This window comes from Jaculus jaculus, chromosome 4, assembly GCF_020740685.1.
Source record: "Jaculus jaculus isolate mJacJac1 chromosome 4, mJacJac1.mat.Y.cur, whole genome shotgun sequence".
In the NCBI taxonomy this organism is placed as follows: domain Eukaryota; kingdom Metazoa; phylum Chordata; class Mammalia; order Rodentia; family Dipodidae; genus Jaculus; species Jaculus jaculus.
Window position 1 is genome coordinate 117,816,502 of NC_059105.1, and position 286,229 is coordinate 118,102,730.

The window sequence follows — 286,229 nt, forward strand, 5'->3', positions numbered from 1 at the left end:
CCTAGGGGTATAATGTTTGCTGCTGTCTGGCTAAATGTATATACTATGCTTATCAAACTGCCCAGTAAGCACTTCTCTTAATGTTCATACCCTTATATTAATGCTACTCTCACTCTTGGTAGAGAATCTTCTCTTTTCAGATGGCAGTGACCTTGGGATGACTCAGAAGGCATCATGGTGCTGGAAAGAAATGACAGGAGTGCTCAGTACTGCAATATCTCTATCACACCTTCTAAGGCTCATGGTCTATTGTGTAAGAGGTGGTGGAAAGAATGTAAGAGCCAAAGGAAGGGTAGGACTCCTTACAACATCCTTCCCCCAGACACAAAATGGCCTGGATATCCATGACCTCATAGTGCCTGACACTACCTTCACAAGACCATCATAAAAGGAGGAAAAGATTATGACATCAAAATAAAAGAGAGACTGATTGAGGTGGGGAGGGGATATCAAGGAGAATGGAGTTTCATTAAGGGAAAATGGGGGGAGGAAGGGTATTATCATGGAATAGTTTTTATAATCATGGAAGTTGTTAAAAAAAATTTCAAAAACCAAACAAATACACACACACACACACACACACACACACACACACACACACACTTAGATGCTAGGGAGTAGGGAGATAGCGCAACAACTAAGGATATCTGCTTGCAATGCATACCTGGTTGGGTTCGATTCCCTATCCACCCACGTAAAGCTGGACATGTATTTGTTTGAGTGGAAAGCACACTAGAAAATAAAAATTTTTTAAATATTTTATTTATTTGAGAGAGAAAATAAAAGCAGACACAGAGAGAGAATGGGTGCACCAGGTCCTCTAGCCACTGCAAACAAATTCTATAATTGAACTTGGGTCCTTAGGCTTTGCAGGCAAGTGCCTTAACTGCTAAGCCACCTCTTTAGCCCCAAATTATATACATACACACACACATATTATATAAAAATACTATATATGTATGTGTATGTATATATATACATATTTATGTTATATATATACATACGTATTATTATACATTATATATATTTTATTATATATATATATATATTTCTATTTTTTGTTTTTTTTTTTTCAAGGTAGGGTCTCACTCTAGCTCAGGCTGACCTGGAATTCACTCTGTCATCCCAGGGTGGTCTTAAACTCACAGCAATCATCCTACTTCTGCCTCCCAGAGTTCTGGGATTAAAGGCGTGTGTCACCACACCTGGCTTTGTTTATTTGTCTTAATTTATTTTTATTAACAACTTCCATGATTGCAAACAATATCCCACGGTAATGCCCTCCCTCCCCCCACTTTCCCCTTTGAAACTCCATTCTCCATCATATCCTCTCCCCTTCTCAATCAGTCTTTCTTTTATTTTGATGTCATGATCTTTTCCTCCTATTATGACGGTCTTGTGTAGGTAGTGTCAGGCACTGTAAGGTCATGGATATCCAGGCCATTTTGTGTCTGGGGGAAGGACGTTGTAAGGGGTCCTACCCTTCCTTTGGCTCTTACATTCTTTCCGTCACCTCTTCCGCAACAGACCCTGAGCTTTGGAAGGTGTGATAGAGATATTGCAGTGCTGAGCACTCCTCTGTCACTTCTTCCCAGCACCCTGATACCTTCTGAGTCATCCCAAGGTCACTGCCATCTGAAAAGAGAAGGTTCTCTACCAAAAGTGAGAGTAGCATTAATATATGGGTATGAACATTAAGAGAAGTGCTTACTGGGTAGTTTGATAGCATAGTATATACATTTAGCCAGACAGCAGCAGACATTGTTCCCCTAAGGCATGGCTACCCCTGTTTTAGGTTTTCAGTATCAGGGTGTATTCCCTCCCATGGAGTAGGCCTCCAGTCCAATTAGAGGGCAGTTGGTTTCCACCATGACAGATGTGCTACTATTGTACTCATTGGCTCATTTGGCCTGGCTGGCCAAATATAAGGCTTGTAGTGTCACTGTTGAGTATCTTCACTGGTGATTTCTCTCTCTCCCATTGAACTTCATGCAGAATGGCTTTTTCCAGCTTTCTGTTCGCTGATCTACATGGAGGAGGTTATCAGATCAGTTCCAGCAGGATTTCTCAGTGGTATGTGGAGTCTTCAGAAATAGGGTGTGTATTAGTCAGGGTTCTCTACAGGAACAGAATTACTAGAATGAATTATTTTATAAAGGGAATTTATTGGATCAGCTTACAGTAGTCCAATAGCAATTGCAGGCCTGAGAATCACCGAACCTGGTAGCTGCTCAGTCCACGTGGCCAGATGCCTCAGCAGTCCCGACCTGGCACTGCAGATGGTGCTGGAAAGCCTGGAGGCTTCCTGAGGAGCCGCTGGGTTTCGATCCACGTGGGTCTTCGGTTGATGTTGGTCTTTAGTCCGCACTGGTCTTCAATCCACGCTAGAAGGTAGGGAGCAGCTCCGGCAGCCAAGTGGAAGGAAGGAAGGAAAAAGGGAACTCTTCTACCCAGAGCTTCCTTATATCAAGTCCTTCTCTGAGCGGGGCTGCCCACTCTGGGGGAAGGGCTCACCCTGGGAGAAAGACCTCCTCCTTTAGTTGATCCTTCCTAGAAGCAGCCTGTGGATTACTAAACAGATCAAGTTGACAACACCTTAACTATCACAGGGTGTTACCATCTATTCCTGGTGGGAAACCAGAGGCCTTGGCAATGGCCTGTAATGTTTTGGGGGCACCAGGGGCCTCCCTGGCCAACAACTCACTGGAAGGTATCCCATTGCTGGCACTGAAAATTTCCTAGTAACAATCTATGGCTCTTGATATTTGTTTTTTGACTTAGGGTCTTACTGGAGCTCAGGCTGACATGGAATTCACTATATAGTCTCTCAGGGTGGCCTTGCACTCTTGGCAATCCTCCTACTGCCTCCCAAGTGCTGGGATTAAAGGAGTGCACCACCACACTTGGCTATATATGTTCTTTTTTTAAAAAAAGAAGTGCCCTTCGTGGGCAAATAATGCTGCTCCCAGAAGCTATTGGTTATTAAAGGATATCCAATGCCAATGGTGGGATACCTCCCAGTAAGTTGTTGGTCACAGAGATCCCTAAAACAATGCAGACTATTTCTACTGCTTTTGGTTGTGCACTAGAACTACATGGTAAGTCCTATTGCTGAAGATACCACATGTGGTTGCAGGACACTGAAATCAAGCCAGAACAGAATTGGAAGCTTTCTCCCTGCTGGCTAGCTAGTTTTGATAACACCAAAACATACTAAGCAGGCATTAGGGGAGAAAAGACATCAACACTTTTACCCAGCTGTGAACCCTACATGCCACACAACTGACCAGCCAGGCAAGCTGTGCCTACTGGTACAATAGTGGCATAATTGTTATGGGGGTAACCAACTGCTTTCTGATTGTATGAGGCATCTTCACAGGTGGAAATTTATGTCTGGTAGAATACTTAGTCAAAGCTTGTAATGGGAAGATCATAGGCTCCAGCAGGGAAGCTATTGCCATTGCTTTGTAAAATGGAATGTTGTGCCCATAAAACTGCCCTCCAAATATTTATATTTATGCCCATAGATTAGTTCTATTCTTGCTTTGGCCAGACAAGCTGCTGCTGCTGCTGCTGCTGCTTCTCCTCCTCCTCCTCCATCTTTTTTAGAGAGAGAAAGAGAGTGTTGGCAGCTAGGGCCTCAATTATTGCAATTGAACTCCAGACACTTGTGTCATGTAGTGGGCATGTGTGGCCTTGTGCTTGCCTCACCTTTGTGCATCTGGCTTACGTGGAATCTGGAGAGTCAAACATGGGTCCTTAGGCTTCACAGACAAGCACCTTAACTGCTAAGCCATCTCTCTAGCCCCGAGCTTCTTTGTTCAGTTGATGGTGACTATGGTGCATCAAAACTTGTTAAAGTACTAATTGGGACTGGGAAGATGACTCAGCAGTGAAAGCCTGCTGGTCCAGGTTCCATTTACAAACCCCCTGTAAACCACGTGTCTGGCATTCATTTCTATCAGCAAGAAGCCCTAGTGTATCCATTCATACATGGCACATCCATACAAATACTGAATCTTTTTGGAGGTAGGGTTTCACTGTAGTCCAGGCTGACCTGAAATTCACTATGTAATCTCAGGATGGCCTTGAACTCAAGGTGATCCTTGTACCTCTGATTCCTGAGTGCTGGGATTAAAGGCATGCACACACCTGGCAAAGATATTTTATTTATTTATTTGAATTTAATTAATTAATTTGAGAATGAGAGAGAGAGAGAGAGAGAGAGGGAGAGAGAATGGGCACACCAGGGCCTCCATCCACTGAAATTGAACTCCAGTTATGCGTGCCACCTTGTGTATCTGGCTTACATGGGTACTGAGGAATTGAGTCTCCAACCTTAGCCTTCACAGGCAAGTGCTTAACTGCTAAGTCATCTCTCCAGCCCTTATTTATTTATTTGAGAGAGAGAGAGAGAGAGTATGGGCATGCCAAGGCCTCTAGCCACTTCAAGTAAACTCCAGATGCATGTTCCACCTTGTGCATCTGGGTTATGTGGGTACTGGGGAATTGAAGTTGGGTCCTTGGGCTTCGCAGACAAGCACCTTGACCGCTAAGCCATCTCTTCAGCCCCAATAAATATTTTTTTAGGAATTTTTAAAAAATTTTTATTAACATTTTCCATGATTATAAAATATATCCCATGGTAATTCCCTCTCTCCCCACCCTCACACTTTCCCATTTGAAATTCTATTCTCCATCATATTACCTCCCCAGGAATATTTTTAAGTACTGAGAATAAGTAGTCATTGTGTGCTTAGTACTAAATGGGACATCTGCATTCCCTGCTTTAAGGTTCAGGGAATATTGGGGAAGAAGTGGATGGAAAGAAAGTAAGGGCCCCAGGATGGCAAGGGTGCTTTGGGATGCTCTTTTCCAGACACAGCACGACTGCTGCATCCAAGAGTTCACAGTGGCTGTCATTACTTGCATAAGACCTGCACAAGGTTGGGCCTGTGAACACTTGGTTACGGAGAGTGGAGGAACTTGTGAGGTGCCCACTTCTCCCTGAAGAGCTGTTAACATCTAATGATTGTTGGGGAAGAGGATGGTATTTTCTTGAGTGGTGTAGTCACTGGTAAGCTGGCCATGTTGCAGTAAGTACTCATGCTCATGCAAGCAATCTTAATTGCTAGGCCACCTCTCCAGCCTTCATGCAAGCAATCTCAATTAAATTCAGTGGATCACACCCACACACACAAAGTAGAAGTGAGACTAGTTGGGAAAGGCGTTCAGTGGGTGGGGGTGGGGAACAAGAGAAAGTAATAGGAAGTGAATATGATCAATACACTAAATACATGTACAAATATTGTCAATAAATAAACAGTTATTGGGCCCAGGTTGTAGCTCAGTGAGTACAGCACATGCCTAGCATGCAAAAGCCCTGGATTCAACCCCTAGTACTACATAAATTAAGCATGGTAGGACACACATGTAATCCCAGCACTTGGTAGGCAGAGGCAGAGAATCATAAATTTAAGGCCATCCTCAACTATATAGTGAGTAAAAGCTGAGTCTGGGATATATGAGATTCTGTCTCAAAAAATAATTTAGGTATAGGTTGTTTTCTAACAAGCCTGAGAGCAAGGAAGAAAATGATTTGTCAAAGGTGAGACCTTGTCTCTCAAGTCAGTGTTTCCTTTCTTTTCTCTAGAACTGTTTTTCACTAGCTAATGACTTCAGACACATGACTCATTTCATGTACATGGTACTTTCTATCAGTGTCAGCAATGTGTCTGGGAGACAAAGAAGAGGGCACTTGGTGGCTGAATCCACTACAAAAGCATATGCATTTTTTTCTTCAAAGAAGAAAGGACAATTCCTGTAAAAGTCATGTCATTATTGCTTCTGCTGGTGTCTTATCCTATAATCTGCAGGAATAAAACAAACTATTTGGGGCATAGAGCACCAGATAATAACGAGAACACAGGATTGAGTTTCCTCACCATCAATCTGTAGTTACAGTATATTAATTAGAGAAGACACTACTACCAACTTTTGACTTTATTTTTACTTAATTTATATTTTAAAGTATTTTATTTGTTTGCAAACAGAGACAGGGAATGAATGAAAGAAAGAATGGGTGCACCTAGGCCTCTTTTGACTGGAAATGAACTCCAGATGCACGCTCCACTTTATGCATCCATCTGGCTTTTACGTGCGGGGAATAGGACTCAGGCTGTCAGGCTTTGCAAGCAAGTGCCTTGAACAGCCATTTCTCCAGCCAGGGCTTCATATTTTCCAAGCTGGCCTGGAACTTACTATGTAGCCCAAGATAACCTTTAATTTCTTTCTGATCCTACTGCCTTCACCTCCCAAGTGCACTATCACACCAGGGTTATGTGGTGCTGGTGACTGAACCCAGGACTTTATGCATGGTAGGCTAGCAATTTACTAACTGAGCTACATCTCCAACCCATTTTGTTTTTCCTTATATATCTCTGGCTGTCTTCAAGCCTGTGGTGATCCTACTACTACTGCTTCTCAAGCGCTGGGGTTATAGGCACACACCCTCACACATGGCAAAGAGTTTTTCTCAAGCTATTTTTACCACCATGGGCTTGTTTTTGCACATTGACTTACACATAAATGTGTGACTTGTGTCCTTACACATATATTTTTAGATAGGTATTTTCAGGATGTAGTGAGTTGTAGGTATTTTCAGGATGTAGTGAGCTGTCTACAGAATCATTGAAAAGCCATTTTTAAATCCATGTAGGGGCTGGAGAGATGGTTTAGCGGTTAAGGTGCTTGCCTGCAAAGCCAAAGGACCCAGGTTCAATTCCCTAGGACCCACGTAAGCCAGATGCACAAGGTGGCACATGCTTCTGGAGTTCATTTGCAGTGTCTGGAGGTCCTTGAGCACCCATTCTTTCTCTCTCTCTATCAACATCATTCTCTATCTCTCAAATAAATATTATAAAAATATATAAATATTAAAATACACATATATTGTCTACTTGCAGTAGGAAATTTAAAAAAATATATTTATTTGCAAACATAGAGACAAAACAAAGAGTGTGAGAGAGAGAATGGGTGCACTAGGGCCTCTTGCCACTGCAAACACACTCCAGATGCATGTGCCACTTAGTACATCTGGCATTAGCTGGGAAAAAGATTGAATCCGGGCAGTCAGACTGTGCAAGCAAGCACCTTTAACTGCTAAGCCATCTCTCCAGCCTGCAGCAGCAATTTCTTTTTTTGATTTTTCAAGGTAGGGTCTTGCTCTAGCCCAGGCTATAATTCACTTTGTCGTCTCCTACTTCTGCCTCCTGATTAAAGGCGTGCACTACCACATCCAGCTGGAAAAGTTTTTTTTTTCCCAGATGGGGTCTCACTCTAGTCCAGGCTGACCTGGAATTCACTATGTAGTCTCAGGGTGGCCTTGAACTCATGACAATCCTCCTACCTTTTCCTGCTCAGTGCTGGGATTAAAGGTATCTGCCACCAGACCTGGCTTGGAATTTTTTTTTTTTTTTTTACAAATATAAAAGTAGGGCTCAGTGGTTAAAGCTCTTGCTTGCAAAGTCTGCCAGCTTGAGTTCAATTCCCCACTACCCATGTAAAGCCACACGCATCTGGAGTTCATTTGCACACCCACTCCCCACTCCTCTGCTTGCAAATAAATAAATTTAAGAAAAGCACTCATAAACGTGTATAGAAAAATTTAAAAAAACATGTAATATGGATACCAATCACATAAAGATCATATGCAATTGGGCATGCCACCTAGTCAATGTATCAAACTTTTCTTTTCTTTTCTTTTCTTTTTTTTTTTTTTTTTTTTTTGTTTTTTCCAGGTAGGGTCTCACTCTGGCTCAGGCTGACCTGGAATTCACTATGTAGTCTCAGTGTGGCCTTGAACTCACGGCGATCCTCCTACCTCTGCCTCCCGAGTGCTGGGATTAAAGGCATGCGCCACCACGCCCAGCTATCAGACTTTTCTTAAGGCCAGTGAGGACAATTTTGAATAGCTCTCTAGTCCTGAGGAATCCCCTAATAAGCTATAGTAGGGAAATGAGAAAATACAGAAATTTTGACAGGTGCCACCTTCTTGCATGTGTGGGATGATGACCAGGGTATCAAGTCGCACTGGAACCCAAAATCCACCCTGTCTGAGCTTTACTTTTCTCCTGTAACTACATGAAACAGCCGTGGAAACGCAACGCAACTGTGACTTTCGTGTATTTACTATGGGTTTCCTTGGCGGGACCGCAAGTTCTTCAAAAAGTACAGACCTGAATCTTGACGTCCCCAGCGTTGGACGCGACGCTGAAACATCTTCACGAAACCTCAGCTTCCTGACGCCCAATCAGTGGTTCTTACTGAGCCCTCCTTAGCCTTGCCGCGGGTTAAAAACCTTCCTCCTACTTTTTCTAAAAGACGGTATACTTCATACACTTAAATCTCCAAGTGCAATTTTAGTTTGACCAGAACCCCTGGTTCGTCCCAGAGCGCTGGCCGGGCCTGAAATGCACAGAGAAGTGGAGGTCGCTGTCCACGGACTCAGTCCACGGCTCTGAAACGCAGGTCTTCAAACTCGGGCGGGGTCGCCGAAAGCCCCACGCCCCCGCCTCGCCCCTCCCTTCCCCGCCTCGCCCCTTCCCACCCCGCCCCTCCCCGCCCCTCCTCTCCCCGTCCCTCTCCTCCCCTCCCTTCCCCTCCCCGCGCGGCTTGTTTACTCCCCGGCGCAGCCTAGTTCGACCCCTGAAGCCCGCCCTCGCGCGCCTCCTATTGGTCGAGATGTCGCGAAGGTCAGCGCCGATTGGCCAGAGGAGGCGGAGGCGCGGGGCGAGCGGGGTAGGCTGCGCGAGAGGCCGAGAGGGGGCAGCAGGCGATGGCGGCGGCAGTAGGGGCGGCAGGTCGGCTAGGTTGGGTGCTGGCCGCGCTCTGCCTGGGCAACGCCGCGGGGGAGGTGACGCCGGGCTCAGAACTGCTGGGCTTCTGCTTGGAGGAGGACGGAGCGTCGGGCGCTGGGCTAGTGCGTGGAGTGGCCGCGCCCGAGGCTACCTTCCGCCTCCGACTCTTCGGTTCAGGCTTTGCCAACAGCTCTTGGACCTGGGTGGCCCCCGAAGGGGCCGGCTGCCCGGAGGGCGAGCTGGCTGCAGCGCCTGAGGAGGCGGCGGCGGCCCCCGCGGGCGAGTGGCGCGCGCTGTTGCGCCTGCGCGCCGAGGCCGGGCGCCCGCGCTCCGCGCTGCTGGCTGTGCGCGTGGAGCCGGGCGGCGGGGCCGAGGAGGAGGCGGCGCCGCCCTGGGCGCTGGGCCTGGGGGCGGCGGGGCTGCTGGCGCTGGCGGCTTTGGCGCGCGGCCTGCAGCTGAGTGTGCTGGCGCTGGCGCCGGCTGAGGTGCAGGTGCTGCGCGAGAGCGGCTCGGAGGCGGAGCGTGCGGCCGCGCGGCGCCTGGAGTCCGCGCGCCGCTGGTCCGGCTGTGCTCTGGGCGCGCTGCTCTTGGTCACCAGCCTGGCCCAGGCGGCGCTGGCCGTGCTGCTGTACCGCGCCGCGGGCCAGCGCGCCGTGCTCGCTGTGCTGGGCTGCGCGGGGCTTGTGTTCCTGGTGGGCGAGGTGCTGCCGGCCGCCGTGAGCGGGCGCTGGGCGCTGGCGCTGGCGCCCCGCGCGCTGGGCCTCAGCCGCCTGGCGGTGCTGCTCACCTTGCCCGTGGCACTGCCGGTGGGGCAGCTGCTCGAGCTGGCCGCTCGGCCTGGACGACTGCGCGAGCGCGTGCTGGAGCTGGCGCGGGGCGGCGGCGACCCGTACGGCGACCTCAGCAAGGGCGTGCTGCGCTACCGGACCGTTGAGGAGGTGCTCACGCCCCTCGAAGACTGCTTCATGCTGGACTCCAACGCTGTTCTGGACTTCGGCGTGCTGGCCAGCATCATGCAGAGCGGGCACACGCGCATCCCGGTGTATGAGGAGGAGCGCTCCAACATCGTGGACATACTCTACCTCAAAGACTTGGCCTTCGTGGACCCCGAGGACTGTACGCCTCTCAGCACCATCACCCGCTTCTACAATCACCCACTCCACTTCGTCTTCAACGACACCAAACTGGACGCCATTCTGGAGGAGTTCAAGCGAGGTACGTAAGGATCGCTTAGCACCTGTAAAAGGGGTTGGAATATGTAACTTCTCAAGGAAAGCCCCCCGCATCCTCAGTGGAATGCTCCCCTTTTCAGAAAACGATGGTCTTGCATCTGGGAGTACTTAGAACTATTTAAAAACTTTGATTCTGAGGAGAAAGTGCATACAATCTGCCTAAACCTGTACCCTGTAATTCCAGAACTCGGGGCCTGGCACAGGAGATTCGGAAAGTCTAGTTTACATAGTGAGACCCTGTCTCCAAAAACAGAAAAAGAAAAAAAGTACTGAGGATGTAACTCGGTTGGTATAGATCCCTGGGTTGGATCTGCAGCACCACATAAACCAGACATTTTGGCTCAAACCTGTAATCCCAGCATTTAGGAGGTGGAGGCAGAAGGATCAGAAGTTCAGAGTCATCTTCAGCAGTCTAGCGTCAGGCTAGCCTGGGTTAGGGATCCTTTCAGTAAAGGGGAAAAAAAGGGGGTGGGGTAGTGATGGCTTAGCGGTTGGTTAAGGCGCTTTCCTGGGAAAGCTAAGGACCCAAATTCCACTCTTCAGATCTCACATAAGCTAGACGCACAAGGTGTCTGGAGTTCAGTTACAGTGGCTGGAGGTCCTGGCATGCCAATTTTCCCTCCTCCCCTCTCTCTCGCTCGAATTTTTTTTTTTTTTTAAAGGGGACCAGTCTGTTGGGCTTGCCTCAAAAAACAAAAATAAAAATTATAGCTCACATCCTTAAGGAGACTGGGGTAGGATGATGATCCTTGACTTTGAGGCTAGCCTGGGCCAGAATGAGATCCTGCCTCAAAAACAACAAAAAGGAAAAAAGAATAAAAGCAAGCAAGCTAGCACCTTAATACCCTTTCAGGATAGCCCGTTTGGGGAAGGTATGTTTATTTGGCATACCCCAGGTCATTTTTGTGCATTTGGGCTTACAAGTTGAGCCAAGCTCTTGCATAGGAACTAAAAGGACAGAAAAAGCAGTGTGGAAGGTATTATTTGCATCCATTCAGTATCAAATTAGTGGGTCTATGATGTTTCCTGGGCCTTCCAGAATGGGACTTTCCTACAGGTATTGAGAAAACTTTCCCTTTGATTTCATCAAAAAATATTATGAATCCTGATTTAATCTTCCTGCTTGGCTTGGTTGTGGGTTTTTTCCCTTCCCCTTTAGTTTTCAATTGTTTTTCAGTGCTAGCAATTAACATTAGGGCACTCACTGTTCTGAGCCATACCCCCAGCACCAAACTCCCCTTTTTTCTTTGCATGGGGAGGTCAGAGTCCAATTCAGATGTCTTCATTACTTTCCACCGTATTATTTGAGGCAGGGTCTCTTTCTGAACCTAGAGCTCACCAGTTCAGTTAGACTAGCTAGCTAGCAAGCCCTAAAATTCTTCTCTCTCATCCCCAGTACTGGGATTACAGGCAGGTGCATATTATATGGGTTGTGGGGGGGGAGAACTCAGGTTCTCCCTTAACTCTGCATCTTTCACCCCTCCTTTCACTGGTTTGTGTGAATGACTATTAAAATTGAAAGTTTAAACTGTGAGGCTCTCCCAGATGTGAAGGTATGGGTTTCTCTGCATGCTTCTCAGTCATTGTCCTTGGAGAGCTTTTCTGAACCTGAGAGCTCACTGGCTATCAGCTTCTCACATAATGATTCTTAAAAAAAAAAAAAAAAAAAAAAATATATATATATATATATATATATATATATATATATTTGTTTATTTGAGAAAGAGTGAAAAAGGAGAGAATGGGTGTTCTAGGGCCTCTTAGCCACTGTAAACACACACCAGATGCATGTGCTACCATGTGCATGTGGTTTACATGGGATCTGGAGAATTGAACCTGGGTCCTTAGGCTTGGCAAGCAAGTGTCTTAACTGCTAAGCCATCTCACCTGCCCCTGTTTCTTCTTTGATTTTTAGTATTTTAAAATATTTTTATTTGAGAGAGTGAGCAAGAACAGTGTGTGCACCAGGGCTTCCAGCCACTGTAAACGAACTCCAGACACATGTGCCACCTTTTGCATCTGGCTTATGTGGGTCCTGGGGAATTGAACCTGGGTCATTGGGCTTTGCAGGCAAATGCCTTAACTGTTAAGCCATCTCTACAGTCTCCCCCCACTCCTTTTAAAAAAAAGTATTTTTTTATTTGAGAGAAATAGAATGAGGCAGAGATAGAGCAAGAATGAGCATGGGCACACCAGGTCTTCTTTCTGCCACTGCAGATGCATTCCAGACGTATATGCCATTTTGTGCATTTATTTGGCTTTCCATGTGTGTAGTGGGGAATTGGACTCAGGTCATCAAACTTTGTAAGCAAGTGCCTTTTAACTGCTGAGCCATCTGTCCAGACCTCCCTTCATTCTTGTTTTCAGAAGCAAGGTCTATGTGGGGAGGGCTGGGTGGGGGTGACCTCCATTCTTGTTTTCAGAAGCAAGGTCTATGTGTGTGTGGGTCATGGGGGGGAGGGGGGGTGGGTTGCTGCTTGTGTGTTGCTTGCTGAACTTGGACTTGATTGCCAGGTCGGTAAGTTAGAAGTGGTACTGTCCAAATAGTTTTTTTTTACTCGTCAGTGGCTGTCATGGACATCAGTGATTAAGGGGATTTAGATGAAGTGCCAGAGGGGACATTAGGAGGTAGAATAGGGGACATTTGCTGGTTGACTGAAGCTGAATAGTGAGAGGGAGCGCTGGACCCGCCTTGGGGTGGAATTTGTGTCCTTGCAATGTCCCAAGAGGCAGATTCCTGTCATGCAGCTCATGTGAAATGAAAGACACAAGGGGGAGGGGAAGATCTTGATGTCAGGACCTAAGTGCTCCCTTGAGCCACAGGAATGGAGCAGAGACCCTCAACTTCTTGGGGGTACAAGCATGTAAGTCACTGTGTGTGCGTGTGTTTAATGAGGAGGAAGTGCTGGAAAAGTCAGGAGGGTGCAGGCTTATGGATCATGGGAGGAAGAGGAGCCGCAAAGGCTTAAGATATCTTGGAAGTCAAGGGAAGAGACTATTGTTCAAAGGAAGGTAAGGGATCAGGAGAGAAGGTCAGCAGTCAGGATGCCCTTGATTCTGTTCTGTGCATTGAACCCAGAGCCTTGCACACACTAGGCAAATAACTCTTTATCACTGAGCCTCTGCCCGTAACCTTTGCAGGAGCAGATTTGATCTTGGGGCAGTGGACCGCCCTCTACTAAGCAGGGCTGCAATGTAGAACCCAGGGAGGACCAAGGGATGTAGATAGAGAATGTATGGCAGGGGAAAGAAGTGCCCTTGGGTTTTAGAAAGGGCAGTAGAGTGGGTTCTGGTTGACATGTCAGTAGGAAGGAAGCCAGGAAAGGCCATAATTTGGTTCTAAGTGAGTGGCCTCCCAACAGCTCTGGAGGACCAAGCAGGCAGGTTTCAAACACCTGATGCTGAAGAATTTGCAGATTTGAGTGATTTTTCTGTTCTAATAGACTGTTTCTGGAAATCAAATGGGCCTTTTCTGTCCCTGTTCCCCTTAACAAATTTCTTGCTCCTATGGTGAGGCTTTTCTTTCTGAGATCCTATGTTTTTTCTTATGTAGGTTCTTTTTGTCCTAGCCCTTTTAATGCATTTTTCTGTTTAAACAGAGATGATATCACAATCACCCTGCTATGTAAGGTTTTAAAGATCAGTCCCTTACTATCTGCCAAGCATCTGAGGCTGATTTCCTGGAGATGGAGTCCCTGGCATCTTGTCCAGTACCATTTGGGGCTCTGCTCCTCTTACTCCTCAAGCACTGCACAGCTCAGGAGCTTGTTAAGCTGGAGATGCCCCTCAGTGCAGAATTAAGACACAGTGGAGCCGGGTATGGTGGTACCCATCTTTAATCCCAGCACTTGGAAGGCAGAGGTAGGAGGATTACCGTGAATTTGAGACCACCCTCTTCATAGTTAATTCCAGGTCAGCCTGGATCAGAGTGAGACCCTACCTTGGAAAACAAAAAAACAAAACAAATCAAAACCAAAAAAAGACCCAGTGATCAGTGATCGTTTTGTGCACACCTCATCTGGAAGAGAGCTTTGGAGCTGCAATGACTTGTAAATGCACTGTAAAGTCATTAACCTCTGCTGCCTTCTTTGTCAACCCCCTTAGGATTCTTCAAGCAAAGGAAGGATGATGAGCTTTTCATCTAGGCTTTGCTTTCTCTCAGTTCTAGCCCAGGCTGAACTGGAAATCACTATGTAGTCTCAGGCTGGCATCAAATTCACGGCCATCCTTCTACCTCAGCCTTCCTAGTGCTGGGATCAAAGGTGTGTGCTATGATGCTCAGATGAGTCAGATCTTCTCAAATGGCTGAGGGATATGTTAGCATGTAGCTTTTCTTAAAGTGCGCGCGCACATACACAGTTGCTTTAGAGGGCTACAGGGTGCACCGAAGGGATAGCAGTGGCAGAGTGCTTACCTAGCATGCACCAGACCCTAGATCCCATCCCCAGAACCACACACATGCAAAAGCAAAAGCACTACGGGTCTTCCAGTAAATAACTGAAGTACCTCTGAGCCTACTAACTAAAATGAAAGTTCTGGAACCTTCCAGTTTCTGGGTATGTCAGCAGGTCCTGCCCTACTTACCTGCTGGTGACTCTGTGGAGCTGGCACAGCCAGAACATGGGTTCATTCCTGTTGGGCGAGGAGTAAACTTAGCCCCCTAGCTGCCCTGTCTTTGTGTTCTCCTAGTGACTTCTTTACTCCCCCCCCAGATACTCTGTCTTATGATTTGTGGTTTAATCACATGACTACTCTAAAGGGGGGGAGCTCTTCACTGCATTCTTCCAGTCTTTATTGAATCCTCCCTGTACAGCAGCTCACAGAGAAACATGGGCCTTTTTCAGAGCAGTCTGAGAACTACTCTGAAAGGGGAGAAGTTAGTTCCTTCCTATAGTGGCATGCCAGTGGCACAGGCTTCAGGCAATGAGGGAGCTGAGTTGAGGCCTCTCTACTCTGAGGTGGCTTTTTAGAAGCCAGACTCTGATTTGGGAATCCAAAGACTGCTGACCAAAACTGTCTGTCATGCTCCTGTCCTTCCCTGCCTGACCTGACAGATTGGTATTCTGTGGAGAGCACCCTTGTGAAATGGTGTCTGCTTGCCAGATTTAGCCATTCCAATGTGATCACGGAGGATTGGAAGGAATTTGGAAACCCTAGCAACCTTACACAGTGCTTCTGACTCAGCAGGACTGAGCAGAGTGTTCAGGGCTACTTAGTATTTTCCTCCTGGGAGGGGGGAGGTGGCTTAATATGGCCATTCCTACCTCTAACTTCTGTTAGGGTGTTAGAGCCTCCCAAAGAATAATGTTTTATTTAGTTAAGCCCATAGTGCTTGTGGTATGATCTATATAAAGACCTGACCTTAACTTTTTTCTCCAAAATATTCTAAGGAACAATAACCCTCATGTGCAGGATTGGACCAGCTTCTGCCCTCAGCTTTTTCCACTAGTAACAGAATGGTGTGTCAAGTGCCCTGCCTATCCCAGTACAGCAGCCACCAGACTCCCACTTATGCCGTGGAGTCCTTACAAGGGCCCTAGTCTAGACTGAGATGTGCTCTGCAGTGTCACACGCCAGGTAGCTCAGAGTCTTGTTATAAAGAGGTAAGGGACCTATTAACTATTTTCAAAGAGTTTTATGTATATGTGTTATGGGGGTGGGGTCATGTGTGCCATGGTGTCATGGAGGTCAGAGGACAACTCTGAAATGCTTTTGCTGGCCCATGAGCTTTGGATTCTTCCAGCTTCTGTCTTAGGTGTTTGGGATCACAAATGCATGTGCCACTTTGTAACAAAGCTTTATATGGGTGTTGGGGAAATGAACTTAGACTCACAAGCTTTGCAAGTAAGCACATACTTTTAACCACTGAGTCATTTCCTCAGCCCTCTACTACAATTTTTTTTAATTTTTTATTTATTTATTTGAGAGTGACAGACACAGAGAGAAAGACAGATAGAGGGAGAGAGAGAGAATGGGCGTGCCAGGGCTTCCAGCCTCTGCAAACGAACTCCAGACGCGTGCGCCCCTTGTGCATCTGGCTAACATGGGACCTGGGGAACCGAGCCTCGAACTGGGGTCCGTAGGCTTCACAGGCAAGCGCTTAACTGCTAAGCCATCTCTCCAGCCCCTCTATTACAATTTTTTTTAATATATTTTTTAATTATTTATTTATTTATTTGAGAGCGACAGAGAGAGAAAGACAGATAGAGGGAGAGAGAGAGAATGGGCACACCAAGGCTTCCAGCCTCTGCAAACGAACTCTAGACGCGTGTGCCCCCTTGTGCATCTGGCTAACGTGGGACCTGGGGAACCGAGCCTCGAACTGGGGTCCTTAGGCTTCACAGGCAAGCGCTTAACTGCTAAGCCATCTCTCCAGCCCCTCTATTACAATTTTTATGTTGATGACATGTTTGGTTTTTTTTGTTTGTTTTTTGAGGTAGGGTCTCACTGTAGCCCAGACTGACCTGGAATTCACTATGGAGTCTCAGGGTGGCCTCGAACTCACGGCAATCCTCCCACCTCTGCTTCCCGAGTGCTGGGATTAAAGGCGTGAGCCACCACGCCCGGCTGATTGCATGTTTAAATGATATTTTGGCTTCATTAGGTAACTTACTGTATTAACATTTTACCTATTTAACCTTTCTCAGTGATTGCTCAGAGATTTTAAATTACATATTTGTTGTATCTTTCAAGTAGGTACAGAGTTTTACTAGTGAAAAGCACCTACCTGACTACAGTAACTGCCTGAAGATTCCTCAACATTCCCTAACACTCTGAGACTGCAATTTTTAAAAAATTTGCCTGTCCTCACTAAATTAAATAGGAGGCTGACATTAGAAAGACACATAGGAGTATGGTACAATGGTCCAGCCTGTGGCTCCTCTGTATGCTTTGTATTCCAAATGGCCAGTTCCCACTTATCTCCATATTTTAGATGACACCTTCACACACACACACAGAAAGTGCCGTTTTAAGAGTTAAGCGTAACAGCCGGGCGTGGTGGCACGCGCCTTTAATCTCAGCACTCGGGAGGCAGAGGTGGGAGGTTTGCCATGAGTTCAAGGCCACCCTGAGACTACATAGTGAATTCCAGGTCAGCCTGAGCCAGAGTGAGACCTTACCTCGAAAAAAAAAAGAGTTAAGCCTGATGGCCTGGGTTTGATTCCCCAGTACCCACATAAAGCCAGGTGAACAAAGTGGCTCATACACCTGAATTTGTTTGCAGTGGCAGGAGGTCCTGGAACACCCATTCATAACCCCCCAAATAAATATTAAAAAAAAAAGTAGGAAAACCTGGGCTGGGGAGGTAGCTCAGCAGTTAACAGCACTGGCTTGCAAAGCTTGTCAGCTTGGATTCACATTCTCTGGTACCCATGTAAAGCCCAGATGCACTTGGATCTGAAATTTGTTTATAGCAGTAAGAGTCCTGGCACCAATTTTCTTCTTCCCCTCTCCCTTTCCTCACAAATAAATAAATTTTAAAAATTTAGCAAAACCGAAGTGGGGTGTGGTGGCGCATGCCTTTAATCGCAGCACTCAAGAGGCAGAGGTAGGAGGATCACTGTGAGTTCGAGGCCACCCTGAGATTACATAGTGAATTCCAGGTCAGCCTGGGCTCGAGAGAGACCCTGGGGCTGGGGTGGGGGAAGAAATGTGTGAGATATGGTATATACCTGTAATCTTAGTGTTCCTGAGTCTGAGGTAGAAGGCTTGTGAGTGCTAGGCTACATGGTGAAACCTTATCTCAAAAAAAAGTGCTGGCTTAATGGTTAAGGCGTTTGCCTGCAAAGCCAAAGGACCTCGGTTCGATTCCCCTGGACCCGTATTATCAGGATGCACAAGGGCGTGCATGCATCTGGAGTTGGTTTGCAGTGGCTAGAGGCCCTGGTGCACCCATTTTCTCTCTCCCTCTGTCTCTCTCTCTGTCAAATAAATAAAATTTTTTTAAAGGGCTTTCTATTTATTTTTTTTGGGGGGGGGGTTGAGGTAGTGTCTTACTGTAGCCCAGGCTGACCTGGAATTCAGTATGTAGTCAGGGTGGCCTTGAAGTCATGGCAGTCCTCCTACCTCTGCCTCCCAAGTGCTGGGATTAAAGGTGTGAGCAACAACGCCCTGCTATTTATTTATTTTAAGGAAAAATTCCTCTAGAATCAGGCTAGGCAGCTAGCTAGGCTAACTGTATACTTCTTCCCCCAGCCCTGCTTCTAGACTATCCCAGGGAAGACTGTGTTTCTGGAATGAGTGTCCTGTTAGCACATGATTGTGGTTGCTATGTAAGGTGTCTCTAGTCTGCACATGCCTTGCCTGAGCCATAATCACAGCTCAGAGTCACCCAGACCCTGGGTTAAATCCCAGTACAGCTGTGTTCCAGGTGGGGGCTCTTGTGCTGATGAATATGGACTCAGAGTATTTGCCTAGTGTGCTTATCATCTTAAGAATGTAGTTTGGGGGCTGGAGAGATGGCTTATTGGTTAAGGCGCTTGCCTGTGAAGCCTAACAATTCATGTGCAATTTTCCAGGTTCCACATAGCCAGTTGCACTGTGATGCAAGCACACAATGTTGCACATTTGCATGGGGGGGGGGTGCATGCTTCTGGAGTTTGTTCACAGCAACTAGAGGCTGCTTTCTCAAATAATAATATATTTTTAAATGTAGGTTTGTTTGTTTTTTTTTTCTGTTTTTGCTGGGTGTGGTGGTGCACACTTTTAATCCCAGCACTTTAGAGGCAGAGGTAGGAGGATTGAGTTCGAGGCTGCCCTAAGACTACATAGTGAATTACAGGTCAGCCTGGGCTAGAGTGAAACCCTACCTTGAAAAACAAAACAAAACAAAACAAAACAAAACAAAAAAAAAAAAGGGTGGGCTGGAGAGATGGCTTAAGTGGTTAAAGCACTTGTCTGCAAAACCTAAGGACTCAAGTTCAATTATCCAATAGCCATGTAAAGCCATATTGCACATGCATCTGGAAAACGTTTATAGCAGCTAGAGGCGCTGGTGCACTCATTCTTTCTGTCTGTCTCTGCTTGCAAGTAAATAAACCATTTTATAAACAAATACATGAAAATGAAAGAACTGAGCCTGGAGGCACAGGCCTGTAATTCTAGCTACTAAGGAGGGTGATGAAGACCCTATCTCAATACAAAGTAAAGAGGGAATTACCATGGGATATATTTTATAATCATGGAAAATGTTAATAAAAATTTTTTAAAAAAGGGTCTAGGACTGGAGAGATGGCTTTGCAGTTAAGGCGCTTGCCTGCAAAGCGAAAGGACCAAGGTTCAGTTCCCCAGTACCCATGTGAAGCCAGATGCACAAGGTGGTGCATGTGTCTGGAGTTCGTTTGCAGTGGCTAGAGGCCCTGATACACCCATTATCTTTCTGCCTTTCTGTCTCTCTCACAAATAAATAAGTTAAAAAAGAGAGAGAGATCTAAAGGCTGGAGAGATGGGTTAGCACTTAAGGTGCTTGCCTACAAAACCAAAGGACACATGTAAGCCAGATGCACAAGGTTGTGCATGCATCTGGAGTTTGTTTGCAGTGGCTGGAGTCCTGGCATACCCATTGTCTCTCTGTCCGCTCTCCCTCCTTCCTTCCCTCCTTCCCTCTCCCTCCTCTCTCTTTAAAAAAAAAATTGTGTGTGTGTGTGTGTGTGTGTGTGTATAATTTTTAACTGGTTGTGGTGGCACATGACTTTTCATCCCAGCACTTGGGAGGTAGAGGTAGGAGGATCACCATGAGTTCGAGGCTACCCTGATAATACATAGTGAATTCCAGGTTAGCCTGGGCTAGAGCGAAACCCTACCTTGAAAAACCAACCAACCAACCAAATAAAGATCTAGGGTTATGATATAGTTCAGGGGCAGAGTGCTCGCTGGACAAATGTAAAAAAAAAAACATTGGGGTCAAGTCATTAATGTGTAGAAGAGTAAGTCTGATGGTATCCACCGCAAATGCCAGCTTCTATCCTTGAGTCATACTGTGCCAGGGGAGACCAAGAAACATGGGAGGCCTCTTCAAGCTGTAGATAAGTATCCTCTTCCTGTAGGGAAGTCCCACCTGGCCATTGTGCAGAAGGTGAACAATGAGGGCGAAGGTGACCCCTTCTACGAGGTGTTAGGCCTGGTCACCCTGGAGGACGTCATTGAGGAGATCATCAAGTCTGAGATCCTGGACGAGTTTGAAGACTTTCGTGAGTTTGACTCTTAATTTTTTCTGTCTCAGTGGGGCCTTCAAGCAGCCTAAGGCATGTGGATACCAGAAGGCAGTGGGGTCTCTATGCTGCTTGAAACTGACTGGATCTCCAGCCAGTCCTCCTTTTCTTTAATCATGTGTGGGCCAGTATTGCCTCGTGCAAGCTATGTAGCTGTCTCATTAGTGGTCTTCTTGTCCCTGTGTGAGCTTGGGCTCTGTTAGCAATCCTGTCACTAGAGATGTTTTGACCCTCATAGATCTGTCCCCTTTTGCCTATCTTGCTGCCTTTATAACTCAGTTTCTTTTGTGCATTACTGGTGTCTCCTTAAAGAACCCATTCACTGGGCATGGTGGCACACACCTTTAATCCCAAACTTGAGAGGCAGAGGTAGAAGGATTACTGAGAGTTTGAGGCCAGCCTGGAAGTACAGAGTGAGTGCCAGGTCAGCTTGGGCTAGAGACTATCTCAGAAAAGAAACCCAAAAAAACCAGAAGAACCCATTCCTTGGGCTGGGCCTATAACTCAGTGATAAAGTACTTGTCTAGCATGTGTGGAGCTCTAGGTTAAATCCTCAGCATTATCAATACTACTATTATGACTCCTACTGCTCCTCCATTCCACTACCAGGAGAATCTTCTGAAGGAAACAGTGCTGGGACCTTTGACCTTTCTCTCCCTAAAATGACGACCAACGCCTGTGCTTTATGGCTGGGGCCTCACTTGGACATTTGAGATTCATAGCTGCCATCATTTGTGCTTTAAAGTATGGCACTTGGTCTGTTCCCAAATACAGAATATTTTTTAGTTCAGTTCCTGAGCAGAGTTACTAGGTTAGCTGCTAGTTTGCTGTGGGTGATTTTCAAGTTCACATTTCCTAAGAGGGTTTTCCTCCATACTAGCATTGTCTTCACCAATTCTAAGGAGGGAGCCACACTTTTCAGGATATTGCTGGAATGTGGGCTCTTGCCCCTCTGTTTGCACACCAAAATTACTGTGTAGTAGGAGTGGCAGCCAGGCACCACATATGAAACAGTGCCAAGGATATGTCCCTGCAGCTAAGGTGATTTCTTCTCTGAGAATTCTCAGGTCTTAGGAGTAAAGAATGGGCAACAGGGCTCTTTGCTTTGATTGTGTTTATTACTGGATCGGTGCTGATGCCTTTGCATGCCATCTTTTTACCACCTCAGGAGATGCCAAAGTGAGGAAGAAGACTGTTTCCCTGAGCACCCCTCTTAAGCGGAAGGAGGAATTCTCCTTGTTCAAGGTGTCTGATGATGAATATAAAGTAAAAATCTCGCCCCAGCTACTCCTGGCCACCCAGCGCTTCCTTTCCCGAGGTGAGGGTGAGGGGTGGTCCTTGCCCCTGGTCTTACCACCCAGTGGGTCAAGAAACCACCCAGGACAGACACTAACTCTGCTTCCATTTTTAGTGAGCAGGAGGCTCTCAAAGAGAGCATCTGCTTTTCTCTGCAACCCTGTCAACATTTCAAGTCACCGAGGGTGGCCCAGGTGGCCAAGAGCAGAGCTAGATCGGTGTCACCTGACGAGGTGTGGCCTGAGAGCCTCAGTTGGCCATGTTATGTGCCCTACCTGGCTCTCTTATGTAGAATGCAGCAGCTCAGGGACCACTGGGAGAGCCCAGGAGGGCAGCAGGAAACAGGTGTGATGACAGGCCACTTGGGCCCCAGTGGACCCATTGTCCCTTTCTCCCACCGTGGGGCAGAGGTAGATGTGTTCAGTCCATTGCGAATCTCCGAGAAGGTCTTGCTGCACCTGCTGAAGCATCCCAGTGTCAACCAGGAAGTGAAATTTGATGAGAGTAACCGCCTGGCCGCACACCATTACTTGTACCAGCGTAGCCAGCCAGTGGACTACTTCATTCTCATTCTGCAGGTAACTATAGAGGCCCAGACCGGAGGCCTCCTACGTCCTCAGAGATGGGGGGAGAGATATCCAGATAGCCACCTGTGAAAATTAGGGCTGATGGTTTTTTCTGTGCACTCTTCTGATGGGGAAAATAATCTGATCATTTCTTTCTCTTTTGCAGGGTAGAGTCGAGGTGGAAATTGGGAAGGAGGGCCTGAAGTTTGAGAATGGGGCCTTCACCTACTATGGAGTTTCTGCTCTGACAGCACCGTCCTCAGGTAAGCCATGGTCTCTTGTGGAGCCAAAAGCTGGGTTTATGGTCGGGAGCCACCTTCACCACTGTTGCTGCTGAGTCTTGGTGCCCAGGACTCTGGCTCTGAAGAGCTCACGGGGGCTTCTTGTCTCAGGACTGCATAGAGGGCAGGACAGCATTTCTTACTTGCTTGTATCTTTGTGGCCTGCCTCATCCCTGTAGGCATTCCCCAGGTAGGTTCTTCACCCTCTTCCATGTTCCCATCTCTGTCCCCTTAATTTCCACTATGCCTGATTATTCCTTTCTGTAGTTCACCAGTCCCCGGTGTCCTCATGCCTGCCCATCCGCCATGAAACACAGCTTGAGCCAGCTGATGGCACCCGTTCTGCATACTGTCCTGATTACACCGTGAGAGCCCTCTCTGACCTACAGCTCATTAAGGTGATTGGGCTACACATTGGTGTTACTTTAAATGACTTTGTGTCTCCAAGGGACTAGAACAGTTAGTCACGGTATGTGGGGATGAAGAGTGAATTCTGGGTGACTGAGATGGCACAAGCAAGACCTGTACTTTCTAATGATAAGGCCTTGCTGGCTTGGACTGGGCTTCTTCTCATTAGAAATCTTAAAAACACTTTAGAATTACTGTGGTGGTGCATGACTTTAATATCAGTTCTCAGGAGGCAGAGGTAGGAGAAATACTGGGAGTTGAGGGCCAGCTTGGGACTACAGAGTGAGTGCAAGGTCAGCCTGGGCTACAGTGAGACCCTCCCTCAAACAAACAAACATGGCTAGGCATAGTGGCACACACTTTTAATCCCAGCACTTGGGAGGCGGAGGTGAATTGCCGTTGAGTTCAAGACTACCTTGAGACTATTAGAGAATCCAAGTCAGCCTGGGCTAGAATGAGACCCTACCTCAAAAAAACAAAAAAAGTAGCTTAATGTCTTGCTGCCTTTACCCTCATCCTGCCCATCCAGTGCAAGCCAGAGGCAAAAGCCCTCATGCCTCATCTTCATCTCATACTACAAATTGCACCTGCTGGGTAATGCCTCTCTACTCTGCAGGTCACACGACTGCAGTACCTCAATGCACTCCTGGCTACCCGAGCCCAGAGCCTGCCATCATCCCCTGAAAACACTGACCTTCAGGCCATCCCTGGCAGCCAAACTAGGCTCCTTGGTGACAAGTGTGCTGAGGCAACAGGTAAGCCCTATGTGGTATGTCCTGCAATTTCAGGACCCAGGGGACATGTGAGGTTCACCACTCCTCACTGCTTACACACACACGTGTTTTCTGACCTCCTCTGACTTGCATTCTCCTATCTCCATTTTTCTCCCCATCCTTTTCTGTCTCCATGTCTCCACTGACTGAGAGCTGTAGACCAGTTGGCACTGCAGTAGAGCACAGTCAGCGTTCAGTTTGCAGGACTTCCTAGAGTGAGTTGGCATAACTAGAGTCGTTGATAAGGGGGGAAATGTCAAGGACACTCTTCTGCCCACTAAGATTGGGGTTAGGTTACTTGGAGAATGAAGATCTGTGATTTTGACCCAAAAGAGCATTTTCTTTGGAGTTGGGCTAGTGCGCACTGATGGTGAAGGCCTGTGTTCGAGACTCCACTCAGGCAGGAAGGGCATGTTGAAGGACTGTGTGCTGTGTGTGGGGACCCAGGGTGCAGCCGAGAGCCTGTGGTGTTGGGGTAGTGAGTAGTTGGGTTTTGTTAGTTTTAAGAGCCAGTTGAGTCCTTGGGTAGAGGCAGACGTTGCCAGGATAGGTTTTGGAGCGGCTGCAGAAGGCATGCTTATTTACCCTGCCCTGAGAGAGAGCTGAGCAGAGCATCCACTCTGCAGGCACCATTCTAAGAGCTGACCTTGTCTTCACTTGGCATGCCTCCCGCAGTCCAGAGAGGTGGGAGTTACTGAGCCTTACAGAGAAATGGGCATCTGAGGGTTCAGTTCCTAATGGCCTTGCAGGGACTTCCAGCTTTTGTCACTTGGATCCACGCTTGAGAACACAAATATGTTCTTTCTTTATTTTTTTTTTAATTTTTTTTTTAAAAGAGACCGAAAGGGAGAGAGACAGAGAGGAGAGGGAGAGAGAATTAGCCAGGACCTCAGCTATTGAATTGAACTTCAGACACTTGTGCCACCTTGTGCTTGCCTCACCTTTGTATGTCTGGCTAACATGGGATCTGGAGTGTAGACATGGGTCCTTAGGCTTCGCAGGCATGTGCCTTAACCACTAAGCCATCTCTGTAGCCCCAAATATATTCTTGTAATAGATCCTTTCTGAGCTGAGTGTGGTGGTGCACACCTTTATCCCAGCACTCGGGGGGCAGATAGGAGGACTGCTCTGAGTTCGAGGGTAGCCTGAGACTACATTTTAAAAAAAGATGGATCCTTTCTGAATTATAAGATGACATGCAGGTATAAGGGATAGAGACCCCCTACCCTGAGCTAATGATTGCTCAGCCCCTGTGGGCTCTGGCTCTGAATGTTATTAAAAGGGGACATCAAGGCTGGAGAGATGGCTCAGCAATTAAGGTGCTTGCCTAAGAAGCCTAAGGACCCAGGTTCGATTTCCCCAGTGCCCACGTAAGCCAGGAGCACAAGGTGGTGCATGCATCTGGAGTTCCCTCCTTCTCGTCTCAAATAAATAAAACATTTTATTTAAGGGGGGCATCAGATGACCTGTGGGCTCCAGCTCTGGGTATTAAAAGGGATAGCAGGTAAGGCTGTGCTCTTAAGTCTTGGCTCTGTGGATGGAGCATCCCCTTTTTCTAAAAAAAAGTTGCTTTTAGAGAAGTTGAACCTGTCAGGATTAACTAATTCCTACGTTTAATGTAGCACTTTATGGGGAATCCCTCAATGGAAGTTTGTCACATTAGTCTTGCCAACCTCTTTTCAAAATATTAACCTTTTCTGGCTTCATCCACTTACTCAGACTGTCTGCTATTTTTAAGGTTACAGACCTAAGCTGAGAAGGATGGTTCTCTTCTGGGATTGAACTCAGAGCCTTGCGCACAATAGGCAAGCACTCTGCCACTTGAGCTGAACTCCCCAGTCCCTGTAGACATAAAAAATTCCTTTTGGGGCCTGGAGAGATGGCTTAGTACATAAGGCACTTGCCTACAAAGCCTAAGGACCCATGTTCAGTTCTCCAGGTCCCATGTAAGCCAGTTGCACAAGTGATGCAAGCACAGAGGTGGCACGGCACACACATCTGGAGTTTGATTACAATGGTTGGAGGTCCTGGTGCTCCAATATTCTCCCTCCCTTTCTCCCCCTCCCCCCCAGCTTTTGATCCCTCACATAAAAAGGGGGGCCAGTCTGTTGGGCTTGCCTAAAAAAAAATACTTTTGACTTACTCCTTGGGCTATCCTATAAAAAGTAATTTATACCCTGGTGTGGTGGCACGTACCTTTAATCCCAGCGCTCGGGAGGCAGAGGTAGGAGGGTTGGCGTGAGTCTGAGGCCACCCTGAGACTACATAGTGAATTCCAGGTCAGCCTGGACAGGAGTAAGACCCTACCTCAAGAAACCAAATAATAATAATAATTTAGGATGGCTTGTGGGTGATTTCTTCTTTGTAATGGATTATCCACTGTCCTATGGGTATGATGTTGGATCTTTTCACCTAAGGTACAACCCAACATTTGCCCCCAGTGAGGTTTGCTTGCTCCTTGCCTGAACTCTGAGGTCTTCTGTGTTTATCTTTTCAGCTTTCCACTTTACTCCCTGAGGAATTTAGTGTCACTGCACATGTAGTGGGGCATTACTTAAATAGTGCAGGTGAGACCATGCCCTAGAGATTTGGGCACTAGAATCCCCAGTAGAGAAGTGCCTTTATTGCAATGCTTGGAAGGTACAATATTTTAAATTACCTATGTCATCTGTTGGTAAACTGATGCAAGGGACTGATCTGGCTAGCTGCCCATTTTTATAAAGAAAGTTCTATTGGAACTTACCCATTTGTTACAGATTATGTCTGACTGTCTCTAGGTGACAACAGAAGAGCTAATATTGATCCTTTTACTCAGCATGTTCTGATGCTGGCCTCATTCAGACACTTAAGTCGTCTGCATAGCTCATTGACAGGACTGTTTTCCAAGGGAAAGTTCCCCTCTGCTTCCTCCACCCCTCCAAGGCCAGCTACCACCACACTGTACTTAGTGACTTACCTCTGTGGTCTTCAGCAACATAAGTGTGGTGTGTGTCCTTCCCCAGCCTTCCCTGTGGTACTGTGGAACTGAAGCTTGCCATTCAATAGCTTCTCTCCTCTTTCTTTCTCTCTGCTCTCTTTAGCCTTCCCAGTACACCTTTCCCTCTTTGGCACATTTGGAAACTGCAGTTGATAAATGACTGTGGACTAGTGAGCATTTTTTGTTTTAAGAAAACACCAAGGTAAATATCACCTTTTCCTTTTCACTTTGCTTTGCTTTTCCCATCTGTTAGCTGCTGATGGGTACTGTGGGCAGCTCCCCAAGCTGGGGGGCATTTCTCTTGGGTGTGGGGTGGGGGCGTTGCATTTACTTTTCTAGAAGAAAGACACAAGGTCATGAAACAACTGCTCAGCCCAGGAATATAGGACTTACTTGTATGTAGCATAGGTTGCTCTTGTTACTCAGCATAGGTTGCTCTTGTCTAGCATCTGTCCAGTTTTCTGGGCCCCATATCCATATCACCTGCTGGGCACTCTAGCACACATCTATAAAGACTTGGGAAGATGAGACAGGAACATTGCCTCAAGTTCAGAGTCAGCCTGGGCTGCATAGTGAATTCTAGACCCTGGATTTGGTAGAACCTGTCTCAAAAATAGTAACAAAATAACAAAAACCCTGAGTGTTAGTGCATATCTGTAATCATAGTATTTTGGAGGTGGGGCAGGAGGATCAGAAGTTCATAGTCATCCTTGGCTACATACTTCAAGGCCATCCTGGGCTACATAAAGCCTTCCCCTCCAACACACACACACACACACACACACACACACACACACACACACACACACCCACCCCCACCCCTGGGAGCTTATGTATTCCTCATCCTTCAAGGATGTTATCTGTTCAGATTTTCTTGAGGCCAGTTAGGAAACAGTGTTCCTGACCTCACTCCTCATTCTGCCTTTGTACTACTTGATGTACCCATCTGTCTGACCTGTTCCCTTGGCAATGTGAATGTCATTTTCTTTCCTTCTCTCATCTAGGGTCCAGCCACACCAGGCCAAGCATCCCAGTGGAGGAGAGCCCTGGGCGGAACCCAGGAGTCTAACTGCCAGGCAGCCCTCAGCTGGGAATGGCTAAGCATGAGGAGAGCTGGAGAAAGCTGAACAGGAGTTTTGTGTCAGCCTGTCCCCACTCCTCCCGGCCACGTTTTAGATGGCCCTTACAGATGTGGGCCCTGGGCCTCCTCAGTGCCAGGAGATTTCAGCAGGCCCTGCCTTCCTTTAGGAGATGGGGTCAGCAGGGCACAGTCCTCAAGAAGCCTGCTTCTGGAGGGAACGAAAGGAACAGCAGTATCTCTAGTCCCTGGGGCCCAGCCCCGCCTCTGACGCTGTAACAGTGCAGTGTGTTTATACCTCTTTGAGCCAGGTGCCACATGAGTGCACAGTTGGCCGTGACCTATGCTCACTTTGCTTTTCATGGCTTCTGTTGCTGGCATCACTGTGTGAGCAGACTAAGAGAGTTCCAGTTTAGGCTGGGGGGTTCAAATCCAAGGCTTTGTCCCTGGTGTACTTTCTGGCTTCCTTGTAATGCTGTATCTTGATTTGTGCACCCGTTTTTCCCATGTGCCAAACCTAGAAGTACCATTCCTCACAAGTCTGCCCTAGTCTTGCTCCCTCCTGTGGAGGTGGTTTTTCTGATCCCTTATAGAATCATGAACAGCAGGCTGGGCCCAGTGACATTGGGGAGTCCTGTCTAGCATGGCTCAGGGGTCAGCTTTCTTCTCCATTTGCGGTGCATAGCTACCACTAACAGTATTGTTGGTTTCTGTTTTGTGAAGAGGTTACATGGAAGGCAGGGATCTTCTTCTGCATCAAATGTTGACTGTCAAGCCATGTGTGGTGGTGCATGCCTTTAATCCCAGCAATTGGGAGGCAGAGGTAGGAGGATTGCTGTGAGTTCGAGGCCACCCTGAGACTACATAGTGAATTCCAGGTCAGCCTGAGCTAGAGTGAGACACTACCTCAAAAAAAAAAAAAAAAAAAAAAGTTGACTATCCCCAGGAGAGAGTGACCATCAGTTGTAACCTGTCTTGTACCTTTCTCCTATCCTATGCCTCCAGGGAGATGTGTGGCTGTAATGTGTATGGAGAACACCAAGGAGGCAGATAGAGGAGTTTTCTTATGTCTCTGAAACATTTCAAGTTCTCTGCCTTTTTCTCTTCCTACTGACTGTTTCAGAAAAGTGGGAATGAGAGGGCATTTGTCTTTTTCTTCTAATTTTATCTTTATTTTCCTTCCACTGTTAGCTATGTGGAAACCAAGGTATCACCAAGACTTATGGGACCTTAAATTAGGGAGGGAAGGAGGATTTCTAGATGCTTCCTTCAAAGAAATTTGGATCCTTGTAAATGAGACTGAGGGCCAAAAACAAACCTTCGCCAAAAATAAAAAAGCGCTTTTTAAGAAACTGTCCTCCAGGAATATGCTCTAACAACAAATCCAGGTGGGAAACAAATACTTTAAGACTATCTCTCCAGAGCAGGTTCTGAAACTTAGCCACAATTCAGAATCACTTGACAAATTAAAAATGCTGACCCTGGGACTGCTAGAGTTAGTCTTTGTGAACACCAGGGTTATATTTTTTAAATAGTTGTAGATCCATCCATAAATTAGTTCCATATACCCTTCACCCAGCTTCCTATACTGTTAGTATCCTAAAGAACCATGATAATTTATCAAAACTAAAAAAATTAATATTAGTGCAGTATTCTTGAACTACAGACTTGTTTTGGATGTTACCGTTTTTTTCAGGTAATGTGCTTTTTCTGTTGCAATGTAGGACACCAGATTGTACTTGGAGGTATTAATTTTATTATTCCTTTTTATTTTGAATAATTGCAGATTCATAGGAAGTTGCAGATAGAGATCCCATTAGTCCTTTACCTAGTTTTCCTCAATGGTCATATCTTACAGAATTATAATATCAAAACCCAGACTTTTGACACTGGTGCAATATGGCTGTAGAGTTCTGCATCATTTGTGTCGATCTGTGTAACTACTGCCAGTCTACTAGATCTGCTCTGTCACCACCAAGATCCCCAAGACTGTTCCTTGCTCCTTACAAGAGCCCCTACTGCCATGCCTAACCCTTAGCAATCACTAAGCTCTTGTTCATCTTTTACTTTGTCATTTCAAGAATGCTGTACAATTAGGTAGTCATTTGGGATTGGCTTTCTTCACTCAGTATAATTCTCTGGAGATTCATCCAGGTCGTTGTATATGTCAATGGTTCATTTTTGTTGCTAAATGGTATCCCATGGTGTATCATTGTTCTGTCAAAAGGACATCTGGGTCATTTCCAGTTTTTTGGCCTATTCCAAATAAAGCTGCTATGAACATTCCTAACAGGTAGAGAGTAGTTTTTTCCTCTGGGATAAGTGTTTAGAGTACAGTTGTGAGGTCATAAAAGTCATGCGTGGTTACTTCATTAAAAGAAATGCCTTTTGGGCTAGAAAGATGGCTTAGTAGTTAAGGTGCTTGTCTGCAAAGTGAAAGGATTCTGGTTCAATTCCCCAGGTCCCAGGTAAGCCAGATGCACAAAGGTTGGCATGCATCTGGAGCGTTTGTAGCAGCTGGAGGTCCTTGTGCACCCATCCTTTCTCTCTCTCTCTCATAAATAAAAACAAAACAAAACAGGGTGTGGTGGTACACGTCTTTAATTCTAGCTCTTAGGAGGCAGAGGTATGAGGATTGCTGAGTTCAAGGCCACCCTGAGACTACATAGTGAATTCCAGGTCAGCCTAAGCTAGAGTTAAGACCCTGTCTCAAAAACAAAACAAAAAAACACCATTTGATTTTCCAAAGTAGGGTCTCTTTCTAACCCAGGCTGACCTGGAACTCACTCTGTAGTCTCAGCCTGGCCTTGAACCCACGGTAATCCTACCTCTGACTCCTGAGTGCTGGAATTAAAGGCGTGTGCCACCATGTCCAGTTCATTTTTTTGTTTTGTTTTCGAAGTAGGGTCTCACTCTAGCTCAGCTGACCTGGAATCCACTATGTATTCTCAGGGTGGCCTCAAACTCTAGGCCATCCTCCTACCTTTGCCTCCCGAGTAACTGGGATTAAAGGTGTGTACCACCATGCCCAGCCAGTTCATTAAAAAAAAATTATATATATGTGTGTGTGTATGTGTATATATAAGTGTGTGTGTGTGTGTGTGTGTGTGTGTGTGTGTGTGTGTGTATTTATTTATTTATTTATTTATTTATTTATTTGCAGGTAGGCAGAGTGGTATGGGTGCACCAGGGCCTTATTCCTGCAAAGGAGATGCATGCTCCACTTTGTATAACTGGCTTTATGTGGCCTGCAAGGATTTGTAAGCCTTTAATCAGCTCTACCATCACATTCTTTTTCTCCCCTACTTTTTTTTATTTATTCAGAGAGAGAGAGAACAGGCACAGCAGGGCCTCCAGCCACTGCAAACAAACTTTAGACGCATGCGCATGTGGCTCATGTGGGTTCTGGGGAATCAAACCTGGTTCCTTAGGCTTTGCAGGCAAATACTTTTAACTGCAAAGCCATCCCTCCAGCCCAGCTGAGTACATTCTTAAAAGTCTTACTGGCACTGTAGGAATAATCCAGCTTGTTAAAATTCTTACCACCATTTGGTAATGTCCTTGTTGTTCATGTCAGCTGTTCTGATACTTTTGCAGCAGTATTTCATTACTGGTCTAGCCATGTACATCTGTTCATGTTGGTGATGTCTGTTACCCATTTTTTTTCTTCTTTTTTAAAAATTTTATTTATTAGGTTTTTCAAGGTAGGGTCTCACTCTAGCTCAGGCTGACCTGGAATTCACTGTATAGTCTCAGGGTGGCCTTGAACTCACAATGATCCTCCTACCTCTGCCTCCTGAGTGTTGGGATTAAAGGTGTGAGCTGCCATGCCTAGCTTATTTAACTTTATTTATTTGTAAGCAGAGAGAGAGGGAGGGAGGGAGGAGACAGGGCCAGTGCCTCCAGCCATTGCAAACGAACTCCAGACACATGTGCCCCTTGTGCATCTGGCTTCCGTGGGTCCTGGGGAATCTAACCTGGGTCCTTTGGCTTTGCAGGCAAGCTCCTTAACCTCTAAGCCTTCTCTCCAGCCCATATTGCCCATTTTCTAATTAGATTTTGTTTTGTTTTGTTTTTCAAGGAAGGGTTTCACTCTAGCTCAGGCTGACCTGGAATTCTCTATGTAGTCTGAGAGTGGCCTCAGATTCATGGTGATCCTCCTATCTCTGCCTCCCAAGTGCTGGGATTAAAGGTGTGTGCCACCACGCCTGGCTTTTCTGTTAGATTTTTGATATGTAAATATTTTGCTGTAGTGTTATAATGTAGATCTGAAATATACCCCAATAGCACATGTGTAAAAAGACTTAATCCCTAGTCTGCTGTTGCTATTGAGAGGTGGTAGACCCTTTAAGAGCTAGGGCCTCATGTGGTCATTGGGGATGTGCCCTTGTAAGCCTATTTGGGGATTTGACCTCTTCCTTTTTTTATGCTACTTGACTACCCTGAGATGAACAGACCTCAATCATACACTCCCATTGTGATGTCCATGACCCAGAACAACAGAGCCAAGTGACCACGGGCACATAGCATCTCAGGTATTTTATCACAGTAGACAAAAGCCAATTTAACATGTAGTTTGTAGTGTCTTCTCAGCAGGGATGAAGTTCACTTGACCAGTTTTTCTTTTAAGCAGTGTGATTTTGGCATTACTTCTGAGAACTCTTACCTTGTCTTGGAACCTAAAAGATATCTACTTTTTCCCTAATATGAGTTTTATGTTAAACATTTAAGTTTATGATAACTTTGAATTAACCTTTGTATAAGGTAGGTAGTAAGTCACAATTGTGTTTTTTGGGGGGTGGGCTTTGTGTTAAGACCAGGTTTCTGTGGCCTCAAACTCAATCCCCCTGTGCCAACATCTTAAGTGCTGGAATTCAGGCATGTGCCTAGTTTTTTGTTTCTTTTTGGCCTACTGATGTCCAAGTATTTTAGCACCATTTGTTGAAAAGATGTCATTTGTTCCATTATCAAAAGTCAGTTGAGGGTTGGAGAGATGGCTTAGTGGTTAAGGTGTTTGCCTGCAAAGTCAAAGGATCCCAGTTCAATTCTCCAGGTCCCACATAAGCCAGATGCACAAAGGGGCACATGCATGTGGAGTTGGTTTACAGTGGCTGGATGCCCTGGCACACCCATTCTCTCCCTCCCTCTCTCAAATAAATAAAATATAGTTTTTAAAAAAAGTCAGTTGAGGTTGGGTGTGGTTGAGCATGGTGGTGCATGCCTTTCATCCCAGCACTTGGGAGGCAGAGGTAAGAGAATCGCCATGGGCTGGAGAGATGGCTTAGCGGTTAAGCGCTTGCCTGTAAAGCCTAAGAACCCCGGTTCGAGGCTCGATTCCCCAGGACCCATGTTAGCCAGATGCACAAGGGGGCGCATGCATCTGGAATTTGCAGTGGCTGGAAGCCCTGGCGTGCCCATTCTCTCTCTCTCTACCTCTTTCTTTGTCTGTCACTTTCAAATAAATAAAAATAAACCAAAAAAAAAATTAAAAAAAAAAAAAAAAAGAGAATCGCCATGAGTTTGAAGCCAGCCTGAGACTACATAGTGAATTTCAGGTCAGCCTGGACTAGAGTGAAATCCTACCCAAAAAAATGAGAAAAAAAAAAAAAAAGTTAAAGCTGGAACTATAGCTCAGTGGATAAAGTGCTTGCCATACAAGTGTGAGTACCTGACATAAAAATCAGAAGCTGTGGTAGGTGTCTGTAGTTCTAACATGCCTATAGCAAGATGGAAGGCAGAGACAAGAGTTTCATGAAAGTTCACAGACCAGCTAGCATGGTAAGTGGAGCAGTGAATGAGAGACCCTTTGTCACATAATGTATAGGGCAAGCATGAAAAGACAAAGACAAATACAAAATGATCAGGCATATTTGTGTGGTTTTACTTAGGGGTAGTCTGTCCCATTAGACTGTTGTCCACTCCAGTGCCACTACTGCACTCTTTACTGTATTTAAAGTCAGAGTCGGTAGATTTATACCACCCCCTCCTTTTTTCTTGGTTTTTCAGCTCTAGCCCATTCTGACTTGAAATTAGTCTCAAGGTAGCCTCAAATCATGGCAGTCTGCCTTCCAAGTACTTTTCTATTTTTTTCCCCCCAAGGTAGGGTTTCATTCTAGCCAAGGTTGACCTGGAACTCACAGTGATCCTTCCAAGGGCTGGGATTACAGGTGTGTGCCACAAGCCCAGCTAGATACCATGGCTTGTAAAACTAATGCTGGGGCTGGGAAGATTGCTCAGCAGTTAAAAGTGCTTGCTTGCAAACCCTGCCAGCCTGGGTTCAAATCTCCTGCTACCCACATAAAGCCAGAGACAAAAAGTGATGCAAACATCTGGTGTTTGAAGTAGCAAGAGGCCCTGATACACACATACATACACACCTAAAAATAGATTAAAAGTTTATAAAACCAACCTCTCCTGGTGATTCTATTAAGTAGCTAAGGCTCAAAAAAGAAAGAAAAAGATCTCCAGGAGTTAAGGTTACCGTGAGACTACATAATGAATTCCAGGTCAGCCTAAACTAGAGTGAGACCCTACCTCGAAAAACCAAAAAAAAGTTGCCAAGGCTGAAAACTGCCAGTTTTTGAACTTACACATCAGTGACTAGATGCCCTGAATACAAGTTGCCATGTGCTAGAATCCAGCACAAAGCCTGTTCTGAAATTGGTGGCCTGTCAAGAGTTGCTGTCAAGCATGGCATGGCCACCAGGCTTGACCTTTACTAGTCATGTGACAAAGCCTTGGGCTCCACCAAGGGCTCCCACTCACTATGCTGGCTGCCTTCATCCCAAAATGACGACAAGGCTGTGATGGGCAATCAATTTAATGAGAAAACATTGATGCATATAAAAAGGTGTTTTGTCACATAAGTCCTCATTTTCTAGATGAGGAGTTGTCTCCATTGTCTTGAATGTCTGTTATGCCCAAGGCATCATTGGTGCACATTGGCTCTGTCACAACAGCATAGGAACTACCAGTGGAAAGGTATGTGCCCCTGGGATGGAGCACTAGTCAGCTTTTTCACATAGTTAACATAGTCTTGTTTTTGGTTTGGAAAAGCCACCAAAATTAGACTAAAGATAATCACTGCAAGATGGATGTGTCAACCCAGGTAGCCAGGACCATGTGAGGAACTCAAAGATTTTGTCTTTCAGCCCTTCTTCACTCATGCCTGTGGTCTCCATTGAGGTCACAGCTCTTTGATAACTTTCTGGCATTTAAGGAGCCAGCCCTGCCAGTAGTACAGGTCTGTACCAGTGAAGCTAGAAACAGCAGAAGCGGGGGGGAGGGGGGGGGCACTAAGGAACTTGTGTGAAGTCCTCATTACCACCAATTAACAGACGAAGGACTGGAGGGGTATATTCCAGGGTTGCCTTTCCTGTGTCTCCTTGGCCAAATTCAGAGCAGCTCAGTGTACAGGGGATACAGAGGCCAGGCCAAAGCATGTCTCCAGTGCCAAGGGTTGTTAAAGGTGAGGCAAACCAGGGTTGCGGGCCACCACCTCAAGACTTGAGTGGGCCACAAGCAATCCCTAGCCCCCAGATGCTCTTATACCCCCAAGGCCAGCTAGTCAGCAGCCATACTGCAGGCTGACCAGTCTTTAGGCACAGTGGACATGTTTCCCCAGAGTGAATATAAGCTCTGGCTTATCAGTCTTTGGTTTCTGAGGCAACCTGGTAGGTACTGACGTGTGGGGCTTCAAGCCAGTTGACATACCCCTCACCTGCCAGAACCCCTCCCAGAATCCTGAAGACCAATGATGGCTAGAGCCACTCCAGACACTATCAGGGTTGCTGCTGATAGTGGTCAGAGTACCCTGGAGAAACCCCACCAAAAGGCAACTGTTAGTAGCAGAAATGCCTGGCATCTACATGGCCTACTTTGGTTTTCTCTTCTGTGCTCTGGGAATAGCTGCTGGCCATGTCTGAATCATTAGCAGCAGGAGACTGGCCCTTGTGAAGGGCAAGGGCCAAGATTCTGAGGATTAGTAGGCACAGGTTTAGACTCAGCCCTGGCCTGCTCACTACCTTTTTCATCCTTGGCTCCCACTCCGCTCCCTGGACCTCGTCTGGACTCACGTCTCTTGTTGCCCTGTGGTCCTCTGCACCAGCCCTGGCAGGGAACACAGCACCCCTTAACATCAAAGCCTAGGGGGCCTGTTCTACCCGCCAACAACTCAGGCCTGAGGAAGCAAAGCCTGACAAGAACTGGGACTGAGGGCTGAGAACCACAGGGCACAGCTGCAGGGAAGGTGAGGGGACGGAATGGTAGCTGTGAGTGACCTACAGGTTCAGGTCATTAGCACCGGGTGCGAGGGTGCCCAGCATGGGCCTGCAGTGCTTCCCGGATACCTTGCTGCCAGTCTCGTGCCAGCTGCACCGGGGTCAGAGAGGCCTGGGAACAAGGATGCTAGGTAAGTCTTCCCTCCTTGGGTGATCCCTCTAACCACAGGCACCAGCCAGACTTGGATGGCACTCACCACATTCTTCATGCCCAGCTTGGCGCCGTAGAGTAGCAGCAGCTTCATAGCTTTGAAGTGGCCGTGGCGTACAGCTTCATGGAGAGCTGTGTCTCCCTCCTGTGGAGAGGAGGTAGTCACCTCCCGCCCTCACCTGTAGGGTCTCCACGAAAAGGGAGGTGGTGGGAGGGAGGACAGGCTTGTAGTCACAAGCACTCACCTTGTCCTGTGCATCAATGTGGGCTCCACACTCGATGAGGTGCTCCAGGCAGTCAGGGTGGCCCGTGCGCACTGCCACATGGAGGGGGGTACTCCAGATCTAGAGAGAAGTGAGGGTCAGCACTGTCTGGGCTGGCCATGCCTCCCTACCTTTTCTAAAGGGACAACATGTGCTCTCCTGGGTACTGTTCACCTTCTTCAAATACATACCCAATGGGGGGACCTTGTCCTCTCACCTTGTCCCGTGCATTGACCTGAGCTCCTTGGTTAAGCAGCTGTTTGAGGATGTCCACGTGTCCTCCCCGGCATGCCCAGAACACAGGTGTCCTGTCCAGCTGTGACAAAAAGCACCAAAGTCTGTAAGCTGTGGAGCTGGGAGGCAGCTCAGTGGCCTAGCTACCACGTTCACCACGAGGACAGCCATTCCAACTTCTCACCAAGTCCCTTGTGTCCACAGCAGCTCCTGCCGCCAGCAGCTTGTTCACCAGCTGTCTATGACCCTTCAGACAGGCCCAGTGCAAGGCAGTGCGGTGGAGCTGGGGGCAGAGACTAGAAATTAGGATGATGGAGTACAGCCACCCCTGAAGGCTTCTACCCTTCCTGGTCCTAGAACAGGCGCCCAAATACAATGTGTCACTGGCAAGAAACAGCATGAGACAGTATGTGAACAGCTGCCAGTGTCCTGAGTCCACACTACCTTGTCATGGGCATTGGGGTCCCCACCATCTGTCAGATACTTGTCAACCAGGGCCTCCTCGTTCTCAGCAGCTGCCTTCAGAAACATCTCCAGGTCCACAGGCTCCAGCTGGGCCTGGGGCTGAGGCTGGGTAAGCAGGAGAACAAGACCCAGTCACTCCCCAATCCTGTAGGCACCTGCCACTGCAGCTTCACCAGTCTGGCCCAGGAATTCCCAAGCAGCTGACAGGCTCAGCACACATAACCTGTATGTTTGTAAATCTCATCCCCAAAGCCTGGCGTGGTGGCGCACGCCTAGAGGTAGGAGGATCACTGAAAGTTCGAAGCCACCCTGAGACTACCTAGTGAATTCCTGGCCAGCTAGGCTAGAGTGAAACCCTACCTCGAAAAACAACAACAAAAAACTCATCCCCACAAGATTCTGAATGGGAATTGTTTGTATATGATATACACTTGTCCCACCTGCAAGTTCATATGTTGAAGTCCTAAACCTTGGTGTCTCAGAATGTGACCTGGAAACTGAGTCTTTGCAGATGCAATTAGTTCAGATAATGGCATGCTAAGGTAGGGTGGGCTCTTTTCCAACATGAGTTGTATTAAGGGGAGTCCTACTCCAGTATAGGGCTTAGGTAAGCTGATGTGCTTACAAGCCAGGGAACACTAAGAATGCCAGCAACCCCTGGGAAGCAGGGAGGGAAGCGTGAATGGATGCTCCCTCACACAAGAAAGGAGCAGCTAATCTGCACTTCATGGCCCTGGAAATATCAGACAACCATCTGTGTGGCTTCAGCCCCTCAGTGGATGGCACTTTACAATTATTGTAGCAAAAGAACAGGGTTCTGGGACACAGTCCATGCAGCTTCCTGTTCACTGGCTATGCAGCTGAGGCCCCAGCATCCACCTTTCTCCAACTCTCCTGGAACAAGAAGCTATGCACCTGGAACCCAGCCTAAACTCACCTCAACCATAGGCTCAGGTTCCCTGGGGGGGACTCTGCGTCTCAGTCGTTTTTCTCTTCGTCTTTGAACCAAGTTTTCTAAGTCTGTCAGATTGTCCAGAGTCAGTCTGGAGCTGTTAAATCTTTCCATCTAGGACAGAAGACATGTCCAGGCCAGCCATCAGTCACCAGGCATGTGACCTAAGGGAAGGCTCCTAGCTTAATACTGCCCTCCCTGCCCTTAGGAGACACCTAGTTACTCAGGCTGGCCTGGGCTTTAGGCCCTCACTGCCCCACCTCCAGTAGCACTTACTTTCTTCTTCTTCTCATCTTCCAACTTCAGTTTCTCCCTGGCCACAGCCTCTTGGGGTCCCAGCCTCCAGTCACTAGGCCAGCCTCCCGGATCAGGAACTCCATGTCCAAATCTCAACGCTTTCCTATCAACTCTTTCTCCACTTACCTGTAGGATAAAGAATCAGAAAAATTGAAGGAACTCTTGGGAAATAGGTGTGCAGCATCATAGAGATGGCTGACCAGAGCAGACATACAAAGTGGTGGTCTGAGCCTGACAGTCAGCCTGACCTTTCCTTCTGAAAATTTCCTGGTGGGCTGGAGTGTTGACAAGCAACCGGACACCACCTTGTGGCTTCCACCAACTGGCAATGGCCCAGGCCCAGTGAGACAACTGCCTGCCACCTATCTGCAGATCATGAGGGTGAGGGCATGCAGCATCTATTTATACTGCTGGGCTCATGCCAAGGAATCTTGTGGTAGATGACACCTTAATTTCCCTTCTAGGCTGTTGCCAGATTCCTAGGAGGTCATGCCACACTGTCACCTGGCCCAAGCACAAAGTAGAAGAGATACTCCAGGGTATAATTATTTATTTTGTTTTGTTTTTCGTGGCAGTGTTTCATTCTAGCCCAGGCTGACTTGGATTCACTGTGTAGTCTCAGGCTGGCCTCGAATTCACTGCAATCCTCCTACCTCTGCCTCCCAAGTGCTGGGGTTAAATGCGTGTGCCACCACGCCCAGCTATTTATTTTTTGAGACAGGGTCTTGTATAGCTCAGGCTGTGCTAGAAATTGCTATGTAGCTGAGGATGACCTTGAACTTCTGATTCTCCTGTTCCACCTCCTGAGATACAAGCATGCACCACCACACCCAAGTTATCAGTTTATGTTGGAAATTGAACTCAATTTTATGCTTACTAAGCAGGCACTCTACCAAATGAACCACATTCCCAGCCTCTCTTGGTAAAATTCTAAATCCCTAGTTTTTTGGAGGGTGAGAGGGACTTTTTCAAGGTCTCACTCAAGGCCAGTAAGACCTGAAACTCTATAGTCGCAGGCCTGGCTCTTATATATTTTTTTGTTTTGTTTTTCACTGCATCCCTAGTTTTAATTCTTGGCTTTTAGAGATGCTGTATACCTACATGTATAAAATGGGCTCAAAGTAGCCCATCACAGCTGATATACATTCACCTAGCCACCCTCCAGAGGCTGAGGAACACATATTGTAGAATGCTACAATGGGGTTACACAAGACCCTTGGGCTAGAAAGCCAAAAGGAACCAATCTTCTAAGTGAGCAATTTTGGCAACCTAATGCTCCCTGTACTGGGCTCTGTCATCCACTTCCTGGCAGGTGCTGTGCCAGGCTGGAATAAATTAGGGCTGCTGGCCCAAAGTGGGGCATGCTAGGCCTTATGCCCTCCATGCCCTGGGATCACCCAAACTGACATCCCAACTCCATTTATCTCCTGCCCAAGGAACCTAACAGTACCACCTCCAAGCATGGGCATTTCCATTGTTGAGACTCATGGTGCTTGAGATACAGGAACACCCCAGCTGGACCTGTAGCTAAGGGCAGGTTCCTGGCTTATTTGAGTCCTAGGTTTTTGTGATCTCAAGAAGCCAGCCCTACATTGTGGAGGATTCCCAGTTCTCTTTTACCATCCCAGACAAGGAGAAAATTCTACAAGCTTAGAGTACAACACAGTGACAGAGTGTTTATCTAGCATGGGTGAAGCCCTAGGATGGATCCCCAGCACCACAAAACAGTGGGCGGCCAGGGAGATAGATCAGCTGTTAAAGGTCGCAAAGCCTGACAGCCCAGGTTCAGTTCTTCAATATCCATATCCATGTGAAGCTAGGAGCAAAGAGCAGCATATGTGTTTGGTATTTGATTGCAGTGGTAAGAGACCCTGGCACGTGTGTACCACACAATTTTTTTTTTGGTTTTCAAGGTAGGGTTTCACTCTAGTCCAGGCTGACCTGGAATTCACTAGGTAGCCTCAGGGTGGCCTCGAACTAACAGTGATACTCCTACCTCTCTGTCTCCCAAGTGCTGGGGTTAAAGGTGTGCACCAACATGTCCAGCAAATAAAAATTTTAAAACCTTCCAAATTTGCTAATTTAAGAATTTTCATAGCCAGGTGGTGATGCACACCTTTACTCCCAGCACTCATGAGGTGGAGAAAGGATCGCCTACCTTGAAAACCAAAAAAAAAAAAAAAACCCTTTTATGTCTGTTACTACCCAACTATATATATTTAGATATCCTATTTATTAATTTGAGAGAGAGAGAGAGAGAGAGAGAAGATGGGTACACCAGGGCCTTTAGCACTGCAAACGAAGGACCACCTTGTGCATCTGGCTTTACATGGGCTCTGGGGTCCTTTGGCTTTGCCAGGCAAGTGCCTTAACTGCTAAGCCATCTCTCTAGCCCTCACTTTTTTTTTTTTTTAGGTAGGGTCTCACTCTTGTCCAGAACAGCCTTGAACTCGCAGTGACCCTCCTACCTCTGCCTCCCAAGTGCTGTGTGTGTGTGTGTGTGTGTGTGCCACCATGCCCAGCCCCTCACCCTTCTTATTTCCCATGTTTTCCCTCTCTTCCTCCCTGACACTTCCCCACCTCACATGGCAATGGGCCTCATGCTGCCTTTGCTCCCACAACCTGACCCTTCCCCCCCAGAAAGCAGCTGTGGGCCTTTAGCCAGACTTTGTCACTTTGAGTCTGAGTACTTGTGGTTTCTGCCTCGAATCCTTACCAACTGCCCCCAACCCCGCCACATCCCCTACCCTCTGTCCCACATCTCACCAACTGCTGAATGCTGATCAAGTCCATGGTCCCCCGCTCTCCACACGCCCAGCAAGGTAAGCAGAGCTGTTCAGCCCTTTTATAGGAAAGCTATCTCCTGGGGGTGGAGAAAGAAAAACAGAGGCTTATGCCAAGGCCAGATGACTCTGGGGCCCTGTCACACTAACCAAAATACCAGTCTGGGAATGTGGCCCATTGAGGGCACGAAAGGAAGCCGTTTGGAGTTGACTCAGTGGTCTCCTCAGACACCCACTGCCCTGCACCTGCCATATCCTGCATCTACCAGGGAATCATGTTGCCAACCCCTGTCTGGAGATGTCTGGACCAGCAGCCCAGACCCAAGGGAATTGTGATCAACTCTCCTGAGAGGGAAGTCTCCACAGTGAAGGTCTGGTTTCCTGAGACACCACAAAGACCCAGATCAGTGGCCCCAGCACAAAGCAGGAGTCTTACAGAGGACCCTGGGAACCCTATGGCATCTCTGCGATGAAAACCAAGCTTCATGACTTCCCAATTTGAGTTTCAGGGCTTCCCTTTTGTCCCTCAGTGTGTTGACAAGCCAATGTGTGACTTTGTCCCACATCAGGAGCCAGGCCTAGCTATGTGCTTTTAGAGAAGGCTTCTGTGTCCCCACAGGTCCCTACCAGATGTTCTCTGAGGATGGAGTATGTCCTTCTATAGGAAAAGAATGAGCCCCACTTCAGTATGCAATGGCAACCATGATACCCAGCCACCAAAATTCAATTCCTCATTCCTCAGAAGCCACACATTCTCTACCCTGATGTGTCTTGAACTACAATTTGACCTTTCAAAGGAAATCAGATATCCAGTAAACAAGACTCAGCATGAAAGTTGCATGAGAAGACATTACCAAACGAGTGGGTGCTGTGACCCAAGGAGGACTGCAGGGCTGTCAGGAGCCTCATAGTCCCACAGAGTTGGCCTCTTCGGTTCCTGAGTTTTGAGAGAACTTGGGGAAACTCAGCTTTTTAAGAAACCATGTCTTCCTCAATAGGAGGAAAAGATGATAACATCAAAATAAAAGAAACTAATTGAGAGGAGGAGGGGATATGATATGGTGTGGAGTTTCAAAGGCAAAAGTGGGGGGGGAATTATCATCATGCCTTATTGTCTATAATTATGGAAGTTGTCAATAAGAAAATACTTATTGACAGCCGTTGTACATATAGACAATATGATCATAATCCCCTCCACTGAATCTCCCCCCCCCCTTTTTTTGTTTTTTTCTTCTTCTTTGAGGTAGGGTCTCACGCTAGCCCAGGCTGACCTGGAATTTACTATGTAGTCTCAGGCTGGCTTCAAACTCACAGTGATCCTCCTACCTCTGCCTCCCGAGTGATGAGATTTGAGGTGTGCACTACCAAAAAAGAAGAAAAGTATTCAAAAATTAATCTGTGTATTTATTCATTCAATAAACATTTGGTAACAATTTTGTATAGCCTGGAAAAAAAAAAGAAACCAGGTCTTGTGCATTAGGGTGTTTTATTTGGGACAAATATATTTTTTGTTTGTTTTTGTTTTTTTGTTTTTCTGAGGTAAGGTCTCACTCTGACCCAGGCTGACCTGGAGTTCACAATGTAGTCTCAGGGTGGCCTCGAACTCACGGCAATCCTCCTACCTCAGCCTCCAAAGTGCTGGGATAAAAGGTGTGCGACACCACACCCAGCCTAGGCAGTTCTTGAAATTTTAATCTACTTGCCTTAGTTTCCTGAAGTGGCTAATACCAGGCTTGTACTGCTCGGCATGGCTGAGTACAGCCTACAGGTTCACTCAGCACCACCTGGAGGCAGGTCCTCCTGTAATAATTCCCATCTTACAGATGAGGGAGCTGAGGAGGGAGAAGCAGGTGAAAAGATCTGCACACGCACCATGCTTGTGCATCTAGAAAGCAGCTTTCATTAACCATTCCATCTTTTCTTCTAATTCTTACAGTTTTGCATTTTTATAAAATTTAGGTCGCTAAATCTTGAACATTTTCTTTGTGAGATGAAGTCAGAATATAAACTTTATTTTTTCCTAAATGAATAGATGTTTCTACTATAAACTAACTAGAATATGATCATCTGTCCACACTCAAAAGCTTTTAGCCCCACCAAGCCTCCTCGTTGGCCACCACAATGGCCAGAATGGGGCTCTTCTGAGGTGTTCTAGCCCAGTTCCCATCCTGCAGCAAGGCAGGGCTGTGGAAAGCTACACTGTGTCCCCTTCAAGGGCAGCCAGAGATAGGAGGTGGCGCCTCAGCTGGCTAACAAGTTCCATAAGTCACTGTCGTGGGGCAGCAGGTCACATGCTAGACGTGCTTTCCGATCCCGGATGGCCTTCAGAGCTGGGCTGTGTTGCAACAGGAGGGAGCAGATGTCCTCATGACCCTTCTCAGCAGCCTGTGGGGAGAGAGGCTGAATGAGAAGGCACTCAACACTGGGCCTGCACTTTTTTGCTTCACTCCTGGAAACAAAGACCCTGGGTGACTGAGTAGATTTCTAATTCTTAACCAAATACCAATGACTTATACACAAATTTCTGACATACCTCAGTCATTCAGGCAGTTTGCTTGAGTCTTTTTAAATTTATTTTTATTTTTTACTTATTTGAGAGAGATTGCTTGTAGGCCTTTGGCTAAGATCAAGTGAGAGAGAGAACGCATAGATTTACCAGGGCCTCTAGCCACTGCAAATGATTCCAGATTCATGCACTACTTTGTGTATCTGGCTTTACTGCTAAACCATCTGACCAGCCCTTGAGTCTTCTTTTTTTTTTTGTTTTAGCTTGAGACATGGTCCTTTGCTATGAAGTCCTGGCTGTCCTGCAACTCTCTAAGTAAGGTACTCTGTATTGAACTTTTGGCAATATTCCTGCTTCTACCTTCCAAGTTCTAAGATTATACGTGTGAGCAATCCCACCCAGCCTTAGACTGCATTGTTTTCTTGTTTGCTTTGGCTTTTAAGTCAGGGTCTCACTATGTAGTCCAGGCTACCCTCCAATTCACATTATTCCTGCCTCTGCCTCCTGAAGTCTGGGATTACAGGTGTATGTCACCATGCCCAGTTCAGCATAAATTCCTTTCTTCCTCTTTCTTTCTTTTGTATCCTTTGTTTTTTCTTCTTTTTCCAGGCAGGGTCTTACTTAATCCCAGGCTGACCTGGAACTCACCCTGTAGTACCAGGCTGGCCTTGAATACACAGCAATCCTCCTACCTTTGCCTCCCAAGTACTGGTATTAAAGCCGTGTGCCACCATGCCCAGCTACATTTTTTTTTTTATATCCATTGCCAGTGGCATTCTAGTCTTTGGCCAGATGTGCACATTAAAAACAACTAATAGGTGCAAAAAATATATATATATAGATCAGAAACTGGGGACATGACTCAGCAAAGTGGTTGTGTAAGCATGAGAACTGGAGTTCAGAGTCCCAGCATCCGTACAAGAACTGGATGCAATAGCACTTGTTTATAATCCCAGCATGTTGCGAGAAGGGAGGCAGCGACAGCAGAGTTGGGAGTCCGAAGGCCAGCTGGTATGATGAACATAGCTGTGAACAAGAGACCCTGACTCATGGTATGAGGCCCACTCCTGAAATTATCCTCTGACCTTCACACACATGCTATGGTACATGTGTGCTCACATTCACACATATATACACACATCATCCTACACATACACTTTTGGTAGCATCCTCCTACAAATGTCCATTCTGTGAAATATGGCAGTAAAATATCTGAGGGACACCAGTTTAGAACATTTAGGTGCAAGCACTGGATATGATGGCATGCACCTATAATCCTGGCATGAGGATTCTCTGTTCAAGACCAGCTTAAGCTACAAAGCTGTCTCAAATGGTCTCAAACAAACAGAAAAGACTCAAGCAATCTGCCTCTACAACTAGCAAGGATTTAACAAAACCCAACATTGAGATGTTCTCTTGAAGTAAGTTCTGTGGGCACCTGTCCTATGCTAAGGCTACAACACTAAACAAAAGAAAGTCCCAGCTAATGAGAGATGGACCTCAAAAAGAATCTCAAAGGAACAGGAATGAGGGAAATCCAAGTGCAAGGTGCATTCAGCTGGACAAGTCTTGGGACCAGGCAAGGTTCTCTGGAGTTGATGTATGAACTATGATCTTAAAGAAAGGGTAGAAAATCTTTATGTGAAAAGGAAGAAGGCAGAAATAATAGTACACATGTGTAATCCTAGCATTCAGGAAGCAGAAGCAGGAGGATTGCCATAAATCCAAGCCACATGTACATAGTCAGTTCTAGGACTGCCAGGGCCACATAGGAAGACCCTGTCTCAAGAAGCCAAAGAAGGGCTAGAGAGATGGCATAGCAGTCAAGTGCTTGCCTGTGAAGCCTAAGGACCCCAGTTTGAGGCTCAACTCCTCAGGACCCACGTAAGCCAGATGCACAAGGGGGCACACGCGTCTGGAGTTTGTTTGCAGTGGCTGGAGGCCCTGATGCGCCCATTCTCTCTCATTCTTTGCCTTTCTTTCTCTCTCTGTCACTCTCAAAAAAATAAAAATAAGCCAAAAAAAATTTTAAGAAGTCAAAAAAGGGGCTAGAGAGATGAAGGCACTTGCCTGTGAAGCCTAAGGACCCAGGTTCAATTGCAATTGCCCAGGACCCACATAAAGCCAGATGCATTAGATAGCATGTGTGTTTGGAGTTCGTTTGCAGTGGCTGAAAACTCTGACATGCTGTTTTCTCTCCCTCAAATTAAATAAAATTAATAAGTAAAATATTTGGGCTGAAGAGATGGCTAAGTGGTTAAGGCACTGCCTGCAAAGCCTAGGGACCCATGTTCTAGCTCTCTCCAAATCCCACATAAGCCAGATGCACAAAGATGATGCGAACGCAAGGTCACACATGTGCACTATGTGGTGCAAGTGTCTGGAGTTCAATTGCGGTGGCTGAGGCCCTGTTTTCTCTCTCTCTTAAAAAAAAAAAAAGACGAGTAGGGTGTGGTAACAGACAACTTTAATCTCTACTTGAGCAGCAGAGGTAGGAGGACTGCTATGAGTTCATGGCCAGCCTAGAACTGCAGAGTGAGTTCCAGGTCAGCCTGGGTTCAAGTGAGACCCTACCTCAAAAAAAAAAAAAAAAAAAAAAAAAGGGGAGGGGACTTCTGGTTAAGATGGTGGCATAAGAACCACACCAAAGCAGCTAGGGGAGAAAAACCCAAAGAAAACCCAGCAGAATACACACTTTTACTAAAAAGTGAGGTGTATAAGAAATTAAAATGGCAGCAGAGAAGTAGGAGAGTTGCAGAGCATCCAGAACCCACACAGGCAGGCCGAAGCAGCTCTGGCAGTGGCAGCAGCGCTCCGGCAACGGAAGCGGCGGTGGAAGCCGCGGCTACAGCAGCAACAGCAGCAGCTCCAGCAGTGGCGGACCCAGCAGCGGCAGCTTCAGCAACAGGGGTGCCCATCTGCAGGGCCACAGGTACCAGGCCCGGTTCGCCCACAGGAAAAGCCAATGCCCAGCTCCAGAAAACAGAACAGCAGTCCAGCGACCCAGCCAGCCTACTTGACTGAGACCAAAATCATCCAAAAAGGTAACTGGGATTGCACCAGAGAAGGGTCTCACTTCGTCACAAACTGACATGGATCCCTCAACAGACTAGAGATCTTAACCTCTTTGTTGATAGAGGATCTGGTTGTTATAACATCTACTTTTGCATAAATACTCGGTGCTATTGTTGATTGAATGTGTACAGTATTTAGTTAAATTTTAGAACCTGCCTGTATTTTGTTCCACCCAGCCTACTTGAATACTCCCATAGCAGGTGAACTCAAACCCTAGGAACACTTTTTTAGATACTCTGAGAGTGTTAAGAGCCACACCTAACATCTTAACCTCCTACATTGAAGATAAATAACATCAGATCAGTTGATACAGCTAAGAATACGCAGCTAACTAGAAAGTCCAAGCATTAACTTAATCCAAGATGCAAAGCTATATACATTATAACATAAGAAACACCAAAAATCAAGACAATATAAATCCACCAAAAAGTATTAAATGCATCAGAGATGACATCCAGTGAAAATGAGTTGGAGGAAATGCCCGAGAAAGATTTCAAGAGAATGATTGTAAATAGGTTCAAAGAAGTCAAAGAACAAATCAAAGGAATCAAAGAAGATGCAGGACACCAATTTAATGAAATAAAGAAGGCAATACAAGACATTAATAAGGAAATAGAAATAATAAAGAAAAACCAGTCAGAATTACTAGCAATGAAGAACACAGTTAATGAAATAAAAAAAAACTCTATAAAAATCTCACCAGTAGAATGGATGAAGGAGAGGACAGAATATCTAAGCTAGAAAACCAGGTGGCAGATCTAATACAGTCCAACAAAGAGAAAGACAAAGTAATAGAAAAGTATGAATGGGAATTTCAAGATATTCTGGACACTATGCTAAGATCAAACACAAGAATTCAGGGCATAGTAGAAGGACAAGAATCTCACTCCAAAGGCATAGTAGGCATCCTCAACAAAATCATAGAAGAAAACTTCCCCCAAATTGGGAAAGAGGTGCCAATGCAGATACAGGAAGCCTTTAGAACACCAGCCAGACAAAACCTGGAAAGAACCTCTCCTCGCCATATTACAATCAAACAACCAAACACACAATCCAAAGAAAAAAATATTGAAAGCAGTTAGAAAAATCAAGTTACCTACAAGGTAAGCCCATCAGGATTACAGCAGATTACTCAACACAAACTTTAAAAGCCAGAAGGGCTTGGAGTGATGTATTCCAAATTCTCAAAGATAACAACTGTCAACCAAGGTTGCTTTATCTGCAAAGCTATCCATTCAAATAGATGGAGAAATAAGTACATTCCATGACAAAAGTAGGCTAAAGGAGTATTTGAAGACAAAACCAGCTCTACAGAAAATACTTGAAAGAATCCTCCATGCTGAAGAGAAGGAAAAGGACACACATAAGGAACCTGGAAAAGACAAACAATACTCAAATACTAATTAACACAAGAGAACAAAGGTAGAACCTGAACCACAAAAAAATGGCAAACATAAATGCACAACTTTCAATAATATCACTTAATATCAATGACCTCAATGCCCCAACCAAAAGACATAGGTTTACAGATTGGATTAAAAAGCAGGATCCTTCAATTTGTTGCCTCCAAGAAACTCACCTTTCTACAAAGGATAGACATTATCTTAGGGTGAAAGGTTGGAAGATGGTGTTTCAAGCAAATGGGCCTAGAAAACAAGCAGGGGTTGCTATCCTAATATCAGACAGGGTAGACTTTAGTCCGACGTTAGTCAAGAAAGATAAGGAAGGTCACTTTATATTGATTTAAGGCACACTCCAACAGGAGGACATTACAATCCTAAACATATATGCACGTAACATGGGGGCACCCAACTTTATCAAACAAACATTATTAGAACTAAGGTTACAGATAATACCAAACACAGTGGTAGTGGGTGACTTCAACACCCCACTCTCATCAATTGACAGGTCATCCCAGGAAAAAATAAACAGAGAGGCATCTGTACTAAATGAGGTCATAGAATGGACCTAACAGATATATACAGGACATTTCATCCAAAGGCTGCAGAATATACATTCTTTTCAGCAGCACATGGAACATTCTCTAAAATAGACCATATATTAGGACACAAAGCAAATCTTAACAAATTCAGGAAAATTGAAATAATTCCTTGCATTCTATTTGACCACAATGGAATTAAACTACAAATCAGTAGCAAGAAAGGCTATAGAGCATACACAAAATCATGGAAACTAAACAATACACTACTAAATGATGAATAGGTCAATGAAGAAATCAAGAAGGAAATCAAAAAAATTTATAGAGTCAAACGATAATGAGAAAACAACATACCAAAATCTCTGGGAGACAATGAAGGCAGTCCTAAGAGGTAAATTTATTGCTTTAAGTGCTATATTAAGAAATTAGAAATGTCACAATAAACAACTTAATGCTTCACCTTAAGGCCTTGGAAAAAGAAGAACAAGGCAAACCAAAAATAAGTAGAAGGGAAGAAATAATAAAGATTAGGACAGAAATTAATGAAATAGAAACAAACAAACAAACAAAAAAACCAATCCAAAGAATTAATGAAACAAAGAGTTGGTTCTTTGAAAGGATAAACAAAATTGATAAACCCTTAGCAAATCTGACCAAAAGTAAGAGAGAAGAGCACAAATTAATAAAATTAGAGATGAAAAAGGTAACATCATAACAGATGCCAGAGAAATTCAAAAAATCATAGGGACATACTATAAAAACACATACTCCACAAAGTATGAAAATCTGAAAGAAATGGATGAGTTCCTTGATTTATATGACCTACCTAAATTAAATCAATTTGAGATTAATCACTTAAATAAACCTGTAACAAGCATGACGATCCAAACAGTTATCAAAAATCTCCCAACTAAAAAAGCCCAGGCCCAGATGGATTCACTGCTGAATTTTACCAGACCTTCAAGGAAGAGCTAACACCACTGCTTCTTAAGCTTTTCCATGAAATAGAAAAAGAAGGAATTCTACCAAACTCCTATGAAGCCAGCATCACCCTGATATGAAAACCAAAGATAGAACAACAACAACAAAAAATTACAGACCAATCTCCCTCATGAACATAGATGTAAAAATTCTCAACAAAATATTAGCAAACAGAATACAAGAATATATCAGAAAGATCATTCAACCTGACCAAGTAGGCTTTATCCTAGAGATGCATGGATGGTTCAATATACGCAAATCTATAAATGTAATACATTACATAAACGGGTTGAAGGACAAAAATCACATGATCATCTCATTAGACGCAGAGAAAGCATGTGACAAAATCCAACATCCCTTCATCCTAAAAGTCCTACAGAGACTGGGAATAGAAGGAACATATCTCAATATAATAAAGGCTATGACAAGCCTACAGCCAACATATTACTAAATGGGGAAAAACTGGAAGCTTTTCCACTAAAATCAGGAACCAGACAAGGGTGTCCACTGTTCCCACTTTTATTTAATATAGTTCTGGAAGTCTTAGCCATAACAATAAGGCAAGAGACGCACATAAAAGGGATACAAATTGGAAAGGAAGAGATCAAGTTATCATTATTTGCAGATGACATGATTCTCTATATAAAGGACCCTAAAAACTCTACTAGCAAACTGTTAGAGCTGATAAAAACATACAGCCACGTAGCAGGATAAATACACAGAAATCAGTAGCCTTCATATATGCAACAAACACAGAGGATGAAATCAGAGAATCACTCCCATTCACAATTGCATCAAAAAAAAATAAATAAAGTATCTTGGAATAAACCTAACCAAGGAAGTAAAGAATCTCTACAATGAGAACTTTAAAACACTCAAGCGAGAAATTGCAGAAGACGCTGGAAAGTGGAGAAACATCCTCTGTTCCTGGATTGGAAGAATCAATATTGTGAAAATGGCAATCTTACCAAAAGCAATCTACATATTTAATGCAATCCCTAACAAAATTCCAAAAGCATTCTTCATGGAAACAGAAAAAACAATCCAAATATTCATTTGGAATTAAAAAACCCCAAATATCTAAAATAATACTGAACACCAAAAATAAGGCTGGTGGTATCACCATACATGATTTTAACCTATACTACACAGCCATAGTAACAAAAACAGCATGGTACTGGCACAAAAACAGACATGTAGATCAGTGGAACAGAATAAAGGACCCAGATGTAAGCCCAAGTAGCTATAGCCACCTGATATTTGATAAAAATGCCAAAAACACTAATTTGGAGAAAAGATAGCTTCTTCAGCAAATGGTGTTGGCAAAACTGGATATGTATCTATAGAAGGATGAACATAGATCCTTCTATCTCTCCACGCACAAGAATTAAGTCCAAATGGATTAAAGACCTTAATATCAGACCTGAAACTCTAAAACTGCTAGAGGAAAAAGTAGGGGAAACCCTTCAACATATTGGTCTTGGCAAAGACTTTCTGAATACAACCCCAATTGCTCAGGCAATAAAACCACAGATTAATCACTGGGACCTCATGAAATTACAAAGATTTTGCACTGCAAAGGACACTGTGAATAAAGCAAAGAGGCAACTTACAGAATAGGAAAAAAATCTTTGCCAACTATACATCTGATAGAGGATTAATATCTAGGATATACAAAGAACTCAAAAAGTTAAATAATAAGGAATCAAGCCAATCAAAAAATGGGCTATGAGCTAAATAGAGAGTTCTCAAAGGAAGAAATATGAATGGCATATAAGATCTAAAAAAATGTTCAACGTCACTAGTCATCAGGGAAATGCAGATTAAAACTGCATTGAGATTCCATCTCACTCCTGTGAGATTGGCTACCATCATGAAAACAAATGATCACAAATGCTGGCAGTGTTGTGGAAAAAGAGAAACCCTTCTGCACTGTTGGTGGGAATGCAATCTGGTCCAACCATTGTGGAAATCAGTGTGGAGGTTCCTAAAACAGTTAAAGATTGATCTACCATACGACCCAGTTATAGCACTCCTAGGCATATATCCTAAGGATTCATCTCATTTCCTTAGAAGTACGTGCTCAACCATGTTTATTGCTGCTCAATTTATAATAGCTGGGAAATGGAACCAGCTTAGCTGTCCCTCAACTGATGAGTGGATAATGAAGATGTGGCACATTTATACAATGGAGTTCTACTCAGCAGTAAAGAAAAATGAAGTTATGAAATTTGCAGAAAAATGGATGGTTCTGGAAAGGATTATACTAAGTGAGGTAACCCAGGCCCAGAAAGCCAAGCAACACATGTTCTCCCTCATATGTGGATTCTAGCTACAGATGATTGGACTTATGCATGAGAAGGGAAAAACTCGGTAGCAGAGGCCAGTAAGTTAAAAAGGAGATAAAAAGGGAAGGGAAAGGAAGGGAGGAGGGTACTTAATAGGTTGGTATTGTATATATGTAAGTACAATGATTGAGATGGAGAGGGGATATGATGGAGAATGGAATTTCAAAGGCGAAAGTGGGGGGAGGAAGGGTATTACCATGGGATATTTATTTCTTTTATTTTTTATTAGCATTTTCCATGATTATTAAAAAATCCCGTGTTAATTCCCTCCCCCCCACACTTTCTCCTTTGAAATTCCATTCTCCATCATATTACCTCCCCATTATAATCATTGTACTTACATATATACAATATCAACCTATTAAGTACCCTCCTCCCTTCCTTTCTCTTCCCTTTATGTCTCCTTTATAATTTACTGGCCTCTGCTACTAAGTATTTTCATTCTCACACATAAGCCCAGTCATCTGTAGCTAGGATCCACATATGAGGGAGAACATGTGGCGCTTGGCTTTCTGGGCCTGGGTTACCTCACTTAGTATAATACTTTCCAGGTCCAACCATTTTTCTGCAAATTTCATAACTTCATTTTTCTTTACCACTGAGTAGAACTCCATTGTATAAATGTGCCACATCTTCATTATCCACTCATCAGTTGAGGGACATCTAGGCTGGTTCCATTTCCCAGCTATTATAAATTGAGCAGCAATAAACATGGTTGAGCACACACTTCTAAGGAAATGAGATGTGTCCTTAGGATATATGCCTAGGAGTGCTATAGCTGGGTCGTATGGTAGATCAATCTTTAGCTGTTTTAGGAACCTCCACACTGATTTCCACAATGGCTGGACCAGATTGCATTCCCACCAGCAGTGTAGAAGGGTTCCTCTTTTTCCACATCCCCGCCAACATTTATGATCATTTGTTTTCATGATGGTGGCCAATCTGACAGGAGTGAGATGGAATCTCAATGTAGTTTTAATCTGCATTTCCCTGATGACTAGTAATGTAGAACATTTTTTTAGATGCTTATATGCCATTCGTATTTCTTCCTTTGAGAATGCTCTATTTAGCTCCATAGCCCATTTTTTGATTGGCTTGTTTGATTCCTTATTATTTAACTTTTTGAGTTCTTTGTATATCCTAGATATTAATCCTCTATCAGATATATAGCTGGTGAAGATTTTTTTCCCATTCTGTAGGTTGCCTCTTTGCTTTTTTCACTGTGTCCTTTGCAGTGCAAAATCTTTGTAATTTCATGAGGTCCCAGTGATTAATCTGTGGTTTTATTGCCTGAGTAATTGGAGTTATATTCAGGAAGTCTTTGCCAAGACCAATATGTTGGAGGGTTTTCCCTACTTTTTCCTCTAGCAGTTTCAGAGTTTCAGGTCTGATGTTAAGGTCTTTAATCCATTTGGACTTAATTCTTGTGCATGGAGAGAGAGAAGAATCTATTTTCATCCTTCTGCAGATATATATCCAGTTTTCCCAACACCATTTGCTGAAGAGGCTGTCTTTTCTCCAATGAGTATTTTTGGCATTTTTATCGAATCTCAGGTGGCTATAGCTACTTGGGCTTACATCTGGGTCCTCTATCTGTTCCACTGATCTACATGTCTGCTTTTGTGCCAGTACCACGCTGCTTTTGTTACCATGGCTCTGTAGTATAGGTTAAAATCATGTATGGTGATACCACCAGCCTTATTTTTGTTGCTCAGTATTATTTTAGATATTCGAGGTTTTTTGTCATTCCAAATGAATTTTTGAATTGTTTTTTCTATTTCCATGAAGAATGCTTTTGGAATTTTGTTAGGGATTGCATTAAATGTGTAGATTGCTTTTGGTAAGATTGCCATTTTCACAATATTGATTCTTCCAATCCAAGAACAGGGGATGTTTCTCCACTTTCTAGTGTCTTCTGCAATTTCTTGCTTGAGTGTTTTAAAGTTCTCATTGTAGAGATTCTTTACTTCCTTGGTTAGGTTTATTCCAAGGTACTTTATTTTTTTTGATGCCATGGGATATTTTTTATAATCATGGAAAATGTTAATAAAAATTGAGAAAAAATAAAAAATTAAATTATAAAAAGGGGGAGGGTAGTGAAGAAAAAACGATGAAAAACTAATTGGATAAAAAGGATTCAGTGGAGGGGCGATTTGGGGAGGGAGAAAGGAGGGTAGAGGGACAGTATGGTCATGGTATATTGTTTACATTTATGGAAGTGGTCAATTAAAAACAAAATAAAGGGGCTGAGGAGATGGCTCAAAAGTTAAAGGCACATCAACTCCAAAGAATCTTGCTTGCAAAGCCTGATGGCCTTGTTTCAATTTCCCAGTACCCACATAAAGCCAGATACACAAAGTGGCACATGCATCTGGAATTTGTAGTGGCAGGAGGCCCTGGCACACTCATACTCACTTCTTCTGTCTGCCACTTTCTCTTGATCTCTCTCTCTTGCAAATAAATATTTTTTTAAGTATGAAAAAAAAAAAAGTAACACAATCATAGACCTTTAAGGCAGGAAAAGAAAATTCTGGAAGGAGCCAAGCATGGTGGCACATACCTTTAATCCCAGCTCTTGGGAAGCAGAGGTAGGAGGATCACCATGAGTTAAAGCCATCCTGAGACTACATAACGAATTCCAGGTCAGCTTGGGCAATAGTGAAACCCTACTAAGAGAGAGGGAAGAAGGAAGGAGGGAAGGAAGGAAAAGGAATAGGGATATACCTTGTGTAGACTGGTCATGCCCGCATCATCTACCAGCTGAGGGTTGGACCCATGTGAGAGCAGCAGTCGTGCAATTTCTGTGTGTCCACAATAGCTGGCTCGGTGCAGAGCAGTGGCACCCCCGTGGGTCTGGGCATCACACTTTGCTCCATTTTCCAGCAGAAATTGGCAGACAGCATAGTGTCCATTCCGGCTGGCATAGTGCTGTAGAGGGCAGGTAAGATTGAGGTCAGATAGTAGATGGCCAGCAAGTAACATGGGCAATGGTTATTAATAACATGACCACTGGCATTAGCTCTGCAGCTAGGGGCCTGGGATCACCTTAGAGACCACTTGCAGCAGCTGTATGCAAGCTTTCTCAGCCCTACTGTCAGTTTCCTTAACTGGAAAAGGCAGATGGAGCTGGGAATATAGAGCAATGGTACAGTGCTTGCCTAGCATGCATCAGGCCCCAGATTCAATTCCCAGCAGTGCAAAAAGGGAAGAAAAAAGGAAAAGGCAGATCATAAGAATTCATGGCGGAGCACACCTTTAGTCCCAGCATTCGGGAGGCAGAGGTAGAAGGATCATTTTGAGTTTGAAGCCAGCCTGAGACTATAGAGTGAGTTTCAGGTCAGCCTGGGATAGAGTCAGACCCTACCTCGAAAACAACAACAACAAAATTATATGATAGATGTGAAGTTCTCTACTAATTATAACACGTAGGGTCACAAAATACTACAAACAAACTTTGAAATGAAGGGATATAGCTTAGTTGGTAGAGTGCTTTCCTAGCATACCGAAGGCCCTAAGTTTAGATAGTTTCCCTGAGAGGTAGAAGCCAGAGGATCAGATGTTTAAGGTTACCCTCAGCTACATAATGAGCTCAAGGCCAGTTAAAACATAACAAAACAAACAAACAAACAAAAACTCTGAAGCAGGGCAAGGTGTCACCACCAACAAACAAAACTTTCCTGGAAGGGGGAAGCTACAAAGAAAAGAACAAGCTCTTCCTCAGAAAACAGTTTGCTCCCAAGTTAAAGCTTCTCTCTTCCCAGCCCACATTCCTCTAAGCTCACCAAGGCAGTATAGCCAGCTGAATCAGGCTGGCTCGGGTCTGTGGCCTTCTGGATGAAATATTTCACTCGGCCCAGGTCACCATTCAGGGCTGCTGACCAGATTCCTACAGAAAACCAGAATTTTCACATCTGTAAATTGGAAAATACTTGTTCTTTCAACAGGTACCAATTAAGTCCCTCTATCAAGGATTGTTCTAGACGCTGATGACATCGCTGTAGCAAGGGAAGGCACAGAAATGCCTTCCTCCTGCTTCAAACACACATACAAATGCAGCCAGATGTAGTGATGAGTACCTGTGATTCGTTCAGGAGGCCAGCTGGCGGGGGCGGGGGTGGTGGTGGTGGTGGTGGTGGTGGTGGTGGTGGAGGGATGGTTTAGCAGTTAAGGCATTTGCCTGAAAAGCCAAAGGACCTAGGTTCTATTCCCCAGGACTCATGTTAGCCAGATGCACAAGGAGGCAAATGCATCTGGACTTGTTTGTAGTGGCCAGCAATTTGCTTCACCCAGTCTATGACAATACTGGAATAGCAGGCAAACTCAACACCTAGGGTCACTTTTGCTGTTTCTCTTAGAGTATAAGAGCTACACCTGGTACCTTAAACTCCTACACTGAAGAATATAAAGTCAGATTTACACGGCTAAGAACACTGCAGATAATTAGAAAACCCAAGAAGTTAAGATGCAAAAATCTCTACATTATAATACAAGAAACACACAAAAAAAACAAGACAATCCAATACTACCAAAAATTATAAATCCATCAGAAATGACCTCCAGTGAGACTGTTTTAGATGAAATGCCTGACAAAAATTAAAAAAAAAAAAATTATACCTATGTTCAAAGGAATCAAAGAAGAAAACCAACTCCTCAAGGAATCCCAAGAAAACACAGGAAACCAACTCAATGAAGTAAATAGGTCAATACAAGATATGAGTAGGGAAATGGAAATAATGAAAAAATACCAATCAGAAATACTAGAAATGATAAGCAGAGTAAGTCAAATAGAAAACGCTGTAGAAAGTCTCACCAGTAGAATGGATTAAGGAAAGGGCAGAATATCTAAACTAGAAGATCAGGTGGCAGATCTAATACAGTCCAACAAAGAGAAAGACAAGCTAACAGGAAGGCATAAATGGGAATTTCAACATATTCATGATACTATGAAGAGATCAAACATAAGAAAAAGAGAAAAAACAGCCTCTTCAGCAAATGGTGCTAGAAAAACTGGATGTATATCTGTGGAAAGATGAAAATAGATCCTTATCTCTCTGCATGCACCAGACCTATGTCCAAATGGATCAAAGACCTTAACATCAGACCCAACACTCTAAAACTGCAAGAGGAAAAAGTAGGGGAAACTCTTCAACATATTGGTGTTGGCAAAGCCTTTCTGAATATAACCCCAATTGCTCGGAAACCACTGGGACCTCATAAAATTACAAAGATTTTATACAGCAAAGGACACTGTGAATAGAGCAAAGAGGCAAACTACAGAATGGGAGAAAATCTTTGCCAGCTACACATCTGACAGAGGATTAATATCCAGGATATACAAAGAACTCAAAAAAATTAAATAATAAGTCAAACAACCCAATTAAAAAATGGGCTATGGAACGAAATAGAGAGTTCTCAAAAGAAGAAATACAGATGGCATATAAACATCTAATAAAATGTTCTATATGCCTGGTCATCAGGGAAATGCAAATTAATACTACTTTGAGAGTCCATCTCACTCCTGTCAGAATGGATACCATCATAAAACAAATGACAATAAATGTTGGCAAGGATGCAGAAAAGAAGGAACTCTTCTACACTGTTGGTGGGAATGCAATCTGGTCCAGCCATTGTGGAAATCAGTGTGGAGGTTCCTGAGGCAGCTAAAAATAGATTTACCATATGACCTAGCTATACCATTCCTAGGCATATATCCTAAGGACTCATCAATACCTTAGAGATACTTGCTCAACCATGTTTATTGCTCCTCTATTCACAATAGCTAGGAAATGAAACCTGCCTATATGTCCCTCAACTGATGAGTGGATAATGAAGATGTAGCACATTTGTATAGCAGAAATTCAACAGTAAAGAAAAATGAATGGATCTGGAAATGATTATACTTAGTAAGGCAACCCAGGCCCAGAAAGCCAAATGTCACATGTTCTCTCTCATGTGGATCCTAGCTACAAATGATTGGACTTCTGAGTTGGAACAAAACTCAGTAGCAGAGGCCAGTAAGCTAGAAAGGGGATATAAAAGGAATAAAAAGGGAAGGAAGGGGGACTTAATAGGATGGTGTTGTATATATGTAAGCAGAAGAATGTATTAATGGGGGTGGAAAGGCCTAAGTGAGGTAAGGGGAAGAGATTGAATAATCAAAAGGTGGGGGAGGGCTAATCAAAATCTAAGAGGGTTTAAATAAGTCATACAAAAACCTACTATATATATATAAATAAAATTTTTTTTGAGAGAGAGAGGAATGGGGGCGGGGGAGAGGAGAAAATGGGCCAGCCAGGGCCTCCAGCTACTGCAAACGAAATCCAGATGCATGCACCCCCTTGTGCATCTGGCTTACAATAGATCTTGGAGAATTGAACCAGAATCCTTTGACTCTGCAGGCAAACACCTTAATTGCTAAGCCATCTCTCCAGCCCTGGAAACCTACTTTTTTGGACAATGGAACACCCAGAAGCCATAAATTGTTACTAGAAAATTTTCAGTACCAGGGATGGGATACCTTCCAGTGAGTTGTTGGCCAGGGAGGTTCCTGATTCCCCCAAAATATTACAGGCCATTGCCAAGGCTCTTGGTTTCCCTCCAGGAATAGATGGTAAAACAGAAAGCTGGAAAAAGCCACGCTGCATGCAGTTCATTGGGACAGAGAAATTGCCAGTGGAGATACTCAACAGTGGACACTGCAAGCCTTAAATTTGGCCAGCTCAGTCAAATGACTCAACAGGCCCTATAGTGGCATGTCTGTTATGGGGGAAACCAATTGCACTCTAATTGGAATGAAAACCTATGACAGGGGAAGTCATGAGCCCTAGGGATATAACATCTGCTGGTGTCTGGCTAAAAGTATATACTATGCTCACCGGGCTGCCCAGTAAACACTTCCCTCCCTCCCTCTCCCTCTCTCTTTTTCTGAGGTAGGGTCTCCCTCTAGCCCAGGCTGACCTGGAATTCACTATGTAGTCAGTACTTCTCTTAATGTTCATACCCATGTTAATGCTCCTCTCACTTTTGGTTAGAGAAGCTTCTCTTTTCAGATTTTGGTGACCTTGGGATGACTCAGAAGGCACTATGGTGCTGAGATGTGACAGAGGAGTGCTTAGTACTGAAACATTTCTATCACACCTTCCAAGGCTCAGGGTCCATTTGCAGAAGAAGTGGTGGAAAGAATGTAAGAGCCAAAGGAAGGGTAGGATTCCTTACAACGTGCTCCTCCAGACACAAAATGGCCTGGATATCCATGACTTTGCAGTGCCTGACACTACCTATACAAAACCATGATAATTGGAGGAAAAAGATGATAGTATCAAAATAAAAGACAGACTGATTGAGAGGGGGAAGAGGTGTGATAGAAAGTGGAGTTGCAAAGGGAAAATTGGGGGAAGGAGGGAATTACCATAGGTTATTTGTATGGAAGTTGTCAATACAAAATTTTAATTAAAAAATTTAAAATAAACTCAGCCTGGTGGCACACACCTTTAATCCCATCACTAGGGAGTGCAGAGGTAGGAGGATTGCTGTGAGTTTGAGGTCACCCTGTGACTACATAGTGAATTCCAGATCAGCCTGGGCTAGAGCGAGGTACTACCTCAAAAAACCAAAAACAATAACAATATATTAAAATAAATGAGTGGATGATTGAATAAGTAAGGTGAAGATGGTTGTGGTGGCTCACACTTATAATCCCAGTACTTGGGAAGCTGAGGCAGGAGGAAGGCTATGAATTCGAGGCCAGCCTGGGCTAAAAGAGACCCTGCCTCAAAAAAAAAAGTATAAATAAGGTAGGAATGATGACATCTGAGCTAGTTCTTTGGCTTCCAAAACACACACACGTGTTCTTGTACACATACAAACGTGCATGTGTGAACACATTCACACATACAAAAGGAAAATGAACCTAGAAAAAAATTATGAAGAAAAAAAAATCCCACACAATAAATCCTGTGTGAGGAATAAATAAGAGAAGAAGCAAAATAGTCTCAGGTGGCATAAACGGCTTTCTTTCTTTCTTTTTTAAAATATGTTTTATTTCTTTGAGATGAAGAAAGACAGAGAATAGGCAGATAGGGCCTCCAGCCACTACAAACATACTCCAGATCATGTGCCACCTTGTGCACCTGGCTTATGTGGGTCCTGGGGAATCAAGCCAGGGTCCTTTGGCTTTGCAGGAAAGTGTCTTAACCACTAAGCCATCTTCTCTAGCCCCAAATGGCTTTCTTTTTGACTATTTTACTTACTATTAGGAAGGAGAGAAAGAATAGGCATGCCAGGGCCTCCTGCCACTGCAAAACAACCCCAGATACATGTGCCACTTTGTGCATCTGGTTTTATGTGGCTACTGGGAAATCAAATTCAGGCGGTCAGACTTTGCAAGCAAGTGCCTTTAACCACTGAAACATCTCTCCAGTTTTTTTGTTGTTGTTTTTTGTTTTTCGAGGTAGGGTCTCACTCTAGTCCAGGCTGATGTGGAACTCATGGCGATCCTCTCACCTCTGCCTCCCGAGTGCTGGGATTAAAGGCATGCGCCACATGCCCAGCCTATCTTTTCTTTTATTAGTATGTGGTCTGAGGAATATTTGTCTTAGATTGTAACCCAAGATCCTGAAGATATTTTACTGTGTTTCATGCTACAAACTTTGAGCTTTCAGCTCCTTTGTTTAGGTTTATGATCTAGTTGACTTATTTTTCTCTCGTGATTTTTAAAAAAATATTTATTAACAACTTCCATAAATACAGACAATGTACCATAATCATAATCCCCTCTTCCCACCCTCCTTATTCTTTCTCCACTGACTCCTTTTTATCCAACTCTTTTTTTTTTTGGTTCTTCGAAGTAGGGTCTCACTTTAGCTCAGGCTGACTTGGAGTTCTCTATTTAATCTCAGGGTGGCCTCGAACTCACGGTGATCCTCCTACTTCTGCCTCCCGAGTGCTGGGATTAAAGGCGTGTGCTACTATGTCTGGCCTGCCTAAGCTTTTGAGTGGATCCAGACTGCTCTGCTGGTAGATATGTGTTTCAGAGTAACTTGGAGGGGACAGCCCTCTGTAATAAGACAAGCAACCCTTCTCAGCAACAAGTACAGTCGACCTTTGGGCCATAGGATGTATTGCTGTCCCTTCCCAGCTGTCACCCACAAAAATATCTCTAGACACTCTCAAAGATCTTTATGGAGAAGGACTGTTCCCAGCACAGAACTCTATAGAAAGTTCTCTGAAGAGATGGCAAAGAGCTGAGATTTGAAAGAAAAGCATCAATTTGCCTACACTTTGCAGAAAGACCACCCTAAGGAGACCTAGACAGTAAATTCCCTGGCCTAAATTGGGGGGGAAGGAGTGGAGAATAAAAAACAAAACCCAAAGGACGCAATTGGTATCCTTCGAATTTTTCAGAGTGTCAGTGACATGTAGTGATTAGAAAAAGGCAAAGATGAGAACTATAGAGAAACATCAGACGAACATTGGAACTTTGTAGGCCTCAACAGGGAATTTGGACGTATTCTAAAAGCAACAGGAAATGCAATGATGTTTTTCAAAGATGGAGGAGAAACCACTGTAGGAAGGCATGCGAGGTAGCCTGGAGTGTGGCAGCTATGGGAAGTGTAGCGGGGGTCGGTGCAGTAAAGATTACAATAGCAATGGCAAGGCGTGACTGCACACTGAGCAGGCGCATGGCCCCACAACGGATGACAGCGTTGCTACCGCTGCACCGGCGGCCTGGGCGTGGCATTGTAGGGGTGCCCAGACTCCCCTGCCCGTAGCAAGACCTTGGTACAATCTAGGACAAAACAGCTCCATCGCTCGGCCCCGCCGGTATCCCAGGATTCACACCTGGGTCAACGGGGCTGCGCTCTGGGTCTACAGGACCATCCTTCCAGGTTGGCTTAATCCGCCAGCTGCATATTCTGTCCCGGAGCTGAATTCTCTCAAGGGAGTTTGTCTCCGGGCGAGAAGCCAGACTCAGCCTCACTACTTAGGAAAGCTTGAACCCAATGCCTCAGTTCCCCCAGCCACGCGAGACGAGGTGACCAAAGCCGCGCGGGCTCTGCACCGTGCGTCCGGCCGTCCTCCCGCCCCGGGCCCAGGAGCGCGGAGCTCGGTTCACGGACTCCCGCCTAGGCCCGCGTCCGTGGGGCCCGCCGCAGGGCCGCCTCACCCCGCTCGAAGTCCATCTCTTCCAGCGTCTGCTGACCCGGCCCCGCACCCGGCCGAGAGCAGCAGGCCCCGTCGGCGCAAGGCCGCGGCGCCGCCATCGCCGGTGCGGGTCCCAGCCCCGGCCGCCCGGCGTCCAGTCTGGCCAGTCGCAGCCGCAGCTCACCTCGAGTCCCGCCGCCTCGGCCGGATGGACCAATGCAGCGTGGGGATCTTAGCTGAGACCCAATCGCAGCGGCAGGGCGGGGCTTGCGGAGGCCAGGCGCGCGCAGCGCCGCCGTGCCGCCTCGCGAGGGCGCCCCAGGCTAAGCCGAGGCAGGGGGAGCGGCGGAGCTTGTATTTTTTAGTGGATATGGACATATTTAGTGTGTAAACAACACATGTTGGCACCATCCCTTCCCTCCTCCCTGCCCCTGTTCCAAAGGGGCCCTCCACGGTTGAGGATGCAGGTCATCCCCATGGGGATTGTGGGTCATGAATTATGGGGGCAACAGTCAGTTATGGGGGAGATGCAATGTCTCTGCGAAATGTCCCGACATGTGGCTCTAACAATCTTTCCGCCCCCTCTTCCGCAACATTCCCTGAGCCATGTTGGGTGCCTTTTAAGTCTACGTCAGTGACGGGCTCTTAGGAGCCTCTGGATCTCTGTTTTGGTGGGTGCTGAGTGTCCTCGGCGTCTGTCTCTTGGTGGTGCTGTTTTGGCCCGACCCTGAGAGGAGGAGGGGCTGTGTGATGGAAGATAGCCTCACGCCTCGCCTTGTAGGGTGTGGAGACTGAGCAGTTAGGCACAGCTGGTAGTAAAAATGTCGCGTTTTCCAGAACCGAGGCCTTGCGGGCCTCACTGCTCTTATACTACGCTGCTCCCCAGGATAGGGTCTTCAGGCGTACTCCAGTCCCTCATCCTCTCCGCCCAGCATCACCCCAGACGCCAAGGGGGCCAGAGAACGAGCCATGACCGCTGGAAAGGCCTGGGGTGCTCTGATACCCACCCCTTCCTTAAAAATCCAGTTAGATCAGGTGGCCTGAGGGCATGGCAGGTGAACCCTCCACCACTGCTGGGCGCTTAGTAAGCCAAGTCTGATCCAGGGAGCAGCAGTCTGCTCAAGCTGCAATCAAGTGTGTTTTGGGGGGCCTCACTTCAATGGTCTCTGTCACTGGGCGTGGGTTAGATTCCTCCAAACCCATCAGGGGCACTCAGAAATGAATCCAGGCTCTGCCTGTTGTTTTCCTCAGGAACATCTGGACCCTGTGCCACTCCCTCAAGAACAGGGAATTACAACTGACTGGGTGGCAGTGGGGAAGTTCCTCCTCTATATGATTAGTGTAGTGAACACACACACACACACACTACGACTCGTATGTTTGAAGAGTAGAAAACTAGAAGTAGTTTCTCCCCGGAAACTGGCTGGGAGCTCCCTCATTACCCTATCACCCTTAGGCTGCTCTTCTGGTAAGTCCCCTCCTTTGGCCTCTCACTCCCCGATTACGTCCTCCAGAATTCTGGGAAGACAAATCCCTTCTCTTCCCCCTTGACTTCTCCCACTGGCCAGAAGCCAAAGCTGGCTCCCAGGGGTTGTAGCTCTGGTCTGGTTCCCAGCCCAAGACACCACTGTGGGAAACACTGGAGTCTAGGCTGTCCCCTCCAGAGAAGGCACAGGCAGGCACGGAGGCTGCTCTGGAAGGAGTGGGGGACTGAGCCAGGAGGATGCAGTCCATCCAGCCTTATCCAACCCAAGAACAGACCTCTTGGTCCCGTAATGTCTTTTAGTTCAAATGTCTTAGGTCTACCAGAGTTAAGTTGCACTTTGTCCATTTTATTCGTCAATATAAAAATACTCAAATATTTACAACAAATAAATATGCAGGAACACAATAAGTTACACTGTTAGGAGCCCTTTTCCTAGAGCTGGAAGAGGCTATGCCAGTATCCACAGCATGCCCACCTTCTCCCTTCCCTCCCCCCACACAACCTTTCCCAGCCCTGCCCAGAAGAGCACAAGTAGAAATACCATTGAACCCAGGGACCAAGTGGGAGGCCCTGCCCACCCTTCCCCCCACACAGGAGGCTCCATCTCCCTCCCCCCACCCTGAAAACATTCACAGCCCTAGAACAGGACTAGGCCCACCCTGAGCCCTGCACTCCCCCCCCAAAGGGGGCACAGCACCCTGCCCATCCCACCCCCATATATACACCTGCTGCCCCTCAACTTGGGACAGGTAGGGGTAGGAGAGGCAAAGTGGTACGACCCCCTTCCCCTTCATAGCTTCAAAAGACTCACCAGGAGGACCCCAGGCCAAGGGAAGACTGGACAGACAGGAAGGTTATGCCACACACACTTACACACACACAACCAACACACAGATACACAGACACACCCACATCATGAAACTTCTGTCTTGAAGTTTTGGCTGCTGGGGTCCCACATGTCCAAGATCCACAGAAGAGGGCGAGCCTCCTGTGAGGCTGATGCCCTGGTGAGCCACACCAAGTGGCAGTGCCCATGCTGAGCAGGTCCTCATGGCCGGGCGGGTGCTGGGCATGCCCGTCCTAGGCAAAGCAGGTGCCCGTGCCATGTCCCTGAGGTAGCTGGTGCCTGTGCAAAAGTAGGAGTGCACCTCCCATGCACCCCCACCGACCGATGCGGTGGGGGCTTCCCCTCATACTGAAGACTCCTCCGGGTTGGAGTCAGGCAGTGGCTGGCGTTGCTGCAGTTTCCTTCTCAGTTCATCAGCAAGCTCAGGCAGGGGATGCCCGAGCCCTCCCCGATCCTCACCTCCTAACTGTAAGCGCACGTAGCCATTGGCATTTGAGTTCCGTCCACCCCCCAGGTGAAGCCGAGTTGGAGAAGGCAGGGGCTGCCCAGGGATGCCAGGAGGTGGAGAAGGAGGCCCACCCCCAGGCTGGCACCGAGCGTGTCCAGGCACAATCTTGAGGGAGCCATCCGAGTAGTAGTAGCCAACAGGATCCCAAAGTTTCTCATCTGTTTCAGGGCCAGGATGGAAAGGAGGACTGGTGGGTTCCTTGGGCAGCTCAAGGGGATACACCAGGGTCCTTTCAGCTGCCTTGGCACCTTTTTCCAGCTCTTCCCGTAGTCGTCGACGTAGTGACAAAACCAGCAGAAGCAGCACCAGGCACACGGCCACCAGAGCCACCACAGCTAGCCATACGAGCCCCAAGTTTTCCAAGGGGGCTCGAGCCTCCAGGGTCACCGAAGGGCCTGCCACAATAGCCACAAGGTAGCCTTCTGCAGCCAGCTGTGTCCCCTGTTCCTCTGAAAAGCAGTAGTAGGCCCCGGCATGACGAGGCTGGGCAGCCATCACCACCAGGGCCTGGAGTCCTGTATCATAGAGAAAGGAGCCTGGCTGTTCTGTTGGCAGGTCCCGGCCTCCAAAGGTCCAGCGGGCACGAGCCAAGTTGGAAGAGAGGTGGCAGGGCAGCACTAGGTCCGTGCCTGCTACCACTGTGATGTTTTTGGGAGTGAGCCTGACTGCAGAGGCAGAAACAAGAGAACGGAAAGTTAGCACAGGAAACCCAGGGCCAAGCAAAGGGTACAGTGCACAGACTGGCAATGGTTCTGGGCCTATTCCAAAAGGAGGGGCCAAAAAGAAAACAGCTCACCATTCCTAATGCCACGCAGGTTACAAATACCAGAGGTGTCCAAGACTGTCACATTCTGAACCAGAAGGGATCTAGTGGAGAAGCAGGAGATCATCAGCCGTCTGACTCCACCTATCCCGCCCTCCTCTCCCGGCCTTGGCACTCACAGACCCCAACTCACCCAGAGTGGCCCCCCACAGCCACACAGCGACTGGTGTTGGCATTCCAGGCACAGTAGGGGTCCCGGGCGAGGACACAATCTGCACAGAAGCGGTACTTGGCACAGTCGGCTAGGGGCAGCTGAACCAGCTGAGATCGAGAGCCAGTGAAAAGCAGCTTCTGCAAGAAAAGCAGGCACAGGAGGGTGGACAGAGCCACACCTGTGGGCGCGACAAGTAGCACTGGCACAGCTGAGACTTATGCAGGGAACAAGAGCACACGAACTATACCCAAGGAGCAAGGGTGTAGACAGAGCTGCAGAAGGAAATCCTGGGCCTGAGGGATTACTGAGAATTTAGAGACAGCACAGCCTAAGCACCTTAGAGACATGACCTTATTAGACAGGCCGGCAGACCTGTGAGGCTGACGTCTAATCACGCTCGCTCACGCGCACACAGTGCAGCAAGCACTCTCCCAAAGCCCCAGTAGCCTGCACAGTAACACCAGCACAGCCTAAGGTGTTTTCTTCTGTTTGAATGGTGACTGCCAATCCGTGTGTTTATTCAGCCCCACACTTTCTTGCTGCCATTATTCCATGTTCTGGGAAACAATTTTGAGTCACAATAGCTGGTAAAAGGCAAACAAATGTAAGTCCAGAGGGGTGTGCAAATACACCAGCAAAGAGGTTTGCATGAGGGTAAAAGAAAATGCCAGAACTTGAGGAAAATGGTCAAGGAAGTAGAGGAACAGGTTCAGAGAGTCACTGGGACTGAAGAAACTGGCAACCCATTGCAAGGGCATCTTGAACCTGACAGCTTGAGAGGTCTGGCCAACAAGTGCATAATCCAAAAGAGGCTGCAGGTAGAGCCACCATCCAACCTGGAGGTGTCTAAGGAAAGAGTGAGGGCAATTGCCAAGGCCAGATTCTGGGAATGCAGCTCCATAGGGACCCAACCCTTAAAGCAGGTTCAGTTATATTAGGGCTCTTACTTCCCAGAACTGAACAAGCTAAGGGAGGGGTGTTGAGCTGACCAAGCACATGAGCCCAAACAAGGAAAGCAGAAAAGACTGCAGTGAGACAGTGTATGGGGCCTGCCCTACTACCTTGCTCGGAGATAGCACCAGGCTTTCCACAGGTTCCTGATCAAACACCTGCAGCTCCTCGATCAGGTGCACCCAGGATCCCAAACTCACTGCTTTCAGCAGCCAGCCATCTCCTGGAAAGGTGGTGGGGTGGGGGGGATAATGAATGACAAGGCATGAGGCCCTGTAGCATCTCTATCTCCCTGCCCTTGGGCACACCCAGGAACATACCTGTGCCAATGAATAGCACCGTATAGGTGGCTCCGTCAAGCCCCAGAACTCGGTCAGCCACCAGGTGTGTGAAGTTAGTGCTCTTCTTCACAAACAAGGGGCGGCCCCACTGAGGCCGCACCTGCTCTTCTAACAGTGGGTGCTTCTTGATGAAGTTGAGCGTGTTGTCAGGAAGCTCCAAGGAACTGGCATAGCCATTGCGGCGGTGCCAGTTGTTGATGCACTGTGTGGGGAAGGAATATAGAGGTGAGAGCAGTCAGCTGGGCGAATGGGCCCTAGAGCTGGTGATGGGAACACATCCCTGCTCCAGAAAACTCACCGAACCAGGGCGAGGGACAGGGACCAGATCAGTATAGCGGCCCCACTTCTGAGCTTGCTCACGGTACTCCTTGTAGGGACCCTCAAACACCCGCTGGATCTCTTTCAGCTGGTATTCACAGACTGCTGACAGGTCTGTATCGCCCCTGTTGCAGCAGATGAGGGACCACAAACAAGTGAGGTCCGGTGCTCACCTTACACCAGCTCTCAGGCCAGTAGTAGGAAGGCAGGGCTCAGTGCAGAGGTCATGGCCATGAGAATGTACTTGTGGCTCTAAAGTGTCACCTGGGGCACAGAGCCCTGCCCCTTCCCCACGGAGCTTTAAAAAGGAGCAGGTGCCCAGTATTCTTGGCCACCTGACACTGACCAGCTGAACTTCCCCAAAGTCCCATGCAGGCCCTCACACCCACACACCATCCCTGGTCTGACCACCTGCTCCTTCCCACCCCCAGCTATCCCCAGGGCACTCACCACCGTGCTTGAAAAACCCCGAAGAAGGTGGTGTTGTGCCAGGAGGCACCCTGTAGGGTGTGCACCGCCCGCAGCTGGTTGAAGTAGAGCTTCCAGTCAGGAGCCGAGCATGTCAGCCGCGCCTTCAGGAATGTTGTCCACTTCCTCTGCAGGGTCCGTGCACCCCCCATGTCACTCTGACAGATGGCAAGAGGACATAGCTGTCAGTCCCTGTCAGGCCAGCAGGGCTCCCAGGGCCCGCCACTGTGGCACTCAGTACCTTACAGACGCGGGCTACACGAGCCACCACCTGCTCGGCATAGCAGTCATACTCCACGGCCCGCTCACTGAAGAAGAAGTAAATCTTGTCATCGTCCCCAGAGAAGCTCTCCACACTCTCAGGAACATAGGCAGAGCCTACGAAGTGGGGTTCTATGACAAAGCAAGGAGGGTCAGTGGCAGAATTCATTGTCCTCACAGAGCCTCTTATTCTTGGCTTCTAAGCCCCACTCCATAGCTCACCATTCAGCCAAAAGGCCAGGTACTCAGTCTTTATGGGGTGGTGGGGCCCCATGTTACGTAGGATGACAGGCTCTGTGCCCAAGAAGTTGCTAAGTGTGGCAGAGTATAGCTCACCATCTAGGGAAGACAGAAAGAGGGTCAATCAGACCCTCCAAGGACAAGTGACCAGAGTGTGACTGACCAAGTCCCAGATAGCTCGCTCCATCCTCATTGGAGGTCGCTACTTACCCACAAAGAGGCCAGTGTGGCCCTTAGCTGGGTCATAGGGACACTTCCCCTTCCCGTCCTCAAACTCTCCACGCTCCAAGGTGAAGGTGAGCATGTCCTAAGGGCAGGAAGACAATGAGTAGAGGCAAGAGTCCTGGGAAGGAAGTGTGAGGGGCTGGAGACAGACAGGTAGGGGTACACCCAAGGAGGGAACCAGCACTCACAATGTAGGTGCACTTGGGCTGAAAGGCATAGGTACCACAGACATACAGATGGGAGGTGTTGTATGGTTGTAGGAAGCGAATAAAGTTGAAGCACTCTGTCTGCAGGGAGAAAAGTGCCCAGTCAGTGAGGGCTGGAAGGCCAGAAATGAAGGGTCACAAGGGCCAAAATGGAAGAGGGGCCAGCACTCTGCCACAGGCCTGACAGAAGGGCTGTGCCCCAAGTACCCACCTGGTTGCTCTTCCCTTTCTGTATACACTCATTTTTCTTCTCAGCTGGGGCCTCCCAAGAGATCTGGGGACAGTGAAGGACGTATCAGAATGTCACAGGTACAACATGGGTGACATTCAGTGTGAAGATCTGGTCCTCATCCTCTGAGAAACCCCAAAACATCCCACCACATCAAAACAAGAGTGCCACAGCACAAAGGGAAAGCAGCTACTAATCTATGGGAGAGCAGTAACTAGGCTGAGGGACAGCCTGTTCAGGCCGTGCCCCTGGATCCTACCCTCTCTAACCCTGTGTGCCTCCCGCTGCCCCACCTCTCACCACTCCTTGCAGCTCCAGGGCCTCCACGCTAAAGGCAAACAGGGCTTCGCGGGCCCCCACATATAGGACCCCAGAGTGTTCCGTCAAGGTCAGGGTCAGGAAGTCCTGGATGCCTGTGTGGGAGAACCGCCGCACCACAGTGGCCAGCTCTGCAGGGATAAGGACAAGATGGGCTGAGCAGCCTGTGGGTGGTGGGCTTCCCTGAGGTTCCCAGGAACCTCTAGGATAGGTCTTCCTTTTTCCAATGATCTCTTGGACGTCATTATCACTGTTCACCACCACAGTCAGCACCTCACATGCAAATGACAGCCAAGACCCCGTTGTCCATAAAGGGTATTTTCTGAATAGCTTCTGGCTCAACAGCTCCACCCCACCCAGACTTCCTCGGCCTTCCTCAGCCTGGGAGGAGGCAAATCCGGGCTGGTAAAGGAGGAAGGAAGGATATCTCAGCCACAACTTCCGGCCAGAGGAAGCCATCTGACTGATGGCTTTCACTCAGGGTCAGCAGCACCTCTGACAGAGATCTGGACACTTCCCCCACCCTGGCTTCCTTGGCTGCTGTTTCCTTCTTCACTCTGCTGCTTGCTGCCACATCAGGGTCCAGCCAGATCCTGGTGGTGAATCCAGCAGGGCAGGAGACAGAACAGCTGTGCCCATTACTTGTCTAAGAAGCCCTTTGCTCTAGCAGGTGCCAACCCAGGGTGCTAGGGATGTAAGCACAGATGGCCCTGGGACTAGTAGGGGTGGCAGGAAGGGAAGGGGAAGGAGTTAGGGCTGGGAGGCTAAACAAGGAGGTCAAAGGAAACCACAGGCTCAGAGACCAGAGATTATACTGAAGCCACCTGGCAAACACAGGGCACAACCATCCATACAGTCACGTGATCCCTGTCAGACCTCTAAAAACCTGCCCACTTGTCACAGGGTTCCCTCAAAGAAGCCCTCAGCCTTTGGAGGCAACGATGGGCTCGAGGTTGGGCCCAAGCTAGTACAGGAGGGCTTTATTAGCTGCAGAGTGCAGCCTGTGGGAGGTGAGCTCATCCCAGGTCCCTAGAGCCCGTGGACGATACAAACACCTGACATCACCTCTTCATACAGGTGTGTGCACAAGGAGCGACATCTGGTCTACTCTGGCCTGGCCTGTAAATGCATGCACCCACACAGACCCATCCAGAGCCACCAGAAGGCACAGTGCTGGTACAGCAGGGAGGTCCACTAGGAGAGATTGAGGAGCCTCTAGGGAAACAGTGCCAAAAAGACTGGGAGTGGGGTTAGGCTTACACCTACCTGCTCTAATTCAGATTTGTCTCTCTAGGTTTCTAAGTACTAGTGATGATTAAAATGAGGACTGGGAGCATGACTCAGAATGACTCTCTCCTTTATACACCAGGGCAGCCAGGACTGGACTGGGGGTAAGAGATACTCCAGAGCTAGCTAGCTTAGGTTCCAGAAGAAGGCAAATCCCAGGTCCTGACCTGTACCAGTTCTGGACCCCAGGGGCCAGCCACATTTCTTAGAAAACCACAGCCACACAGATGAGAATAAAGCAATGCACGCTTGGGAGACTAATTCCCCAGCAGCCTCCCCTCCCTTCCAGCAAGCAGTCCCCTTCCCCCAGCTGCCCCTTTTGCCTTCCTCTGGCCCTCTTTCCAAGGCTTCAGGCACTCACCCCCAAAAGATACTGTTTTCCGGGGCACAAGGTTCCACCACACATCAGCTCCAATGCCCGGGCCCCACAGCCCTGCTGCCAGCAGCCAGACAGCCCAGTGTGGGGCCATGGCACACGCCAGAGATCTAAACTCCAGGCCAGCAGCCCTGCCGAGGGAAAAGACATGGTAAGCATCACAGCCCCTAGGCCGTGCACACAGGGACGCCAGCACAGGACACACTGCAACAAGAATTCTTCCGGAGCCCCTGGAACTCCCCTAGTCCCCTTCTTTGGAGGGAGGACCTAGCTCTGGCACCTGGTTCCTACCTCCTGCAATCTCCAGGTCTCCCTGGGGAACAAGGGAGGAGCTGAGTCAGCGGTAGGGGTGGGCAGTCATCAAAAAGCCCTCTATGGCCATCCCCACTCCCTTCCCTCAACAGGAAGTTGTGCAGAAAAACCAAATTAAAAAGGTAGCCCCCCCCCAGCCTACGAGCCTAAAAGGTTAAGGTTTTTTTTTTGTTTTTTTTTTTTAAGGTTAAGAGTTTTTGTTGTGTGTGTGTGTGTGTGTGTGTGTGTTTTAACAGTAATCCCAAGAAACAGGACCTGCTAGCAGTGAGACTCTCAGGCCAGCCCTAAGACCTTAATGGGGTAGGCTGTTGGTTAAGACCCCCACTGGGGAACTTGGGGCAGCAGACTCCACGCCGCTGAGTACTCGGCCCCAGCCAGTCCCCTCCCCCAGAGCAGACAATAGCCGGGCAGAGCCCAAATCCCGTTCCACATCACCAGGGCTGGAGTGGGAGTGGGGCCGGGAGGCGAAGGGGCCCAGCTTCCCGAGGCCCCTTTGTTGCCCTAGAGGGAGGCAGGAAGTGGGTGGATGGGCGTGGAAATGACCAGGGCCCAGTCCAGTTCCCAGCACAGCCTCCTAGGAGACACTAACCCTCGGGATGAGAGGCAGCGGGACCCCGAGTCGGCTCGGAGCTAATCGGGGATCTCCCGGTGGTGTCGGTAGCGGGGGCGAGAGGAGGTGGAAAATGTAGGAAGCCCGAAGGGGGTTCCTCCTGGACCACAGGGGAAGCACGCGCTTGGCTCGCTGTCGCTGTACTCCCCCTGTTCTGGGGAACCTTCCCAACCCGAGGACTGCGTCCTGAGGGACCCTGGTCTTGGCAGACCAACTGGACTAATTTCCACTGTTTAGTTGTCTAGGCCGGGTATAAAGACACAGAAGCTGGGAACCTCACCCCCAAAAAGCGTCCCTGCTAAGGTCCCGTCCAGGTCCCCCAACCGTGGGTTGCTCCCCTCCCCCAGCTCCGGGGATTTGAATGCAAACAAAGCGGCGGTGCTGGGAGCGTGGCGAAGCCCGGGCCTGCGGACGCCCCCTGCCGGCCCAAAGCCCCAGCGCGGGAAGGGTGGGGGACGGGGGCTGCCTTCCCCCTCCGGCGGTTCCCCAAAACATCCTCAGCCTCCTTTTACCCCTTACCCCAGGCTCGGGTAGGACCCTGCAGCGTGCTCCAAGAATCCGCCTGCGCAGCGGAGCTTCCACCCCCAGTTCCTCCCAAGGCAGGGGGCACTGGTGGCCAGGGAAGATGGAGGGGTGCGGGATCCAGGCTTTCGTTCCCACACCTTGACCCACCCGGAACAGCCGGCCGTACACCGAGGCGCCCCAGTGCGGGACAGGGTGGACTGGCTCCGGCCGGGGGCCTGTGCCAAACCGCCTCCCCAGCCTTACAGTCGGGCGAGCGGGCGGGGGGCCACCGTAGGGAAATCCGATCCCACAACATCGGCCTCGGTCCAAGCCCGCCCCAAACTTTCCGTGGGGGCGGGGGAAGGGGGCAATTCGTGAGCCTGGTCAAGATCGTGGCAGCGTGCCGGACAGCACGATGGTCCACATAACCCCCAGCCCTCTCCCCGACACCGGTCCGCCCCTTCGGCCGCCGAGGCTGCAGGCGCTGCGTGCCCGGCTCCTAAGCGTCCGCGATGGGCACAGAAGGCTCCCGGGCCGACAGCTGTCCGCAGCCGCCCCTCCCTACTCCTTCAGACGCTATCCATCGCGCGCGCAGCAACCCCGGCCCAAGCAAGGGGACAAAGCGGGGTCCCCGCGGCTCTGGTCGCGCGCAAGCCTGGCCTCACTCACCTCTTCTGCGCAGCTCGAATCCCTGGGCGCCGCCCTCGCGCTCGGCTCTGACCGAGGTCCGCCCCTGCCCCCGCCCGCCCTCGTGCTCCCGCCCGCCAGCACGACTCCGCAGCCCTTCGGCCACGGTCCCCCGGTCCCAGTATGGCTCGGCGCCCCGGGGTCCGGGCTCCACCGCGCCGGGCGCCGGCTCTTTCTCGGGCGCTGTCGCCGCTCTCCGCCCCCAACCCTCTGACGTCAGGCGGGGGGGGGGTCAAGCGGTGGCCGGGGGTGGGACGAGAAGACCCGCCCAGGAGGGGGCAGCGACCCGTCGCGACCTGCAGGCTCGCGTGCCGGGAGACCGGGCTCTGGGGCCCCTGCAGCTCCGGACGCTTAGCCGCCCAGTGCCCGGAGTTAACCGCGAGGGAGGTGGGGCGAGAGAGGGACCCCGGGCATTGCCACGTGAAACCACACTCACCTGGTCTTTCTCAAGTGTTTCTGTCCTCTCCTCCTACCTCCGGCGCGAGGGACTCAGGAAGGACTGAGGGGCTCCGCCACGCTCCAGTTACAGGAACCGACGCTGCCCAGCTACTTTGGGATGCATATCCAAGGAAGGGAAGCAGGGATTGAAACTGAAGCTTTTCTTGGGGGCGGACCACAGTAGTCCGTCTTTTGGTCCCAAATTCTGCCTCTTAACACCCACCAGGTTGCCCTCAGGCTGGAACAAACCCTCAAAGGCCGGAAAGACGCCCCCCCCCCCCGCCCGGTCTCCAGGCAGACATTACCCCCAGGAAAAGACCCTTGGATCTGCTGGAAGGCCGATTAGAGCCTTACTGGTCAGATGAAAGGGGCCCAGGAGAGCCACGCTGAGAACCACCACCACCTTCAGAAGCGCCAGCCTCCGCCCATAGCCGCTCCTAGAAGCAACTTGTAGCTCTGGCCACCTGGGCGGTGCTGGCCTCCTTCCTGCCAGCTGGTCCTCGAGCTGGACAGGTGGACAAAGGAACTTCAGGGAGGCTGCCCAAAGAGCACCTGGCGACAGATGCAACCCCAGGCTACAGTCAAAGGGCAGGGGTAAAGGGGCGTCTGGGCCATAGGCTTTTCTGGTAACTAAGCCAGGAGGCAGTCCTGGAGTGGAGGAACACTTTGGACCCTGTCAGCAGATCTGGAGGATAAATCAGTCCGACAGCAGCTTTTGTTCTGGGTTAAAACTTGGCATCTGAAAAGTGGAGACCAGAGAAGCAGTACAGATAATTGAGAAAAGCAGCCTAGTTTGGTTTCAGTAACAATTGGGTCTTTGCTGGAGCACATAAAGGCCCCTTCTCCTTCCCTGGCCAAAGCCACATTCCCAGCTCCTTTCCACTAGGAAACAAAGCTGTGGCCTTGGAGATGCTGGAGATAGGAGGCAAGCCAGATAACAATTACCAGGGGTGGGCAAGGAAAGCGCCTGCCTGCTGCATCTGGCAAGGGAGGGAGCCCTTGCAGAACCCTCCTACCACCTCTTGATGGCTGGCCTGTGTCCATCTAAGCAAGGCTGAGTTGCTGCATTGATGCCCCGTATTTGTTCTGTGATTTCTGTTTTATAACCCGCTGTCATATTTCATCACTCCACCTTCATGACACTTAAAAAAGCTGGTATGGCTGGGCGTGGTGATGCACGCCTTTAAATCCCAGCACTTGGGAGTTAGAGGTAGGAGGATTGCTGAGAGTTCGAGGCCACCCTGAAACTACATAGTGAATTCCAGGTCAGCCTGAGCCAGAGCGAGACCCTGTGGGGGAGGGGCGGGAGGGAGGGAAAAAGAAAGCTGGTATGGACAGCCCTGGGAGGCTGCAGCAGGAGGATCATGAGTTCCAGGTCAATTATTCTTGTTTCTCACACTTTAGCAACGATATACCAAGACTAAGAATTGGATCAAATTCACATAAAAAAGCAAAGTCAGAATTTTAAATGAGGTTTTGAAGTGATGGAAGGAGCCTATGGTTCCATGCTCCTGGGGAGGCTGAGGCAGGAAAATTAAACCTATGGATTCAAATTTGGCCTAGGCAATCTAGTGAGACTGTGTCTCAAAAAAATAAAGCTGAGTGTGGTGGCATATGCTTTTAATCCCAGAACTCTAGCGGCAGAGGTAGGAGGATTGCCGTGAGTTCGAGGCCACCTGAGACTACACAGTGAATTCCAGGTCAGCCTGGGCTAGAGTGAGACCCTACCTCGAAAAACCAAAAAAAAAAAAAATAATAATAATTAGGTTTGACTTGGTGGTTTATGCCTTTAGCTCCAGCACTCATTTGGGAAGCTGAGGTAGGTGGATCACTGAGTTTGAGGCCAGCCTGGGCTATAGAGTGAGTGCTAGGTAAGCCTAGGTGAGACCCTACCTCACAAAAAAAATAAAATAAAATTAGGCCTACAGACTCCCAATTCTGTCTTTTCAATCAGTCACTATGTACCTGGCCAATGCTCACTTCCTATTTTTCCTTACCTTCAAACCATGCCCCCAGGTTATGAGGGTTACTAGGTAGAGACCTGAGCACCTTGGCTCTATCTTCAAGGTGGCCCTAGTGGAAAGTTTCAAAAGGTGGTTTGGTTTCACTGACAAGGACAGTGTTCTTCTGTACCTCAGTGGCAGGTACCAGGGTCCCTCAAGCCAGGGACGATGAAAGCAGAAGTGGAGAGTAAAGGAACCAGTGAGCCCTTCCTCACCAAGGCTCCTCAAAGGGCAAGCTCCACCCCATCCCTGTTCATTTCCTCCTGTATCCTATTCATTCCAGGCCTTCCCCTTGGGTAGGTGAGCAAAGGATAGTTTCTTTGTATGACTACTTGCTCATGATTCATACTTTTTTTTTCTTGAGGTAGGGTCTCACTCCAGCTCAGGATGGCCTGGAACTCACTATGAAGTCTCAGGGTGGTTTTGAACTCATGGCGATCCTCCTACCTCTGCCTCCTGAGTGCTGGCAAGAAAAATAAAGATCCCTGGATCTTCCAAAGAAAGTTTTGCCAGGTCCGGTGCTGCACAGGATTGCTATGAGTTTGAGGCCAGCTTAGGGTAGTGCGAGAGACTACCTTGAAAAGCCAAAACATAAAATAACTATTCCAAAAAAAAAAAAAAAAAAAAAGCTCATACATCTGTGTAGTGTCTCTAGGGACTGCCTGGCATAGCCTACGGAAGGCATTCACCCTTAGGCCTTAATTAAGTTGGAGAGACCCTACTTCTTGCCCCTTTTGCTTTAACTTAAAGGCTGTGGCCAAGTAAGAAAAACACAAAGAAGATGTACTAAATGCCTCTAAAGGGTCTCCAAGCTCCTATGGCTGGTCCAAATCTTATCTGGAAGACAGACTGCTCCAAACACTGGTCATGGGCTCTGGTGGTCTACTTTTCTGCTACTCACCCACCCACCACTCTTCAGAGACAGCAATCTGACAAGACCGAGGCCCAAAGTACACATGGGGGTCTCTACAAGGCTACCTGGGCCACTTCCCAAGGAAGTTAGGAGCTACTTCTTCCTCACAGGTGGGGAAGTGAGAAGACTGAGGTCAGCTACCTTTCAGGGAGCTTTCTGAGGCTTGGGGACCCAGGGGCCTGGGACATAGGAAAAGGACTTCCTCTGAAAGGCGAGTTATCAACGCTGTCCACCTGGGAAGCCTTTCCCTTCCCAGCCCTTCCCTGCCAGCATCACCAAAAGGAAGTAGGAAAACATCCGTCATCACAGCCCCGGATGCTGCTTTTCCAGTGGTTCTCTCAGGATATCCAACGCCTTTTCCCAGGGGCTTAAGGTCAAAGACCTGGAAGGCAAATGGTGAAATTGCCAGCCTTGCTCCAGAACTTGAAGAGACCGTTTCTAACTGATCCCCAGCCCAGTTTTAGAAGATCTGCTCAGTCCTACATCAGCTAGTCTCAGAGCAGGCCCATTACATGACCCAGGGGATAGTGTCCACCCTTGAGTGACCTCATATAGCACACCTCTCTACTCAGGTTACAGCCAGGCCTCTGGAAGGGACTGAGTTGTCACCAACACCTCTTCTCCTCTCAGTAGTATCTATTTCTCTCTTGGGAATGAGTATGTTTGTGGAGCAAGGAGGCAAAGCTGGAGAGGACAGATGGCTACAGGGATGGACAGTTCTAGTTCTTTCTCAGAGCATCTTCAATAACTGGAAACTCCCCAGTTCAGTCTCTCAGGTCTCCCTACTCCCTCTCTGCCCTTGGCAGTGAGAACAAAGGAGGGAAATTTCAAAGGTGATTTCCAGAGCAAATGGAATACTGGAGGATTAACTGTCAGGATGTGCAGTGTCAAGCAGGGGTGCCCCAGGGAGGGAGAAGATGACTGGCTTCCTTAAGTCTCTGCCTTCCTAAAGCCAACCTGATGCTGCTGGGCTGCAGGGGTTACCCCGGCCAAAGGGACATGTGGCACAGCCAGAAAGAGAAACCAGAACTCTGTCAAGTAACAGAGCATCCAAATCACCCTGGCCCTGTAAGAGTTTCTTCTACTTCTCATTTGGCAAAGACGCTGAGACAGAAAAGAAGTCTTGTGTGGTACCCAACACAATGTTGATCCTGTTCCCCGTCCTCTGAATAATAGATGTCCCAGCCTCCTAGCCTTCTGGGGACCCAGAGAAGGACACAGCTGTGTCTGAAACAGGCTGTTGCAGTCATGGTTTGCATTGCTGGTAGAAATCACCCAACCAAGAGCAGCTTGTGGGAAAAAGAGATTTATTTTGGCTTACAGGCTCAAGGGGAAGCTCCACAATGGCAGGGGAAAACTATGGCATGAGCAGAGGGTGGACATCACCCCCTGGCCAACATAAGGTGGACCATAGCAACAGGAGGGTATGCCAAACACTGGCAAGGGGAAACTGGCTATAATACCCATAAGCCTGTCCCCAACAATACACTCCCTCCAGGAGACATTAATTCCCAAATCTCCATCAGCTGGGAACCTAGCATTCACGACACCTATGTTTATGGGAGACACCTGAATCAAACTACCACACAGGCCCAGAAAGGAATGGGGTTAATTTCAGGTCCATGCCAGTTGGCCTGAAGACCCTTTTGTGGAGGATATGTCTCAACCATGGGACATATAAACAGAATAAGTTGTACACAGTAACCATGGGGAAGTTCCATCCATGGATACCAGGGTTGAGCCACGAGTGGGCATAGGCTGATCTGACAGGGTAATCTTTTGCTACTTCCTGGTTCCCTCTTGCACCTATTGTGAAATCCCATCCCAACCCAGAAAGAGCTAGCTGGGGCCACAGACCAAGTATGGATTCTCCATCAGAGAACTGAGCAATGAGAAAGTGGATACCCAGGTCACACTTGCTCCTCTTGGGAGTCAGGTCAAAATCATCCAGGTACTCCATTAGGGATTAGGATCCAGGAAACTGATCTAGGGCAAGGCCTAGAATCCAGAACTCTTATGGACAGTTTCCCCAACCCCCACCTCTAAGGCTGAGGGGTGGATTTCAGAGCCTAACAATAAATAATACATAATTATAGTCCCCATCCAGCAGTTTGCTCTGTATAACCTCCCCAGCGGGGGTGGGAGGTGGTCCCAGACAGGATCCAAACAAAGGTCCCTCACCCTAGTACCCAGGCTCCCACAACTGGACAACTGGAGCCACAGGGTAACTGCTTCTCCAAGGGGATTTGCAGAGCCCTAAGGTGCAAGGGGTGAGGCCCAAGCACCAGTCACCTGACCTTCAAAGGGGAGACAAGCAGAACTAGCTACTGCAGAGGCAGAGGCATGTCAGGCTGGGCTCTGGGCATAAGCCCTCAGGATAGGGATTGAAGGAAGTCTCCTAAACCACTGGTGCTGAAATAAGACTTTAATGTGCACAAAGGAACCTCACATTAGTGACTGAGAGAGAAAGGAAGGGGTGGTGGAGAGAACAGTCGCCAACAGGGAGGTCCCAGGAAGCCAGAGTGACAGAAAGGCCTTAGGGAAGAGGAGATAGTTGGGAGGGGTGGGGATGCTGAAGGGTGGGGCAGACAGGGAGAGGTGGACTCCTTTGCTGGGCAGTGACTGGACCTCCTCTGGCCTCCATTCTTTGTCTCCTGCAGTTCTTTTCCTGCTGACTGCCCCTTGCCCTTAGCCCTTCAGATGTCTTTCCAAGGACTGAAGTACTGGCCCTGCAGCAATGAGAAAAGTAGGCTATGATGACCTGTTCTAGAACTACTCACTGTCCACAGGCCCCCTGCACTCAAGGTGTCCACTTAACATCCACCATAGACCTCTGTGCCAGATGCTGTGAGATGAAGACACTTAAGTCTCCAAGTGTATGAGTATGACTGAGTATGCACACAGGTCATAAGGCCAGTTCTCTGCTAGGGCCCCCAGGAGAATGAAAGGAAGATGGTGCCTGTACATGCTCAACAGCAGTCACTTCCCCTCCTCTTCAGGACAAGCACAAGGCTTCCCACCAGAGACCAGTGGGATCCAGTTCCTGGGAGTTCTGGGTGAATTCTGTATTCCAGCTTTTCTGAGGGACTTGTGAAATTGAGCCCCAAACCACAGCCTGTGGCCAGTGTGTCAGCCTCAAGTCAGAGGTTAAAGGGAAGGACACGGCAGTGGGAGGCAAGCTAGGAGCAGGGAGTCTAGCTATCTCTATCAAGGCCTAGGGTTTAGGGGGAGACCAGCAGGGTGCTGCTTGTTGGAGAAATGGAAGCTGGAAGGGAGGTGCAGGTGAAGGTAGTGGTGGTGGTGGGGGGGGGGTTGCTCTGTTCCAGGGACTCAGGCAGTAGAGCAGCCTGGGAATGTTACTCAGTGGAGTAGGAAGCTGAGGTCTGCAGGACAAGTGGACAGCTGTTACCACTGATGTCCTTTCCTGGCCCTGCTCAGCAAACTCATTTCCCTAGGACTGGTTTTTCTATATGTGCCCAAGAACAAGACTCCCTGTGTATCCCCCTCTGTACCCTCACACAGGGTCTGGAATTAGGAATGATAAAGGTCCTCTGTGGCATCTCCACCCTCTACCACATGGCCCACTCCACCTTGTCCCTTCAGAGCTCAGCAGCTGCAGCAGGGATGGATGTACTGCTGGCTCTGCCCAGCCCTGCAACACTGACTACTCCCCTTCCCTCCAAGGTTTGGGGGGGGGGGACTTAAGGGGCACCACCTGGGGCTGGCAATGGGCCAGAAGATCCTGCCAACGGATGTAGGTCTGGGTGGCCAGGTCCTTCAGTTTGGTCCGATGCATGGCCTGAGGACTCTCCCGGATATGGGTGCTAATGTGGCGATCCAACTGCATGCACAACAGCTGCAGCTCACCCTGCAGAGGCGGAGGCCACAGAGAGGGTGTGGCACAGGCCAGTCCAGGGTGGGTGGGGCAAAAGAGAAAATCAAGTCAGAAAGGGAGGGATGTCTAAGTGCTAGGAAGCTGGGCATCAATGGAAGAGGGCCAGGACAACTGCTGGGAGACAGGTCAGGATCCCCTGGGAATGGCTTATGGAACATGGTAGAAGGAAGAGGCCTTGGTGCCCTTTGACACTCTTTCTTGGCATGTTACCCTGCAGTTCCTAAGGGAGGACTGGCTCCGTTCTGGCTGGTCCCACATTGTTTGGTGGAGTAGATGCAACTGAGCACCCTGCCGCCCTCCTTTAACTCCAGCATCTTCGGAGACTCACCCACTGGTCTGGAGTAATGTCCTGACCGCTGACCACCACTCCAGCCAGTGACAGGAGGCTGTGACACAGATAGCAGACCTGGAGAGACAGCATAAGAGGGGTGCTTTCTTAACTCATGCCAGGCTTCTGCAGATTCCTTACTCTCAGGACATGATAGGGGAAAAGACAGTTTCCAGGGAAGTATGTTCTAGGAGGGCTCTGCCCCCTTCACTCAGAGCTGTGAACTCCAATGTTCTCAGTGATGACAGTCTGTACCCCTGCCTTCTGAAGAAGAATCTCTGCCATCCAGAAAGCCATACTATCCCAAGCCTCATCCTGGGACTCCAGCTGAGGATGCAGAGTGGTCCCAGTTCAATCTGCCCTTGTGGATACTAGGTACCTTACTCAGCTTTATGCCACCTCTATGTCCCATCTTCATGAACTCAGTCCACAGGCTCACAGCTCCTAGTTGGATAACTACCTACACAAACCCATCAGCAACCCTGACTGAGAGCATGGAAAGAGAGGGCAGGAGGGGTAGATTGTTTGGTATGAACATGTGAACACCCTTACCACCAACTCCACCCTCACTCTTACTATTGGACACTTTAGAGGTAAAAATAGGACAAAAGCAAGGTGTGGCAGAACATATTCACAACCTCAGTACTCAGTACCACCACCAGAAAGAAAGAAAACACACACACACACACACACACACACACACACACACACACACACGGAAAAGACAAAAAGAAAAGGAAAACAAAACAGGACAAAGGCCAATTCTATCTGATCAGAGAACAGATTGACCTCAGGGCACCCTTGGGCTCTCTGCTAGAATCCATTCATTTAGGGAATACCTGTCTCTTATGTAGAGAAAGTAAGCTTTGGGGAGCTCCCCAAAGGTAGATAGAGCTCCTGATACCAGCCAGCTTGCAGCTTGCTCCTGGCATTCTAGACTCCTGTCTGTGGGCACATGCAGGTTTACATGCAAGATAAGGAAAGTGGCCAGGGATCTGGAACCTTGCAAATTAAACAGCCTCAAGGAGAAAGAATGGGAGAGAAAAGCCCTAGGGATTCCAGAAGGACTTCAAAAGAACCTGAGACCCTCAGCCTCTGGCTTCCTTACCCTTATAATCTTGCCCTTTTGGATCACCGGGTTGGTGCCCAAGAAAAAGCTGTAGTTTCTTTGCTCTGACCCAGGAAACTCCCAAGAACCATTGCTTAGGGCGCCTGACAGGGCACCATGGGTTGATTTCTTCAGAATTAATATGTGGTGCCAAGCCCTAAGCAGAGATGTTGCTTTGCCCAAGATCCTTCAGCAGAGCAGCTAAATCCCTAGGAATTCTGACTCCACAGGCTAACAAGATAGGGGGTATACACTGTCAATAGAGAAGATTTAGTGGGGGTAGGGTAGGCCTCCAGGAGGGCCACGCTGGAGTGGGTAACAGCCAAGCTCTCCAAAAGTGGCTCCACCTGCCAAGTCTCTAAGCTACTGTGTGCTGAACTTCCCAGCCTGCAGCAAAGCAGCTTTGCCAGCAAACTATGGCTTCCCTTGGTCATGTGCTCAGTGGTTTATTCCTTTCCTCCAGCCTGGTTGATTCTATCCAACTTTTGTGACTCCAGCAAAAAGCTCACTGCCCACTTTTTTTCTGCAGGATCAGGCCTGTGGACCTCAACTGTCCCTTGACTAAGATACCATCTCACCTCTCAAAGGGAGGAGGAGCTTCAGGACTGCAATGATTTGCTTAGTAACAAATCTCAGCTTCCCCATAGACCAGGAGAAGAAAGGGTCCTTCTAGTTTTGGAGGGACTGTGCTGGGGCTGCAGCTCAGTACCAGGGAGGAAGTGACTAAGTAAGCCAAAGTAGGCCTCAAAAGAACAGGAGGGTTTGAAGTAAAGATGGCCTGCGGGGGTGGAGGCCACAGATTACACCACCAGACAGGTCCTAAGGGCTGATGCAAGAAACAGGCAGGGCACCCAGAGAACTGATTGGCCAGGTGGCTGGGTAAGAGAGGGGATGGTTTGGGGTCAGGGCTGGCATCAGAGAGTGGTGGAAGGGTTATAAAAGAAGGTAGCCATACAGGTGGGCTGACACACCGGTGTGAGCATGTTCCTGCAGTCTCTGTGTCAAAGGACTGCAAGATGTAGTCCTTCATATTCCTTTTGACTTCCTTTCATCCCCTCCCCCCACTTCTCCGCTCTGGGGTCTCTGGTTAGTATGTTAAGCACACTATCATTGAGCTGCATCACCAGCCCACATCTTCCTTTTGTCCACATTCAGAATATTTCTGGTGGCTAGGGATGTAGCTCAGTTAGCACAGTGTTTGCTTAGCATGCACAAAGTTCAATCCCCAGCACTGCCACATGCAGTATAATGATTTAGGTTTATAATCCCAGCACTGCAGAGGTAGAAAAAGGTGGATCTGAAGTTCAATGTCATCTCAGTCTGGGCCACATTCTCATAAAAAGAAAAAAAAAAAACATTATTTCTGTATGATACACATACTTTACTAATAGAATCATAATATAATGGATTTCTGAGGCAGGGTCTCATATGACACACCTCCCATCTCTTCTCACTTCCCCAAGAGATGAGAGAGGGACTCTTTCCATTGTGACAAAGGTTCAGGCCTGGTTCTTTCTGATTCCACTCCTCTGTGGGAAGGTCAGAAATGCAAACCATGAGTAGGAACTGGAGACTTTGGGCCAAGAGCAGGCAAAACAAGAGAACTTTCTTCTAAAATGCTACCACCACAGGCAGTCTGCTGTCAGTTTCTCTCCCCACCCAGTTGCAACTTGTAGGTGAGGTTTCTGTGAAGTCTGTTACTTAGTGGCTTAGAATATACTCTCCTTTGTTGTGATCTCTTTGGGGCCAGTTGGAAAAGAGATCACCATGGTGCAACAGTTTTGATATAAGTGTCATTTTGACGTTTTTTTCTTTGGCATTAAAAGTTTTGGGCTGGAGAGATGGCTTAGCAGTTAAGCGCTATGCCTGTGAAGCTGAAGGACCCTGGTTCGAGGCTCGATTCCCCAGGACCCACGTTAACTAGATGCACAAGGGGGCGCACGCATCTGGCGTTCGTTTGCAGTGGCTGGAAGCCCTGGCGTGCCCATTCCCTCTCTATCTGCCTCTTTCTCTCCCTCTCTCTCTGTCACTTTCAAATAAATAATAAATAAAAATAACAAAAAATATTTTTAAAAAAGTTTTTATTTGGGATCTCATCCACAATCTATAGGCATGAAAATGGAAAACAGCACAAAATACATTTGCGGTACAAACTAAGAGCACAATTTTTTTTTTAAATAAAAATAAAGAATAAAATGCCACCACCAGCAGGCCAGGGGTACAGAGCAGGCATGCAGGAAAAGCAAGGGGTTATTCTAACAGGATACGGAGTGAAAGGGCAGATTTGAGATCTGTACTTCTTGCTCTCACAGTGACCAATTAGTAAACCTGTTCTTGTCCTGGCTGGCACTACAAAGACTCAGCACTAAGTAAAAAGGGGTGGCCAGGGGAGTGGGGTATGTGCTATGCAGCCCTTGCCAGCTTGCCCCTATAGTCTGGGAATATAAGGTAGCCTTTCCAACATTCTAGAAGAGGCCCTTACCGGTCTCAATGTGTCAATGTGTAGGTAGGTGCTGTTTGTCAGTGTGGCCCCAGGATCAGCCCTCAGCGGCAGTGGGGGCTATGTTGCTCAGGTCTTAAAACTTTTTTTTTCAAGGTAGGGTTTCACTGTAGCCCAGGCTGACCTAAAATTTACTATGTAGTCTCAGGGTGGCCTCAAACTCATGGCAATCCTCCTACTTCTGCCTCCTAGGGCTGAGATTAAAGGTGTGCACCACCACATCTTCCTGCTCAAGTCTTAAACTTAGTTTGGAGTAGCCAGCCGGCCAGACCAGTTACGAAGTCCAGCTCCTTCTGCATGAATATGAATCCAGGCTGGGAAGCCACAAGGAAAAAGGGAACCCAGGAAAGCTTAGCCAATGACATGAGGAGAAAGACTGAGGGTGAGAAATGGAACTTGTCTGGACGACCCAATGTAGACAAGACAAGTCAGGACCATCCCTGGGCCACACTGCCAAGAAGGCTTTGCTTTCACTTCCTGGGTCTCTCCCCAGAGTCTGGAGGCTAGTTCTTCCCAGAAGTAGTGCAACATGCCTCATTCCTCCCTCCTTCCTTCTGGGAAAAGACACAGGGATGAGGATGTCACACAGTTCATGGGGCTTGTCACCCAAGCAAAGGAGGAGCAGGTGGATGGCTTTTGGTTCTACACTAGCTAGTTCTGATCTCAGAAATCACTTACTAAGTCTCCTGGGTCAAGTGAGACCCATAAGCAAGATTTTTGTCATGAAATAAAAGGCAAAAATGGGTGGGCATTTCCCAGGAACATCATCCTTCAGGAAATTCCCCTCTAGCTGATGCCAGGGGAACAGGCTATGGACTGTGTTACTTATGCCAAAGGGTAGATAGGAAGAGGGAGTTCCTAGGAAGTCATAGGCTCTAGCACAACAGGAGGATTTCTCCCACCACAGTACTCACCAAAGATGTAATCTCACCCTGGGAAAATCTCCAAATGGAGCCCTTACCCTGGAGCATGCCAGGCAAGTGTGGACATCAGACTTTCTGTGGGCAAGAGGACTATGTGGGAGCAGGTCAGCCAGGCTCCGCACAGTTTCTAGGTAGCAAGGGAGGACCGAGGCTGACCCAGGAATACCAGCTAGGGAGGATGAAGCTGACCTCATGGGTTGTGATTCTCCAAAGCACACTGTTAGGGACCAGAGCAGACCTAAGGACCACCAGGACAACAGAGCTATCTTTTTTGTTCTGTCTGTCCACATCACAGGTTCTGAATGTTGGCTACTCTGAGGAATATACATTCAGGCCAGTCTTGAAGACCTGGAAGCCCAGTCCAGCATGGTGACTGACCCCAGGAGAATTGTACACTAAGGTGCCATCCTGCCCCATGTAGGTCCTCTCAGGGACCAAATATAAGAATACGTGCCAACTGGGCATGGTGGCATGTGTCTTTAATCCCAGCACTTGGGAGGCAGACATAGGAGGATTGCTGTGAGTTCAAGGCCACCCTGAGACTCCATAGTGAATTCCAGGTCAGCCTGGGTGAGGGCAAAACACTACCTGAAAAAAAAAGTATGTGCCAATGATCAGCTCTAAAGTCAGTCTCATCTAGTAAGACTGAAGCTGCACTCATTTTCTAGACATAGTGAGAGCTGGGCATGCTTCTTTCACCTTTGAAATTCAATTTAAATATATTACACCCTATTGCATCCTAAACTACTTGACATGTAGAAATGGCCGACTGACCCCTACTTCTCAGCAGATGTGGAAGCTAAAACTTGAATAGGTCCTCGATGTCCAGTAACAGCAAGCCTGGCCAGAGGAGATGTATGGACTCTCACCCTTTAGCAAGACAAGCTCCCTGTATGTGTGTGTACATGTGCATTTGTGGGCTTCCCTCTCAAGAGAGCAAGGGTGCTTGGGCATCCAAGAGACAGGACACAGAAGTCATACCACTTCTGGGGTGAATGGGGACATCCTTTTTTAATTTTTAATTTTTTAATTTTTTTTTTAAATTTTATTAGAGACAGACACAGAGAGAAAGACAGATAAAGGGAGAGAGAGAGAGAATGGGCACGCCAGGGCTTCCAGCCTCTGCAAACGAACTCCAGACACGTGCGCCCCCTTGTGCATCTGGCTAACGTGGGACCTGGGGAACCGAGCCTCAAACTGGTGTCCTTAGGCTTCACAGGCAAGCGCTTAACCGCTAAGCCATCGCCCCAGCCCGGGGACATCCTTTCAATCCTGTGTGCCAAGGGCATCGTCCAGGTGTTCCTCCTGTGGCTGAGCAAATAACAACAATCATTAGTACTGAGTGATCCTAAGTAGGGCTACTCATAGGCCCCAAGCCAAGAGCCTCAGCTTGGGGAGAGAGCCAAGACTGGTGAGTCCACCAAAACATAAGATCAGAGGGCATGTCATTTTTCTAGACGCATATCATCTAAACCCTGGTACGTAGCATCTGCCATCATTGATCTCTAGGATGCAAGTTCTTTCCTGTCCCCATGAGCAAACTGCCAAGATCTAGTCCCCTTCCCAATACAACTCTAGTTCCAAGGTTACACTCTCTGACCTTGGCCTTGGCAGGCAATAGAGCAGCAAGCAGAGGGCTGCAAAGACTGGCACCAAAGAAAAGCCAACTTTTGAAGTGACTCTGCCCAGGACAAGGGGTTGTCCATTAGTCCTAGAAAGAAGGAAATAATGAGGACATAATATTACTAGGAAATGAGGAGTGTGACATAACATCTCTTCATAGCCCAGGGTCCCTGAAGACACAGGGCCAAGAGGCCAGAGAGTAGACACCATAGGTATCCCCTAGACTCACCCCTGGGTATGCTAGGCTAAAAACCCTCATCTGTAGATGAAAGTGGTGGGAATGTAGGTGGGTGGAGTCCTAAACACAGAACAGGGGTGAGGCCACTTTGGGGTGATGGGAGACAGGCTGGCAGCATCTGGACAGGAACAGGACTTCCGGCTCAGCTGCTGGGAACAGCCACTGTTTGGAAAGTTGCTCGCAGGATCCCAGCTGAGTGAGAGGCAGGAGGTTTCTTCCCAGACTTCTGGAGGATCTGGAACGCCCATGTGCACCCTAACTGTCCACTTCCTCACAGTATGAGCCCACATCTGCTCTTCTAGCTTTCCAGAAGCCGAGTTCAAAGACCCCAGCCCCTGCCCCCACAGTGGAGTCCTCTTCAAAGCTCTGTCCCAACCTTGAGTTTGGATAATAAGGGACCCAGGCTCCTGCAATGAGTGTTGAGGATGAGGTGCGAACTGGGAGGCCTTGGCACTCAGGCAAATGAGACAACAGCAAGGCTGAGGGCATGTGCTATAGGGCTGTCATCCCAGACAGCTGGACTTGGTACTGTCTCTTGTTGAGGGAGGAAACAAGTGGCTGTGATATATCTGTGAGAGTGTGCTTCCACCCAACCTACCCTTCCTCTCTAGCTTCCTGCTGGTGGTGGGGGGCAAGTGAGATGACAGGCAGCGATAGTGACTCCTCCTGTTCCTCCAGCTAGGACCAGAGATCCTGATCCCTTGGGGATCTAGAACTGAAAACCCAGCTCTGCCAGTGACTCAGAAAGTGATGGGAATCTCCATGTGTGTGTGGGAGGGTAGGCGTGCATATGTGTGTGTGCACGTGAGTGTCAGCATTTGGGTTTGAGTGTGTAAGCATGTGGGAATTCTATGAGGAGAAAGTGAAAATAGTATGGTATTGCACAGAACTCTTCAGAGAGGTGGTTTCCTTAAAGCCCATGACTGAAGATCAGGGTGTTCTATGGAACACAAAATTTCTGGACCTTTGTTAGAGTATCCCAGCTTCCTATTCCCTATACATAGGCCAAGTTATTCCATTGTGGTGTCTACAGTGTTGACTCCAGCAGAGCATGTGACCTGGACCAGCCAATGACTGCTAGCTTAGCTAAATACCAGGCTTAAGGATGAGGACATGGTTCAAGCCAAGCCAGTGCAACTTGACTCTGGGACAGAAGCTCTTTCTTTTCCTCTGGCCAGGGTGGGTAAGGAAAGGAGGTCAGCTTGGGGTTTCACATATAGCAGAGGAGAGCATGCCTGGGAATACACAACACAGTAATGCTGTGTAGCCCCTGGGTCCAACTAAGCCTAAGGAGCCATCTCAATGTGATCAGGATTTGTATTTCCACTTAAGGGAGGCCTAGGGCTGCAGAGATGGCTCAGCTGTTAAGGCACTTGCATGCAAAGCCTTCTGGCCCAGGTTCAACTCCCTACCACTCACATAAAACCAGATGAAAAAGGCATCCTAGTGCACCTGCACACTACGGCATACACATGTTCATACACATAATTAATAGACAAATAAAAGCTAAAAGCAAAGCCAGGTGAGGTGGTGCACTACTGTGATCCCAACACTTGGGAGACAGAGGTAGGAGGATGTCAGTGAATCTGAGACCACCCTGAGACTATACAGTGAATTCCAGGACAACCTGGGTTAAAGTGAGACCCTACCTTGAAAAAAAAAAAAAAACCAGCCGGGCGTGGTGGCGCACGCCTTTAATCCCAGCACTCGGGAGGCAGAGGTAGGAGGATCGCTGAGAGTTCGAGGCCACCCTGAGACTAGAGAGTTAATTCCAGGTCAGCCTGGACCAGAGTGAGACCCTACCTCGAAAAACCAAAAAAAAAAAAAAATCCCTCAACTGATGAGTGGATAATGAAGATATGGCACATTTATAAAATGGAGTTCTACTCAGCAGTAAAGAAAACTGAAGTTATGAAATTTGCAGAAAAATGGATGGATCTGGAAAGGGTTATACTAAGTGAGGTAACCCAGGTCCAGAAAGCTAAGTGCCACATGTTCTCCCTCATATGTGGATCCTAGCTACTGGGCTTCTGTGTGAGAAGTAAAAAACTCAGTAGCAGAGGCCAGTAAGTTAAAAAGGAGATATAAAGGGAAGAGAAAGGAAAGGAAGAGGGTACTTAATAGGTTGGTATTGTATATATGTAAGTAGAAGAATAGATTAACGGGGTAAAAAGGCCCAAAGTGAGGTCAGGGGAACAGATTGAGTAAAGGAAAGGTGGAGGGAGGGCCAATCAAAATCTATAGGATGCAAATAAATCATATGGAATCCTCCGGTTTCAGAAAATGGAAAACTCATTGTTAGAAAATTTTCAGTGCCAGGGATGGGATACCCCCAGTGAGTTGTTGGCCAGGGAGGTCACTGATGCCCCTAAAACATTATAGGCCATTGCCGAGGCCCTTGGTTTCCCACCAGGAATAGATGGTAAGACCCTATTGCTGAAGACTCCACATACTTGGGCTGCAAGGCCACTGAGAAATCCTGCTGGAACTGAGCTGATAACCACCTCCGTCTAGACCAGCTGACAGAAAGCTGGAAGAAGCCATTCTACATGTAGTTCAATGGGAGAAAGAGATACTAACAGTGAAGATACTCAACAGTGGACACTGCATGCCTTATAATTGGCCAGCCAGGCCAAAGGAGCCAATGGGTGCAATAGTGGCACATCTGTCATGGTGGAAACCAACTGCCCTCCAGTTAGACTGGAGGCCCACTCCATGGGGGCAAACACATCCCTGATACTGAAAACTTAAGGCGGGGGTAGCCATGAGCCCTAGGGGTGTAACATCTGCTGATGTCTGGAAAAATGTACATACTATGGTTATCAAACTGCACAGTAAGCACTTCCCTTAATATTTATACCCTTATATTAATACTACTCTCACTTTGGGTAGAGAATCTTCTCTTTTCAGATGGCAGTGACCTTGGGATGACTCAGAAGGTATCATAGTGTTGGAAAGAAGTGACTGGAGTGCTGACTAACATCTCAATCACACCTTCAAGGCTCAGGGTCTAATGCAGAAGAGGTGGTAGAAAGAATGTAAGAGCCAAAGGAAGGGTAGGACTCCTTACAACGTGCTCCCTCCAGACATAAAATGACCTGGATATCCATGACCTCATAGTGCCTGACACTACCTACACTAAGACCATCATAAGAGGAGGAAAAGATCATGACATCAAAATAAAAGAGAGACTGATTGAGATGGGGAGGGGATATGATGGAGAATGGGATTTCAAAGGGGAAAGTGGGTGGGGGAGGGAGGGTATTACCATGGCATATTTTTTATAATCATGGAAAATGTTAATAAAAATTGAGAAAAGCCGGGCGTGGTGGCACACGCCTTTAATCCCAGCACTCGGGAGGCAGAGGTAGGAGGATCGCCATGAGTTCAAGGCCACCCTGAGACTACAGAGTTAATTCCAGGTCAGCCTGGACCAGAGTGAGACCCTACCTCAAAAAAAACCAAAAAAAAAAAAAAATTGAGAAAAAAAGTAAAAACAGGGTTGGAGAGGTGGTTCATTGGTTAAAGGCATTTGCTTGCAAAGCCTGTTAGTGTGTGTTCAATTCCCTAGTACCAACATAAAGCCAGATGCACAAAGTGGCACAAGTATCTGGAGCTCATTTGCAATAACATGAGTCCTTGGCACTCCCATTCTCTCTCTTCGCTTGCAAATAAACAACAACAAAATAAAAATTGCCAGGCATGGTGGCATATGCCTTTAATTCCAGCACTAGGGATGCAGAGATAGGAGGATTGCCATGAGTTCAAGGCCACCCTGAGACTGCATAGTGAATTCCAGGTTAGCCTGCGATATAGCAAAACCTTACCTCAAAGAAAAGAGAAAAAGAAAAAAAATTAAACAGGCCTAGCAATGTCAAAGTTGATGGGACAGAAAGGAGGTCAAGAGTGGAGGGAAGCCAGGCATGGTGGCGCACACCTTTAATCCCAGCACTAGGGAGGCAAAGGTAGGAGGATCACTGTGAATTTGAGGGCATCCTAAGACTACATAGTGAATTCCAGGTCAGCACGGGCTATACCTTACTTCAAAAAGCAAAACAAAAGAATGAAGGGTGCCATCAATAGCTGAGAAAGCCCTGAGCTTTGTGAAGGTGTGTTCCCCACTTCTCCCCAGTCAGCCTCTGTAGCTTAGACATACCACTTGGAGTCCTGCTCCTTCACTTGTTCTAAGACTGGGTATAGGCCAGTGTGAATAGTGAATATTGGATCTGCTCAGTCCAGGCATTTCAATGGGGAGCAGAAATCGAGACACACTCTAGACTCAGTCTCATAAGCACTTCTGTTCAGTTGTAAGACACAAATACACAAGCCATGGGTAGAGTGAACTGATAGTTATTCCCTTCCCCATCAAAGGATAGGCAAGGGCAGTGCAGGGCAGAGGACCAGCAGAAGCAAAGTCATGGCCATCAGACTACAGAGCTTTTGAAAAGGACATTCACTGCTTGGACTCAAATGGTGTGGTTTGATCTGTAAGGCTGTAGCCCATGAAGGCAACTGAAGCTAGTTGACAGAGGCTTCAGGTGGCAGGATTTCAGCATGATGTAACAGGTATGAATGGGAGGAAAACACTACATAGAGCCGCCACAAGGATTTATACAACAAAGTACCCCAGGAAGAGTGTCAAGTCAGAAGGTGCCCAGTCACCTGCCCAGGAAGGGAAATTCTAAAGGATTCCCCAAAGCACAGGGCCAGTTGGAGTAACAGCAGGACCCAATGCTGCCAAGCCCTCTAGCTGCCTGGGCTTGAACAAAGTTGCCTGAAAAACCCAGCCTGCCTCCTGGGCTTAACCCTGCCACAGTAAGCCTTGCACATGTTCTTGCAAAGGAGCCAGAATTCCTAGGAGCTAAGGAAAGCTGGTCTGGGCCTAGGCCTACAACTCCCAAGATCTACATCCAGCTCCCCTCTCCCACAGGGTCAGCTTTCCAGAAGTCGTGTCTTGAAGATTTAAGTCAAAAGATGTCTGATGCTACTCATTTTGGAGGAAGGAACCACAGACTAGCCAAAGGAGGAGGAACTAGCCAGGAGACTGAATGTCTATTTTCCCTTCCTCAAATCCAAGCAGTTTCCTTCCAACCCTCCTAACCTTGGCCTGAGCCAAGTTTGCAGCCCTGTAGGACAGGGAATCCTACTGTGTAAGTGAGGACTGGGGAGGAAAGGAATGTACTTCCAGGTGAGAAGGCACAGAACAAGGGAAAGGGCAATGGCTCCAAGCTCCACTTGTCTTTGAGGATGACAGGCATAGACTCAAGGCAAGCCTGAGGGAATACATGTCCCCTTGCTGGGGGTGAAAGTGAGAGAGGCACAGGCAAACACAGAACTGGCAAAGGACAGCACACCCTCCACCAGCCCAGCCCTGCCCTGCCCTGCCCTGCCCTGCCCCTGTAGTGAGTGAGAGCTGGCCTTTTCCCACCACAACCACCCATTAAAGCAGCTCTTGGCAGGGTCATGCAGCACAGGGACAGACAGCTGCAGTCTACAGTTGCAGTAGCAAAAGCAGTAAAACTTGTTCACCAGCTCTCTCAACACACCTGGCACACCACAGGATTCATAGGAGATGTACACAAGGTGCTTGCATACAAACACACAGAAGGTTCATGCCCACATTGGAGGGAGCTACATGGAATTATAGCTGGGTAGGTCCTACTGCCAGCACCACCCACATAAGGAGCACCCCTGCAGCCCCTGTCACTTCTTCACAAAACACATTGTTTCTCCAGAAACAAACATGCCTCTGGTCTTAGGAGCACAGAGCTCAAGCCTGGGACTTGACAAGAAGTTCTCCTGAAAGAAGTTGCTGTGATCAACCCAGACTCTGCCTGATAGTCATAAATGCACAGTCCTCAATGAGTGCCAGGCTGTCATCTCTGGAGGACACTGGCAGGCTGGAAGAAAGGCATCAGGGTCCCAGTGCCTCAGCTCTGCTCCTCATCCTTAGTTTTCTTCCCACAATGGGGGAGAGTTAATTTCCTCCTGGACTCCAAATCTAACCAACTAGAGAGAAAAATCCCATCCCACAATAAAGATTCTGCTTCTTCTAAGGGGGAAAACTTCTCACTGATATAGCATCTGGGCTATGGGTGTAGCTCAGTAGAAGAGCATGTGCTGAGCATGGAAGAAGCCCTGGGTTTCAACCCCAGCACTGACAAAAACAAAAGTGTATGTGTGTGCACACATATATACGTGTATACATGCAACAGGCATGTGGGGAAAGCAAAAACCAACTTAAAGTGTGTTTAACAGGAAGCATGAGATTTAACCAAGACCAAAATATCAGCCACCTCAATAAAAGTGAATGGGCCATGACACTGAGATTGGACACAACACAATTAAACCGAGTCTGCCACATACAGTTAACACCCACTGAAACTGAAGCAAAATGCCCCAGGAAACCATAGTTCTGGGTTGGAGGACTGAGCTGCTAGTTTGGAGGAGACAGTGGCAAATTGAGTCAAGTTACACAATGTTTGTCTGCCTGCAGCCAAAAGGCCAGTCTTATAGCAGCCTGGGAAGGTGCTGTCTTGCAGAATCATGTCCCTGGGCCAAAGGGAAGCATTGGGAGGTCAACCCTCAGATTATTACACTCTACTTTATGTAAATGGTGTCCAGTCTCACCTGGCTCTGCCTGACAGGATGCCTGCCTCCCACTGGGAGGTGCCAGGCTCCAAACATCTTCCCACCTAGATGTTTATTTTTCTCTGGGTGAGCCCAGCTCAAACCAGGCGAAACGATGGTCCTGGATTACTTACAAGGGACTCAACACTTCAATCATTTGTTATTTTTATTTTTTTATTTTTTTTTCTAGGTAGGGTCTTAACTCTAGTTGATGCTGACCTGGCACTCACTCTGTAGTCCCAGGATGGGCTCAGACTCATCAGAGTCCTCCTACTTCTGCCTTCCAAGTGCTGGGATTACAGGTGTGTACCATCACGCCTGGCTAAACATTTGCTTTTTCAGAAAAGCAAAGATTATTTATTCAGCAATTGAAAGAGCTGGCTAATCAGTTTTTGAGACAGAGTCTTGTTATAATAGCAGGCTGGCCTTAAAGTCCTGGTTAAGCAATGGATTCTATCACAGCCTCCCAAGTAACCAGGACTACAGATGTTAGCCAGTGGGTCCAGAACTCTAAAATGCTAAAAGTATTCTGCAGGTTGATCTAGACTTCAATCAAGGCAGCAATCCCCCAATCTCAATCTCCCAAGAACCACACCTGGCTGTACCCTTTACTCCTTCTTTTTTTTTTTTTTTATGGTGCTGGGAATTAAACCCAGGGATTCATATTTGCTCTCGACCCACTCTACCATTGAGCAATATCCCCAGTCCACCATGGATGCTCTTATATTCTACATGTGACAAGCAGTCTGCATGGAAACCCATGTTTCTCCCTGTTTCATATTTAGCTCCACCCCCCCCCCCCCCAGAGTGGAAACCAGAGCAATTTCTTCTGTTCTTAAAGTACTTGGTGGTTAGCTTTCCCAGGCAGGAACCTCACTAACTTATAATTACCAACAATGCACTGTGATTGGTTCTTTCATTACCCAAGGTAATGCTTCTGAAGTCTAGGGCTCCATACATGCTTGTGGTCTTAATGGTACAAGGACATTAAGAGATCAGTGAGCTGCTACTGGTCAGAGGGCATGCAGAGGGACAGCAGGTTCCAGAATGAAGGCAGGAGAGTAGATGGCCAGAACAGGGTAGAGAGTTCAGATGGGGAGAGAGGGATTAAAACATGATTCATTTGTTCACTGGCAAAAGTAAGATGCAATGCTGTGGGACATGGTGTGCCAGACAAGGAACAATTGTGGAGCCATATAGGTCCATGAGCCTCTTCCCAGAGGGAGGGAAGTGGCTGGGTCAGCCACAGACAGAAAGAGGAGGTGGGGAGAAGAGCAGGCAGCAGTGTTTATTTGCAGGGCTGGAGGAGGGTTATGACCCCCACCATTTAGGACAGGAAATCTCCCAGACAGGAGTGAGCTGGGTGGGTGCGTGGCAGCACCAGGAGCTGGGAAAGTAGCCATTTCCTTCTCAAGGAGTCACTTCAAGCTGCCCTGACTCTGGCCTCTGTTTCCCTACTGTATTCAGGGAGTATAAAGGTAAAGACTTTGAGTTCTGGGATGAAAGGCCCAGCCCCAGCCCAGACCACCACTCCCCGTAAAACAGGGCGGATGACGCCGTTGCTCATTTTGACTGGTGAGTATCCCCTTCTTGTCTTTGAAGATGAAACATGCTCAGGCCTAATGAGGAGTCAGTCAGTCAGCTGAGGTGGGAGCAGGAGCCCAGTCACCTGTCCCACCGGGCCCCTCCCAGTCAGCTCAGCACCCAGCCTGGGGACAGAACTGCTGGGTCTATGCAACATTTCTCTCCACCCTGGCATCCCACCAGCCCCACTTGTCCCCCTCCTCTACTCTAGGCTACCTTACCATCAGAGGCTGAGAAAAGGGAGCTCAGTGGCTCTATAATGACCCTGGGCTATAGCAGGAGTTCTAAGAGCTGCCTTGGCCTCACCTGCACTTTATGTTGCTTCCAAACACACATTCTTTGCTTTTTGAGCACTGAGTATCCCATGGCATGTGGACCCTCCAAGCTGCTGGTCACTCTCCATAGACCAAGGATGGGACAGGATAGTTTTGCATAGCCTACTCTGAGTCAGTGCAGCCCTCAAAATAAAGTATCACAGGGCTGGAGAGGCTTAGCAGTTAAGGCATTTGCCTGCAAAACCAAAGGACCCAGGTTCAATTCCCCATGACCCATGTAAGCCAGATGCACAATGGGACACACGTGTCTGGAGTTCATTTGCAGTGGCTAGAGGCCCTGGCACACCCATTCTCTCTCTCTCTCCCCACCTCTGTCAAGTAAACAAGTAAATAAATAAATAAAAATAAAAAATAAATAAAGGATCACAGCCTACTCTCATCTCCACACCCCCAAGCTGTTGCACAGTCTGAAATGCAGTAAGCCAAGTAAGTGTGGGACCTTCTGGGAGCCACTCTTCTGCTGGGAGAGGTTGTAAGCTGGCCCTGAGGCCCATGGAAGCACTCTAGACTCAGCCATTCCAGACAACAGCTTCTTCTCTTTTCTAGCTCCTCCCCTTCTCCTGCCATCCCTAAACCTCTGGTGCCCTGCTGAGATCTAAGACCCTTAAGAGCTGGGCCCACCTCCTTCACAGCCTCTGTAAGCAGCTTCTGTTTCCTGGTAAATATTTAGCAAAGCAGAAAGGGTGTACAGATGGCTCCCACTCTCTTGGGAGGCTATACCCTCCTGAAGGCATGAAAAAGGTACAAGGCAGATAACCTTCCCAGCATGTTCTGGAAGAGGAGCATGCACCTGGGGATTATTATATCTTCTTAATGGTTCATTTGTGTTCATTAAGTAATTAATTCACTTATCTGATTTGTAGAGTGATGCCCAAAGGTTGGACTTCTGGATTGCCAACATCTGACTTCAGAGAGCAATTTTTAAATTTCTGTCTTCCTGAATCAGGAAGATCCCTATCTCCAACCTTCATCCTGAGTTTCTAGGGATAGGAGAACTGAGAGAGATATAGCCCCTATGCCCAAGAGAGCTGGGCCTGGGACATCCACTTTGAAGGCCCATCACCCACACTAGAGTCCCTGCTCTGACAAGAACCCTAAGGGACCCATAGGCCTCATAGTATTTCTAACCTGCAACCTCCTGACCCAGAGTTACTGACTCCCACCAAAGTGGGGCTTTCAGAAAAGCTGGTCAATGTCCATGTCACAGTTCATTAGGAAGAACTGGGGAAAGGTCAAGGGCTTGGGCTATCACAATCACATTAGAAGTATACATGGAGTCTAGATACAGCTATACACAGCCTCTCCTCTGCCTGAATGAACAGTGGGCAAGGGTGCTAATTGCAGACTTGGTGGTGGTGTGAAGGTGATCTGGTGATCTGAGAGCTTCCTCTTCACACAGAAGGCAGCCTACTGACCTCTTCTGGCACTGTCTGAGGATCTGGGAAGACTACCAGCCACAGGCCCCTCAGGCTATGCAATGGGGACAGCCCTGGCCTCCCCTCTACATGTGGTATCAGGGCCCTGGTGGAGGCAAGCAGGTGCTGGGGTGCTTACCTTATGGTCTAACTCACTGGCTTTTGGCTGCTGCCCCTGGCAGGATGGCAAGGATTTAGTACTCAAGTACTGCCCGAGGGATGATGGCCTCATGAGGCTGATGAGCTGGCTGAGCAAGGACAGCTGCGGAGGAGGAAGAGAAGAGAGGCTGTCACTCATGGAGTGTGCACGGATGCCCTGAGGATACCTTCAGCTGGTGGCAGAGGGTCATAACATAGGTCGTCTTCTAGGATCTGAATCCACTTCTTTATGAGCTGTGTGGCCTCTTGTACCTAAGGACCACACCCCTTCTTCCCAAGAGGAAGTACACAAACACACATACACACACATGGTGTTTGGCAGGGTATCCTGAGGTTTAAAGATTTAGTGCAAGTCCCTGAAGAACCAAGAGTCAGAACAAGGTTCCCTTTGGATCTGAGCAGGATCTTACCCTCCTCAGCTGCCAGCCTTCTTCTCTCCTTGCAGCCCTCTTATCACTGAGCTTGTTACTGATATGTTCAACCCACATGATGAGGGGAGTGTGTGTCCTTAGCCCCATATGTTCATCCTGTGGGCAATGACCTCAGTCATCAATCAGTCTGTCTGCCAATCCTTTTCTCCATCCCTACCATGCTCCTTGCCCTCCCAATATCCTAATTATTGAGTTTTCTTACTCATAAAAAAAATAAAAGTAAGATCTGGCCAATAATCTAATAATACTCAACAACCCAACAGCACAACTTTAAAAAATGTATTTCCTGAGTTGGAGAGATGGCCCAGAAGTTAAAGGCACTTGCTGTAAAGCATGACTGCCCTGGTTTGATTCCCTAGTACCTGCATAAAAACCTGGAGGAAGTCAGACATGGTGGTGCACCCCTTTAATCCCAGTACTTGGGAGGCAGAGGCAGGAGGATTGCCATGAGTTCAAGGCCACCCTGAGACTACATAGTGAATTCCAGGTTAGCCTGAGCTGGACTGAGACCCTACCTTAAAAAACCAAAAAACAAAACAAAACAAACAAAAAACCCACAAAACTGGAGGGATTTCTCAGTGGTTAAGGCACTTGCCTGTGAAGCCTAAGGACACATGTAAGGCAGATGTACAAGGTGGCACATGTATGTGGAGTTCATTTGAAATGCTAGAGGTTCTGGCATGTCCATTCTCTCTATCTGCCTCTTTCCCTCTCTCTCAAATAAACAAATAACAAAAAATTATATATTTTAAAAGCCAGATGCACAAAATGGCACATACAATCTGCAGTTTATTTGTCGTGGCAAGAGCCCTAGCATATGCCCTATTTTTTTCTCAAATATTTGTATTTATTTGCAAGAAGATAGAGAGAAAGAGAATGGGTGTGCCAGAGCCTCCACTGCTGCAAACTAACTCCAGATGCATGCATTATTTTGTGCATCTGGCTTTACGTAGGTATTAGGAACTCGAACCCAAGCCATTAGACTTTGTAGGCAAGCATCTTAACTGCTGAGCCCTCCCTCCAACCCCATGGTCTATTTAAAAAAATTATTTACTGGCTAGGCATGGTGGCACGCGCTTTTAATCCCAGCACTTGGGAAGCCAAAGTAAAAGTATTGCTGTCAATTTGAGGCCAGCTGGGGACTACACAGTGAATTTCAACTCAGCCTGGGCTAGAGCAAGATCCTACCTCAAACCCTCCCCCCCCCCAACAAAGAAAATTATTTTTGCTTTTTTTTTTTTTTTTTTTTGAGGCAGGCTCTCACTCCAGCCCAGGCTGAACTGGAACTCACTCTATAGATCCAGGCTAGCTTTGAAAGGATAGAGATCCTCCTACCTCAGCTTCTGAGTGCTGGGACTAAAGATGTGAGCCACCACGCCCAGCTTAAATTTTTATTTTATTTTATTTTTTGGGGTAGGGTATCACTCTAGCTTAGGCTGGCCTCTAACTCACTGTGAGCTGCCTACCTCTGGGGCGAGTGCTGGGATTAAAGGCATGCACGACCATGCCCAGACCTTCTTTTTTTGTATTTTATTTATTTGGGACACAGTGAGTATGGGTGCACCAGGGTCTACTGCCACTGCAGATGAATTCCAGACACATGTATCATTTTGTGCATACAGATTTACATGGGTACTGGGGAACTGAACCCAGGTTTCAGGCTTTGCAAGTAAGCACCTATGGTGGTTTGATTCAGGTGTCCCCCATAAACTTAGGTGTTCTGGATTCTAGGTTCCCCAGCTGATGGAAATTGGAAATTGAAGCCTCCTGGAGACAGTGTATTGTTGGGGGCGGGCTTATGGGTGTTATAGCCAGTTTCCCCATGTCAGTATTTGGCACATTCTCCTATTCCTGCTGTCCACCTTATGTGGGCCAGGGGTTGATGTCCACCCTCTGCTCATGCCATCGTTTTCCCTTGCCATTATGGAGCATCCCCTCAAGCCTGTAAGCCAAAACACACCTCTTCTTCTCACAAACTCTCTTGGTTGGATGATTTCTACCAGCAGTGTGAACCTGACTGCGACAGTAGAGGGGTACTGAGGAGTGGGGTAGCTGCTAGTCACCTGACTGTGTGGCTTTGGCCTTTTGGAGCTGATTTTCTTTCTTTTTTAAAAAAATACATTTATTTATTTGAAAGAGAAAGAAGGGAGGAGAGAGAGAGAAGGAGAGAATGGGCACAGCAGGGCCTCCAGCCACTACAAAGTCCAGACGCATGCACCCCCTTGTACATCTGGCTTGCGTGAGTCCTGGAGAACTGAACCAGGATCCTTTGGCTTTGCAGGCCAATGCCTGAACTGCTAAGCCATCTCTCCAGCCCTGGAGCTGATTTTCAAAAGGAATGTGGAAGGATCTGAAACTTTAACCTAAGAGATACTTTGCAGTACTGTAAGTATAGCTTGATGGACTATTCTGGTCAGAGTTGAAAGACCTGACTGCAGTAAGAACTATGGACTGTGAGGTTTGGCTTATGAGGGTGAGAAAAGGCTTTGCTTGGACTGGGCTGGCAGTCTGTGTGAAAAGCTTGCTGTTATGTCTGTGTCCTGAGAAGTTGTACAGGGTTGCATTGCACAGAAATGGATTGGTGTGAGCAGAGGGATATGGCACAGGAAAAAAAAAAATCTTTGGGTGAACTGCTGTCCGTTCAGTTGCACCTGAGAGATTATAACCATTGAGATTGGGCCAGCTGACCTGCACTGGGGCAACAGGAAGAATGTAGACTCTTTTGAAGGGGCCTGAGTGCTCAAGGAGTGTCCTGTTCTTCAAAGTCTGCTTTATTTTCCCCTGGTTAACAAATTGGCACCCCACCTGGTATTTTGGACTAAAAGAAATGCAGGAAGGAGAGGGTCATTGAGTTTGCAACACGGTCTTGGGTTTTGGAAATGGCCATGGGCTGTGTAAAGCAGGTTTGCTGGATACCTGCATGGAGACCCCATGGGGCCATGAGGATGGACCGTGGGTTGCAGTGGAGACCTTGTGGAGATGCTGGGACGACCAGATGGCTGCTAAGGAGAACTGCCAGCCCCAGTGAAGTTTTCCAGGACTGTGAGTAGCCTAGCTGGAGGGATAGAATTGGAACTCCAGAGACTTGTTGCTGGTTAGGATTATCGAATTTGGAGACTTGGTACTAGTAGAGTTGTTGGACTTGAAGCTACAGAGCTTGATGTTTGCCCTGGTTGTTTTAAATCTTGCATTGGCTGAACGTTTCTTTGCTATGCACAATGCCATCTTTTCAGTGTGTTTATTCTGTGCCATTATGGTTTTTTGGGGGGAGATTTTTTTTTTTTTTTTTTGCTTATGGCTTAGTTAAAAGATCTTGGACTAGGGAGGTGTATGAACATCATTGTAATTGATAAAAACTATGGGGAATTTTAAAGTTGGATGAATGTGTTGCATTTTATATTATGTATGGTTATCAGTTCATGGGGTGAATGTGGTGGTTTGATTCAGGTGTCCCCATAAACTTAGGTGTTCTAATGGCAACTGGAAATTGAATCCTTGTGGAGACAGTGTATTGTTGGAGGCGGGCTTATGGGTGTTACAGCCAGTTTCCCCATGCCAGTGGCTGGCACATTCTCCTGTTCCTGTTGTCTACCTTATGTGGGCCAGGGGGTGATGTCCACCCTCTGCTCATGCCATCATTTTCCCCTGTCATTGTGGAGCTTCCCCTCGAGCCTGTAAGCCAAAACAAACCTCTCTTTCCCATAAGCTGCTCTTGGTTGGGTGATTTCTACCAACAGTGTAAACCTGACTGCAACAACATCTTTAACCACAGAGCCATCTCTCCAGCCCTGATGTCTTATTTAAATGTTTTTACTTTTTAAAAATTTATTCGCAAGCAGAAAGAGAATGAGAAAGGGAAGAAAAGGGTAGGTCAGGGCCTCCTGCCACTGCAAATGAACTCCAGATGCATGTGCCATTTTGGCAATTGGCTTTACATGGGTACTAGGGAACTAAACTGAGGCTGTTAGGCTTTGCAAGCACCTTTAACTGCTGAGCCATCTCTCTAGCCCTTAAATTTATTTTTATTTATTTATTATTACTTTTGGTTTTTCAAAGTAGGGTCTCACTCTAGCCCAGGCTGACCTGGAATTCACTCTGTAGCCTCAGGGTGGCCTCAAACTCATGGTGAGCCTCCTACCTCTGTCTCCCGAGTGCTGCAATTAAAGGCGTGTACCACCATGCCTGGCATATTAAAAAAAAAAAAAAAAGCTGAGCGTGGTGGCACACACCTTTAATCCCAGCACTTGGGAGGCAGAGATAGGAGGATTGCCACGAGTTTGAGGCCACCCTGAGAGTATTTAATGAATTCCAGATCAGCCTGGACCAGAGTGAGACCCTACCTTGAATCACCTCTCCCCCTCCAAAAAAAAAAAAAAAAAAAAACACTTATTTTCATTTATAAGAGAGAGAATGGATATGCCAGGACCTTTAACCACTACAAACGAACTCCGGATGCATATGCCATCTTGTGCATCTGGCTTATGTGGGTCCTGGGGAATTAAGCTGAGGTCCTTTGGCTTTGCAGGCAAACACCTTAACCTCTAAGCCATTTCTCCAGCCCCCAGCTTTGTTTGTTTATTTACTTCTTTTTTTGAGGTATGGATGGTCTCCCGATAGCCCAGATCTATGTGGAATTCACTATGTATTCTCAGGGTGGCCTTGAACTCACAATGATTCTCCTACCTTGACCTCCCCAACTCCCTCTGTTGGGATTAAAGATATGTACCACCATGGCTAGCCAAATTTATTTATTTAATTAGTTATTATTTGAGAGAAAGAGGAATGGGTGTGGCAGGGCCACTGTGAGCTCTAGACACATGTGCCACCTTGTGCATCTGGCTTACGTGGGTCCTGGGGAATTGAATCTGGGTGCTTAAGTTTTGTACGCAAGCATCTTACTGTGAAACCATTTCTCCAGCTCCCTAAACTTATTTACTTGGTTTTTTAAAAAATATTTTATTTTTATTTATTGATTTGACAGAGAAAGAGGGGAAGAGAGAGAGAGAGTGGGTGCCTCAGGGCCTCCAGCCACTGCAAATGAACTCCAGACACATGCACCCCCTTGTGTATCTGGCTAATGTGGGTCCTGGGGAATTGAACCTGGGTCCTTTGGCTTTGCAGGCAAATGCCTTAACTGCTAAGCCATCCCTCCAGCCCTATTTATTTGGTTTCTTGAGGTTGGCTCTTGCTCTAGCCCAGGCTGATCTGGGCTTCACTATGTAGTCTCAGGGTAGCCTTGAACTCATGGCAATCCTTCCTCTGCCTCCCCAGTGCTGGCATTAAAGACGTGCGCCACTACGCCTGGCCCATATTATATATATAATGCGTATATGCATGTGTATTTTATATATATATATATATATATATATATATATATATATATATATATAAATTTTTTATGTAGGGTCTTGCTCTAGTCCAGGCTGACCTGGAGTTCACTATGTAGTCTATAGGTGGTCTCTAACTCATGACAATCCCCCTACCTCTGCCTCCCCAGTGAGTGCTGGGATTAAAGGCATGTGACACCATGCCTGGCTCCAAATTTATTTTTATTTTATTTTATTTATTTATTTATTTTTGAGGCAGGGTCTCACTCTAGCCCAGGCTGACCTGGATTTCACTATGGAGCCTCAGGGTGGCCTTGAATTCACGGCAATCCTCCTACCTCTGCCTCCTGAGTGCTGTGATTAAAGGTGTGCGCCACCACACCTGACCCAAAATTTTTAAAGATAGGGTCTCCCTACTGTAGCCCCACTTGGCCTGGAACTATTTAGACCAGGATAGCCTCAAAATTGCAGAAATCCTCCTGCCTCTGCCTCCTGAGTGCTGGTATTCAGGAATGTGCTACTACACCTGGCCTTTTTATTTTTCTTTTTCTATATAGTATTATTTTCTTGTCTAACAAAATTACCAAGCATTATTATCCACCATCTGTGTTTTCTCCATCTCAAAAATGTCCTTTTAGTTGGTCTGTCCAGATGGGGATTCTGCACAAGGTCCACACATGGATTCAATTGATGTGTTACTCTACGACTCACCCCACCCACCTCTTGTTTAGTTTTGAAGAAACTGCCCTCCCCTCTTGAACAAATTGGCTCTGAAACCCTAGGGAGGGGTTATGTCTTGCCTTGATCCAGGTGTTGCAACTGGCCCCTTCCTCTAGCCCACCCAATCTAAGCAGTAGGTTTGGACAGCCTGGGCTGAGCCCAGCAAGGTCTGTCCAGCTGCCAGAGCTACTTTGAAGTATGGCTGAGCAGAGAGGCAGGCAGGGCCTACCTCCATGTGCAACCCTAGGAATGGGGAAAGATGCTGATGAAGGAGCAGAACCTGGGGAGTTCGAGTACACATCACCTCCTTAGATTTAACAAGTGGAGTGTGGCCACTGGCTACTGACAGAGCTCCCAAGCCCCCCTACCTCGGCAACCTCTAGCATGTACTTGACACCTCAGATGGTCTCAGCCTTAGACAGCCCTCTACAGGAGCTGGGCTGTGGGCTAGGAGTTGGGTGGGCCTTGGTTCCTGGAAAGACGCCTTCTCTGCCAAGAGGGAAGGGGGCAGCAGGAAAAAGGAGGAAGGTTCTGGGTGAAGAGAAACTCCATCTGGGGCTGCATCAAATCCAGAGAGACACTGCCTTGCAAAGCCTCCCAAAGGATAATTTCTACAACAGCCCTGCCCTGTAACTTGCTGGAGGCTCACAGCTGTGCAAGCACAGGGTTGCCCAGCCCCACAGCCCACGTCCCCAGTGCAGCCTCAGATTAACGGGGAGGATCCTCCCTGCTGCAGGAGCCCAGGGAGCGGCCAGCAGGGAAAGCTCAGGACAGGGCTCACTGTTCACAGGTTTTTCCTCTCACTCCATGAAAGCAGCTTGGTGGTGCTCAGCATAGCAAGCTGTTGCCCTTGCAATCTGATTGTAGGTTTTCTTTTAATTTCAGCTGGGGCCTCTCTCCTGGATCAGGGCTTGGGCCTGCAGGTCCCTTGGTGACAGAGCCAGATCAGAATCCTCAGCATGTGCACTCCCACTCCTGGGAGCAAACTCAGCAAACACTAAACCCATTAGGATAGACACCTCTGGGCAAGAAGCAGATGATCACCCAAGAGGACAGGCTTCCGCAGGCCTTGCTGGTTGCCTGGCAAGAGAAGGCAGAAGAGATTCTGGCGAAGTAACTATTCATATAGCATGTGGTTCTTGCTCTCAAATCTGGGTAGTGGCTCCTATTTGTATAGGAGAGATAGCCAATGTTTTAAGTGTCTGTGAGGCACTGAGTGGAACGGAGGGTGGTCCCCAGTAACCTACTGATGCTCTCTGGAGACTGGGCCCTCCTGGACTTTTGGACAGACACTAGAACTTCCTCTTCCTTGTTCCAGCCCACTGTCCATCCAACTGCAGCCTACCTCCCTTGTGCTTGCCATCCTTGCCAAACACTTGCCCTGCATATTTTTCCATAGCATCATTCACCCTCTACCTATGTGCTTGCTTAGAGTACTAATTAAATAGCAGCCCCTCCCTTATTTAACACAAACTCTCCAAGGTCAGCTTTGTTAGGCTGAGGTACCTTCTCTTAGGATATGTAATTGATTTTCACTGCCCATGCTTTCCAAACTGACTGGAAGATGGTTTGCTTCCAGATTTGGTGGTGCACACCACTAAATGCTAGGATTTGGGAGGTTGAGGCAGAAGGATCTCAAATTCAAGGCCTTCAAGGCCAACCTGGGCTACTTAGCATGACCCTCAAAAAAAAAAAAGTTTGCTGTGTTCCAAGAAGCACCCTGGGATAAGAAACAAACTCTCAGTTTCCTCTCAAACCTGTTCCAGATGCATCTTGCTTGGCTAGTAAAGTATGCCTCCTTTTGAACATGCCTAGTTCCAGGAGTATTCCTGCCTCCCACATCTCTGCTGGCTGTGTCCTTGGGAAGTGACTTAGCATCTGGCTATTGCCCACCTATGCTGTTATGCCCTTAGGCCAACTGCCACTGCTGAATGACTACAGTCATCTCCTACCACCCCATCCCCAACAATCTCAACATAGCAGCCAGAGTAAACCTTAAAACTTTTACAAATCTTAGCCGGGTATGGTGGTGCATGCCTTTAATCCTAGGACTCAGGAGGCAGACATAGGAGGATCGCCGTGAGTTTGAGGTCACCCTGTAACTACATAGTGAATTCCAGGTCAGCCTGGGCTGGAGTGAGACCCTACCTCGAAAAACCAAATATAAAATAAAATAAAAAACTTTTACAAATTTTTTTTTTTTTTTTTTTTTTTTGGTGTTTTGGTTTTCTTCAAGATACGGTCTCACTATAGCCCAGGCTGACCTGGAGTTCATGTACTCGTACTCTCAGGCTATCCTCAAAATCACTGCAATCCTCCTACCTCTGCCTCCCTAGTGCCAGAATTAAAGGCACGTGCCACCACGCCTGGCACAAATCAATTTTGTCTCTCCTCTATCCAAATCCTACTAGTGGCTCTTATCATGGCCTTATAGCTCTGGCTGACTGGGCCCCCACTTACCTCTCTTACTGTAGCCCCTGCTATTCTACCCTCAGCTCTCTGCTCCAGACACACTGGCCTCTTTTGTTTCCCTTCAACCTAAGAGGTCTTTGTCCTTGCTATTCCCTGTGCCAGGAGTGATCACCCCAAGAAACCTCCCTCCCTTTTTCCTACCTTCTTCAGCTCTAAGCTCAAATGCCCCCTCTTTGTTTACTCTTATAAAACTGCATCCATCCAATGCTTCCTCTCCCCCTTAGTGGACTTTATTTTTCTCCATAGCACTCATTACTACTTGTTACTTCACTCCAAATGTTACTTCTTACTTAGTACCTGTGTCTGTCAGTTCTGAAAGTTTAATATCACAAGGAAGGAACTGAGTTCTACTCTGCTCTATCTTTTGTGCCCAGAAAAGAGTCCGGAGCATACTGTGGCCTAAGGCCAAACAGCTGCTGTTTGTGAAATATTCAACCAAACAACAGGAATTACTGGTTCAACCCTGGGACTCTCCTGAGTCGTTGCAGTCTAACCACTGGTTGTCCCTCAAGTCAAGTTTTCCTGCCTCCTTCTCCCAGAAATCAGACTATGGCTTGAGGTTTGAAGGTGAGGAGCCCCTCCTACCCACCTTGAACCCCAGGCCTCTGCTTCTATTCAAGTCCCTTCTCAACCCCAAACCCCTTAACAGTTTTCCAGGCTGCCAAGAGCTGGAGAGGGGGCTGGAGAGGTTGGGGTAGCATGCTGAAGTGGTCAAGGGCACAACCTAGCTCCACCACATCCCTATTGTGTGACCCAGAGTAATTTTCCTGCCACAGTTTCTCCATCTATAAAGTCAAGATGAGAAGAGCAATCAGCCTTTTCAGCACAGGTCTGTGACAAAGGGAAGCACTGAGAACAGCACTCAAGACACAGTGAGCAGGGCGTGGTGGAGCACGCCTTTAATCCCAGCACTCAGGAGGCAGAGGTAGGAGGATCGCCATGAGTTCAAGGCCACCCTGAGACTACAGAGTTAATTCCAGGTCAGGCTGGACCAGAGTGAGACCCTACCTCAAAAAACCAAAAAAAAAAAAAAAAAAAAAAAAAAAAAGGCACAGTGAATGCTGCCTGCTGATTTAGTAAGGCCAGGTTGGCAAAAGTAGCAGGTTAGTGTATTGTGGATGTCTGTGCAGACAAAGTGGCTCTTTGGGGACAAGTTTAAGGAAAATGGGTCTGACAAACCAGACTGGTAAGGAGTACCTAAGAAGCCAGCATCCTGGCCAGGGCTCATAGAGGGGCAGTACATCAGGAAGGCCCTTGCCAGACCTTCCTTTCCCCAGAGCTGCCATGTCTCTGGCTTCCTCTCCTAGAAATATATGCATAATACTGGACTCATCTTCTAAGACCTGGCTGAGGCTGCCTCACTGTCCTCAGGCAGAGTTAGTCACTGTAACCATAGCTGGTTTGCTCACCTCTCTTCCAGGGCTGTCTGGTCCTATCTCCCCAAGCCCAGTGGCACCTGGCATCTGAGGCCAAGCCTGGGACATGAGATTCCTAGTTAGTGTCTAAGGAGCAGATGGGCTAGGTACCGAGCAGAAACTGATTCCTTGTCGTCAAGGGGCACAGACACTGAACAAGTAAGGGAGGGTGACAGGGCATTTTGAATGGGTGGCCAGGCTTCCTTGAGGAAGTGATATTTCAGAAAGAGGGGACAATGACAAGCTTGTGCCATGCTAAGTGCCCTGCTATGCTAAGGGGAAAGTGTTTAAGGCTAAGGGGATAGCTGGAGCAAGAGCCAGACTAAGTCCCTGCTCCAACCTGACTAACAGTCACCTTTCTGAGCTCCTTCTCTGCAGTCATGGCATTTTGCTCTTGGCTCCTGAATTGAGGATGTGCTAGAATATTCTGCCAGCACTAAGAAAGGGGTTATATGGCCTTTGCCCATGTGCCTAGCTCTTCCAGTGTGGTGAGTCAGGGATTCAGTTGGATCCTGCAACTCTTTAGGAACTCCAGAGAGATTCCTAGGGAGGAAGGATTTTTAACCTCCTTGTCACATCCTTGGTGCCTCCAAGAGGCCACAGCCTCTTAGCTGTTAGGAGGCTGCTGAGCATCTCAGATAGAAAAGCAACAGTGAGGAAAAAGTCCAACTCACCCCTGCTGCCTCAGGGATGCTAACACTAGAACCCAAGGGACACTGGCAGGAACAGCTTTAATTTAATAGTGATTCTTTCCATCTTTATTGTTCTTCCACCTATAAACAGTCATATAACTGAGGCCCTGCGGGAAGGAGAATGGGAAACCAGTGTTTAATGGGAACACTGTTTCAGCATGGATAGCAGGAAAGCTCTAGAGATGGATGGTGGGCTAGCTGCACAACAGTGTGAATGTGTGTGATGCCACCGAATTTGCATGCTTAAACATGGTGACAGCTTAACACTTCCAAATGCTTAGATGAAGCCAGATATGATAGTACCCATCTGTAATTCTAGCACTCTGAAAGACAAGGCAAGAGGATCTCAAGTTCAAGCCCAGTTGGAACTACAACCTAACCAACAGTCAGCCTTTTTAGAATGTCTCTAAGAAAAAAATTAAAGCAGGGATTGGGGAGATGTCTCAGTGGGTAAAATGCCTGTTGTGCAAGCATGGGCACCTGAGTTTGTATTCCTAGCACCCACATAAAATACTGGGCATGGTGAAGTGTAGCTGTATCTCAGCACCGAGGAGTCAAGACCCAAGACTCTCTGGGGCTAGTCTAGCTGCATCATAGAGCTGGAGGTTCAGAGAGCGATCCTGTCTCAAAGAATAAGGTGCAAGATACTCAATGCCAACTTCTAGCCTCCACACACATATGAACATACTACATATGCAAAAAAAAAAAGTTGAAACTGTAACTTATATGTCATGCATGTTTTACCATAGTTAATAAAATGTTGGGCCAGGGTTAAAGGCACTTGCTTGCAAAGTCTACCAGACCAGGTTCGATTCCCTAGTACTGACGTAAAGCCATACACACAAAGTGGTGTATGTGTCTAGAGTTTGTTTGCCCTAGGAAGAAGTTCTGGCATGCCCACCCACCTTGTCCCATCTCCCTCCAAATAAATAAAATATTTAAAAAATTAAATAAAATGCAGCCAGGGATGGCGGCACACACCTTTAATCCCGGCACTCAGGAGGCAGAGGTAGAAGGATCACCATGAGCTCAAGGCCACCCTGAGACTACAGAGTGAATTCCAGGTCAGCCTGGGCTAGAGAGAGAGCCTACCTTAAAAAATAAAAATAAGTAAATAAAATGCCATACAGGCTCCCAGCTCATATGGTAGCTAGGCAAATAGTAATGTCTTTATTTATTACTTATTTGAAAGAGAGGAAGACTGAAAGAAAGAGGGAGATAGAGAGAGAATACATATGTATGTGTTATTGCTTCTAGCCACTGCAAACGAACTCCAGATGCATGCACCACCTTGTGCATCTGGCTTATGTGGGTCCTGGGGAATCAAACCTGGGCCGCTTTGCAGGCAAGCACCTTAACCTCAAAGTCATCTCCCCAACCCAATTAATTCCTTCCTTTCTTTCCCTCCCTCCCTCCTGAACAAGAACTCCAAACACATGGATTCCCTTGTGCATCTGGTTTACATGGGTACTCAGGAATTGAAATTGGATCCTTTGGCTTGGCAGGCAAGCACCTTAACTTCTAAGCCATCTCTCCAGCCTTGCATTTTTTTTTTTTTTTTTGAGGTAGGTTCTCACTGTAGTCCAGGCTGACATGCAACTATCTAGCTCTAAGTTGGTCTCCAATTCACAGTGATCCTCTATCTCAGCCTCTTGGGTGCCAGGATTAAAGGTGTGTTCCATAACTGGCTCCAGTAAATTTCTTTTCCTTATTATTTTTTTCAAGGTAGGTTCTCATTTTAGCTCAGGCTAACCTGGAACTCACTCTGCAATCCCAGGATGGCCTAGAACTCAAAGTGATCCTCCTGCCTCTGCCTCCTGAGTACTAGGATTAAAGGCATGTATAGCCATACCTGGCAAGTAATTTATTTTCCTTTCTTCTTGATTTTTTGAGGTAGGGTCTCACGCTAGCCTAGGCTGACCTGGAATTCACTATGTAGTTTCAGGGTGGCCTGGAACTTATTGTGATCCTTCTACCTCTGCCTCCTGAGTGCTGGGATTAAAGGTGTATACCACCACATCTGGCTTTCTTTCTTGTTTTTAGTAATTTATTTGAGAAAGAGGCAGGCACATAGAGTGTGAGTGTGGGCATGCCAGGACTTCCTGACACAGCAAATAAACTCCAGATGCATATGCTACTTAATTCATCTGGCTTTACATGAGTATTGGGAAACTGAACTCTGGTCCTTAGGCTTTGTAAGCAAACACCTTAACCACTGAGACATCTCTCTAGCCAGTAATTTCTTTTTTTTTTTTTTTTTTTTTGAGGTAGGGTCTCACTCTAGCCCAGGCTGACCTGGAATTCACTATGGAGTCTCAGGGTAGCCTCAAACTCATGGCGATCCTCCTACCTCTGCCTCCCAAGTGCTGGGATTAAAGGTGTACATCACCACGCCCAGCAGTAATTTCTTTTTTTAAGAGCTGGAATCCTGTTATTTTGTCTAAGATAGTTTCTAACTCCTAGGCTCAAGTGATCTTCCTTTCTTAGCTTTCCCACTAGTTGATAAAACCCAGAGCCTTGGGCTGGAGAGATGGCCTGATTAGATTCATTACCCAGGTAAAGCCAGATACACAAAGTGGTGCATGCATTTGGAGTTCATTTGCAGTAGGAGGAGGCACTGACATACCCATATTCTCTCAAATAAATACTTTAAAAAATTTTTTTTAAAAAGGCCAAGACAGATGTGGTGTCCCAATGCCTTTAATCCTAGCACTTGGGAGATGGAGGTAGGAGGATTGCTGTGAGTTTGAGGTCATCCTGGGACTATGGTGAATTCTTGGTCAGCTTGGGCTACAGGGAGACCCTACCTGGAAACAAAACAAAACAACAAAACCCAGAGCCTTACCCATGCAAGACAAATGCTCTAAAACATTCAAATACAATTTAGTTCTGGGTATACATTTCTCAGGCCAAGCCTCAGGAGTGACAGGCCTTCTTGCTCTGGCTAATGCAGACTTACCTGGGTTTTCTCTCCCCAGGGAGGAAGTGACTCTTGCTGGCCCAGCATACGGGCAATGATCATGAGACTAAGTTGGCTTCGAAGCTGCCTGGAAGAGAAGAGTAAGGGAACTTGAATGCAGGATAAGCAACAATCTGAGAGGGGCTGGAGGCCAGAGAGCCCTTGAGGGAAAAGCCATGGTAGCAGTAAGACACCCAATAAGAAATAACACATTTTTCTCCTGGGCTGCTCCCCCTCATATACATGCTTATCTGTGAATCTGTAAGGGCTAAAGTCTATTCAAAGATGGGTCAACATTCCTACTTCTGTGTATCCATAAACATGTATAGGTGGAGGGACAAAACCAGGTGTCACTGAATGGTAGAGCAGAACATGTAGGAGGCCCTGAGGATTGAACCCAGTACCTCAAACGAATAAAGCAAAACTCTATGGAAGAAAAATATATAGAGGGAAGAAAAATAACTTAGAATTAAAAATCTAGGGGACAAGCCAGGTGTGGTGGCACACACCTTAATCCCAGCACTCGGGAGGCAGAGGCAGGAAAATCACTATGAGTTCAAGGCCACCCTGAGACTACATAGTAAATTCCAGGTCAGCCTGGGCTAGAGTGAGACCCTACCTTGAAAGACAAAACAAAACATACAAACACTACCAACCAAAAAATAAAAAATAAAAAAAAAGGAGGACACAAGGCAACTCAGAAGAAAACATTGCCTTGTCTGTGAGTGTTCTGCCCCCTGCAGTGGCTCTCAAATTTCAAGGTGGGTGACCTGGCCCAATGGGGAGATATACATATACATATATGTATATATGTATTTTGTTGTTGTTGTTATTTTACTCACTTCTTTGGAATCCTGCCCCCACTACCATCCTGCTCCAGGGTGAGCCTGGAGTGATTTAGCCACTGAGGTGGTTGGATTATCAAGAGAGGGCCTTCACAGCTGGCTGCTAATGTGACAAGGTCACCCTACAGTGCTGGGTACCCTCCTGCCCCCAGTGAGACACAATAAAAGAAGGTACAAGAAGGCTAGCAAAGAGGACAAGTGTCATATCCAGAGAACTAGCTGTTCCTGAAGCAGTCAGACCCTGGACCATGGTCCCTAAGTCAACTTGTGAGCTGACAACAGTGCTCAATAATTCACTCAGGTCAAAGCCCATTTCCTTTTCAGATATGAAGGCTCCCGTGGGGGCTTCAGATGCTACCATTTGGACCTCTGGTTTTCATGGGTCTTTAAGTGCTGTAAGTGAATAAGGTCAGAGAGCAGAAACAAAGGAAAAATCTAGAAGCTGAAACACGATGGAAAAATATGTGGCCAGGACTGGAATCTGAAAAGGAGAAATGCCCTTAGGTAACAGCATTGTTGGAGGGACTTAAAGGTGTTCTCAGTCACCTCTCCAATGATATCAAAAGGAATAGAAGGACCTAACTATGGGATGCAACAAATGCTAGGAATGTTCTTTCCTTTCTGTCTTTGAAACATGTCTCACGTTGGCCTCGAACTTGCCCTGTAGCCAAGAATGACTTTGGACTTCTAATCCTCCTGTCTGTACCTCCTGGGTGCTGGTATTGCAGCCATGAGCCACCATGCCCAGTTTATGTGGGGCTTGAGATGAAACCCAGGGCTTCTTATACACTAAGAAAGCATCCTAACAACTAAGCCACATCCTCAGCCTAGGAAATAAATGGTTTTAAAAAATGAGGACTTCAGGGGACAGGACTGAGCCTGCTTACTTTGACTGGTGCAGATGGCTCCAGAGCAACTTTCCTATAGCTACTTCTGTCCTAGTGATGGGGATCTGAAGCCTCCTCTAAGGTCCATGGAGGCTGGGCAGGCTGGGATCAGATGTAGGGCTTGAACTCCAGGAGCTGTGCTCATTTTCTTAACAAAGTCAGAAAAGTCATGGAAGCAGGAAGCTCTTAACTTTTTTTTTTTTTTTAAGGATAATGATTTAAAAAAGAGAGAGAGAGAGAGAGCAGGAGCGAGAACCGGGTGTGGTGATGCACTCCTTTAATCTCAGCACTCTGGAGGCAGAGGTAGGAGGATCACCGTGAGTTGAAGGCCACCCTGAGACTACATAGTGAATTCCAGGTCAGCCTGGGCTAAAGTGAGAACTTACCTTGAAAAACCAAAAATTAAATATATACATATATACATATATATGATGCCCTATTAAATCTAAATATACACACATGTCCTATTAATTTTTTTTTTAAGTTTTTCGAGGTAGAGTCTCACTCTAGCCCAGACTGACCTGGAATTAACTCTGTATTATCAGGCTGGCCTTGAACTCCTGGCAATCCTCCTACCTCTGCCTCCTGAGTACTGGGATTTAAGGCGTGCACCACCATGCCCAGCTAAATCTTAATTTCAGATAGAATTTTTTTGTTTTTTTTAGCATGTATGTCCTGTGTGGTATTTAGCATGTCACTCATGGTAGGGATTAGGATTCCCTCCATTTCTGCAGCTGGGTAACACCTCTTCTCTCTTTAGCTTTGACCCCTTTCTTTTCTTTCTCTCCATACCCTCAAGTTCAGTGTCTTAGTTCAGGATGACCTGGAATTCATGCAGTAGCCCCAGGCTGGCCTCAAACTCAGTGATCTTCCTACCTCAACTGGATTAAAGGCATGGGCCACCATGCTGGGCTTCATCCTTGACACTTTTCTGCAGAGGACTTCAGTGGGCCCTTGGAACTTCTCTGGGATCCCATACTAGAGCTGCCATCTGGGCTGAGAAAGCAGGGGCTCCAGTCCCTTCAAGCCCTACTCCAGCTCCTTCTCCAGATCCCTCCTGCACCCTGACTCCCCATCCCCAGTTTCCTCTTCATTACAGTCCCACCCACCCCACAGTCTGCAGGACCCCAGGAGCTTTCCAGCTGTTCCTCAGAGGCCAGCAGAAGCTGGGCCCCAACACAGTGGGAGGTAAATGGCCCCTCTATCGGCCCAGCGGTGCTGCAAAGCTGGCTACCAGAGTCAGGAGTCCTGCATCTGGGCTTCATTAATTCTGCCGCAGAGGCCGAGCTGGCCGGTCACCCACAGCGGGTGGGGAGGCTGGCTGAGGGAGCTGGCAGGCCACATAGCAGAGCTTGGGGCTGGTTCCTGAAGCCAGGATGAGGGTGGGTGTTTGGATGAGGTGGGGGTCAGGCCAGGACTGCAGTCCAGAAAACAAAATAAAACAAACAAAAAAACCCCAGCAGCACCAAGGGGATAAGTGGACACAGAGGACCCCACATCTAAGAGCAGAGTTCCCACTGTGTTGGCCCTGCCTTTCTTCCTAATGGACCTCCCATACTTTTCAACTTGATTCCTATATTCTCAGTTCTCACTGAGACAGGACAGAGCTTTCTCTAACTGTGCCACTCCAACTGTGCGGGGGCAAGCAGAGAGCCCTGCCTAGGCTGGCTGTGGGCTCTTTCCCCAGAAATTGTTCAACCCCACCTGGCAAGGCTTTCCCAGAACTCAAACCAGACAGGCAAAGGAGGCTGCTAAAGCCACTGGAGCCCTCCCAGGCACTGTCATATAAGGCAAGAAGCTCCAGCACATAATCAGGCCAGGCTACACTTGGTCTCCACCCTGCCTGCCTCCAAGGGGCCACCATAAGACCAGGACACTGGATTATCCCTCAGAGGAGCCTAAGGCTCTAGAACATTAGGAAACAGCTTTTCTAAACCCAGAGCAGGTACTCTGCTTCCAGCCTACACTGTCCCTACAGTTCCCACAAGAGACAATGGGCTTGGCACCCTGCAGGGGCATCGAGGAAGGCAAAGGCATCTGCCAGTGTGGGCCACTGGGATGTCAGGGCAGAGACATGGCTCAGTACAGCCCCTTGGTGCCGTCATTCTTCACTTCCTCAGAAGGCAACCAGGCCTGGCTGAGGCTGAAATGCCCTAAAAGGCCATCAGGCATTTGGCCAAAGGCATGAGCTCCCTTTCCCAAGTCTCTAGGGCAGCTCTGGAAACAGCAGTGGCCTGGTCCTCTGTGGAAATGCTGTCTGACACCCTGCCTATTATGTCAACTTGGCCTACATGTTTGGACTGTCCACGGCTGCCTCTCATCCTTCATGGATGCCTGTCATAGCACCAGTTCATCTGTCTTTCCTGTGGATGCTATCCAGGCAGGAAGAACCAGGGTCTGGATGATAAATTTGCGGAATCTTCTGAACAGCCTATACTCTCACTCTGCCCATGTCTGCTAGACAGGCCAGTCACCCATATGTATTTAGATACTCACACGAGGATGCATACAGAGTAGACAGGAAGAGACAAAATACAGTGGCCACGGGCAGAGATAATGGACCATTGCACAATGAGGGGAAAGACTGTCTACAATCACTCATAGCAAGTTGTGCTAGGCATGGTGGCACACACCTTTAATCCCAGCACTCAGGAGGCAGAGGTAGGAGGACAGCTGTGAGTTCAAGGCCAGCCTGGGCCTACAGAGTGAGTTCCAGGTCAGCTTGGGCTAGAGTAAGACCCTACCTCAACCACCCACAAAAAAAACAAAACAACAACAAAAAAAAAACAATCAAGTTGTCCTCCAAACAAAATGTGAGCATAGAATGGCTAGTGCCACAAGAACACTCTACATGAGCCTGTATAGAACCTTGTTCAGAAATAGAGGAAATGAGTCAACAAGATAGAAGATGGTTTTCTTTGCCTGGTATGAGAGAAGATGCCTGGGACAGGGATCTGGTTCTTCAGGATCCCTTTGTCCTCATAGGAGTCCTCACAGCCTCCACATTGCTAGAGGCCAAGAATGTAAGAACCTGGTTTTTCCTTATTTCTTTCTTTCCTAGAAGAAATGTGGTTACTTCCTTTTCTGGAAATGTAGTGATACCTGAAGTGAGGGCTCAACCCCTAACCCCCAACCCAGTAAAGTCCCATAAAAGACCTCAATTAGGGCATTTAGACATACTTTCCCACTTACAGGAATCCCTCCTTGTATACAGGAGTTCTGTATTCTTTCCGTCTCTTAAGTTACATAATAAAATCTTTTTATTTATTTTTATTTATTTGAGAGAGAGAATAGGCACACCAGGACTTCCAACCACTGCGAACAGTCTCCAGATGCAGTGTCACCTTGTGCATGAGGCTTACATGGGTCCTGGGGAATCAAACCCAGGTCCTTTAGCTTTGCAGAATGTGCCTTAACCGCTAAGCCAGCTCTCCAGCCCTAATAAAATCGTTTACAAAAATACTTTAAGACTTTATTTTTGAGAGAGAGACAGATGCAAAGAAAGGGTACCCAGGGTTTCTAGCCACTGCAAATGAACTCCAGACACATGTGCCACCTTGTGCATTTGGTTTACATGGGTACTGGGGAATTGAACCTAGGTCCTTAGGCTTCATAGGCAAACACCTTAACCACTAAGCCATCTTCTCTCCAGCACCCCCCCCCTTTTTTTTTTTTGAGGTAGGGTCTCACTCTAGCCCAGACTGATCTGGAATTCACTATGTAGTCTCAGGATAGCCTTGAATTCACAGAGATCTTCCTATCCCTGCCTCCTGAATACTGGGATTAAAGGTGTGTGCCCCCACACTGGGCTAAAATAAAATCTTTCTAAACATCACCCACTATGGTGTGTGTATTTCATTCATTGAAATTCATAAGACAAGGGGCTAGGAAGATGGCTCAGTAGTTAAAGGTGCTTGCTTGCAAAGCCTGCCAGCTCATTCTCCAGTGCCCAAGGAAAGTCAGATGCACAAGGTAGCACATGTGCAAGGGTTTGTTTGCAGTGTCAAGATGCACCCATACTCACTCACTCCCTCTCTCTCAAATAAAAAAAAAATATTTAAGCCAGGCAAGGGGACTCATGCCTTTAATCCCAGTACTGCAGAGATTAAGATAGGCAGATCACCATGAGTTTAAGGCCAGCCTGGGACTACAGAGTGAGTTCCAAGATAGCCTGGGCTAGAATGAGACCCTGCCACAAACAATCAAATGGGCTGGGGAGATGGTTCAGTGGTTAAGGCACTTGCTTCTAAAGCTCAATGACCCAGGCTCAATTCCCCAATACCCACGTAAAGTCAGATGCACAAGGTGATGCATGCATCTGGAGTTCATTTTCAGTGGCTAGAAGCCCTGGTGTGCCTATTCTCTTTCTCCTTGCAGATAAATACATAAATAAAAATATTTATAAAAACAAATATTTTTTGTTTTTGTTTTTGTTTTGTTTTTTGAGGTAGGGTCTCACTCTGGGTCCAGGCTGACCTGGAATGAACTCTGTAGTCTCCGGGTGGCCTTGAATGCATGGCGATCCTCCTGCCTCTGCCTCCCGAGTGCTGGGATTAAAGGCGTGCGCCACCACGCCCGGCAAAACAAATATTTTTAAAATAGAAAATTCATAAAACAAGGACTTTGAGGCTGTTGACTCAGTGGAAGTTTTGTGTGGCTGTGCATGTCCAGCACCCTAATCCCAAGTTTCAGTCCAACCAAGAGCCTAGAAAAGCTCCATTACTTTCAAAGACACCCCAAATTCCTGTACTACTTGGGATTAGGAAACACCTTATTGTCCTCTAGTCTCATGCCTGCCTAAACTGTCCTTGCTCCTCCCCTCAACTGTTTGTTTCAGCCAGGGAAATGCCATGTGTGCCAAGCCAGTCCAGTACTTATCAGAATTAAAGTTGTCCCCATATTTTGCTAAATTCTGCCTACACCCAGGAGCTTCTGGATTCTGTGTTCTGGAGGCTTCTGGTGGGCTGGGCAGTTCTGACCTGTGAAGACACTTGCTGTGCTCCCATAGCTCTACCTTCTACAAGTGTGACAGCCTCAGCTTCCTATTTTGGGGGAAAGGAAGAGGACTGAAATTGGGTCTCACTCTTGCCCAGGCTGACCTGGAGCTCACTCTGTAGCCCAGGCTGTCCTCAAACTCAGGTTGATACCTCAGCCTCCTGAGTGCTGGGATTAAAGGCATGTGCCACCCCTTGAATTTCATCCCCAAGGTAAAAGCCTGAAGGATTTTCAGTACAGGAGGGATATGACCATTCACTTGAAGGAATGTGGGGCTGGAGAGATGGCTCTTACTTTCCCAACTTTTTTATTTTTTATTTTTGTTTTTGGGTTTTTCAAGGTAGGGTCTCACTTTGGTCCAGGCTGACCTGGAATTAACTATGTAGTCTCAGGGTGGCCTCGAACTCACAGCGATCCTCCTACCTCTGCCACCCAAGTGCTGGGATTAAAGGCGCGCGCCACCACGCCCGGCTTACTTTCACAATTTTTGACCATTTCCCTTTGTGTCTTCCAAAGGCTGTGTTGTCAATGTCCATTGTCAAGTGAGCCACTCAGTGTGGAGGACTAGGGGCTACTGTTCATTTTCTTGGCAGTCCCAGGATACACAGCAGTTAACAGATTGTGCCCAATCTTTTTTTCACACATCTTACTGTCAAACCCCATTTCCAAAATCCTGTTCTTAATTGTGCAACGGGATATGTCTCTTTCTGACTCAGCCCATCATTACAGTCGGCTAAGATCTTCTGGGATCTTCAATTTGCTGTTAGTTACATTCACATCAACTGTGAATTTGACCATTGTTCCCCTAATGGCCTCATTCAAGACACTGGCTCTGCCCTGGCTGACCCTAATGAAATTCGTGGAACTCAGGTGGCCAAGGAAGCCTGCCCTGTGGGGGGACCCTGATGAGTCCACCTAATTATACCACTTTTCAGTCCACATTTCTCCATGTTGTCCCCAGAATATAATAGCAGCCTCATTAAATGTTCTAGGAAGCTCTAGACACTCTATCTATAGTCTTCTGGCTACGCCTTTAGTTCATCTGTCAAAAGATAAAGGCTGGATAGATGGCTTAGCCGTTAAGTTGCTTGCTGTGAAGCCTAAAGACCCAGGTTCAATTCCCCAGTATTGATAAGCCAGATCCACAAGGTGGTGTATGCATCTAGAGTTTGTTTACAATGACTGGAGGCCCTGGCGCATTTATACTTTCTCTCTCTGTGTCTGTATCTCTATCTGCCTGCCTCTCTCTCTCAAATAATAACAACAATAAAAAGGACAAATAAGGGGCTGGAGAGATGGCTTAGCAGTTAGCGCTTGCCTGTGAAGCCTAAGGACCCCGGTTCGAGGCTCGGTTCCCCAGGTCCCACGTTAGCCAGATGCACAAGGGGGCTCACGCGTCTGGAGTTTGTTTGCAGAGGCTGGAAGCCCTGGCGTGCCCATTCTCTCTCTCTCCCTCTATCTGTCTTTCTCTCTGTGTCGCTATCAAATAAATAAATTAATTAATTAAAATTTAAAAAAAAAAGGACAAATAAGGCTTGAGAGATGGCTTAGCAGTTAAGGCTCTTGCCTGCTGTTGCCATCAGGTTGGCATTGCTAGCAGGGACACCTGACCAAAAGCAGCTTGTTGAGAAAAAGGGTATATTTTGGCTTATGACTTGAGAGGAAAATGATATGAGCAGAGAGAGGACATTACCTCCTGGCCAACATTAGTGGACAACAGCAACAGGAGAGTGTGCCAAACACTGGCAAGAGGAAGCTGACTGTAACACCAATAAGCCCGCTCCCTCCAGGAGGTATTAATTCCCAAATATCCATCATTTGGGAACCTAACATTCATAATATTATGGGGGTCACCTGAATTAAACCACCACACCTACAAAGTCAAAGGACCCAGGTTCAATTCCCTAGGACCCATGTAAGCTAGATGCACAAGGTGGCACATGCATCTGGAGTTCACTTGCAGCAGCTGGAGGGCCTGGCACACTCATTCTCTCTCTCTGCTTCGTTCTCTCTTTCAAATAAACAAAAATAAAAAGAGCTGGGTATGGTGGCACATGCCTTAAAAAAAAAAAAAAAGACAAAGGCTGGGTGCAGTGCCATATAACTTTAATTACATCACTTGGGGAGGCAAAGGTAGGAGGATCACCATGAGTTTGAGGCCAGCCTGGGACTACAGAGTGAATTCCAGGTCAGCCTGGGCTACAGTGAGACCCTACCTAGAAAAAAAAAAAGAGGGTTGGAGAGATGGCTCAATGGTTAAGGTGTTTGCCTGCAAAGCCTAAGGACCCAGATTCCCTGGTACCTACATAAGCCAGATGAACAAGGTGCTGCATGCATCTGGAGTTTGTTTGCAGTGGCTGGAAGCCCTGGCATGCCCATGTTTGCTCTCTCTGCCTCTCCCTCTCAAATTTAAAAAAAAAAAAATTTAAAGATAACTAATGTTGGGCTGGAGAGATGGCTTAGCAGGTAAGCACTTGCCTGTGAAGCTTAAGGACTCCAGTTTGAGGCTTGATTCCCCAGGACTGATGTTAGCCAGATGCACAAGGGGCACATGTGTCTGGAGTTTGTCTGCAGTGGCTGGAGACCCTGGCACACCCATTCTCTATCTATCTGCCTCTTTGTCTGTCCCTCTCAAATAAATAAACATTTTTTTAAAGATAGCTAATGCTTGTCTAATATGATTTATTCTTAGGACTCATAGACACCAGGGCTTCTTTTTCCTAAATCCATGCTCACACACAATCCCTAGGAATGATACTGTCTCCCAGACGCCCCCCACACATACAACTGCAGGGCTGGGGCACCCCATCTGAACATCTCCCAGCATAGTAGGACACCTTTCTATGGGAGGAGAGGATGGAGGGGACATCAACCTCATTCTGTATTATCAGGGCTGTCATATATGAACTCCACAATCTAACACTTTTAGCCCCTCAGCCACTCTTGGCCCAGATGTAAAAATTATTCTACACAAAGAAAGAAGCAAAATAAGTAGATAGCACTATTCTGTACTCATGGTATTAAAGTTTCATGGTTAGCCCAAAACACCAACAAGGAAGACCCACTTGTGATCCTTAGCATTTCCCAGCAGTGCAGTCTCTGACCTGAGCTACCTACCTTGCTTTGTGTTCTTCTTTCCAGCTCCATGTCTTTCAAACCTGAGGTCATGTATCAGCCTCTAGAGATCTTCTCCTATGCCTCACTGGCTTCATCTACAATCCACATTCAGAGTTCAGTATAGGATCTCCCAGCCAACAGAACTAACTTTCCCTTTAGAATATGCTACTATAGTAAACCCCCAACAAATTGTTCTCTTCTGTGAATGTTACTTTTTTCGAGGTAGGATCTCTAGCTGAGGGAGGGAGAAGTAGGATTGCTATGAGTTCAAGGCCAACCTGAGCGAAGTGAATTCCAGGTCAGCCTGGTCTACAGCATGACCCTACCTTAAGACACCAAAACAAAACAAAAAACAACAAAGCCCAAAGGCAAATGCTCAAGTATAAGTTTGGGTGGCAGTAAAGCTTTCAGACATGGCAGAAAAGGGGAGCCTAAAGGGGAAGAAATGGAGGGAACAGGCAAAGATTGCTGCTTGATTGGACTGCTTGAAGTTCCTCAAGGTAACAGCCTGAAGGACTTTCAACACAATAGGGACATGACTGTCCATTGAAGGAATGTGGGGCTGGAGAGACTGCTTAGTGGTTAAAGGTGCTTGCATGCAAAGCTTGATGGCCCAAGTTCAATGCCCCAGTACCTACATAAAGTCAGATGCACAAAGAGGCTCCTGTATCTGGGGAGTTCATTTGTAGTGACAGGAGGCATAAGTATGCTAAAATAATGTCACACTTCTACACAGCACAGGGATGGAGCAGACAGGAGAACCCTGGAAGGAGAGGGGCTAGAGTAAGAGCCTAGTCTAGAAAAGGAAGAACTGCCAAGATGTAGAATTAAGAGGTCTAGTGGAAGGAAGGAAGGGAGAACTGTGGGTGCTTGGGATACAGGGTCGCTGCTGTTTGCTGGGCATGGGAAAGCTTTAGCAGCTGGAAGTATAGTGAATTTGGAACCTGCTCAGAGTCTGAAAGAGGATGATCAGCAACTCACAGTGGTAGCCTAAAAGGTTCAGGGTCTGGGAGGAGGAAAGAGAAATGTGTTGTGGTACCATGCCATGTGGCTGTGCAGTTTCAGGGTTAGCAGGTCTAAAGTACATCCTGAGTAGGAACTGACCTAAGTATAGTGGTGAGCTGGAAGATGGCCTCTGCAGTGAGATAGCAATCAGGACCACAGATAGAAACAAAGAGGGATTGAGGAAAGCTTTGGGGCTTCTACTTCTGTCCCTGTTTTTTTAAAAATTATTTAATTTAATTTATTTATTTGAGAGAGGAAAAGAGGCAGAGAGAGGGGGGGGGGAGGGGGAGAGAGAGAGAATGAGAATGAATGAATGAATATGAGTGCGCCAGGATTTCCAGCCACTGCAAATGAACTCCAGATGTGTGCAGCACCTTGTATATATGTGTGTACTGGGAAATCGTACTGAGGTCCTTTGGCTTTGCAGGCAAGCACCTTAACTGCTAAGCCATCTCTCCAGCCCCTTCTGTCCCTGTTTTTATCTCAGTGCACAAAAACCTATGGGTTGTGGAGGCTGTTGTCTTTCAAAGCTGCCTTCACTTCTACTCCAGCAACCAAAGAACTTTGCCTGAGGCAGAAAAGATGCTAAAAGGATACAAGGGAGCTCTTGAATTTACTGGGCCAATGGACATTAGGCAGCACTGACCGAGGAAAGGGTCTGGTCCAGGATGCTACCCTTTGGTTCCTTCCTTAGGAGCATCCAATTGGCTAAGCCTGGATCTAAGTCCATGGAATGAATATCTACCCTTGGTTTCTGTGCACAGGGAGACACAATGAAGAATTTTTCCCAACATAGAAAGGATGCCCAAATTCTGGGAATTCTCTCTAGCAGCTTGTAGGGGAGGGGACAGTTAATACCACATTTTAGGTGCTGAAATGCTGCTGTAGAGATATATGGACGGTCAAGTCTCAGACTACCTCAAGGAGGGGCTCATCTGGACAGGATAAGTAGGAGAGGTCTCTCTAAGGGGTAACAGGAGGGTAGAGACCACCACGACTAAGACTGAAAGTCTCCCACCCATGCCAGACAGAGAACATCAACACACAAGTGCTTGAGTGTCCTGGGGACAGCAAGGGGAAGCATAGTGAGTTGGGACCATAAGGGTCTCACAAGCTATCTTTAAAACTTTGGCTTAAGGCCTGGAGAGATGGCTTAGCAGTTAAGGCATGTGCCCGCAAAGCCAAAGGCCCCAGGTTTGATTCCGCAGTACCCACAAGGTGGTGCATGCATCTGGAATTCCTCTGCAGTAGCTTAAGGCCCTGACATTTTATCTGCCCCTCTCTTTCTCAAATAAATAAATGTTTTTTTTTTAACTTTTTAAATTTTTTAAAAATTTTTTAGTTTTTTGAGGTAGGATTTCACTCTAGCCCAGGCTGACCTGGAATTCACTATGTACTCTCAGGGTGGTCTCAAACTCACGGTGATCCTCCTACCTCTGCCTCCCATGTGCCGAGATTAAGGGCATGTGCCACCATGCTGGGCGTAAAAACAAAAACAAAACAAAAACAACTTGGGCTTGGGAGATGACTCAGTGGATAAAACACTTGCTATAAAACTCTGAGTACCTGAATTCAGATCTCTCTAGAACCCACCTAAAAGACAGATACTGTCCTAGTATGCTTAGGAGAAAAGAGAGGCAGAGATAGGACATAGCAGCTTGTGAATAGAGACCTGTGAACAAAGATAACCCTGCCTCAAACAAGGTGAAGATTGTCAACTAAAAGCTATCCTCTGACATCCACACATGTGCCCACATTGATATACACACATCAAGTAAGTATATGAAAAAAATTAAAATCATTATTTTATTTGGTTTTTCGAGGTAGGGTCTCAGGCTGATCTAGAATTCACCATGTAGTCTTGGAATGGCCTCAAACTCACTCCTCCTACCTCTCTGCCTCTTGAGTGCTAGGATTAAAGGTGTGTGCCATAATGTCCGGCAAAAATTCATTAGTTGAAAAAAACCTCCAGAGGGGCTGGAGGGGATGGCTTAGTGGTTAAAGTGCTAGCTGGCAAAGCCAAAGGACCCAGGTTCAATTACCTAGGACCAATGTAAGCCAGATGCACAAGGTGGCGCATGCTTCTGGAGTTCATTTGCAGCAGCTGAAGGCCCTGGTGCACCCATTCTCTCTCTCAAAAATAAAATAAATTAAACCAGATGTGGTAACCCAGCACTCGGAAGGTATAGGTAGGAGAAGTACTGTGAGTTTGAGGCCACCCTGAGACTGCATAGTGAATTACAGGTCAACCTTAGCTAGAGCAAGACCCTACCTTGGAAAACCAAAACTAAATAAAATAAAGTAAAAAAAAAAAATAAACCCTCCAGGGGGCTGGAGAGATGGCTTAGTGATTAAAGTGCTTGCCTGTGAAGCCTAAGGACCTAGGTTCGATTCCCCAGTACCCATGTAAGTCAGATGCACAAGGCAGTGCATGTGTCTGGAGTTTGTTTGCAATGGCTAGAGGCCCCGGCCCACCCATTCTCACTCTCAAATAAGTAAAATCTTATTAAAAAAAAAAAAAAGGTTCCAGACTTTATTCTATGAAGCTTAGTATTGGAAGAGTCTGTATCAGTGAAGTGATTCATCTGCTTGGCATAGTTCCTTTACTGTTAAATTCTTTAGGTATACTCATGATAATGTGTTTTTCTTTTAAAAAAATAAATAAGGTCTTATCTCTCAGAAATACCTATGGAAGGAGAAGGATAAAATGTTTGGGATTTGTTTTACAATGATCTGGAGTAGAGGTGAGGGTAAAAGGGAGTCACTGGGGCCACAAGTGACTCTCTTGGCATGGAATGTAGTTTCACCATACCTACTTCTGTGTTTTGACTCATTTTATAACAACTTGGAAAACTTAAATAAAAGTAATTCTAAGCAGGGTGTGGTAGTGTATGCCTTTAATCCTAGCACTCAGGAGGCAGGGGTAGGAGGATCACCATGAGCTCCATGTCAGCCTGGGACTATAGTCTGAAAAGAAAAAAAAAAAATTTTTTTTTAAAGGAAACTGCCTGGTGTGGTGGCACATGCCTTTAATCCCAGCACTTGGGAGGCAAAGGTAGGATCACCGTGAGTTTGAGGCCACCCTGAGACTATGTATAGTATTCCAGGTCAGCCTGAGCTAGAGCGAGACCTTACCTCAAAAAAATAAAATAAAATAAAATAAAATAAAATAAAATAAAATAAAATAAAATAAAATAAAATAAAATAAAGGAGACTAATTCTAGCCAAATGTCAAAACCAGGTTGTGGGAAGTAAAGTAGAAGCTGGCAGGCCACCAAGGTCTTAGGAAAAGAACTGAACCTAAAGACCATCACTTATCATCTCAATATCCTACAATGTTGAGATCACTTTACTTTTTTTTTTTGGTCTTGGAATGTAGTTTTTGAGGTAGGGTCTCATTGTAGCCAAGGCTGGCCTTGAACTCACTGAATAGCTCCAGGCTGGCCTCAAACTCACAGTGATCCTCCTACCTCAGCCTCCAGAGTGCTGGGATTAAAGGCATGTGCCACCATGCTCAACTTTTTTCTTTTTGGCTTTTTGAAGTAGGGTCTCACTCGAGCCCAGGCTGACATGGAATTCACTCTGGAGTCTCAGGGTGGCCTCGACTCACAGCAATCCTCCTATCTCTGCCTCCCAAGTGCTGGGATTAAAGGAATGCGCCAGCACACCCAGCTTAACTTTTTTTTTTTTTTTGAGATAGGATCTCATGTAGTCCAGGCTGGACTCAATCTTGAGGCCAGTCCTTGAACTCCTGTTTTTCTAAAAAATATTCAGGGGGAGAGAGAATGAACATATCAGGGCCTCTAGCCACGGCAAACAAACTCCAGGTGTCACCTGTGGGTACTGGGGAAATGAACCTGGGTTTTTGGCTTTGCCGGCAAGCATCTTAACTGCTAAGCCATCTCTCCAGCCCCAATTCCTGGTTCTATGTTCACTTTGAAAGTGCTGGAACTACAGGCATGCATCTCACCATGCCCAGTTTACATGTTTTTTGCTTTGCTGTGTTTTGCTACTTGAATTCCTGATCTCCTGTCTTAACTTCTCAAATGTTGGGCTTACAAACTTGCTTCGTCACACCCAGTTTATATATGGTTTTGTTGGTTCTCTCCCACTCCTGCCAATGCATTTAGCATTACTTCATTAACCTTCCCTTTCTTTTCTCTCCCCCACCCTCCCTTTTTGGCTATTAAACTTTCAGACCTCTTGCATGTTAGGAAAACCTATCAACTGAGCCACACCTCCAGCCTCTTCTATCATTCTTTAAAAATATATATTATTTATTTGAGAGAGAGAATGAATGTAAGAATGGGCATGCCAGGCCCTCTAGCCACTGCAAAGCAACTCCAGACACATGCGCTACATTATGCACCTGGCTTTATGTGGATCTTGGGGAATCAAAGCTGGGTCCTTTAGGCAAGTGCCTTAAGCAATCTCTACAACTCTCTTGTCATTCTTAATATTATTTTTATTTATTAGAGTCAGAGAGAGCGAGCCAGAGTGAAAATGGGGGTGTCAGGGCTTCCAGCCATTGCAAATGAACTCCAGATGAGTGCACCCTCTTGTGCATCTGGGTAACGTGAGTCCTGGGGGTTTGAACCTGGGTCCTCTGGCTTTGCAGGCAAGTGCCTTAACCACTTAACCCTCTTCTATCATTTTTAAAAATTTTATTTTTTTTTATTTTTAAATTTTTATTAACATTTTCCATGATTATAAAAAAATCCCCCCCCCCACTTTCCCCTTTGAAATTCCATTCTCCATCATCTTCTGTCATTCTTAAGTACTGTAAAACATTCTGTAGTATGAGTCGAACTTATCTGATGATGGGGCATTAAAGTTGTTTCCAATTGTTCACTGTTGTGAAGATCACTGTACTAAACAGCTTTGTTAGGGCAATGGGAGAAAATTGTTAAAATCCTTCATTTTTGTGTGGTGCTAGAGACCAGGCCCCATACATGCTAGGCAAGTGCTCTAGCACTAAGCCACATCTGCTAGACCTCCTCTTAAACACCCTTGCCAATAAATCTTTTTTTGTTTCGCTTTTTTCAAGGTAGGGTGTCACTTTAGCCCAGGCTGGCCTTGAACTCACAGTGCTGAGATTAAAGACATGTGCCTGTGCCACCATGCCCAGCTGTCAATAAATTTTTATTCACTAGCTTTTTCTCCAGGTGGAACTGCTTGTAGAAGAATCTACATTTTTATTTCTCCTTGACTGTGCCACATGCCTGCTGTGAACATGGAGCCCAGGCTGTCTCCTCATATCCTGCCAACACTGTTGTGGTTCTTTCGGTTTTCTGCCAGTCTGTCAGGTCACTGTCAGGGCCAGTCTGTGACTTGTTTTAGAAAGCCTTCATCCACTCCTGTGTCTGACCAGGCAGTTTGTTGAAGCTGGTTTCATCTTTCCCTCCTCTTTGAAGGCTACAGTGTAGCACAGGATGTTTGATAAACAGTCCCAGATGGTGAAAAAGGCAAGTCCCCAGAGCCTGGGAACATCAGCTTTCAGTGAAGTGCAAGCAACTCTTAGCCTTCCTCCTCCTCCTGATGGGGGTCTTTGAGTGGCTGCAAGAGTTGGCTCTGAGCACACACAAGCGCATGCTAGAGACTCTGGCAGAAGCTAGAATGGCATGCTGTTCTTTCCAACAGCTCTGTGGGCCATCCCAGTGGTGTCACTGTCCAAAACACGTTTCCTTCCAAGAACCTCCTCCCCCATTAGCCCCATTTTAGGTGGTTTGTTTTTAGGGTTTACTTTCATTTGTCACAGTTAAGCTCCATGCTTCCTTATATTTGTGGAATATCCCATGAAGTCTTAATAGTCTTAACCAACAAGGCACGAGGACGGGGAGTACATTGCACCTATCTACCAGTGTTGCTGCGAGTTCTTGCTTTATATTTAACAGAACGAGTCGACTGGGACTGTGACAGCTTCTCATACAACAATACGCCCTTCTTCCTGGGGTCAGTCTGGGCACTGAGCCCAGTGGGGCAGCCAGCAAGCTCCTCCATCAGCACTAGTACAGGGAGGGCAGGCAGCACTAATTAAAGACCTACACTGAATACTGCAAGACCTGAAAAAGAATTAGAGGTTTTTAGGGACACAACCTGGAAGGCCTGTCAAAACAAACCTCAAAGTGAAAAGAAGCACAGGGGGCACCTGCATGCACACATACTGCACTGCACTGAGACTGGCAGTGGTGGGTGGCTCTGTGCATGTCTTCCCTATCTACACACTTCTTGGGACCTTTTGAATTTCACACTGTGTGAATGCTCTATTTAGAAAAAGAAGTTGGGGGCTGGAGAGATGGCTTAGTGGTTAAGTGCTTGCCTGTGAACCCTAAGGACCCTGGTTAGAGGCTCGGTTCCCCAGGTCCCACGTTAGCCAGATGCACAAGGGGGCGCATGCGTCTGGAGTCCGTTTGCAGTGGCTAGAGGCCCTGGCATGCCCATTCTCTCTTTCTCTGCCTCTCTCTCTCTGTTGCTCGCAAATAAATAATTTTTTTTAAGATTAAAAAAAAATTATTTATTAGAGACAGAAAGAGAGAAAAAAAACAGAGAGAGTGAGAATGGGCACACCAGGGTCAAATAAATAAATTTTAACAAATAATAAAAGAAAAAGAAGTTGGGCTGGAGAGATGGCATAGTAGTTAAGGCGCATGCCTGCAAAGCCAAAGGACCCAGATTTGATTCCCCAGGACCCACGTAAGCAAGATACACAAGGGGACACAGGCATCTGGAGTTCATTTGCAGTGGCTAAAGGCCCTGGCACACCCATTCTCTCTCTCTCTCTCTGCCTATTTCTATAACTCTCTCTCAAATAAATGAATAACATTTTTTTAAAAATAAAAAAATAATTTTGGGGGTGGGGGGGGTTTCAAGGTAAGGACTCAGTCTAACCCAGGCTGACCTGGAATTCACGATGTAGTCTCAGGGTGGCTTCAAACTCACAGCTCACAACAATCCTACCACCTCTCTCTCCCAAGTGCTGGTATTAAAGGTGTGCACCACCACACTTGGCTCCTTCCATTTTTGAGACAAGCTCTCAACTATAGCTAAGGCTGATTGAGAACTCACAATGTAGCCTATGCTGGCTTGCAATGTTCAGTGATCCTTCTGCCTCAGCTTCATGAGTACTGGGATTATAGGCATGAACACCATGCTCAGCATTTTCTTGACACAATGTAGCCCAGGTTTACCTACAGCTCAACAAACTTCTAGCCTTAGCTCCCAAGTCTAGGATTATAGGCATGTCCCACTCTAAATCAGCTAAAATAAAAACTTTTAAATAAATAATATCATTTTAAATAAATAAGATTCATTCTATAAGTAGCCCTCTTCCCTAGCAAAGCTCTTGGCTCAAGGCATTCTGTTGATATGTCTGTCTGAAGGATGCTCCTTTTTCATTCATTCCTTGGCTTTTGAGAGGCACTTGGAGCTACAAAGAAAAGCTGCACAGACACTAATTTCCCCAAATTGGTAGTAAATAGAAATCATCATATCATATCAAACAATTTAACAGGACATAGAAGCACCTGTGAAGGATTATAACCTCGTTTAGGTCAGCCTCTGGGCATGGCCATGAGGAATTAACTAGATTAGAAAGATCCACCTTAACTATAGGCAGCACCATTTTAAGGTCGGGGTCCTGGTTGTATAAAAAAATAGAATTCAGAAGGCATTATGATGCTGGGAAGAAGTGACAGGAGTGCTCAGCATTGCAATATCTCTATCACACCTTCCAAAGGTCAGGGTCCCTTGCAGAAGAGGTGGCGGAAAGAATGTAAGAACCAAAGGAAGGGTAGGACTCCTTACAACGTGCTCCTCCAGACACAAAATTGCCTGGATATCCATGACCTTACAGTGCCTGACACTATATACACAAGACCCTCATAATAGGAAGAAAAGATCATGACATCAAAATAAAAGACTGATTGACAGGAGGAGGGGATATGATGGAGAATGGAGTTTCAAAGGGGAAAGTGTGGGGGGGAGGGCATTACTATGGGATTATTGTTTATAATCATGGAAGTTGTTAATAAAACAAATTTAAAAAAAATAAAGAACTGGGACTGAAGAGATGGTTTAGCGGTTAAGGTGCTTGCCTACAAAGCCAAAGGACCCAACTTCATTTCCCCAGTACCCAGATGCACAAGATGGCACAAGCACCTGGAGGTTTTGTGTGCGCATGCATGCGTGTTGGCTAAAGTCCCTGACATGCCCATATTTTCTCTCTCTCAAATATTTATTTTTATTTTTAGTTTTTATTTTTCAAGGTAGGGTTTCATTCTAGCTCAGGCTGACCTGGAATGCACTATGTAGTCTTAGGGTGGCCTTGAACTCATGGCAATTCTCCTACCTCCCGAGTGCTGGGATTAAAGGCGTGTGCCACCCCACCTGGCTCAAATATTTTTTAAAGACAGAACAGGCTGAGAATCAGCATTCTTGCTCTCCATCCCTCACTATGGACTAAATATGATCAGTTCTTCAAATTCCTGCCATAATGGACTATAACTTCTAGATGTAAGTAGAAATAAACCCTTTTCCATTAAACAGATTTCCCTTAAACTGGTTTTTTTCAAGTATTTTGTCCCAGCAACAAAAAGGGTGCATAATACACATGACTAGCTGAGGAATAAGTAAATAAAGACAATTTACAACGTTAGAAGAAAATACAATGTTTTCAATATACTTAATAAGTAACATGTAAATCAATATAGTTGGTTAAGAAGATAAATTACCTGATAGAAAGATAGGTATGACAGAAGGTAATTTTCAGTAAGAGAAACACAAAAGGCTAATAAACATGCACAGCTGCTCAATGTCATTGACAATTAGGAAATGAAAATTAGAACCATGGGATGACATTTTCTGCTCATCAGACTAACGACAAGTGAAAGTGAGAACATGCAGCATTGATGAGCATGTAGAGGAGCTGACATTTTCATAACCATTTGGCACCATTTTCGGTTGGGCTAGCTGGTTTTCACAGGTGTCTACAGGCAGACTTTTAGGAAAGAGGGACACTTAGCCAGCCTCTGCTATCCTCCAGGTGAGGTAGTGAAATGAAAGCAGGAGGGTGTGGGCAGGAGGTGGCTTAAAGTGACCCAGACAGGGTAACAGCTGACATGGAGTACACACAGAGAGGCAACCAAAAATAAAGACTTAGGATGCCTAAAGCAGAAAGCACAGGATTTAGAGATAATGAGGTGGGGGTGGGAGGAAGCTCTAGGAAGACAATTTCCGGCTTGGACTCCAGAGCGGATGTGTTGTGGGTGAGAGTAGAACAGAAGTAGGCTCAGTCTCTTCAGATCAAATAGAAAGAAATCCCAGGGGTCTGTGCTGAGTGGACACCTAAAGCCTGCAACAGAGGTCCCAGAAGCCTTTCAGATACGAAGCAAAACTTTCCCCTTCAGAACTGGGTGGAAGCCAGATTCACAATAAAAAGCCTGAAGCTGATCCCTGCAGGACTATGCCTGACTCACTCACTCACTCAGTCACTGATCAGAGAATCTGTTCAGCAGGTCCTGTGGAGTGAGGTGGCCTCAAGTTCTTCTTCAGCTCACAGGAGCCACCCTCAGAAGGGAGTCACAGGGGAATATCCACAGAAAGCAACTGCAGTGCCTGGTCAAGGCTGGGAGTAGGTAGGAAGGGGTATTAAAGGACAGGGCAGGAGAAGGAAGATGTGGAGATGAGAAGAAAAGGCCTAGTTCATCCAATGGGTCTTATATCCTGGGCTGAATTTGTTCACCTTATTCATCATTCAAGAGAATTTCCAAAGCATCAACTGCCAGCCAGGTGTGATAGGGTAGTGACCCTGACAGGGCACCTGCTCTGGCAGTGATAATACAGAGGGGAGAGAGACAGCTCGAACAGGCAAACAGTAAGCTAATTTCTGGAAGATATAAATGCTGGGCAAAAAATAAAAAAGAATGATGAAATGGGAGTAGGAGAGAGTAGTAGGAAGAAGGGGAAAAGAGGTGAGTAGCTGACTGATGTCTGAGTGACAAAAGGGACCCAGCAGGAGGGAGTCCCAAAGAAAGGCAGGCAGAAGCTAGTTGCACAAAACAGTGTTTTGCTAATAAAATGGTGTTAAGAAAATTAGGCTTTTTTCATCTGTAAAGAACTCATTATTGAATTATATTTTTAGTTCTTCCTCTGAGGGTTTAGAAACTAGGCAGATGGTTTGCTGGGCTGGTGGGGATGATTCTGGACCCCATGTGGATGAGTGTCAGGGGAGGAGGCAAGAGTGGGAGAAGCACCCACCTGCCCCGAGAGGTCACATCCAGGAAGAACTCCACTACAGCCAGCAGATTGTGGTGGTGATTGGACACCCAGCTGAGGGCACAACACAGAGGCTGGAGCTGTGGAGACAGGGCATCCTGTGGGCTGCATGAAGAAGTTAACGTTCCTTGACCTACCACCCAGCCCACTCAGGGAGTAAAGGGGGTCACGAGATATTCTAAGGACCTCCAAATCATGTCATCCCCCAAGCAGGGTACTCTGGCACCACAGTCCCCACAGCAAAACACAGCTGCAGTACCTTCCCAGGCCACTCGCGGATGTTCTCCAGTAGCAGGAGCAGGAGCTGCTGGAGGTCGGTCTTTGGCAAGAGGCACAGCCCCACATCCAGGCTCCCACGGCACAGCAGCTCTATCAGACCTAAGAGGTTGGTGTCTGTATAGGACTCAGGCTGGACCAGGAGACAAAGGGTCAGAAACTGGAAGGAAAGAGAACCAGGGATTGGGGAGGTGGGGGAAAGGATTGGGGAACAGGCTGGACAACAAAAAGGAGGGGACTTCTTGCTATGAACCCCTGTGGCTGTATGGTAGACAAAGAGAAAACAAGCACTGCGGGGCTTTGGAGTGGCAGGCATAAGTGGAGAGTGGGTTTTCTGTAGCACGGGTGCCAGCACCAGCCTGGCACCTACAGTGGTACTCAGCTGGTCTGATGACACTACCCAACCAAACTGCTGAGTAAGTCTGGGTTGTGCCTAAGCGCTTTGGGGTGAGGCAGACGAGTAAGTCTTGACTCACCTTGTAGATGTAGCTCAGCTTAATGTCCAAGACCACCTTCTGGGGAGGGTCCTGCTGCTCCCACCAGCCCAGGCTGGCCTCATTTTCAAGTACTCTGAGGTAAGCCAGAAACAACAGCAGGATGGATGACAAGGGAATAAAAAACAAACAAAACAAAACAAAACAAACCAACAACAAAAACTCACACTGGTCTAAGGCCACTGTTGCACTTAGGTTCACATTGCTGGTAGAAATCACCCAACCAAGAGCAGCATGTGGGAAAAAAGAGGTTTGTTCTGGCTTACAGGCTCCATGATGGTAGGGAAAATGATGGCATGAGCAGAGGGTAGACATCACCCCCTGGCCAACATCAGGACAATAGTAACAGGACAGTGTGCCAAACACTGACAGGGGAAACTGGCTATAACAACCATAAGCCCACCCCCAACAATACACTCCCTCCAGGAGGCGTTAATTCCCAAATCTCCATCAGCTGGGAACCTAGAATTCAGAACACCTAAGTTTATGGGGGACACCTGAATCAAACCACTACAGCCACCATTGCTGTGTGTGACAATCATCTATTGGGACTGAACCAATTATTCCTCCCCCACCCCACCCCCCGCAAGTAGTGCCTTCAAAACATTTATCATCTTACAGAGTCTGGGAGACAAGGGCCCAAGGGCTGCTCAGTTGGGGCGTTGGGGTGGAGGTTGCCCTCAAGATGCTGCATAAGGGATATACTCATCGCAGATGTGACCAGGCTGAGGACTTACATACTTCCTAGCTCATTCATGTGGCCATGGATTGGCAGGTCCCAGTTCCTTGCCACACAGGGTTTTCTTCAACATAGCAGCTGGCTTACCTTCCCCAAAGCTAGTCATGGGCATGAGAGGCATGCCTAAGATAGCTATAGACCTTCATAATCTTAGAAGTGACATCCTGTCCCTCCTACTGGTTTTCTTTTTTCTCTCTTTTTCTTTCTCCCTTTCTTTTCTTTTCCTTTCATCTCCCTCCCTCTCTCCCTTAAGGCAGGATCTCACTCTAGCCTAAGCTGACCTGAAACTCACTTGGTACCTGGCCTTGAACTCATGGTGATCCTCCTACCTTAGCCTCCTGGAATGCTGAGACTAAAGGCATGTGCCACCACACTCAGGTCCTCCTGCTAATTTCATTAAAAAAATTTTTTTGTTTATTTTTATTTATTTATTTGAGAGCAACAGACAGAGAGAGGAAGAGGCAGATAGAGAGAGAGAGAGAATGGGCACACCAGGGCCTCCAGCCACTGCAAATGAACTCCAGACGCATACGCCCACTTGTGCATTTGGCTAGCATGGGTCCTGGGGAATCGAGCCTCGAACTGGGGTTCTTAGGCTTCACAGGCAAGCACTTAACTGCTAAGCCATCTCTCCAGCCCCTATTTTTTTTTTAATTTTTATTAGCATTTTCCATGATTATAAAAATATCCCATGGTAATTCTCTCCCTCCCCCGCTAATTTTTTAATTTAATCTTTATTTATTAGAGAGAGAGGGAAAAATAAAAACGGGTGTGCCAGGGCCTGCAGCCACTGCAAATGAACTCCAGACAAAAGAACCACCATGTGCACTTGGCTTATGTGGGTTCTGGGGAATCGAACCTAGGTCCTTAGGCTTCACAGGCAAGCACTTTAATCACTAAGCAATCTCTTAAGGCCACTCCTGCTAATTTCTAATAGTCACATGGGCCAGCTTGACTCGGTATGCATGGGGGGACCACACAAAAGTGTGAAGTATGGGCCAGCAGTGAGTGGGAGATCACTGGGTAGCTGGTTCCCACATCCGTGCCATTCAGATGAGGTCTTCTACTGAAGTTGTCTGGGACTTGAACACCAGAAAATCATATTTTCAATCCTGCTAATGGATCTTCTACAAAAGTAGCCTCTTTGCTAATTCCATGATGGTGACCTTGCATGTACCCAAAACACCATGTGGTAGCTCATATGGGGGTTGGTTTCTAAAGTCAGCAAGTAAGGTGAATATTGTAACCAAACCAATCTTGAAACATCCCCCTGCAAAGGTTGTTGGGTTATAGCTGTCAAGTCTATAGAAAGGTCCAGCGTTGCCAATCCAGGGATAGGGCAGATCCAGCTTAGCATCAGCTGAGGCTGGAGGCTGGGCATGTGTGAAGAAACCTGCTGACCAGAGTCTCACACAGCCATGGACATACTTCCTGCAAGGCTGGCATTATTGGACAGCTATGGTCACACCACCTTGTACGCTTCCTAGTTCACCTTCACTAAATTATTCTCTTTCTGGCCAAATAAACATTGGCAATTTCAAGTCAGTTAAGTAATTTTTTTAAACTTATTTATTTCTTAAATATTTTATTTATTTGTGAGATAGAAAGAGAGAGAGAAAATGAATGGCTTGACAGGGCCTCCTTCCAGTGCAAATGAACTCCAGATGGATGTGCCACTTGGTGCATCTGGCTTTACATAGGTACTAGGGAATCAAACCTCAGGCTGTCAGACTTTACAAGCAAGAGCCTTTAACTGCTGAATCATTTCTCTAGCCCTCATCCACTTTAAAACTCCATATGCACAAGCCACTTTGTGTATCTGGTTTTATGTGAGTACTGGGGAGCTGAACCTGCACGAGAAAACTTTGCAAACAAGTGCCTTTAATTGCTGAGCCATCTCCCCAGTCCTTATTCACTTTTTTACTTTTTATTTTTTGGAGAAGGTTCTCCTCTAGCCCAGGGTGACCTGCAACCCAGGCTGGCCTCAAACTCATGGTGATCCTACTGCCTCAGATTCCCAAATGCTGGCAATAAGGAGTGAGCCACCAAGCCTGACTAATCTTTTACTCTTTTTTTGGTTTATTTTTATTTATTTATTTGAGAGCAACAGACAAAGAGATAAAGAGGCAGACAGAGAGAGAGAGAGAATAGACATGCCAGGGCCACCAGCCGCTGCAAACGAACACCAGACACATGCGTCCTCTTGTGTATTTGGCTAACGTGGGTCTTGGGGAATTGAGCCTCGATCCAGGGTCCTCAGGCTTCACAGGCAAACGCTTAACCTCTAAGCCATCTCTCCAGCCCACTCTTTTACTCTTAAGATCTCTTAGAATTTCTGCAAACAGTGGGCTTTTACTAACTGTGATGCTGAGGATGATGGGTAATACTGTTGAAAGTTTGAAAGTAATAGTTCAGCAGAGCTGACCTGGCCTTGGGCACAGAGAGGTCTAAGGGTGTGTCCCTTCTCCTTCACTACACGGTGCTTCTTGGAGAGGAAAGGAACTGTTCCTTAGGTATTACATTGGCACTAACAAACTAAAGCTGATAGTGGGGAAGTTGAGGCCGGGCTTAGTCTTTCTTGTGGATTTTAGCATTTATTAGGGCCAGAGAATAGGCGAGGCTCATGTTTGTACATCTGGGCACATGCCAGTGTTTGAAGGGGTGTCCTAGTTCATACTAATTGCCCTGGGAGCAGGCATCAAGCATATAAGCATAGGTGGGCACATTTTCAGATGTTCCTAAAGAGTAGGGCAGCCATAGGCTGCTATGGAGAAACAGGCTTTCAAACAGTTTGCTGCTGCCAAAGGAAGTAAGAGCACAGAAAGTGTGAGCTGGCAACACATCTTCTTCTGAGGAGGGGAAGTGTGGCTGTGACAGAGCCCTCTCTGGGAAGGGATGCCAGGCTTCTCAAGTAAAGCCACCTCACAGTGTGAGTGTTAAAATTTTTCTAGTCCTTGGGGACTATAATATAAATTATGAGGGTTCTCTGTGTATAGTTGGCATCTGTGCTTGCTATGCTAAGTATGAATTAATTATGTCTTTGGTGTTTCTGATAAATGAACCTAGGGCCTTCTGTACGCTAAGCACGTGCTCTACCATGAAGCCACATCCTCTGTGACTGCTATACTAGGTGCACATGATGCACATCAGCTGATCCTTGGGACGCCAGTCAGAGCCCATAGAATCAACGGACCATCAGAACTTTTAGGGTAGTGCTGAATCCTCCTGTGGCCATGGTATTGATGAACATGCCAAGATTGGAGGTCAGTGAAAAGGAGGTAGGAAAGCTGGGTATGGTGGCATATACCTTTAATCCCAGTACTCTGGAGGTAGAGGTGGGAGGATTGCTATGAGTTCGAGGCCAGCCTAGGACTAGAGTGAGCTCCAGGTTAGCCTGAGCTAGAGTAAGACCCTACTTTGAAAAACAAAACAAAAAAGTACATCTGGGAGTCAGACCATGTGACACTGACAGGCCTCTGGGCTGTCCTCTCACTCGGGGCTACCCTGGGCCTGATGAAATTGAACTTGACTTTCAGGAATTTGTGCATGGAAGATTTGAGACATAAAGGGCCACAGTACCAAAATCCACAAGCCCTTAGCTGCCTTTAAGGACAATATATTTGTTTTGCAGCAGGAAGCAGTCAGTTCCTGGAAGAACTGGGAAAGGAAAGGTAGCAGGAGGTGATTGTTTGCAGAGCTACAAGTAACCTAGGTGGGAATCTCCAGTGCCATCTTCCTAGGTGGGTTCCTGTGCTCCTCCAGAGCCTGTGTGTCACAAGTGGCTCTTCTGATCCCCTCCACCAAGTCCTTCCCCTGGTGTGCTTTGTTTTTCCTAGTGTAAATTTTGAATTGCCCCCACTCGTTAAAGACTGGAGTGTGCTAAGAAACAGCAAATGGCTTATTATAGCAGACATGGAGAGCCAGCACTACACTCCAGAAGGGAAAGGGGCAAGAGCATGGCAGGCTGGCACATGCATGGGGTATTTATAGCAGAGCCAAGTGTGGTTGGGTTTGGCAGACAATTACTAAACACAGTAGTGGAACAGGTTCTTAAGAAAGCTCCAGCTTTCCCTGCAGAGAAACATCCGGCAGCCAGTTTCTAAGAGAAAGGGTCCCTGCAATGCCTGGGCAGAGGGACTGCCAGCGGAATGCAAGGGGTGGGGAAGCATCTCAAAGAATTAGGCATGTGGTATGATTTGGAGAATAAAATTATATGACTTCTTTTCCATGTGTATATGTGGGCACATATATGTGCATGCATTTGGAAGCCAAAGGTTAATGTCGGGTCTTCCTCAACTATATTTATTGAGACAGGGTCTGACACTGAACTCAGAGCTCACTGATTTGGCTAGTCAGCTTGCTCCAGGGATCCTCCTGTCTCTGCCTCCTATGTATTGGAATTACAGGCCCACGCTGTTACACCAGACATTTACATTGGTACTGAGGATCCTAATTCAGGCCCTCACAGTTGCGTGGCAAGCAGTTTACAACTGAACCCTTGCCCTATCCCTATATGACATTTTATAACCTCTGTCTAGTTGCTACCTACCCAACAACACTCATTTACATATTGCATGGCTCTGTCCCTAGAGGGCAGGGCCAGGCATGTATAATCAGCAGCACTATACACAACCATCACCAAGCCCAACCCAGGCACAAAAGAGACTCTTGCAAAACAGAATTGAGCACTGTGGAAATTGCATGTAACACTGTGCCTGCTGTCCAGGAGCTGCTATTGGGTAGTCAGCCAAACACAATCCTTGGAGAGACAGGAACCTGCTCAGGAAGTGACAACTAGCCTGAGAAGTCTGGGTTCTATCGAAGAGGTGGGAGTCACACAGTCTGAGTAAGTGGCAGAAACAGGCATTAAATGAAGCCTCAAGCCTCATTCACTATGTTTTTTTTCAGTGCTCTTCAGCCCAGGAATTCACTTGCCATTTGTAGAGTGACACCTGTCCTTGTGCTATAGTTCCTGTTATGGGATAGATTCTAGTAACTATTGAACCAAAGAGAGAAGGCAGCAGTGAGAAAGGGGAGGTACATACCTGTCACTCTGTTGGAAGGGCTGTTGTGGATACAGGAGAGGGTCATAGGCTCCTAAGCTATGGAAGACCTCCTTGATCTCTTCCAGTGACGGGCACCACAAACACATGTCTTCATCTGGGAGGCCAAAGAGGGCAGAATTAAATGGGGGAAAAGAGGACAGGATGCACTTCTGCCTTTCTGGCTTCGACAATCCCCAGCTGGAGGTAAGCTGTTTCTGCCTTCTATGGCACCAGGGGTATTACGATGTTGTGTATAGAAATGAAACCACCAGCCGTACATAGCAGCTCACACCTCTAATCCTAGCACTCAGGAGGTTAAGGTAAGAAGATCGCTTTACATGCAAGGACTGCCTGGGCAAGGATGAGTCCCTGCCTCAAAAAAAAATAAAAAATAAAAATGGCAGCAGCAGCAACTAGCAACTAGCAGTTTGGCTTTTTCAGATATGTGCTGGTGCTTTGGGAACAATGGACAGAGGACATTCTTTTGTTTGGTTCTTAAGATATGGCTGCTTTGAAGCACAAGGGCTTAAGGATAACTATGCTAGACCCTCACCAGGTAGCAACTAGGCCCAGCTACACATAGCCAAGTGAGACTGCCTTGGCCTACTCAGCACCAGCTGCAGCATACCCTCAGGTACTCTGTCACAAAGGGTTCACTGCTACTCCACTGACATTCTTGCTGAGTGTTCTAGGTGCTCCCTGGGCCTGTCCCTGTTAGAAGCAGGTCTTGTCTCTCCTGCCCACATCGACAAAGGGGAAAAATTGTGACCTCAGAGCTTCTTCTGTCAGACCTTTTAAGGACATGTTCATAACTCGGAGAAAAGAAAAATGAAACCAAAACATTGATACTGGGGAGATGGGTTAGTGGTTAAAGGCACATGTTTCTTGCAAATTCTGCTGCTTGGGTTCAATTTCCCAGTATCCATGTAAAGCCAGATGCACAAAGTGGCACATGAATGTCTGGAGTTCCTCTGCATTAGCAGGAGGTCCTGGTACTATCTCTTTCTCAAATTAAAAAAAGAATTTAGAGCTGGAGGGATAGCTTAGCAGTTAAGACAACTGCCTGTGAAGCCTAAGGACCCAGGTTCAATTCTCCAGAACCCATGTAAGTCAGATGCACATGGTGGCACCATGCATCTGGAGTTTGTCTGCAGTGGCTAGAGGCCATAGTGCACCCCTTCTCTTTCTCTGTAGTAAATAAATAAAATTTAAAAATTAAGTGTTGGGGGTTGAAGAGATAGTGTTTTTGTTAAGGTGTTTGCCTGCAAAGCCTAAGGACCTAGATTCAATTCTCCAGTATGCTTGTAAAGCCAGATATGCAAAGTGGTGCATGCATCTGGAGTTCATTTGCAGTGGCTAAAGGCCTTGGCACACCCATCCTCTATCTGCCTCTTTCTCTCTCTCATAAAAAGGTGTGTTGGGGACTTCCAGTCAAGATGGCTTCTGCCTAACCAGGCCATACCTTCCCGGGGAAGGAAAGATGGACGCAGATCCTAAGGAGAGACTCAGACCATTGCACCTCAACAGGGCCCCAGCTGAAACCAAGAGTAATTGGGGAAATGAGCAAGAGTACTGCTTTTTTGGTGAACCTGGTACCAGCACAAGGGTGAAGGAGACAAGACACAGAGAACACTTAACTCCTACCAAACCAGGTATCCAGAGAGATAGAGGCTCCCAAGACCTCATCACTTAAGTAGACCTACAACAAACCCAATATGGCTCAGAGAAGTTTGTGGAAGAGAGGGCAGAAAGATTGTTAGAGCCACATATTGGGTCATTTTGCACATACACATTGTCTCTTTCCCATAAGTGATGGCTAACCCCACAATGCACGACCCATATTCCCCAACGATGAGGGTTCCTGCGGAGGGGGGGGGAGGGAGGACAGGAAGGAGGCTAACGATGGTACCAGTATGACTGTATACACTGTATACATAACTAATTTAAAAAAGCCGGGTGTGGGGCTGGAGAGATGGCTTAGCGGTTAAGCGCTTGCCTGTGAAGCCTAAGGACCCCGGTTCGAGGCTCGGTTCCCCAGGTCCCACGTTAGCCAGATGCACAAGGGGGCGCACGCGTCTGGAGTTCGTTTGCAGAGGCTGGAAGCCCTGGCGCACCCATTCTCTCTCTCTCCCTCTATCTGTCTTTCTCTCTGTGTCTGTCACTCTCAAATAAATAAAAAAAAATGAACAAAAAAAGCCGGGTGTGGCACAATCCTTTAATCCCAGCACTGGGGAGGCAGAGGTGGGAGGATTGCCGTGAGTTCAAGGCCACCCTGAGACTGTCAACCTGAGCTAGAATAAGACCCTACGTTAAAAAAAAAAAAAAAAAAAAGCTGGAGAGATGGCTTAGCTGTTAAGCACTTGCCTGTGAAGCCTAAGGACCCTGGTTGAGGCTTGATTCTCCAGGACCCACATAAGCCAGATGCACAAGGTGGTGCATGCATCTGGAGTTTGTATCTATCTGCCTCTTTCTTTGTCTGTCACTCTCAAATAAATAAAAAATAAACAGAAAAAAAAGGGTGTTGGGCTGGGGAGAGATTCTCAGTGGTTAAAGGAACTTGCTTGCAAAGCCTACTTGCCTGGTTTAGTTCCCCAGTACTCATGTAAGCCAAATGCACAAAGTGGCACATGCATATGGACTTCATTTGCAGGGACAAGAGGCTCTAGTGTGCTCATGCTCTGCCCCTCTTCTGTCTCTTACAAATAAAGTTTTGTTTTTTTTTAACGCATCAGTGTGATGAAGTGTATCTTCATAAAGTGGCTGCATCAAGATCACCCATCCCACATGCTCTGTGAATGCTCCCACATCCTTATGGGAGGCAGGGGTCAGGTCTTCATCCTGGTATCATTCCTCTACATTCGCTTATCAATTTACTTGCTTCTTGCCTGTCCATCCCCATTGGAATACAAATTCCAATCATGCAGGCTCATACCCATAATTCCAGCATTTGGAGGCTGAGGCAGGATTGTTGTGCATTTGAGGCCAGTCTGGGTTACAGAGTAAAACTGTGTCTCAAAAAAATAAATCCTGGGCTGGAGAGATGACTTAGTGGTTAAGTGCTTGCCTGTGAAGCCTAAGGACCCTGGTTCGAGGATTGATTCCCCAGGACCCACGTTAGCCAGATGCACAAGGGGGCACACGCGTCTGGAGTTCGTGTGCAGTGGCTGGAGGCCCTGGCACACCCATTCTCTCTCTCTCTCTCTCCCTCTCTCTTTCTCCCCCTCTTCCTCTTTCTCTGCCTGTCTGTTGCTCTCAAATAAATAAATATAAATAAAAATAAAATAAATCCCCAACATAAAAATAAGATAAATAATAAAATACAGAGGCAATGGCCACATCTGTGCCACCCACTTCCTGCACTCCCAGTACCCTGAGGAGCAACCTGGGCACAGGAGAAACTGAATCAGTTGAATGGTGGAAATCCAAAACACAGCAGTGACCAAGCAGTTCACAAGGAAGAGGGATGCTATAAGCAGCCTCAAGATGAGAACTACAGTTTTGGCCAAATAGTGAACTAAAACCTCATAAACTGGCCTAAAACACATGAAAAGCCCTGGGAGGGGCAAGGGTCCCACACCAGGTGAAAAGTGACCCAGTGGAGATCTTATCCCCAGGGAGCTCACAGTGCAACAGGAAGAGGAGCCAGGCACCTAAATACAGGTGGAGTATATTCCTACAGAAATCTAAAGCAGGTGAAAGGTCCTTGAGCCTGGCTAGTGTGTGTATGTGTATGGGGGGGCTGCTCTCCAGTATTCCCATTCAGGGGGCAGAGGTAGGAGGATCACTACCACAGATTCAAAGATAGCCTAGACTTCATAGTGAGTCAGTCTCAAAAACAACAAAATGGTACCAAGCCTGCTCAAAAAAGGAAGAGCTGCAGGCTGTGGTGGTGCACGCCTTTAATCCCAGCACTCAGGAGGCAGAGGTAGGAGGATTGCTGTGAATTTGAGAATACATAGTTAATTCCAGGTCATCCTGGGCCACAGTGAGACCCTACCCCCAAAAATAAAAAAAAAAAAATAAAAAAAGGAAGAGCTAAACCTGGGTGTGGCCTTTAGTCCCAGCACTTGGGAAGACTGAGGCAGGCGGAGCACTGTGAGCCGAAGACTGAGTTTCAGGCCAGCCTGGGCTAAAGTGAGATCCTGCCTCAAACAATAAAAAATAGAAGAGGGAGAGCTGACTGCTGGTGAATAGGTGAGGCCAGGTAACTTTCACAGGTAGCTAGAGGAAAGTCACCTGTCTAAAAGAGGGACAACTATGACCACCATGAGAGAAGAGCAGGTCCAGGATGTGGGGTAGAAGACTTCTGTAAGGACCACCATAAGAACCAGTTTTCTAAACTCACGGAGAAGCTCCTGCAGTCTCACCACCCCTGGCCACCGCCATGAGGCAGACAGCACACAGTGGTGAGGTGGAGGGTCTCTGAAAGCTTCCAAGGTCATGTCTTCAGCAGGCATTGGGTGTCACCCTCTTTAGAAATGTATATGGGTTGGGACTCACCAAACAAGTAATTAGACTCTTGGAGGAGGAAAAACTCTTTCTTTTTCCTCTCTCAGCAACCTAACAAGTAAGAGTGGTAAGAGCCTTTGCCAGCTTCACAAAGCAGCTGGGAAGAATGAAGGCTGCAAATACAATGTGACTCCACTTGTGCCTGAGGACTGTTTACCAGGGCCTCCCTGGGCCTGTGCACGTACATGCACACACGCGTGGGTGGGTGCATGAACTTTCCAGAGAGGGGAAAATAAATGACATAGGGTGAGGCTCAGAGAGGCACAGCTGGGCTGGAACATCCTGCAGCACTCTCAAAGCCCAAAGGGGATGTGACTGGCCTCACCTTGGTCCACACAGGTGCACATCTACTGTAACATCCCTCAATGGGCATCATCCCTTTTCCTATCCTGATAGTTCCTCACTACAGTGTGGCCCCAGATGCCTTGGATAAATCAGTCCCCATCAACAGCTCTGGAACTTGGTTACTCGATGACAGGAAAATGCCACCCAGAGCCCATAATTAAGGCTGCCTAAGTAGGCCATGTGCTCAGCTTTTCCTTGGCACTGTGTCCCAATGCGGGATTTCTGGAGAGCTGACACAGAAGAAAACCCAGACTCAGAGCTGTCAGGCTCCCTAACTCAGTTTCTCTATAAGCAGAGCATACATTTTAGGTGACTGTCCAGATAGCACCGAGGCTTTTTAAATGCCAGTGTGGGCAGCTGGGCTCTGTCTAGTGGCTTGGGGCTGGAGGCAGCCCACCCCTCAGTGGCTCTCCTAAGGGGGAGCTAATGTTTCCAGAGGAAAAAAGGCATCAAGCCTAAAATAAAAGTGACTTTTCCATCTGTGCCATGGAATTAATCGTTACTTCACCACTGTGCTCCTAGCACAAGTGACATGGAATGGGAAAACCACACATCCCAACTGTTCTGGCAGCCATTTGGCCAGCCCACTGGCTCCAAGGCCCAACTCCCACTCCTCTTTCTAGGCCTCCACCACTCCCCTTGTTCTCATCTGGAACCCATACAGGTAGGACAGTGGCTCTTTTTACTCTATCTCAGGACAAGTATCTAATGAGTGGTGGGGGTGGTTGCCCTAGGAGGGACAAATAGTAGCATATTCCTGGGCCCTGATTCTTTGACACCTCATAGTGCTTGGGTAGGAGAAGAGGGCCCCATCAGTCTTCACAAAGAGAAGGAGGCTGCCACCCAAATAAAAGGAAAGTGCCCACCAGACAGCCTCAATCTTTATGGAGTATGAATAAAGCTCACAGAATACACAGGAGGCCTAAAACTGTCTCCTTTCCCAGCCCAGCTCTAATTACTAACCTTCTCTCAGCACTTTTGTACTTAAATAACTTCTTTCAAGATCACTTGCTTTAGTCAATTAGCTTTAACTTCAGTCGCTGAAAATGTTTATTCACTCAGCAACAGTTAAGTGTAAATGGGGCACTGTTCTAAATGAGCTTGGGACCCTGCAGTGAATAAAAGACAAAAATCCTCCTCTCAGAGCTGGCAGTTTGGTGGGAGACACACAATGTACATATGAAAAGTAAACATGTGGCCTAAATGGCATAAAGGAAGGGTGGTCAGGGTGACAGAAGAGGCTCTCAAAGAGTTGAGTCTAAGGTGGGATCCAGGAGCCTAGAGCACTGGCATGAGTGTGTGGTGTGGGGTGGAGGTGAGGACATCGAGGTAGAATGAGGTTAAGGGAGGCACAGGACAAGGATGAAAGGTAAAAGTAAGCAGCTGGTGAGGCAGTTTGGAGCTAACAGCGACAATGGAAATAAACTACTAGTGGCTCAAGATGAAAAATGTCTTCCATCCTGTATGAGGGAAGCTGGTTCTTATCTTTCTTCCCTAAAGGATTCCTCAAAGCCTCCACCTTGCTAGAGGATGGGAACATCAAGGGGAATCTGACTTCCTTATCTCATTCTTTCCCAGAAGAGAAACTTAATATGAAATTAGGGGCTAAAAGAGATGGCTTGGCAGTTAAGGCATTTGCCTGTAAAGCCTACAGAGCACAGTTCAATTCCCTAGTACGCATGTAAAGCCAAATGCACAAGGTAGTGCACGCATCTGGAGTTCGTTTGCAATGGCTGGGGGCCCTGGCACACCCATTCTCTCACTTTCTCAAACAAAACATTTTTTAAAAATGAGATTACTCTCTTTCCTGAAAACCTGGCAGCATCTGGACAACTGGGGGATGCTGGACTGACCAGAGCGACCCCATCCAGTAAATTCCTATAAAAGCCCCAATCAGCCAAAAAAAAAAAAAAAAAAAAAAAAGCCACAATCAGTATCATCAGGCAGGCTTTCCCATTTATTGGGACCCCTTCTTCTCTTATAGCAGGAGCTCTGCCTTATTTCCTTCTCTCCTTTTTTGTTTTGTTTTGAGGTAGGGTCTCACTCTAGCCCAGGCTGACTTGGAATTCACTCTGTAGTCCCAGGCTGGCCTCAAACTCACAGTGATACTCCTACCTCTGCTTCCCAAGCACCACCATGCCTAGCTCCTTTCCTTCTTTTATGCTATATAATAAAATCTTTATAAACTTCACCATTTATGGCCTATGAATTTTATTCTTGAAAATTCTTAAGACAAGAACCTGGAGGCCAGTGACTCTGGAAGTTTTCTGTGTCCATTAATGTCTGGCCCCTTACTTCCTGAGTTATAGCCCAGCCAAGAGCTCTGTGTTCTCAAAGATACCCAGAATTCCTATATCGCTGATCTTGGGAGAAGATGTCATTAAAGGACTTTATGTACTCAATTAAAAAGCAAAGCCCTGTATCTAGTTGGGAGTCTGGTTTTTCTCTTGTGGTTCTGGGGATGGACCCTAGGACCTTACACATACTAAGCACATGCTGTACCCCTGAACTACATCCCCAGCCCTTAAGTTCATATTTTAAGTCCATGAACATTGCATTACCAAACTACAGTGTAAGCACAGGATGCATCCATTCTCCTCGGTACTGACTGATTCTCCTAGAGTCTTCAATGAATCTTAGCTTTTCTCCCCTTTTTTCCAGGTCTAATGTACTCACATTCTTTTAAAACTGGGGGGGGGGGGTGGCAGATGCATGTCACAGCATTCATGTGGAGGTTAAAGGACCACCTCATTGTCAGTCCTCACCTTCTATTTTGTTCGAGGCAGAATCTCTTGTTAATTCACCTGGCCCAGGAGCTTCTGAGGTATTCTGAGGTATTCGCCTGTCTCTACCTCCCACCTTACCACAGGTCACCTTGTCATAGGTACATTGGAATTACAGATGCTGGTGCTACTCCATTCAGCTTTGCATGGGTTCTGGGTCTGAATTTATATCCTCACACTTGCACAGAAAGTGTTTTATCCACCAAGCTATTTTTGGTTCTTTTTGAGACATGGTTTCACTTCATAGCACAGGCTGGCCTAAAACTATATAGCTTAGCCTTGTCTTAAACTCACAGCAATCATCCTGTCTCAACCTCTGAAGTACTGATATTATAGGCACAAACCACCAAGTCCAGCTCACATTTGGAACATTCTTTGTTTCTTCTCTGTCCTTCCACCAGCTCCAGAGGTTTATTTTTTATATATATTTGAGAAAGAGAGGGAGAGAGAGAGAGAGAGTGGAGGGAGGGAGGGAGAAAGAAAGAATGAGAATATGGGCATACCAGGGCCTCTAGCCTCTGCAAATGAACTTCATACACATGTACCACCTTGTGCATCTGGCCTATGTGGGTACTGGGGAATTGAGCCCGGGCTTCAATTAGGCTTCACAGGCAAGTGTCTCAAGTGCTAAGCCATCTCTCCAGCTCTATTTTCTCTTTTTTTTCTTACCCTGAGCCACCACTCTCTCTTTAATGACCCTGGAAACCTCTCTGCTTTACTGTGACAAATTCTGCATGCTCTACTGCTGTCTCTACAGGCCTCTGGACTATTTACTCATGGGACTGTACACAGGGTAGGTGATGCTGTCCCCAAGCTACCTCTCCTTCCTCTTGCTTTAGGTAATGTACACCACTGTCTAGTGTCACCTAACACTAGAGCATTTGAGGCCCAAACAGTCAGGACAGCATTGCATTGTGCCAGACCACAAAACCACTCATACCTGCTAGAATAACAAAAGACTAAAATAAAACAAAAACCCACCACTGAGGCTTTAAAAAGCTGCAATTTTATGTCTCTGTGATGAAAACTAAGCCTGGATCTTAGGTGCCTTTGACCTTCTGCTCTGCCATTCTCAGCATGTGTCTCATGTTCAAGGGGCCATCTCATGGTTTAGGAAGGCTTTATTTGGGGGGGGGGGGTCGAGGTAAGTTCTCAGTCTTACTCCCAGGCTGGCCTCAAACTCACAGAGATCCTCCTACCTGTGCCCCTGGAGTGATTAAAGGTGTAACGGCACTGTGCCTGACTTTAGTCAGTCTTTTAAGGGCCCATCAAACACATCTAAACCGTAGACAATTGTATTTTTTTCCATTAGCATAAATGCATTGTAAAATTGTGCCTTTTATTATGACATTTACATACATGTATATCATGTAATTTTATACATCTATATGCACGAATACATGCATAACCTAGCTTCCACATGTGAGAGAAAACGGAGTATTTGTCTGTGTCTGACTTAATGAGTTTAACATGATAATCTCTAATTCCACCCATTTTTCTTCAAGTGACATAATTCCTTTCTTTTTTTATTTTTATTTATTCTTCAAGGTATGGTCTCACTCTAGCTCTGGCTAACTTGGACCTCATTCTGTAGTCCCAGGCTGGTCTCAAATTCACAGCAATCCTCCTACCTTTTGCCTCCCAAGGGCTGGGATTAAAGGCTTGTGCCACCATGCCTGATACAGTTTTCTTTTATCTCAAATAAAACTCCACTGTGTATATCATTTTCTTATCTATTCAACTGTTGATGGGCATCTAGGCTAGTTCTGTGTCTTGGCTGTGGTGATGAGTACAGTCATGAACATGAATGTGTGGGTATCTCTGTAGTGTGTTGACTTAGATTCCCTTGAATATATATATCCAGGAGTGGTATAGCTGGATCATATAGTAGTTCTATTTTTAGTATTTTTGTTTTTTTTTATTTTTTATTTATTTGAGAGCGAATGGGTACACCAGGGCTTCTAGCCACTGCAAATGAACTCCAGATGCATGTGCCACCATGTGGAGCTGGCTTCCATAAGTTCTGGGGAGTCAAACCTGGGTTCTTAGGCTTCACAGGCAAGTGCCTTAACCACAAGCCATCTCTCCACCCCTAATTTTTAGTTTTCTAAAAATATTTTATTTATTTATTTGCATGCTGAGGCAGAGAGAGAAGAGAAAGAAGAGACAGAGACAGAGACAATGGGTGCCCCACGGCCTCCAGGCACTACAAATTAACTTCAGATATACATGCTGTTTTGTGCTTCTGGCTTTATGTGGGTACTGGGAAACTGAAATCAGGTTATTAGGCTTTGCAGGCAAGTGCCTTAACTGCTACGCCATCTCTCCAGCCCTGCTTTTAGTTTTTTTCTGAGGAACTTAAATACTGACTTCCCTAGTTGCTGTAAAAGTTTACATGCCTACCAGCAGTGTATGAGGAATCTTCTTCCCTACATCCTTGCCAGCATTTGTTTGATTTCCATTCTGATGGCATGGTATGTGACCTCACATGGTTTTCTGATTAGCATTTATCTGATGGCTAAGGCTCTTTCATTTCTTCTTTTGAGAATGTGTGTCCAATCATTTTAGGCAATTGCTTTCTTACCTGTCACATGGTTTCGTTGGATGTTAAGAGACTCCTGCTTAAACAAGAATAAGGAAGTGAGCAATGTTGTGAGCGAGGGCACATACATGTGCAACATATACACACACTTAGTTTTCCAAGGTCAAGTTACATAAAAATGATTTTCTCTCACTTTAAAAGGTAGGCTGGCCCAGAATGGTGGTATGTGCCTGTAATCCCAGTACTGGAAGCAGAGGTAAGAGGATCACTGTAAATTTGAGGCCATCCTGGGGGTAGAGAGTTCCAGGTCAGCCTGGGCTAGAGTGAGACCCTCCCTTGAAAATAGATTATCTGAGTTTAAAGACTAAGTGGAGGAATTGAAACAGTGCAACAAAGACAAAAGTAAATTAATGAATTAGAAGCAGAATGTTTAAGACATTCTGGACACTATGAAAAGATCAAATCTAAGAATTATGGGCATAGAAGAATTTCAACCTAAACATTTTTGACAAAAATAATAAAAATTTTTCCCCAAGGTTAGGGAAATGCCAGTCCAGATATAGGAGGCAATTTAGAGCAATAAAAAGATCAGGAAAGACTTTTTCCTCAGCATATTCTAATTAAACTACTAAATATACAGAACAAACAAGGTATGTTGAAAGTAAGAAGAGAAAAGCACCAAGTCACTTATAAAGTCAGGCCCATCAGAATCAGGACCTGTTTTTCAACAGAAACTCTAAAGCCAAGAGAGCTTAGAATGATTTCAAATTCTGAAAGACACTTACCAACACAGACCACTGTCCTCAGCAGAACTGCTGGTCATAACACAAGGACAAAGAAGAACTTCCAATGATATAAACAGGCTAAAAAAGAATTCATGACCACTAAGACAGATCTACAGAAGGTACTGAAAGGGATCCTTCTGTTTATTTTACTACTACTATTACTACTACTACTACTACTACTATTATTATTATTATTATTGTAGTTTTTTCAAGGTAGGGTCTCACTCTGGTCCAGGCTGACCTGGAATTAACTATATAGTCTCAGGGTGGCCTTGAACTCAAAGCAATCCTCCTGCCTCTGCCTCCCGAGTGCTAGGATTAAAAGGTGTGAGCCACCACAGCTGGCTTTTATTTTATTTTTTTTTTAATGCCAGGGCCTCCAGCCACTGCAAATGAACTCCAGATGCATGCGCCCCCTTGTGCATCTGGATTACGTGGGAATCAAACCTGGGTCCTTTGGTTTTGCAGGCAAGCACTTTAACTGCTAAGCTACCTCTCCAGCCCTGGTTTTTTATTTGAAATAAACTAAATCAATAAATTATTTATTTTATGAAATATATTTTATATTTATAATTTATTTATATTTATAAATATATAATTTTATTAATAAATTAATAAAATAAATAAATAAATTTTTTTGAGGTTAGAGTCTTGCTCTAGCCCCAGGCTGACCTGGAATTCACTATGTAGTCTCAGGCTGGCCTTGAACTGACCACAATCCTCCTACCTCTGCCTACCACGTGCTAGAATTAAAGGCATGCACTACCACACTCAGCTTAAATCTTTTTCTAAAATTTTATTTATTTGAGACTAAAAGAGTCAGAGAAAAACAGGCAGATAGAGAGAGAGTGTATAGGTGCACCAGGGCCTCCTGCCACTGCAAACAAACTCCAGATACATGCATGACTTTGTGCATCTGGCTTTACATGGGTACTGGGGAACCCAAGCCATTAGGCTTTACAAACAAGGGCCTTTGACCACTGAGCCATTTCTCTGGCTGGAAGGAATCCTTTTGATTGAAGAGAAAGGCAACACTTTCATGAGACCATAGGAAAGAATAAACCATGCTTGCATAGTAGCTAAGTAAGAAAAAAAGAACTAGGGCTGGAGAGATGGCTTAACACCTAAGGTGTTTGTCAGGACCCACGTAAACCAGATGCACAAGTGGCACATGAATCTGGAATTTGTCTCTCTAACTGCCTCTTTCTCGCTCTCAAATAAAATAAATTTTTTTTTTGTCTTTTTGTCTAGCTCAGGCTGACCTGAAATTCACTATGTAGTCTCAGGGTGGCCTCAAACTCCTACCTCTGCCTCTGGAGGGCTGGGATTAAAGGCATGCACTACCATGCCCAGCTCAAATAAAATAAATTTTAAGAAAACATCAAATATTTAAAAATGAACAAAATATTCTTTCTTTTTTTCCTTCCCCCCCCCCAAGATAGGGTCTTGCTCTAGCCTGGAATTCAAGTGCTGGGATTAAAGGTGTGTACCATATAACATAAACAATCTCAATTCCCCAATCAAAGACACAGACTAGCAGAATGGATCAACAGGCAGGATCCTTCTGTTAGTTGCTTCAAGAAACACATCTCAGGCTGGAGAAATGGCTGAGGTTAAGGTGCTTGCCTGCAAAGCCAAAGGACCATGGTTAGATTCCCCAGACCCACATAAGCAAGATACACAAGGTGGCACATGCATCTGGAGTTTGCAGCAGCTGGAGGCCCTGGCATGACCATTCTCTCTATCTGCCTCTCTCTCTCTCTCAAATAAATAAATATATATTTGGGGGAAAAAAGGAAACACATCTCACCATAAAGACAAGTACTATCAGCCCAGAAGTAGGAGGATCACAAGGCTAGCCTGGGACTATGGAGTTAGACCCTGCCTCAAAAATACCAAACCCTTCCCCACCAAAATAAAAAGAATTGTGGGGGGTGAGGTGAGAATATGGCTCAGTAATTAAAGGAATTTACTTACAAAGCAGGTCTGCCAGGGTTCAATCCCCTAGCCACTCTTATACAGCCAGATATAAAAAGTATCACAAGAGCTGAGCATGGTAGCACAAACCTTTAATCCCAGCACTCAGGTGGCAGAGGTAGGAGGAATCACTATGAGTTAAAGACCACCCTGAGACTACAGAGTGAGTTCCAGGTGAGCCTGGGCTAGAATAAGACCCTACCTCAAAAACAACAACAGAAACAAAAGTAGCACAATAGTCTGGTATTCTGTTTTCAGTGGCAAGAGACCCTGGTACACCCACCCCTTCCTCAATATATAAATAATTTCTTTTTTTTTTTTTTTTTACCAAAAAGGAAAAATAGGGACTAGAGAGATGGGTCAGCAGTTAAAGGTACTGCTCACAAAGCCTGACAACCCAGGTTCAATTTCCCAACACTCACTTAAGCCAGACACACAAATTGGCATATGCATCTAGATTTCATTTCATTTGTAGTGGCAAAAGGCCCTGGTGTACCCACTCATTCTCTCTCCTTGCAAATAATTAAATTAAATTAAAAACAAAAACAAGAAAAAATAAGAATAAGCCAAATCTGAAAGAAATAATTTAAGATCAGGGTAGAAATTAATGAAATAGAAACAAATTAACAAAAAACCAATCCAGGGCTGGAGAGATGGCTTAGCAGTTACGGCACTTGCCTGTAAAGTCTAAGGACCCATGTTCAATTCTCCACATCACCTGTAAACCAGACACAGAAAAGGAGACAAGTGCAAGGTTGCACATGCCCACTAGGTGGCACAAGCATCTGGAATTCAATTGCAATGGCTTAGGCCCTGGCACACCAATTCTTTCTCTTTCTAACTCTCTTGCTCTTTCTAAAATTAAAAAGAACATAAAGGGAAGAGAAAGGAAGGGAGGAGGGTACTTAATAAGTTGATATTGTATATATGTAAGTACAATGATTGTGATGGGGAGGAAATATGATGGAGAATGGAATTTCAAAGAGGAAAGTGGGGGGGGGAGGGAATTACCATGAGATTATTTTTATAATCATGGAAAATGCTAATAAAAATTTTTAAAAAAATAAAAAGAAAATTAAAAAGAAAAAAAATCCCAAGAATCAATGAAACAAGAGTTGGTTCTTTGAAGGATAAAAGACTGATAAAACCCTGAAGCTAACCAAAAGAAAATACCCAAATTAATAAAGTTAGAAATGAAAAAGAAATCATTATGATACTAATGAAATCAAAAAATCATAGGGACATAACCAAAAAACAAATATCCATTCTACTAAGTTGAAAAATCTTTTTTATTATATGTATTATTTACATAATATGTATTTATAATTTTATTTATTTGTTTGAAAGAGAGATATATAGAGGAACAGAATGGGCACACCAGGGCCTCTACCACTGCATGTTCTACCTTGTGCATCTGGCTTTACATGGGTACAGGGGAACTGAACCCAGGTCCTTAGCTTTTGCAGGCACACACCTTAACTGCTAAACCTTCTTTCCAACCCCCAACCCCCAGTTTTTTGGTTTGTTGAGATAGAGTTATCACACCATGCCAGGCAGCTTCTGCTTTTTTTTTTTTTTTTTTTTTTTTGGCAAGCAGATAAAGAGAGAAGAGAGACAGAGAGTGAATGAGCACACCAGCGCCTCTAGCCACTGCAAACGAACTCCAGACACATGTGCTCCTTGTGCATCTGGCTTATGTGGGTCCTGGGGAATTGAGCCTGGGTCCTTTGGCTTCACAGGCAAACACCTTAACTGCTAAGCCATCTCTCCAGCCCCCTGTTTTTTGTTTTTTGAGGTAAGGTCTCACTCTAGCCCAGGCTGACCTAGAACTCACTCTGTAGTCCTGGGATGGCCTTGAACTCACAGTGATCCTCCTACCTCTGCTTTCCAAGTGCTGAGATTAAAGACATGTGCCACCATCCTCAGTCCCTTTATTTTTTTAAAGTGCTAAGAGATGGAACCCAGGGTCTTATGCATGCTTAGTAAGCACTCTACCACTAAGCTACATCCTCAACCTGCTCCTAAACATTATTTTTCAGTTAATCTTTTTAGGTTAGTATATAAAGAAACAGGTTTGATCATGGTATCATCATATATGTGTGTGTGTGTATCCCAAACTTTTTAAAAACATATTTTTATTTCCTTATTTATGAGGATGGAGAATGAGTGAGTATGGGCATGGCAGAGCTTCATGGCACTGCACACAAACTCAGATGCAGGTAGCACTTTGTACATCTGATTTTTTATATAGGTACTGGGGGATCAAACCTGGGCTAGCAGACTTTACAAGCAAGCACATTAGCTGCTGAGCCATCTCCCCACCCTGCCCTAACCTTTTATTTTTAGTTATTTGCAAGAAGACAGTGACAGAGAGGATGAGTGGGTACACCAATACCTCTAGCCACTGCAAATGAACTCCAGATGCATGTGCCACTTTGTGCATCTGACTTTACATGGGTACTAGGGAATCGAACCCTGGTTGTTAGGCTTTGTAAGCAAGCGCCTTAACTTCTGAGCCATCTTTCCAGTCCCTGTCCTAAACATTTTTATGGTGCATACCAATCATTAAAAATACTGGAGGTGGGCTGAAGAGATGGCTTAGCAGTTAAGGTACTTGCCTGCAAAGCCTAAAGACCCATGTTTGACTCTCCAGATCCCAAGTAAGCCAGATGCACAAAGATGAGGCAAGCACAATGTCACACATGCCCACTAGGTAGTACAAGCATCTGGAGTTTTATTGCAGTGGCTGAGGCCCTGGTATGCCAATTCTCTCTCTCTCTCTCTCTTTTTCAAAAAAAAAAAAAAAAACTATTTAGGGGGCCAGGTATGGTGAATCATGCTTTTAATTCAGAACTCAGGAGACAGAGGAAGGAAGATCATCATGAGTTCAAGGCCACCCAGAGACTACATAGTGAATTCTAGGTCAGCCTGAGCTAGAGCACGACTCTACCTCAAAAAACAAAAATGAAAGAAAAGAAAAGAAAATTAAGTATAAGTAGGAGGATCAAGAGTTCAAGGCCAGTCTGGCCTACATGAGACTCTTGTTTTAAAGAAGAAAAAAAGGGCTGGGGATATAGCTCAATGGTATAGCACCTGCATTTGCATAGCATAGATTGTGCAAGTCCCCTAGGATAAGTACCCAGCACTGAAAAAATGAGAGAGAGAGAGAGAGAGAGAGAGAGGGAGGGAGGGAGAGGGAGAGAAGAAACTAGTGAGCTAGGTAACAACATGGGTAAATTTCAAAATAATTATGCTGAGTGAAAGAAACCAGATCACCCTCCAAAAAAGGGAACTATTGCGTGATTCCATTTATACAGAGTTCCAGAAAATGCAAACTAGTCTGCTGCAGAAACAAAAAGCAGATCAGTGGCTTGCTACAGGCAAGAGGAGATTCATTACAAAACACCAAGGAGGCCATCAGAGAATGCAATGAGCAGGTCACAATGAACTACTGTCCTGGATGCTGTGGGAAAGAACTTTTGCAGATGGAGCGTCTCTCCAGGTACTGCTTCCTAATAATCTCAGCCTGCTCATGTAAAAACTTTTTAAACAAATATTTGAGAGAGAGAAAGGGAGGGAGGGGAGAGAGAGAGAGAGGAAGAGGCAGATAAAGAAAGAATGGGTACACCAGGGGCTCCAGCTACTGTAAGCAAACTCCAAAAGCATACGCTACCTTGTGCATCTGGCTTACGTGGGTACCAGGATGTGGAACCTGGGTCCTTAGGCTTTGCTGATAAGTGCCTTAGCTGCTAAGCCATCTCTCAGTCCAAGGAGAAACATTTTTTGGTAAGAACAGATATTTCATTAGCTTGCTTACGATGATGGTTTTATGTGTAAAATATGTATCAAATATGTAAATTGTGCACTTTAGCTTTTTAAATTTTTTTGTTTATTTTTATTTATTTATTTATTTGAGAGCAATAGACAAACACAGAAAGAAAGAAAGAGGCAGAGAGAGAGAATAGGCATGCCAGGGCCTCCAACCACTGCAAACAAACTCCAGATGCATGTGCCACCTTGTGCATTTGGCTTATGTGGGTTCTGGAGAATGGAGCCTCGAACCAGGGTCCTTAGGATTCACAGGCAAGCACTTATCCACTAAGCCATCTCTCCAGCCCCTAGCTTTTTATGAGGTAGGGTCTCACTCTAGCCCAGGCTGAACTGGAATTTACTCTGTATTCTCAGGGTGGCCTTGAACTCACAGCAATCCTCCTACCTCTGCCTCCCTAGTGCTGGTTTAAAGGTGTGTGCCACCACACCTGGCCTTTTTTATCTTTTTAAAAAACTGTGTACTTGTGCTTGGGGGAAAGAGAAGGAGAGAAAAAAAAAAGAGAGAGAGAGAGAAAATGGGCATGCCAAGGCTTCTTGTTACTGCAAATGAACTCCAGATGCATGCATCACTTTGTGCATCTGGTTTTACATGGTATTGGGGAACAGAACCCAGGCTGGCAAGCTTTGCAAACAAGTACTTTTAACTACTGACCCATCTCCCCAGCCCCTGTCAATTTTTTTTTAGGGTCTCATTTATTTATTTGGAAGCAGGGGAGGGGATGTGCACACCAGGACCTCTTGCCACTGCAAATGAACACCAAGTACATGTGCCATCTTGTACATCTGGCTTTATGTGGGTACTAAGGATTCAAACCTGGGCTTCCAGGCTTTGTAAGCATGTGCTTTTAACCACTGAGCAATCTCTCAAACCTCCATTTTTGTTCTGTTTTATTAATATTTTTATTTATTTGCTTGAAAGCAGAGAGAGAGAGAGAGAGAGAGATAGGAGACAGACAGAGAGAATAGGCACACCAGGGCCTCCAGTCACTGCAGATGCAGACACCACTTTGTGCATTTGGCTTTTACATGGGTACTGGGAATTAAACTTGGGCCATCAGGCTTTACAAGTAAGTGCCTTTAATCTTTTGTTTTTTGAGGTAGGGTCTCACTTTAGCCTAGGCTGACCTGGAATTAACTATGTAGTCTCAGGGTGGCTTGAGCTCACAGTAATCCTCCTACCTCTGCCTCCTGAGTGCTTGGATTAAAGGCATCTGCCACCACTCCAAGCTAAAGCTGCTCTTTAAAGAAAGATGTTCTCTCTCTCTCTCTCTCTCAATATCTCTTAAATAAATAAAATATTTTGGGGCTGGAGAGATGGCTTAGTAGTTAAGGCACTTGCCTGCAAAGTCAAAGGACCCAGGTTTGATTTCCCAAGATCCGCATAAGCCAGATGCACAAGGTGATGCATGTGTCTGTAGTTCATTTACAGTGGGTGGAGGCCCTGGTGTACCTATTCTCTCTTCCTCTCTCAAATGAATAAATAATGATGATAAATATTTTCAAAAAAATGGCTAGAGAGATTGCTTAGTGGTTAAGGAACTTGCCTATGAAGCCTAAGACCCAGGTTTGATTACCTACTACCCACATAAGCCAGATGCACAAGCTGGCACATGTGTCTGGAGTTTGTATGAAATGGCTGGAGGCCCTAGCATGCCCACTCTATCTGTGTCTATCTCTCTCTTTCAAATAAGTAAATAAAAACATTTTCAAGAAGGATGTGCTAAAATGTAAATGTACCCCAATGACTCACTTCACTTCCAGGATCCTCCACTCTGGAGATCCTTGTAGTCTAGAAAGCCTCATTTGATACCCTTTGTATTGGCTATGGACTTTCCAGAAGCCCAGGGGACAGAAGTTATAACTTCTAGGGGAACAACCCTTCACTGGAAGCAATTTCAGATGGACACTGATGTGGCAAGAGAAACACAAACAGATATACACACATCAAAACATACACATTGTGGGGGTGAAGGATGGCTTAGCAGTAAAGCGTTTGTTTGCCTGAAAGCCAAAGGACCCAGGTTTGTTTCTCCCGGACCCACATTAGCCAGATGCACAAGGGGGCACACGTGTCTGGAGTTCGTTTGCAGTGGCTGAAGGCCCTGGCACGCCTACTCTTTCTCTCCCTCTTTCTCTTCAAATAAATTATTTTATTTTACTTTATATTTATTATTTTATTTTACATTTATTATTTTATTTTTTTATTTTATTATATCGTTGAGTTCAAGGCTAGCCTGAGACTATGTAGTTCAGCCTGGGTTAGAGTGAAACCCTACCTCAAAAAACCAAAAAGAAAGAAAAGAAGGAAAAGAAAAAAGGAAATGACTTACAAAATATACATGTCCAAGTAGGTTCCTAAGCCCCAACAACTGCAGCACCAGAAACAAAGAGGAGCACATGGGGATGGAGAGGAAGAACAAAGTGTCCAAAGATCCTGGAGAATGACAATGAATGAATCTCTTTCTTAAGAGATGAAATTCTCACCCACTTTCCAAGTATTCAAAGAATGTACTGGCCAGGGTCATTCTATTTTATTTTATTCCCTTTCTCCTACTCAAGTATTATAGAGGCTGGGAGAGAATGGAATGGGTAGGTAAAAAGAAAAACACTGTTTTGGAGGCACATAGGGAGGGGCCTTCTCACTATTTGTTGCCTTTCTGGTACCTAGATCTCTATTTTGCTGGTGGGGGAGAAGCATGGCTTCCTATCTGATACAATGGGTGCTGAGTTAATGACCAGACCTATACTTACTAGCCTAGTCAAAATATGTTTGTTAAACAAACATGAGGTCATTTCTTTAAAGCAGTTAGTTGCACACAACATGTTTGTTTTCTAAGATTTTTTTCCCCCAAAGTTGGGTCTCACTGTAGCCCCCAGGCTGACCTGGAATTCACTATGTAATCACAGAGTGGCCTCAAATTCACAGTGATCCTTCTACCTTGGCCTCCTGAGTCCTGGGATTAAAGGCATGTGCCACCAGGCCTGATTCAAACCAAATTTTACCACAAAACATTAAAAGCTGATGACAGCTAATAAGTGATCTCTGCAAGGTTATAAGGTTCAAGTAAGCACACAACTGAACAATTCAAAAGGGGAAGTAAGATGATTTACAAAAGCACCAAAAGAGTAAAGTATTTAGGAATAAATTTAACAAAAGAAGTGTAACAGGTACAATGAAAACTACAAAACATTGTTGAATGACATTAAGAGAATCTAAGTAAGTGAAAAGATATCCCATGTTCATGGACTAGAAGATGAAAATATTAAGGTAGTGCTGTAGTTTTAATGTATCTGCCAAGGTTCATGTTTTGGAAACCTAATCCTCAATGACATAGTGTTGATAGAAGGGACCTTTACTGATGATCATCTAGGTAATAGGAAACAGCTCTCATGAACGATGAACACTGTTATTGTGGGAGAACATTAATTATTTAGCAGAAGACTCCTGATAAAAGTTAACTTTAGCTGCTTTCCTTTCTCTCATGCACACTGTGTGATGCTTTCTGCCATGCCATAACACAAAAACAAGGTCTTCACCAGATGTGGCCCTTAAACTTGGACTTCCCAGCCTCTAGAACTGTAAACCAAATAAACCTGCACTGTTTCTAACTTTCAGGCTCTGTGGTTTTTCTGTTACAGAAACACAAAATAGACCAAGACAGATGGCAGTACTACCTGGCAATCAAGACAATCATGATCAAAATTCCAGTTACATAAACTGATTAAAATTACCCTGAAATTCCTATGGAAATGCAAAAGACTCTGAATAGCTAAAACAAAATTTAAAAGAATGTAGTTGGAGGGTGTGGTGGTTTGAGTCAGGTGTCCCTCATAAACTTATGTGCTCTGAATGCTAGGTTCCCCAGCTGATGGCAACTAGAAATTAATGCCTCTGGAGGCAGTGTATTGTTGGAGTGTGATAGCCATTTTCCCCATGCCAGTGTTTGGTGCACTTTCCTGTTCCTATTGTCTACCTGATGTTGGCCAGGAGGTGATGTTCAGCCTCTGCTTATGCCATCCTTTTCCCAACATTGTGGAGCTTCCCCTCAAGTCTGTAAGCCAAAATAAACCTTTTTTTTTTTCACAAGCAACTCTCGTTAGGATGATTTATACCAGCAATGTGAGCCTGACTGCAACAGAGGGCTCGCACATTCCAATTCTGAAATTTTCTACAATCAACAATTTGGAGCTGGGGAGATGGCTCAGCGGTTAAAGGCACTTGCTTGCAAAGCTACTGACCCTGGTTTGATTTCCCAGATGCATAAAGTGGTGCATGTGTCTGGAATTTGTTTGTGGCAGCAAGAGGCCCTACCATATTTATGTTTTTTTTCTCTCAAATAAATAGGAATATTTTAAAAAAAGATTCTGGGGGTATTGGAATAAGGACATCTATATACATCAATGAGGAATAATGCAAAGTCCAGAAATAAACCCTTATTGTAATAGTTAATTGATTTTTCAACGAGGTTCAAAGATAATTCAATGGGGAGAAGAATAGTTTCTTTTGTTCAACAAATGGTACAGCTAGGTATCTATATGCTAAAAAGAATGAACTGGATCTCTATTTCATACATCTCATACAGAAACAAATCAATTCAAAATGGATCCAAAGATCTAAATTTGTGACCTAAAACTAGTAAACTCTTAGAAAAAACATTCATGACCTTGGATTATGCAATGTTTCCTAAACTGGATACCAGAAGACAGACAGACAGATACACACACACAACCTAAACTGGACTTAATCCAAGTAAAAACTTCTAGAGCTGGGCATGGTGGCTTATACCTGAAATTTCAGCACTTGGAAGGCTGAGGCAAAGAGGATATAAAGTTCAAAGCCAGCCTGGAATCTGGGCATGAGGGTGCACACCTTTGATCCCAGCACTGGGGAGGCTGAGGTAGCCTGGGGCTACAGAGTGAATTATACCCCTGGACTATAGGGAGATCTTGCCTTGAAAAATACAAATAATAACAACAAAAAACCCAAACAGGGCTGGAGAGATGGCTCAATAGTGTAAATTATGCCCTGGACTATAGTGAGACCTTGCCTTAAAAAGCACAGATAACAACAAAAACAAAAAACCCAAACAGGGCTGGAGAGATGACTCAACAGTTAAGGCACTTGCCTGCAAAGCCTAACAACCCAGGTTTGATTCCCCAGTACCCATGTAAAGCCAGCTGCACAAAGTGGCATATACACCTGAAGTTTATTTGCAACAGCTGGAGGTCCTAGGGCACCCATTCTCTCTCTATCTTCTATCTCTCTCTCTCTTTACAAATAAATTAATAAGATATTTTAAAAGTACACACAAAAAACAAAGCTAGCCAGGTGTGGTGGTGCATGCCTTTAACCCCAGCACTTGGAAGGCAGAGGTAGGAGGATCGCCAGGAGTTCGAGGCCACCCTGAGATTACATAGTGAATTCCAAGTCAGCCTGGGCTAGAGTGAGACCCTACCTCAAAAAAACAAAGAAAAAAAAAAGAGCTAGACTGGCTACATGAGACCCTGTCAAATAAATAAATAAGTAATGACTTTTGTTCATTACAAGATATTAGTAAGAAAGTGAAAACAGTTGGAAGAGAGATGACTTGGCACTTAAGGTGCTTGCCTGCAAAGCCTAAGGATCCATGTTTGACTCTCCAGATCCCACATAAGCCAGACACACAAACATGAGGCAAGTGCAAGGTCACACATGCCCACTATGTGGCACAAATGTCTGGAGTTCAATTTCAGTGGATGAGGCCCTGGCACACCAATCCTTTCTCTGGCTCACTCTCTAAAACAAATAAATAATAATAAAAAAGAAAACGAAAACACAGCTCATAATGAGAAAAGATAATTGCACATTACATCTGGTAAGGGCCAGTATGTAAAACATAAAGAACTTTTGTAAGTCAGCAACAAAAGGACAAATCCAACTGAAAATGGGCAAACCATATAAACAGACCAAAAGAAAACACACACATGGCCAATGGCCACCTGAAAAAAGATGTTCTGCATGCCATCAGGGAGGTGCAGGTTCAAACCTTAGTGAGTTATAACACTAGTTGTAACTTCACAACCAAAAAGATGGGCCCCAGCAAATCTTGATGAGAAAAACTGGAACTCTCATATACTCTTGATGGAAATGTAAAATGATACAGCCACTTTAGAAAACGGTTTGTCCATTAGCCAAAATTAAACAATAAAGATACTGTGTGACCACACAATTCTACCTCGAAGAATATATTGGAGAGAATCAAAAACACATACCCACAAAGGGGAAAGTGTGTGTGGGGGGGAGGGAAGTAACATGAGATTTTTTTTTATAATTATGGAAAATGCTAATAAAAATTAAAAAATACATACCCACACAAATAGTTGTATGCAAATGTTATTAATGGAATGATTCATAATACCCCAAATACAGAAGGTACCCAAGTTTCCATCAATTAAACAGGTTAAGTACAATGTGGTAAATCCATACTATGGAATATTATCAGCTACTGAAAGGAAATAAAGTCCTGATATGCACTATAGTATGCAGGAACCCTGAAAACATTTTGCAAAGAAGCCGGATATAAAAGTCACATGATGAGCTGGAGAGATGGCTTAGAGGTTAAGGCACTTGCCAGCGAAGCCTAAGGACCCAAGTTTGACTCTCCAGGTCCCACATAAGCCAGATGCACATGGTGGTGCGTGAATCTGGAGTTTGTTTGTAGTGGCTGGTGGCCCTGATGTGCCCAACTCTCTCTCTTTCCTTCTCAAAATAAATAAAAATATTTATTTAAAAAGTCACATGCTGTATGATTCTTCTTTTTAAAAAAGATTTTATTTTTACTTATTAGAGACAGAGAGAGGGAGAGAGAGAGGGAGTGTATGATTCTTTTTATACAAAATATCCATAATAGGCCAATCTTCAGAGACAGAAGGTATTTCCAGGGGAGAAAGAAATAATGAGGAGTGATTCTTGACGGATGTAAAATTTCTTTGGGGAATAACGAACACACTCTGGAATTAGACAATAGGTCTGAAAACTCCGTGAATGTTATATATACCATGGAATCATATACAACAAAAGGATAAATTATATGGCACATGAATTACAGCTTTTACAAAACCCCAACAATTCCATCCTGGTTTTGCCATATATTAAAGTGTCACTGTGCCTGCCATAGCCCCACTGTTCTCCTAGGGCTGGACCCATGCCTTCCATCTCACCTCCTATTCTATCTCTTTTGTTTGCTTTTTCAGTTCTGGGGATTGAACCCAGGGCTGCGCCTAGGCTTAGGGTATACTTCCCAGTGAGCTGCCCTCCAGCCCTTCTCTGCCCCTTTTAAGAAGCCCGACCCTTTCCACCTCTGTAATTACTGCTATTCTTTAGCTCATTTACTTCTGTGAGATTTCCTATAAACATCCTTTTGTTGTGGTGTGTTTGAGGTAGGGTCTTGCTCTAGCTTAGGCTGATATGGAATTCATTATGTAGTCTCAGGGTGGCCTTGGACTCACAGCAATTCTCCTACCTCTGCATCCTAAGTGCTGGGATTAAAGATGTGTGCCACCATGCCTAACTAGCTTCCTATATTTTATTTTATGTTTATTTATTTGAGAGAGAGAGGAGATGAGAGACAGAGAGAGAGAGAATGAATGCACCAGGTCTCCTGTTGCTGCAAACAAACTCCACACACACACACACACACACACACACCACTTTTTTGTGTATCTAGCTTTACACAGGCACTGGGGAATCAAATCCAGGTCATCAGGCTTTGCAGACAAGTACCTTTAACTGCTGAGCCATCTGTCTAGTCCAGCTTCCATATTTTTAAATCATCTCTAGATTATAAATATTATCTAATATCAAGACTATTGTTTAGGTAATTATTCAAAAAGTAAAAATTAAAATATCTGAAAGGAGGCTGGAAAAGCTAGTTTCTTGAGTTTTGCTCTGAAGGGGTCAAAGGACACCAGCATTCAGAAAACATGGCACAGAGCCTTTGAAGCCTGTGATAGTTTTGTCCAGTGAAACAGAGCAGAAGGTCCTGATAAAAGAGAAATGTCTATAAAAGTGATGACCTCTCATGCTCCATCTTTTTCATTTACCTTTTCTTTTCCAGTTTGGGAATCAAATCCAGGGCTACCACTGAGCTACCTCTCTAGCTTTTTTTTGTTCTGACTTGAGTCTCATGTGAGAACATGCAGATGTTATGCCCTCTGGCAGCCATTTTGCAAGACTGAGAAGTAGAAAATGTAGAAACAGAAGCCAGAGTCCTGACACTGCAGATCTGCATAGGACATTGTAGAACCAACTGCCTCTGGGTTTCCTGTCATGTGAGATAATAAACCACTCTTCATTGGTAATTTCCTACTAAGAGTCAAGGTACATCCTAATAAAAATGGCTTTTTACAATGGGAAGAATTGGTGTGATGCCAGATCTGCATTTACCTGGACCAAAACATGTGCAAGCAACACTGTTACACAGAGCCTGAGCTCTGTCTCTGCTTCATTCCTCAGACAAATGACTTGGCAATCCTGCCTTCCCTCTGCAGCTTCTAGAAGTAACTTAACTACCGTTCTTCTACAGAGCACTTCTGGAACCCTACATCCTGCTTCTACAGGCCATATACACCAAGCTGGAAGCCATGTCCCTCTCTATGCCTCCTTTTGTTTGTTTGTTCGTTTTTTTGAAGTAGGATCTTACTCTAGCCCAGGCTGACCTGGAATTCACTGTCATCTCAGGGTGGCTTCAAACTCAGAGCAATCCTACCTCAGCCTCTTGAGTGCTGGGATTAAAGGCGTATATCACCATACCTGGCATCTATGACGCCTTTCTATCTCTGATGATGTTGGTTTCATCATCCTCTCCCCCTTGGTCATCAGCCTTTTGTTTTTGTTTTTGTTTTCCGAGGTAGGGTCTCACACTGGCCCAGGCTGACCTGGAATTACTATGTAGTCTCAGGGTGGGTTTGAACTCTGTGATCTTCCTACCTCTGCCTCTCGAGTGCTGGGATTAAAGGCAGGCACCACCACACCTGGTGTCATCAGCCTTCTTGAGGACAGGGGCTGGCCTAAGTCCTCTTGTACCTTCTTCTACTTTACAGCTAGGTCCTTAATGCAGGAGGCCTCTACACATCTGTGAGTTGATTCACACATAAACACTCCCTGAGATGAAGAGCAGCAGCCTTCCAGAATATTCCAATCTCACTGGCTTTGAGAGGTCATGTGTGCTGCCTCTCAACCTATCAATCCCCATATACCAGTTATACCCTGGGAGCTTGGGCCACAGCTCTGGTGACCAGACATGTGGAGTTGGGAAGTGGGTTGCAATAAACGTGGTGGCATAAGACCCTCTCCAGGACAGTGGTGGGGAAAGAATTCTCAGTCACCAAATGCCCCAGGGAAGGACAGAAGTTTCCATATAGAAAAAGTCAGGTGACTTGAGTATACACATACATCAGGATGTCCTTGTAGTCCTGCCCTAAGTTCTGATGTCCCAACAGAGACCCTGAGAACCTCAAGCCGTGGGCGAACACAGGCCTTCCTTTTGTAGTTATCATGGATCTAACTTAACTTTTTAAAATTTTTTTTTGGTTTTTTGAGGTAGGGTCTCACTGTAGCCCAGGCTGACCTGGAATTCAATAAGGAGTCTCAGGGTGACCTCGAACTCATGGCGATCCTCCTACCTCTGCCTCCTGAGTGCTAGGATTAAAGGTGTGCACAACCATGCCTGGCTTTAACTTAACTTTAAATAAATGTTGGGCTGGAGAGATGGCTTGACAGTTAAGGCATTTGCCTGCATGCCAAAGGACCATGGATCAATTCCCCAGGACTCACATAAGCCAGATGCACAAGGTGGAGCATGTGTCTGGAGTTTGTTTGCAGTGGCTGGAGGCCCTGGCACACTTCCCTCTCTCCCTCCTCCCCCCACCCTGCCTCTTTCTCTTGCACTTTCTCTCAAATAAATAAATAAAATTAAACAAATGTACTGGGCTGTGCTGTGGCTAAATGGTCAAGCTAGTGCTTGTTGTGTAGATCTTAGTTTGACCTCAGCTCTATGGCTGTGGTGGTTTGATTCAGGGGTCCCTCATAAACTTAGGTGTTCTGAATGTTAGGTTCCCCAGATGATGGCAACTGGAAATTGAAGCCTCCTGGGAGCAGTGTACCATTGGGGGTGGGCTTATGGGTGTTATAGCCAGCTCCCCCTTGCTAGTGTTTGGCATACTCACCTGCTGTTATTGTCCACCTTATGTTGGTTAGGGGGTGAGGTCCACCCTCTGCTCATGCCATCATTTTCCCTGCCATTATGGAACTTTCCTACAAGTCCTTAAGTCAAAATAAAACTTTCTCAAAAGCTGATCTTGGTCGGGTGATTTCTGCCAGCAATGCAAAACTGACTACAAAAATGGCTGAGCTGCACCATGTCACCCTAGCTATTTCTACATGTGTGTGGGGAAGGCAGCAGTGGCCATACAATCTTATTGCTGTTTAGCCACCAATAAGGGTTCCCAGGCTAAATCTTGGCCCCTGCTTAACAACTCCCACCTCCCTCCCTAGACTCTGGCAACTACCATTTTGGTACAAATTTCCCTACTCCAAAGACTACATGCAGGTGGAAGCAAAGTGCTTTTCCTTTTGTAACTGGCTTATTTCAGTTAGCACATCTTTTCAGGGCTTATCTGTATCAAAGTATGTGTCAGAACTTCCTTTTTAGGGATGAATAATATTCATACTATAATATGTCTATTTCATATTCCATCATACATACACTATTTTGCTTATTCATCAACCAGTGTACATTTGGGTTGTTTCTACTCTTTGGCCGTCATGAACAATGCTATGGTGAACACAGGTGTGCAAATCACCTGTTCAAGTCACTGCTTCCAGTTCTTTTGTGAATCTAACCTCTTACTTCCCCCAAATCAGTAAGGAGTATGACCTCAAGGAGGGGAGCTTTTAGGCCACACTGTATTCTATCCACTAGACAGGGGAAAGACCAAAAGGCTCAAAAACCACTCTGTAGTTCCTCCTGACTGATGGTGAAGTACGGGGAAGGAAAGCAGAGTGGAAGAGACGCATGCCATCACGGAGGAAAAGAGCAGACAAGGAGGCCCCTGTTCTCCAAAGGGCAGGCATGCAGCAGAGGCAGCCCTGAGGGCTGGAAAGGGCAGCACAGGCCACAGGGGCAGAGGTTACAAAAAGGGAGAGCATTCTGGGACTGGTGGCTGCTCATACGACCTCAGTGAGGGGGCCCACGGGGGCGTCTGGAATGCTAATTTGACAGATGTTCCCCAGCTAGGCCAACTCCTGAAGCAGAGGAGCATAATATAGGAACTCAAAGAGCTGGTGGTGCTGATGCACTACGGGCTATGACCTTGGCCCTCAGAGTAATGTGTTTGCATGCTCTGTGGTGGTGGTGGGGGAGCTGGGGCAAAATCCCTCCTGAAACGCTCTCACTATCAGCTATAATCAACACTCAAATGCTTACATAATATTTTAAAGGGGGAGGGCTGGAGAGACAGCTTAGTGGTTAAGGCGTTTGCCTACAAAAGCCAAAAGACACAGGTTCTATTCCTGAGGACCCACGTAAGCCAGATGCACAAAGTGGCCCATACATCTGGAGTTCATTTGCAGTGGCTACTGGCCTTAGCATGCCAACTCATTCTCTCTCTCTCTCCATCTGCTTCTTTCTCTCTCTTTGAAATAAGAAAAATTGAAAAAAAAAAACTTTTTTGGTGTCAAAGTATCTAGGTTCAGTGTCAAATGAAGGCAGCCTGGGAAGGTACAACTACCAGGGGGAAATTAAATTCAGAGTTTGTGGACTCTAAATCAAACATAGCCTGAAATGCCATGGCCAAGGTACAGACTCAGGGCTGTCACCCCAGGGTGCCACTGATGTCTAGGCCAAGGAGAGCTGCTAGGGGTGGGAGCAGCTTTAAGGCTTCCTCCTCCATGACTCCAGCTTCAGGGGCTGCTCTGAGGTACTGCAGCTCTTTCTCCTAGGCCTTCAAAAGAACTTGGAGGGTCAAGTTGCCTTAGAGCTACAGTCTATCTTAGGAAGCACTCACTTTCCTGAACTGAGTGGGGATCCCAGGAGGTCAGCCTGGACTTGGCTACTGTGATCTGGACCTGAAGCCAGATGGAAGTGCCAAGGAGCCTGTCAGCTCAGCTTTTTACTAACACTGGAGCCAGAGCCAAAGATAGATGGCCTGATGTCTCTACCTTGGTTGACACAATGTTCCCACCAGCATCTTACTGCACACTGGGCTCCAGGAGACCTGAGACAAGCCAAGAGCTTTGGGTACTCTACACCCTGCACTTACTGGGTTGGCGGAAAAGCCCATCCACACTGAGATCCCATAGAAGATCAAAGGCTCTTGAAGAAGTTTCCAGAGGCCAGGATAACAGCTAGGAAGAAAAAAAGACTTATTCTTGTGCAGTAATAGTGGCAAAACATATGTGTAATGTTGTATATTAAATCATTCTCATTTACTTCTCACAAATCCACATGGTAGAACAACACTATCATTAATGCTGTCACTTGATACAAGAGGAACTCAGGTTCAGATTATGATATTATCAATACATATTGTGAAACAATTCCCCAGGGTCACACAGGTGTGAAGTGGCAAAGCCAGGACTCAAGCCTGAGCAATGTGGGTTTCCTATTGCTTCTACCTATGTGGAGTCTTGATTAATTCTTTTTTTTTAAATTATTTACTCATTTATTTATTTATTTATCTATTTATTTGACAGCGACAGACACAGAGAGAAAGACAGATAGAGGGAGAGAGAGAATGGGCGTGCCAGGGCTTCCAGCCGCTGCAAACAAACTCCAGATGCATGTACCCCCTTGTGTATCTGGCTAACATGGGACCTGGGGAACCGAGCCTCGAACCGGGGTCCTTAGGCTTCACAGGCAAGCGCTTAACTGCTAAGCAATCTCTCCAGCCCGAGTCTTGATTAATTCTAACCCCATTCCCATAGTCACACCTTGTCTCCTTCAGGCCAGGGACTAAGGGCTTGCAAGCACTGACCACAGCCAGCTGCCTAATGACAGAAATGTCCCCATCCATAATCCTCTGGTCATAGGACAATTCTCTGATGGATAGCTAAGGTCACAGGCCAGGGTGGCCCTTGGTACCTGAACACAAATCCTCAAACAACTGGAGCAGTGGTCACCAACTTGGACTTAAGCTCATTTATGCTCCTTGAGTTGAAGGGTCATATGCTAGGGACTTGGAAGACAGAGTATGGGATGGAGACAAACCACTAGAGAGCACCTTGCCATGACTGTCCGCTGATCTGGGTATATACATACAAGGCCAGGCCTCAGCAGTGGGGCTCCTGCCCATATCTTGTCCTACTGAGAATGCTGCAGTGGGCACACAAGCACATACCCATTTCGGAGACTGAGGCTCTTGCTCCTTCCGTAGCTGTAAGGTCCTTGCTGGGCAGTGACTTTAGAGGCTGTGTCTGGCCTAAGGTTGTGGTCACTACGGCCTAAGGTTGTGGTCACTTCCTGTGTAGTCTGTATCATATAACTGGTCAATGTTGAGGTCCTCATCTCAACTTGGACAGTTTAACAGGTCACTGGGTTCTAGAACATACCCCTCTCCAATGAAGAGACTACCTGGATCCTGGCTGCAATGAATTATTTTCTTGGCTTCTGCCTCTGTAGGGCCTATACCTTCCTACCTTCCCTCCCTTCAAAAGGTTCCTAAGAGTGAGTGCTGCCCAGTCAGTCTGACTGAAGACCTCCATCCCAGAGTCCAGAGCTCAGCCACTCTCCTTCACTGATAACCTATCACCAGTTTTAAGACTTGAAACTGTACTGTCTTCCAAAAATAATATAAATTCTGCCAGGCACGGTGGTGCATACCTTTAATCCCAGCACTTGGGAGGCAGAAGTAGGAGGATCACCATGATGCATTCAAGGCCACCTTGAAATTACATAGTGAATTCCAGGTCAACCTGGACTAGAGTGAAATCCTACCTCCGAAAAAAAAAAAAAAAAAGACTATAAGTTCACCAAGGACACAGGCTGTTTTTGTCCATCCCCTCTCCCAGAATGGTATACCACCAAGGTATACCATGGGCCTACACATTGAGGCCAAAGCCTGTACACCCAGTACATGTGGGAGCAGTGAGGAGATCAGACAATGACTAAGTCCTAGTGACACTATCTGCTCTAAGGAGACAGTCAAATGAGTGGAGGTGCTACACTCTGTTGGTCCCACCTCATTGCAAACCCAGCTATATGCATGGGCCCAGCAGCCCTGTGATTTGCCCACCTCACTGTCTTGGACTGGACCAGGGAACAAACACATGCTCCCTCTTTGGAATTCAGATTTGGGTACAGGGCTGGCCTTATCTGACCATGGAGCATAGGTTGGAGAGAGAAGTGGAGGGCTACCATGGACATCAACTCTTTCCCATCCCTGGTTCTACCACCTCCTAAGGCCCAGCCACACCCCTGCCCCAGAACTCTGGACACTCCCCTGCAATTGTATAAAAATCCCACCTCCAGATGCTTCAAGAAGACCCTAGAGATTTAAAATCCTCATTAACCAAGGGTTCTGAAGGGCAAAGTGCTCTGCCCAGGAGGTCCCAAAGCCCTCCTCCATGATTTAGAACTTTCACTTTTTCTTCCTGCTGAGTGTGGATTAGCCTCTCTCTAGTCACTCCTGAGCAGAGCTGGGGAAGGGCCAAAGCAGCTTGTAGAACTTTCTCATTTAGCCCCCCACAGGAATATGGGCCCTACCAAACAGAGCTAACACTGAGGACTTGCCCAAAGTTACATAGAAGGAAGTAGCTGAGCTCTGGTTCAAACCTAGTCTGTCCATCCTTAGGGTTATTCTCAACTCCTCTCCTCTCTCGCCTGCTCCTCTTGGCCTCACAGAGGTGATAAAGGGACAGGGGAGTCCTTAGAACCTAGTGGAGACCAAGCCATCATGAGGGAGGACATTCCAGCTGTGTCAGGGTCATACAAGGACCCTCTGTGGGCGACATCTTAGAGGGGTTCTTTGTGTCTCCCAGTGCCCAATTGTGCATTTTGTCATACACTGCAAGGAGCAGAGAGGTTGCACTGCTGGATGGAGAATAATGGCCTGACTGTTTGCCTCTCCTCCCTGCCTTTCAAGCCTGCTCTTCCCAACCCCCCAGGCCTGGGGTAAGGGAGCAAAGGCAACAGCTATGTGCAAGGGTCCCAGATGTCTGGCATCCTTCTCCTCCAGGCCAGGAGGAGCACCATGAAGGACCCTAGCTGGGAGCAGCGGGCTGGAGGGCTCTTTCTGGAAGGTGGGCAGCCTGCTGAGGCTGAGGAGTGCCCTGAATAATCCAACCTCTGATTTACAGCTGAGCTCCAGACCTCAACTGGCAGTACTGGGACCAGCTGGAACTTGTGACCTGCCCATCCCCAGACTGGGCCAGCCCTGGGCAGGGGCCAACACTAAGCTGCCTGCCTGTCATGCATTCAGATTGAAGCCTTGATTCCTAGGCTTTCTCTGTGCAAAGGTTTCTAGCCTTGGGCTGAATGTGTGTTCCCCCAGAGCAAAATGTTCCAGCAGCCACTAGGTGGGAGGAAACTGGGACAGAAGGAGCACCTGGTCTAGGCTTTTCTAGCCTATCTACAACTGCTTAGCAGGAAACAAGCCCTCAAACTCTAGATCGCCCTCAGCACTGACGTCATGAGGTCCTACACCTCTAGGGCTGCTGCAGGGAGCAGTGGACTCTGGAAGTCCTCCAGTTGTAGGTGGGATGTGTGTGCTATAACCATGGTAGAAAAGATGGCATTTGAGATGGAAGTCCTTGAAGAATAGCATGGACCTAGTCACTGAGAGGGCGTACCCTAAACCCATTTGAAACACCAGGCTTCTCAGAAAAATAGACCCTAGTGGAACAGGAGCAGCCCAAGAGGCACATAATCTGGGGTTGCTCAAGAGAGGCTTCTAGGCAGTTGCTACCACAGAAGGGTTCTTGAATTTCCTAGACCTTGACATTTTTAGCATGAAGGTAAGGATTAATGCTCACCACCTCCCTTCCTCCTTTAGCCCTAAGACAAGCCTTTCAGCTCCCAAGGCAAGAAGAAAGGCTAAGTGCCCAGCTAGCCACTCCTGCCTGCAGCCCAGACTGGGCTATTAGGCCTCACTACTCCCGCCACCTAGTGGAAGGTCTGTGATCCTTACCTGAAACAGCCATCGGAGCAGAGGCAGTGGGCAATCATGGGCATGCAGGTAGAGGTTGGTCAGGAAGCCCTTGTGCAGGAAGGAAAGCTGCTGGGGCAGTGGAGACCTGTGGGGACAGAGAAGTCAGGTTAGGATCAGCCTTTCACAGCAGGGTCCCCTTCCTATGTCAGTGACACTGCCGAGATAGTTGGTCATATCCCAGCTTCACCAGGATGCTGTTAAGCATACTAAAACACTAGGGACATTTTACTTTTAGAATTCTCAGTGCCCGATGCCATCAGAAGAAAAAAATCACTTAAGACAGCATCAGGACTGCTTGCTTTTCTCCGATGCTTTGCACTAACATACTTCATGGCATTTTAAATGTATACCAGGTAGTACATTTACCCTTGTTTATGTGACAGGAGGAAGTCAAGGCATCTACCAAGACCAGGAGGACTACAGGCAGATAAGGAAAGAAGGTGAAGGTCAGGCATCTCTGCCTAAGGTACTCCTCTTGGGGCTCCAGGCTACAAGGGGCAGACAGAATTACCCATGGGCACCTCTGTGTCTTGGGGTCTGGTTACACAGTGTTTCTGCCCATCTTGTGTTTTTCCAACACAGAGGGGACACCTGAGAGGATGGGGAAATAACAGAAAGGGGCCCAGAATGGGGACCTTTTGGGAAGGAAATGCCAAGCAAGTGTTCCATGAGGCCATGCAGGCAGCCCTGGTCCTGAGGGTGGAGTGCGTATGGTGTTCAAGCCAGTCACATAGTTGCGACTATAACCTGTGTGTGTGGTGTTGTGATTAGTTTGTGCATGTAGTGCTTTGACCTGTCAGAATGGCTGTTGGCCAATTGTTGATGTGGGGTCCCATTAAAGGAAATGAGGAGTTATACATTCAGTGTGGCTGCAAGGCCTCTGGGACAAGGTGCTTTGAAGTCAGCTTTTAGAGGGCTTACTTAGGCTTTGTTACTTTTCTTTTTTGAGGTAGGGTCTCACTCTGGCTCAGGCTGACTTGAACTTCACTACACAGTCTCAGGGTGGCCTCAAACTCACAGTGATCCTCCTAGCTCTGCCTCCCAAGGGCTGGGATTAAAGGCGTGCGCCACCACACCCGGCTAGGCTTTGTCACTTTCTGTACTCTAGTCACCCAATCCTGGGTGTAGGATAGCTCGTCCCACTCTGCACTTTGTCCCTTTTCTCTAGAGAATGTCCCCAAGACAGCTAATGTGTGATATGTTTTTTCTTTTTAGTGGCCAAATTCATGCAAAGAGCATTCAGATAACATTTAATGTTTCTCTCCTCTTTGGCCAGCTCCCACTCCCACCACTTTTTTGAAGACACTACACTGCAATCTTCCAGGAACAGAATGCTCCAAAACTGAGATTCTACTGTGAGGCAAGTTGCTGTGTCCCTGAGTATGTCCAGGCTACTACAAAGTTTTTTTTTTTTTTTTCCTCTAAGTCATTTAAGTTAAGAGGAGAAAGGCACTGTCCCTGTAGTCATGAAATTTACAGCTCTGAAACAGACTTTCTTATATGTATACAAACATGTGCCCACAGGGTTGTAAGCACACTTGTTCTGCTCTAGGTGCCTGGCCACACAGATGCTTTCATAGACTGACATTGAGGTGCATGATATAAGAAAAGGGACTGCATTCCCAGCCTTATACACTGTCAGGATCTGCCAGAGGCCATGTGTCATGTGTCAAAGAGACTGGAAATCCTGGACTCTGGGAGACTAGCTCTGGCATTCTGTTGTGTGTGTGGGCGTGCACCCTGGCCAGTTGCTCAGTGGAAGAATACAAGCCCCTGCTGGCTCAGTGACATGATTTCAACTACTGCTCTGAGATGCCTCTCCTTGCAATGTCTTCCTTCTGCTACGCTGGTGTCTTAGTGCCACTCTATCAGAGAAATGAGAGACCTGTTGTCAAGTTCATTGCTATTGAAGCTGGTTTTATCCACAAGATGAGGAGCAAGAGAGCCACAATGGTAATATCCTGCATGTCCCAAAGACAGCAGGTGTGAATTCCAAGAAGTGCAAATATGGCAGAGTAAATGGCTTTCAAGGAATTCTGGGTGTAGAGCTCAATGAGATGTGAGGAGTGAGGTGAGATGAGGTGAGATGAGATGAGATGAGATGAGATGCTGGGGTGTATGCCAAGTGTGTACATGGTGTGCTCAGTAGCTAGGGGAGCTGCTACTCACAAGGACACATGACAACCTGGAGCTTGATCCTGTATAGACATTGCCCTGACCCTAGGGAGGAAAGAGAAGCCTCACAACAGCAGCTGAACAGTGAAGCCCGGGAGAAAAGGAAAGAGGGTGAGAGGTATGTGTGGTAAGAGCTCAAAAACCTTGGGTGACAGAATCAGTTATAAGTCACAAAAACCAGTGTCCCATCTCCACATTAAGAACGTTGATGCTGATCTGAGGAGATGGTTCTATGGATAAAGCGCTTGTCTCACAAGTGTGAGCACATGAGTTCAGATACTCACAACACACTTAAATCTGGCCCCACCAACACATGCATCTGTATGGCCACAGTGTCTATGATGAGATGGGAGGCAGAGACAGGAGAATTCTTAGAAGCTTGTGGGACACCTAGCCTGGCAAACACACCACCAAACAAGAAACCCTGCCTCAAACAAGGTGCAAGGTGAGGACTGACACTCGGTGGTGTCCTCTAGATTCCATACACATGCCATGGCATGCCTCTCTCTCTCTCTTACACCCTCCCCCCAATACTGAGTCTTTGCCAACTCTGAGTTCAGAAGTTAGCCTGAGTATGCCAGAGGACTCTGGAGAAGGAGAGAGATGGCAGATGCCACAGTGAGCATGAAACCCCCAGCTGTCTCCTCCAGGATCCCAGTGAAGAGAACTTTTCATGGGAGGCCTTTAGCTGTGACTAAATGAGATGAGGAAAACAGGGTGCAGCAACTGTGAGAGCACTGCTAATCCCCAGCCCTGGTGGCAATGGCAGAGGGGAGATATCTGTGTCTACCCACACTGCCTGCTGCAATGGAAGGGAGGGAGGGAGATCAGCCCCAAAGAGAAAAGATAGAGAGTCAGCACACTCTGAACAGGCTCTGCTAGGATGAACATGGCAGGCTTCTGGAACATAGCTCCAATCTCTGGAATTTCTGATCTCGATAATGTCCAAGGGAAGATTCATCTAGCCTTCTCGTCCATTTTATGGACAGCAGTCCCAGTGGACCAAGTCTCTAAATGCCTTAGGAATCCCAAGTGACAGCAGAAGGATAAACACCAAGGTGCAGTTATTTATGTAATATCGGTTTCTGGACCCTTGCCAAGTTCTCAAATGAAAGTTTCAATAACATACCTCAGCTGGGCATGGTGGCACACACCTTTAATCCCAGCATTTGGGTGGCAGAGGTTGGAGGATTGCTATGAATTTGAGGCCACCCTCTACCCTGAGACTACATAGTAAATTCCAGGTCAGCTTGAGCCAGAGTGAAACCCTACTTTGAAAAATGAAAACAAACAAACAAAATACAAACAAAAACAAAAGCCAACTCAGTAGAACAGAGCAAGTAACAGTAGAAACACCTGACTATGCCCCCTTTCTTCTCCTCCTCCTCTCTTTTGTTTACAGATAAGTAAATACCACCCTGTTAAAAACCCAGAATGCTAGCAATGGCCCAGCTTTCTGCTTCCCCTTCATTCTGGGGGCACCCACCAGCCAGCCAGATGGCCTAGCCCTATCCATACTCCATAGTTGGGGGTTGATTTCCTGTGGGTTCAACTCAGTATTTTCCTCTAGGAGATATTGATGCACATTGTAAAATAAGAGCCCAGGCCATATGGCCTCTGGGAGATGCAGGGCATATGTACCCTGTTAGTTGAGGAGGCTCAAATTCATCTATTCACAGAACATCTCATTCTGCTCTTGGGCTTCCTGAGAGCTCACCTGCCCTCTCACCAAGAAGACACCATCATGAACACCACAAGGTCTCTGAGCAGCAACAGCTGTGGAGTCAGCCTCAGATGGGCTTCTGTCCAGACTGATGCTCTCACAGCTCATCTAGTCAGGAGGATTGGGTATCCTTTCAATTGTCAAGGAAGAAGAAAAAGTTCAGCTCTTAGAATCCTCTGGAGCCAAGGCCTGTCATGTAACTTTGGTCCTAGGGAATTGACATGAAGTTACACATCAGCCTGGTGACAGACAAAAGAGTATCACCTGGATCAGCTCCAATTGCATGGTGGGTCATGCAGAAGCACTCTGCATACAAATGCATTCAGAGCCACGTCCATCTGTCCTTGCTCTGCCACTGGCTTGCTGATCTGTGCCAATATTTTCCGCTTTGCCCAAAAGAAAGAAACTCCCCCACTTCAGGAAGAGGTTCAGACATGAATCTATCTCAAGAGGTAAATTTTTTTACAGTAGCATTCATGCCGGGGGTGTGGTGGTGGCACATGCCTTTAATCCCAGCAGAGGTATAGGAGGATTGCCATGAGTTCTAGGTCACCCTGAGACTACATAGTGAATTCCAGGGGCAGTCTGGGTTAAAGCAAGACCTTACCTTGAAAAACAAAACAAAACAAATAAAACCCCAGCATTCACTTTCCCTTCCTCTAATGACAACAATAATATATACTCACTGTAGAATGCTTGGAAACTGCAGGAGTTTATGTTGGAGTAAAAATTACCTGTCAGCTCACAAAGCATTAGCACATGCACATGTACATGTGCGTGTGTATGATATATGTATTTGTATATGCATGTTCAAATTTCTGTGGCTGTACATGTTCAAGTGGAGGTTGGAGGTTGATGGTGGGTGTCTCCTTTTATCACTTTCCACTGTACTTATTGAAGAACAGATTTTCACTAAACCCAGAGCTCATTAATTCATCTAATCTAGCCAGCCAGCTTGCTACCACTTCCTGAGTGCTGGAATTATGGAGGCACAAGCTGCCATGCCTGGCATTTATGTGGGTCCTGAGGATCCAAACTCAGGTCCTCACACTTGCATGGCAAGTGCTTTAACCATTAAGCCATCTCCCTAGCCCAGCATTAACTTTTTTTAATGGCAGACCTAGTAATCTGTGTCTTCGTCCAAAGCTGCGTTTCTGACCAAATACTGTGAGGTCATGATTGGATGGTTATTGTTACCACTCTTTTTTGGGGTGGGGGTGGGTTTTAAGGTAGAGTCTCAATCTAGCCCAGGCTATCGTGGAATTCACTATGTAGTTTTCAGGGTGGCCTCAAACTCATGGTGATCCTCCTACCTCTGCCTCCCAAGTGCTGGGACTAAAGGTATGAACCACCATACCTGACTTTGTTCCCACTCTTATATATATCTTGGCATAAATAGAAAATCAAAGATGACCCAAGACCACTAGGTGATCTTTCGGGAGTACTTCTTTTTTAAAAAGTTTAATTAATTTTACAAAAGAGAGGGGGATTGGTGTGTCAGGGCCTTAGCCACTGAAATCAATCTCCAGACGCTTGCACCACCTAGTGTGCATGTGTGGCCTTATGCCTGTGTCACCTTTGTGTGTCTGGCTTACGGGGGGTCTGGAGAGAGATCAAACATGGGTCCTTAGGCTTCGCAGGCAAGTGTCTTAACTGCTAAGCCATTTCTCCAGCCCTAGGGAGTGGTTCTTACCCAGTGTCCAGCAAGAGCCCCTGACAGTGCTACATAGCAGTGCTAAACAGCAGGCATTCCTCCAGAAAGCCAAATGCAGATTCTCAAGCTGTGGCTTGGAAGTACTCAGCCATATCACGTCCACTGTTCATTAGCATATCTGAAGGAGGAAGGTCTAGATTCCTCCTCCTGGGAAGCTAGGCAGCCACCTGGCCCCATTTGGCAGGACTGCACTGATCTCAGGTCACTGCTCTATGAGCCATCTCATCTGTCAAATATTTCCTGTCACCCGCCAGCCAGAGAGTCTGAGGTAGAAAATCTGCTGTTGGCACCAACCCTGAAGTTATAGCAGAGCAGAAAGCTGCCTTCCTTTCTTTCCTCATGCCTGGCGCCCATTTACTACCCATCTTCCTTCTCAGATTCACTGTTTTTCTTGGCTCCACTATTTTCCTTCCTTCCTTCCTCCCCACCCCCCATCATTATAAGTGTGTGGAAAACTCTAGTAAAGGTTCACCTACTCATATCCAGTAATTTAGCTTAGCTTGGGACATTCAGACCTCCAGAAAGATATATACACATACATACACAGCTCTAAAAAAAAAAAATAGGCAAATGGGTATGTTTGGGCATTAATAAAATGTGGAATTATTCCACTGATAGCATTGCACTGTTGGATTGCATTGTTTGAACTTTTTGGAATCCTGATTAGAACAACCTATACATAACAGCTAATAGACAACTGAAATCTGAACACTGATATGACTGATAAGAAGTTTTTTTGTTTTTTTTTTTGGAGGCAGGGTCTCACTCTACCTCAGGCTGACCTAGAATTCACTATATTGTCTCAGGCTGGCCTCAAACTCATAGCAATCCTCCTACCTCTGTCTCCTGAGTGCTGGGATTGAAGGCATGTGCCAGCTAGGAGTTACTATTTGTAGGTACCACAGTTATGTCTAAAAGTAGAGTACTGGGGCTGGAGACATGGCTTAGTGGTTAAAGTACTTGCCTGTGAAGCCTTAGTACTCAGGTCCCCAGTATACACTTAAAGCCAGATGCACCAAGTGGTACATGCATCTGGAGTTCATTTGCAGTGGCTGAAGGCCCTGTTGCACCCATTCTCTCTCTCTCAAATAAATAAATAAGTAGATGGAGTGCTATGTTACTGAACAAAAATAGAGATAAAACAACATTGGCTTTGAGTTGACCCTGCTGAAAATGGGTATATGAAGGTAAATTATACGGTTCATTCAACTTTTATACATGCCTGAAACTTCACAAAAACACTTTAAGAAAACATCAAAATATTATCAATCTTTCAATTATAAAACAAGATGGATTTGTCATGAATGAGATAAGCTTATGGTGAGGCTTGAGTGTGTCCCCCGACGGTTCATGTGTCAGAAGCTTGATTCCCAGATTGGTGCTGTCGGGAGAGCATAGGACCCTTATTGTCTGGAGTTTTTCCAGGTATGGTGGTATCTGTAACCCCAACACTTGTGAGCCAGAAGCAGTAGGATGGCCAGTTTGAGGCCAGTCTAAACTACAGAGAAAAATATTGTCTCAAAAAACCAAGATGGGGCTGGAGATATGGCTTAGTGGTTCAGGCATTTGCCTGCAAAGCCAAAGAACCTCAGTTTGATTCCCAAGGACCCACATAAGCCAGATGAACAAGGTGGTGCATGCATCTGGAGTTTGTTTGCAGTGGCTGAAGGCCCTGGTGCACCCATTCTCTCTCTCTTTCCCTGTGTCTTTCTCTCAAATAAATAATAAATATATAACCAATGAGTCAGGGCTGGAGAGATGGTTTAGGAGTTAAGGCACTTTCCTGCAAAGCCCAAGAATTCATATTCTACTCTCCAGATCCCACTTAGCCAGATGCACAAAAGTGAGGCAAGTGCAAGGTTGCACATGCCCACTAGGTGGCGTAGGCATCTAGAGTTCAATTTCAGTCGCTGAGGCCCTGGAATGCCAATTCCCCCCCCCCCCGCCCCTGTGCCGCTCTCTCTAAAAAAAACTTTTAAAAATTCTTAAATAAAATTAGGAAGAGCTGGGCTTGGTGGTGCACACCTTTAATCCCAGCACTCAGGAGGCAGAGGTAGAAGGATCACCATTGAGTTTGAGGCCACCCTGAGACTACATAGTTAATTCCAGGTCAGCCTGGACTAGAGTTGAGACCCTACCTCGAAAAACCAAAAAGAAACTCCCCCCCCCAAAAAAATACCCAGCAAGAGTTGCTGTGGTCAATGAAGACTAGGAGGCTCCTTTCCTCATGGGGCCCAGTATACAAAGGCTACAAAATAATAGCTACCTTGGTAGTATATGCAGCTTGTTGCTTGTATGGATTTCCCTAAAAGACCTTGAAGACTGAACTTTCTGGTTGAGATTATGTTTCTGATCTTATGTTCTCCTTAACCTAGGCTCCAGACAGGTTTGCAGGCTGCCTTTGCAAAGCCCCAGGGTACCATCGTTAGAGTTCACAATGGCCTCCACACAAGCCCAAGTTCAAGTTCCCTCGCCACCAGAAGATGCACATCTTAAAGAAGTAGAGCCTTACAATGTTTAATGCAGATGAATTTGAGTACATGGTACCTGAGGAGCAGTTCATCCTTGATGGCTATGGGGTCAAATATATCCTCAGTTGTAGATACCTGGATATGTGACAGGTTCTGCACTTGTGAGAGCTTCCACTATGCTGAATTCCCATCTCATCAATGCTGTTCATTAATAAATTTCACATCCAATTCCCCAGAAACAACAAAAATAATTGGAGCTGGGGAATCTAGTTCAGTGGTGGAACACCTATGGAGCCTCCAATGAAAGCATTACTGGTTCTTCCCCAGAACAGCTTTTTGGGTTCCTGCCTGACCTTGTAACCTTCCTTCTCTCACACACTTCTACCACTGTGGTGTGTTCTACCATGAGGTGATATTGCTAAAGAAGTCCTCATCACTATGCTGTTTGCATTTCAGCCTTCACTCTGAGCTAAATAGACCTCTTTTCTCTGTAAGTATTCAATCTTAGGTATTTAGTTATAGTGAAAAATGGACTCATACAAATAACAAAGTCATGAATAGGTGAGAGAAAATCCTGTGTTCAAGACTCTAATGTGGCCTAAGACACAGAAGTGGCTCAACATCTGTGCTTTTTTTTTTTTCTTTCCATTTTTTGAGGTAGGGTTTCACTCTAGCCCAGGCTGACCCGGAATTCACTATGGAGTCTCAGGGTGGCCTCGAATTCATGACAATCCTCCTACCTCTGCCTTCCCAGTGCTGGGATTAATGGCGTGCACCACCACACCTGGCTGGGGACAGACTTTTCAATACTGGCATCACACAGACTGCAAAGGTCCTATGTCTTCAGCAAATATACTGGTCTGGAACCTCATTAGAGATGGGGGACCCAATCCATGAGCCCCAGTGGCTGCCTGAAATGGTTGCTAGTACTGACCCCTATATAATTTAATGCCTTTTTCAATTTAACAAAGCATTATTCACATGTTATGGCTGAAATATTTGTGAGATAAGGCACAACAACAAAACTAGCATAGATTCCACCCCTTTTCACAATTTCATGTACAGAGTCAATCTTTACCTTCACAGCATATATTTTTCTTTCCTTCAACCAAGAACTTTCTTTTTCACATAAAGGTGGCACTTTACCATCTCTCTTTAGCAGATCTGAATCAACAGCACACTGCACTTGCACTTTGCAGTCACTAGGTATGAGGGAGGTCACCTGAAGAGCTGAGAGCACTATCACCCTCAATGGTAAACCTGATAACCCCAAAGGCTGCTAAATGATGTAGGTGGGGTGCATGCACAGTGTGGATACACTAGACAAAGGAGTAGGTCATATCAGGCTGGATCAAGTGGAATGCCACAAAACTTCATCATACTATTTAGAATAGTTTACAATTTAAAACTGATGAATTTTTCCTGGATTCTCTCATTTAATATTTTCAGACCATAGTTGACTAAAAGTAACTGGAACTGCTGGATGTAAAATTGTGGATGAGAAGCCCCACAATAGATAGGAGTGACCATCACAGGCTCTCATGGCTCAGAACTTGGCCCTTGTGATAAGAGACAAAATCCCCAGATGCTGCATGGCTCTTTTGTGGGTGTGGAGAAAGCTGGGGTGTGGTGAAAGAAAAGCAGTATGAACATGTGAACACATGATCTTATATTTACTATACCTTTTTGTAAATATGGACTGGGGAGATGGGTTCAGTAGTAAAAGGTGCTTGCTTGTAAAGCCTGCTAACTTGGGTTCACTTCCCCAGCACCCACATAAAGCCAGGCATGTACATCTGGTGTTCTTTTGCAGTGGCAAGAAACCTTGGCCTGATGGGATACCTCCAGTAAGTTGTTGGCCAGGGAGGTCCCTGATGCCCCCAAAACATTATAGGTCATTGCCAAGGTCCTTGGTTTCCCACCAGGAATAGATGGTAAGACTCTACTGCTGAAGACTCTACATACTTGGGCTGCAAGGCCACTGAGAAATCCTGCTGGAAGTGAGCTGATAACCTCCTCCATGTAGACCAGCTGACAGAAAGCTGGAAGAAGCCATTCTACATGTAGTTCAATGGGAGAAAGAGATACCACCAGTGAAGATACTCAACAGTGGATACTGCAAGCCTTATAATTGGCCAGCCAGCCCAAATGAGCCAACAGATGCAATAGTGGCATGTCTGTCATGGTGGAAACCAACTGCCCCCCAACTGGACTGGAGGCCTGCTCCATGGGGGAAAACATATCCCTGATACTGAAAACTTAAAACAGGGGAATTCATGAGCCCTATGGGTGTTAACATCTGCCAATGTCTGGAAAAATGTATATACTATGCTTATCAAACTGCCCAGTAAGCACTTCCCTTAATATTTATACCCTTATATTAACACTACTCTCACTTTGGGTAGAGAATCTTCTCTTTTCAGATGGCAGTGACCTTGGGATGACTCAGAAGGTATCATAGTGCTAGAAATAAAAGTGACTGGATGACTGAGTAACATCTTGATCACACCTTCCTTGGCTCAGGGTCTAATGCTAAGAGGTGGTGGAAAGAATGTAAGAGCCAAAGGAAGGGTAGGACTCCTTACAACGTGCTCCCTCCAGACATAAAATGACCTGGATATCCATGACCTCACAGTGTCTGACACTACCTACACAAGATGATCATAAGAGGAGGAAAAGACCATGACATCAAAATAAAAGAGAGACTGGTTGAGATGGGGAGGGGATATGATGCAGAATGGAATTTCAAAGGGGAAAGTGTGGGGGATGGGGAGGGAGGGAATTACCTTGGGATTTTTTTTTTATAATCATGGAAAATGCTAATAAAAATTTAAAAAATTTTTAAAAATGATTTTTAAAAGAAAGTTATATATCTAAATTAGTAAATTTTGTAAGCAGACACACATGACCAGGTCACCTCTATCCCTGAAAGGTAACATATTCATATTGGTTAAGATACCACTTTGTATTTCCTTATTTGGAATGGCTCTTATCTCTAGGCTGAGGAAGACTACGTTGTTACCCTGCCTCCCCAGATGCTTACCCAAGGAACAGCTCTTCCAGGTGGTTTTGTGGCTTTAGATGAGAGGAGTCCAGGATGCAGGGCACAGGGTGAGGCCTGGACAGAAACACAGTCTCACCTGGATGCACAGGCGGAATGACTTGCAGGGACACTGAGAACTTCTCCACCAGCATTCTAGCAAGGCAAGGAACAGGGAAGTTGGGGTTAGAGGCACATTTGAGTCCACAGTTTAAGGCAAGTCAGGAAGCAGTACCCCCAGCAGACCAGTGCCACCTGCTGATGGAGAAAAAGCCTGGCAGACACAGGCAAAGGAGCCTCACTTACTTATATACCCTAATCCTCCCTCAGGCCACCAATTCAGAGCACTTGTTATTTCTGCTCAAGTCAAATGTCAGGTGATAAAGTGAGCCAGTGGGCTAGAGAGATGGCCCAGCAGTTAAGGCGTTTGCTTGCACAGCCTACTGATCTAGGTTTGATTTCCCAATACCCACATAAAGCCAGATGCATGAAGTTGTGCCTGCATCTGGAGTTCGTTTGCAGTGGTTGGAGGCCCTAGTGTACCCATTCTCATTCTCTCTCTCCTTGCAAATAAATATTTTAAAGTGAGCCAGCCACAGGACAAATCATCACAATACCATCTGGCCACTGGACTCACATAACATAAAGTAGCTTATGCTAAGACAGGTAAAGGGGTAAAGGGCTGAATGTAGCCAGTGAAGTTGTCCTAAGAGGTGTGAGGAGGCAATTACCAAGAAAGGGGACATCACAGGCATGGGTCTCAATGCTAAGTAGTCAGGCTAGATTCTCCCTCTGAACCAGCAGTCCTTGAGCTCCAGTGTTCATAAGGGAACACCAATGAGCCTGCTAAATGCACCTGTTGGCAGCCTGTTAGCTCCTGTCCTGGATATATGCAGAGGGGAGGAACAGGGAAAAGACAGCATTCCTTCCTATTCCATCTGATCCATTAAAACGAGGTTGGGGAAGAGAAGATACTGAACACGAATCCTGAGAGTGAGCTGAATCTCTAGATGATGGGTGAAACAGGAAGTTGCAGACTAGGGGTATGTGTGTAGTCACCCCTCTACTTCTATGTTCCAAGACCCTAAAAGGATGCCTGAAACTACTGAACTTTACAATGTAATGTCTTTTTCACAACTAAGTACTTATCACATGCTATGGCTTTAAATTATGTAGTATGAAGTGTGACAGCAAAACTTTTTTCTTCACAATTTCACAGATGGAAGATTTATTGTTCTGTAGATCTTGGTAACCACAGCATTTTTTTTCTTTCCTTATATTAAGAATGTCCACCTTTATGGGCTGGAGGGATGGATTGGTGGTAAAAGCATTTGTCTGCAAAGCCAAAGGACTGAGGTTCAATTCCCCAGGACCCACATTAGCCAGATGGCACAATGGGGCACAAACATCTAGAGTTTGTTTGCAGTGATTGGAGTCCCTGGTGTGCCCATTCTCTCTCTCCCTCTTTCTCTATTAAAAAAAAAAGAGGGGGTGGGGAGGGAGGGAATTACCATGGGATATATTTTATAATCATGGAAAATGTTAATAAAAAAAAAAAGAATGCCTACCTTTTTACTTAAAGGAAGCACTTTGTAGCGTTATTGGCACATCTACCTTTCCCACATTACTATTCTGTTCCCTGGGACCATTATTAAGTAAAATGGGGTTACCTGAACACTAGCACTGGGGCTATGACAGCCAATCTGTTAACCTAGATGGCTTCTAACAGGTGAGTAGCATATATAGCATGGATCCAATAGACAACAAAATGATTCATGTCCTGGCCAAGATGCATCAACACTAAAATTTCATCATACTACTCAGAATGTGTGCAATTTAGAACTTAGAAAATTGTTTGTTTGGGGAATTTTCCATTTAATATTTTCAGACAGCAGTTGACCATGGTTAATTGAAAGAATGACAACTGGAACCACAGACAAGGGTGACTATACATATGCAGTACATAAACATACTCAGACAGAAGATCCACACATGTGCTACACCCAGCTATGATCTTGGGTCATACCTAGAAAACAGAATTAGGGGGGGAAGAAAGGAAGAGTAAACAGTTCCTATTTACTTTATGTAACTGTATTCTGCTTCATGCTATAGAATGTAACATATGCACTTCAATGATAAGAAAATAAAATAAGCTACATAACCTGCCTCCCCTTTTCTCACCAGAAGACGACTCACAAGTTTCCTGGCCTAGTGCACTGTCTGAGACAGCAAACTCAAGGGTGGAGAACACTGGAGCCCAGCCAATATGAGATACAGGAAGCTGGCATTAGAGATAGAGCTGTATAACTTGCAGCCCACTGGTTGGCTAGCCATGTGAACATGTCTCCCTTTCTGGCCATGTCATAAAAGGTGAGACTCCTGGTTTCACAAGGTTGTCCTGAGGATAGAACAGCACAATAAATGGAAATGATGAAAAAACCAGAAGAGTCTGGTTCTGAAGGCTTTTAGGAAGGAACTTGAAAGGGGCTGAAGAGATGGCTCAGTGGTTAAAGGCACCTGCTTGCAAAATTCAATTGCATGGATTCAATTCCCCAGGACCCACATAAAGCCAGATGCCAAAGTGGCACATACATCTGGAGTTTGGTTGCAGTGGTAGGAGGCCCCAGCATGCCTATACTCTTTTTCTCTCTGTCTCTCTCACAAATAAATAAAAATATTTAAAAAGAAAGGATTTTAACAAACTACCATACAAATTGTAAAATAATTTTCTGTTTTATTTGTGTCTTTGCCATGACTTTGGTATCTATTATAGCTTCTTTTGTTCTTAGGAAAAAAATATGCAGATTATTAAAAGTCAGTAAGAACAAGGCTCATCTGTAAAGGAGTCCTAGCCCAGTACCCAAAACCATCACTCAAAGGGACTTTTGTAATATTAACCATAATGTATGTGTGTTATTAGGAATTCAGAGGCACTCTCTCATGTCTAATTGGGGATTTCCTGTGCAGCTTAAAGCTGAGAAGAAAGGGTGATGTTGTGGTTTAAATATCCTCCTCTCCCTGCCCCCCTCCCCTCCCTAGGCACACAAATAAGGTCTTTTAACTTTAAGAAAGAGAGGAATTAGGATGTCATCCTGCCACACTGCAAGCCAATTCTTAGGACATGAGCTGACACTCTGCTCAGGATGATGGGGGTCCTTTCTTCAACAGCCACTTGTGGTAAGTATGACGTCTTGTCTGGCAGATGAAGCACAGGCCCCACCCTCAGCTTTACCCCTACCTGACCTGTATCACCTCCTTGGCCCCCTCCCTCCCTTCCCTGGCCCATTTAGAGACACAACAGGTTGTTGGCTTTGTATGTCAGTGAATCATTTTTTTTTTAATGCATAAGGTTGAACAATCCCATCAAAATGATCCTACATCAAAACAACCACCTCAAAGTGGCTGCTGTCAAAAAGGCTTTTTCAAAGCACCATTGAAGAATATCACGAGCCCAGAAAATGAACAGTGATTTCAAAACTACAAACACTTTCTGCTGTAAGTAAGCTTCATGGAAGACTCCTTCTGTGTGGAAGTTCCTACCTAACCTCTAAGCCATGACTGCTATAATCCTGTGTGTGTTCAACAGATAGGTCAAAAGCAACAGGATTTACTCCTGCTACTGAGATTTTATAAAGCTTTCAAGAGGCTTCCATTCTATCTATGATATAGCCAGTGAGTGGAGAACCCTAAAGCCAAAACTGTGTCATTCCACATTGTACATTAACACCCCCATAGCCTTTTCTTCCTCTTTTCAAGGTAGAATTTCACTGTAGCCCAAGCTGACCTAGAATTCACTCTGTAGTCTCAGGCTGGCTTCTAACTCATAGCAATCCTACCTCTGCCTCCTGAATGCTGAGATTAATGACATGGGCCACCACAACTAGCCCACCATAGCCTTCTCAACACACTGACTCAGCTCAGTCTCCTTTTTACTCCATCACATCTGTGCAGATACCCCCTGAGATAGGAGACAGGATCCAGCACTTGCCCTCCAGGAATGTGACGTGACTTCACAGCTACCCCTCCCTGGGTTTCTGGGCAATTTGCAATGAACTCTTTGTGTCTACCTGGGGTGGCACAATCCGAACATGTTCCCAGACTTTCACAGTGAAGAGTCAACTAAGGAGAAACCTGAATAAGCCTCCTAACTTCACTTACTTCACCATCAATTTTAAGGTTAGGCACTAAGGAGTGTATCCTCCCCATTGGCTTTGCTGGAAATAGCACTGCTGACTATGGTGGAATAGTTAAGTTTTCTTCAGGAACTTGGAGGCTACTTTTGTGACCTCAAATCAAATGAAACTACAAATGTTCACTTGGGACTTTGTATTTATCTAATGGGTGACCACTTGGAGTCAGAGAGCCAAAAAAACACCCTTAGAGTATATAATGTTATTTTCGGCACATGAGCCTTTTGAAGAGCCATACAGTTAACCATGGATGTGCAGACCATCAATTATGTCTCTTTTCCATGCCTTCTATCACCTTTCCCCAGGTCCATGTTTATCCCACACATACCCCAAGCCCTCACTGGTATCAGTGTCTTCCTCTAACGGCCCTATCCTTGGGGAGACAGGGTTGGTTTTTGTTTTTGTTTGTTTTAAAACAGTTCATGTAGCCCAGGCCTTGAACTTACTTTGTAATGGAGGATGACTGTCAACTCCTGATCCTCCTGTCTCCTCTTCCCAAGCAGTGTGATTACAGACATGTGCCACCTTGTCTGGCTTGGGGGAGACAGATTTGATACTTAGGCTCCCACCTCATATTTGGCTGCTTGGTGAGTAAACTTTCTCTTTTACAAAACTCACTGTTCTAGTATTGGCATATAGCATGGGAGGCAGACTAATCTTGTTCCTTACAAAGACTAGTACCAGTTAGGAGACTAGGTCTCCTAAACTGGGCCGGCAAACTACAGCCTGTAGGCCAGGTTCTAACCTGCATCTATTTCCATACTCAGGTCTGACTGCCACACAGCCAGGCTCACTACTGAACTCTTACCTGCTATAGCTGTCATGAAATTACAACCTTAGAGCCCAGTTGCCACTCCGGAGACTGACTGGCTTTAAGCCTAAAGCATTTACTATTTACAAGCTACAGCAAAAGTTTTCTGATCCCTAATCGAGTCTAAAGGCAATTAGGAGAAAAACTGAGACAAAGGCAAATGGCCAGCTATGGAATTCCTCGAAATCATCTCTGGGCAACTGAAAATGGTGCAAATCATTTGGGAGCCCTAAAGCAGAGCTCCAAGGATATCTGCATATTATCACTCAACAAACCCTCAGGGACAGGATGCATAATGCCAACTTAGAGCCTGCGTCAAACACTGACCACTGCCTGGGCTAAATTATACACATCAACTTATAGAAAGCCAAGCCTGAGCACCAGAGCAGCCACACAGCTGAGACCATTGCTCCTCCTAAAGCCTACTCAGTTCCTCCTGACACAAGTCACAGGAGACCACCTTTGTCCACCAAAACCAACTGCTTCCTCTCCTGAAGCATTACCATTGAAAGAGAAACAGAAACAAGACAGCCTTTTTTTTTTTTTTTTTTTGATTTGTCAAGGTAGGGTCTCACTCTAGCCCCTGACCTGAAATTCACTATGCAGTCTCAAGCTGGTCTTTAACTTACTGCGATCTTCCTACCTCTGCCTCCAAAGTGCTGAGATTAAAAGTGTGTTCCAAGGGGCTGGAGAGATGGCTTAGTGGTTAAGCGCTTGCCTGTGAAGCCTAAGGAACCCGGCTCGAGGCTTGATTCCCCAGGACCCACATTAGCCAGATGCACAAGGGGGCGCATACATCTGGAGTTCGTTTGCTGTGGCTGGAGGCCCTGGCGCGCCCATTCTCTCTCTCTCTATCTGCCTCTTTCTCTCTCTGTCACTCTCAAATAAATAATTTTAAAAAAATTAAAAAAAAAAGTGTGTTCCAAGCCGGGCATGTTGGCACACACCTTTAATTCCAGCACTCGCGAGGCAAAGGTAGGAAGATCACTGTGAGTTCGAGGCCACCCTGAGACTACACTGAATTCCAAGTCAGCCTGGGCTAGAGTGAGACTCTAACCTCAGAAAAAAAGTGTGTTCCATCACACCTGGCAAGACAGATTTTTCACAGGTGTCAGAGACAGAGGCCCAAAGAGAACATGGATCCACTTTGCCTGCCCTAGTAAGGCCAGAACCTGCATCTGATCCAGTCTCATCCAAGATGGCAGCAAGCAACACTCCCCAATAGCAGCTTCCTGCTACTTCAAGGTTTCCTGGGCCTGGCATGTTTGGGTGGGCTGGTCCTTCCTGAGTCAGCCCCTTGGGTCCACCAACCAATCAGGTTTCTCCCTCACATGCTTAAGTTTGGTGATAAGGATTACACTTTTTTTTTTTTTTTTGGTTTTTCAAGATAGGGTCTCACTCTAGGCCTGGAATTCACTATGTAGTGTCAGGGCAGTCTCTAACTCATGGTGATCCCCCTACTTCCTACCTCTGCCTCCCAAGTGCTAGGATTAAAGGCCACCACACCCAGCTCCTAATTAGATTTTTGATAAAGCCATGTGCCACTCTTCTTCTTCTCCTTGGCTCCCTTTGTCCTGTGTCTCCACCTGAACACCAGTGTTGAAGTCTCTCTCCTTTTTGCCTATTTTCCTGCTCTCTTCCTGCATGTATTTTGTTTCTGGATGCTTTCTCACTTTGCATGTGTGATCTCTTTAAGCTCAGAGCCTTTTACTATCCAATCTTTTAGCTTTTTCTGACCCCCTAAGAGTGTGCGTGTGTGTGTGTGTGTGTGTGTGTGTGTGTGTGTGTGTCTTCTCCAAAGCTTCCCCTCCCCCAGGGATTTCTCTGTAGAGATTCTCTCCATCTCTCCTCCCCCTTTCAACCTGGTCAAGGTTGGGGAATTCCCTTCTGGCTTGAGTCCTTCAGCTAGCCTTCTCTCTGAATCCCAATTCTCCCTAAAATAAACCTCACAATTCATTATTTACCCTTCTGGGAGTCCATTTTCAATTCTTTGTTAAATTGATAAGAACCCCAAAGTTGGGGTTCACAGGCCTGGAATGTCCTTCATCTTGACAGAATTTAATTCTTCCCTGGACCCAAAATCCTGCATCACCATTAGTATAAATACATGTCATTACTTCCTATATGAAACAAAGACAGAGAAAGACAGAAAAAGCCAATCCATCCCCTGCCAGTTCTGATCCTACTTTCCTGTACAGGTACTGCTGCTTTTCTCTTTCAGTCTCTCCACCAAGTCTCTAGTATCTCTTCTAGCCATGTTTGTCCCGAGCAGCTCTTACTAAGTTCACTGTTGTATGCTGTTAAGTACCACTGCATTTCTGGATCATCCTGTTCTCTGCCCACTATCTGCCCGATGTTCTAGCTCCTGATTTCCTCCAACAAGTTTCCTTTTCTGCTTCCTCTTCACAACCCCCCTACATGCTCTTCTCCTTCTATACTCACTCACATAGGGAGACCTATCTTAAAACACAGAGACAGCGCCAAATTTACATTTGCTCAGGCCCAAGGGATGCTCCCTGCTTTAAGTCCCTCTTTCTCACACACACTCCAGCCAATTTGCTAGCACACTTGTCAGTTTTATTCTGAAACACACCCAGAACTTGCCTGCTCTACCCAACCACCCTCAGCCCTGGATGGCTGCCAGGGCCACCTATGTCATTATGATATGTGTTTTTTATTTGTTCTGGCTTCTGACTCTCTCCCAGAGCAGCCATGAAAATGAAGTTCTCTTCAGCCAGGGGTTCCCTAAGGCCACAGAAACTTCCTTGAATCCACAGAATCCTCCCTGATATACTTTACCTGATAAGTTATAAGACCCTCCTCATTTCAGAGGGGTCTTGCCCCATTCCCTAAAGGAAGGAATACTGCAAAGAGAAAACAAAAAGAATCTGGCCAGGCAAGCCCAGCTGGGTTTTCCTACACAGCTTATTAGCAGTCATGCCTGTGCAAAGAAATCTCTGGAAAAATTCAAAAGGGACAGACTTCAGAGAGCTTATGGATTACGAAAACCATGAAGATTCCTGGACAGTGGATACTCAGAGAGGGAATGGAAGGTTGATGGTGCCCCTTCTCAAATCCTATACTGGTACTATTGACAGCCTTTATAATAAGTATATGTTTCCCTGAGTCCTCTGAGTTGCTCTAGCAAATTCGTCAGACCAAAGAAAGAGGCTATCTGAATTCTGGTATACAGCCAGCCAGTCAGAAGGACAAGTAAAACAACTAGGGTTTGTGACTGGATCAGAAGTTCAGTGGGGGGGAGCAGGTTTTAGGGATGGAACCCCAACCTATGGGATCTGATGGTATCTCCAGGTAAATGGGTCAGAACTGTAGCCAACGCCTGCCTGGTGTCCATAATAAAATTATTTGCTAGTTGGTGGGAAGAAGCCCCTCAGCATCTGAATGCACAGGAGCTTTCTGTGCTGTGGTGTAAAAGCAAATAATAATAATAATTCTATTTTATCAATATACCCTCTCTGCCCATGGCTCCTTTCTTCTGGCCTTGCCACTAATATGTCTTCAGTAATAGGTAGAGGATGTGTCATATCTGTGGTGGCCTGGTCCCTCACAAAAAAACTCTGAAGCTGGGTGTGGTGGTACACACCTTTAATCCCAGCACCCAGGTGGCAGAGGTAGGAGGACTGCCATGGGTTTGAGGCCACCTTGAGACTACATAATGAATTCTAGGTTAGCCTGGGCTAGAGCAAGACTGTACCTCGAAAAACCAAAAAGTAAAAATAAAAACAACCTCTGAGATTTGGCATCAATGTATTCCTGACCTCCTGTCCCTGCACTTACCTCCTTCTCACTGCTTCCCAATATACCAATATATACGGGTGTTCTTGTACCCCAGACCTTTGAGACAGGCTTTCACTGCCTTCAGGGATCTGCTTACAAGTCACTTTTTTATAAAGGCCTTTCCTGACTTTCTACTGAAAACTTGATGCCCCTCCCAGCATTCCTTATGACCCTTCCTTACTTCATCTTTCCTCATCAGTGCTTGTCATATATCTTGTTTGTTTTTTGTTCCCCTGACCTAAAAGTAAGCAAAATGAGGGCAGTGCTTGCATGAGATTGTCATCTCATCCCTGATGGGCAGATGGATGAGTGAACAGACACAGATGGACAAATACTGGTTTGTTTTTTCTTCTGGTTTTTAGAGGTAGGGTTTCACTCTAGTCCAGGCTGACCTGGAATTCACTATGTAGTCTCAGGTTAGCCTGGAACTCACGATGATCCTTTTATCTCTGCCTCCCAAGTGCTGGGATTAAAGGTATGTGCCACCACGCCCAGCTGGATGTATGATATTTTATAGACTGAAGGTCTATGTCTCTTCAAAATTCTATGTTGAATCCTAATCTCCAAAGTGACAGTGTTAGGAGGTAAGGCCTTTAGGAGAGAATTAGATCACGATGTTGGAGCCTTCAGTAACTAGATTAACATGATGACGTAAAAGAACCCAGGGGCTGAAGAGATGGCTTAGTGATTAATGTGCTTGCCTGCAAAGCCAAAGGACCCAGGTTTGATTCCCAAGTACCCATGTAAAGCCAGATGTACAAGGCATTACATGCATCTGGAGTTCTTTTGCAGTGGCTAGAGGGCCTGGTACACCCATTCTCTCTATTTGCCCCCTCAAATAAATAAATTTTAAAAAATAAAACTTTTAGCTGGACGTGGTGGTGCACACCTTTAATCTCAGCACTTGGGAGGCAGAGGTAGGAGATTGCTGTGAGTTTGAGGCCAGCCTGAGACTACATAGTAAATTCCAGGTTAGCCTGAGTGAATCCCTACCTTAAAAATAAATAAATAAAACTTTAAAAATAACCCAGAAAGGCCCTAGCCCTCTTTCTGCTGTGTGAAGACACAAGATGTCAGTTGTCTGCAACCTGTTTGAGGCCCTCCCCAAAAACTGACCTGCTGGCACCATGTCAGCCTTCCATCCTCCAGAACCACGTGAAATCAATTTCTGTTATTTATAAGCCACCTAGCTCATGGGACTCTCACAGCAGTCCAAAAGGACCAAGACAGAAGGAAACCACTATATTCTAAAGACCCTGTGGTATAGAAGAATCCAACCAAGAGGCCAATTAAAGCAGGTCCAAAGGAGCCAGCAACAGTGCTGACAGCCATCTTCCTTTCCACAGGCTGGGGAAAATAAAAAATGTCATGTGGCCATAATCTCCCCTTGAAAGGCAATTTTCAGTTAAAGACTGTGGTTTTGTGTAGCTATTTCCCCAAAGATATGGTTCTATGAACTTGGCTGATAACTGGATTGTTTTATGACCTCTGCGTCCTCACATGCCAGATGAGACCCTGACGCCCAGCAGCAGGTGATCAGATATTTCTTGAATCAGTGAGTGACCCAAAGAGGAGAAGGCAGCTTTAGAACTCATAAATGGTACACAAATAGCCCATATTGGTGCAATCCCATACCCCTTACCTGTGCTCGGGTGTGAGCAGCACTTCGTTGTCATCTTCGTCACACTCTGAGGAGTCAAAATTGAGACGGTCCTGCAGGAGCAGCTGCTCCCACTCCTGCTCCAGGGCCTGTTCCCTGTGGGGAGATAAAAGCCAAAGTTGGGTTTGATTGCTATTTGCTCTCTAGACCTGTCCCCAGCCTTCAGGAATATTAGGAGCCAAGGGAGCTACATGGAGGGTAAGAAGAATGGACAAAGACAGAGAAAACAGTTATCTGTCCCACATGTATGCTTAACGCCCTCCTGTGGGCAAGGACAAAAGGATGGGAGAGCTGGGAAAACCTAGTGAAGTGAGGTAGGAATCCTCCCTACAGGAGCATTAAAATGAACCTTGTGTTTGACAGTTGCACTGCCCTCCTACACTTAACTTGTGCAGTGTAACCTACAAACACAAAGAAATAACAGAAGGAGGGAGAGAGGAGAACTGGACTGCATGAGCAATCTGCTCACAGGCCATCAAACAGCAGGCCACCAAAGACAACCCCAGCACATGAACAACTGTTCCTGGCCACCTCACAGCATGAAAAGTCTACCATGGGCAGGAGTCTAGCAGTTCCACCTAAAAGGGTCCCTCAGTGCAGGCCAACCCCTTTACCAGGAATTCACCCCAATAGAAAGTGAGAGATCCTGGTCTATGATACCACCTGTACCAGGCATTTTCAAGTTCATGCTTTTGCCCTTAGAAACTGCTAAGGGGAACAGCTAGTTCAGAAACTGATTTCTCCACAAGTCATGGCTTCTCTGAAAAGTGGGTGAAGGCATGTATGGGCAGATAAAGAGAAAAGGAAAATGAGCTAAAGGCACTGGGGTAAGACAGACTATAATCAGGCTGTGCTGTCCTACTTCCCATTTCTAAGAAGATACTCTTGTGGCATGAGCTGGGAAGAATGGAGCCAAAGTGGAGAGAAGACTTAGAAAGACAGCCGTGTTTTGGTGGAGTCAGGGGTTTAGCAGACGTCTGCTTCCAAGGTGCCACCCTTGGGCCCAAGGACACAGTTCCATATGCTTCTTACTAGTCAGAGCACAGAGCATGTGCTATGTCTGGAGGGCAGGGAGATGGTATCTGGTGGGAAGTCTGAGGTTGCACTGTGTCTCAGACTGATGCTAGCTTCACAGAAATTAACTCCCATGATGGGCCCTGGACCATACTCACCTCTTCTCCTTCAGTAAGGAATCTAAGTTGTTGACATAGCAGTAGTCTGTGCTTGCAGGAGTGAACTGGAGAGACAGAACACGGAAATGAGGAAGAAAGAGAAAGACAAAGATAAGGGCTGGGGTTTCACTTAAATTAACTTGTTAATGTATTGCATTTACTTTTTCTGATCAGATAATACATTCACATAATAAAAAAAAAATCAAAAAGTATGAAGATGTTCCCTTCTCTTCCCCATCCCCGGCCTCCCAGTTCCTCTCAGGTGGCCCCAAGGAAGCATACTTTGTGTGCTGTGTCATGAACAAAATAGTAATACATTAGTACTCCCCTAACAAAAATGATATACACTACATACCCCATGCTGCACACAGCTCTTTCCAATTAAGAACACATATTAGAGTCATTCCATATCAATATCACAGTGTGTGTCATGTATTTACATTATGTTATGTACTCGGACACACAACTAGAACACAGGTAACATAGTGGTGGACATTCAGTTTACTGACAATTTTTTGTTTTGTTTTGGTTTTCAAGGTAGGGTCTCACTCTAGCCAGGCTGACCTAGAATTCACTATGTAGTCATAGGCTGGCCTTGAACTCAGTGATCCTCCTACCTCAGCCTCCTGAATGCTGTGATTAAAAGCATGTGCCACCATACCTATCTTGTTTACTGACAATCTTATGCTATTGCAAACTATTGAAGACCTATGCCTAGAAAATAAAGGTTTCCACATTATACCTCCCACAGGGATATATATTTTGTTTTTTTGAGGCAGGGTCTCACTCTAGCCCAGCCTGACCTGCAATTCACTATGCAGTCTCAGGGTGGCTTTAAACTCATGGTGATCCCTCCTACCTCTGCCTCCTGAGTGCTGAGATTAAAGGCATGTACCACCACAGGATTTTATGTGACATTTATCACTGAAGTCTCTTGGATCACTGGATCTGGGTCCGCTTTAGGCTTTATGCCCCACCAAGCCCAGATCTTGGCACTGAAATCCCTCCTTGCTCCAGGAACATAACCCCAACCTTAAAAATGAAAGCCTTGGCAGCTGGGTGTGGTGGCGCACGCCTTTAATCCCAGCACTCGGGAGGCAGAGGTAGGAGGATTGCCATGAGTTCGAGGCCACCCTGAGACTCCATAGTGAATTCCAGGTCAGCCTGGGCTAGAGCAAGACCCTCCCTCGAAAAACAAAAACAAAAACAAAAAAAAAAAAAAAAGAAAGCCTTGGGCTGGAGAAATGGCTCAGTAGTTAAGGCACTTGACTGCAAAGCCAAAGGACCCATATCTGATTCCTCTAGACCCACATAAACCAGATGCACAAGGCAGCGTGTACATCTGGAGTTCATTTCCAGCGGCTGGAAGCCTTGGTGTACCCATTCTTGCTCTCTCAATCTCTCTTTCTCTCTGCCTCTTTTAAGTAAATAAATAAATAACAAATACATATTTTTTAAAGAGGGCTGGAAAAAGCTGGGCATGGTGGCACACACCTTTAATCCCAGCACTAAGAAGGCAGCTAGAGTGAGACCCTAACTCAAAAAAAAAAAAAAAAAAACCAAAAAAATGAAGGCTGGAGAGGTGTCTGCAAAGCCTAAGGACCCAGATTTGATTCCCCAGTGCCCATGTAAGCCAGATGCACAAGGTGATGCATGCATCTGGAGTTCATATGCAGTGCCTAGGGGCCCTGGTCAGACCATTCTCTCTTTCCATACACATTTGTCTCTTTTTCTCTCTTATTCTCTCTCACTCAAATAAATAAATAAATAAAGCCTTGAGCCCTTGAGTGGCCTTAGGCAGAAATGGCATTGAATTTGGTGCTATCCCTAAGCCCTCTATTAGCAGAAGTTAGGAGTGGAAACACAGGGAGAAAGAAGTACAGAGTCTTGCATGGGGTCCAGCCCAAGCAGGAGCGGGAAAGTGGAGCTGGGTGAACAATAGAAGCTGGGTCATGGCTGAGGAGTGTTGAAGAGTTGGCCCAAGGGCAACTGAAAACCAAAATGAGTGGCCAATGAGAAGAGACTAAGGTAGCTGCTGGCTTACTAACCTCTGGGGTCACAGCCTGTTGACTTGGACCTGCCATGTTCCACAACAGGTCCTCCAGTGAGGCCAGCCCAACCTTCTGGTCTGAGTCCAGGGGCTGCTGCTCCAACTCCTCAAGTAGTCTCCTGCGGCCCCGAGGATGGGCTGGCAGTACCTTCTGTTTTAGGAACTCTACTGGTGGTGGGCTCCAGTCAGTGGGGAACATGTCCTTGGGCTCCTGCATCTTGGGCCTTTTTGGTGATTGAGGAGTTGGAGCCACAGTAAGGCTGTACAGCTGCTGTGCCAGATTGAAGAGCCTTGCTGTAGGAAGTGGTCCAAGAAGCCCTTCCTCAGGCTAGGCAAGATGACAGGCACAGAGGTGGTTGCCTGAACCCCTGTGGGACAGAGATGCAAATGTGGCACATTATGTCTAGAATTCATTTGCAACAGCAAGTGATACACACACACACACACACACACACACACACACACACACAGAGAGAGATGTGAACATAAATAATTTTTTTTTGGTTTTTAGAGGTAGGGTCTTGCTCTAGCCCAAGATGACCTGGAATTCACTATGTAGTCTCAGGCTGGCCTCAAACTCAGTGATCCTCCTACCTCTGCTTCCTGAGTGTTGGGACTAAAGGTGTGCACCACCACACCAGGCTTAATAAATAAATTTTTTAAAAGGAAATTAATTTTAAAAAGTGACTGCTTATTCCAGGAAAGGGGTGTGGTGTGGGAGGTCTATCCTAATATGGCATAGCTCCTCATGCAAAGGGCTCTACACTTGTACCACAGAAGTACTGTGATCAGAATCAGCTGCTCCACAAACCTCAGGTGCAAACCACAACTGCATGGCTGTCTGTGTGTACACTTTTTGACAGCTGAAAGCCACTTCTTACTGCTGGCTGCCATGAGTGAAGGGCCCTTCCCTGGTAATGTTTGGAGTGCAATGGGGAACTTCCCTTACCACTCCATGCTCTGTCATCTTTTCTTTCTTAGTTTAGTTCAGCTTAAAAACACTTTTTTTTTTTCAAGGTAGGGTTTCACTCTAGCCCAGGCTACCTGGAATTCACTATGTATTCTCAGGGTGGCCTAGAACTCTCAGCAATCCTCCTATCTTCCTACCTCTGACTACTGAGTGCTGGGATTAAAGGTGTGTGCCACCACACCCGACAAGTTTTAAAACTTTTTACTGACAACTTTCATAAACAATATGCCATGATATAGTCTCCTTCCACCACCTTCTTCCAAATCCTTCCTCCTCTGAATCCTTCTTCTTTCCAACTAGTGTCTCTTCTATTTTGATGTCATCATTTTTCTCTCTCCTATTATGCAGATCTGTGTAGGTAGTGTCAGCTCCAGCTTGATTTCTCAGTGAGTCATCTTTTTGAACTCTGTGCCTGCCACTTGGTGGTCACCATGGACAAGGAAAATGGAGTGCCTTCTGGGAATTTTTGATTTTTGGCAGGTTCACTGACTCTGGTTTGTTCTCATGATCCTACCTTATTTGCATGTATCAGATGGGCCCACCTCTGTCTCTATATAAGCTTCCACAAGAGCTTAGTTACAGATGTGCTCCTAAGAGAGAAGGCTCAAAGAACATGAATCTGCTCTGTCTTTAGGACAGACAACTATGTCTGATCCCTAGAAAGCTGCTTGGGCTTGGCCTGTCAGACTTGAGGTTCCTAGATCTTGGACCCCCAGAGTCTCTCATGTTTGGGCAGTCAGATCTGCTTTTGCTGCCTGTGCTCAGGATGCTGGATTGGAGAGCCTCTGGAGCTGCTCATGCTCTAGGCTCTGAACTCATTCAAGCCTCTGCAGGACCAGAGCTGCTCCTGCTCCCAACTGCTTCTACTTGACACCTGTATTTTCCATAGCTATACTCTGTCCTGCCTCAGAAAGAGACCTTATGGACTTCTGGTTAGATGGAAGTGTAAGAACAACACCAAAGCAGCCTAGGGGAGAAAAAAACAAAGCTCAGCAAAATACACTCTTCTACTAAAAAGTGAAGTATATAAGAAATTACCAACGGCAGCAGAGAAGTAGGAGAGAACCAGAGCATCCAGAACCCAAATAGGCAGGCAGAAGCGACTCCAGCAGGAGCAGAACCAGGTCTGCAGGGCCACAGCTGAAAGGCTCGGCTTGAGCCACAGGAAAAGCCAGGTGGAGGGGATTTTCCACTCCCAACAGAGCTCTTGGCAAACTCAAGAAATGTGAAGGGAAAACTGAGGCGAACAATGGAGGAGATTACAAGGTAGAGGATCACGAGGACCAGCAAGAGACCTAAAGCCACCATCCACAGCCTCCCCTCTACCACCGCCAGCACAAGCACCTCAGACCAGGTAAAAGGGAGATCACTGCACCCAGCACCGGCGACTAGAGCAACAATGAACAACCAAGCCAGCCTACTTGAACCCACAGTACACCAATGATTATAAATATGTTTAAAGAACTCAAAAAAGAAGTCAAAGGAAGCAAAAAAGAAACAGGATGCCAATTTAATGAAATAAAAAGGTCAATACTAGACATAAATAAGGAAATAGAAATAATAAAGAAAAACCATTTAAAATTACTAACAATAAAGAAGACAGTTAATGAAATAAAAAATAAAATCTCACCAGTAGAATGGATGAAGGAGAGGACAGAATATCTAAGCTAGAAGACCAGGCGGCAGATCTAATATAGTCCAACAAAGAAAAAGACAAACTAATAGAAAAGGATGAATGGGAATTTCAAGATATTCAGGACACTATGAAAAGATCAAACACAAGAATTCAGGGCATAGTAGGAGGAGAAGAATTTTACTCCAAAGGCATTGGAGGCATCTTCAACAAAATCACAGAAGAAAACTTCCCCCAAATTGGGAAAGAGGTGCCAATGCAGATACAGGAAGTCTTTAGAACACCAGCCAGACAAAACCTGGAAAGAACCTCTCCTCATCATATTATAATCAAACTACCAAACACACAAACCAAAGAAAAAATATTGAAAGCAGTCAGAGAGAAAAATCAAGTTGCCTACAAAGGCAAGCCTATTAGGATTACAGCAGATTACTCAACACAAACTTTAAAAGCCAGAAGGGTGTGGAGTGATGTATTCCAAGCTCTGAAAGATAACAACTGTCAACCAAGGTTACTTTATCCTGCAAAACTATCCATTCAAATAGAGAAATAAGGACATTCTACAACAAAAGCAATCTAAAGGAGTATTTGAAGACAAAACCAGCTCTACAGAAAATACTTGAAAGAATCCTCCATGCTGAAGAGAAAAAAAAGTACACATATAAGGAACCCCGAAAAAACAAACAATGCTCAAATACTAGTTTACACAAGACAGCAAAGGTAAAACTGGAAGAACAACAAAAAAAAAAAAATGGCAAAAATGAATACACACCTTTCGATAATATCTCTTAATATCAAAGGCCTCAATGACCCAACCAAAAGACGTAGGTTTGCAGACTGGGTTAAAAAGCATGATCCTTCAATTTGTTGCCTCCAAGAAACCCACCTTTGTACAAAGGATGGACATTATCTTAGGGTAAAAGGTTGGAAAACGGTGTTCCACGCAAATGGATCTAGAAAACAGAGGTTGCTATCCTAATATCTGACCAGGTAGACTTCAGTCCAATGTTAGTCAAGAAAGATAAGGAAAGTTATATTGATTAAAGACACACTCCAACAGGAGGACATTACAATCCTAAACTTATATGCATCTAACATGGGGGCTGCCAAATTCATCAAACAAACGCTATTAGAACTAAAGTCACAGATAACATCAAACACAGTGGTAGTAGGTGACTTCAACACCCCTCTCTCATAAATTGACAGGTCATCCCGGGAAAAAATAAACAGAGAGGCATCTGGACTAAATGAGGTCATAGAAGGAATAGACCTAACAGATATTTACAGGACATTTCATCCAAATGCTGCAGAATATACATTCTTTTCAGCAGCACATGGAACATTCTCTAAAATAGAGCATGTATTAGGACACAAAGCAAATCTTAACAAATACAGGAAAATTGAAATAATCCCTTGCATTCTATCTGACCACAATGGGATTAAACTGCAAAGCAGCAACAAGAAAAACTACAGAACATACAAAAATTCATGGAGACTAAACAGTATACTATTGAATGATGAATGGGTCACTGAAGAAATAAAAAAGGATATCAATAAGTTCATAGAATCAAATGATGATGAGAATACAACATACCAAAACCTTTGGGACACAATGAAGGCAGTCCTAAGAGGGAAATTTATAGCTCTGTGTGCCTATATTAAGAAATTAGAGGGCTTGAGAGATGGCTCAGCGGTTAAGCACTTACCTGTGAAGCCTAAGGACCCCAGTTCGAAGCTCGATTCCCCAGGACCCACGTAAGCCAGATGCACAAGGTGGCACATGCATCTGGAGTTGGTTAGCAGTGGCTGGACTCGCTACCTCTTTCTCTCTCTCTCTGTCTCTTGCTCTCAAAGAAATAAAAATTTTTAAAAAAGAAAGTAGAGAGTTTACAAATAAAAAATTCAATGCTTCACCTTAAGGTCTTGGAAGAAAAATAACAAGGCAAACCAAAAATCAGTAGATGGGAAGAAATGATAAAGATTAGGACCAAAATTAATGAGATAGAAACAAAAAAAGTAGTCCAAAGAATCAATGAAACAAAGAGTTGGTTCTTTGAAAGGATAAACAAGATTGATAAACCCTTAGCAAATCTGACCAAAAGAACGAGAGAAGAGTCACAAATTAATAAAATTAGAGATGAAAAAGTAAACATCACCACAGATGCCAGAGAAATTCAAAAAAATCCTTGGGGACATACTATGAAAGCATATACTCCACAAAGTATGAACATCTGAAAGAAATGGATGATTTCCTTGATTTATACCTAAATTAAATCAAGATGATATTAATCACTTAAATAGACCTATAACAAGCATGGAGATCCAAGCAGTTATCAAAAATCTCCCAACTAAAAAAGCCCAGACACAGATGGATTCACTGCTGAATTTTATCAGACCTTCAGGGAAGAACTAACACCATTTCGTAAGCTTTTCCTTAAAATAGAAACAGAAGGAATCCTACCAACCTCCTTCTATGAAGCCAGCATCACCCTGATACCAAAACCAGGCAAAGATAGAACAAAAAAAGAAAATTACAGACCAATATCCCTCATGAACATAGATGCAAAATTCCTCAACAAAATATTGGCAAACAGAATACAAGAATATATCAGAAAGATCATTCACCCTGACCAAGTAGGCCTTTATCCCAGAGAAGCAGGGATATTTCAACATATGCAAATCGATAAATGTAATATAAATGGACTGAAAAAACAAAAATAATATGATCATCTCATTAGACACAGAGAAAGCGTTTGACAAAATCCAACATCCCTTCATGATAAAAGTCCTACAGAGACTGGGAATAAAAGGAACATATCTCAATATAATAAAGGCTATTTATGTCAAGCCTACAGCCAACATATTACTAAATGGGGAAAAACTGGAAGCTTTTCCACTAAAATCAGGAACAAGACAAGGGTGTCCACTGTCCCCACTTTGATTTAATATAGTACTGGAAGTCTTAGCCATAACAATAAGGCAAGAGACACACATAAAAGGGATACAAATTGGAAAGGAAGAAATCAAGTTATCATTATTTGCAGATGACATGATTCTATATATAAAGACCCTAAAGACACTACTAGCAAACTGTTAGAGCTAATAAACACCTACAGCCATGTAGCAGGATACAAAATAAATACACAGAAATCAGTAGCATTCCTATATGCTAACAACAAACATACAGAGGATGAAATCAGAGAATCACTCCCATTCACAGCTGCATCAAAGAAAATAAAGTACCTTGGAATAAACCTAACCAAGGAAGTAAAGGATCTATACAATGAAAACTATAAAACACTCAAGCGAGAAATCGCAGAAGACACTAGGAAGTAGAAAAACTCCCTTGTTCCTGGATTAGAAGAATCAATATTGTGAAAATGGCAATCTTATCAAAAGCAATCTCCACATTTAATGCAATCCCCATGAAAATTCCAAAGACATTCTTCATGGAAATAGAAAAAACAATCCAAAAATTCATTTGGAATCACAAAAAACCTCGAATATCTAAAATAATACTGAGCAACAAAAATAAGGTGGGAGGTATCACCATGCCTGATTTTAACCTATACTACAGAGCCATAGTAACAAAAACAGCATGGTACTGGCACAAAACAGATTATGTAGATCAATGGAACCGAATAGAGGACCCTGATACAAGACCAAGTAGCTATAGCCACCTGATATTCGATTAAAATGCCAAAAATACTCATTGGAGAAAAGACAGCCCCTTCAGCAAATGGTGTTGGGAAAGCTGGATATATATCTGCAGAAGGATAAAAACAGATTCTTCTCTCTCTCTCCATGCATAAGAATTAAATCCAAATGGACTAAAGACCTTAACATCAGACCTGAAACTCTACTAACACCATTGCTAGAGGAAAAAGTAGGGGAAGCCCTTCAACGTATTGGTCTTAGCAAAGACTTTCTGAATATAACCCCAATTGCTCAGGCAATAAAACCACAGATTAATCACTGGGACCTCATGAAATTACAAAGATTTTGTACTGCAAAGGACACTGTGAATAAAGCAAAGAGGCAACCTACAGAATGGGAAAAAATCTTTGCAAGCAATATATCTGATAGAGGATTAATATCTAGGATATATAAAGAACTCAAAAAGTTAAATAAGAAGAAGTCAAACAAGCCAATTAAAAAATGGGCTATGGAGCTAAATAGAGAGTTCTCAAAAGAAGAAACACAGATGGCGTATAAGCATCTAAAAAATGTTCTACATCCCTAGTCATCAGGGAAATGCAGATTAAAACTACATTGAGATTCTATCTCCTGTCAGATTGGCTACCATCATGAAAACAAATGATCATAAATGCTGGCGGGGATGTGGAGAAAGAGGAACCCTTCTACACTGTTGGTGGGAATGCAATCTGGTCCAGCCATTCATTGTGGAAATCAGTGTGGAGATTCCTAAGACAGCTAAAAATTGATCTACCATATGACCCAGCTATAGCACACCTAGGAATATAGCCTAAGGACTCATCCCATTTCCTTAGAAGTACGTGCTCAACCATGTTTATTGCTGCTCAATTCATAATAACTGGGAAATGGAACCAGCCAAGATGTCCCTCAACTGATGAGTAAATAATGAAGATGTGGCACATTTATACAATGGAGTTCTACTCAGCAGTAAAGAAAAATGAAGTTATGAAATTTGCAGGAAAATGGATGAATCTGGAAAGGATTATACTAAGTGAGGTAACCCAAGCCCAGAAAGTTAAGCGCTGCATGTTCTCCCTCATATGTGGATCCTAGCTACAGATGATTGGGCTTCCGTGGGAGAAGGAAAAAACTCAGTAGCAGAGACCAGTAAGTTAAAAAGGAGATATAAAGGGAAGAGAAAGGAAGAGAGGAGGGTACTTAATAGGTTGGTATTGTATATATGTAAGTAGAAGAATAGATTAACGTGGGTGAAAAGGCCCAAAGTGAGGTCAGGGGAAAAGATTGAGTAAAGGAGGGCTAATCAAAATCTAAGAGGATGCAAATAAATCATATGGAATCCTCCGGTTTCGGACAATGGAAAACTCAGGAGCCATAGATTGTTGTTAGAAAAGTTTCAGTGCCAGAGATGGGATACCTCCAGTGAGTTGTTGGCTAGGGAGGTCCCTGATGCCCCAGAACATTATAGGTCATTGCCAATGCCCTTGGTTTCCCACCAGGAATAGTTGGTAAGACCCTATTGCTGAAGACTCTACATACTTGGGCTACAAGGCCACTGAGAAATCCTGTTGAAACTGAGCTGATAATCTCCTCCATGTAGACCAGCTGACAGAAAGCTGGAAGAAGCCATTCTACATGTAGTTCAATGGGAGAAAGAGATACCACCAGTGAAGATACTCAACAGTGGATACTGCAAGCCTTATAATTGGCCAGCCAGCCCAAATGAGCCAACGGGTACAATAGTGCCAGGTCTGTCATGGTGGAAACCAACTGCCCTCCTATTGGACTGGAGGCCTGCTCCATGGGGGTGGGGGAACACATCCCTGATACTGAAATCTTAAAACAGGGGTAGTCATGAGCCCTAGGGATGTAACATCTGCTGATGTCTGGGAAAATGTATATTCTATGCTTATCAAACTGTCCAGTAAGCACTTCTCTTAATATTTATACCCTTATATTAATACTATTCTCACTTTGGGTAGAGAATCTTCTCTTTTCAGATGGCAGTGACCTTGAGATGACTCAGAAGGTATCATAGTGCTAGAAAGAAGTGACTGGAGTACTGAGTAACATCTTGATCACACCTTCCTTGGCTCAGGGTCTAATGCTAAGAGGTGGCAGAAAGAATGTAAGAGCCAAAGGAAGGGTAGGACTCCTTACAACATGCTCCCTCCAGACATAAAATGGCCTAGATATCCATGACCTCACAGTGCCTGACACTACCTACACAAGACCACCATAAGAAGAGGAAAAGATTATGACATCAAAATAAAAGAGAGACTGATTGATATGGGGAGGGGATATGATGGAGAATGGAATTTCATAGGGAAAAGTGGTGGGGGGGGAGGGAGAGTCTTACCATGGGATATTTTTTATAATCATGGAAAATGTTAATAAAAATTGAGAAGAAGAAAAAAATTAAAAGAAGGCTAGAGTGATGGCTTAGCAGTTAAGGTGCTTGCCTACGAAGCCTTAAGGACCCAGGTTTAATACCCCAGTATCCACATAAGCCAAATACACAAGGTAGCACATGTGTCTGAAGTTTGTTTGCAGTAGCTAGAAGCTCTGGTATGCCCATTCTCTTTGTCTCTACCTCTTTCTGTCTGTCTCTCAAATGAATAAATAAAATACTTTTAAAAGCATTAAAAGAATGTGCTTATTATAGATGTGTATTATTAACATTAACAGTGATTTTGTATGAGCAGTATTCCAATAATGCTCAACTGCTGCCCCAATGCTCCAGGTAGAGGATGGTCATCCTAATCTGTGTCAACAATACAACTAGCAATGTAACTAGGAGGATGCTTAGTGAAGAAAATACTACTGAATTCAGTCAACTCCTGTTCAGACTCAAAGGCAGCCATGGCTACTACATGTTAGCACCAGAGGTGGCAATGTGAATTTTGTTCTCAAAAATTGTAGTTGTGGGCTAGAGAGATGGCTTAGTGGTTAAGGTGCTTGCCTGCAAAGCCTAAGGACCCATGTTCAACTCTCCAGATCCCACATAAGCCAGATGCATAAAGGTGAGGCAAGCACAAAGTTGCAAGTGCCCACTAGGTGGTACAAGCGTTTGGAGTTCAATTGCAGTGGCCAAGGCCCTGGTGCACCAATTCTCTATGCCTCTCTCTAAAAAATGTTGTGGTTGTCAGACTAGAGAGATGGCTCAGTAGTTAAAGGCATTTGCTTACAAAGCCTACCAGCTCAAGTTCAATCCCCCGGTACCCACCTAAAACCAGGTGCACACAGTAGTATGTGTCTGGAGTTAGTTTGCAGCAGCAAGATACCCCAAAGCACCTAAACATACTCTCTCTCCTTCTCTTAAGTAAGCAAACAAAAGGTTTTTGCTTATTTTTTCAAGGTAGGGTCTTGCACTAGCCCAGGCTGACCTGGAATTCACTATGTAGTCTCAGGGTGGCCTCGAACACATGACAATCCACCTACCTCTGCCTCCTGAGTACTGCGATTAAAGGAATGTACCACCACACCCAGCTAAAAGGTTGTTTGTTTGTTTTTAACCTTTGGGGGGAATGTAGATGGCTTTGCCATTAAGGCACTTTCCCACAAACCCAGAGGACCTTGGTTCCATTCCTTAGGACCCAGGTAAACGATATATACAAGGTGGCACATGTGTCTGGAGTTCATTTGCAGCAACTGAAGGCCCTGATGTGCCTATTCTCTCTTTCTCTCTCTCATAAATAAATAAAAATAAATAGTTAACAAATATTCTGGGGCTAGAGAGATGTCTTAATGGTTAAGGCACTCACCTACAAAGCCTAAGGACCAGGTTCAATTCCCCAGAACCCACATAAAGCTGGATGTACAAGGTGGTGCATGCATCTGGAGTATGTTTGCAGTGGCTAAATGCTCTGATGTGCACATTCTTCCCCCCCCCCCCTCTCTCTCTCTCTCTCTCTCTTTCTTTCTTTCTTTTTCTCGTAAGTAAATAAAAATAAATAGCTAAAATATATTTTTGGGCTGGACAGATGGCTTAGCAGTTAAGGCACTTGCCTGCAAAGTCTAAGGACCCATGTTCTACTCTCCGGATACCATGTTAGCTAGATGCACAAAGGTGAGGCAAGCACAAGATCACACATGCCCACTGAGTGAAGCAAGAATCTGGAGCTCAATTGCAGTAGCTGAGGCCCTGGTACATCAATTCTCTCTCCTCACTCTCTCTCTTTCCCCCCAAAAAAGGCTAAAATATTTTTATTGCCAGGTACACAACTTTAATGCTAGCACTTGGGAAGCAAAGGTAAATAAGAGGATCACCATGAGTTTAAGGCCACCCTTGAAACTACATAGTGAATTCAAGGTCAGCATGGGCTAGAGCAGGACACCTCAAAAAAACAAAAGCATTTTTTTTATTTGCAGGCAGAGAGAGATAACACAGGAAAGAGAATGGATGCACCAGGGCCTCCAGCTGCTGCAAAAACCTCCAGATGCATGTGCCACATTGTGCATTGGTACTGGGGAATTGAACCACTAGGCTTTGCAGGGAAGCGCTCTAAACTCTGAGCCATCTCTTCAGCTCTGCTTTTTTTGTTGTTGTTTTGGAGGTAGAGTCTCACTCTAGCCCAAGCTGACCTGGAATTCACTATGTAGTCTCAAATTCACAGCGATCCTCCTACTTCTGCATCCCAGGTCTCCCAAGTGCTAGGATTAAAGGCATATGCCACGACACCGGGCTTCCAGTTTTTTTTTTTTTTTCTTTATTGTGATTGTAGGGACTGGGGAGATAGTTCAGTTGGTAACGTGCTTGCCTTGCAAGCATGACTGGAGTTCAATCTCCAAAACCCATATTAAAAGGCCAGGCTTGGTGGCATGCACTTGTATCCTTAATGCAAGAGCTAGCTGGCAAGTCAGTCTGGCCTACTTAGTGAACTCTGGGCCAATAAGACCTTGTCTCAAAAAAAGGTGGATGGGGCTGAGAGACAGCCTAGTTGTTAAGGTGCTTGCCTACAAAACCTAACAACCCAGGTTCTATTCCCCAGTACCTACATAAAGCCAGATGCCCAAAGTGGCACATGTGTCTGGAGTTTGCTTGCAGTGGCTAAGAGGTCTTGGCGCGCCCATTCTCTGTTTCCTTCTCTCTCTCTCTGCTTGCAAATAAATATATTTTTAAAAACATGGATGGCACCTTAGGAATGACACTTGAGATTGTCTTCTGGCCTCTACCCACAAATGCACACATGTGCACGCCCACATACACACAAATGTGATTATACCAGATATGGAACCTAGATTCTGAGTGTCACGTGCTATCTGGGGGTTCCCTGACATATTTGCCCAGGCCCTGCCTTTGTTTCATATGGTTAGAACTTCCTCTGAGCTGCAGAGACTTTCTGGGCAGTGTTTATCAAAAGCATTTAAAGATAAATATACTAGCAATTGCCACCTGGGATAAAGGAGAACACATGGAGTCATCAACAGAGACCAAAAAGCTTAAAAAGAGGCTAGGGGAAGAGACACATGGAGGAATAGACCCTATATAAAGGTCCCACACAAACCACCCGAGAATCTAGAAGCCCATGTGCATGACCAGGGACAGACATGTGCTGAGAAATATTGGAAAGGGCCTACCTCTGGGTTGATCCTTTGACAATATATAATCAGGAAGTGAATGTTAAAGCAGAGTTGTGAAAGGCCTGGTTAAGTGTTAAAGGAAGGCACAACATGCCAGGATTGGGAGAGCTCCCTTCTCCCTGCCCCTCCCCTTCTTTTTTTTTTTTTTTAATATTTTACTTATTTGAGAGAGAGAGGCAGATAAAGAGAGAGGGAATGGGTGCACCAGGGCCTTTAGCCACTGCAAATGAACTCCAGATGCATGTGCCCCTGGTGCATCTGGCTTATGTAGGTCCTGGGGAATCAAACCAGGGTCCTTAGGCTTTGCAAGCAAATACCTTAACCGCTAAGTCATTTCACCAGCCCCCCTCCCATTATTTTCTTCCCTTCCCTCCCCAAGTATAATTAGTTTTTAATGTGGGTGGGGTTTTGGGGTAACTTTTCCCTCCTATCTGACTTTAAAAAAAGACAACTGCATAATACAACTAAATCTGTTTTAAAGGATGCAATATATATAGTTATAATTTTTATGAGAGTAAAGCACAACAAGAGAGAAATAGCTATATAGGCACAGATTTATTTATTTATTTTTAACTTATTTTCAAACAGAGAGACAGAAAGAGCGAAACACAGAGAGAGAGAGTATGGCATGCCAACGCCTCTAGCCACTGCAAACAAACTCCAGATGCACATGCCACTTTGTATGGGTACTAGAGAATTGAACCCAGGTTGTTAATATTTGCAGGCATATTTCTTTTTTTTTAATTTTTTTTCATTTTTATTTATTTATTTGAGAGTGACAGCGAGAGAAAGAGGCAGATAGAGAGAGAATGGGCGCACCAGGGCTTCTAGCCACTGCAAATGAACTCCAGACACATGCGCCCCCTTGTGCATCTGGCTAACACGTGGGTCCTGGAGAATCAAACCTCGAACCGGGGTCCTTAGGCTTCACAGGCAAGCGCTTAACCACTAAGCCATCTCTCCAGCCCTATATTTCTTTTTTTTAATCACACTTACTTTTTTTTTTTTTTTTGAGGTAGGGTCTCCCTCTGGTCCAGGCTGACCTGGAATTTACTATGTAGTCTCAAGGTGGCCTCGAACTCACCATGATCCTCCTACCTCTGAGTCCTGAGTGCTGGAATTAAAGGTATGCATCACCACGTCCAGCTCTACACTGGTGTTTTTTAATACAGTGAAGCAGATTTTACACAAGAAGCACCATGGTGGTACTATAGGAAACACAGAAGCATGTCGTCACATGGTGGGACCATGAGATACTACTCCCTAAATTGACATTATTGCAAATAAGATTGTGTGAACTATGTGATATTTGTAGGTAAATAAGTATTGCATTTTTGTTTGTAATTTGTCTTTTGCCCCACATAATTTAAAAGACAAACATACAAACCAATAATTACTCAAGTATGTTAACAGTCACACAATGTATAGTGCTATAATTAGTGACAATAAAAACATAAAGGGAGGCTAAATGTGGTGGGCATGTCTTTAATCCCAGCACTTGGGAAGCAGAGGTAGGAGGATCATCTTGAGCTCTGACCCTGAGGACCATCCTGCTGAGACTACATAGGGAATTCCTGGGCTAAAGTGAAACTGCCTTGGAGGGGGGGAAAAAAACAAACAACAAACATAAAAATAAACAACAACATAAAGGGGAGGAGTAGAGTTGTAAAGGAGCCAGGTTTTCATAAACTATTTAAGTTAAATTGGTGTTCATTCAAATTAGCTTTTTATCAACTGAGATATAAATTATAGTTTCCAAGGTAATTACTATGAAAATAACTTAAAGGCACTATTATTATTATTAAAGGCACTATTATTATTATTATTATTATCTACAGATACTGTTCATTGGTACAATGCTTGTTTAGCATGCCTGAAGCTATTAAATTTAATCCTTAATACTGTAAAAAACAGAGCCGGGCGTGGTGGCGCACGCCCTTAATCCCAGCACTCGGGAGGCAGAGGTAGGAGGATCATGGTGAGTTCAAGGCCATCCTGAGACTACATAGTGAATTCCAGGTCAGCCTGGGCTATAATGAAACCCTGCCTTGGAAAACAAAACAAAACAAACAAACAAACAAACAAAAAACTGTGAAAAAGAGCTGGGAGTGCTAGTGCAGGTCAGCCTGGTCTAGAGTGAAACCATACCTTGAAAAACTAAACTAATAATATTAATAAATACATGGAAATTCACGCCTGTAATTCCAGCTACTTGAAAGAATGAAGTAAGAAGCTTATGAGTTCAAGGCCAGCCTGAACAATTTACCAAGACCCTGTCTCAAAATAATTTTTTTTTTCAAGGTAGGGTCTCATTCTAGCCCAGGCTGACCTGGAATTCACTGTATATAGCTCCAGGCTGGCCTCGAACTCACAGTGATCCTCCTAACTCTGCCTCCTAAGTGCTAGGATCAAAGGTGTGCACCACCAATCCTGATTCAAAATAAAATTTAAAGAGAGCTGGTAATGTAGTTCAGTGGTAGGATATCTGAGTAGCATGTGGGAAGCTTTGGATTCAGTTCCTAATATCCTCCCAAGTACACATACATATACGTGTAAGTATATAGAAATGAGGCAATCAAAACCATATACCATAAAAGAAATGATACACAGAAAACAATGGAACAGTGGCAGAAGCCCTTCATTATCAGTAGTTTACGTGTAAATGTATTAAATTCTCTAATCAAAAGGTAGAGACTGGGGCTGGAGAGATGGCTTAGCAGTTACACACTTGCCTGTGAAGCCTAAGGACCCTGGTTCAAGGCTCAATTCCCCAGGACCCACGAAAGCCAGATGCACAAGTTGGTACATGCATCTGGAGTTCATTTGCAGTGGCTGGAAGCCCCAGCATGCCCATTCTCTATCTGTCTCTTTTTATCTATCACTCTCAAAAAAATAAATAAATCATGGAAAATGTTAATAAAAATTAAAAAAATAAATATATAAATAAAAATAAGCAAAAAAACATATTAAAAGGGCTGAAGAGATGGCTTAGCTGTTAAGGTGTTTGCCTGTAAAGCCAGAGGATTACAGTTTGATTCTCTAGGACCCATGTAAGTCAGATACACAAGGTGGTGTATGTGTCTGGAGTTCGTTTGCAGTGGCTGGGTGCCCTGGCATGCCCATTTCCTCTCCCCCCACCTTTCTCTCTCATAAATAAATTTAAAAAAAATTTTTTTTTTTAAAGTTAAAGACTGGGGATAAAGAAATAGATCAGCAGTTAAAGGCACTTGCTTGCAAGGCCTCATGGTCTGGGTTTGATTCCCTAGTACCGACATAAAGCCAGATGTACTAAATGGCACATACATTTACATTTACATTTATATTTACATTTACATTTACATTTACAGTGGCAGAAGGCCCTGGTATGTCCATACTCACTCTCGTTCTCTGTCTGCACCCCATTCTAAAATAAATATATTAAAAACATTTTAAGGGCTAGAGAGATGGCTTAGCAGTTAAGCGCTTGCCTGTGAAGCCTAAGGACCTCAGTTCGAGGCTAGATTCCCCAGGACCCACGCTAGCCAGATGCACAAGGGGCACACTCATTTGGAGTTTGTTTGCAGTGGCTGGAGGCCCTGGTGTGCCCATTCTCTCTCTCTCTCACTCTGTCTCTCTCTCTCTCTTTCTCTCTGTCGCTCTCAAATAAATAAAAGTAAACAAAAACTTTAAAGATGAGGGGAAACTGACAAAAAATCACAAGAAAAATTTTTAAAAACTTAAGTTTAATATATATGTATATATTGTAAATAGTTTATTTATTTACAAGGAGAGAGAGAGAGAGAGAGAGAGAGAGAGAGAGAGAGAGGGCGCGCACGCGCGCGCGCGCGCGCACCAGGTGTGGTGGTGCACGCCTTTAATCTCAGCACTCGGAAGGTAGAGATAGGAGGATCACCATGAGTTCGAGGCCACCATGAGACTTCAGAGTGAATTCCAGGTCAGCCTGAGCTAGAGTGAGACCCTACCTCGAAAAAACAAAAAAAAGAAAAAAGAAAAGAGAGAAACAGAGACAGAGAGAAGATGGGAACACCAGGTTCTCTAGCCACTGCAAACAAACTCCATACACATGCCCTACTTTGTGTATCTGGCTTATGTGGGTACTGGGGAATCGAACACAGGTTGTAGGCTTTGCAGGCAAGTACCTTAACCACTGAGCTATCTTATCTCTCCAGCCCTAAAATATATTTTTAAAAAAGTAAAGAGGGTCTGGAGAGATGATTCAGCAGGTTAAGACACTTGCTTACAAAGCCTAAGGAAGCCAAGTTTGTTTCCCCAGTACACACGTAAGCCAGATGCACAAGGTGGTGCATGCGTGTGGAGTTTATTTGCAGTGGCTAGAGGCCCTGGTGTGCCCATTCTCCCCCTCTCCCTCCATCTCTAAAATAAATAAATTAATTTTTAAAATATAAAGAGGAGCTAGAGAGTTGGCTTAGCAGGTAAGGCATTTGCCTGTGATGCCCAAGGACCTTGGTTCAATTCTCCAGTACCCATGTAAGCCAGATGCATAAAGGGGGCTCATGTGTTTGCAGTTCACTGCAGGGGCTAGAGGCCCTGGCACACCCATTCTCTCTTTCTGCCTCTCTCTCAAAATAAATAAATAACTTAATAAAAAACTTTTTAAAAACTGGGCATGATGGCACATGCCTTTAATCCCAGCACTTGGGAGGCAGAGGTAGTAGGATAGCTGTGAGTTTGAAGCCACCCTGAGACTACATAGCGAATTCCAAGTCAGCCTGGACTAGAGCGAGACCCTACCATGAAAAACCAATAATAAATAAATTTTAAAAAGGTAAAGAGACTGGCAGCCAGATATGGTAGCACACACTTGTAATCCCAACAATTACAACACTCCAGAGGCAGAGGTAGAGTATCTGCCAAAAGTTGAAGGCCACCCTGTTTTACATAGAGTTCCAGACAAACCAGACCACACAGTGAGACTGTCTCCAGAAGCTACCTAAAACACATACACACACACAAACTGGGCTGGAGAGATGGCTCAGTGGTTAAGGCACTTGCCTGCAGAAACTAACAACCCAAGTTTGATTTCCCACTGCCCACATTATGCACTGATGTCAGGGTTTGTCATGAAGAAACAAGCAGAGATGTTGGACAAAGGACACAAAATTTCAGTTGCATCTTAAGTTCAAGAGATCTATTATCTAGAGTTAAGGAGATGTCTCAGTAGTTAAAGGTGTTTCCTTTGCTCTATAAGCCTGCTGGCTAGCGTTCCGATGCCCAGCACCCACACAAAGCCTGGCACAAAAGTGGTGTATGCATCTGTAATTCCAATGCAGCATCTATAGCAATGGGACACAGAAACAAGAGAATCTCAAAGTTCGCTGGCCCTCCCAGTGGCAAACAACAGTAAGAAAAACTGTGTCAAACAAAGTGAAAAGATGACCAATACCCCATGTCTTCTGACTTCCACACACATACTGTGGCACATGTGCACACATACACACAAAAATCATGAAACTTGAAAAAAAGAACTAGGACTGGAGAGATGGCTTACCAGTTAAGGCACTTGCCTGCAAAGCCAAAGGACCCAGGTTCGATTCCCTAGTACCCACGTAAGCCAGATGCACAGAGTGGAGCATGGGTCTGGAGTTCATTTGCAGCAGCTGAAGGCCCTGGTGTACCCATTCTCTCTCTCCCTTCTTTCTCTCTCTCTCAAATAAATAAAAATAAATTTAGGGCTGGAGAGATGGCTTAGCGGTTAAGCACTTGCCTGTGAAGCCTAAGGACCCCGGTTCGAGGCTCGGTTCCCCAGGTCCCACGTTAGCCAGATGCACAAGGGGGCGCACGTGTCTGGAGTTCGTTTGCAGAGGCTGGAAGCCCTGGTGCGCCCATTCTCTCTCTCTCCCTCTATCTGTCTTTCTCTCTGTGTCTGTCGCTCTCAAATAAATAAATAAATAATTTTTTAAAAAATAAATTTAAAAAGAGATCTGTTACCTAACATCATGACTATAGTTAGTGTTGATGCCAGTATTCTTGAAAACGGCTCAAAGTAGATTTTAAGTGTTCTCACCAGAAAAAAGTTAAGTATATAAAACAATGCATAAGTTAATTATATTTAGCCATTTAATAATGAAAACATATTTCAAATTAGCATATTGTAGGGCCAGAGAGATGGCTTAGCAGTTAAGGCACTTGCCTACAAAGCCTAATGACCCAAGTTCAATTTCCCAGTACCCACATAAAGCCAGATGCACAAGGTGTTGCATGCATCTGGAGCTCATTTACAGAGGCTGGAGGCCCTGGCATACCCATTCTGTCTGTCTGTCTTCTATCTCTCTCTGCTTGCAAATAAATACATAGCATATTGTATATGTATGCATTCACTTTTTAATATTTTATTTATTTAGTTAATTTATTTGAGAAAAAGAGACAGAGAATGGGTGTGCCAAAGCCTCTAGTTACTCTAAACGAACTCAAGACGCATGAGCCTTGTGCATCTGGCTTTACTGTGGGTACAAAGGACAGACGCCTTAACTGCTAGGCCATCTCTCTAGACCTGAAATATATTTTTTTAAATAAAGAAATATATGTGTGTCAAATCAGAGTCACATATGAAGCAAGTTGGCAGAACTGAAGGAAGAAATAGATAGGAAGTAATCATTAGAAGCTTTCATGTTCTGCTTTCAACAATGAAACTAGGATGGGGGTATAGCTCAGAGGCACAGCACTTGCCTAGCATGTGAGAGGTCCTAAGTTTCATGATCAGTACAAAACAAAGAAAGAAAACAGTAAAAAGAAGAAACCAAACTTGATGATAGAAGATAAAAAAAAGAAAGTAGTCAACTAGGGAGGTAGGTCATGACTATAATCACAGCACTCAGGAAACTGAAGCAGGAAGATCACAAGTTCAAAGCCAATCTGGGCTGCAGAATGTGACCCTATCTAAAACAAACAAACAAACAAACAAAAAAGGAACTGGGAAGATAGCTCAGTGGGTAAAGTGCTTGTTGTGCAAGCATGATCACCTGAGTTTGGATGCACAAATAAAAATGCCAGGTATGGGGCTGGAGGGATGGCTTAGCAGTTAAGGCATTTGCCTGCAAAGCCAAAGGATTTGATTCTCCAGGACCCATGTTAGCCAGAGGCACAAGGGGGCACGTGTGTCTGGAGTTCATTTGCAGTGGCTGGAGGCCCTGATGTGCCCATCCTCTCTCTCTCTTTCCCTCCCTCTTTCTCTGTCAAATAAATATATAAAAATAAAATATTTTTTAAAATGCCAGGCATGGTTGTGTTCACCTTTATCCCAGCAGTGGGGAGAAGACAGGGAACTCCTGGAGCTCACTGGATAGGTAGTTTAGCTGAATCAGTGAACTCAGGGTTCAGTGAGAGACTGTACCTGTCAAAAAATACGGTGGGTAGGCTTGAGAGATGACTTAGCAGTTAAGGCACTTGCCTACAAAGCTTAAGAACTCATGTTTGAATGTTTGAATCTCTATTTTTTTCTTTTTCTTTTTGGTTTTTCGAGGTAGGGTCTCACTCTAGCCCAGGCTGACCTGGAAAACACTATGGAATCTCAGGGTGGCCTCGAACTCATGGCAATCCTCCTAACTCTGCCTCCCAAGTGCTGGGATTAAAGGCGTGCATCACCACGCCTTTCTTTATGTTTGAATCTCTGAGTCCCACGTTAGCCAGATGCACAGCGATGCAAGCACTCAATGTTGCACATAAACACAAGGTAGTGCACCCATCTGGAGTTCACTTGCAGTGGCTGGAGGCCCTGGTGTGCCTACTTTCCCACTCTCTCTCTCAAAATAAATAAATAAATAAATAAATAAATAAAGAAAGAAAGAAAGAAAGAAAGAAAGAAAGAAAGAAAGAAGAGCAGAAAACACCCAATGTTGACCCCTGGTCTCCATATTCACGTGCACATCAGTACACATGCACCTGCACACAAAGTTGCACCCACACATATACAAACACACCACACACAGAGAAAGAGAGAGAACAAAACAACCCAATGAACCAACAAATGAACAAACAAAAAAAGGATAAAAGAAGGGAAAGAAAGAAAATCTGATCAACCATAACACAGACGTGTCCAACCTCTGATGCCCTAATATGAGGCAGTCACCTACATGGTTCATAAAGCTGAGTTACAAAAAGTAGCTAGTGTGGTAGCCCACACCTTTAATTCTAGTACTAGGAAGACTGAGGTAGAAGGATCACTGTGAATTTGAGGCCAGCCTATGACTAATTCCATGTCAGCCTGGGCTAGAGTGAAACCCTCCCTTGCAAACAATACAAAAATGTTAAAAATCATAATAATCTCATGTGTGGTGGTGCACATCTTTAATCTCAGCACTTGAGAGGCAGAGGTAAAAGGACTGCCAAGGGTTTGAGGCCACCCAAAAACTACATAGTGAATTCCAGGTCAGCCTGAGCTAGAGTGAGACAATACCTCAAAACACCCCCCCCAACACACACACACACACACACACACACACACACACAGAGTGGTGAAAAAGTCTGGCATTGGTTTGCAGTAACAAGAAGCTTTGGTGCATTCCCACACACGTGTGTGTGTACAAATGAAATAATTTTTTAAAGTGGCTCATAGCCAGGCATGGGAGTGCATACCTTTTAGTCTCAGCAGTCAAAGGCTGAATTAGGAAGATCACTGTAAATTCAAGGCCATCCTGGGATTACAGAGTGAGTTCTAGGTCAGCCTGGACTACAGTGAGACCCTGTCTCAGAAAAAAAAAATGTGTGGGCCAAAGAGATGACTTAGCACTTAAGGCACTGTCTACAAAGCATAAGGACCCATGTTCAACTCTCTAGATCCCACATGAGACAGATACACAAGGTGACACAATCGCACAAGGTTGTATGTGCACACAAGATGGTGCACGTGTATGGAGTTTGATTGCAGTAGTTGGAGGTCCTGGCGCAACAAATCTCTCTCCTTCTCTCTCTCTCTCATGCTCTCTCTTACACACCAAAATAAAAATTAAAATGTGGCTCATACTGCACTGCTGATGAAGAGGCAAGAAAGAAATCAAGCCCTCAAGGAAAATGCACTGAGTGATAATGCCTTTTTTGAGGGTTGGTGGGTGGGAGAAAGAACTATAATTGCTTTATGAATATTTTTATTTGAAGATCTTGAAGCACCAGACAAGTTAGAAACATCTGCCAAAGATAAGAAAACCACCACTCAACCCAGCAGAAGTCCAAAGAGACGGTAAATAAATATAAAAAGAAACTGATGATGCATCCACTTGTTCCATGTGGCAGAAGCTGCATGCGTGGAGAAGGAGGGGAGCAGATTATTTTCTCCTTTTTAGATCTGTTTCTTTTCTGAGCACAAGTGTTCTCTGTGTCATCCCAACAATGCAGAGCCACTAAGTTTAGGCAACATAATACCAGCCTTTGTTCTGTCCATTTGAGTTTTGCTGTTCCTATTTTGGCTACTCAAGATCACCAAGCCAGGCACACTCTGATTTTGTAAGTTCAGCAGTGTTTCACCCTGTGGATGCTGGGGGTAGGTGGAGTGCTCCTTAAAGCAGATCAGAGGAGAAAATGTGTCACCATGAACTGAAAAACTGATATGACTCAGCCCCTCTTCATCCTGAGAACTAGGCTTATGTGTCAGGGCCACACTGATGAGCTAGTTTTCTTGAGTCACTCAAGCACATAGATGGACTGTTGTCTTGTGCCAGGGGCTCAACATAGAAAGGGTCCTAAGTTAGGTGATTGGGGCCACTGCAATTGACATGTTTTATACTAAACACAGGGCATAAATGCAAATCAAGTTAAACTTGAAGTCTAACACACACATAGAACAACATACTCAAGTAAGAATACAGAAAACTCAGTAAATGCTTTAAACTCATTTAAGAAACCATTACCCAGGTTTGTTTGTTTTTTTAAAGTAGGGGCTGGAGGAATGGCTTAGCAGTTAAGGTGCTTGCCTGCAAAGCCAAGGGACCCATGCTTAATTGACTAAGACCCATATAAGCCAGATACACAAGGTGACATATGTGTCTGGAGTTCGTTTGTAGCATCTGAAGGCCCTGGCATGCCTATTCTCTCCCACAAATAAGGAAGGGAGGGAGAGAGGACAGAGAGAGAGAGAACTGATGCCCCAGAGCCTCAGCCACTGTAATCAAACTCTAGACGCATGTGCCATTGTACACGTGTCACCTTGTGGTGCTGGCTTACATGGGTTCTGGGAGTCAAACTTGGGTCCTTAGACTTAGTAGGCAAGCACCTTAACTGCTAAGCCATCTCTCCAGCACAATGTTGTTTATTTCTTTGTTTGCAGTGCTGCAGATCAAATATAGGTTTTCACACATTAGGAAAGCATTCTGCCACAGCTATGCCTCCAGCCCAATGATGGACATTGCTTCCTGTTTTTAAACTATTACAAACGTTTCTATAAATATCATTACGTTTTACACACACACGCTATCACAAATTTCTTTTGAGAATGTACATAGCTGTCAAATTGATGGATCATGGAGAAATCACTATGCCCATTTATGTAGAGAAAGCCTAGACATTTCAAAGTGGTAGAATGAATTACCCTCTGCACCAGTCAGCATTTATTACTATAATGAATTACCTAAGGCACTCTACTCATTAAAGACAACAAATTTATTTAGCTCACAGTTTGGGAGTTTCAAAGATGAAGATCAGGCAGCCCTGTGGGTTTAGCAGCTCATGAGTGAGACATGGTGCCACATCATGGTGAATGAACGTGTAAGAGCAAGTGGGCATATCTCAAACCAGGAAGCAAAGAGAGGGAGGGAGGGACCAGAACTACTTTTAAACAACTTATCTTGAGAACTACCACATGTTCACATAAGAAGTGCCTTAATCTTGTAAGGACATGTCCTCAACAACCTAAGGACTTCTCTGAAGACTCTTTTTGGTTTGTTTGTTTGCTTGTTTGCAGTGAGTCAGGGTCTTATAATGCCCAGACTAGCCTAGCCTCATATTCACTACATAGACAAGTATGGCTGTGAACTCCTGATTCTTCTGTTTCTACCTCCCAAGTACAGGGATTTCAGGTATGTGCCACCACACCTGACTAGGCTCCAACTCTTAAAAAGTTCAATAGCACCTCCTAATATTAGAACCCAGGAACCCAGCATTTAACTTCTGATGGCTCTGGGTGCTTCTTGAACCACATGTAAAACATAATACATTCCTAACATCCATTTATCAGTTATTATTCCAACCTTCCCAACACTTAAAATTATCAGTTTTAAAAATAGTCACAGGCTGGAAAGGAGCTGGGTGTGGTAGTTCAGCCTTTAATTCCAGCACTCCAGAGGCTGAGGTAGCTGGATCATTGTGAATTTGAGGCCACCCTGTGACTACATAGAGAATTCCGGGTCTGTCTGGGCTATAGCAAGATCCTACCTTGAAAATCAACAAAATAAAATATTTATGGACTGGAGAGATGACTCAGTAGTTAAGGTGTTTGCCTACAAAGCTTAATGACCCAAGTTTGATTCCTCAGTATCCATGTAAAGCCAGATACACAAAGTGGCACATACACCTGGAGTTCGTTTACAGTGGCTGGAGTGCCCATTCTCTCTCTCTCTCTGTCTCTCTCTCTCTGCTTACAAATAAATAAAAATACAAACACTTAAAAAATATATTTACTATTTTTAGAGCCAGGCATGGTGGCACACACCTTTAATCCTAGCACTCAGGAGGCAGAGGTCGGAGGGTCATTCTGAATTCAAGGTCAACCTGAGACCACATAGTGAATTCCAGATCGGCCTGGGTTTAGAGCAAGACCATACCTCAAAAACAACAAAAAAATTTTACCATGTTATGGGTGGAGAGATGGCTTAGCAGTTAAGGCACTTGCCTGCAAAGCCAACGGACCCAGGTTTAATTCTCTAGGACCCATGTAAACCAGATGCACAAGGTGGCACATGTGTCTGAAATTCATTTGCAGTGGCTAGAGACCATGCTGTGCCCATTTTCTCTCTCTCTCTCTCATATAAATAAAAATATTTAAAAAATAAAATATTAAAAATTACCATTTTCCCTGTTTCAAAAAAACAAAAACAACAACAACAAAATAAAACTAATCAAAATTTTCAGCTGGGCATGGTGGCTCATGCCTTTAATCCCAGCATTTGGGAGGCAGAGGTAGGAGGATTGCTGTGAGTTTGAGGCCAGCCTGAGACTACATGGTGAATTCCAGGTCAGCATGAGCTAGAGTGAGGCCCTACCTCTAAAAACAAAAAACAAAACAAAAAAAATTTCCCCAGCTGGATACAACAAAGATTCTCAGTTAATCTAATCTATTTTATCTCTTGAACACTATGGCCTCTTAAGAAACATCACCAAACACTAGAAATTTGATGGGCAGATTAACATTGGGCTGAGAGATATAACTCAGTGCTAAAGTATGTGTTTAGTACACATGAAGGCCAGGGTTCAAAACTCTGGCACCAAAACAGGACAATGACATGATTTTCTGCTAAGCTACTCAAAGTCTAAGGATATAATGCAATATATTCTATAAAAGAAATAGCTGTAAAGTGCTTTGGTAAACACTGCTGAGTTGGAGCACCATCAAAGCATACAAGACATTTTTACAATCAAGTGTTTTTCTTTTGAAATAAAACATATCTCTTGGAATGACTTACCCAAGAAGGTAGGATACTGGTGTCTGGCCTAATTAGTGTCATTTGGGTTATAAGACATTATTTACCCTTTAAAAAACAATAAACAAACATGTAACAGTATCTTCTTTTTAGAACACACAGCTAAGTACTAGAGTATTTGAAATTTGGTATTTTGTACAAAATAATTCTATTGACACATTTCTGAAATAACCCAGTCTTACTAAATAGTTGTCTCCCATTCCTCCTCCTAATTTTTCCTTACAAACTGTTAGGAGGCAGGTAGTATTATCTCTGATTTACAAAAGAAGACATCTGTTTATGTGCCAACCTTCACAAGAGATAAAAATGCCGGTGGTCTACACATTTATCCAATGAACACACCCTCTGCTTCCAAATCCTTTCTGCCCTCCATAGTCTAATCCTTTAATAGTTGTTCAATTAGTCATGTCTCCCAACAAAAGAAAAGGTAAACTTTTATATACTAAAGGCTGTACATGAGGTCATTGTTGAGTGTATATAGGTAGATTTACAATGTTTTCTCTCATTTCTCAGTGTTAGAATATGGGTAATTGGGCTGGAGAGGTGGCTTAGTGGTTAAGCGCTTGCCTGTGAAGCCTAAGAACCCTGGTTCGAGGCTCGATTCCCCAGGACCCACGTTAGCCAGACGCACAAGGGGGTGCACGCATCTGGAGTTTGTTTGCAGTGGCTGGTGGCCCTGATGCACCCATTCTCTCTCTCTCTGCCTCTTTCTATCTGTCGCTCTCAAATAAATAAATAAAAATAAAAAATAAAAAAAAGAGTAGAGAATCTTAAAAAAAAAAAAGAATATGGATAATTTTGACTGTAATATAAAAATTGTTATCTTTATTACCGGGAGTGGGATTCTTCTAATTAAGGTTGAAAATGTTATAAAATTCAAGATTTTTTAATGTACCTTAAGCAGTAACATATTGTACTCACAAAAACACATTTGAAATTTGTTATTAATTTTTGTTTCCAAGTAAAAAAAATTACCATTTTAGTAGATGTAGTGGTTTCCTCTTGTGTGATAGTTTGAATATATGTCCTTCATAGACTCATATATGCACCTCATAGGTGTCTCATTAAAATTAAATTTGCAGGGCTGGAGAAATGGCTTAGTGGTTAAGGCACTTGTCTGCAAAGCCAAAGGACCTTGGTTCAATTCCCCAGGACCCACATAAGCCAGATGCACAAGGGGGCACATGTATCTGTAGTTCATCTGCAGTGGCTGGAGACCTGGGAGTGCCCATTCTCCCCCACCCCGTGTCTTCTTTCTCTGTGTCAAATAAATAAAAATAAATAAAATATTTTTTAAAATTAAATTTGCAGCTTTAGCCCCTAGAAGGCAGACTCCTGCTACAGGGTATGTGTGTCATGGGGGGGGGGGGTAAATCTGAATTCCAGTCTAAAGATATGCAGAGAGGTTTTGAGCTCTGTCTGTGCTTCCTTGTGGTGCTGGCTGTTTGGGGGTGTCTCTCTGCTTGGATTTACGAATGGAAACCAGCTTCTTCTGCCACTTGACGGAATTTCTCCTAGATCTGAAAACCTGAAAGAAACCCCTTCCTCCTATAACGTGTATCTGGTTTGGATGTTCATCCCAGCAACATAGAACTGACTATAACACCTTGCATTTATTTATTTATTTATTTGCCATTGTTTTATTTTACTATTTGTCTTGAGGCCAGGTCTTGCTATGTAGCCTAGGACAGTCCTCAAACAACCCTCCCCCCTCAGACTCCTGAATATCAGGGACAACAGGTGTGTCAGCATGCCTAGCTTTCTTCCTAATATTTTAAAATTTGCATTTCCTTGATTCTAATGAAGTTGAACACTTTTTCATATGGTGTCATAGACCTAGATATTTTCTTTTGTTAAGTGTCCATTCTTCCATTTAGTTACCAGTTTTTGTTCATTTTTAATAATTTCAAATTTCCCCCAAATCTGTGGTGATAATCTGTACTTTGAACAAATCAAATTCGGTACACCACAGACTTTACCATAAAAATATCCTCAAAGTCACTCTCAAAAATGGAAAAGTGCTGGGTTATGGATTAATGGATAAAAGCACTTGATTTCAAAGCCTGACAGCCCAAGTTCAATTCCCCAGCTACCCACATAAAGCTGCACCCAATAAAAAGGGTGCATGTGTCTGGTGTTCCACTTGCAGTGACAAGAGGCCCTGTTGCATGCATGTGTACACACATGCATATGCGCACGCGCGCGCGCGCACGCGCGCGCACACACACACACACACACAAAATTTTTAGAAGATGAAAAGTTCTGGGTGTGGTGGTACACAACTTTAGCCCAGCACTCGGGAAGCAGAGGTAGGAGGATCACTGAGTTCTTGGTCAGCCTGTGCTAGAGACCCTGCCTTGGGGGGGAAAAAATGTCAATGTTCTCAAATACCTGGGAATCTGCTTCCAACAAGAGAGAGACAGTCTCCACTTTTATACAAACAGCCCTCAAGCAATCTTGGCCACAGGCTGTTTTGCATGCTCAAAACTCTTAACTGTAGAACCATGAAAGTCAGCTAGGAAGAGGTACTGTAAAGACCAAGACCTATAGATCCTGAAGCCCCCTGAGCTCTGACCCAAGTCTTCTCTGTAGACAGTACAGAAGGTGAACACTGGTCTTGTGTTTCTGGGAGATTATCAACTTTCTTTCTGCAGCCTACATATCTTCACAACTTGTTTCTTTTTTATGGTTTTTTTTTTGGGGGGGGGGCTTTTTTTTCAAGGCAGGGTCTCACACTAGCCCAGGATGACCTGGCACTTACTCTGTAGTTCCAAGCTGGCCTTGAACTCAGTGCAGTCCTCCTACCTCTGTCTCTCGAGTGCTGGGATTAAAGGAATATGTGCTACACCAAGATCTTTTTTGTATATACTTTTATTTTTATTTTTTTGGTGACTTAAAGTTTATTTTCTTAAAAGGTGGTTATTTTTGCAATGCCAAGGTTATAGGATTGTATGAAGAAGCAATGTATCTCCTTTTCCTTAACCAAGCTTTTTTTAAAACTTTCTTCACAAAGGCAAAATTTTTTGTTAATCTCATAGATAATGATATAAAACAAGTGAACAAGCTTTCTCCAAAGGACTATACAGTAAAAATTTTAGGTTTTATACCTACTTATGGTCTCTGTCATGTATTCTTTTATAACCTCTTTAAAAAGTAAAAACCATTTTTAGTTTGTACCATACAATAAAAAGACTAGGCTAAGCTTGGTCTATGAGTCGTAGTCTGTTGACCCCTGGTATAAAATATCTACTTTGTCTTGTCAGAGAAATGGTTCTCTCCAGGCAGCTATTGCCCAACGCAGGGCAGGACCTGACTTACAAGTGAGCATTGTTAGACAGAAGTAGACATGAAAAGTCTCTGATCACTTGATTCCATCTGTTCATTTCATAAATGTGCTAAACACCTACTATGTACACTTGTTTTAGCAAGATTTTTCTCCAGTGTTTTCTACAAAACAATTCTTCGAGTTTCTCTAAACCAGAATTTAGGTTTTACAGTCTAATTTTAGGTGAACTTAGAATTAAAATCAAGAGGGAATTCATGATTATAAAAAAATGAATCTAGCTAACAATATCTTTTCAGTCAATATAAGTACATCCTTCTTAAAGTCACAGTCTACATGAGGAAAAATATGTAACGCTATTATACTATTAAAAAGATACCTTTTTACCCCATACTTTATTGTGTATGTGTAGTATTGGGGATCAAACCCAGCTAGTACATGCCAAGGAAGCATTTTACCACAAACTACATCCCCAGCCCAGGTTGAAACTTTTTCAAAAAAATATTGCCACATCCATAACACCCTCAGACAATTCCTTCCCACTTCCCTAACTTGCTGTCATGTCATAAAATGTGGATCCAGGCAGGGCTCTTTAACAGCCTTTTCAGCCATAAACTACTACTACAGCCAAGCATGGTGGCTCATGTCTGTAATCTCAGCACTGAGGAGCCTGAGGTGAGAGTACTGTCATGAGTTCAAGGCCAGCTTGGACTATTGAGTGAGATTCTATCTCAAAAAACAAAAACGTATTAGATTTAAGGGCACATATTGCCTCCAAAGCAATTTGCAATTCTGCTTTTTTTTTTATCATAGAGGGAATGAATAGACATGCTTCCTCCAGGATAAAAACTGTAACTGTTAGCTTTTTAAATCAAAAATGAGGGACACCTTTAAAAAATAAAAAGCCAGAAGGAACACAGAACCTCAGTATTAAAAAAATAAAGGTTGCCCCTATTTAAGATCTTTGGTAAAGACACTAACTATAGTTGATTGCCCACACCACCAAAACATGGCACGTTTTGTAGTTCAAAGTGACTGTGATTTTCCTTTAAACTATTTAAACAGAAGGACCAATGCCTTGGGAGATCATGGGAAATGTAATGGCCTCCCGTTTCTCTTAAACACATGTACACAGAATCAGTCTGTGGGTAGAAGGAAGAGTGGGCCAGTGTTATCATTTCCTTTCCCCTCTGTTTCCTTTTCCTTGTGCTCCTGCTTGGCTATTTTGTCCCTTTCTCTCTGCAGCTTGTCCCGCTCCTTCTTCCTCTGGGACTCATCCCGAAGTGAGTCTCGCTCCAGTTTCCGATCATTGAGAACATCTTCCACGTTGGTATTTCGGAATAGGGATTTGTCAGAACCACTGTTCACTGTCGAGGCACCTGAGTCACCCTTTTCATCTGCCTCCTCCTCTTCGTCTGTCACGTCAGCATACTGGGCCAGCAGGGCGGCTTTTCTCTGTTTCTCTTCTTCTGACACCATCCTGGGCTTCACAACAATCTGAGCCTGCTTCTCAATTAGGGTAGTAATGGCCTGCACCTCTTCTTTTTTTACTTTGGTGACAACATTCTGCATTTCGGACCATCGTTCTACAATTTCCTTGCATATATCAAGGAGGGAATCTTCTTCCAGGAAAGCAGAGAGGATACCCTGCAGAGCATCCAGCCTCTCTTCCTCTTCCTCCTCCAAGGATGTAGGCACCATACATGGCTTGGTCCACTCCCAATGCCTCCAGCCGTCCATCCAGCCAACACCCAAAGCCCCTGTGGTCTCCCTCGTAGTGGGCCGCCTTGGCTGCTCCGCTGGGCGCTGCCATCTTGGGGCCAGGGTTCTGCCAGCCCCCTGGGATGTCTTGTATGTACTTTTAAGTTAGTTTATTTAAGAAAGAGCAAGTATAGGTGCATCAGAGAGCCTCCTGCTGCTGCAAATGAATTCCAGATGTGTATGCCACGTTGTGCATCTGACTTTACCTGGGTACTAGAGAATCAAACTCAGGCCATCAGGCTTTGCAAACAAGCACTTTTAACTGCTGAGCCATCTCTCCAGCTCCATCTCACTTCTTTTAACACCCACAGTCAACCTGCTGTGCTGCCTTGGATTTTAATATCCTACTGTTAAATTAGTGAACCACTCTGGGAGTAAAATCACCAAGTGTGCTAATATACAGTAGCATTCCGATTTATAAGTGGACCAAATCCTAGCAGCTCTGTTGGCAAGCCAATTTAGAAATGAGAGGGGATAGTATGGGTGAGAAATAAGGTCTCCCTGTTAGCTCACAAAACCAGTACCTCAAAGCAGCAGCATGGAGCCTTCATCCAGAACACCATTTCTAGAAAATGAAACTTTAACTTGGGAACCAGGAAGAGTACTTACCCCAATTTATTCAACACTGTTCTGCTCAGCAAACTCCAAATTAGGATCTTTTATGTTTCAGAGGCTGGGCTGAGCATGAGGAAACCAAGGACAAGGAAACTATGTCTCTGCTCCAGCAGAACCAACAGAAGTGGGAGGTTTCCATCATGAAACCACTCAGTGTTACCCATCACTGGCCCAATCAGTCTATTCAGACTGGCATGAGGTTCATGGACCAGGGCGTCTGTGCACTGGGTAGCTAAATCTGGCTGCCTGAAACACCTTTCACTCCAAAGTACTTATCTACCCACAAAGTAACACATTTTTCAGACAGGTATCTGTTGTCTCTGGGCTTTCATCCATCCCTTCCCCTATATTCCTTGAATGTATAAATACTTTCAAAGAGGAAGAAATCAACTGCAGTTGAATACAGTCTGACAGCAACTCATGTTTTCTTCCTGAGTCTCCAACTCTGAAACCTGCAATTACTCAACCAACACCACAGTTGTCTGAGATGCCAGTGATTTTAAGGGCACTGTGACTTTCATGCCACTAAGACTGACAAAAAGCTGTCAGGTAGGTGATGACAAAGAAAGACACCATCAGTTGTGTTCACAGCTGTCATGATAAAACAAACATGCATCCTAAAATCAATGAAAGATGATGTTTCTGGTGAGTCAGCATGTGCCATATGATATCACAGATGCTAGGAGTTGAACCTGGAACACAAGAAGGGGCAAAGGCTTCCTACAGTTAAGTAGGGAAGCCCAATTAACATCTAATTGACCCTTCTTTCTCCTTTACCTGCCCAGGCCCCCTCAATGCCCAAGTGGCCAAGACCTATTTCCTCTCCTCCTCAGTTTTGCCCATTATCCTCCCAGACAAAGGATTGCGATTGTCTCAGTACAAGCCCCTGGTTGACATGGCTAACCTACCTCTCTTCAATGCATCCTAGGGTCATCTACTTAACAAAAGTCAAGGCCAGTCTGTCACATTTAACCTCCCTTTACAAGCTCTTCCTACTCTCCACAGGTCTCAGTGTCATGTCATTATGTCAGCACTTTTTTATTCTTTTTTTTTTAATTTTTAAAATTATTTTATTTATTTGAGAGAGAGAGAAAGAGAGAGAGAGATAAAGATAATGGGCACACCAGTCCTCTGGCTACTGCAAATGAACTCCAGATGCATGTGCCATCTTCTCCATCTGGCTTTATATAGGTACTGGGGAACTGAACCTGGGTCTTTAGGATTTGCCAGCAAGTGCCTTAACAGCTAAGCCATCTCTCCTTATCATTTTTTTTTAAATGTTATTTATTTATTTGAGAGTGACACAGAGAGAAAGACAGATAGAGGGAGAGAGAATGGGCGCGCCAGGGCTTCCAGCCTCTGCAAACGAACTCCAGATGCATGCACCCCCTTGTACATCTGGCTAACGTGGGACCTGGGGAACTGAGCCTCGAACCGGGGTCCTTAGGCTTCACAGGCAAGCGCTTAACTGCTAAGCCATCTCTCCAGCCCTCCTTATCATTTTTTAAAAATATTCTAATTATTGGGTTGGAGAGATGGCTTAGCAGTTAAGCGCTTGCCTGTGAAGCCTAAGGATCCCGGTTTGAGACTTGATTCCCCAGGACCCATGTAAGCCAGATGTACAAGTTTGTGCATACATCTGGAGTTCACTTGCAGTGGCTGGAGGCCCTGGCATGCCCATTTTCTATCTATCTGCTTCTTTCTCTGTCTGTCGCTCTCACATAAATTAATAAAAATAATCGAAAATATATTTTAAAATATTTTTAAAAAATTTTTGTTTGTATTTATTTATTTGAGAGCAACAGAGAGAGAGAGAGACAGACAGAATGGGCATGCCAGGACCTCCAGCCACTGCAAACGAACTTAGTTTATTTAAGAAAGAACAAGTATAGGTGCATCAGAGAGCCTCCTGCTGCTGCAAATGAATTCCAGATGTGTATGCCACGTTGTGCATCTGACTTTACCTGGGTACTAGAGAATCAAACTCAGGCCATCAGGCCTTGCAAACAAGCACTTTTAACTGCTGAGTCATCTCTCCAGCTCCATCTCACTTCTTTTAACACCCACAGTCAACCTGCTGTGCATTTGGCTACTTTTTACTTTTACTAGCTACAAGAAAAATAACCCGTCATGAAGTATGGCTATGAGAACAAATAATTATGTAAAATCCAAAATGCTTTGAGCTTTGATTTAAAAATGGCCAAAGTCCCGGGGCATAGTGGCACACATCTTTAATCCCAGTACTTGGGAAGCAGAGGTAGGAGAAGGATTGCCGTGAGTTTGGGGCCAGCCTGAGATTACATAGTGAATTCCAGGTCAGCCTGGGCTAGAATGTCTCCAGACCCTACCTCAAAAATACAAAATAAATAAATAAAGGCCCAAGCCTGAAGTGGTGGTGCTCGCCTTTAATCCCAGCACTCAGGAGGCAGAAGGTAGCATGATCGCTGTGAGTTTGAGGCCACCCTGAGACTACATAGTGAATTCCAGGTCAGCCTGGGCTAAAACAAGACCCTATCTCGAAAAACCAAAAACAAAATGCTGGAGGTTAACTCAGAAAATTCCAGCTGGCCTGTTGTGTGGACATTTGCCTTATTCGCAACACCATGTTTATACCTGTGCTTCTAAATAAATATCTCCTAGCCCACGGATGCTAGCAAGGACAGTGTTCTGTTCATTGAGGACTCAGCTCACAATGTGAACGATGCAACGACAGGAGTCTTATCCTCAAAGCAGAGTGAACCGTCTCCAGTGTCATAAACTACATCCATGTCACTGAGCAGGGCACTGGGAACTGAGAATGTTTCTGGAAAGAGCTAGTACCACCCTGTGTACCCTGGGGGAGCGTGAAGAAGCAAAACACAAGGGAACAGAAACCATTTCTCACATCGACGTGAAGATGGTCCACCAGAGGCTTGGCCTTGGCATATGGCGGAGGAGGGCTGTACCCTCTTAGTCTTGCCCTGCTGAGGGGGAAACACTCTCTTTTTGGACGAAGTCCAGGAAAGCTTAAAAAAGTGCGCACGCAGGGGCGCCGGCCTGACCCTGACCGAGCTGGTGACAGACATTAACCGTCGCTGGGCCCAGCTCGCGCCCGAGGAGCTCACCTGAGTCGCGGAGGCGGCGGGCCTATCCCGTGGGCTGCGGTGGGCCGCTCCTGGGCACCTTCCACACCGAAGGAAGGGCGGCTGGAGTGTGGGGGCCTCCTCAGAACACCGGGCACTTCTCGCAGGGGCCGGGGCCGTGGGCCGCAAGCATGGCGGAGAGGCAGCTCCCGCTCTGTGGGGCCCGAGGCCTGCGCGCCCGCACACCGTGGCAGTTTACCAGTTTCCGGCCCCGGGCGCCCCCACGCACGCACGCACGCTCCCCCCCCCCCCGGGAGCCCCCACGCACGCACGTACGCGCAGGGCCGGCTGTGGCGCGTGCCCTCCCGCTAGGCCCCGTTGCCTGTTCTGAGGTCTGTGCCCATTCCTGACACCCACTAGGTTAATTAAACTCTCTCACTTGGGGTTTAATGATCACTTCCCTGTCACAGCTAAGGAAACTAAGGCACGCTTCTCAAGGGCATGGGGAGAGAAGGAGAGACGCAAAGATTTAACTCAAAACAGACTGTAAGCACTCAGTGGCCTGAGCATCCCATCTTTCCTAAATTGTGGGCCTACAGTTATTTGGGTGGCACTCTGCTCAACACGATTAGCAGATTAACACTGGCCACGTTTTGCCTTGAGAACAGATTTGTCGTGGGTGTGTGTGTGCACTTGTTTTTCCATGATGAGTGAATACGTGAGGTTTAGGAGACGTCAACCCATCCATGCACAGTCAGCAAATGCGTGTTGAGTCCTGAACGTGCACCTGACATTAAGCTAGGACATTATTTCGCCTTTGCCTCAACCAGCCCTGTCATCACTGAAAATCTGTGGCCTACATACTGAGGAGCTGGTGCTTAATTAGGCATTGTGCATGGCTAGTTAATGATCCGCCTGCCTGGTTCTCCAGGAAAAAGAGCAATAGAGCTGAGCTGAGCTGAGCTTGCCAGAAGTGTTGCCTGGAAGCTGACAAAGTCTGTCCCCCCAGGGGAAGTCCTTCTTTGGATAGTCAGGATAGGATGGACAGAAACACAGTTGTCTACTGTGCTGGTGGAGTTTCCCCAACTATTTAAGCCTTTACTTCTTTTGATAAATTCCTCCTGGAGTTTGGGCAAATTAATTCATCTTTCAGTTGTCACAGGAATTTTTACTTTTTATTTAATTTAATTTAAAAAATTTTGAATACAATGGAGTTCTACTCAGCAGTAAAGAAAAATGAAGTTATGAAATTTGCAGAAAAATGGATGGACCTGGAAAGGATTATACTAAGTGAGGTAACCCAGGCCCAGAAAGCCAAGCGCCACATGTTCTCTCTCATATGTGGATACTAGCTACAGATGATTGGGCTTCTGCATGAGAATGAAAATACTTAGTAGCAGAGGCCAGTAAGTTAAAAAGGAGACATAAAGGGAAGAGAAAGGAAGGGAGGAGGGTACTTAATAGGTTGATATTGTATATATGTAAGTACAGTGATTGTGATGGGGAGGTAATATGATGGAGATTGGAATTTCAAAGGGGAAAGTGTGGGGGGTGGGGAGGGAGGGAATTACCATGGGATTTTTTTTTATAATCATGGAAAATGCTAATAAAAATTTAAAAAATTAAATAAATAAATAAAAAATTTTGACACAGGCTCTCACTGTGTAGCCAACTCTGGCTTCAAGCTCCAAGCCTCCTGTTTCAGCATCCTGAGGTCTGGGATTGGTTACTCAAGGAATCTTGATGTGATTGACATCATCCTATCTGAACCCCTTACTCCTTTGGAGAGCTCCTGCCATCTTAAATGTTTAAGCAGGTCCATTTTAACCAGCACCATTTAAAGTTTAATATAAAGAGATAGAGTCAACCCCAGGCAAAAAAATGAGAACGGTCACCTACACTAAAATAACTCTTCAGTGTATAAATTGCTTCCAGAAACATGACCTCATTTGATCTTCCCAGCAGGCTAGAGGGCGCTAGTGCTAGAATCATTCTGGAGATGAAGAAAAAGGCTTGAAGGCCATCTGCTGGCCCAAGGCCATACATAGGGCTGAGAGCTGGGACTTACGCCTAGGGCCTTTTGCTACTGCCCTGTATTTCTCCCACAATCCCCCTGGGCTTCCCCTTACTTTACAGACCGATCGCCTTCACTTCTTTGTCTATGTTCAGGCTAAACTCTGGCTCTGTCTTCCTCTTTTAAGAACTGTTTCCACAGACTTACTTTGGAGAACCACAAGCCATGTGCCTCCTGGTGAGTTAATTTCTATTTTTCCTTTCCTTCCCTTCCTTCCTTCCTTGTTTGTTTCTTTGTTGTTTTTTTTTTTTTTTCCAGCTTTTAAATATTTTATTTATTTATTTGAGAGGGAGAAGGAAGGGAAGAGGAAGAGAGAGAGGAAGAGGCAGATAGAGAAATTGGGGGTGCACCAGGGCCTCTAGTCACTGCAAACGAACTCCAGACATGTGTGCAGCCTTGTTCATCTGGCTTATGTGGGGAATCAAACCTCCGTCTTTAGGCTTCACAGGCAAGAAGTTTAACCGCTAAGCCATATCGCCAGCCCCCCCTTTCAGCTTTTAAACAAATTTTAATTCATTTATATTTATTACTTAGTTGTGTGTGCTTGTGTATGGGTATACAAGTGCTGTAACATGCATGTGGAGGTCAGAGAAAACTTTTATATTAGTTCTTGCCTCTTCCCACTTTGTTTGAGGCAGGGTCTCTTGTCTACTGCTCCATGAGCTTCCAGGAAACTCTCCTGTATCAGCCTCCCTTCTTGCCAGATATGTGCTGGGATTACAGAAGCCTGCCACAGGTCCCAGCCTAGGGATCTGGACACAGGTATTCAGAATTGCATAACAAGTGCTTTATCCACTGAGCCATCTCCTCAGTCCTCTCTTCTCCCCTCTTCTCTCCTTTCGTTTTGAAAGAGTCTATCTACAGTCCAGACTGACCTAGAATTTACTATGTAGCCCAGGCAAACCTCAAATTCACAACAGTACTCCTGCCTCAGTCTCTCAAGTGCTGGAATTATAGAGGTGAGTCACCATATTTAGCTGTGAGTTGATTGATTTCTTAACCCAATAAAGGGGTAGTTTTAGTGTGAACTAGGAAGGTTGACATGAGTTTAAGACTAGCCTGAGCTACATAGTGAGTTCTAGGACAGCCTGGCTACAGTGTAAGACCTTACCTCAAAAAAACAGGCATAGTGATGCATGCCTTTAATCCCAGCGCTTGGGAAGCTGAGGTAGGAAAATCACTGTGAGTTTGAGACTAACCTTGGGCTACCAAGTTCCAGGTCATCTGGGCTAGTGTGAAACCGTACCTCAAAAAAAAAAAAGCCAAAATAAATAAACAAACAAATAATGAGAGAGGAAAAAGGATAGCTTTGTGGCATGTTTCTATAGACCCAGATATTCAGTGTTCACTGGCAGGAACTGCATGTCTCATACCAGCACCATTTTGGCACAGCTCTCACCAGAGGATAATACCACTGTGCCCAGTATGGTCAGAGCATTTCAAGATGACTGTCCTTGGTCCTTGACATTCCTACAGATCCTTCATCCATAACCACCTGTCCATAAACTGCTCTTACTTACCTCCACCGTATGGTTCAAGGAGTCCTGGTTGGTTTAAGAAGAAGCATCCCACGGCTACCCCAACAGAAGGGATTAGGAGGCAAAAGAGGAAGAAAGGGAAAGGAAGAGGGCAAGGATGGGGAGATATGCAGGACTTCATGCAAGAATCAGTTGGGCACCAACTGATGTGGTGGTCAATCTTGGGTCTTGAGATGTGCCCTGGGATGCCCTGCTGTTTCACCAGACTCCTTTTGTATCATAATTTTTTTTTTTTAAAAAGTGCTTTAAAGAAGCATCCTCTCCTGAGCCCCCACTATAGCCAGGCCCCATGCTGGCAGTGATTCCACATGACCAATTTTGGATTTGTGATGTCTGCTTAAAAATGCTTGGGTTTCTGTGATCGGGGGTAGCCAATTACTCTGATTGGACTTGAGGATCACTCTGCAGGAGAGGATTTATGTCTGGTATGAAAACCTAATCAAAAGCCTGGAGAGATGGCTTAGTAGTTAAGGTGCTTGCCTTCAAAGCCAAAGGACCTCAGTTTGATTCCCCAGTAGCCATGTAAGCCAGATGCACATGGTGGCACATGCAAATGGAGTTTGTTTGCAGTGGCTGGAAGCCCTGGTGTGCCCATTCTCTCTCTCCCTTTCTCTCTCTCTCTCTCTCTCTTTTTCTTTCTCACTCTTTCGCTCTATCAAATCAATAAATAAAAATATTTTTTAAAAAAGAATAAGGTGGAGAGCAATTGAGGAAGATGCCTAATGTCAACCTCTGGCTGTCACTAGCATGTGTGCCCACACACATACAAGCACACATACATACACACATGCACACACACCACACACAGATACACAGACAAAAAATAAATAATAAAGTGAACTTTAAAAATTTTGGGGGGGCTGGAGAGATGGCTTAGCGGTTAAGCGCTTGCCTGTGAAGCCTAAGAACCTCGGTTCGAGGCTCGGTTCCCCAGGTCCCACGTTAGCCAGATGCACAAGGGGGCAAACGCGTCTGGAGTTCGTTTGCAGAGGCTGGAAGCCCTGGCGCGCCCATTCTCTCTCTCCCTCTATCTGTCTTTCTCTCTGTGTCTGTCGCTCTCAAATAAATAAATAAAAAATTTAAAAAAAATTTTTTTTGTTTTTATTTATTTATTTGAGAGTGACAGACAGAGAGAGGAAGAGGCAGATAGAGAGAGAGAGAGAGGGAACGGGCGCACCAGGGCCTCCAGCCACTGCAAACAAGCTCCAGACGTGTGCGCCCCCTTGTGCGTCTGGCTAACATGGGTCCTGGGGAATCGAGCCTCAAACCAGGGTTCTTAGGCTTCACAGGCAAGTGCTTAACCGCTAAGCCAATCTCTCCAGCCCTAAAGTGAACTTTTAAAAAGAGCCTATGGTGAGGGCTGGAGATATGGCTTATCGGTTTAAGGCACTTGCCTGTGAAGCCTAAGGACTCATGTTCTATCTCTATCCAGATCCCCCTTAAGCCAGATGCACAAAGGTGAGGCAAGTGCAAAGTCGCACATGCCCACTAGGTGGTGCAAGCATCTAGCGTTTGATTACAGTGGCTGAGGTCCTGGCATGCCCATTTCTCCCCCTCTCTCTCTCTCATTCTCTCTTTAAAAAAAAAAAAAATTAAAAAGCCTTTGGTGAGTGAGGAGTGGTGGCCCACACCTTTAATCCCAACACTTTGGAGGCAAAGATAGGAGGATCATCCCCTATGACTAGGGGTTGGGGGTGGGCATATGGCTCAGCTGTTAAAGGCGTGCTTGGTTGCCAAGTTTGCCACCCTTAGCCACCCATGTAAAGCCGAATGCAAAAAGTGGCCCAAGCATCTGGAATTTGTTTGTAGTGGCAAGAGATCCTGGCACACCTATGTACACATAAATATATAATGCTTTCTTCCTATGGCTTGGGAGGTTATAGATTCTAGTGAATGTTGTGCTCATGAAATGATTCTATTTATGTTTATGCCTATAGGTTAGTGCTGCTCTTGCTTTTGGTCAGAGAATTTTTTTTTTTTTTTAGCATTTTCCATGATTATAAAAAAAATCCCATGGTAATTCCCTCCCTCCCCCCCCCCACACTTTCCCCTTTGAAATTCCATTCTCCATCATATTACCTCCTCATCACAATCATTGTACTTACATATATACAATATCAACCTATTAAGTACCCTCCTCTCTTTCTTTCTTTCTTTTTTTTTTGCAGATGGCAGTGACTACTGGGGAGATTCAAACCTCCTTCCAAGTGTTCAGAATAAGTGACAAATGAGTGCTCAGCACTAAATGATACGTCTCTATCACACCCTCCGAAGAGAAGACAGAAAGGATGTCCTAAAGGCTGGGGAGGAATACTTCAGGAAACTGTTTTCTGGTTATAAAGAGGCCTTAGATAGGGCTGGAGAGATGGCATAGTGGTTAAGGCACTTGCCTGCAAAGCCAAAGAACCCAGGTTTGATTCCTCAGTACCCACATAAAACCAGATGCACAAGGTTGCACATGCATCTGGAGTTCAGTTGTAGTGGCTACAGGCCCCAATGTGCCTATTCTTTCTCAAAAATAATTTTTTTTTTTTTTAAAGAGGCTATGATGAGTTTGAGTCCACCCTGAGACTACATAGTGAATTCCAGGTCAGTCTGAGCTAGAGTGAAACCCTACCTCAAAAAGCCAAAAAAAAAAAAAAAAAAGCCAGGCGTGGTGGCGCATGCCTTTAATCCCAGCACTTGGGAGGCAGAGGTAGGAGGAGCGCCGTGAGTTTGAGGCCACCCTGAGACTACATAGTGAATTCCAGGAGAGCCTGAGCTAGAGTGAAACCCTACCTCAAAAAACAAACATAAAAAAAAAATAAGTGCCAAACTGTCAGCCCTTTCCTTACATCACTATGTCATGTGACTTACTACATGTGCATGTATTTTGAAACTAAAAGTTATAAAGTAAGGGCTAGAGAGATGGTTTAGTAGTTAAAGTGTTTGCATGCAAAGCCTAAGGACCCAGGTTCAACTCCCCAGAAACCACTTAACCCAGATACACAAAGTGCCTCATGCACACAAGGTGGGACATGCATCTGAAGTTTGATTGTAGTAGCTAGAGGCCCTGCATGCCAGTTCTCTCTCTCTCTCTCTCAAAGAAATAAAATAAAATTATAAAGTAAAAGTTGGGTTTGGTGGCACACACCTTTAATCCCAGCACTTGTCAGGCTGAGGTAGGAGGATACCGTGAATTCGAGGCTACCCTGAGACTATATAGTTAATTCCAGGTCAGCCTGGACTAGAGTGAGACCCTACCTCAAAAAACAAAACAACAACAACAAATAAAAAACAAAGCAAAAAAAAAGAGAAAAAATACTACTCAATAAAACTTTATTGTTTTAGACAATACAATGATGGGAAAGAAGTAGCAGTTTGTTCCCCAAGGAAACCACTGGAGAAGGGATGTGAGCAGAGGGTAGTGGAAGCTGAAAGCAGCAGGGATGGGTAGATACTTCTTGAAGCCTAGTCCTGACATTGGTATCATGCACACTATCTTAGTAATCAGAGTAAGGCTGAGGTTTTCCTAAGCTAGGCAAAATCTACAAAGTTTCCCTACTATGAAAGTAAGAAACAGCATAAACTAAATTTCCATTCTATAGCCTGGAATATACCATGTTTGGTGAGGCATCAGGGACTCAGCACATTCGAGCTGAACATCTCACTGGCTTACTGACAGATAGGTAGTAGGTGTTCATTAGGAAAAAGATTTGTGGTTAAGATAGGAAAATTTTACCTAAAACATGAGTAATTCAAGTAGGATTCTTTGCTGAAGGCTTAGTCAGGCTGTTTTACATGCTAGTATGCATCTTCAAATATAGAACTTCCGTGTCCTGATCAAATTCTGTTTCTAAATCGTGTGTTTTCAGATTTGCATTTGATGCAATACTGGAAATATTAATCTAGTCTTAGTTTCTGTGAAGAAGAACTTTACCCAAAGGAGAAAAAAAATGGCTGAGTTAGTTGATGGGCCACCATTTTTTTTCTTTTCTCATCCACAACACAGGTATAAATCAACTATAGGTCTATGGAGGAATAGTCCTTGAATTAAAGATTATTTTTTTTTCCAATTTAATTTGGATGAGTTGCAGAGTCACAATGGAAATCATGCAAAGCAAAACCCATATTCAAACAGGATCAATACTTTATCCTGCAAAGTTATCCATTCAAATAGATGGAGAAATCAGGACATTCCATGACAAAAGCAGGTTAAAGGAGTATTTGAAGACAAAACCAGCTCTACAGAAAATACTTGATAGAAACCTCCATGCTAAAGAAAAGGAAAAGCACACATATAAGGAACCTAGCAAAAACAAGCAATACTCAAATACTAGTTAACACAAGAGAGCACAGGTAGAACAGGAACCACAAAAAAAAAAAAAAAAAAAAATTGGCAAACATAAATACACACCTTTCAATAATATCTCTCAATATCAACAGCCTCAATGCCCCAACAAAAAGACATAGGTTTGCAGACTGGGTTAAAAAGCAGGATCCTACAATTTGTTGTCTCCAAGAAACTCACCTTTCTACAAAGGATAGACATTATCTTAGGGTGAAATGTTGGAAGATGGTGTTTCAAGCAAATGAACCTAGAAAACAAGCAGGGGTTGCTATCCTAATATCTGACAAGGTAGACTTCAGTCCAACGTTAGTCAAGAAAGATAAGGAAGGTCACTTTATATTGATTAAAAGGCACGCTCCAACAGGAGGACATTACAATCCTAAACATATATGCACCTAACATAGGGGCTCCCAAATTCATCAAACAAACACTATTAGAACTAAGGTCACAGAAAACACCAAACACAGTGGTAGTGGGTGACTTTAACACCCCACTCTCATCAATTGACAAGTCATCCTGGGAAAAAATAGGGTAGAGTCATCTGGACTAAATGAGGTCATAGAAGGAATGGACCTAACAGATATATACAGGACATTTCATCCAAAGGCTGCAGAATATACATTCTTTTCAGCAGCACATGGAACATTCTCTAAAATAGACCATATATTAGGACACAAAGCAAATCTTAACAAATTTAGGAAAATTGAAATAATTCCTTGCATTCTATCTGACCACAATGGAATTAAACTACAAATCAGTAGCAAGAAAGCTATAGAGCATACACAAAATCATGGAAACTAAAAAATACACTACTAAATGATGAATGGATCAATGAAGAAATCAAGAAGGAAATCAAAAAATTATAAATTGAGAACACAACATATCAAAATCTCTGGGACACAATGAAGGCAGTTCTAAGAGGTAAATTTATAGCCTTAAGTGCCTATATTAAGAAATTAGAAAGGTCACAAGTAAACGACCTAATGCTTCACCTTAAAGCCTTGGAAAAAGAAGAACAAGGCAAACCCAAAATCAGTAGGTGGGAAGAAATAATAAAGATTAGAGCAGAAATTAATGAAATAGAAACAAACAAACAAAAAAAAAATCCAAAGAATTAATGAAACAAAGAGTTGGTTCTTTGAAAGGATAAACAAGATTGATAAACCCTTAGCAAATCTGACCAAAAGAAGGAGAGAAGAGACACAAATTAATAAAATCAGAGATGAACAAGGTAACATCACAACAGATTCCAGAGAAATTCAAAAAATCATAGGGACATACTATAAAAGCATATACTCCACAAAGTATGAAAATCTGAAAGAAATGGATGATTTCCTTGATTTATATGACCTACCTAAGTTAAATCAAAATGAGATTAATCACTTAAATAGACCTCTAACAAACAAGATCAAGAAGAGAGACTATATTATTTTTGGTGGAGAGGTTACCCATTAAAAGTAACTGTGTTCCTGTGAAGGAATTTTCTACCAGGACTTTTTGAAAATAACCTACATGGGACAGGTTACACCATCTGGGACTTCAATCTTCTTCAGTTTTCTTTGAATTGACCTCAATGTGACAAATGTCTTATATTTGTTCCAAGTGGTCAATAAGCTAAAAAAATCACTTGATCTTGGATTGGGTAGATGGCTCAGTGGTTAAAGGTGTTTGCTTTGCAATCCTGCCTACTGGAATCCAGATCTCTAGCACCTATCTAAAGCCAGTTGAAGTGTGTCTCACACATCTGTAATCCCAACTCACACCTATGGCAATTTGGGGTGGTGAAGTCCAGAGAAAAATCTGAAGCTCTCTGGCCAATTAGTCTGACTTCAGTGGCAAAACAAGAGACCCTATCTCACACAAAAGTAGAAGTAAAGAATTAACACAGGAAGTTATGTCCAGACTCTGTGCATGGTTTCCCTTGCTGTCATGAAGTTTACCCTCAAGATGATAACCAAAATCAACCATTTCTTCACACCAGCTATTTTTGGTTAGGTGTTTTTGTCCCAGCAACAAGAAAGTAGCTGCAACCGAAAATCGGCACCAGAGGAGTAGGGTCATTGCTACTAGAAATGTGACTGTGGCTTTTGGTCTTTTGGAACTGATTTGTGGGAGGAATGTGGTAGAATTTGAAAACTTGGACTAAGACATGCTTTACAGTGCTGAAAGCAGAGCCTGATGGACTATGTTGGTGGAAGCTGAAAGACCTAAGTGCAGAAAGAACTATGGACTGGGAGCCTGGCTCAGCTAATCAAAGGGAAAAGAGCTTTGTCTGAACCAGGCTAGATAAAGTTTGTGTGAGAGGATGGCTGTGCTCTTCCTGTTTCCTGAGAACATTTTTTTTTTTTCCACGTAGTAATTTTTTTTTCTTTTTCTTAATTCTTATTAACATTTTCCATGATTATAAAAAGTATCCCATGGTAATACCCTCCCTCCCCCCTGCCATTCATGAAAACTTTTAAGCAGAGCTAAATTTAAAAGTAATGGTGGAACAAGAAGCAGAAGGAAGCCAGGTATGGTGGCACACACTATTAATAGCAGCATTTGGGAGGCAGAGGTAGGAGGATCACTGTGAGTTCAAGGCCACTCTGAGACTACATAGTGAATTCCAGGTCACCCTGGGCTCAAAGCCAGACACTACCTCAAAAAACTAAAAGAAAGCTGGGCATGGTGGCGTATGCCTTTAATCCCAGCACTCGGGAGGCAGAGGTAGGAGGATTGCCATGAGTTCTAGGCCACACTGAGACTCCATAGTGAATTCCAGGTCAGCCTGGACCAGAGTGAGACCCTACCTCGAAAAAACAAAACAAAACAACAACAAAACAAAACAACAACAACAACAAAAACTAAAAGAAAAAAGAAAAGAAAGAAAGCTAGAAGTAGAAAGATATAACACAGAAAGAAATGAAAGCTTTAGGCAGGGTGACAGCAGCCTGCTTCAGCTGCAATTATTTGAGAGATTACCACCATTGAGATTGTGCTAGCTCAGATGCATCATGAGTTCCTTTGTAGCTGCTAAAGGCCCTTGCATGCTCATTCTCTCTCTCTCTCTCTCTCTCTCTCTCTCTCTCTCTCTCTCTCTCTCTCTCTCTCCCCCTTTTTCTGAAATAAATAAGAAAAAATGATTTTTTCTTTTTAAAGAGATTGCACTAGCTGTTCTGCATTGGAATGGCAGGAAGAATTCTCACTCTTTTCAAAGTAAGGAGCCTATCAGAAGAATATTGAAGGAGATTGCTCTTCAAGTCAGCTTTATTCCCTCTGGATTAATAATTTGGCAGTGAAGTCCCCTGGTACTGGTTTTGGAAGTATAACAAATGCAGAAAAGAGTGGATCATTTTATTTTACAATGTGGTTAATGTGTAATGTGTAAATGGCCACTGGACAATGTGAGGCAGAGTTATAGGCATCTCTGCATGAACGGTGGTTTGTAGTGAAGACTTTAGGATTTTGGAGATGTCAGGACTCTGGAACTGCTGCCAAGGAGAGCTGCCAGCTTGGGATGAAATTTTCTCTAGGCTGTTCACATCCCAGCTGGAGGGGTAGAATTAGAACCCCAGAGACTTTGTTGTGGGTCCCTGATGACACCAAGCTGCAAACTTTAATATATACCCTGCTTGTTTTAGATATTGTATTTATCCAATCTTTTCTTGCTATGCTCAGTGCTATCTTTTGAAGTGTGATTGTTTACTCTGTGCTATTATATATGTAACTTATGTTTTGGATTTAGAGGCTCACAATTAAGAGACTTTGGACTTTTTTTTGAAGTACAACCTCACTCTAGTTCAGGCTGACTTGGAATTCACTATGTAGTCTCAGGCTGGCCTTGAACTCATAGCAGTCCTCTTACCTCTGTCCTGGGATCAAAGATGTGAATCACCAAGCCCAGATTGGCTGTGGACTTTTGAATGGAATTAAGATTGATAAAAATCTATGGAGACTTTTAAATTGGATTCAATGCATTTTTACATCTTGAAATGGTTGTGATTCCATGAGAGCCAGGGAAAGAATGTGGTGGTTTGAATCAGATGTCCCCATAAACTCATGTGTTTTGTTCCTGATTTTAGTGGCAAAGCTTCTAGTTTTTCCCCATTTAGTAATATGTTGGCTGTAGGCTTGTCATAAATAGCCTTCATTATATTGAGATATGTTCCTTCTATTCCCAGTCTCTGTAGGTCTTTTATCATGAAGGGATGTTGGATTTTGTCAAATGTTTTCTCTGCATCTAATGAGATGATCATGTGATTTTTGTTCTTCAGTCCATTTACATGATGTGTTACATTTATTGATTTGCATATGTTGAACCATCCCTGCATCTCTGGTCTCTTGGTCGGGGTGAATGATCTTTCTGATATATTCTTGTATTCTGTTTGCCAATATTTTTTTTTCTCAATCTTTATTAACATTTTCCATGACTATAAAAAGTACATCCCATGGTAATACCCTCCCCCCCTCACTTTCCCCTTTGAAATTCCATTCTCCATCATATCTCCTCCCCATATCAATCAGTCTCTCTTTTATTTTGATGTCATGATCTTTTCTTCCTCTTATGATGGTCTTGTGTAGGTAGTGTCAGGCACTGTGAGGTCATGGATATCCAAGCCATTTTGTGTCTGGAGGAGCATGTTTTGCTTTGGCTTCCTTTGGCTCTTACATTCTTTCCACCACCTTTTCCTCATTAGACCCTTAGCCTTGGAATGTGTGATTGAGATGTTACTCAGTACTCCAGTCACTTCTTTCCAGCACTATGATACCTTCTGAGTCATCCCAAGGTCACTGCCATCTGAAAAAAGAAGATTCTCTACCCAAAGTAAGAGTAGCATTAGTATAAGGGTATGAATATTAAGAGAAGTGCTAACTGGGCAATTTGATAAGCATAGAATATACATTTTTCCAGACATCAGTCGATGTTACACCCCTAGGGCTCATGACTACCCCTGTTTTAGGTTTTCAGTATCAGGGATGTATTCCCTCCCATGGAGCAGGCCTCTAGTCCAATTGGAGGGCAGTTGGTCTCCACCATGACAGATGTGCCACTATTGCACCCGTTGGCTCATTTGGGCTGGCTGGCCAATTATAAGGCATGCAGTGTCCACTGTTGAGTATCTTCACTGATGGTATCTCTTTCTCCCATTGAACTACATGTAGAATGGCTTCTTCTAGCTTTCTGTCAGCTGGTCTACATGGAGGAGGTTATCAGCTCAGTTCCAGCAGGATTTCTCAGTGACCTTGCAGCCCAAGTATGTGGAGTCTTCGGCAATAGGGTCTTACCATCTATTCCTGGTGGGAAACCAAGGGCTTCATGTTTGCCAATATTTATTATGAATTTTTGCATCTATATTCATGAGAGAGATCGGTCTGTAATTTTCTTTTTATGCTCTATCTTTGCCTGGTTTTGGTATCAGGGTGATGCTGGCTTCGTAGAAAGAGTTTGGTAGGATTCCTCCTTTTTTTTTTTTTTATTTTAAGGAAAAGTTTAAGAAGCAATGGGGTTAGTTCTTCCCTGAAAGTCTGGTAAAATTCACTGGTGAATCCATCTGGTCCTGGACTTTTTTTAGTTGGGAGATTTTTGGTAACTGCTTGGATCTCCATACTTGCTATAGGTCTATTTAAGCGATTAATCTCATCTTGATTTAATTTAACTAGGTCATATAAATCAAGGAAATCATCCATTTCTTTCAGATGTTCATACTTAATGGAGTATATGTTTTTATAGTATGTCCCTATGATTTTTTTCTGTGATCTATTGTGATGTTGCCTTTTTCATCTCTAATTTTATTAATTTGTGCCTCTTCTCTCTTTCTTTTGGTCGGATTTGCTAAGGGTTTATCAGTCTCCTTTCAAAGAACCAGCTCTTTGTTTCATTGATTCTTTGGATTGTTTTTTAGGTTTTTATTTCATTAATTTCTTCCCTAATCCTGGTGGTGCTGTTACTGGAGCCACTTCTTCCTGCCTGTGTGGGCTCTGGAGCTCTGGATCTCTCCTATTTCTCTGCTGCCATTGGTAATTTCTTATGCACCTCACTTTTTAGTAGAAGAGTGTATTTTGCTTTTTTTTTTTTTTGCCTTTTTCTCCCCTAGGCTGCTTTGGCGTGGTTCCTACACCACCATCTTAACCAGAATTCCCCCTAAACTCATGTGTTTTCAATTCTTGGTCCTCAGCTGGTGGCAAGGTGGGAGCCTTGATGGTGGAAATGTGTTGCTGGAGAAAGGCTTTGGGGTGTTAGAACTTGCCCTTCTTGCCAGAGCTCAGCTCAGTCTCTTGCTGCTGTTTTCCATCTACCATGGAAAGGAACTGTTGTCTAGCCTTTGCTCATGCCATGCTCTTCTCACTCATCTTGAAGTTTCCCTTCAAGATTATAAGCAAAATAAACCTTTTCCTTCCATGAGCTGCTTTTGGTCAGATGTTTTGTCCAAGCAATGAGAAAGTAACTAAAAGACACTCTGAGGTATAAGTGTACCCTACATGAACACACACACACACACACACACACACACACACACACAGAGAGAGAGAGAGAGAGAGAGAGAGAGAGAGAGAGAAAGAGAGAGAAAGAGAAATAATTTTTAAAATTAGCTAGGCATGGTGATTTACAACTATAATCTTAGCATTTGGAAGGTGAAGTAGGAGCATCATTGTGAGTTTGAAGCCAGCTTGGTCTATAAAGTGAGCTGCTGACCACTCTGGGGTAGAGTAAGTCCCTGCCTCAAGAAAAAAAAAAAAAAATTAGCCAGGTGTGGTGGTGCATGCCTTTAATCCCAGTACTCAGGAAGTAGAGGCAGGAGGGTCACCATGAGTTCAAGGCCACCCTGAGATTACATAGTGAATTCCAGGTCAGCCTGGGCAGGAGTGAAACCTTATTTTGAAAAAATAACAACAAAATTTTTTTTTTTGGAAAGCCCTTCTTGCAACATTTTGGGCAAAAGCTCTGAATTAGTTCTCTCTCTTAAGTGCTTTGTCTCTTAAAGTTCTCTCACTAAAACGCTGAGCTATAATATAATCTTTGAACTGGAGAGCTGGCTTAGCAGTTAAGGCATTTGCCTGCAAAGAACCCAGGTTTGATACCCCAGAACCCACATAAGCTAGACGTACAAGGAGACACATGCATCTGGAGTTCATTTGCAGTGGGTGGATGCCTTGGCGCAGTCATTCTCTCTCCTCTTCTCTCTGTCTCATTCTCTCTGTCTCTCAAATAAATAAGTAAAAATAAAATCTTTATGAACTTTATCCTCTAATCTGTGGGTTTCATTAATCCAATTCATAAGACAAGTACCCCAAAAAGCTGTCTGACTGGGGCCTTAGCTCCTGTGTTACTGTCTGCCCAAGAGCAGAGATAGGGTTCCTACGTGCTCAAAAAAATTCCAAATTCCCATATCATTACGTAGTAGAAGAAAATAGATGCAGATGATGCTCTAAAACACAACCCTCCCCCCAGGACACACTTTTTATTGTGCAAGCCTTTACCAGGGAGACAGCATGATCCAGTCTCTTCCCAATCTATGTAGCCACACTCTCCATATAATGTTATCTGGTTAATGCAGTCATAGGCAAACTCCCTTGAATTTCTGTAATTTTCCACTTGCAGTCCCCAGTCATGTAGCTCAGAAGTTTAACCCACCAATAATATGAAGAACTCAAGGTGTTGTCAGATTGCCTACCATACTGCTTATAAAAACTCTGAGCCAGACCCGGTGTGGTGGCGCACACCTTTAATTCCATCATTAGGGAGGCAGAGGTAGGAAAATTGCCATGAGTTTGAGGCCACCTGAGACTACATAGTGATTTCTAGGTCATCCTGGGCTAGTGTGAGACACTACCTAAAAAAAAAATAATAATAACTTTGAGCCATCACAACTTAGTACTCAGACTTTCGAAGTTATTCTCCCGAGTCCATGCTGATATGAATAAAACTTCTAATTCTCCATTCTAACTCTGGTGCTGATTCTGAGCACCTCACTTTCCCATAACAATTATGACAGGTCTATGCAAGGTAACTAAAACCCACTTAAAGGGATTTCCACCTGGTAGGGAGTGGATATAACATGCAGCTAGACTGTTTTAGGGATCTGACAATGTGAACCAAGTTGTAGGGCCCATGAATTGGATGGCATTTCCAAAGGTTCTTGAGCACCCACCTTGCTAAGAAATTTGCACATTTTTATACATGTGCAATACAGAGCTAAGATGCTTTCCGCTTTAAACAGAGAACTCTGGTCACAGCAAGAACTCATTTCCACTTCCCATCATCATCTCCCTTTCTGCGCTCCCTCCTAACACCTGAAATAGTTCTGGTTCCTAGCTTTATGGAGTGACCACCCCCTCAATGCACATCATCAAATGCAACAAGTTAGTGATGGCTCACACACTGCCAGGAAAGCTGTAATCCGTGATTAACAGGCATAACCATAACAACTATTGGAGGGGTGCTCTTCAGAAGCCCAGTAGCAAGTTTGTATCATTAGTGGTCCAGCAAGTCTGTTTTTTTTTTTTTTTTTTTTGAGGTAGAGTCTCACTCGAGCTCAGGCTAACCTGGAATTCACTGTGTAGTCTCAGGGTGGCTTTGAACTCATGGCGATCCTCCTACCTCTGCCTCCCAAGTGCTGGGATTAAAGGCGTGCACCATCCTGCCCAGTAAGTCTATTTTTAAAAAAATCTTTTTTAAAATTTGTTATTCATTTGCAAGCCCCAGATGCATGTGCATGCAACACTCTGTGCATCTGGCTTTACATGGGTTCTGAGGAATTGAACCTGGGATGTTGTCAGGGTCTGCAAACAAGTGCCTTTAACCATTGATCCATCTTTCCAGTTCCCCTATTTTTTTTTTTTCTTCGAGGTAGGGTCTCGCTCTAGCCCAGGCTGACCTGGAACTCACTCTGTAGTCCAAGGCTGGCCTTGAACTCACGATCCTCCCAGGTCAGCCTCCCCACTGCTGGGATTATAGGCTTGTGCCACCACCCCTGGGTTCTCTCTCTCTCTTTTTTTTCCAGGTAGGGTCTCACTCTGTTCCAGGCTGACCTGGCATTAACTATGTAGTCTCAGGGTGGCCTCGAACTCACAGCGATCCTACTTCTGCCTCCCGAGTGCTGGAATTAAAGGCGTGCTCCATCACGCAGGGCCCTGGGTTCTCTTTCTTAAATTATTTTTTTATTTGAGAGAGAGGAGAGGCAAAAGGAGAATGGAGTATGGGCGCGCCAGAGCCTCCTGCTATTGCAAACTCGATTCCTAGGCCTTAAGGGTTTGCAGAAACGCGCGTTTAACCCGGGAGCCTAGTCTCCAGCCCCCAGCAAGTTTCTCGACAGAAGTGGACTTAGACTTCGAACCACAGCGGGCTGAGGCTACCCCTCCACGTTTATTGAACATGTCTATCAGACCAGACGACAGGACCTACGCTGCGGCTGGTCCTGAGTGACAGGGACGCAAGGAGAAAGCCGAGGCTGAGACGCAGATTGAGGGCAGGGCTCAAAAGGAAAGGGGAAGCGCTGAGCAGGCGCGGCCTCCCGCACGGCGGTCACGTGGCTGGGCGGGCGGGCCGGAGAGAGCGGAAGGTTGACGGGCAGCAGAAAGAGGCCCGCCCCCGGAAGTCCCGCCTGTCTCTAGAGCCTGTGCCCGGAAGTGCGGCTTCTTGTCGCGGGCGAGATGGCTTCAAGGTTACTTCGCGGAGCGGGGGCTTTGGCCGCGCAGGCCCTACGCGCCCGCGGTGCCAATGGCGTGGCCGCGGTGCGCTCCATGGCTTCTGCAGGTACTCCGTCCGCCGGGCGCTGGCGTCGTCGCCCTCCCTGGTGGTTGGTGCTGGGGCGACAGGGCGGGTGGCCTTGCAGCTCCTCAGGGCCCCACTGCCCACCTCGCGGCGGCGGGTGCCTCGGGCATCGCCGGTGTCTCTCCGTCGTGGCTCGCTAGACTCACGCTGCTCCGAAGGTGTTCTATAGAGAAGGTGCGGGGTGACCTTGAGGGCAGGTGTCACTCTCATAGGAAGGGACCGGGCCTCCCTCCAAACCTGTACCCGCCTTCAACCAAATGGATTCTAACTGACTGCTTTTGCAAAAAGTCGGAAAATCGCTTTCGGTGGTTGGAGGAGAAAAGCTTCATTAAGACGGCCCCTTTGGGGGTCATGACTCAGTGGTACTTAGAGGTCTATGGTATAGGTAGCCTTGACAGCACACCTTACTTGCAGTCTTTCCCGTGTTGGTGGTTCAGTGTGGACTTGCTGATCGTATCTGTGATCATGTGGGTTGACTTGAGACTACATTATTTTTTCTAGGTGGTGTTCCTACTGATGAGGAGCAGGCTACTGGACTGGAGAGGGAGATCATGATAGCTTCACAGAAGGGCCTGGTGAGGAGAAACTCTTCTTTGCCCTCTGTGGAGCTCACGAGTTTGGGTGGGATCAGAGGGGTCTCCTGTCTGTGAGCATTTGCTCCTGGAAACCTGACTTGTAGGAACAGTTCCCTGTGGAATGGTATGAATTATTTGGCATAATTGCTCTTTTTTTTTCTTCTCAGGATCCATACAATATGTTTCCCCCAAAGGCAGCTTCAGGCACTAAGGAAGATCCTAATTTAGTTCCATCTGTCACCAACAAGAGAATAGTTGGCTGCATCTGTAAGTACCTTCTATTTTCTTTCCCATTTGTCTAATCTAGCCAACTATACAGGATGTCTATAAACTATTTCAAATCTTTTGTGTGTGTGACTGTTTTTTTTTTTTTTTTTAAGGCCAGGTTTCATTCTAGCTCAGGCTGATCTGAGACTCACTCTGTAACCCAGGCTGGCTTTAGTCTCATGATTCTCCTCAGTTTCCTGAGTGCTGAGATTAAAGGCTTCTCTACCACACCAGCTGGAAGAGAAATTACGTATCAGAACCTTGTGAGGGTCTGGTTGTTTCAAGCTCAGTGCAGGAGTAGGTCATCCTTCCTGGAAATAGACCAGAATAGCAAAAACACTGGTTCACTGGATGTGTCACAAAGGAGTATTCATCCAGATAATTTATTTTTATTTATTTGAGAGAGAGAGAGAATGGGCATGCCAGGGCCTCCTGCTACTGCAAATGAACTCCAGATGCTTGTGCTGCCCCCTTGTGCATCTGGCTAACGTGGGTCCTGGGGAATCAAAACTGGGTCTTTTCGCTTTGCAGACAAATGCCTTAACCGCTAAGCCATTCCTCCAGCCCTCATTCAGATAATTAAAAAAAAATTATTTGCAAGCAGAGAGAGGGAGAGAATGGGCACACCAGGACTTGTAGCCACTGTAAACAAACTCCAGACGCATGCGCCACCTTGTGCATCTAGCTTATGTGGGTACTGGGGAATCAAACCCAAGTCTTAGGCTTTGCAGGCAAACACCTTAACCACAGAGCCATCTCTCCAGCCCCAACATATAATTAATTAATTTATTTTTGAAGCAGGGTCTCTAGCCCAGGCTGATCTGCAACTCACTATGGAATCCCTGGCTAGCCTCAAACTCACAGCAATCCTCTTAACTCTGCCTCCAAGTGCCGGGATTAAAAGTATGTGCCACCATGCCTGTCCTCCAGATAAAATTTTCATTATACTACTAAAAATATTTTTTTTGTTTATTTATTTGAGAGTGAGAGAGGGAGAGAGAAAGGGGCAGAGAGAGAATTGGCATGCCAGGGCATCCAGCCACTGAAAACAAACTCCAGACATGTGCACCCCCTTGTGCATCTGGCTAATGTGGGTCCTGGGAATCGAGCCTTAAACTGGAATCCTTAGGCTTCCCAGGCAAGTGCTTAACCACTAAGCCATCTCTGCAGTCCTTATTATACTACTTTTATGCCAGGCATTGTTTTAGGTACTAGAGATACCGAAGAGTATGGACCATGCTTTGGGATTGTACACAGGGAAGGGAATTGTTAGAACTTACAGTAACCCTCGTAAAAGGGTCAGTTTACTTACGAGCAAACTCAGACCTTAGTTTCTTCATCTTCAAGAGGAGAACATGAGCTCATTGTGGTGGTGCACGCTGGTAGGAAACTGCTGAAGAGGCAGAGGCAGGAGTTTGAAGCCAGCCTGGGCTACATATTTTAGAGCTAGGAGTGGTGGTGCACGCCTTTAATCCCAGCACTTGGGAGGCAGTGAGTTCCCCAGCCTAAGACTACATTGTGAATTCAAGGTCAGCCTGTGCTAGAGTAAGACCCTACCTTGAAGAAACTAAAAACAAAAAAAGAAGAGAACATAAAGTGATCTCTCTCTCTCTCTCTCTCTCTTTTTTTTTTTTTCTTTTTTTCCCAAGGTAGGGTCTCACTCTAGCTCAGACTGACCTGGAATTCACTATGGATTCTCAGGGTGGCCTTGAACTCATGGCGATCCTCCTCCCTCTGCCTCCCGGGTGCTGGGATTAAAGCCATGTGCCACCACGCCTGGCTTGAAGTGATTGTCTAAGACATCAACCATAGTTTTATTGCTCACTCAAAAGTGTATAAAAGGACTGGAGAGATGGCTTAGCAGTTAAGGTGCTTGCCAGCAAAGCCAAAGGACCCAGGTTCAATGCCCCAGTACCCAAGGCAAGCCAGATACACAAGGTGGTGCATGCATTTGGAGTTCATTTGCAGTGGCTAGGAGGCCCTGGTGTGCCCATTCTCTCTATCAGTTCTGCCTCTTTTCTTTCTCCCTCTCAAATAAATGAATAATATATTTTAAAAATCTTTTTATAAAAGGCTGTGAGAGAGATTAATGTTGGAAGTCTCCCCTTCTATGCTGGATGACCTTCAACCACCATTTCCCTTTCAGGTGAAGAGGACAACTCTACTGTCATCTGGTTCTGGTTACACAAAGGCGAGACTCAGCGATGCCCAAATTGTGGAGCCCACTACAAGCTGGTGCCCCACCAGATGGCCCACTGAGCCCCTACACTAATTTACTCAGAATATGCTGTAAAGTTTTTTCTCTCCAATAAAGATTAGCCATTACATTGGCTCCTCCCATACATGGCCAGCCTTTTTTCTCTTCTGTGTTTTTGGTAGCCATAGGTAATTTATATTAGGAACAGCAATTAATATTAGCTTGTCATGCACTTAAAATTACAACCAGTGCATAGTTAGTTTAATAATAAAAATAGATTAGGGCTGAGATGTAGCTCAGAGCTAGTGTACTTAGCATGTACGCACCTCTAAGTTCACCTTCCCCCTGTCAAATACAAACATCGGCAACGGGACCACTTGATACCTGGAAAGGGATGATGTGCTATGAGATATTAGCTCCATCATTTGCTGTCATTGCAGGAATGTTCTTTGGTTGGTTGCATCGATTTAAAAAAAAGATGACTATGTTGTGCAGTGTTGATATATAAAAAGCCTAGCAGGTAGTCTACTGGTTCTGTAAGTATCATGAAGACAGTTGGGTTCAAAGCCAGTTTATGGTGATAGCAACAATAAAACTCAGAATATGGGAGAATTCCAGAAACCAATCACAATAACAAGAACCTTGTTGTTTTTTTTTTTTTTAAGTATTTTATTTGAGAAAGAGATGAAGAGGCAGATACAGAATGGGCATGCCAGGGTCTCCAGCCACTGCAAACAAACTCCACAGTCTTGTGCGCCACTTTGTGCACCTGGCTTACTGGGGAATTGAACTTTAGTCCTTAGGCTTCACAGGCAAGCACCTTAACCGCTAAGCCATCTTTCCAGCCCAATATTTATCTTTTTTTATTTTTATTTTTTCAAAGTAGGGTTTCCCAATAGCTCAAACTGACCTGGAATTCCCTCTGTAGTCTCAGGGTGGCCTCAAACGGTGATCCTCCTACCTCTGCCTCCTCGGTGCTGGGATTAAAGGTACGTGCCCCCAAGCCCAGCTGGTATTTTTTAAAACATATTTATTTACAAGGAGAGACAAAGTATGGGCATACCAGGGCCTCTTGTTGCTGTAAACAAACTAGACAAATGTACTACTTTGTGCATCTGGCTTTATGTGGGTACTGGAGATTTTCCTCCAGTCTTTAGATAGACATGAAGCCCTGTGATTTCATCTTAGATCCATATTGGACTTATGTATTAAACAATAAATGTGTATCTCAAGGCACTAAATTTTAATCCTCACATTTTGAAGCAAGTTCTCCTAGTCCAAGCTGTCCACCACCTCCAGAATGCTGGGATTAAAGGTGTGTGCTGCCACACCCAACCTGTGACTAACTTTCTATAGCAGCAATTAGAAAGTAATCCACAGGCTAGTAAATTGGTAGATCACAGATCTTCAAACTTAGCTGAGCATTAGAATTACCTGCTGACCTTTTATACCTCCCACTTCCCAGACCACTAGAGCATAGTCCCTTGGGGTGGGAGTCAGGGATCAGAGCTGAGTTCCCCAGATTCTTCCAAATCTACAGCTAAGGCTGAGGGTTTCTGCTTTGGTCAACTATGTGAACTTGGTAGATCATTTCCTTAACTCTTGGACAAGAGGAAATGTAATGCTACCAGCTAAGAGGACCAAACCTTTGGCCCTGTATGGAAGAGAGCTCCATCTGAACCTTTTGCAATTTAGCAGCTTAGAAGTTGGGTCCAATTGTCCTTCACCAGGGAGGAATACAGGCCTCACTGTTATGGTATTCATTAAACTGACTGCAGAGTAAGCTGCTGATCTGATCTTCTATCACATACAAGTGTGTATTTCTTACAAAGACTTCATTTAATCCCCAAAATATGATCATCAAAATTAGGAAAGTATAATTTATATATTTCAATCACCTAATTCTTCTCAGACCCTATTCAAGTTTTGCTAAATGTTCATTGAAAATTTTTTATAACTTAAATATTTATATTTATTTACTTGACAGAGAAAGAGGGAGACAGAATGGGCATGCCAGGGCCTCCAGCCACTGCAAACAAACTCCAGACACGTGCATCCCCTTGTGCATCTGGCTAATGTGGGTCCTGGGGAATTGAACTTGGGTCCTTTGGCTTTGCAAGCAAATGCCTTAATTGCTAAACCATCCCTCCAGCACTTAAGTATTATTTCTTTAAAAAAGAAACACTTGCCTGCAAAGCCTGTGTACAAGTAACTTGTGCATCTGGCATTATGTAGGTACTGGGGAGTTGAACCTGGGCCATCAGGCTTTGCAAGCAAGTGCCTTTAACCACTGAGCCATCTCTCTAGCCAACTTATTTTTGTTTGTTTGGATCTGGGTTTTCAAGGTAGGGTCTCACTCTAGCCAAGTTGACCTGGAATTCACTATATAGTCTCAGGGTGACCTCAGACTCACTGTGCTCCTCCTACCTCTGCCTCCTAAATGCTGGGATTAAAGGTATGTGCTACCATGCCTGCCTTTTTTGGTTATTTTTTGAGACAAGGTGTTGCTATGTAGTTCAGGCTGGCTTTGAACTCATAAGCCTCCTGCCTCCTGAGTTCCAAAGTGATTACAGGTGTGGAATTACCAGTGTGTTAACCAATGTCTTTTCTAGAAAAAGGATCCAATTCAGAATCATGCAACCGTCAGTTGTTATGACTGGGACAGTTCCTGTCTTTTCTCCAATCTGGCCTTGATATTGATGTCACTAATAACTTGGGTTTGATTGTTTCATAATTGCTTTTGGGTTCTGTATCTCAGGAAGGAGTGCCAGAGGTGTATGTATGATGTTGATTTGGTCACTTGACTAATGTGTGCCCAGCTTCTCCACTGTGACATTATTCTTTAAAAAATATATATATTTTTTAATTTGAGAGAGTGAGAGGGAGAAAGAGAGAGAGGTGAGATAATAGGTCTCCAGCCACTGCAAACGAACTCCAGACACATGTGCCACTTTGTGCATCTGGCTTATGTGGGTCCTGGGGAATTGAACCAAGGTCCTTTGGCTTTGCAGGCAAATGCCTTAACTGCAAAGTGATCTCTCCAGCCCCTGACATTATTCTTATTTTTTTTTTAATTTTTTTTGGTTTATTTTTATTTATTTATTTGAAAGTGACAGACAGAAAGAGGTGGAGAGAGAGAGAGAATGGGCGCGCCAGGGCTTCCTGCCACTACAGACGAATTCCAGATGCATGCGCCCCCTTATGCATCTGGCTAACATGGGTCCTGGGGAATTGAGCCTCGAACTGGGGTCCTTAGGCATCACAGGCAAGCACTTAACTGCTAAGCCATCTCTCCAGCCCGTGACATTATTCTTATTACTAATAAGTATCTTATGGGTCAATATTTTGATGTCAACATCTTGTTCCTTATAAATCATTTTTGGTTTTGTTTGAGACAGGATCTCACTAGCCCAGACTGGCCTGGAACTCATCAATCCTCCTACCTCAGGCTCCTGAGTATTAGAATTACAGGTATAAGAGCTGGGCGTGGTGGTACACACCTTTAATCCCAGCACTCAGGAGGCAGAGGTAGGTGGATCACTGTGAGTTTGAGGCCAGCCTGAGACTACATGGTGAATTACAGGTCACCTTGGGCTAAAGTGAGACCCTACCTTGAAAAAAAAAAAAAAATTACAGGTTTAAGCTACCATGTCCTGCCAAACTTACCATATCAGTATGGATTTGTACCTTCTTAGTAGATTTCAGTGGATTGTCTTCCATGATTTATTTTTTATTTATTTTTTTCCATGATTTATTTAACTTTTTCTTTTCTTTTTTTTTTTTAAGGTAAGGTCTCTCTCTAGGCCATGCTGACCTGAAATTTACTATGTAGTCTCAGGTTAGCCTTGAACTCATATAGACTCTCCTACCTCTGCCTCCTAAGTGCTGGGATTAAAGGTGTGTGCCATCATGCCTGGCTCTTTTTGGCTTTTGATTGTGTCAAATCTCATTAGTTGGAACTTCAAGCTGGTTGCTGTGGCTTTTTGTGTATGTGGTTATGTGTGGCGTATGTATAGTGTATGCATGTGTGCAGACGCGTGCGCCCTATGCACCTGCCAGAGAAGAACAGTGGTGTCCTACTCTATTGCTTTCTGTTGTTTCCTTGAGATGGAGTCCCTTACTGAACCCAGAACTGCTGTTTTAAGTCAGAGAGGCTGACCACTAAGCCCCAGTGATTCTCCCATCTCCCTTCCACACACTACTGGGGTTCTAGGCATGTGTGGCCATGCTTGTCTTAAAAATTTTTTTTTTGTTGTTGTTTCTTTTAATTTTTATTTGTGAGAGAAAAAAATGGGCATTCCAGGGCCTCCAGCCACTGCAAATGTACTCCAGACACATGTGCCACCTTTGCAGGCAAGCACTTTAACCGGTCAGCCATCTCTCCAGTCCAGTCTCCACATAAACCAGATGCACAAGGTGGTGCATGTGTCTGGAGTTCCTTTGCAGTGGCTAGAGACCCTGGTGTGCCCATTCTCTCTTTCTTTCTCTAATAAATAAAATATTTTTTAAAGAAAGATGGTAGAGCAAGAGAGGGAGTATGAATATGGTGCGCCAGGGCCTCCTGCCACTGTAAAGGAACACCAGACACATGCACCACTGTGCACGTCTGGCTTTACGTGGATACCGGGGAACAGAACCCATACTTTCAGACTTTATAAGCAAGTGCATATAAATGTGTGTGTGTGTACATATATATATATATATATGTTTAGAGAGATTTATCTCTCTAGTCCCCCCCCCCTCATTATTTTCCCCCTTAAGCAGGTCTCACGCTAGCCTAGCCTGATCTGGAACTTACAACATAGGCCAGGCATGGCAATCTTTCTACTTTAGCCTCCCAAGTGCTGGGATTAAAGATATGAGATACCATGGCCAGCCTGTGCCTGGCCTTAAAAAAAAAAATTACAGGCTAGAGGGATGGCTTAGTGGTCAAGGCATTTGCCTGCAAAGCCAAAGGACCCAGGTTCGATTCCCCAGGACCCATGTTAGCCAGATGCACAACGTGGCACACACGTCTGGAGTTTGTTTGCAGTGGCTAGAAGCCCTGGTGCATCCATTCTCTCCCTCTTTCCCCCTTTTTTCTCTGTCAAATAAATATTTGCAAGGAGAAAGAAAAAGGGAAAATGATTAGTGGGTGAACCAGGGCCTCTTGCCACTATAAATAAAGTCCAGATGCATGTGCCACTTAGTGCATCTGGGTACTGGGACAATGAATCCAGGCCATCAGACTTTGCAAGCATCTAACTACAGAGCCATCTCTTCAGTCATGGCTTATTTTATGTGGGTTCTTAGCCTGGAACTTGGGTCCTTATACTTGTGAGCAAGTGCTCTTACATTCTTAGCCATCTCCCCAGCCCCATTTCACATAGCTGAGGATGACCTTGAATTTATGATACTCCTGCCTTAACCTCCCAAGTGCAGAGACTATAGGCATGTGCCACCATGCCCTGTATGTGATGCTGATGATTGAACTTGGGGCTTCATGCATGCAAGGCAAGTAGTCACTGAATTCCTTTATTTTTGTTTTTTTGAAGCAGTGTTTTGCTGTAGCTAAAGCTGACTGGAATTCACTATGTAGTCTCAGGGTGGCCTCAAACTCTTGGCAATCCTCTTACCTCTGCCTCCCTATCACTGGGCTTAAAAGGCGTGTACCTGGCTTTTTTATTTTTGGCTTTTCATCATTTAAAAAATATTTTATTGAGGAGAAAGAGGAGAGAGAATGAGAATGGGCATGCCAGGGCATCTAGCTATATGCCGCTTTGTGCATCTGGCTTATGTGGATACTGGGGAACTGAACCTGGGTCCTTAGGCTTTGCAGGCAAGCACCCTAAACAGCTTAGCCGTCTCTCCAGCCTTCATTCATTTTTTGTTGTCATTTTGAGGTAGGGTCTCACTGTAGCCCAGGCTGACCTCGAATTCACTATGTAGTCTCAGGCTTGCCTCAGACTCAGAGCTGTTCTCCTACCTCAGCTTCCCAAGTGCTAGATGAAAGGCTTGTGCCACTATACCCAGCCTCAATCACTCTTTGAACACGTATTTTCAGACAGAAAATGGTTATAGGGGCTCATCTTCCAGTCTGTTAATAAACCCATGATGTGTCATTATCAATTCCCCATATTAGAGGTGGGGAACCTAGGACAGCTCAGGATTGCATAGCTAGCTATTTTGGGGGCAGGGTGTGACCCAGTCCATTTAGTTCCAAAGCTCCAGCCCCTTTGTCCCTCATTGTTTTAGACTTAGAGAAAACTTACAAAAACAGTTCATATTAGTGTTCCTGTTTCATCTTCACTTAATTTTCTCTATTAGTATCAGTTATCCCCATAGTATAATCATTTAAGCCAGAAAGTAAACAGGTATTAACTAACCCAACAAAATTTCACTAGCTTTCTGGAAAACTTTTCCAACTTGGGATTTCATTACCCACCCTCTTGTTTTCACGAGCTATCATGTATGAATTTAGGTTTGCTTGCTGCTGACTACTGGTTAGACTTGTTTTGGAATACCACTAGTACCTCAGAGTTAAAGGTGGCCAGATGTGGTGATGCACGTTAACCCCAGCACTTAAAGAGGTGGACAGGTTTTTCTGCTTGATTTCCAAAATGAGACCAAGTATTTTTTTGGCGGGGGTGGGGGGGGAGGAGTTATCACTGGAGCTGTAGATCATTGGGTAGGATGTCTGTTAAGTTTTCTCCAAATATTGTTTCCTTATGTAATTAACTTTATGGGGAGCCACTGACACACTGGACATATTTCGCCCATCTGTTTTTTTCTTTTCAAGGTAGGGTCTCTCTCTGTAGCCAAGGCTGACCTGGAATTCACTATGTATTCTCAGGGTTGGCCTTGAACTCACAGTGATTCTCCTACCTCTGCCTCCCAAGTGCTGGGATTAAAGGAGTGCACCATCACTCCTGACCTTGCCTTTATTTTTGCTTGCAACAATGACCACTGTGATGTTTGCCTGGTATTCTTTTTCCATGATTCCTTTTACATTAATTGGCATCTATTGGAGGGCTGTTCCTTCCTCCCCAGGTATGTACTTATCCAGTCACACTCATATCAGGAAGGACTTGAGCACTGGGGGCCTGAAGCTGGTTCCTGTGTTTAGACAAGCCCTTCTTCCGAGTGCACGCCTTACCATGCTGTAGGACATCCTAGGTGCAGCTTTCTCATGTCCTAGGGAACTGAAGAATGGTACTTGGAAGCCAAGACCTGGTCACTTATCTACTTAGGTACCAAAGGGTCACTGATTCTAGGCCCTCCCAGAAGATAGGGCTATGACATATATATATTCAAATTCTGGTGCTTGCATCAGTTATACTCCTAATCTTTTCCACCACCACAAGGTTTAGTCCAGCTGCTTACCTTCCTTACCTATATCTTTTCTCTAATAAGAACAGCCTGTCTCTTCAACCAGGGTATACCTACTGAAGGTGGATGGAGGATGATACATAGGTCTTTGCCTTTTAGAGGATGGGACTTTGACAGATATGAGGAGGAGACCATTCCTACAGAGAACAGCATAAGCACGGTTGGCAAGACAGGACTTAAGCTTAAAACAGGATAGAACAGGCTTCAAGGGGCCTGAGTTAAATACAAGAGTGTGGGTTCATCGAAGAGATTTTCCCCACATCCCAAATCAGTTTTACTTTAGCAGGCAGTGGAGTTCTACACTAAGTGGAACTTACTGATGGGAGAGCTTTGTCCTCTTCCTCCAGGTTCGCATTTACTCACTTGTACCAGTAAGGATTCATAAACATTTTATTGTATGGCTTATAATCCATTACAGATTTGATCTTGACACTGGAAGTACAAGGTGGGTAACTACCCACCTCTTCTCATTAGGTCTGAGGGCAAACACACTGAGTGGACAGAATGCAACAGTGGTCATGAGCTAGGCTGGTGGTGGCTCTATGGAAAAGGGTGGTTGGGAGAGGTTCTGCAGGAGACCAGACTCAGTGACTGACATAATGGGAGAACTTAAGAGGGGAGTTCAGTGATAAGGCTCCAAACTTAAGTGGCTGGAAGCCAGTGGTACCATGAGCAGGACCCTGCAGGAAGAGCTGGTCTGCAGCTCCCTCAACAAAGGTTCCTGTGTAAAATCTGACTGTGCTAGACTCAAGGCCCCACAGAACACTCTGCAGATACAGCTGCTCAGTACTCTTTGGCCAACAGCTTCAACCTGGCTCTAGTCACCATTCTTCCATGGCCAGCCAACTGTCCCCTAGGACACAGCTAACAGCCTTCTCTAGACCCTCTCCCCGCATGCGTTGGTTCAGCTGACCTCTTTGGTTTATGCTATACTTAGCCACAAACCAATTCTACTTTCCTTCTGAGTCTTCCCTTTTCAGCTCTGCCATCCCAGGGATCTCAACTATGAGCTCTGCTTGGAACCTTCTTCACTGCTAGCTGACTTCTCTGCTCCTACAAGTCAGCCTGCCTCACCTGTTGGCTCAGGTACTGGTGCTATTGGCCCCCATCATCTGTACCAAAATGACTTCTGACCTGAATGCTTGTTGGGGCAAAAGCTCTATCTTCTTTACCATCAGCCCCAAACACAAAGATGCTCACGTACTTTACCCTCTCCCTATTCAGCAGATCTGTTGCCTCCTACACCCTTCTGGATTGCTCCTCTGCCTTTTCCTGGGGAGTGTGGCTCACTCCCAAGCCAACCCTGTCTTGCCCTTCCTTCCCACCCAGACCTAAGCAGATCAGCCTGTATCACTGCTCAAGCAGAACAGGTGAGAGCGTGTGAAGCACACAAGCAGGCCAGGGAGGGCAGCCCCTTGCTCTTTGACTCCCCCAGGGAATCTGCTCCTCCTGTTCCATGTTGCCTTGTCAACCACTGAGTGTCAAGCTCCTGAGCTAGAGCTACTACCATGTGGAGTTCCCTCTGGGCCTGCCTCTCCAAGTCCCCAGGGACAGGTGAGCAAACAAGAGCACACAGAGCCACAAGAAACAGAGCCACACACTGGGCCTTGTCCATAATTATTACTATAATGAATTACAAAAAGAAGTTTTTTCAGGCAACTGTGTTAAGTTATTGTATGGATCTGAGAGAGGGAGGTGGGGCCCTGGCCACAATGAAGATCTTTCTTTAGGGAGATGAGAAGGACATGCCTCTCCACTCTGGGTCAGACTCCTGATTAAGTGGTCTCCCAAATAACAAATGAAGACCATTAACCCTTTCCTATCCAGGGCACTGGGATAAAAGAGAGGGAACAGCAAGTCAATTAAGTGCTCTGAAGGGGAGAGTGTGACAAACCATGAGCTGTGGCTGCCCATGGCTGACACTGACCCTGGGCCACACCCTTCGCAGGGATGGAAGACTGCACTGGATCCAGCCCTTCCCCAGGGCACCTGCCCAGCAATACTGGAGAACAGAGTGCAGAAGGGTCAGGAAGAGGTGGCATGAGATGTGCTGTATGTGCCTCACTGCTGTTGCAGGAATGCTAGCTGCCTCTCCTTTAGCCTGACCCACATGGATCCAGGTACTCTGGCCTGGTGGGAGCCTGTCAGAGCAAATGGGGCACCTGTATGTCTTGTCTTGGAGCTGTAAGACCTAGAGCAAGAAACCACAGGCCAAAGTGGCCTTGCTGTGAGGGACACCCAGACCAACCCAATACAGGGCTCAATCAATGCTCCAGCTTGAAATTGCCAACCATGCAGCTAAATAGTACTGTAAATCTGTGTGCTGTGCAGGAGGGGAGGGAGGAAGACAGATGAGCAATGCTGCACCACCTGTCTGCAATCAGGGCATGCAGGGGACCCTAGGCCTAGAATGTGAGCCCAGACCAAAAGGGGTCAAGGGCTCTGGCTCCCCTTTCTTCCCTCTCTCCCAAAACGTCCACTTTCCTTGGTCACTAGAAGGTTTTACGATGAATAGCACGTGAGCCATCTTCTTCATATTCCTTTTTCGATACCCACATCTTCTTAAAAGTGTCCAATGAGGCCAGGATGGAACCACTGTGAGGATGGAGTGATTCTATTCTTGCGATCCTGTGGGCTGGGCCAACTGCGCTTTCCAGGCCTTCAGAACTCCCATTCCCTTACCTGAGAGAAATTCACCCACCTCCCACTTTCCCTGGCCCATGCTAAGACTGGGGCAAGTGTCTAAGTCAGAATGGTATTCCAACCCCTCCCCTTGAGCCTTATCTCACCCAATCCACGTGGAGTATAGCCGTTCCTGAGGGGCCGAGATCTACAGGGAGCAATTGGGCGTGTAAGTGTGTATCCCTACACAGCCATTACCTTCCCACCCAAGGCAACAGGGCATGATGGGCCGGAGGGACAGCAGTGGGCAGGGCTGGGTGGAGATGGGACAGAGAGGCCTGGAGGTGGCCCCCACCCCTGCTCCAGGTCAACACTGACCAGCAACCCCTGCTCCAGGGGTCTGTACAATCTCACCTTGATTTTAACATCTTTTGGGGCAAGCTTCTTCACTTCACTCAATAACCGGTCTCCGAAGCCTGTGAACACAAGGATAGCCCAGCCTGGTCCACAGCTGACCTTGCTGTAGTTGACCTTCAACCCTAGCTGCTGCCACCCCTCTGTGAGCACTTCCTCCACAATCCAACACCCTGGTTGTGGGTGTCATGAGATGCAATCTCAAATCATGTAATTTCACCTGACCCTCGCACTCTTCCTCATACAAACTCCACTGAACGTTCTCATCTAAGTCAAAAGTTGGGTCAAATTTAATCCAATTATTATTTTTTTTTCTTCCTAAAACAGGCTCTCACTATGTAATTCAGGCTGGCCTTGAGTTTACAAACCTTCTGCCTACCTCAACCTCCTGAGTGTTGGGATTATGGGTGTGTACCACCATACGACATGATTTTAAGTCTAGTTTCTTAAATGAAAAAGACCCCAGCTCACCAAGTACCACCAAAAAATTTACAGAAACAGTGAGGTCACCAGTTCTAGTACATGGGCAGTCTCTGAGGAACCAGTCATCTTTGGTCTCTGGTCTTATCCCCCACCTTACCCACACAGTACCTTTGAAAAGTGTTGAGCCCCCTGACAGCACAATGTTGGAAAACAGCGTCCGGCGAAGGTCCATGTCAGACTTGTGGATGGCGAAGGCCAGCACCTCGTGGAGCCCCTCGCTTTCATCCCCCACCAGGTCCGGCTGGAAGAGCAGCTCAGGGGCCCGGAAGCGTGCAGGCCCCACCTTTGGAGGACAGGACTGAGGCAGACAGGCTCCAGGAAGCCAGGCTTCCCCTTCCTCCAGGCCAGCATCAGCTGCCACCCCAGAACTAGGCCTGGCCACTTACATCAAGTGTACTGCCATCAGGCAAAGTGTACTGCACCTTCTCTGTTTCTAGAGCCTCATCCTTTTGTGGGTTGATGGACAGATAGCAGGCTCGCTGTGGTGGGGAGGGGAGACAGGGCAACACCCTCAGCAGGCTGCAGCAGGAACTCCTGCAGCCAGGGCTTAACTTCATGCCCAGACCCCTTCCCCAGTATGTCCACATCCCTGCTCCTTATCACCTCTTTGATGGTCCGGACAACTTCAAACTCGGCTGAGGTATGAAAGTCAGCCCCTTCCTTGCGCAGCAGCAACCGCAGATAGCGGGAGACGTCACGGCCAGCAATGTCCACCCGCATGATGGAGTGTGGCATGGCGAAGCCCTCATAGATAGGGACAGCATGAGTGACCCCATCCCCTGAGTCTAAAACCACTCCTGTTGTGCGTCCTGTTGCATACCTGCCACCAGGTCAACATCCTTTCACCTCAGCTACTGAGGCATGAGGATCTCCCACCCCTGGGAGAGACCCAAGGATATTACTTTGTAAAATTTTATCTAACAAAATGGACATGAGACTCCTTAAAGGAATAGTACAGCCATTGAGGGGACCAAAGGGTTGTGCTGCAGGGACAGCCACAGGGAGGATTGGGACTCAGGCACTCACAGGCTGAGCACGGCCTGCATGGAAATAAACAGGGCCGGCACGTTGAAGGTCTCAAAGAACACCTCTGCTGCCTTCTCTCGGTTCTTACTGGGGTTCAGTGGGGCTTCTGTTAGAAGAACAGGATGCTACAAGAGATGGGGGGGGGAAGAGATGGGGGAGTCATGGTATGCACAAAGACAAGTAGAACCTAAAAAGATCTTTCCAAAGCCAAAAATGGAGCTAGCTGCAGCCTTTTATTGAGGGCTGTGTTCCATATCTGCTGGCAGTTACTCTACTAAAAGACCTGCTTTCTCTTGGGAAAATGTGCCTGACTGTCACAGACACACAAGGAAAAGGTAGCAGACCTATCAAAACACAGATAGGGATGGTTGTAGTGGCGCACACATTTAATCCCAGCACTTGACCAGCCTTGAGTGAATTCCAGGTCAGTCTGGGCTAGAGAGAGACCCTACCTCGCGGCGGGGGGAGGGGGGATTGCAGACAGGGAATGGGGAAGGCCTAAGCAAGAAGGAAACAGTGGAGGGAGAGGGCACAGCCAGTAAAGCTGTGAGCCTTGTGGAAGGGTGGCTGCCTCACCTCCTCGGAGAAAGTCTGCAGCTGGTCCTTGGAGTAGACATACTGCCAGATACGCTCCATGTCATTCCAGTCCCGCACCACACCGTGTTCCATGGGGTAGCGGATGGCCAGCAGACCTCGGTGCTCCTAGGGGCAGCGGACACACCAAGCTCCTCACCTTCCTGGAAGCTGCCTGCTGGGTGCCCCCTGCCCTGTGCTGGTGCTCTAAGCATTCAGCTAGCATAAGCAATGTGTCCCATCAATGCCACAGTCCCTCCTCTTCCCTGGCTGTGCTTCTTGGGGCTTCCCCACTCACTGCCAACACTTCCCCCTTCTCTCCTCACACACTGGCTTCCCTCTGTACTACTCCAGCTGCTGTCTGGTCGGTAGGTCCTCCAGAGTGCAGCTGGGGCTCTGGTCTCTTATCCCAGCCATGCTGCCATCCCTCATCTGCCTCCCACAGTAACAGGCTGTGCTCCCAGTTGTGTCCCTTCTCACTGGGCACCACTCAGCTTCTTCTACCCATAACGAGGCTGCTACTGACCGCATCTCCCAGGAGCCCCTTGTTTGCCCTCCCCCTCAGGCCTCTTCTTTCCAGACCCAGGACTGTGCTCACCCTGGGTGCCTACACATCACTTGCCAATACTGGGCTGGTTCCTCTCCCCATACCTCAAACTGGCTCCTCCTCAGGGTGTGATGTGGGTATGCAGTACCCACTACTAGGGTAAGAGGTGGCCCGTCAGTCCTCTTCAGAACCATCAAATCTGGGTGATTTTAACTCTTAAACCAACACTCAGGGAAAGGCAAGCCCCATACTATTACCTCTGCTTTCGGTCCGATGAAGAGGTCCCCTTCAAGGGCTCCAGCCATCACTCTCATGTGCTTAGGCCGTCCAACACTGCAAGCACATAGAAAGTCAGGGGGGTGAGGAGGGCATGACTGAACAGGAAAAGTGAAGTCAAACCCCAAAGCTCCAAGGGGTAGCCATCCTGTAAGATGCCAAGAATGTGGCCTGGGGCAAAGGTCAGAGCCTTGGCCAATGTGATGTGGGGCAGCAGCATGGGCTCAGAAGAACAGGTGCCTTCCAAGGGAGGGCTGAGTGTGAATGCCAGGATCCCAGTCCTGGCAGATGGTCAGCCTTCTGCAGCCAGTGACTCAGCCCATGCTCTTATCGGCAGATGAAGGGATCAGAGTCCCAGAAGCGGGTAGTGGTGCCCTTGAGCACCCCTCTCAATTGGTTGATGGTGCTCCTTTCCTACTGCCAGGTCTTCCGGCAGAGGCCTGTTCTTGGTAACTGAACATCTGATGAGCCGCAATTCTACACTGTGACTATGTTCCCCACACACCGCCAGCAGCCTTTCATGATACCCCACAGAGATCCAGAACAAAGGTGGAAACCCTTCACTGTGTCCAGACTGGCCTTGTACCCAGCCAGGTCTGCAGCTCTTGGTACAGCCAGATACTCTGGAGACCTCAGATCTCCCTCTGCCCCACTCTAAAGGGCACTGATTCTAAAGTGCTCCTGAGAAACTTAGGCTGGAGAGGTCCAGGCACTTCTGGCTCTCTCTGGGACAGCACTACCCTTTTATACCTGTGACCACCAGCACCACCCCCTACACTGAAACAGACACACCACTTCCTAGAATGTGCATATAAGCAAGCTCTGATGAAAACATTTCCCAGGGCTGTGGGTGTAGTTCAGAACGTGTACTTAGTTTCTGGAGGCCAAGGATTCAATCCCCAGCACCCAAATCCCACAGCAGTCAGAAATAACCTTTCCAAGGATGAAGGGGAGGCAGTACATTCAACCCTTACTCTCTCTGGGCATTTTGCTCTGCCTCTTGAGAGAGGTTTCTTTTATTCCTGTTGCCGCCACCACACCCCATCCCCAGGGCAATGCTGGCTGCCTCTCCTCCACCAGGCTGACAGAGAAACAGTCAGCACTTGTCTTTCCAGAGCTCTCAGTTCAATGCCACCAACCTAGTGTTTCCCTTTACAGGTAGAGGAGGGAGTTATCCTCAAAGATAGCCGTGACACCGGGCCCACATTCTCCTGGACGCAAATTGGGGAGGTGGGGACTGCTGCTCCATCAACACTTACTAGTTTGGGAAACAGTATTTAGGAATCTGGTCTCCTGCAAAGCCGGCCTTGATCACTCCTGAACCCTGCAAGGAAAAGCAATGCTTAGCTCCCGATACTCACCTGGAGATGCACACAGCACTCTGCATGGGAGATGCTGGCAGCTCCACCAAGGTGAACCAGGGAGGAAGTCAAGAGACCCCACCCAGAGGACAAGATCAATTACAAGGACATCAGTGACTCAAAACTGGGGAAGATTTTGTGTCTTCTTCCACCCTGGGAACATTTAGCGGGGTCTGGCAAGTAAAGTGGGGAGAGAAGAGTGGGTGGAGGCCAGGGCTATTAACCCTCCTATAGTGTACAGGCTACCCACATGGCCAACAATTACCTGGCTTGGAAGGTCAACAGTGCAGAGCCCAAGAGACCATGATGCACATCCTCCTCTACAAATGCCATGGCTAGTTTTGAGTAGGAGGAATCCAGCTACTCTCCAAAATCAGCTAGAAGCTTCTCCTCAGTGTTGACCTTTTCAACAGCCCTTCCTCTTCACCAGGAGAAATGGGCCACACATGGGGCCTGCTGGGGTGTGTGTGTGTGTGGGGGGGGGGTTGGAAACCTTTCCTCAAGTGCTTTCCCTGGAACCTTGTCCCAACTCTAGCATGGAAGCAGGGCTTAGGATCTCCAGTGAAGGAAACAACTTCTAAGCCTTCTCACCAATCTCCTTATGACCCTCTGCACATGCAGTGCTGAAATAACCACCTGAGTTTTGGAGGAGGGGTTGAGAGTCCAAAATGGGCCAGGCAGGTGTCTCTGAACTCAAGCTGCTTGAAAAACCAATGAGATCTGTCCACCACGAAGGGAAGTATATAGCCTGGTCCATTTGGTAGCCTGCTGTACAGCTGGTTTGACAAACACACCTCGAAGCCCAGATCTAGCTTCCTTGTTAAATATCTGTGATGACTTAGGAGAGCCATACAAGTGCTCCCCAGAAGCCAGCTACTAAGGGGTCCCATCGTTCACGTGTGAGGAGTTAGCAACTAGAAAGGGAAGTGTTTCACTAGTAACAAAGCTTGTGCCTGCACACCAAAAGCATCAGCTCAGGGCATGGCAATTGACCCTAGCCTGTACCTTCTCATGTCAGGGTTAGGATAAGAAGTCTTCTTAAGACAGTTAAAGCCAGCAGAGCCAGTGTTAAAAGACAAGGCCACAGGAAACCAGACAACTTTCTGTTCAGGCTTCCAAACAATTACCCCACACTGCTTCTCTGTTCTGGGAAGAGTGGGTTTACACTCTCCACTTGCCCTGCTGGCAGGATGATTTTTGCTCCGCAGGGGGGCATTTAAGGAGAGAGGGTTAAAAGGAGCAAGGAGGTCATCAGGTGGGTACTAGGCTGGTAAAAAGTAGCTTGCAGCTTTTGCCTTAGAGTGCAACCCCTTGGGAAGTGTTGTGATCATCAGGCCAAACACCTCCAAAAGACGAGACCAGCAGTATGAAAAATAGTGAAGGTGGAAGCCCACCTTCACCAGAAGCGAATGATACCCATCGGGACAGGGTCGAAACCTGCCTAGCGCCTCCACTCGACGGAGGCATCCACGGGCCTAGTGCACGGATGCACCGTCTGCCGGTCTCTACCCAGCTCTCCCCGACTTCCCTGGCTCAGGGAGGGTTCGGGGCCGAAGATGCGCGGGCGCGGGCGGGAAGTTGATCCCAAGGCCACCGCAAAAGAGTCTGGTGGTCTTTCTGTCCACAACTGTCCCTTCTGCCCGGTCTTTGGATCTCAGGAGCCGGCGGGGGCGGCGAACGTGCAGGAAGCTGGGGACAGCGCCGGCGGGCGGGGGGTCCCTCCCTCCCTCCCTCCCTGTGCAGCCGCGTGAGATCGACCCCAGGGGAAGGGCGCCCCTACCCTCCCCCCGGCTGCCGGGCCTCACGTTGTCGATGACCACCGGCTGGTTGGCGATGATGTCGTAAGACTCCATGACCGGGCCGAGCCGGCCCTGCCCAGCAGGCAGGCTGCAGGAGGACCGGCGGACGCGCGGGCGGACGGACGGACGCGGACAGCGGCGACTCCAGACGCGGCGCCGAGCTCCTCCCCCGAGTGCGTAGCCTACGCCAGGGCTTTCTGGAGGGCGGCTCCGGGGCCAATCACCGCTCCCATCCGGACCGATTGACAGTAGCCGCCGGGGCGGACTGCTGGGAGAAGGGGCGGGGCCTCGTGGGCTGACCAGCCAATTGGGACCGCCCGGAAGGACGGCCGGGGCGTTGCTAAAGTCCGCCCGTGGCGTGGAGGATGACTTCATGGTTGCGTTCTTAAAGGCGCGGCGGGAGTTAGAGGGGGTCGGGTTACAGGCGGTGCAAGAGTTCACCTGCCAGAAAGAAACGTGTTTTTTCTGCTCCCTGATATCTCCGGTCACGCTCCTTGATAGTTAATTAAATTATCTTATCCAACTTTTAGGGTTTTTTATTTTCCCAGGTAAGGTCTCACTCTAGTCCAGGCTGACCTGGAATTCACTAAGTAGTCCCAGGGTGGCCTGGAACTCACGGCGATACTCCTACCTCTGCCTCCCGAATGCTGGGATTAAAGGCGTGCGCCACCACGCCCGGCTTCAATTTTTAGTTTTTTGAGACAGGTTCTCATTATGTATACTGTGTGATCGAACTCGCGGTGATTTTCCTGAAAAACTGTCCCCCTCTTTTCTCCCTCCTTCCGGCCCTCCCTTCCTTCTTTCCTTCCTTCCTTTACCTATCCTCCTACGTCTGCCTCCCAAGTGCTGGAATTAAAGGCTGGGTGCCACCACGGTGCCATTCTTTCTTTCTGCAGGGTCTTACTCTAGCCCAGGGTGACTTCGAACTCCTGGTGATCTTGCCACCTCAACTTCCAGAGTGCTGAGATTATAGGTGTGAGCCACCACCCCCAGCTGAGAATGAAATTCCTTATAAAACACTACATGAAATATGTTCATTCTTTTTTTCTTTTTCTTTTTTTTTTTGAGGTAGGGTTTTACTCTAGCCTAGGCTGACCTGGAATTTCCTATGTAGTCTCAGGATGACCTTGAACTCAAGGCAGCAATCCTCCTACCCCTGCCTCCCCAGTGCTGGGATTAAAGGCGTCCTCTACCACGCCCTTCAAATATTTCTTTTCCTTTTATTTTGGTTTTTCGAGTTAGGGTCTCACTGTAGGGTATTCACTATGTAGTCTCAGGGTGGCCTCGAACTCATGGTGCTCCTCCTACCTCTGCCTCCCGAGTTCTGGGATGAAAGGCATGCGCCACCATGCTTGGTGTCTAAATATTTGTTTTCTATATAAAAATAAATTTGTATTTTCACGATAATTTGGTACTGGAGTTTATTGAGCACCTACACAGGACTTTTGCCCACTTCATGTGGATTACATTAATTCTTTGTAACTACTCCTGCACGTAATTGTATCATGGGTCCCATTTTCAGAGGAGGAAACCAAGAAGCCTCATACTTATGCAATTTGCCCATGTTATGGAGCTGAAATTAGCACAGTTGCAGCTGGCAGCTGTGCTAAGATAGTTGAATCCTAAATTTGTTCTCAAAACTGACCCATAGTTATTTGCCTCACTTTATATCTCTCCCACTAGATGTGAGCTTTATAAAAATGAAGCAAATATTGTACAAGGAAGTGCAGAAATAGGGATGGATAAATGGCTCAGCTGGCAAGAGCACTTGCCACTCAACATGAAAGCCTGATTTGCTCTGAGTTTGATTCCCCAGCACCCATATGAACAGCTGGACATGACACTCATGCCTATAACCTAGTCCTATGGGGACAGAGACTGGGAATTGCTGATGTTCCTGGTTGGTCAGTCTGACCAAAACTGGCAGTTCTGTGTTCAATGAGAAACTGCATCTCAAGGAAACAGGTGGAGTGGATGCATAATAGTGGAGAACACCCTATGTTCTCGCCTGGCCTCCACAAGTACATGCACAGGGTCCATGCCCACGTCATCCCCCCTCCACACATACACATGCAAAAAAGAGAGAGAGAGAAGAAAATGAAGAAATAGTAAGTTTACATTTCACTGAATAATTTCTATATGGACACATATAGAACATTCACTGAGTTTAAGAAACAATGTGACTAGCAAGCATACCCAAAGCCATACTTCTAAAAACCCACCCCTCTTAGTCACTAGCCTATTCCTCCCCACAAGTGACAGGCTGAATTCTAAAAGCAAGTGAGTTTTCATCTGTTTCTGAACTTTATGCAAATGAAATCATAGGTATATGTAAAGTTCTATGGAGCACTTATACATTCATGAAATAGATTAGTGTGTAGCCATTAAAAATAAGAAGGCAGGGGCTTAGTGGTTAAGGCACTTGCCTGCAAAGCCTCCCAGGTTCAATCTCCAGATTTTATGCTAGACATACAAAAGGTGACGCAAGTGCAAGGCCACACATGTCCACGAGGTGGCGCAAGAGTCTGGAGTTCGATTGGTTGAGGCTCTGGCTTGTCAATTCTCTCTGTAAAATGAGGCAGGGGCTTGAGAGCTGGCAAACAGTTAAGGTGCCTGCAAAGCCTGATGATCTGCGTTCAATTTCCCAGTACCCACATAAAGCCAGGTGCATAATGGCACATGCATTTGGAGTTTGTTTGCCGCAGCTGGAGGCCTTGGCATGCCCATTCTGTCTCTCTGACTCTCCTCTCTCTTTCTGCTTGCAAATATGTAAATAAAAAGATTAAAAAAAAATAAGAAGACAGTGGCTGGAGAGATGGTTCAGCAGTTAAAGGTGCTTGCCTGCAAAGCCTGACTGCCTAGATTCAGTTCCCCAATACCCACTTAAAGCCAGATGTACAAAGAGGTGCATGTGTCTGGAGTTTATTTGCAACGGAAGGAGGCCCTGGCATGTCCATTCTCTCTCTTGTTCTCAAATAAATAAATTTTATTAATTTCAAAAATAACAAGGCAATTTTGTGTGATCTACTATGAAATATCAAAGTGAGGAGAGCTAGCATGTAGAATGCTATATGCCACAAATGTGTCTGAAGAGTATTTGAGACACCTTCAGATCATTTTAACATGGGGATGGAAACATAGAAACATTGGTAAATGTGAATGAAGATTGTTTTTACCATACAACTGTTTCTTTTTTCTTTCTTTCTTTCTTTTTTTTTAGTTTTTTGGTTTTTTGAGGTAGGGTCTCACTCTAGCTCAGGCTGACCTGGAATTCACTATGTAGTCTCAGGGTGGCCTTGAACTCATGGTGATCCTCCTACCTTTGCCTCCCAAGTGCTGGGATTAAAGTTGTGCGCCACCACGCTTGGCTTTTAAACTGTTTCTTTTTTCAAGGCATGGGTCATGCATGCTCACGTTCCTGTGTGGGTATACAAGTGTGCATGTGTGTGTACATGAACATAGGCAGGTGTGCATGTGGAGCTCAGAGGACAACCTCCAGTTGTTCCTCAGGCTCTGCTCCATCCACCTTTAAAAAAATTTTTTTGGTGATTTTTTAGATTTTTATTTATTTATTTGGGAGTGACAGAAAGAGAGAGAAAGAGACAGAAAGAAAGAGAATGGGCACACCAGGGCCTCCAGCCACTGCAAACGAACTCCAGACACGTGCATTTGGCTAATGTGGGACCTGGAGGATTGAACTAGTGTCCTTAGGCTTCACTGGCAAGTGCTTAACCACTAAGCCATCTCTCCACCCCAATTCATCCACCTTTTTTGACACAGGGTCTTTCACTGGCCTGAAGCTCTCGGGCCAGTCTAGTGTTCACTGGCTGGCCAGCAAGCCCCTCCCCCTCCCCAGCATTTTTTTTGTTTGTTTGTTTTTCGAGTTAGGGTCTCATTGTAGTTCAGGCTGACCTGGAATTCACTATGTAGTCTCAGGGTGGCCTCAAACACATGGTTATCCTACCGCTGCCTCCCGAGTGCTGGGATTAAAGGTGTATGCTATTTTTTACATGGGTTCTGGGACTGGAACTCAGGTTGCAAGGCAAACACTATACAAATTGAGCCATCTCCTCAGCCCTATATTGAATTGATTTTAGCTTGTGCATGCATATATATCAGTCAGCTTTCTGACATTACAGTGAATGACATGAGACAACATAGAAAGATAAAATAATTGTTTTGGCTCAGAATTCTATAAGTGCCACAGAGATCAAGTAACCCCATTGCTTTGGGTCTTTGACTTGATAAGGGTAGCACATCATGGTGGGCACCTTGTAGAACACAGTACTGATCTCATGAGCCAGGAAGTAAAAAGAAAGAGGACAGGCCATCCAATGACCTAAGCACCTCCCACTTCCACCCAGTAGCACCATTCAAGCGATTGACACTTGGCTCTTTGGGGACACACATCTGAACTGTAGTAGTATGTGTTACTTTTCTTTTTTGCTTTTGTCTTTTTGTTGTTTTTTTCGACTGTATGGTCTTGCTCTAGTCCAGGCTAACTTGGAATTCACTATGTAATCTCAGGGTGGCCTTGAACTCATGGTGATCCTCTCCTACCTCTGCCCCCCAAGTGCTGGGATTAAAGATGTGCACCACCATGCCTGGCTATATATTACTTTCCAAGTGACATCTAAAATACTGAAGCCAGGGCTAGAGAGATGGCTTAGTAGTTAAACGTTTGCCTGTGAAGCCTAAGGACCCCGGTTCAAGGCTCGATTTCCCAGGACCCATGTTAGCCAGATGCACAAGGGGGCGCACATGTCTGGAGTTTGTTTGCAGTGGCTGGAGGCCCTGGTGCGCCCATTCTGTCTCTCTCTATCTGCCTCTCTCTCTCTCTCTCTCACTGTCACTCTCAAATAAATAAATAAAAATGAACAAAAAATTAAAAAAATAAAATAAAATCCTGAAGCAAGAAGATGTATACCTAGGCATTTGCAAAGTGGTGCCAGAACCTTGCTTACAGGGAAATCCCATAAGTACTGGGCAGCAGTGGAGCGGCTGAGACATTCTCTGGAAAAGCCTCCAAGTACACAGTGGAAGGCTATGGTGCAAACAGAGCCATGGGGACAGGAGGGCAGGTTCATCAGTTACCTCTAGCATGACAGTGACCAGGGAATCCTTAGAGACCTTGTTCCAGAAGGAGAAAGAAGCAGGGGGGGAAGGAGAGAAAGGCAGGGAGGTAGGTAAAGCAATGTAACATCAAGGCAAATCCCCAAACCCACACAGGGCCAGCCCCTCGGTTCCTGTTCCTAGCCATACCCACAGCTCCCAGACAACACTTGCTTTTCCAACCTGCAGGCCACTCTAGCACCTGGGTTCCTTTATCACTCTCAATTTCAGTCAATGTTATCTAAGCTCACTTTACAAAAACAAAATAGATCCATGCAGCACCTATGGAGGAGCCCAAAGTTTGGAGATCTCAGTTTCTGTGGTAAGAACTTCCCAAAAGAAAGATGGACAATAGGGCTGGAGACATGGCTTAGCCATTAAAGGCACTTGCTTGCAAAGCCTGAAGGCCTAGGTTCAACTCCCCAGTACCCATGTAAAGCTAGATGCACAAAATGGCACATACATTTGAAGTTTGTTTTATAGCAGCTAGAGGCCCTGGTGCTCCCATTCTCTCTCCTCCTCACCCTCTCTTCTCCTTGAAAATAAATAAATAAATATTTTTTAAAGGCAATTTAAAACTGGGTTGGAGAAATGGTTTAGCAGTTAAGGTGCTTGCTTGCAAAGCCTGAGGACTAAGGTTTGATTTTCCAGTACATACGTAAACCAGATGTACAAAGTAGCACATGCATCTGGAGTTTGCTTGTAGTTTCTCTATCTGCCTCTCTTTCAAATCATAATATTTACTTATTTTTTGTTTATTATTTATTTATTTATTTCACAGCGACAGACAGAGAGAGAAAGAGGCAGAGAGAGAGAGAGAGAGAATGGGCGTGCCAGGGTCTCCAGCCATTGCAAACGAACTCCAGACATGTGCGCGCCCTTGTGCATCTGGCTAATGTGGGTCCTGAGGAATTGAGCCTTGAACCAGGGTCCTTAGGCTTCACAGGCAAGCGCTTAACCACTAAGCCATCTCTCCAGCCCCAATATAATATTTACTTATTAATAAATAGAAAATATTTTTAAAAAGGCAGATGATGAAGTACCTGATGCCTTTTCTTCCTCTCTCTACCAGATACATGTCGCCAGTAATTATTCAAGAAAAGCAGTGAGCAATCAAAAGTATTAAATGGATCCTGTTTTTCTAGTTAATTTTTGTATCTCTCATAGGTGAAAAAAGTAGGACTGCTTTATTTTACATATCATTTTTCATTCAGATATAAGTGCCATATGATTAGATGTATGTGTAAGAGTATAATTTGATGAGTTTTGGCATAAGAATACTCCTGTGAAACCATTTTCCTCATCAAGATTATGAAGGTAGCCAGGCATGGTGGTGCACGACTTTAATCTCAGCACTCGGGAGGCAGAGGTAGGAGGATCTCGGAGAGTCCAAGGTCACCCTGAGACTACATAGTGAATTCCAGGTCAGCCTGAGCTAGAGTGAAACCCTACCTCAGAAAACCAAAAATAAGAAAAAAAAAAAAAGATTATGAAGGTGTCCATTGCCCCAAAAGTTCCATCATACAATTCCTTCTGAACCCTCTCTCCCTGGCTTTCTCTACTATAGATTACTCACTATTTTCTAGAGTTGTGTATGAATGGGTTCTCACAGAATATACTTTTTTGTTGTTTTATTTCACGTAGCATAATTATAAGATTGCCTTATGTAATTATACATGTTCATTCCTTTTAATTGCTTTTTTTGCATGTGTGGTGTACATGTGTGTATGTATGTGGGGGCCTGAGGTCAACGTGGGCTGTCTTCCTCAATCACTCTCCACCTAATCTTTTGAGACTAACCTGGATTCAGCTAGAGTTAGCCATCAAGTCCGGGCACCCCCTATCTCTGCCTCCCCAGTGCTGGTATTACAGGCGTGTGCCACTGCCTTAGGCTTTTACGTGGGTCCTAGGGATCTGAACTCAGGACCTCGTGCTTGTGCAGCAAACACTTTACCAATGGAGCCATCTCCCTAGCCCCTCTTTGAATTGCTTAGCAGTGCTTCATTTCTTGGACACATCAGTTTGTTTATTTGTTTATTTGGGTGGTTTCCAGTTCCTGCCTGATACCATAATCTTCCTATAAACATTCATGTACAAGTCTTGAGTTGGGGTGCATTTTCATCTCTCTTGGTAAATTCCTGGAACGAGAAGGCTGGAGCATACAGAGAGTGCATATTTAATATTTTAAGAAACTGCTGCTTTCCAAAGTGTTCTACTATTTTATATTCTCACCAACTGTGTGCAAGAGTTCCAGTTGCCCTGCATCTCCAACATTTGGTATTGTTATATAATCTTTTAAACTTTTCGCCATTATGTTTTACTGTTTATTTTCATAATGGTTTATAATGTTAAACAACTTTCCATGTACTCATTTGCCATCTAAATGCCTTCTTCTATGAACTGCCTTTTGTTTAAACATTAAGTAATTTTATCCTTTTTCATTTATATTGTTAACAGTATGAAGTGTCATTTTTTTAATGTATTTATTTGAGAGAAAGAGAAAGTCTGAGACAAAAAGAGAAAGCGAGTATGTGTACGCCAGGATCTCCTGCCACTACAAACAAATTCCAGGTGCATGTACTGCTTTGCTCATCTGGCTTTATGTGGGTACTGGGGATCAAACCTGGGCCATCAGGCTTTGCAAACAAGTGCCTTTAACCACTGAGCCATCTCTCCAGCCAATGAAGTGTCTTTTTAAATCTCAATCTCAGTTAAAATTGCTAATCTACTATTGAGTTGCATAAGTTTTTAAAATAAATCCTAAGTATGAACATTATTGTATATGTTTTACAAATATTGTTTACTATTATTAAATCATTAAATATTGTTTTATAAGCATAATTTTCCAAAGACTGTTTGTCTTTTATTATTTTGATAACAGCATCTTTATTTTTTTATCTTCATTATTACTATATGTGGCTTTTCAATGTAGGGTTTTGCTCTACCCCAGGCTGACCTGGAATTCACTCTGTATTCTCAGGGTGGCCACAAACTCATGGTGATCCTCCTACAACTACCTCCTGAGTGCTGGGAATAACGGCGTACACCACCATGCCCAGTTTATCTTTTAAAAAATTTTGAAAACTTATTTGCAAGGAGAGAGAGAGTGAGATAGAGAGAATGGGCATGCCAGGTAAACTGAAGCCACTGTAGATGAGCTCCAGATGTATGCACCACTTTGTGCATCTGGCTTTATGTGGGTATTGGAGAATCAAACCAGGGTTGTTAGGCTTTACAGCCAAGCACCCTAAGAGCTGAGCCATCTCTTTGGCCCTATTTTTTATCTTTTCATTTATTTATTTTTGTTTTTCAAGGTACGGTCTCCCTCTAAGCCAAGCCTGACCTGAAATTCACTCTGTAGTCCCAGGCTGACCTCTAACTCAAAGCAATCCTCCTACCCTGCCTGCTGATTAAAGGATTAAAGGAGTGTGCTGTCATGCCTACCTTTATTTTTATTTTTGTTTTTTATTTTTTGGTTGTTAGAGGTAGGGTCTCACTCTAGCCCAAGCTGACCTGGAATTCACTATATAGTCTCAGGCTGGCCTTGAACTCATAGCATTCCTCCTACCTCAGCCTCCTGAGTGCTGGGATTAAAGGCATGTGCCATCATGCCTGGCCTTTTTTGTTTTTGTTTTTTTCGAGGTAGGGTCTCACTCTAGCCCAGGCTGACCTGGAATTCACAATGTGGTCTCATGGTGGCCTTGAACCCACGGCAATCCTTTCACCTCTGCCTCCCGAGTTTCTGGAATTAAAGGCATGTGCCACTATGCCCGGCCCCAGCTTTAACTTTTTCTTTTGGAATGTGTATGTGTGTATATGACATGTGTGTGTTCATGTGTGAGAATGCCAGTGCATTTGTGCCACGGTGTGTGTGTGTAGCCAGAGGATAGATTTCGGGTGTTGGTCCTCTTCTTCCCTGCCTTTGAGGCAGAGTCTCTTGATAATTAACTGATCTTGTATGAACAAACTTATTTCTGGACTCTTCTGCTCCATTGATCTGTATACCAGCAACAGTCTTGTTAGTTTTTCAATGTTGCCTGATAACAGAACGCAATCAACTTAAAGGAGGAATGGTTTATTTTGGCTCAGCATATCAGAGGTCACTTGACAAATCTTGTGGATTTGTGGTAAACCAAGAGCATCATGGCAGACAGGGCACAGGGGGAGCAGAGCCTGGAGCAAGATGTTCTTCAAATGCAGATCCCCAGTGACCTTCTTCAACCAGGCCCCACATCCTAAAGTTTCCAACACTTCCCAAAATGGTGTCACCAACTGGGGACCAAGTGTTCAACACATGAATCTGTGGGGTTACTTCATAGTCAAACCAAAATACTTGATAACTGTTGTTTATACATTTAGAAAATGGATAGTAGAAAGCTTCCTTTGTTCTCTTTCTCCAAGTTGCTTTGGATATTCTTGGGCTTTGATTTCCACATTATTTTAGAGTAAATTTATCCATTTCTACAAGAATGCCTGCTAGGGTTTTCATTGCTTATTTGTTTTTTTTCTTTACCTTTCCACTGAATATATAGATCAAGTGAAAGAAAATTGTCTTTTTTTCAATTGTCCTTTTAGTAGCTTGTTTTCTGATCTATAGAGAATATCTTTGTTAAATCTTTTAAAATTTTCTTGTTATTATTTTTAAAAATTAATTTACTTTTCATTAACATCTTCCATGATTGTAAACAATATCCCATGGTAATGCCCTCCCTCCCCCCACTTTCCCCTTTGAAACTCCACTCTAGATCATACCCCCTCCCCCTCAATCAGTCTCTTTTTATTTTGATGTCATGATCTTTTCCTCCTATTATGACAGTCTTGTGTAGGTAGTGTCAGGCACTGTGAGGTCATGGATATCCAGGCCATTTTGTGTCTGGGGGAGCACGTTGTAAGGAGTCCTACCCTTTCTTTGGCTCTTACATTCTACCACCTCTTCCTCAATGGACCTTGAGCCTTGGGAGGTGTGATAGGGATATTGCAGTGCTGAGCACTCTTCTGTCACTTCTTCCCAGCATCATGATGCCTTCTGAGTCATCCCAAGGTCACTGCCATCTGAAAAGAGAAAGTTCTCGAATCAAAAGTGAGAGTAGCATTAATATATGGGTATGAACATTAAGAGAAGTACTTATTGGGCAGTTTGGTGAGCATAGTACATACATTTAGCCAGATAGCAGCAGATGTTACACCCCTAGGGCTCATGACTATCCCTGTTGTAGGTTTTCAGTACCAGGGATGTATTCCCTCCCATGGAGCGGGCCTCTAGTCCAATTAGAGGGCAGTTGATTTCTACCATGACAGATGCGCCACTATTGTATCTGTTGGCTCATTTGGCCTGGCTGGCCAAATATAAGGCTTGCAGTATCCATTGTTGAGTATCTTCACTGGTGATTTCTCTCTCTCCCATTGAACTACATGCAGAATGGCTTCTTCCAGCTTTCTGTCAGCTGGTCTACATGGAGGAGGTTATCAGCTCATTTCCAGCAGGATTTCTCAGTGGCGTTGCAGCCCAAGTATGTGGAGTCTTCAGCAATAGGGTCTTACCATCTATTCCTGGTGGGAAACCAAGGGCCTCGGCAATGGGCTGTAATGTTTTGGGGGGCATCAGGGACCTCCCTGGCCAAAACTCACTGGAAGGCATCCTATCCCTGGAACTGAAAATTTCCAATAACAATCTATGGCTCCTGAGTGTTCCATTGTCCAAAAAAGTAGGTTACCATATGATTTATTTTTATCTTCTTAGATTTTTATTAGTCCTCCCTCCACCTTTCCTTTATTCAATTTCTTCCCCTGACCTCAGTTAGGCCTTTTCATCCCCATTAATCTATTCTTCTACTTACATATATACAATATCATCCTATTAAGTCCCCCCTCTATTTATTTTTTTAAATTTAATTAAGTTTTTTAAAGACCAAATGTGTTTTTGTTCATTTTTGTTTTTTGTTTCTCAAGGTAGGGTTTCACTCTAGGTCAGGCTGACCTAGAATTCACTATGTAGTCTCAGGGTGGCCTCTAACTCATGGTGATCCACCTACCTCTGCCTTCCAAGTACTGGAATTTAAGGGGTGTGCCAACATGCCTGGCTCCAAATGTGAATTTTTAAATATTTTATTTATTTATTTAAAAGAGAAAGAAAGAGGCAGATAGAAAAAGAATGAGAATGGGCATACCAGAGCCTCCAGCCACTGCAAACTCTAGCTGCATGAGCCGCCTTGTACATCTGGCTTTATGCGGGTCCTGGGAAATTGAACCTGGGTCCTTTGGCTTTGCAGACAAGCACCTTAACCATTAAGCAATCTCCCTAGCCCCTATTTTTTTTTTTTTTGAAGTAGGGTCTAGCCCAGGCTGATCTGGAATTCACTATGTAGTTTCAGGGTGGCCCCAAACTCTCAGCGATCCTCCTAATTCTGCCTCCTCAGTGCTGGGATTAAAGGAGTGCATCAGCACACCTGGCCAGTTAATTACTTTTAAAAGTTTTGGGAGCACAGGTCTATACTGTCTCAACAAGTTTATTTCCAAGTATTTAAATTTGTTTTTTCAAGGTAGGGTCTCACTGTAGCCAAGGCTGACCTGGAATTCACTATGTAGTCTCAGGGTGGCCTCAAACTCACGGCCATCCTCCTACTTCTGCCTCCCAAGTGCTGGGACTAAAGGCATGCACCACCACACCCAGCCAAAGTATTTAATATTTTGATGCTACTATATATAATATTGTTTTATAATTTTGATTCCTAATTTTTCAATGCTAGTATGTAGTAAAATGACTGATTTTAAAAAAAATTAATAGTGGGCCAGGCGTGGTGGTGCACACCTTTAATCCCAGCACTTGGGAGGCAGAGGTAGGAGGATGGTCATGAGTTCGAGGCTACTCTGACACTACATAGTGAATTCCAGGTAAGCCTGGACTACAGTGAAACCCTATTTCAAAAAACAAAACAAAACAAATAAAATAATAATAATAGTGTTCTTAGATCAATTTTAAATTTATAGGGAAAAAGTACTTTAAGACAGGTTTTTAGGATGGCCTAGAACTCTTTATGTATCTGAGGATGACCTTGAACTCCTAGTCCTGCTGCTTCCCCTTTCTGAGTGTGCCACCATATCTGGTTTATGTGGTAGTTTGAATGTGGAGTGTTACCTCCCCCCACCATAGCCTCATGTGTTTGTGACTAAGGCTTCCATTGGATTCCCAGCTGATTGAGCCTATGAGGGGCGGAGCCTTGCTGGAGATGGTGTGTCATTGGGGGTGGATATCTGTCCAGCTCACTGGGTGTTCAGAGGAGCTTACTCTTACTGCTATTCCCAGCTGATGGGACAAGATGTGATGCCCTGTTGTCTGTTCTTATAATGCCTTCTCCACCATAATAAAATTTCCCCTAGAAGTAAAATAAACCTTTTCTTTCCATCAGCTCTTCTGGTCAGGTGTTTTGTCCCAGTAAGGAGAAGGTAACTATAACACTGGGGTCTTACGTATTCTAGGCAAGCACTCACCCAATGATCCCCAGCCTATAGAGAATTCCCATATATTTCTTCCCTTAACTCCCAGTTTCCCATTAATTGCATCTTAATTGTGACTTCTTTGATATAATCTGAACCATACTGTTGTTAGTTGAGACCCATTGTTTATATTGTGTTATTTCTTTCCTTCTTCTTTTTCTCCTCTTCCTTTTTTTTTTTTAAATTTTTTATTTATTAACAGACACAGAGAGAAAGACAGATAGAGGGAGACAGAGAGAATGGGCGCGCCAGGGCTTCCAGCCTCTGCAAACAAACTCCAGACGCGTGCGCCCCCTTGTGCATCTGGCTAACGTGGGACCTGGGGAACCGAGCCTCGAACCAGGGTTCTTAGGCTTCACAGGCAAGCGCTTAACCGCTAAGCCATCTCTCCAGCCCTTTTTTTTTTTTTTTAAAGTAGGGTCTCATTCTAGCCCAGGGTGACTTGAAACGCACTCTGTACTACAAGACTGGCCTCAAATTCACAGTGATCCTCCTACTTCAGTCTCCCAGGTGCTGGATTAAAGGTGTGTGCCACCATGCCTGGCTTGTATTCTTTGTGTTAAGAAGTTTTACAGGTTTTGACAAGTACATAATTTGTACTATATTTACAATATTGCCTTTTCCAAATGTCAGAGTTGGAATCATACAGTATGCCATATTTTCAGACTAACTTCTTTTTTTTTTTTTTTTTTTTGAGGTAGGGTTTCACTCTAGCCCAGGCTGACCTGGAATTCACTATGTAGTCTCAGGGCAGCCTTGAATTCATGGCGATCCTCCTTACCTCGGCCTCCTGAGTGCTGGGATTAAAGGCGTGCACCACAACGCCCAGCAAGACTAACTTCGTTCATTTATCAATATGCATTTAAATTTCCTCTATGTCTTTCATGATCTTGATAGCTAATTTCTTTTTGTTGCTGAATACTATTTTATTGGGTGGATGCATCATAGAGTGTTTATTCATTTCCTATTGATGGACCTTCTTGTTCATTCCAATTTTTAAAAATGTTTGAAAATATTTGATTTATTTGTTTGAGAGAGAGGGAGAGAATGGGCACACTAGGGCCTCTAGCCACTGCAAACAAATTCCAGATGCATGTGCCACCTTGTGCATCTGGCTTACGTGGGTACTTGGGAATGGAATCCAGGTCCTTAGACTTTGCAGGCAAGCACCTTAATTTAACTGCTGAGCCATCTCTCCAAGCAAATTAATTTTATTTATTTATTTTGTTTTTTGAGGTTGGATCTTGCTCTACCCCAGGCTGACCTGGAATTCACTATGTAGTTTTAGGGTGGCCTTGAACTCTTGGCAATCCTCCTACCTCAGCCTCCTGAGTGTTGGGGTTAAAGACATGCACCACCATGCCCAGCTTTTATTACTTATTTAGTTATTTACTTATGACAGAGACAGAAAGAGAGGGAGGGAGGGAAATAATAGGCATACCAGGTTCTCTAGTCACTGCAAACAAACTCTGGACACACATGCCACCATGTACATCTGCCTTGTGGGGGTCCTGGAGAAACAAACCTGAGTCCTTAGGATTTGCAGGCAAATGCCTTAACTGCTAAGCCATATCTCCAGCCCAAGACCAATTTATTTTTATTTTTAATTTTGAGAGAGAGAGAAAGAAGAGGAACAGAGAGAGAATGGGCACGCCAGAGCCTTTCAGCTGCTGTGAATGAACTCCAGATTCTGCCTCCCAAGTGCTGGGATTAAAGGTGTGCTCCACCACACCTGGCTGATTCCAATTTTTTGACAATTTTGAATAAGGCTGCTGTGTACATTCACGTGCAGGCTTTCATTCTCCATTTCTTAGTGTAAGTACCAAGGCACACAGCTGATGAATGATAAACCTGTTTCTCTGTAAGAAACTGCCAAAGTGTATTCCAAAGTAGCTGCAGCATTTTGCATTCCTCTCAGCAATAAGAGCATTTTTATTGCACTTTAATCTCACCAGCCTTTGCCAGTGCTTTGGATTATAGCCAGCAGCCCCCCACAAATGGTCTTATATATTATGCATGGTATTACATATTGTTGCAGTCAGGTTCACAATGCTGGCAGACATCACCTAAGAGCAGCTTTTGGGGAAAAAAGGGTTTATTTTGGTTTGCAGACTTGGGCAGAAGCTCTGTAATGACAGGGAAAATGATGGCATAAGCAGAGGGTGGACATCACCCCTGGCCAACATAAAGTGGACAATAGCAACATAAGGTGGGCAATAGCAACAGGAAAGCATGCCCCACGCTGGTATGGGGAAACTGGCTACAACACCCATAAGCCCGCCCCCAACAATACACTGTCTCCAGAAAGCGTTAATTGTCAAATCTCCATCAGTTGGGAACCTAGCATTCAGAACACCTAAGTTTATGGGGGACACCTGAATCAAACCACCACACATATTAAAATAGTTTTCGAAAATAGTCTAATACTAATAAAACAGAGGAAATAGTGATAGCTCAGTAATAGTATGACTGTATAATGAGTTTATGTTATCTTTGATGATTAAAATTTTTTTATTTTTAAAAATCTTTCGAGGTAGGATATTACTGTATCCCAAGCTGACCTAGAACTCTGCAGTCTCAGGCTGGCCAGGAAACAAAAAAGGAAGGAAGTAGGGTCTCAGTGTCCCCTGCAAGGGCACACCCTCGATAATCTAACTTCCTTAATGCCTTGTCTCTTAAACGCTCCACACTTTCCTGTAGTACCATTGGCTGGTGTGGTGGTTCGGTTCAGAGGTCCCCCATAAACTTAGGTGTTCTGAATGTTAGGTTCCCCAGCTGATGGCAAGTGGAAATTAAAGCCTCCTGGAGGTGGGGTATTTTTGGGGGTAGGCTTATGGGTGTTATAGCCAGGTTCCCCATGCGAGTGTTTGGCACACTCTCCTGTTGCTATTGTCCACTTTATGTGGGCCAGGGGGTGATGTCCACCCCCTGCTTATGCCATCGCTTCCCCCTGCCATCGTGGAGCTTCCCCTCAAGCCTGTAAGCCAAAATAAACCTATTTTTTCCCAGAAGCTGTTTTTGGCTGAGTGATTTCTACCAGCAATGCCAACCTGACTGCAACAGCTAGTAACCAAATCTACTTTTTTTGTTTGAGGCAGGGTTTCAGTATTTCAAGCTGACCCCCCAAATTGCCATGTAGTCAAAGATGATCATGAACTTCTGATCTTCCTGTCTCTACCTCCAAGTGCTGGGATCAAACCCAGGGCTTCCTGCCTATTAGGTATAATAGCTTATGTTGATTGTTAACTTGAACCAGAATCACTTGTGAGGGGTTATCTTGGTTAGGTTGAGGCTGGAAGACAACCTTAACTGTGGGTGGGGTCCTGGACTATATTGTATAAAAGGAGAGAGCTGGCTAAGCAGCAGCATTCATCACTCTCTAATTCCTTACTGTGGATTGTGAGCAGCTGCCTCAAGTGCCTGCTCCCATGCCTTCCCTGACATAATGGACTATAAGCTGTGATAAATCCTTCCTCCGGTAAACTGCTTTTTGTCAGGTATTTTTATCCCAGCAAAAGATAATATACTAGGTAAGCCACTGTACTTAGCTGAGCTACATCCCTAGCCCATGATCAAAATTTTAACACATGGGGGTTTGAGGTCCATTCCAGATCCATGCCTGGCTATGTTTTATTTTTTGAAGTATTTTATTTACAAAAAAATTATTTTGCTAGCAGAAATACAGAGAAAGAATGAGCATGCCAGAGCCTCCAGCCACTGCTAATGAACTCCAGATGCATGCACCATCTTGTGCAGCTGGCTTATGTGGGTCCTGGAGAAACAAACCTGGGTACTTTGGCTTTGCAGGCAAATATCTTAACCACTAAGCCATCTCTCCAGCCCTAAATATTTTATTTTTATTTTTATTTATTTATCTGGGAGAAAGAGGCAGAGAGCGAGAGAGAGAATGGGCATGCCAGGGCCTCCAGCCATTGCAAACGAACTCCAGACACAGGCACCACCTTTTGCATCTGGCTTATGAGGATCCTGGGGAGATGAACCTGGGTCCTTAGGCTTTCCAGGCAAGAACCTTAACTGCTAAGCAATCTCTCCAGTCCCCCTTTTTAGTTTGTTGAGGTAGGGTCTTGCTGTAGCCCAGACTGACCTGGAATTCACAATGTAGTCACAGGCTGGTCTTGACCTCAAAGCGATCCTCTTACCTTGGTCCTCCTGAGTGCTGGGATTAAAGGGTGTGCCACCACACCCAGCCTATTCCAGATCCAAAAGATCATAATCACATCATATTAACCATCTTAATAGTATAATAACTTTTTTTTTCTTTTTGGTGCTGGGGATCAAATTCAGGGCCTTATGCATGCTAAGCAAGTAATTTACCCCTCAGTCATTCCACAACCTCTTAGTGTGAGGTCTTGATCAACCATATATCTTTTCTGGCTACTATAATTTCCAATTCACTTAAGCAGCTGAAGTTGAATTTTTGCCACATGCATCACAAGAGTCTTATTGATACCACCTCCAGGCTGTAGGACACCCAGGGAGGCACCAGAGAGCAGGAAAGTGAGCAAAGACTGCTTCCAGGCCACCAGCATCCTGATCTGTCCTGGGCCACAGGTCCTCCTTCCTCAGTGTGACCTCACAGAGAAAGGGTTCCATGGGTTCCACAACATCCTGGAGCTGGTGCTGCAGGATCAGCACAGCCTGATGGTGTGTTGGCCATGGCGGCTGTGAGCGGAGCTGTGTTCCTCTCCTTTGTTCTCTTCCTGGGCTGTTGGTGGGGCGTAGAGCCCTACTCTACACTAGTGACTAAAGGTACCATCACAAGTATATTGTCTTGGCAGCTGAAGGGATGTGAGACTGGTGGGGAGCCTCAGCCAGGTTGGCTAATAGTCTCCCTCTTGCTTGAGGCTGGTGCTGTGAGCTCTCCTCTGTTATCTTCTCTTCCTCCCTTGCGAGAAAGGAATAACTTTAAAAACATCTTCCTGTCTCTGAAGCATCCTCGAAATCCAGAGCTCTATAATGTACATTTCAATTTTTCATTATAAAACATAGGCAAAAAGAGGAAGGCTAGTATAAAGAACGGTCATGTGCTAGTGTGTGTGCATGCACACACACACACCTTTTCAAAAAATATTTTATTTATTTGAGAGAGACCAACAGGCAGAGAGAGGGGGAGGATCACTGTGAGTTTGGGGCCAGTCTGAGACTACATTGTGAATTCCAGATCAGCCAGGGCTAAAGACTTGCCTCAAAAAAACAAAAAATTAGGGCTGGAGAGATGGCTTAGCGGTTAAGCGCTTGCCTGTGAAGCCTAAGGACCCCGGTTCGAGGCTCGGTTCCCCAGGTCCCACGTTAGCCAGATGCACAAGGGGGCGCACGCGTCTGGAGTTCATTTGCAGAGGCTGGAAGCCCTGGCGCGCCCATTCTCTCTCTCTCCCTCTATCTGTCTTTCTCTCTGTGTCTGTCGCTCTCAAATAAATAAATAAATAAATAAATAAATAAATAAATAAAAAATTAGATGGCAAAGCAGTATAGATTAATTTCTGTGTTCTCTATTCTCTTCCGTTGGTCTATAGTCAGCAGACCTCAGCAGACCAGCTATGCTGTATTTGTCACTATTACTCTGCAGTATAACTTGAGGCCGTATCTTCAGCTATTGTCCCTTCGGATTGCTTTAGCTATTTATAGTCTTTTGTGTTTCCATATGAATTCTTGGATTGTTTTTTTTAAATTTTTTATTAACAACTTCCATGATTATAAAAAATACCCCATGGGAATACCCTCCCTCCCCCCCACTTGCCCCTTTGAAACTCCACTCTCCATCATACCCCCTCCCCATCTCAGTCAGTCTCTCTTTTACTTTTGATGTCATGACCTTTTCCTCCTCTTATGATGGTCTTGTGTAGGTAGTGTCAGGCACTATGAGGTCATGGATATCCAGGCCATTTTATGTCTGGAGGGAGCATGTTGTAAGGAGTCCTACCCTTCCTTCGGCTCTCACATTCTTTCCGCCACCTCTTCTGTGTTAGACCCTGAGCCTTGGAAGGTGTGATCAAGTTGTTACTAAGTACTCCAGTCACTTCTTTCCAGCGCGATGATACCTTCTGAGTCATCCCAAGGTCACTTCCATCTGAAAAGAGAAGATTCTCTACCCAAAGTGAGAGTAGCATTAATATAAGGGTATGAACATTAAGAGAAATGCTTACCGGGCAGTTTGATAAGCATACTATATACATTTAGCCAGACAGCAGCAGACATTGCACCCGTAGGGCTCATGACTATCCCTGTTGTAGGTTTTCAGTATCAGGGATGTATTTCCTCCCATGGAGCAGGCCTCCAGTCCAGTTAGAGGTCAGTTGGTTTCCACCATGACAGATGTGCCACTATTGCACCTGTTGGCTCATTTCACCTGACTGGCCAAATATAAGACTTGAAGTGTACACT

At 45.4% G+C, this 286,229-nt stretch overlaps 7 protein-coding genes, 1 non-coding gene and 1 pseudogene across 20 annotated transcripts; 3 read left to right on the forward strand and 6 right to left on the reverse strand.

The window, feature by feature from the left end:
• The first annotated feature begins 8,833 nt into the window (after positions 1-8,833).
• Cnnm3 (cyclin and CBS domain divalent metal cation transport mediator 3) lies at positions 8,834-29,970 on the forward strand. Of its 4 annotated transcripts, XM_012951494.2 has the most exons (9): positions 8,834-10,073; positions 20,137-20,280; positions 21,470-21,619; positions 22,006-22,175; positions 22,330-22,426; positions 22,712-22,842; positions 23,469-23,607; positions 26,706-26,804; positions 27,607-29,970. In XM_012951494.2, exons 1-8 carry the CDS (start codon positions 8,837-8,839, stop codon positions 26,753-26,755), a joined length of 2,118 nt encoding a protein of 705 aa, XP_012806948.2. In that variant the 5' UTR covers positions 8,834-8,836; the 3' UTR covers positions 26,756-26,804; positions 27,607-29,970. The 4 variants fall into 4 exon arrangements, with proteins under 4 accessions (XP_012806948.2, XP_045003728.1, XP_045003729.1 ...); XM_045147793.1 differs by lacking the exon at positions 26,706-26,804; XM_045147794.1 differs by lacking the exon at positions 26,706-26,804 and having other exon boundaries at positions 21,473-21,619.
• A 2,669-nt stretch (positions 29,971-32,639) lies between these two features.
• On the reverse strand, positions 32,640-42,450 carry Ankrd23 (ankyrin repeat domain 23). 4 transcript variants are annotated; one of them, XM_045147943.1, is made up of 11 exons: positions 41,959-42,198; positions 41,088-41,184; positions 38,301-38,447; positions 38,010-38,138; positions 37,052-37,177; positions 36,792-36,890; positions 36,591-36,689; positions 36,356-36,454; positions 36,157-36,255; positions 36,029-36,071; positions 32,640-32,677 (listed from the first exon to the last, which is right to left on the reverse strand). In XM_045147943.1, the coding sequence occupies exons 2-11, from the start codon at positions 41,112-41,114 to the stop codon at positions 32,655-32,657; spliced, it is 891 nt and encodes a 296-aa protein (XP_045003878.1). In that variant the 5' UTR covers positions 41,115-41,184; positions 41,959-42,198; the 3' UTR covers positions 32,640-32,654. The 4 variants fall into 4 exon arrangements, with proteins under 4 accessions (XP_045003878.1, XP_045003876.1, XP_045003877.1 ...); XM_045147941.1 differs by lacking the exon at positions 32,640-32,677 and adding an exon at positions 42,431-42,450 and having other exon boundaries at positions 34,485-36,071; positions 41,959-42,090; XM_045147942.1 differs by lacking the exons at positions 32,640-32,677; positions 41,959-42,198 and adding an exon at positions 42,376-42,424 and having other exon boundaries at positions 34,485-36,071.
• A 123-nt stretch (positions 42,451-42,573) lies between these two features.
• Ankrd39 (ankyrin repeat domain 39) lies at positions 42,574-62,227 on the reverse strand. The gene is made up of 4 exons (XM_004669807.2): positions 62,119-62,227; positions 55,736-55,839; positions 54,678-54,881; positions 42,574-43,489 (listed from the first exon to the last, which is right to left on the reverse strand). The coding sequence occupies exons 1-4, from the start codon at positions 62,213-62,215 to the stop codon at positions 43,346-43,348; spliced, it is 549 nt and encodes a 182-aa protein (XP_004669864.1). The 5' UTR covers positions 62,216-62,227; the 3' UTR covers positions 42,574-43,345.
• Positions 62,228-64,206: 1,979 nt separating this feature from the next.
• Positions 64,207-73,818, reverse strand: Sema4c (semaphorin 4C). Of its 5 annotated transcripts, none has more exons than XM_045147874.1 (15): positions 73,684-73,817; positions 71,120-71,265; positions 69,454-69,602; positions 69,136-69,198; positions 68,907-69,005; positions 68,704-68,800; positions 68,476-68,592; positions 68,234-68,385; positions 67,975-68,150; positions 67,505-67,649; positions 67,186-67,408; positions 66,976-67,088; positions 65,894-66,051; positions 65,734-65,804; positions 64,210-65,602 (listed from the first exon to the last, which is right to left on the reverse strand). In XM_045147874.1, exons 2-15 carry the CDS (start codon positions 71,226-71,228, stop codon positions 64,773-64,775), a joined length of 2,502 nt encoding a protein of 833 aa, XP_045003809.1. In that variant the 5' UTR covers positions 71,229-71,265; positions 73,684-73,817; the 3' UTR covers positions 64,210-64,772. The 5 variants fall into 5 exon arrangements, with proteins under 5 accessions (XP_045003807.1, XP_045003810.1, XP_045003809.1 ...); XM_004669806.3 differs by lacking the exon at positions 73,684-73,817 and adding an exon at positions 73,230-73,290; XM_045147873.1 differs by lacking the exon at positions 73,684-73,817 and adding an exon at positions 72,576-72,706.
• A 5,391-nt stretch (positions 73,819-79,209) lies between these two features.
• Positions 79,210-197,075, reverse strand: Fam178b (family with sequence similarity 178 member B). Of its 3 annotated transcripts, XM_045148134.1 has the most exons (16): positions 196,786-197,075; positions 195,875-195,881; positions 194,742-194,792; positions 193,552-193,665; positions 183,114-183,266; positions 171,967-172,072; positions 168,103-168,187; positions 139,031-139,145; positions 133,229-133,322; positions 132,736-132,912; positions 132,459-132,556; positions 111,356-111,443; positions 97,320-97,442; positions 80,825-80,902; positions 80,317-80,469; positions 79,210-79,330 (listed from the first exon to the last, which is right to left on the reverse strand). In XM_045148134.1, exons 1-16 carry the CDS (start codon positions 197,006-197,008, stop codon positions 79,298-79,300), a joined length of 1,698 nt encoding a protein of 565 aa, XP_045004069.1. In that variant the 5' UTR covers positions 197,009-197,075; the 3' UTR covers positions 79,210-79,297. The 3 variants fall into 3 exon arrangements, with proteins under 3 accessions (XP_045004069.1, XP_012806955.1, XP_004669862.1); XM_012951501.2 differs by lacking the exon at positions 195,875-195,881 and having other exon boundaries at positions 194,742-194,806; positions 196,790-197,075; XM_004669805.2 differs by lacking the exon at positions 193,552-193,665.
• On the forward strand, positions 179,792-179,926 carry LOC123460497. The gene has a single exon (XR_006637047.1). It is a non-coding gene; the product is annotated as a small nucleolar RNA SNORA70 (small nucleolar RNA).
• A 28,641-nt stretch (positions 197,076-225,716) lies between the features above and the next one.
• LOC101617755 lies at positions 225,717-226,392 on the reverse strand (annotated as a pseudogene).
• A 13,883-nt stretch (positions 226,393-240,275) lies between these two features.
• LOC101605951 (cytochrome c oxidase subunit 5B, mitochondrial) lies at positions 240,276-250,895 on the forward strand. The gene is made up of 5 exons (XM_004669804.2): positions 240,276-240,281; positions 247,593-247,695; positions 248,215-248,288; positions 248,456-248,555; positions 250,702-250,895. Exons 2-5 carry the CDS (start codon positions 247,593-247,595, stop codon positions 250,812-250,814), a joined length of 390 nt encoding a protein of 129 aa, XP_004669861.1. The 5' UTR covers positions 240,276-240,281; the 3' UTR covers positions 250,815-250,895.
• Positions 250,896-258,492: 7,597 nt separating this feature from the next.
• Actr1b (actin related protein 1B) lies at positions 258,493-267,364 on the reverse strand. The gene is made up of 11 exons (XM_004669803.2): positions 267,228-267,364; positions 265,321-265,385; positions 264,043-264,118; positions 263,242-263,367; positions 262,666-262,790; positions 262,243-262,459; positions 262,026-262,118; positions 261,748-261,922; positions 261,157-261,218; positions 260,910-260,950; positions 258,493-260,715 (listed from the first exon to the last, which is right to left on the reverse strand). Exons 1-11 carry the CDS (start codon positions 267,273-267,275, stop codon positions 260,613-260,615), a joined length of 1,131 nt encoding a protein of 376 aa, XP_004669860.1. The 5' UTR covers positions 267,276-267,364; the 3' UTR covers positions 258,493-260,612.
• Between the last annotated feature and the right edge of the window lie 18,865 nt (positions 267,365-286,229).

Excerpts from the sequence above, each read along its gene's own strand:
- Cnnm3 (XM_045147793.1), top strand. The coding sequence starts at position 8,837 with ATGGCGGCGGCAGTAGGGGCGGCAGGTCGGCTAGGTTGGGTGCTGGCC. Across the intron at positions 21,620-22,005 it reads CCAGCGCTTCCTTTCCCGAG|AGGTAGATGTGTTCAGTCCA; the intron begins GTGAGGGTGAGG and ends ACCGTGGGGCAG. Across the intron at positions 22,176-22,329 it reads ACTTCATTCTCATTCTGCAG|GGTAGAGTCGAGGTGGAAAT; the intron begins GTAACTATAGAG and ends TCTCTTTTGCAG.
- Ankrd23 (XM_045147941.1), bottom strand. The coding sequence starts at position 41,114 with ATGGACTTGATCAGCATTCAGCAGTTG. Across the intron at positions 36,891-37,051 it reads ACCCCAATGCCCATGACAAG|CTCCACCGCACTGCCTTGCA; the intron begins GTAGTGTGGACT and ends CTCTGCCCCCAG. Across the intron at positions 36,455-36,590 it reads AGGTCAATGCACGGGACAAG|ATCTGGAGTACCCCCCTCCA; the intron begins GTGAGAGGACAA and ends ACTTCTCTCTAG.
- Ankrd39 (XM_004669807.2), bottom strand. The coding sequence starts at position 62,215 with ATGGCGGCGCCGCGGCCTTGCGCCGACGGGGCCTGCTGCTCTCGGCCG. Across the intron at positions 55,840-62,118 it reads AGAGATGGACTTCGAGCGGG|GAATCTGGTCAGCAGCCCTG; the intron begins GTGAGGCGGCCC and ends GGTTTTCTGTAG. Across the intron at positions 54,882-55,735 it reads CAGCTGGCTATACTGCCTTG|CACTATGCCAGCCGGAATGG; the intron begins GTGAGCTTAGAG and ends TGCCCTCTACAG.
- Sema4c (XM_045147872.1), bottom strand. The coding sequence starts at position 72,876 with ATGTTGTGGGATCGGATTTCCCTACGGTGGCCCCCCGCCCGCTCGCCC. Across the intron at positions 68,801-68,906 it reads AGCCCAAGTGCACCTACATT|GACATGCTCACCTTCACCTT; the intron begins GTGAGTGCTGGT and ends TCCTGCCCTTAG. Across the intron at positions 68,593-68,703 it reads CCACACTGGCCTCTTTGTGG|ATGGTGAGCTATACTCTGCC; the intron begins GTAAGTAGCGAC and ends TGTCTTCCCTAG.
- Fam178b (XM_012951501.2), bottom strand. The coding sequence starts at position 197,008 with ATGCAGGAGCCCAAGGACATGTTCCCCACTGACTGGAGCCCACCACCA. Across the intron at positions 194,807-196,789 it reads AACAGGCTGTGACCCCAGAG|TTCACTCCTGCAAGCACAGA; the intron begins GTTAGTAAGCCA and ends CTGTCTCTCCAG. Across the intron at positions 132,913-133,228 it reads AGCTGAGCTACATCTACAAG|TTTCTGACCCTTTGTCTCCT; the intron begins GTGAGTCAAGAC and ends CTTTCCTTCCAG.
- LOC101605951 (XM_004669804.2), top strand. The coding sequence starts at position 247,593 with ATGGCTTCAAGGTTACTTCGCGGAGCGGGGGCTTTGGCCGCGCAGGCC. Across the intron at positions 247,696-248,214 it reads GCGCTCCATGGCTTCTGCAG|GTGGTGTTCCTACTGATGAG; the intron begins GTACTCCGTCCG and ends TATTTTTTCTAG. Across the intron at positions 248,556-250,701 it reads GAGAATAGTTGGCTGCATCT|GTGAAGAGGACAACTCTACT; the intron begins GTAAGTACCTTC and ends TTTCCCTTTCAG.
- Actr1b (XM_004669803.2), bottom strand. The coding sequence starts at position 267,275 with ATGGAGTCTTACGACATCATCGCCAACCAGCCGGTGGTCATCGACAAC. Across the intron at positions 263,368-264,042 it reads TCATCGGACCGAAAGCAGAG|GAGCACCGAGGTCTGCTGGC; the intron begins GTAATAGTATGG and ends CGCTGCCCCTAG. Across the intron at positions 260,951-261,156 it reads CAAAAGATGTTAAAATCAAG|ATCTCGGCCCCTCAGGAACG; the intron begins GTGAGATTGTAC and ends TGCTCCCTGTAG.